Source organism: Nipponia nippon, unplaced genomic scaffold (assembly GCF_047370975.1).
Source record: "Nipponia nippon isolate SJK-2023a ecotype South Korea unplaced genomic scaffold, ASM4737097v1 scaffold_7, whole genome shotgun sequence".
Classification (NCBI taxonomy): domain Eukaryota; kingdom Metazoa; phylum Chordata; class Aves; order Pelecaniformes; family Threskiornithidae; genus Nipponia; species Nipponia nippon.
This window is the reverse complement of record NW_028262391.1, coordinates 4308989-4552900: the sequence shown is the minus strand read 5'-3', so window position 1 is coordinate 4552900 and position 243912 is coordinate 4308989. Positions and strand designations below refer to the sequence as shown.

The 243912-nt window shown below is 48.5% G+C and overlaps 4 protein-coding genes across 10 annotated transcripts; all 4 read right to left on the bottom strand.

The window, feature by feature from the left end:
• Window positions 1–36410: 36410 nt before the first annotated feature.
• On the bottom strand, window positions 36411–38406 carry RPL22L1 (ribosomal protein L22 like 1). Its single transcript, XM_087739162.1, has 4 exons — window positions 38337–38406; window positions 37963–38055; window positions 37436–37557; window positions 36411–36663 (listed from the first exon to the last, which is right to left on the bottom strand). The coding sequence occupies exons 1-4, from the start codon at window positions 38343–38345 to the stop codon at window positions 36519–36521; spliced, it is 369 nt and encodes a 122-aa protein (XP_087595288.1). The 5' UTR covers window positions 38346–38406; the 3' UTR covers window positions 36411–36518.
• Window positions 38407–42662: 4256 nt separating this feature from the next.
• EIF5A2 (eukaryotic translation initiation factor 5A2) lies at window positions 42663–47612 on the bottom strand. 2 transcript variants are annotated; one of them, XM_087739160.1, is made up of 5 exons: window positions 47517–47612; window positions 47074–47264; window positions 45156–45260; window positions 43425–43556; window positions 42865–43322 (listed from the first exon to the last, which is right to left on the bottom strand). In XM_087739160.1, exons 2-5 carry the CDS (start codon window positions 47236–47238, stop codon window positions 43197–43199), a joined length of 528 nt encoding a protein of 175 aa, XP_087595286.1. In that variant the 5' UTR covers window positions 47239–47264; window positions 47517–47612; the 3' UTR covers window positions 42865–43196. The 2 variants fall into 2 exon arrangements, with proteins under 2 accessions (XP_087595287.1, XP_087595286.1); XM_087739161.1 differs by lacking the exons at window positions 42865–43322; window positions 47517–47612 and adding an exon at window positions 42663–42769 and having other exon boundaries at window positions 47074–47432.
• A 6201-nt stretch (window positions 47613–53813) lies between these two features.
• On the bottom strand, window positions 53814–66767 carry SLC2A2 (solute carrier family 2 member 2). Of its 2 annotated transcripts, XM_009475712.2 has the most exons (11): window positions 66022–66709; window positions 65326–65421; window positions 64530–64804; window positions 63904–64028; window positions 63026–63141; window positions 61670–61832; window positions 60613–60800; window positions 59403–59507; window positions 57415–57516; window positions 56294–56497; window positions 53814–56086 (listed from the first exon to the last, which is right to left on the bottom strand). In XM_009475712.2, the coding sequence occupies exons 1-11, from the start codon at window positions 66052–66054 to the stop codon at window positions 55895–55897; spliced, it is 1599 nt and encodes a 532-aa protein (XP_009473987.1). In that variant the 5' UTR covers window positions 66055–66709; the 3' UTR covers window positions 53814–55894. The 2 variants fall into 2 exon arrangements, with proteins under 2 accessions (XP_009473987.1, XP_087596369.1); XM_087740243.1 differs by lacking the exon at window positions 65326–65421 and having other exon boundaries at window positions 66022–66767.
• Window positions 66768–71981: 5214 nt separating this feature from the next.
• Window positions 71982–236972, bottom strand: TNIK (TRAF2 and NCK interacting kinase). 5 transcript variants are annotated; one of them, XM_087738403.1, is made up of 32 exons: window positions 236671–236972; window positions 208500–208565; window positions 149521–149577; window positions 144541–144666; window positions 136177–136287; window positions 133981–134071; window positions 132485–132615; window positions 128116–128170; window positions 127205–127283; window positions 122851–123026; window positions 121125–121191; window positions 120072–120276; window positions 111105–111215; window positions 110528–110614; window positions 109169–109369; window positions 104754–104918; window positions 102673–102912; window positions 100233–100339; window positions 97314–97477; window positions 95874–95971; window positions 91460–91644; window positions 88758–88884; window positions 86375–86539; window positions 82778–82892; window positions 82046–82216; window positions 81606–81749; window positions 79908–80042; window positions 79543–79643; window positions 77895–78044; window positions 76494–76653; window positions 75500–75639; window positions 71982–73532 (listed from the first exon to the last, which is right to left on the bottom strand). In XM_087738403.1, the coding sequence occupies exons 1-32, from the start codon at window positions 236725–236727 to the stop codon at window positions 73449–73451; spliced, it is 4071 nt and encodes a 1356-aa protein (XP_087594529.1). In that variant the 5' UTR covers window positions 236728–236972; the 3' UTR covers window positions 71982–73448. The 5 variants fall into 5 exon arrangements, with proteins under 5 accessions (XP_087594529.1, XP_087594530.1, XP_087594532.1 ...); XM_087738404.1 differs by having other exon boundaries at window positions 111105–111212; XM_087738406.1 differs by lacking the exon at window positions 86375–86539.
• Window positions 236973–243912: the final 6940 nt, after the last annotated feature.

The following is a 243912-nucleotide window of genomic DNA, read 5'->3' as shown; positions in this document are numbered from 1 at the left end:
GAGTTTGGAGTCGCATTCCCTGGTGCAGAAGGTCAGTCCTTGATAGAGCCGTCCATGGCCCGCTTTTGGCCCATGCCAGGCAGCACTCCCTGGGCATGGTGCAGAAGTCAGTATGGGTCAACAATTCCCGTAGGCGATCTGCACACAAACTTTTTGTTTTGCAGGTTGAGAGAGTTAAGCATTATGGGCATGGGTCATCCTGTGCCAGCTGGCCAATAACTGAGAGAATGGTCCCAAGCATATTTAATTTATTAGCAGAGAGGTAGCCTGGTTGAATTGACAGTTTGCTTACTGGGAACTGAGGATTCTTTCAAGATGTGGTCATTTGGAGGCAATGAATCTTTGCCTCAATAAAGACTTCTAGATTTGACTCAAAGTAAATTATTTCAGATCAGTCAAAAAGCCAAGCAAAAAAGGCTCAGAGGGCCTCATACAAACCATAACTTTTGTATGAAGGGTTATGAAGGCAGCCTCTTTATTGTCCTCTTTCTTTTGGTATTCCAGGCAATACATATTGTGTATACATATCATATGGGCAAACACCATGGGAATAAAGGAAATATTTTTGTCAACGGAAAATCCACAGATACTCTCAAAAGCGCAACCCTGCTAACAAATTTGTTGAGGGTATATTCTGCCTTGGGCAGAAACTGCTGAGCGTTATGTACAGTGCTTAAACTTGATTACTTCATGTTGTATAACTCTACTCACTTTGGAGTGTTAAGGTATGTGAATTAGGAACAGGACTAAAATTATTCTTGGGAATGAAATGTTCTTTCTGATGAAGCATAAAATTTGTTATCTCTCAGCAAAGGTCCAGTTGAACTGTTGTTTATAGGGGTTTCTTTCAGAATTGGGGCATTGATGGTTTCAGTCCAGATTTAATTAAAAAAAAAAAAAAAAAATTGTAACATGTTCAGGACCACTGTGTGATGTTGTGCTTGCTGACAGTGATGTTGCTTGCTGCAAGATAACACCAAATTATCCTGGGGTTTCCTCTCCACTGCTGCTTAATTATAATGGACATCTCTTTCCAGGTAGGGAACAGCCTCCCTTGTTAAGGAAGGTGAGAAACTGTATGATTTGAAAAACAATTTAAATAAGGCAGCTGCCGTGCAGGCAGTCCAAGAGGAGAGCACAAAGGCACACAAACCATGGGCATGTGAAGCAGGATAACAGGACTAAAGCGGCCATGCCGAAGCGCAAAGGAAATACTAAGGCGGAGTAAGAAACCACTCTGTTTTACCCCCCTGCCTCTGATTGTCACGCGTGTATGGATAAATGAGTCGGGCTTTATTTCAAAGATACTGTACGTTGTCACTGCATTTTCCAAAACAAGAAAATTTATAGGGAAGCGTCAAAGCTAGTAACCATCCTTAGAAAGACGCCTGTTTCATTTCACTAAAATGACCTTCACATTAACTTTTACCAGATAGGTTATGACCAGTAAATCAATTAAGAGCTGAGTCACTAGACACTTATGTTCAGGTGCCTGAATCACTCCATGAATCATGTCTAATCCAAGATATTTCTGTGGGATCCTTGGAGTTCAGGCCAGTGTAGGGCAGATGGCTGGGGCAGGTGAGATGCATTGTCCTCAGGAAGTGCTACCATCCCTCGCTGGCTGCCGAGAACCTGGATGAGGTCTTAGACTAGACAGGAACCTTTCGGGCAGCCATGTCTTGTGGTGTTATGACATGAAGCACCCTACATCTGCCCTTTGCCCAAGCAGAGATGAACACAAGGACAGGGCTGGGAGCGATGCTTGGGGCAAAGTGTACTGAAGGCCAAAGACGACCTAGGCAGCAGTAATGTGCTGCTGGAGGACCACCAGAGTACAGGCATCTCCTCTTCCAAATACTCTGACAATGGTATGTTTTATGGCTGCTGTTCTCAGTAAGTTCCCAGCTGAACACACTTATGATCTGTTAATTCCTGCTTTTGTAGTTGTGCCACAGCTCAGCGTGCAATGATTAGGTGTAGCCTGGCAGGAACGTGTGCCAGCAACATTAGTGCGCATTGCTCGGCTATTGTAGGGAGTGGGTAGTTTTCACAATGGGGTTTGCAATTTTATACTAAAATTTAATGTCTAGAAAATAAGTGGTTTGAGGTTTTAATCCAAGTATCTCCAAGCAGGTAAGGTTTGCGTTGTAAAGATTGATAAGGTTGAGCCCTTAGGTAGATTAACACTTTAGGAAGAACTGGAAGAGGCTCGCAGATCAGAGGCTGATTAATGCCCCTCGGTGGGGTTACTGTCTTCATGGCCAGGTCACCACTGATGTGTGGGCACACATGGTTTCTTCTGCGCAAAGACAGCTGATAAATTTACCCTCCAGACCAGAGATCAAACACTTCTTGTGAGTCTGAGTGGGTCTGTGAGCATCCCGTGCTCAAAGTCTGTAGGAAGGTGTAGTCTTATCTTTGTTATAACTACAGGTTGGAGCTACTGGGCATTAACTTGTGTGATGCTGCTGTAAGAGAGTGAAAAGTCATCAGAGCTGGCTCAGAGGATTTATGGATGAGCCAAAGGTCTTAGGGCAGTGAAGAACCGAACATGCAGTTCCAGGCATCCTCATCATTCTCCAAATGCAGAGTATCATATTCCTTTCTGTTCATTTAGAAATGTTTTATGAGGTCAGAACCATATTTATATGGTCATCTCAGCCTCTAGGCTGCCCTCTTTTTATATGAGTCATTTGCTTTGGTGTTAGGTTTAGTCTGCAGCTCAGGCTGCAATAAGGAATAGATAGATTCGCCATAAAGAGATCACCGGTCAGTGCGAACCCAAGGTCCTTGCAGGCAGCCTCTAAGTAGCCCACTGGGCTAGTCTGCCATGTCAGCATCATTAATGTTCTATCGTAGCATCTAAACTTGCTCCAAATAACCCCAAATCAACATTTTCCCAAGATGAATGAAGGGTGTTGGCTGGGGTTATAACTTTGTTTTATGGATGCTGTCCTGTCTTCCAGTTTTTTGTGGTTTTTGTTTGTTTGTTTTTTTTAATCAAGGGAGAACCAGCTTATTCAAAGGGTGGAGGAGACTTGCCAGACATAACACTGTTGGTTTAATTTCCTTCTGTGTAATCACTTCTGTACTCATTTTTCATTAAAATTTATTTCCATTTCATCTTCCCCAAAACAAATGTATCTTTTTGAAGATACGCCAGGACAACAAAAAGAACACTGCAAGGCCACAGCGATGTCACATATGGGCTTCACGGGCCATTTACAATGGAAATATCTGTGACAGCATTAGATTGGCCTTCCAGGGGCTAAACTGGACTTCCAGGGGCTGGCGTACTTTCAGCTGCGTGTTACTCTCTTCTGTGTGTCACCAGAGCAGTCAGGTTTTAATTGCAGTTCCACGTCATGCAAAGTTGGAAATTATGTTTGATACCAAAAAATGGAAGTTAGCTCTTCTTTTGTAACTTTAGAAAAAAGTTCCTAGTTATAATGTCTGGCAAAGAAGCTTGAAATGTGACTCTATATGGTGGGTCTTCATGAATCATGAGGACCACTAATCTCACTTCTGAGAGGGTGAGCTGCTCTGTTCATTTGCATGAGAAACTGTTAAGAAGCTCAGAGAAAAGGGTGAGGACACCCCTATCTGCATTTAAATGCCTTTTTGCTTTCATCCACCCGTGGTCTGTGTAGTGGTAGCTGCTCGGAGGAGTCAGGGCTTGCCAAGGGTTAGGCAACAAATGCTAAACCTCTGCTGAAACACTATATCTCAAAGTAGGGATGAAGAAGGCTGGAAGCCTAAACTGTCCCTGCTGTTAAAGTCGAAGTTGCCTCTTATACAGTGTGACTTAAGTCCTTGCTCCTCTAGTCTCTAGCTGTGGAGTAAATAAGAACTGGTGTAGTTAGGCACACAGTTAAGAACAACGTTGGATTTAATATTCCCGATACTTCCAAACAAGAAAACTTTCCATAGCAGCCGCTCAAATCGAAAGTTAATTAGAAATAAAGATCTTAAAATACACCAGGGACAGATTTAATTCAAGAAGAGCCTTCCGCACTTCACTTTACTGGAAGCTGTACAAAAATGCTGTGGCGTTGAATCTAGCTTCACAGTGAAGCAGCTTGAAATCCAGCTTTCTGAACGACCCTGTCTTCACTGTTACCACCATGGAGGGGAACAAGCGGTTTATTTCAGTCTTCTAGCCAAAGCCCTTTTACTGGCTGGGTTCTCTGGTCACTCAGGACCAGGACAAACACCTGCTTCCAACCTCCCAGCTCTTACCTCATGGCCACATCAACCAGCAGAAGGAAATACGCTCTCTGTGCAAAACGTCCTTCAGTGCCCAGAGGAAGGCTGCTTTTCCAGATCTGACTTTCCCTGTTAAGTTTCCTTTCTTGCTCTGACTCCAGCAGTAGCATTCCCAGAGCTGCTCTGATCCCTGCCATCTTACAGGAGAGACTGAATCCTGCATTTGCTTTCACCTGCGACAGGCTGGAGCAGCCACAAGCATCGCAAGGGTAAAGCTGGGAGTGAGCCCTGTACCCTCCCTCTCCAAGTGCTAAGGGGGCAAAGCAAAATCCAAAATGCAAACTTCTTGGACAAAGATGGAAAGGATTAGATGCACCGGTTTGGATCTTTGGGCTCTTCTAACGGGAACTCAAATTCGTCTCGGGAAGAATGAGTTTTGCACAGCCTCTAGTAAACTGGAGGTTTGATGCCTTGCAAGGTGGAGGTGGCAAATGCTATGTCCAGCTGAAATCACCTGGGAAACAGGTGACCATGTTCAAATGCAGCCCTCACCATCATGCAGACCAGGACACCAGGGTTAAAGCTCTTATACATCCAATGCATTATGTCTTCTCTTGAAAACTGCCTCTCTAGAAAATAAACCAGGCCATTCATCCCAGTCTTCTGGCACCGGCTGCGAATGCAAATACCAGGTTGCACAGCCTGCCCTTCTCTGCATTGCATGCTCCAAACTGGGAGGCTTTTTGTGTGCAATGCCTCCTGCAGCTGGCAAGTCCCCATTTTGTACTAGACAAACACTGACAGCTTTATTTCTTGTTTGTTCGGTCGCAAAGATCCTCAGCATCCTGGTTTGAATTGAGTATTGTGGTTCCTCGCTAGCAGAAATGTAAATAACAAAGAAATTTCATGTATTTTAATTACCTGAAGGCGTCTGTTTTAATCTGGTGAATCCTCTGCTGTGATAAAAGTAACGTTGCTATGGGAACCCTATCTAACAGGAAAGGTAGCACCAGTCTGCATGTAAACAATTAGGAAATTGGTGCAGTAAAGGGGTTTTTCAGTCACTTGGCATAGAACTGACTTCACAGTGAAAGTTTAGACCGGTGTTATGTTTTTATATGTGTGCATGTGAGTGAAAAAGGCATAGATTTAACTGGGAGGATCCCCTTCAGGTATCTTAGAAGTGCACGTAGATGTTTCTCCCATATATTCACCAAAATACAGCCCACCACCACCAGCAGGACATTTATATACTGTGACTCTCTCATCAGTATTTAAGTGCTTTATCTCAGTAATGTGTAAAGTCTACTCAGGAGTGAGACACTCACTGAATGAAGCCCTGAAAGCTAAATCCTACCCAGTAACACACTTGTGCATCTCTGGTGCAGGCAAAGAGCCACATCAGTGCCCTAGGAGCAGAGCCAGGAGTGTGGCTCCCCTCTCGGTCACCCCCAGCAGTGGTTGGTGTGACACCAGCTCCTGCCGTGGTTTTGGCTGGAATGGGCAGGTCAAGGGCTTAGTAGTTGGACATGGTCCTGTTTGTCTTTAAATCACCAAATCTCTCCGCTTTGCGTGAAGCCTCCAAGGACGGCAGTGCTGCCTAGCTGGGCGCCTGCCTGCTGGGCAGGACGGGCATCCTCTGCCTTGCCTGGAGCTCTGCTCTCTCATCCCAGCCTGCGGTTAGCATTTGTGCCAGAGCTGCGTCGTGAAAGGGTTTATTCGTTTACCAAGTGGATGTGCTGATAAGAACCCCGTGATAATTGGCAATAAAGCAATAATGACAATATGTTTCAATATATTAACAAATTTTCCATGCTATGAAAGCTGTTTCCCTTTCTTAGATTAAAAGGAACTGACTACAAGGATATTTCTCATTTTAGTTTACTTAAGTACATAATATTCAGTATATTTCTCTTACGTTTTAGGACAGACCTGATTTATGAGGACCTTGCTTTCCTCCAAGGCAATCCTTATGCCCTGTGTGCTGGTCCAGACCACTATTGAAAAGGATGCTTCCATTATAAATTTGGAAGAGATATTGAATCACTCTCAAGTCTGGGATGCAGAAGAAGGGGAAAAGATGAAATGTACTATTCATTAAATACTTCTAAATTCATTAAATTCATTACACACTAAAAAGAACTCATTGTTTGCCATATAACTGTATAGTGATCACTGAAAAACAAGTAGACTTTGTTTCATAAACTGAAAAACTAGGTATCAATCTACTCCATGTACTGCTCATCCACAGATTACTATGCAGTGATGGGTAACATATTTCTGTCTCATCGCATATTAATAGTATCGTTTCCATGGACAACGTTTCCATGAGGAATTGTAGATTTTTGTCAACCAAATATTTTTTCTGCAAAGAAAACCCTTGTAGAGGCAACCATAAGATATGTATGCTGCATAAATACATTTATTTTACAAATTATTATTTCAGACAACATTGCCAATGTGCTGACATAATTTGCATGCAATTATTACTTTAATATAGGGCAAGGTTTGTTATAACTGAGTAGAAATGCTTGAACTTTTCCTACAAACTTGACTGCCAGGAAAGGGACATCCAGGAGGAAACTCCAACACCTGAAGTAACATCAGAGATATTTTTCAGGGACTGCTCCAGGTAGGAGCATCTTGTGGACCAGTCTCAGTATGAGGTTCCAGTCATCTTATGGATTTTATCCAGCCTGAATTAGATGACCATGTTGTAATAAATTGAGTCTCAAAATTCATAATCACGTTCATGGAAAATCATCTCACTATCCCAACTATTTCAGTTTGAACCTGCATCATTGCAAACAACGTTAAGAACAATTAGCTGTTGTTCATGATGCACAGGTAATTTCCAAATGCCCTTGTCTGAGACGGTGATTTGGGGAGAAGGGGAGGGGAGGGGAGAGGCAGCACCCTGGGAGTATCTGATTCCTGGGCATAAAAATATTGCAAACCATGTTTTGGTACTGCAGGATCAGGTTAAATTAAAGTCATGTTCCTGACAGAGCTCCTGCCTGGCTAGATATGAATCATTAGTACAAAAACAATTTCCTAATTATCTTTCCATTGCAGGATAATGCAATGAATTTTGTAAAGCTGTAATTTTATCCTGGTTTATTTCCATGTCCTCTGTTTTCTCTAGAGACACGCTCTGTTCTCCTCTGAGGTTATTTCTGACGTGATCTTTGACAGCAGGAAAGGTGGTGGTGCATGGATGAATTAATCGTCAGCTGCTTTCCCAAATTCCCAGGGAAGTCTCTCTGGGAATGTATGAACTTGCATGGGTGTTGGATGATCTCTAGCAAAGCAAATAGTCTGCCTTAATGGTTGAATTAATCTTTGTGGAATATTTTTCTAGCTGACCTGCCATATCATACTACAGGTATTTTTAGGTGGTTTATATAAAACAGGTTTAAAAAACACAACAGACGACAAGTGATGAGGAGGTTCCTGAAAAGTTTCAGTACCTGTAGATATTGGAAAGGTTAATTAATGGAATTTGTGAAAAAAAAAACCTGAAGCAGGAAAGTGTTGAAGCAGAAAACTCTGCTTTACTTTCATCCTCCAAAAGTGTGGACGTTCACATGCTCACTTGCCCAGGGCTACATTGGTTGGGTTCAAAAACACATGTCCTCTCTACAGAAAATGAGGAAAGACCCCAAGCTTACGGGATGGGGGTACATCAAGCAAGTGATGTACCATTACCTTTGCCTGCCCGTGGGCGAGCCATGGGCCAGCGTGGGTCTGTGTGAGCTGCAGCCACGTTGCTGGCAGATGACCCTGCCGCTTCGCTCAGGGATGAAAATAAATGTTGTGCTGGCACCATCCCAGGAGGGGAAGCATGGGAGAGTCCCCAGCTCCACTTAGTGGGCAAAGCATAAACAACATGTAATAGCTCAGCAACAACAGTTGAAGCCAACTGAATAGTGTGTTTAAAACCCTCAGCTAAGCCACGCGTAGGAAAAGGCTTTCTTTGGCTTTGGAAGACCATCCTGAAGCCCTGGGTCCCTGGAGGAGGGAAGTGTCACCACGCGGGCTCATCTGCAGCGTCTGGTTTTCTTTTGGAGTTACGGAGGAATGCGGTGGAGTGGCCGTGTTCCTGCTCAGGTGGATACTATTTAACTAGCCATGGTCAGATTTTCTAATTTTTTTTTTCTTCAAAGCTCCTGTGAAATGTACCCGCAAAGGAGTATGAGGGAACAAATCTCCCGAAGGCAAGGCTTCATCCTGGCAGCAAGGGTCAGCCTGCCCGGCAGTGGGGCAGTCTCCAAGAAGCAAGAAGGAGGTTGGTCCTTTGTGCTGCAAGGGAGGCTGCACGGGGATTTCCAGGAGCTAGGAGAAAAGAAAAACCAGAATTTTTGTGCAATCACCTTTTCTGCTTGCAGATATCTCAGTAGCTCTGTTAATGAGTTAAGGGCGGTTTATTAAGTCGTTTCCATTGCTTAGACGATGTACATCTCGCCTGAATCACTTGTTTCGTTATCTGGTGCTCCAACTTTTGGCATTTCATCAGGAAGAGCCTTTTAGGGATATGGCTTAATTAAAAGCCTCCCCCAGCCTGACTGCAGCTCTCCCCAAAATGTTTCTCAAGCAACAGTGCTTTGTGTGCCATTAGCTACCCCTGACCCCTCTCCTCTCCTGGTGACCAAGTCCAGTTAAGACGATAAAACAGAAAAATACCACAAATCATACAAATGCGGCATATTTTGAGGGGCCATTTGCCATTGCATGTTTTCCTGTACTCCACAGGGAATTGGTCTGTGTTTCCTATGCTCCCACGGGGATCTTGTTATTGAACGGTCCCTTGCATCAGAAATAAAGAATCCTGGTCCCAGGGTTTCAGGATTACTTGCACAGACAGGATGGCTCTCACTGCATATAAAGTGTCATCTAAACAAGTGTTCCCCTCTTTCACCATCTCACATTGGAGAGGAGGGGGAACTAAAAGTGCTTTTAGCAAAGAGGGAGAGCATCTGATATTGCTTTTTCTTTATTCATTTTTAAGAAAAAAGAGTTGCAGGGGAATTAGAAAAAAATGGAAGCGGTCCCCCCGCATTTGGAGAGGATGCAAAGAGAGGATAGTGCTTGCTGGGTTTGGGTTTGCACTCTACTTTGGATGTCCAATTTATATCTATCTATCTATCTATCTATAATTTTTTTTTTATTCTTTCCTGTGAAAGTCAGGTTAGAGACACTCCCAAGACACTAGTGTTTGCTAAAGTTGCTGGATTTTTTTTTTTCCATCCTCTCTGTGTCTCTGCTGCTGCCTCACCCCTACTGCAATCACCCTGGGAAGTTGATGAGCACTGAGGTAGCTGCACAGCAGATACCGCATCCTCAGTATAATTTTCAGCAGTTAACTAGCAGCTCTGCTACTTGCACTAACAAAATGGAAAGCTTTAATTAGACTCACAAAGGGATTCTGAAAAACTGGAAAGTAGCCCCTCCATGCTTGGGTAAGTGAGATGCCAACGGTGGGAGTGATGCCCAAAACATGGCTGCGCCTGTAACCTCTGCAGATCTTGGAGAAAATAATTTTAATAGAGAAAATGGAGAAAAGGGGATGGAAGAGTTTCCTGTTCACAGTCAGAAGTGTGTTTTCTCTACTCGGTGTCCTAAACTGGCTCCAAATGCAGTTTTACATGTCACTATTCTGTACCCGTCAGCTGCTGCTCCTGCTCTTGCTTGATTTTTTTGCATGGGATGCAACTCTTCATCCTCTCCAGTGATCTCTCCTCATTTCAGTGTCTGTTGAAATATTGGCAGCTTTCAGGTTTCCTTTTTAATTGTGTGTCTGAACACTATGTGCCTGCTTTGAAGACCAGAAGTGAAACACATCTGTCTCTTGTCGTGATGAACCCCAATTAATATGCAAAAGCTGGTAGGTGTTTGGAGCAGGGAATATGGGAAGCTTTTAACAGCAGTTTGAATAGTCTTAAGTTCTGTGCTGATGCCAACATCTCCTGTAGAAAGGTTTTGTTTTGAGACTGGAAAAGATGTACTGCCTTGGGAATCCAGGTACTGCCTTACAGCTTACATTTAAAATATATTCTTACCCCATTGTATGATTTAATTAGCTAATGCGTTTAACATTTTAGGATAATGATGTTACTAATATTTTCATAGTCTCTCTAAGATACTCTTTGCTTGCCATAAAGCCTTTAGCAATCCTCTGGCCTTACACTGGACGAGCCATTTCAAGCCTGAGGCAATGAGAAGGGTGAAACACAGGTCCAGCTCTTGCACAGCCTGGTTCGAAGGGCAGCTGGGGTGCAGAGTCTTCATTTGGGCTCTCCACATGTAGGAAATGCTGTGATGATGAAATATCCTGTGTGCCCAGGTTTAGTTCATGCTCTTCATCTTGTTACAGTTTACTCAATTTGTAGAAATTTAAAATAAATTCATCATGCAAAGCATTTCCATTATATTTTGTCTGCCATCAAGCAGATGAGCTCAGGCCGAACGAGGGAGGCAGCTCCTGGCTTGCTGTGCTGCAGAGGGTCCGGGGACCCCCACCCGAGGGTACAGGATCGAGGGAGCGGGGACCACCGAGGCTCCCCATCCACCTCCATCCTCCCGGGCTGGGCTCTGCCGGCTTCCCCGCCAGTCCCGTGGCACTGGAGGAGAGATTGCTTTTTCCTTCTGCTGTTTGGGTGGCTGGTTCAGCCTGCGAAATCCATTTAGCTGCTGTGCATCTGCCAGTGCTCTGCTCGAGAGAGACGATATTACATTAAGCTGCAGATCGGAGAGATTGCAGTAATATTTTTACACTAAAAGATGTGTTGTCCCAAGATGCCCCTGACAGCGGGGAACCGACGGCCACCGCGCATATTTATCTCCTGCCCTAATTACCTTCGAGCTGAGCATTTGCAGCCACGCATTGCCGGTAAAGCTCGTTATTTTGGAAAGCAGAGCGAAGCTGCGGGACAGGGAACAACCTCAGAAGCAGGATGAATGCTTTTCATCTCTCTCCAAAATCGTAACCTATTTTTGGACCAGTCATTGAGAGGATTACAATTTTATTAACTGAAATAACCGCAAACTGCAGCTACTCACCAAATGGCTACAGCTTTCTACCCGTATTTTGGCCTCCTTCTCTAGGGGTTGGTGTTTGTCACCTGGAACAGGCTGTGACCTGTTGCTCGCTGCCAGCCGGGACAATGCGGTCACTGCTGCAAGGTAGATGCGTACGGTTAGGTGAGCACATACAGGGGTTTAATGTCATGCTGCTCCCCATCTTCTTTAGATTCCACATGGAAAAACAGAAAAAAAGACAAAGAAGGATGCCATTTAAAGGAGAAAGGGATAACGGCTTTATTTCAGTTATTTTCCTCTGTTCTGCTATCTTCAGGTGCCAGCTATACTTGAGTTGCACTGGGAGGTGGGTACTGAACTCCTCCTTGTATTCCCTGAGAGTCCTTTCTCTTACCTTCCTCTTCAAAACAGCTTCGTGATACAGACAAGAAGCTGGTGTTACAGGTTGACAAAAACAAGAAAACCAAGTCATTTGCTCCAAATGGTACAACTAGATCTTGCTTAGGAACCGCTGCCCGCTAAACGATGGTGCAGGTCAAGGCTGGGCAGGGAAGCACCAGCAGCTGCCGGTGTTGGTGTGTGGCTGTCCCGCCGAGGGTCCCCGCTGTGCTGCTGAGTCCCCCCACCCGCCCCTTCGTGTTATATACTGATTTTAATGCCACAGTGGAGCCAGATCGCATACAGGAAGGAAATCTCTAGCTTTAATCACGCAAGTCATGCGATGCTGGGCTGTGTGGAAGCTCCCAGTGTTATTTTATCAGCTGTGTGCCACTGGTTTTGCATTAAACAAGCAATTATTGTGCAGTTTGGTACAGGCTCCCGTGTGATGCTGAGGCCGCCCAGCCTGGACCAGGGTCACACAATGCGGGTGGGACGGCGGTGCTGGGGTAGCCCTCACTCACTTGATGCCATGACCTTCCCGCTCAGGAAAGTCAGGCTTCACCTACTGCATCCCTGTGGGTTTCAGGCAGGGTCATTCAAAAATAGGTAGGGTTGGTTTGTTTTTATCTGTTTGTCCCAGTAAAATAAAATATTAGCAATAGGTTTGTGTGCAAACTCTGAGCTTCAGAGAAGTCCAGAGTCTCAGGATGGAGATGATCTCTTTCAGGGTGTCTCCACATTTCAGAGGACCCTAGATCCATCCTGAAATTCAACTTTTGGTCTGTCTGGAGATACAATTCTGTCCTGCACACGTTTGCCTGGAGGCTACCTAAATAAGACCTACATCGTTATATGGGCTCCTTAACTCAGTAGCTGAGGGAACAGCACTCCTGAGCTGCCTTGGCCCATGCAGATACCACACCTTTGACCAGCAGCATACCGATAAACTCATCTGTAGCTTGTGAAGTGCAGGGTTTAGCAGACATCATCTGATGTTTATGCTGTTTATGGAGCTGCAGTTCTGTCCTGGCTGGGACAAAGATTTTGTGAAACTGTACAGCAAGTTGGGAAGCTGGGGGAGGCTTTGGCTGCTCTGCAGCCTGTGATATTCTACAGTAACTCAGAAAGGGAAATTTTCTGCCTGAGGAATCTGGCAAGATGCTACAAGCCATGAAAAGGGACTTGTCATTGTGGTGGTGACGAGGAAGGTGAAAGAGAGATTGATGCAGGAGCTGAAATATTCCTCTGGCATGAGAAGGCATGAGACATTTGAAGCCTCTGAATATTAGACTGCAGTCTGAGTGGCTCTTGCAGTTAATGATCTGACCAGAAGCACACTTTGACGGAATAAATGCATGTAATTAGAGACATCTCCTACTTCTCCTTCTGTTTTGGATGACAGTCTCTTCTCACACAATTCTCCAGCATAATTTGCATGTGCACCTTAATTAATGCCTGTGGTAGCACAGAAAAGTGTAGGAGACCATGTGATGGTCTATACTTCTTCGGAGGTGGAAGACCTATGCATGCACTGCAGGGCTGCTCTCCCAGCATCTAGGGCTGGGTGGGCGCATCAGAGCGAGCAATCTCATTCTGCAAGGGAATCACCAGCAAGGGAACGAGGCATTTTGGCATGTAGCGCTCAAACAATTTTTAAAAATTATGAAGAGATTTGGATAAGTCACGATGGAGTGATGCGAAGGAAGAGTCCTACAGGAGTGTGGAGCCTTTTGGGTGCTTTGGGCCAGGGAAGCTGTGCTGGCTGCCCAGAAGCATCCTGCAGGTCTACGCTCATGGCAAGGAGAGCAGGGAACAAGTTGACCTGCAGAGACCATGGTCCCTGCCCAGAGCTTTCAAATTGTTGCTGCTTGCCGTTCCTCACTGGGAGAAGCAGCACGGTAAGAGCTTAAAAAAAAAAAAAAAAGGAAAAAAAAAAAGAAAAAAAAGCACAGCATGGTCATTAGGAGGAACTGCTTGGAGTTATTGATAATCAGAAATGAGTTGCTAAGCAATGCTGAGAGAAAATGATTTGGAGAGCAAGTCACGGTGTGCGATACCTAAGGAGCATCCATGAGCCAGCGTTGCTCTGCGGGAGGGAAGATGTGTGTTAGCAGAAAGTGTGTTCAGGTAGCGTAGCACAGCAAGCTGGGCGCTGGGGCCGTTTCGGAGAGGAAATGCAGCATTTTGCTCTATGGATTATTATTTTCATTATTTACTGCTTTATTGTTCATTCCTTGATGGGTTCTGGAATTTTCAATTTTTGACTTTGCAGAGGAGCTCATCTTGAAGATAGCATCCTCACTCTTCTGTCCTCAATCCACACAAATGTGTTTACTCCTTAGTTAAACAGATTTTCATTATCCTGAAAACCTGTCAAAACCATTTAGCTATGAAAAATCATTAATCAGTACAGATATCTTCAGAAGGAGGATGTATTTATAGCACTAATTAGCTCCTGTCAACAGACAACAACATACATGTAACGTATGCCTTTTCGCTACCTACCCCAGTGGGTACGTTTCTAACCCTTCAATCTCAACCCTGAGAGGCACCAGCCATCATCAGGGCACTACGGACTTGGAGGGGGAGGAGATCTCTGCTGTGCAGTTTATGGTTCCCTGGCTGCCCACACTTGAAGTGGAAACAATTTGAGGATTTTTGTGTCCAAATCCAGCCCTCAGTACAGACCAAGCTGCAAAGTAGTTAATCAGCAATAGCCTCATCAGTAAAATTGGAACTCTTTTTCTCCTGGCATTTATCCATGGTGTCTATTTGCAACCCCTTGTCTCTTTAGCCCGAGGAAAGATGAGTCGTAGCTAATGATTCAGGGAGCATTTTATGATATCATTGTGCTTGGCTTTTCTCCTCCCGCCATCCACTGTGTGTCTGCAGCCCGTCCTTGGTGCCTTTTCCTGAGATAAACTCTGCGTGGAGCGATACAAAACGCTGACTCCCTGCAGCCTCGCTTGTCCTGCACGCTGGGAAAGCAAGCCGGGCCTGCACCGCCTCGTATCAAATAACCAGCAACATCAGTTTGAATGGCCACAAGCAGCTGCTCCCCCAAGTGAGACCCTCTCTCCCGTCAGCAGATTTCCCAGGGAACAGAGGCGGCTGTATCCGTGTTATCTCCGGGCTGGAACCGCCTCTCCTGGACACATCGCCTGGCTTGCACAGAAATGTTTCTTGTTCAGGCAAGAGGGACAGAAAGCGCTGTGCGGAGTGTTCTTGTTGATGTGGGGTACGGTGAGCTAGGCAAGCCTGGTATTTCTATGGGCCAGGTCCTCCATCAAGGTGGATGAAGGTAACTCTGCCAAGCTCATAATTAACCGGCACTGGCTGACCCTGGACAGGGGTAGATCTGTAGCAGCTCGTTAAAGGATGATCCGGGTGTGTGGGGAGGGATTTATCATCAGTGAAAGTTCCATGGTCAAACATCAGTGCTTCGTCTGCTGAGTGGCAGGTGGAAGCAGGAACGTGCTCTGAAGCCCTTACTTCTGGGTGAGGGGTGGCTAAAGGAGGAAAGATTTGGGATGGCTGTAGAGAAATCTGGTCGTGCCATGTTTTCTGTGTGGAGAAGCTGGTGGGCGTATCTGGGGAGATCTGGCTTTAGAGGGGAGTTCATGGCAGTGGTAAGGAGGGGAGGGTATGCCCAGGGGGACCCCCAGGTCCTTAGGGACACCCAAAGGGTCACTGTTACTCGTTAGGACCAAACCAGGAGCTGGCTGTTAGGACTTGTTAGGACCAAACCAGCTCAGAAAGAGTCACAGCGAGCTCCAAACCTTTCCAGCTGGGTTTTTCCATCCTGTGCTGCATCTTTGCCTTTTGCGATGACCCACCCTGGAGCAGGGAGATGGGTGGGAGCTGCAGGCAGCGATGCTGGGTACCCATGAGCCTGCGGCACAGCAAAGCCTGGTTCTCGGCACTTTCTGCCAGAGCAGAGACTTCCAGGCCTAGCCTGGTGTGGTTTTGCATTTTTTTGCTATAAAATAACAACATGGCTGAGCTGGGGCAGAGCAGGGCTGCTTCTGCCGAGCCGTGACATACCCTGTGCTAATGAGTTAATCTCTGCCGGCTTCACTTTCTCTGGGTGTAACAGCCTTACAAGGGCTTTGTGAGAATTAACATCTAAAAACTGCTTTGATGAGTGCTGCAATTAAAGATGCTCTGCAAGTTCAAGGAATTACAATCAACCAGCTTGGGAATATATTGCAGGTTACCGGTTGTTCCTCAGATGCTGTATTTTCTGAAGAGCCAAAGGGGACGTATCTGTCAATGCCTCCGGTAGGATCCAGACCCCTGAGAGCAAGGGGGAGGCTTCAAGCCTGCTGCCGCCGGGAGGGGACAACGTCGTGCCCACAGCACTATAGCAGAAGGGACGTTGCTCAAAACCACCCTCTGCCTGCCAATTATGCTTATTTTTTGCTTTCTAGAAATCTTTTCTGGTCAGAAGATCGCAGGTCACCAGCATTGCCTGCTTTCAGGATGGCGAGAGTGAGTTAATACTAATGAACCCTTCATTGCCAAGCACTTTCTTCCATTTTTGGCATTTAAATTAGCCTCAGAATGTAGTTGGCCACCCCAGTCTTTCCCATGCCCTGACCGTGGATTTAGATGCGGGCCACAGTGCTGCCTTATTAAAATTTCACAGAGACATTTCTTTTCATAAGGCACAATTTAAGAAAATAATAGTTTATTTAACAAACTTATTTTTACTCTGACTATCCTGTAATTTGCCCTCAGGCATCCTACGAAATGCCTGAGGATCCTTAATGTTAGTGATAAAGAAATCATGAAGTAAGAGGAGCCAAGGATGTTGGCCATTTCTTTCCCAAGACTGTTCATTAGTCCATAGTACATATATTTGTGTGTTGGGCCGTGCTTGTGTACTTGCTGCCTTGTATAAATAGGCTTTTAACCTGTTGCTGCCATTCACTGCCAGACCACGCTGGGGTCTGATCCTGCCCGGGGCGTTCGCTGCTGTGCTGGGGGTCCGGCCACCCCCGGAGCTCGAAGCGGGAGGCTGGGGGCTTGGATGCATTAATGATTTGGCTCTTGTTGGACTGAGCCGCCATCAAAATAGGAACCTGCTCAAGAAATATCAGAGGTGTCCGAGTCTCCTTTGTGCTGGGTGACAGCTTGTTTTGTCTTAAATAGCTGCATTACTGCACTGAGGAACTTCGCTTGCCAGAGTAGAGGATAAATTACAGAAAAGCCCGAGCCAAAAGTTTAGACCCTGATTTACATACAAAAGGTAGAGGTACAAATTCATTTCTGCTGCCAGCCTGGGCCCCTGATGGTAAAACACAATGTCAACTGAAGGGACAGTAAAACTGGGGTGGAAAACGGAAAGAAAAGAAATGCCAGGACGTATGTTGTAAAACACACATAAATATTTCCCAGCTCCTGTTCATTGGCAAACAGACTTCTGTTGTTTAATGCAGAGAAAGCAATCCAGGTGCGTGCCTTTCAGTGTCTTTGAAAGCTTTCAGAATGAAATGTCAATAATTTTTCACTCTCCAGCTGGTACCTGCCCCGATGTGGCTGCCCCTTCCCAGGGAGGGTCCCCAGCGCTGCATCCAGCCTTTGCTAATGCAGACGAGGCTCAGACGGGACCGGGGTGTCTCTGGGGTATGTCCTCCTCCAGTGCTCAGCATTCAGATCATGCCTTGAAAATATAACACCCCCCCCGTGATATTTTAGACTAATTGGAGGCAAGAATTGATGTTTTTATGGAGATTTCCTTTAATGGTGTGAACCTTCTTCTCATTTCCATCCTAAATTATTTATGGCCAGCTCATTCTCACTAGTTCTTGTGTTGTTAGCTTGTTTTCTTTTCCTGCTCTTACCCCTTATATACTTATAAACAGCAATTTCATCCTCTCTCAACCTGCTTTTTTTTTTTTTCAGCTAAATAAGCCAAAGTTTTCTAGTCTCCTCATAAAGTTGTACTGTCTTGTTTCAGGCAATAAAATGATTAAATCCATAAATGAAGAACCCAACCAGGAGCCTGATAGCCCATCCCAGTTGATCTCTTCTCAGCGGGTGAAACGCTGCCACGTGGAGCCGCTGAGCAAACCTCGGCTGGTTTTAACTTGACCACAATTTCCCCTGCCAAACGTAAGTGCTTGTAAAGTCCGAGAAGCTTAAATAAATAAACTGCTTTCTAAATGTGGGGTTATATGTGTATAACCACAGAAAGGAGGTTAGCCCATTTGATTATCTGCAGAGCAGTTGCAAAGAAGTGCCATCAGCATTGCTGATGTCCAAGCCTGACTTTCAAAGGTTAGAGGTCTTTCAGGTTGCATTTCTGACTAATTGCCACCGATTAAACTAATTTACACTAAATTGTATGAAACTGGAAGGATTTTTGTGAGAGCTACTTCTACAGTGCCTTTCACAGAAGGCATTTCCATCTGAAGAGGTAAGGGTTTTCCTTAGCTGTCATCAAACCCCTTCACCAAACCTTCTTAGTTGTGTCATGAGGCCAAAATTTAGCATTTGCAGGTGTTTTCCTGAGCCTCAGAGCTGGTTTGTTGGCATCAGGAGCATGGCTGCGCATGGGAACCATGTCATGGTATTTCATCCAGTTTTGGATTCTCCTGTTCTCTTTCCTGGATTTATCCATATTTCATATTTGAAGCTATAAATGGATAGTTTCAGAAAAGAAAATGCAGCTAAAACTCAGGGAGAGCACGTATTTGGCATCCGTCTCTGATGTGTTACGTCTCTGCAAAATCTGCAGCTTTCCTTTGAGGCACCAAGAAAACGTCCCCATTTTCTCTAGCAGCCGGCAGCACCCACTAGGCACTTCAGAAATCTGATCTATTTTCTTCTGAAAATCTGATGGAGTGTTTGAAATACATGGCTGGGAATGATTTTGAGAAATTGTGCTAGGCAGTCTTACTTGCTTTCTGAAATCATTTGAAAACACCAGTTTTAGGAAAACAAACCGCAACCCTAGCAGAAGGATTAACTCATCTATTTTCTTAACGAAAAATAATTACTACAGATCTTTCAAAGCTTACGAGGAGTCAGCAGTAAAACCTTCCCCAGAGCTGTCATCTGTGACTGCAGATCTGGCTGTGATACTGTAAAATCAATCATTCCTCTTCGCCGGGGCCAGCGAGCGGGAGGAGGCACCTCTGCGCTGGCACCTGGGGAGTCAAAGCTGCTGCTGAGACTTTCCCTTCGCTGAATACATTGAGAGATGCAGCATCTGCCATGGTTGGTGGCTATGAATATAGATGAAGGAGATCGTTTTCATTTAAAATATGCCAGTTCTTCATTACTGGAGAGGCATGATAGCCAGAGGGAGGATGCCCGAAGGGGCAGTGGGTGGGTGGGTGCACAGGGTGGGTGGGAAATTAAGCATTTTGCATCTGAGTGAAACCCCTGGGAAAACTGAAACAAACAGCGATGGCAAAGGGCGGTGGGGAAACAACCTGGAGAAAAGCCTTGCAGGAAAGCTGGGTGCAGAGCAGGGTCTTAGTGCTGGGGCTTCAGAGAGCTCAGAGAAACCTTGGAGCACTGCAGGGTGAGTGAGGATGGTCTTGATGGAGACGCGATGGATGCAGGCAGGGAAGAGCCTGATGGGACTTGAATAGCTATCAGCATGCTGGTGTAAAATATAAGTCCTCCTGGGAGGTAAGCCCCAAGCAAATGCAAATAAGAAGAAGAAAAGAAAAAAACCAAAGCCTCTCTGGAGGGCAGGGAGTGTTTAGAAGGGAGGGGAGGCAGCAGAGCTGGGCTGGGTGGCTGAGCATCACGGCGCTCAGCTCACCTCCGCGTGCTGCAAAGCCTGTGGCCCTGCTCTGGGGCGGGTGGAACGGCTTCTTGGCAAGGATTGAATTTCTTGAGTTGCTTTCCCACTGAAAAAGACATTTTTTCACTTCACATTTTCACAGAAAAATGTCAGTTCTAAAAAAAAAATAGTAATTGCTGTTTTTATTGTTATCTGCTGTCAGTTTTTGCTTTAGGTTCTCCCTTTCTTCACTGCAAGTTCTCCAGGCAGAGATTTATTCACCATTTTCAAAAGACTGGCATGAAGGTACCACGCCAGCAGAAATAAATGCCTATAGTGATATGAATTACCATCTTATTTTGGCATTTTCCATTTGGAAAGAGCTGAAAAAAATTTAAAAACCAAAATGAAAATAGCTTTTGAATTAATTTAAAACTTCTTTTTAATTGGTTGGTTTCAAACTTTTTTGGGGGGAAGCATATTGTTTCTACCAAAAATCTGTAAGCAAGGATTTTCCACCAGGCATGTCTTATCATGTGAATTTTATCAGCTCTCCAGTCGGCAAAGTTTTGCCAAACAAAAAGGTCAGGTAAGTGACAGCGGAGGTGGGAGTGACTCTTTTGCTCAAGGAGATCTTGTCTTTACAGCTTTGAAGATGTTTCTGGCTTTGAAGAAGATCTCACATGTTTCTTCTTCCTAATTCTCAGCCTGCAGCTTCTTGCTTGTCGAGAGGTGTTGGACATTTGGAGCTCTTTGGCTTCTAAACCTTGAGGAAAATCAATTTGCCTGCATCCAGGAGAAAGGAGATTACAGCTCCTCTTTTAGGTACTTGTGAAATCTATGTGTTACTCCTCTGAGTTTTTGTTCAAAGCCCTTGAAAAAAATTGTTCTGCGAGCAGCCGAGCTGACAACTTGCAGTTTGCCTGGTCCGTGGGTCCCCTCTCCTGCCCTGCCATCTCTCCCTCCCCAAGTCCCCACAGGTCTCCATGGGTCCTTGGTGCTCCTGCCATGTCCCCTGGTGCCATGGGGCCAGGCTGGCCAGGAGGTGCTCTCGCCTCTCCCCATTTTCCTTCTTGGTTGTCGCGGTTTCACCCCAGCCGGCAACTAAGCCCCACCCAGCCGCTCGCTCACTCCCTCCCGGTAGGATGGGGGAGAGAATCGGAAGAGTGAAAGTGAGAAAACTCGTGGGTTGAGATAAGAACAGTTTAATAATTGAAGTAAAATAAAATAGAATAGTAGTAATAGTAGTAGTAATCATAATAATAATGATTATAAAATAATAATAATACAATAATAATATACAAAGCAAGTGACATATGATACAATTGCTCACCACCTGCTGACCGATGCCCAGCCCATTCCTGAGCAGTGATTGTTGCCCCCCGGCCAGCTCCCCCAGTTTATGTACTGGGCATGACATCATATGGTACGGAATAGCCCTTGGGCCAGCCTGGGTCAGCTGTCCTGGCTGTGCCCCCTCCAGCTTCTTGTGCACCTGGCAGAGCATGGGAAGCTGAAAGGTGCTTGACTGGTGTAAGCACTACTTAGCAACAACTAAAACATCAGTGGGTCATCAGCATTATTCTCATACAAAATGCAAAACACAGCACTACACCAGCTACTAGGAAGAAAATTAACTCTACCCCAGCGGAAACCAGGACATTGGTTTAGTCACCACTTTCTTGAAATCTGAGCAAATGCAACACTCTGGGAGCACTACTGCCATGCCAAATTTGGAACAACACTGGCAAATAGGTTCAAAACCCGTTAGGAGAAGCACGGCGGAGAGGTGGACAGGCCGGGGCAGGGGAGTATCCTGCCCGGCTCGGCACACTGGAGGACCTCTGTGTCCGTCTGTCTGGACAGCTGTTGCACCCCTTCATTTGCAGAGCACAGCACAGCCGTTCCCGAGCACAGCCCTGCCGCCTCCGAGCGCCTGCATGCCCCAGCGTGTCCCCGTCCCCACTTAGCACAAGGGCTTGGGGTTGCCTTTGTAGTGGGTTTGTTCAATGATTAACAGAGGAGCGTGGGGAATATTCTGTTTGTGTTGGCATCCACTGTTTTGTTAAAAAAAAGGTTCAATTGTGCGGGTGGTGGATAGAGGTGATAAGTGCTGACTTCAGAGGCTGCTTTGGCTCTGGTGGTGTTGAGTTACTCCTGCATGGTCCACTTCATCGTACAACTGTTTAATTACAGCAGTATGATGATGTTGGAAGCATGCCCATTGGGTCCACCGAGCTCTCTGGATAACAATCCTGGCAGATCTTTAGCACAGTGACTGTGAGGGGCCTAAGCCAAAGCTGTGGAGCTGGTTCTCCTGGGGGTTTGGGGTTTTTTGGAACCAAAACATAGCTGGGACCTGACCACGGAGCCAGACCGTGCCCTAGCTTTGGGCAGAGCAGATAGATGTATAGCCATCTATGTTTAGTGACTTAGACCAGTCTCTGAGTAGAACTTGGAGTAGCAGGACTGTTCATCATTTGCTTGAAAAGCAGAATTAAGCATGATGAGTGATTTCTTGGCAGGAATATCAAGTATTGCTGAGGCCATGGAGACCAAACTCTTCTACTAGCAAGAAGGCTTTGAAGTCCCAGATCCTCTTCACCCATCCCACTCCTACTGCCCATGCCCATCACTGGTAGATCTTGGTGGACCCTGAACCTCCAAAACCTTGCTCAGATGTTGTGGTGATGGAGCATAGCCCATCTGGGGCTCCCCACCCAGGGCAATGACCCCGTGCCTCTAACAACGTCCAGGCTGCACGTGCCTGTCCTCACGCAGTCTTGGGTCTAACTGGCCCTTGGGTGGCCCTGCAGGAACCTGAGCAGGTCCCAAGGACCAATGCTGCTCATTGCATCTAAAGCTGTTGAGTATCCTGCAGGAGGGCAATGGGATGTTGCTAAGTCACAGCCACAACTCGCTTTCCCCAGTGCTTTTCCTTCTGCCTGTGGCACCCTCTCCTTCATGACTCAATGCCGCTGCAGATTCAGTCTCCACATCTCTGCTTAAGAGTCTGCAAAGGGAAATAAAAAAGCCTCTGAAAGAAACTGTAAGTAATTTCTAATGATCCTTTCCAGGACATTTTAAAAAATGAAAACCCCCTCTGCTCTGTCTGTAGTTAACCAAAGTCCTTTGGAGCCAGGAGACTACTGAATATTTTAAGAGCAACGTTATTTTGCGGCAGCTCATAGCTAATGAATTCCCAATTCATATTTCACAGTAGGTGAAGAAGAAAAGAAAAATCCATTTTCGTCACAGCTGCAATGTATTTTCCAGTCGCTTGTGGAACAGATTGTGCTCAGACCTCCAGCTTTAACCACTGACATGGCTGAGATGGGGATGGAGGTGGTGGAGGCTGTGCTAAAGATGCTCTCCTTCCTCCAGCACAGTGTGGTGTGTCCAGACTCCTGCAAATTTTGTCTTTCTTATGGGTTTTTATAGCTCATTTCACTCCAAAGCATTTGAGTGCTCACTGCAGCTCAGGTGCTCCACCGTAGGTGTTGGGTGGTGGTTGATGTGCTGGAGGTGTCTCTGGTGGGCTCCTGGCTTGCAGTCAGCCAAGGAGGGTTATCCTGCCGCAGGACCCTCCCTCCCTGGGGATATCATGGTGCAAAGCTGCCCTCACCGGTGGTGCACGGGGCTGTTGTCAATGGGGCTGGCTAAGCCCTGGATGCTGCGGGCACAAGGAGATGAGCTGCAGCTGGCACTGTCGGGGAAGTCGGGCACCACAGGTCAGCTCCTGGCTACACAGCCTATCCAAGAGCAATCTGTCCAAATAGATTGCACATAGATTAAGCTATTTTGGAACAAGTCTTTTTTTGAGAAAGGGTTTTGATCAGAATGGCTATTAAGGAATAATTCCACCTGCAGGCAAGCCCTCGTGCCCAGGCGGATGCATTTTCCTGAACTCGATGGGCTCAGACACACGTGCCTGGGTCAGGCATGGAGAGCTGGCTGGCTCCAGACCAACGTGAGTATTCCCACCGCTGGGGCTGGTGATGGCGAGCGAGTTTCAGCTGTGGGCAGGTTCCCTTGGGGATGCACGGCACCAGGGCTGGGCTGGGTGCAGGGGACCACAGGAGAGCTCCCTTAGGGCACTGGGCACAGTTTGCTGCTGGCTGCTGGCAGAGGGTGGTCATCTTTGCCCTTTGGTTTTGCATTGCACTCCCTGGCTGGCAGAAGAGATAAGAAGTGCAGACACATTGGTACTTCTCTCAGAGCATGAAAATACACAGCTAGAGTTTGGCTACTCCAGGACCAGGGTCGATCATCCACTCCATGCTCTAATTGTATTAAAAGCATGCATCTTCTGAGATGGCTACCAGAGGCTCCATTTTCTTATTATTTTGCAGGGCACTCTCCCCATTTCTCCCAGTTCTGCTTTTGCTTAGTGCCTGCAAAACAAATTACAGCAAATAATCCCTCATCAGGGCAACGCTGCTTAATTCACAGTGCATTTTTGTTTGTACATGTTAATGCATCCACCTAAATTCTGCTGGCAGAGACCTTGAAGAGAGTCACAGAGGTACAACGGTCATTAGGAATTTTCATCTGCTGGATGATCAACCATCTTTCATTCGTCCTGGTCCCTTGGATTCAGGATCAAAGGAGAGAGACATAATCATCTTTTTCAGTGGTGAGCGCATAGGTTAGAGAAACAGATTTAACATATGCTGTCTCTAGCAATGAAACCTGTGTATGCCTGTATATGGAGTGCTATATCCAGGCGTATCTGTGGGTATCACACAACCGTGTCCATGCCATGCTTTACCTTCCTGTGACGGGGCCCAACCAGGCTTGGGAAGTTTGTTCAGGGAAAGGGTTAACCAACTTAAGTTCATTATGATATTTTAAATATCCCTACTGAAAACAAAAGCTGGTGTTTAACTATTTCCTAGCACAAAGTCAAGGGGGTTTCTTGGTGCATCTTGGAAGCTCCAAGCATGGAGCTGGACATGATGGCATTTGCTGGACACAGGTCCTCCTGCACAACCACGGGGCCGTGCAAGGAAGCCCCTGCACCGCGTTGGAAGGACCGGGCTCTGGACACGAGACCCTGCTCTTGGGTATCTCTGCAAAGCAAATATGTGCTGCCCTCGAGGCTGATGCCCACCAGAGTCAGGGGGGTTTGTTGCCACCGTAGCGTGACACCGCAGCGTTGTGTTGGTCCCATACGCTGGGCTGTGGTAGTGAACAGATGGCAGGGACACTAGAACTGCCTATCAGTAGATGATGAAGCATCTTTTGGCATCTGTGCTTGCTTTTAGGCAGCACCCAGCACAGAATGGCACACGGGCAAGGGGTCTCTGCTGGAGAGATGGCAAACAGAGCTGGTGTGACCTGATTGTGGCTGCATGACTTTTTCAAGGTATTTAATTAGTCTGCCAAAACATGACAACAAAACTCCCGTGCGTTATTCTGGCTGGGTATTTGAGTCTAGTGGACTACTGGGGTGCAGACCAGCCTCTCCAGGTCACAGTTCTTCCCTTGCCTCCTCTTTGTCCCCAGGAGCTGCCTTGGGAAGACTCCTGTGTCTGCTGGGTGCTTAAAATTTTAGGAAAAATAGTAATTTCCAATCAGTGAGATAAACTGCCCAGGGAAATAGATATGGGAGGAAACCTCCCTGATTTATGTAAACATTTCAGCAAAATTGAGGAGTTTCCAAGTAATGTTTAGATTTTGGTTAATCAGCCACGAAATAGTCTGTCAACAATTCCCCCTCCAGCTCTTAGTCCTGGAGATCCATCGTTTGCTCCTGGGCTGTGCTAACGTGCTTTCCCATAAATGCAATACTTTCAGGCAGCTACTTCAGCAAGTGAGTTGGGGCATCCCATCAGCTTTTTCTCAGTAAGCGTTTTGCTCGGATCTAGACTACAAGTTTCCAGCTTCACTTGGGATCTAGCTTTACCATATCTCATCTCTTCCATGTGATTCTGGTTTTTAAAGGCTTGGCATAAAGTAACTGTGGTTCTGCCTGTGTCAGTCTGGGCTGTCATGGTTAACAGACCAACATCCCGTGATGTGGATGCTAACTTGCATCCTAGCTCTGCTTCTCACTTGCCTATTGTTTTCATTTGGTCATTATTTTTGCATCTGCAATGAATGAAAGTGTGATCTCATTAACAGTCGGATCTTGAAGCATTTCAGCTTCAACACTTGGGCTTCAAGGTATTGTAAATAATATCTAGATGGTGAAATCAATGCACTTCCTTAGAAACAGGAGCAAAGGAGGAGTCTGAAAGTACAAGTGGATGTGTGTGCGCATACCAACATGTTAATTCTTGAAGTTAGTTGAGAAAAACACCCAGGGAAATGTAAAATTGGTTATGGATAATGCACGCAGCTGAAAAAGTATGTTGTGCATGTCTGGAATATTGTGCACCAGCTGGGCAAGCAGCTCTTTTCCATAATCCTGGATTCACCTTAGGACTTTTAATTACTAAACTCAGATTTCAAATTATTTGCAAGGCAGTGTTACAGAACCTAAAATAATTCTGCTGCATGCAACCCAGCGGGACGCCTGCCTTGCGGAGCTGTACGCACTCCTGGCCCTGGCTCAGCACCACGCGGGCACTGCAAGAGGTGCAATAACATCTAAAACTCATAGAGCTGATTGCTAAAGGACGAAGAAGAGCCTTCAGTGGTTACTTAGGTCAGGGTGGGTTGGCACAGCCTTGCAAGCTTCTTGCCTTGCGTGCCCATGTGCCTTGGTTTTAATCCAAGCGCTCACTGCAAGCATCAGTTCAGAGTTTTCCCCAGACACCATGCATGGACATTTCCGTGGCGGTCATCGTGCTGCTCCTTGTTGCAAGACGTGGATCTTTTCCCTGGCTTTTCATTTTATTGTTAAAAGTCTAGAGTGATCAGTCATGAGGAATGCTTAAAACCTGGGCAGGCAGCTGGCACGGCGGTGCCGCACTCGTTTCCCAGCCAAGGACCTTGTCCCTCTGCTCTGGCTCTCTGGCACGCGGTCAAGTAGATCTGAGCACAGATCATGTCACTATGGTGCTTTACATAGAGACTCTGCAATAAGGCATGAGCATTATTATTATAGTTTTTTTGTAGGCCAGTTCTAGTTGAAATGATAAAAGGTTTCCAATTTATCATCAAATTCCAAATATCTGCATCAATCAATCCATTTTGGAATATATCGTCCATCGTCTGACTTCCAATTGCAGATGAACATGCCATGGAAAACCCGGGCATCTTTCTGTGCTCATTGGCAAGACATTGTCACAGCCGCGTGCTTTCCAGCTGACACTTAGGATCCAAAAAAGGAAAGAAATTTTCATTTAGGTTGATCAAGCCCTAATTTTTTAGTACTGATCTACCCAATCCACCAGTTACCTGAGAATAACCAATTTAATTGTAATTACTTTTGACCAGTGCAGAGAGCTTCCTGGTGCACGTGCTGTTATTGCAAATGGTATTTTATTGCTGGTGAAACCTCTTGCTCTTTGCAGTTTCATTTCACTGGTCTGATTGCGGATCGTTCCTGCACATTTCAAGCCCATCCTGTGCTTTTGGTAGGTTTGATGGCAGAACATGAGAGCAACTGTGCTCGGCTGGCCCCAAGTGTTGCAGTCAGTGTCTCTTCTCCATCAGTGTGCCGGTGTGACCCGAGACAATATTTTGGTGCAGCTGAGTAGCAACATGAGTGAGGACAAGGTGTCCTGGATCTCAGCTGCTGGTGGGGCCAAGCCTGGACCATCAGCCCATGGCTGCTGCTGCCCATCCAGGCTGCAGTCGGGCGATTTTGGTCATCTCCTGCCTGCAGTGGGGGGTCCTGGGCAGGACACGGCTGCAGCTATTTGGGGCAAAATGTGATCTTCCCCCTGTGCAACCGAGGTGGAGTGTGCTGATGAGTTTTACATTTTGGAAGTGAGCTTTCCCGTTGTCACACCCTGACAGGAGCAATGGATCGGATACGTGGTCACACTCTGGGGAAGGTTTATGAAAAATGAGTGCAGCGTTGCCTAACCTCTACTTCTAAGTTCAGATAAATATTCGTGCAGTGAATTTCAAACTAAAAGATAAACCACAGAGCTGTCCCAAATATCAAGGTACATAACGAATTAACAGTCTTTGTTGCCTCATACGGACTGCCCATTGCAGCTCTCCAAGTGCATTGCTTTGGTATCATTCACTCAAGCATTTCAGCAACTAATTCTTGCTCCACAGGTTGTTTGTGACCAGTTCACCATCAGCTTGCTCGGTTTGCAGCCCAGACCGGGGTTATGCTGCTCAGGGCGGGTAGCCAGCCGTGCCACCCCTGCTCCTGCCTTCCAGCAAGGCATTTTCCTGCAAACCAGCACGTCTTCAAGGACTGCACCTTAAACCTTCGTGGCTCCAGGAGCTGTCTGGTAAGGAGAAGAGCAATGGGCAAACGGGGTGGGGGGGAACCTTAACTGCACTCCCATGTTCACTCATCCCTCCGTCAGTCCCATCCTAGTCTAAGATCAGCACTTACTTAGGCTGCAAACGCTGCTCCTTTCGTTCTTTCCCCAGGGCAGGGTAATGGTGCTGGCTGTACCTGCCCTGGAGGACTCAGTTCTTGAGCTCATACCTGCAAGGTCCATTTGCAAAACTATCTTGGGGGGGTTTGGCACAAGAATGCTATTTGTTTTAAAGGGAATTAGGTGTCCCAGCTGCTTCTGGGCTTAGCAAAGCTCAGTATAACACACATAATTATTCTTATAATCATGACCTTTTTTACTTTGCTGTGTACAACATGAGAAACCCAAAGGAATTCGGCAAGCGACAACAATGACTTCTCAACAAGCAAGCAGACCTCTCCCCGGAGGTTTTGTGTACAGCAGCAAAATGCTCTTTCTGCCCGGGGTCCCAGCAATCCCACCCCGGCAAAGAGCGTCCGTGCTGCGGGGAGGGAGGCCGCCCGTGCTGTGCACCCCTCCCAGGGCACCCCTGCTAATGGCATCGCTTTGTAAGGAGCTTCAGAGAAGCCCCCCCCCAAAATGTGCTGGAACAAAAGCTGGGGTTTTTTGCCTGGTTTCTGATTTCATGGGCCTTATTGATTTTTTGATCATTGGGCTGATGTTAGAAACAGGCTCTTGCTAAAGGTGAGCAGAAAAGTTGCAGCTTTATATCACAATCTCTGCAGTTTGCTCTCCCAACAGATAATTCTGCACCTGCAAAAACATCGGTCGCTTTGTGCCTCTTTATTATGTTTGAAGGGAGAGGAAAAGAGCCATCCTGAGCTTCCCAGGGTGGGTTTGAAGGTCAGAAGTCAGAGAGAAAAAGCAGATTTCCTCTGCCTGCCAACCTCCAAGTGCATACGGCTCGTCCCGGACCCAAGGTACCTCCAGACTCCTGCGGTGCTCGGGATTACCACCAAATATATAACCACGGTTATACTTCTGTGGCCGCAGCGTGTAATTATGGCGATACCCTGACAATGTTTGGAGCTGTGTGGTGGCTCAGCGCTCACTGCAAGCTCAAATGCAGTGCAGTGCTGTCTGCACCCTGCTGCCATCCTCCCTGCTCTCTGAGAGGCACTTTCCCTGGGGATTATACGTGTAATATATATATACACACATCTGTATATTTTATTTATACATGTTCTATGTAATTTATATATATATATTATATGTTATTATAAATAATAGCTATTATATATAATAATTCTATAAAACATATATGTGTTTTTATATAGCTGTGCCATGGTCATGTTCATGCCCTGTGCAGGGCTCTGCACATGCACTTGGGCTTGGATTGCTCCTGTGCAAAAATTAATTAATTAAGGGTTTTTTCCTCCAAAGAGCCGAGTGGGCTGCAGCAAGTGGGAGGTGGGCAAACCGCTCTGTTTTTCTGCCTCAAGTGGGGCACTCATTTTAATTCTCCTTTAATGAATGGGTGTGCTTTTTCCCATGGAGGAGGAGCAGAGGGATGCAGTGGGAGCCAGATAACCCTCCTCCCTGGTCATCCCTCCTCCCAGCAGAGCAGCGCTCATCTCTGCTTCAGAACATGCCTGCTTTATTTGGCTCCATCTTCTGCTGGGTTGGCAGATGTGCTCCTGCTTTTGTATAACTGCAAGCCTGGCAAGAACTGGTGTTTGGAGAAAATAATTGGACAAATTTATGGTAGGAAAGGAATCTAGCGAGGGTTACTGAACACACGGATACCAGCTCTGGCTTGGAAAGTCCCTAAGCACGAGCTCCTGCAATCTGGTGGGTATGGCTGGTGCTGCCTCCTATTCCTGACCCCACTGAAGGGAGGGCGCTGGGGTCCAGGACCTTCGGTCAGACCCACTACGGCTTTTTCCATGCATTTAGCTTAAAACTGCAGCCCTTGGCATCACACAGTTTCCTGAAACTTTCTTTTAAAAAGCAAATTAATTTCTAACTCTCTTGCCAAGAAGAGTTAGGAAATACTACTTCTTAAACTGCAGAGGAGTAGAAGAGAATTCACTATTCAACTTCATGACTTTTAAGCCAATACCACAAATTTTGGTGCCCTTCTATGTTTCTCGACCACTTTGCTGCCACAGCACTGCTAGCAAAGAGCTGGGTCAGCGGGGTCTGGCAGGCCTGAAAGCAAACCCTGGGGCAATTTAAATTTAATGGCAAAACTGGCATAATGATGGGGCTCCTGTGTTTGGTTTTCATTAGTATTTTTCAGCTCCAATATAGTTTGTCACAGAAACACCCGTATAGCAGTGCAGAAGCCGTGGCAGCATGCTCGTCACCTCCAGAAGGTTAATGCTCCCTGGGATGCTCTGCAGCAGCGTCCCTGGTCCTGCGTTCCTGAGGCTATCCAGAGAAAAGAAGGCTTGATCCCTGCTGCCAGCGTATACCCATCTGCCCCAAAACCTGACCGTGGGGGAAAACGTGGGTCCCTGGAGCGTGTGGTGGGTGCTGCGCAGCAAGGTGCGATGGCAGGGCCCTCCTGCTTTGGGCTTCGCACTGATCGCCCTGGTTGAGCTGCCCCTTGCTGACCACCCCAGGCTCTGCAAGTTATTTCTGCCAGCCCCACACCGAGCCCCATCGCAGCTGGGGGCCATGGGGAGGGTCTTTACCCTGCCCCCGGGGGTCTCAGCATCCCAGGCTGGGGCAGGAGAAAGAGCCCTGAAACCACTGCTGGGGAGAAGCGTGGAAGCTTTACAGCTCCCAGCCCACTATGTCAGCAAAAACTACCCCTATCGCAGGGCTGTTATCTTCCAACAGTGTAAATATTTTCTAAATGAGCTGGCAGGAGGACTGACGAATGCAGTTTTGCTGGAAAATGTTACCGAGTTGGGAACAGGGATGGCTGAACACCCCCTTATCCCTTATCTGTCTTGGCCGAGGAGCGGGGGGCAGCTGGGGGCTTCCCCTCCGCAGCTGGCAGCAGCACTGCACCCAGAAGCATCTTGCCCTTTTGCATCAAACCAAAGCATTTTAGTTATTTGCTTTCAATTCTGCTGTTTGCGCACCTTGCTATATTTATTATTCAGTGCTGTCTTTCTTCTCCCTGCCCCATGTGCCAGCGATTAAGAAGATGCTCATGCCGTTGTTGGCTTTGGCACCCAGAGGCTGGGCTCAGAGCATCCCGTCAGTGCGCAGGGAACATCGGTGCCACTGTGTGGGCAATGGACTGCTGAAAAAAATGCCCGATGTCCCACGTTCCTGTTTAAAATCCCTACCGAAACCCTAACCTGATGGTAAGAGCATTATAACAAAACTGAGACTTAAATCATGCTTAATACTTGCTGGTTTGGGGGGGGGGGGGGAGGGTTGAATTGTCTTGCCAAAACTACTTAAAAAAAGATCTGTTTGATAGAATATTAAAGCATTTCTCTCTTTGTTGCTCATTTAAATCCAGCATGGATGGACAGCAAAGGAAAAATCTTGCCCAGCTGGTGGCTCTTTGGTGCTTTGTGAATGTATTAGTCCCCAGAGCAAAGGGATTCAGGTACAAAAAGCTGCTAAGGGCAGTTTCCAGGCCTGGAGGGGTCATGGAAACACCTCCCCACCCCTCAACCCCTCCCTGAGGGCTCTATAGGATCCTGCTTGAAGGCCGTTTGGGGCATGTTTTAGCCACTTGGCCCAGTTATCCCCGGGCCACCTCTCCCACCTATGGTTTGTGCTCCGCAAAAGCATTTCTCTCAAGCAGCAGCTTTAGCATGAGTTGGGACTCAATAGCAGCTGCAGTGCCAGGGCAAGACTAAGAGTGGTTCTATGCCAGCGTCCTACCAAAAATGTACGGGCTACAAGACTTTAGATGTTCACGTGTCCGCAGGAGAGCTGGGCAGCGATCCGGAGGCTAGCAGCAGGACGTGCCTGGGGGATTTGGATGCTGAAAGAGGATGGTGCTTACACAAGTCCCTGTCGGCTTGTCCCAGGGAGCTTCCTTGGTGCCTCTGACTTATTCCTTCTTTCTCCTTCTCCTGGCTTTGGTGACACTGAATTGAGTCACAGCTTCTGTGCCTCTTTATTGCTCAGAGAGTGGTCCTTGTGACAGGCATCAGCAGGAATGAAGTCTTGACCTGCTAGAGGGAATCACAGCCCCTTGCTTGTGGGATTGGGATCATGCCGGGACGCTTCACCTAACATAGCTAATAAAGTCCATGGGACAAAGACGCTCCTTTCAATATCAAACATACCCATATAAAATAAACCATATTTTATTGACCTGAGTGGGAAGCATGGGCTGTGAGAATTAATAAGTTCAGTGGGAAGGTGGAAAAGGCCTCCAAAGGCAATGGATGCCCCCCCTGCTGCCCGCCGCTGACCATCCCGGGGCATCAGCAGGAAAAACCACTTGCTTCCATGCGAGCCAAGCAATTTTCAAACCAATATTTGTGTGCTGCTGCAAGGGCTGACGGGCAGGGGCAATGGGGCTGGTCGGGGGACCGGGGCACCGGGCCGGGGCGGTAACCCGATGGGGCATCACGACATGGGCATGACAAGGAGGCATTTGATCCCTTCTGATCTGACCGATAAGAAGCCTTCGTTTTGTTTTTGTCTTTAAAAAGAAACAGCAATTTTTCCTTGTTTTTGTCTATATTTGGTGTAATCCGATCACTCCCACCAGTGAAGCTTGTTTCCTGCTGTTGGGTACATTGAAGCTATTAGTGAGTATTTATTTTTCCATGGGCCTCTCTGTTTCTAATTACTTTGTGCTGTTATGTGAATATGTTGAGTCTGTGCCTCCTTTAATACCTGCCACATGCTGGGTCTAGTGTATACGTTAGTACCCTGACACATTTTTCAGATTATTTCCTGCTATTATTTGCCTCTTTCTTTCTGATCTTACTAGTTTTGGGTATATGATAAAGCTGTTTTCGGAGGACGCTACAGGCCAGAAGGGCAAGCGGACAGAAAGTGTATGGATACGCCTTTAGAAGCAACTTTTACAAGTGGTGGTTAAGACTGGCGAAACCCTGTGGGATTTGTTGTTCTTTTTTTTAATGGAAGCCAGTGAGAGTCTTGCTGCAGTAGAGGTGATAGAGACTGATGGTGCAGAAATATAATATCGCTGTATGCTCACACATAAATAGCCTATGTGGTGCTGCTACTGCTGCTCTGGCAACAGCCATGTAGCTCTTGTGCTTATAAATCTTTTTTTTTTTTTTTTTATTTGCCAGACACTGAAATTTTCCATGTGTGGGAGGTCTCTCATAAACTGATTTTTATTTGGAAGAGAGCAGCAAAAACATTTTTGAGAAATGAGGGGGAGAAACGTTTATTGAAAAATGAAAGGGGGGAGAAAAAAAAATATATTATGTATATAATTTTGGCTATATTAAAGCCTTGTAAGAGTTACGGTGCCATTGCCCCCCTGAGCTCACAGGCGCTGGCCCTGGCCCATCTGCTGCACTACCAGTGCAACTGGTGCTTTGCAGAGATTATTCCTCTTTCCAAATTAAACTTCTGGCTTAATGAACTGGGGATCTCAGCTGGGTGGAGGCAAAGCGGTGCTCCTGAAGCACTCGCTGCTGCTGGATTTCATGCTTATCCCTTCTGGAAATCCTAAAGCACCTTGAGCATTGTCCGAGACCTGAGCGTGTTACTGTGGAGCCACGGGGACCAAACTTGGCAGCAGCCCTGCTCACCTGCGAAATTTTCCTGCTGTGAGTGCGTTATTTTTCCCAGCAGCTTCATCGCCTGGCTGACGCAGGAGCGCGCGTCCCTGCAGCTCCGAGGAGAGCCCGTCCCTCCCTCGAGCAGGGCTTTTCTGGGCTCTTGTCCAGCACTAAATATGGAAAATTCCGCCAGGCAATCCTGTCCGTTTTCAAGCTGTTCGGGATCTTTTAACTTTCAAAACAAAGATGAACGAAACTGGTTATTTTACATCAGATTCTAGTTGGAAAAAAACAATTGCCGTGCTAGGTGCCCCGATGAAGGTACCTGGTAGCTCCTGGCACAGCAGAGCTGCCATCTCAATGAGCTAGACCCCACCAAAGATCCAAGAATCGCTCACCCATGGCTTTTAAAAAAGCTCGCTTCGATTCTAATCTGGATAATTCTTATTAATTACCTTGTGTGAGCAATAACAGGCTGTTTGCTGCCTGCCACCTGCATTACACCTGGCCTCTTTGGCTGTGAAATACGTGACATTATGGAAGAATCGCCCTTTTTCTGAAGCTTTGTCCGAGGCCAGCTTCTCATCTCTGTACTCCAGCTATTTTTCTCCGTGAAACCTTAACAATCTTATTATAAACACTCCATTTAAATTTAAGCCCCCCTCTTTGTAGTTTCTACTGTAACACACATATATGCACTTTGACTGATCCCGCTGACCCAATAAAGCTGGTAACCGCACGAGAAAGCTGCACGGGAGGCCCTGGGTACGGCCAGCAGAGCTGGGGCAGCAACGCAGGGATAAACCAAAAATTTCTGGCTGGTATCTAAAGGAAGGAAAATTTTCCTAAATATGTTAAGCACTCTAGAGCCATACTCATCAGAAATATTGAATTTTGTTTTCTCAAAGTTTAACGTGTTTTCAAGGAATTTGTAGGCTCCATCCTCACTGCCGTGAAGCTCAGCGGGTAATACAACTCACATGAACACTTTGGCAGCTTTCCTCCAAACCCAGCTATGGAATCAGTGGCTTTGCTTGAAATCCCAGGCCTTGTTTTCCTGTCTTTTGACTAATGACAATCTGTATCTGCTAGGCGACGCAGCTACACGTGTCGCTGCCAGCCTGCTTTAAAAAGAACGATAAGGCAGCAGCGTGATCCTATTAGCTCTGGTTGTGTTTGTGCTTGTTCCATTTAATCAGAACGGTTTTGTTGTGGCAGCATAAAGGATGTACTGCCACATAAAAGCCCAACTCCGAAAACACAGGCGGGGATGTATTCTGATGTACTACTGTTAGCCATGCCCTTTGCTTAACTCCAGTGCAGCAAAAACAGACCAGAGGTTTTCAAATATTTGCAGCTTTACTGTGAAAAACAGTGTTGCTTGCTCAACACAGCATTAACTACCAACACTGTAACCGCTTTCAGAAAGCATTAGCAACCTTCTGGCTTTCCAGAAAAGGAAGAACCCAGCCACCTTTAATCGTTCCTTCAAAACTACCTGATTTTTCTCAAACGGGCGATTCCAGGGCAGCACTCTGGCATTATCCAGTGCCTTAGATCAGGGGCAGGACGTCAGGCGCTCTTAGTTATTTCCACAGAAGCATATAAAGCTCAACGTATGTGAGCTAGGAAATAATCCTGAGCCTCGCAGCCAGTTACAGACGCTGCTCCCTTCCTTTCGCCAGTTCTGAAACAGCAAAACGAAACAAATCGACCCAGGAGCGATGACCCAGGTGGCTGTTGTGCCACTGCTGCTTCCTCTCCTCTCCCAGGAACAGCCGCTCGGGCGAACCCCAAAACGACAAACGAGGCCCCGAGGCTGCTGACAACATTCGTCTCCCCTTCTGTGCTTTTCATTTCGATTTCGGCAGCACAAATGGGTGTCATGCGACTGCTAACGCATCGCTTTGTGTTTGGCAGCTCTCTCAATAGCCTGCCTCAGAGGTTTGCCAGCCAAAACAATGCTGAAATAATAATAAAAAAAAAACACAGCAGGAAATTAAACAATTTAGTAGGCGCACTTCAGCCTAAACTAGCAGTTTGTTCAAGCACAGAAAGTTCAGTATCAGAGCCTACATGCATCCCTGTTTTACGATATTAAACAAAAACAGCATTACCAATTCCAGAGTTCACCATTGCACTGGAACCGGAGAGCAAATATTCTAATTAATCACATGCAGAGTGTATCACCAGTTTGGCAGAATACAGTACTGAAACGCATACGCGTGCAGCAGTTACCGCAGCTGCAGGCTCACAAATACCACTTTTTCATAGTGAAAACTAATCAAATTTCTCTTGATATTACATGAACAAAACAAGTGGTTTATAGGATCTGGAGTGATTTGTGTTTCAATGAAGAACCCGCCACTTGTACTGAAGTAATACTTACATTACAGAAAGAATCCCAGAAGTCAAATACAAGAACCATAAAATACACCATCGTAACAGTAGAAACACCTGCATGGATTTAGTGGGATTCAGTCACTGTCAACACGAAGGCACACCTCACTCCTTCCTTTAAGTTGTTTTAGCTGGACGCTGGCTGTGAGATTCGTCTCTGCCTCCTTGTCGATCTAACGTAAACCTGGCTAACACATCTTTTTGTTATCCTCCACTTCGACTTGGGGTTACACACAGGAGTACTACAACCAATTAATGATTTGGATAAATCACACACAAATAAAATCTCTTTTAAAATACGTAAGCCTGATTTTTAACTAAAATAACTAAACTTTTATTAAAAATTATATCATTAGCTCCACATAAGTTAGCAGAAGGAGCTGGTACTTTTAGTCACAAAGAGCTCTAGCATTATTTGTAAAAATATAATTAAACACGGATGTAACTGTCCTACTTGGGCACTGGGCAAAGGGCTCAGTTCTTCTCTACTTGGACTCTCACTGACGCCACGTTGAACAGCTCTGATTTCTAGCAACGGAAGGAAAACTGCAAATCAAATGATTCCCTGTGATGGTTTTTAATTAGAGTTTAAGAAAAAAGCTAGAAAACTAACCACGCTCTGTTGAACAGGGTACAAAATCTTTATTCACCAATAAGTTAAATGTTCTTATAAATAGATGTTCTAGTCTTTCTGTACGCTGTACTGAGTATAAAGCTAAGCTTCAATTATTCCTCAGACTCCGATCCTTCTTCATCTTGACTGATTTGGAAGTAGCGCAGTTCGTACGTCTCCTTGTCAGATGCAACGACACGAAGCCAGTCACGCAGGTTGTTCTTCTTGAGGTACTTCTTTGTGAGGTATTTTAGGTACCTTAAAAACAGTAATTGTACGTTAGAACCTTCTCATTTAACAACCCATACTGCTGTCCGCACTCCACCCAAGGCATGGCCCTAGCAGGGCAACGCCCCACTAATTATATCCAGAACTAAAAAATTACCATACGTAACAGGTAATAAAAGTACATTTTCATTCCAGATACATAAGAATTTATTATTTGACACTTTTTGACTACGTAGCACAATGCCAGTAACTCAAAAGCATTGAGGAGTGGTTCTAAACCTTGGTCTAACGCAATAAATATTGGTGCACCTGTATCAGCAAATGAAGGGGGGATGCCGGGAAGGAACTGCAGCCCACTCACCTGCTGCATGCCCTAACGCACTGAGCAGTTTAAGGCTTCATTTGACTTAAGGGGTTCTTTTGCAACAACACGTATTGCATACACAGACGCTTTAATACAACCACTTAAGTAATGAAACAGCCGCCTGTGATGTGAATTCAGCATGACTTTTAAAGGCATCTCTTTCCTTGATATACTTCTAACAACCTATATAAAGCATCTCTGCATTACTATGTTTATACTAGAGGAAGCATTAATTTGCCATCAAGTCCTGTGCTTTAAAAAGCAATTTTTAAAAATATCTAATATAAATTTGTTTGAATTACACCTTTCACTAATATTTATAAGTGCCACGAAGGTTAGCGATGACACCTCCTCTATATATATCAGAAATCATCACGTTCAACATACGACTGTTCAAACCCACTATCGCAAGTACAAGAGAAGGAAACCTATGCCAACCTTTTAGAAAATTGCTTCTCGGATGTCACTGTGATCTTGTTCTTCAGACGTTCAATATGAACGGTGTTGCCCAAGTTTCCAGTTTTTCCATTGACCTTAACCTTCTCCTTTAGGAACTGTTCCTGTTTCAACATTAAAGAAATAGAACACTAGGGAATGGCACCCTAGGTGTGAACTAGGGAAGGGACCCTAGCCATAGAGCGATATTAAAAATCACCGTTTGCTTATGTCCTGACAGCAAGCATTTACAATGCAGTAAGATTTTACAGTCTGTAATTAAAAAAATCACCCCCCGTGCTAGAACAGCGTTCAATTTAAAGCAGTTCTATTCACAGACAGGTATGACCCGTCTTGTCTATAAAAGACATCTAAACCCAAGAGACCTTCAAAAACTGCTGACAATTTAAAAAACAGCTGTTGATTTTACTAGTTTAAAACGCAACTTTTCAGGTGTCATTCCGCTGTCGTACCGTACTAAGGCTGTCGTTATGCTACGCACGAGAAGTATGAGCAAAACCACGACTTACAAAATTCCCAGAATCAAAAATTCCATCTTCCACAGGATGGGTCAAGTCAAGGCAAAACTTCCAGGTTGACTTTTTAGATTTTCTGTCCTTTTGCTAAAACACCAAAAAAAAAAATACAATACTCAACGTTAACATTAACAACCCACACCCGAAAAGCACTGATTAGGGCGAAGGGGGACACGGCGGAGGCCCAGACCGACACCGCCTGGAGAGCGATGCTCACTGCAGCCAGCTCGGCTCGGCCAGGCCCCGGCCCCGGCCCCGGCCCCGGCCCCGGCCGCCACCCACTCGAGGCCCGCTGGCCCCCGGCTGCGGGAAGGCCGCCCGCTCCCCCGGCCCCCGCCCCGCCGCGGCCCCCGCCGCCGCTCCCTCACCGGCGCCATGCTGCGGCCCCGTGCTCCCGCAGGAAGAAAGGGAGCGGCCTCTGCCACGCCGCGCTTTTATACCCCGGCCGTGACGCCACCACGCAAGCGCGCGGGGCGGGCCGGCGCGGGTACGCTGGGGGGCGGGCCGGCCTGGCGGCGGCCATGTTGTCGCTGAGGCAGAGAGGCGCCACACGTCTTTAGCATGAATGAGTCACCTTTTTATTTAACTTTATTGTCTGATTTTTATTTCTCTTGGACAGGAAGGCAAGCGTTTCCTCTTGCTCTCGTACAAGTGGCAGGCCGCGCCGCTCTAGCGGTGAAGTGTTTCTGAGGGGCCAGCTGACAGCGGGGCAGCGAAGGCCCAGCGAGCAGCCGTCCTGTCAGAGCTGGGGCTGGCAGATGCCTCCAGCAACCTCACCCAGGCCTTAGAGCCTCTCCAGCCGTCCCTGTCATCTTAACCAGCACCCAGCTCCCCACAGCACTGACATCTTTATTGTTTCTGGAGCAAAACACACATTTACATCTTTCCCCGCATCATTTGCACGGCGCTAATACAGCTTCCGAAACAGATACAGGTTTGAACCGCGAGGAGGACCAGCGTTCCCGGCTCACACGAGTTACAGGGTTTGCTTTTTGCTATCATCAGTAAAACAAGTCATCACCATCATTCCTCTTTCCCCCGCGTTTTGAAAGCCGTACCAAACAACAGTTACGCTTACAACATACAGCACAGGACAACTGAGAATAGGGGTTTTCTGCGATACAGCGCTACATAGCAAACGTTTCGTTTTAAAGTTCACAAACCAAGTTACTCTCAGATGCCAAATACTGCAGGGCCAGGCTGCAGATGCTGGAGGGACTTCTGATGCTCCCGGTGTACCGTGCTGAACGTCCACCACGCTCCCACCACAACGCCTCCAGGATCTACGCCTTCATTAACATTCTCAGTGTATAAGCGAGATACTCAAAATATCCTTAACAAGGTCTTTTTCTGTTTTTCCTGAAGTTTAGTTCTACTGTAACAAACTACATTCTAATTACTCAACCAAAAAAAAGTGGGATTTATTGAATTTTGAATTCTGTGAGACTGACCTGCAGTAACCATAAGAGTCTGAACTGTCAACAAGTTTGACTTCTTTACAGATTATGTAAAATTACCTGTGAAACTACAGACTGTGCACCATTTCTGGGTACATTGTGGATTAGAAAAACCTGCAAGAAGCTTGAAAGCAGTTACGTTAAAACAATGAAATTCAGCTAACTTCTTAAAAAAAACAGCCCTGAGAACATGGCTCAACTAGCAAGAGCCTAGTTGAAAAACCACCATTATAAGCAAAAATTAGAAGGATCTATTGAAATCTTAAAGTATTATTTGCCAACATTTGAGGCAGGAAACACTGCAGTCTTTCCAATTCTGTAAGAATTCTGTAAGAGAAACTCAATGAATTGGAGCCATAAAAAAAATGCATTATTTGGAGTGGAAATACTTTTCTTCACCTCCTGGTTTTCACAGCCTTTACTCTAAGCAATTGCATCAGCTATTAGAAGTTTATCATTTTCGGTTTTGACACAATTTAAGTGTTAAGACAGTACTACAGAACACATACATTGGTAAGATTTGTTTTAAAGTAAAGCTATGAAAGGAGAATTTCCCTAAGCATTTGGTTAGGGATCTTAAAAATACACACTATCGATCACAAAGAAAGTTTGTTGCAAACGATTCTGACAGTAAACTGAAACATCTTACTTTAGAAAAAATGCCTCAAATACATGTTCTAATTTAGAAGCAACTTTTAACCTTACCGAAACTTGGCGATTATGCTTAAGACTCATGCTTACGTATTACCTATGGGAAACTTCATGCATGACGAGCCAATGCTCTGCACTTCCATAGTGTTCGAAGTGCTTCACAAAAGACAACTAAGTATATAAGACCAAACCTATAATGAAGTACTTAATCACTGAAATCTTGCAGAACTGAAGGTTGCAATAGAAGGACATCCGTATGTCCCAAGGAGGGCTCTTCCAGCAAGCTGGAGGTCATAAAACCTCTATCTTTAGATTGCTGTAGTACCTGAAAACTCCAGTCAGACCAGGACCCCGCTTGCAGGGACAGGACAAAAACCAGCCCTTGTCCCAGAGAGCTTACAGTCTAAGTAAATGCTTAGACTGTGGGACAGTGGCATCAAATACCTGTCTTCCGACAAGGTCTTACAGGACAGACAGGCACCTGAAAGCAGACTAAAGCACTACCAGAACAAGGACAAATCCGAGTCTTGTAGTTTTCAAGCATATTAGAAGTATTCGTAATGCGGTGATAGCATTAGAACTTGCACTAGTTTGACATAGCAACCTATGACTTCCCTTTTGACATCACACAGCTCAGCTTGCTGTCGAGACCATCATCAGTGCTTTCAGTCACCTCCAAAGCCAACAAAGCCCGTCTCTCAGGTACCAGCTCGATGGAGAGGCAGAAAGGAGCATAGTGCGACTAGCCTGAACCGTTAAGCACGCACTTCACAACTATTCTGCATGCATTTCCATCTCTTGCACCTACAGCTTTTTTTAGAAAGCGGTTTTGCCGTTTCAGTCAAGGTGCTATTTTATAGAGTTCACCTGCAATGTGTATTGTGCTAGGCAAGAGTGAGGGGCAGTATCCTACTTCTGCCAGGTGTCCCAGGTAACTGTGCTTTATTACCAGAGTAGATTTATTGCTGTCTTTACCTTCACCGTACTGCTCTCCCTGTCATGAGAAGTCTATGGAAAACGCACGGGTTTGCCATCTACCTCAGACCTCCGTGATCGGCTAAGCCCTGCCACGGTACGTACAAGGGCAGTTCGGGACAGTTGCCATGAGCCCTTCAGCGATGAGAGAGTACATACTATTCAGCTGAAAACATTTGAAGCAGTTAACAGCAGTGAAGTCCGGCTCTCGCTGCCAATAGTGTGAATTGTGCGTGCTGTCCAGGGCAGCATGCCTCCTGTTTCCATTAGCCAACAGCCACTGAAGCTTAAGGCAAGTTCCTGAAACAACTTATCAACTGTGAAGAGAGGTCTGAGCCACGGACTAAGGAAGTTTCCCACTCATGAAGAGTCACCAAGTTTTAGAATTCAAGTTGAACGCCTTAAACGGGAGCAGGCTAGTCATCCTTCCATGACTAGTTCCATGAAGCCTTGAGTTTGCCCGTTAAGCTACTAAATAGTTAGAGGCATGCACGCATGTTTCAATGACTCAGAACTCCCTTGGAGAGGAGCTAGCTTTCGTAACTATGTTGCAATTTATTTACTTTTATAGTTAAGCCATGGTTGTTCAGTATTGTCTGTCAAGTCTATATTTTGAAAATACAATAGTTTTATTTTTTTAAAAAGAATCACATGCATTTAGTTTAGGCTTAATGCTACAGTTTGTCCCACTTTTTGAAAAAAGATGTGGTCCCTGTGCTACAAAAATATGGTCTGAACCTGAAGATTAAAACCTAAAGCTGGAAGCACTGCAACAGATTCCCATGGATTTTGTCACCCTTTTATAGTTTAAGATAAATACAATAGAGGAAAGCAATTGAACTGCGTTTTTCTATTTTATTTTTCAAGTCTGACAAAGGCCTCGAGTGAAAGTCTATAGCTTTAACATCCATTCTCACCTTTGTGTCCCCTTGACCTATCTATGTCTTACCTACCCAATATTCCAACTGCCTGCCTAAACCACAGGTAGGCTTTGACACCATTTTATCGTTACAATAAGCCAACAAGTTGGCAAAGAAGAATACAGAGGTAATACAGTTAAGTTGCACATGGCCACTGGGGCTTGGTCAAGCCAGCTGGCATTTTTGATCACTTGAGTTTCTTGGTCTAAAAGTTGCGATTGGCACCTACAGTTCTGCAAGAGTCCCAATCCACAAAATACTTAAGCTTTAAGAAAAAAACAACAAAAAAAAAAAGAGGCTACTTTTATTGTCAGTTCTACCTAAACATGTCAAGAAAAATACTATTTGTGCTCTAGGTCACTTTATAATCCTAGATACCTACCAGCTTATCTAAAAGCCCCTGAATACTGTATTTTTGTCTGTTCATACAGACAAACACTGTTTTGCTCAAGCAAATAAAAATATATCCACTAGTAACACCTGATTGGTTTCTTAGATCCATAGCTGAAACCCACAGGAATGTTAAAATAGTTACAATTAAGGAATTAAAATCTCAGTGATTTTGAAAACTGCCAGTTAGCCTGCAACACTAATCCAGAATCCAGCACGGCTTTTTAACGATTCAAAAAAGAAATGAGGTTGCTTGTGAAGGCCAGAGCTTTGGTGACAATAAGAACCAAATTTATAGATCTGTGGTTTGTCCAGACCTGAGCAGTTGCCCAAGCCTGGTGATCCTCTTTATTTGCAAGGCTTTATGGCTACAGCACATTCTTCATTCATTGCACTTATGACGGATATCTGGAAGAAAAGACAAATAGGTGAGCTCCAACCCACGCCAGAGGAAGCGCTCCTAGAAGTTAGACTTTCACATTTTAATCCCATCTCTCTTGAGAAGAAAAAAGTTGAAGCTGGTAAAATTCAGTCATCAGAAGAATTTCCACAATATTTGCCCTTCCCACCGATTTACTCTTCTGCTGCCTTCTCTTTGCCACGTTGCCTTGGCTGGCAGCTTGAGGTTCGTACAAGACGGGAAGACGAACAAGCTCCTGCAATAGAGCCAAACGCAACTGGCGTGGCCCAGTACGGACTGCAGTCTGCAGAGCTACTTGCAGACGGGTTTGCTAACTTAGCAAATTAGACTGCTCAGGCTGCATCACAAAACTCTACACTTGGTCCTGATTAAGAAAGCCTGGAGGCTCCAAGCCACACTGTGCGGACAGCACTGTTAGGATTTATCCAGACATTTGAGAGACACCCGTATCACCTTACGGTCCACTGAGCCGGGCTTCAGTGCCATACTGAGTGCTCCAGTACAAAAGCCCTCCTGCATCTCAAAGGACCAGTTCCCGCTCTTCACGGAGAGATACAAAGGGTCAATATCAGAATAAGACTTCTTCATTGTATAACCAAGTGGAATTAACCACAACTCTACTTGTCTGCCCTCTATACTTACCTGCACGTCTTCATTGGCATTGAATTTTCCTTCTATTTCTTTGCCAAGATCCCCTTCTGGCAACTTTAGATCCTCACGAACTTCACCACTTTCTGTCAGCAGGGAGAGATACCCATCCTGAATACCTATCAGCTGTGAAGAGAAGTTCACTTTTAGGAAGTTCAACATCAGTAGTCACTAGCGGGCAGTAGCTGAAGACAAGCAGAAGGCAGCAAACTCTACCCGTTACATTCATTCTTAAGTACTGTGTGTGTAATAGTTAAGAATCTAATTTAAGTCCATTTTTAACAACAGTTTAGAGGCCTGAGAGTTAGGGCAACGCAGCAAAAGCCAGCCTGCTATCAAGAACCACCAGAACCCTGCTGGTTACTTCCTAGCATGTGGGGCACTGCAAAACCCATCCTTGTGATTTAGAAAATGTACTGCTTCCAGGTCACTGCTTCGGCTTTTTACATCTCTGAATTAGAAACAATAACCGGAACGGTGTTTGCTGACCAGCATTGCTTTTACCAAGTGTACAAACCACACAACGGTTGAACCGTACACTTCTATACCTTCATTTGTACAACGAGGTACTATCATTTACGTTAGAGGCTAATGAATAAATAAGGGAACATTCACCAAGCTCTGGGACACTTTTATAATGCTTGTTTTCAGCCTAACCGAAAGCCTGAGCTAAGGGGAACAGCTCTCTTGACAGAGCAGGTTAGGGAACTTGGAACGCGTTAACAGCAAACCTAAAAGGCAGCCCTAACAAGTCTGGTAAACAGCAAGAATTTCAGTAGCAATAAGGACCCAAGAACACAAGAGAAAGATCACCAAGATAGCATTAAGAATCTCTTGGAAGGTCTGAGCCCTAAGACACGCTAGCCACACTTTATTCGAACAGCACCAGCTGTCCTGAAGAGTCGCCAAGACTCTGAACTTTGGCTTTGCCAAGCAACTGCAGCTTTCCAACTGATGTGGGTGTACCGGTTCCTGACCAGAACTGTGCCCAAGACAATGGGAAGACAGCCGACACGTTACAACAACTCAGAACCGGCGTTGTGCTCACCTGCTTTTAAGCGCTCACTACCCATATCACAGAAGGCATCACAGAAGTTACAGAAGCCTGCCAAGTTCCCCCCGTACATATATTTCAGAGCAGAGCTCAGGAGCATCAAAATTACTTGAGATCAACTAAAGCCAGCTTCCACACAAGGAGCAGAAAGCACTGTAGCAAGTTAGAATCGGCATCGAATGCAGTTTAAGACTGTCTTGTTGATTCATCTACCCTATGTAAGGGTGAAATTATAAATGACAATATATGCTTAGATTCAAATTTACTTGAAGTGAAATCTTGATTATCCTTTAACTAACAATAACTTGCAGCAGGGATAACCTCTCTTCAGATTCTAAACGATGCCAGTATCGCAAAGAATAAAGAAGTGACCTTACAACACGAGCTAGAAAAACCAGGGTTCTGAATTATGTCTATTACCTGTCATTTCTAAAGATCGCCACTACAACCTGGGGTTGTTCGTACAGTAAGCAGTGAGCTCCGACAGTTTTAACAACTCGGTAAATGCTATGAGTTCAGCAATGTCATGCCTAGACAGGCAAGTTCCATTAATTCTGACAACAGTACTTTATTAATTGAGAGGCAAGTTTGGGGATGAAGAGAGTTTACCTGTGGTATTCGGAGTATAAAGCCTCTTAATGTGTGGGAGGACACAATGACTGTTAACTCACCTGGTAATCATTCCTCTTGATATTTGGAACATCCATGTTATGAGTTGAAGGGCAAATATCTTCATATTTTTTACCAGTGAAGATATCAATACCAACCAAGTGGACCTAGAAGAGAAGAAAAATAACATCAGTTACTGTTGGTCCTAGAGAAGCAAGATGCCATTGCCATCGGTACTGCCGGTTCCACGCAGTTTTCTAAGAGATCACGTGTAATACCAGATTCTGCCTAGGCCCTTCGCTGGCGGTATGAAAGCGGCCCAAGCGCCGAGAGAAGGCCTCTCACGCCCTTTCACAGCACACTACAGAAACACTACGTGAGAATGAAGACCAGCCACTGTTATCCTCCATAGCCTTCTGTCGTTTTACAGCAGCAAGCTAGAGCTCGGAGTATGCAGCAGTTAAGAAAACGTTTACTTCAAGTTCTAGCTGTTCTGAGAAACACAGCAGTGTCACTAACAACGTGAAGGTTAAGGGGAAAAGAAGAGGTGGTCATGCACAGAGATGAAAGCAGCTCCCACCTCTCTTTACGCTAGCAGCAGCTGTCCGCTGCAGCTAGCGCTTGGATTACCCGTTCATAGCCTGCTCTTCTCCAGTCCTTTCATTCTCACACCTGTTTCAGTATTTAAGAAAACTGGATCTCCCTAATAAAACAAGCCATAAAAAAAGCAAGAGGAGGAAGAAAGGAAAAAAAAAAAACCTGCCAAGGCCTGGTGTACTCTAGTTTTGACAAATCCTAAATACTTCACCCACCTACATGTATCATACAAGGTTGCGGAAACTTACAACTCTAATTAATCCATGCTTGTAGCAGATCTGTCTCTAACACACCCGCCATAAAGCGCTGTCGAATGAATGAAGTCTAGCCTTGGTCCAAGCCCTGGACAGCTGCGTAAGCCAACTGCTTAGGCAGCAGGACTGCAGCCTCAGACAGCAGCCTAAGAACGTCCCTGCTGGGACGCGGGAGGGGGAAGGTACTCAGTGCTGAAAAAAAGGAAAGCAGCAGCGAGGCAAGCCAGCAAACAGGGCCAGAGCAGGCCCGGAGAGGCAACGGCTGCCCGCCGAGCTCTCCCGGATTACGTAAAAGAACGTGGGCACTGCTAGGAAGCGCCCGAGTCGAGCGGGGCGAGGGTGACGGCCCGCTAGCACCGGCAGCCACCCCAGTGCTTCGGTGGGTTGCGACGGCACCACCCAACCACGCCCCGGTGACTACACCAGCCCCCCTTCCAGAACTTACTCTACCCCCGCTACAGAAACAGGTTTTATCACTATCAGCCTTAAAGCTTTTTAACAAGTTGGGAGGGGAAAAAAAAAACAAGCCAAGCCCCTGTCCTCAATCCTTTCTCTTCTACATTACTGGAAGCCCTTGAGCAAACTCGGGAGTGCGGAGACACGGGAGACGCTGCTGTGAGAAGAGCGAAGGCAGGACGCAGAACGCTCTGCCAAACGGAACGCTGTAGCCTTCCCGCTCGCCCGCCTTTCCCCCCCACTCGCCCGGCCTTCCCCCCCCTCACTCGCCCGGCCTTTCCCCCCCTCACTCGCCCGGCCTTTCCCCCCTCACTCGCCCGGCCTTTCCCCCCCTCACTCGCCCGGCCTTTCCCCCCCTCACTCGCCCGGCCTTTCCCCCCCTCACTCGCCGGGCCTTTCCCCCCTCACTCGCCCGGCCTTTCCCCCCTCACTCGCCCGGCCTTTCCCCCCCTCACTCGCCCGGCCTTTCCCCCCCCACTCGCCCGGCCTTTCCCCCCCCACTCGCCCGGCCTTTCCCCCCCCACTCGCCCGGCCTTTCCCCCCCACTCGCCCGGCCTTTCCCCCCCCCACTCGCCCGGCCTTTCCCCCCACTCGCCCGGCCTTTCCCCCCCCTCACTCGCCCGGCCTTTCCTCCCCTCGCAGCGGTGCCGCCGGAGGCCCGGGAGCCGCTCACCTTGGCGTGGCCGTGCTTGCCCGTCTTGGAGGTGGACATCTCCACGATCTTGCAGGGGCGGCCCTTGAGCACCACGAAGCCGTTCTTCCGCAGGGCCGAGCACTGCATGGGGTAGGTGAAGGAGGCGCCGGCATCGCCCGTGGTGAAGTCGAGCTCGTCGGCCATGGCGCTGGGGAAGGCGGGGGGGGGGGCTGCAGGCAAGCGAGAGAGCGTCGGCTCGGAGCCCCGCCGGCGGGAAGGGCCGGGGGGACCCCAGCCACCCCTCCGCGGCGGGGGCAGCGCGATGGCGGCGCCCCGGGGCGGGCCCGCCTGGCTCCGCCACACGTGCCCGGCGGGCGGGGAGCCGCCACGTGCCGCCGCCCGCCCCCGGGGCTGCCTCCCCTCACCCTCACCCTCACCCCCCGGCCCCGCTCCGGCCCCGGGGCGCCGCGGCCCCCCCTTACCTTGCGAGGGCGGCCGGGGAGCCGGGGCGGGGCGGGGGCACGGCGGGGTACGGCGCCGCGCACACGCGCCCGACCACTGCGGGGGGGAGGGGGGGGGGGCGGCGGGGAGCGCACGCACCGCGCCCCGCCCCGCCCCGCCCTCCCGCTTCCGCCGCCCGCCACGCTGATTGGTCCGGGGCTCCCCCTCCCGCCCTCCCCCTCCGCCCGCCCGCTGGTCACGTGCCGGGGGCGCCTCCCGCCTTCCCCCACCCCGGCGCCTACGGAGCCCCGTTGGGCTCAGCGCCCCCTCGCGCCAATCGCGCGGCGCCGGCGCCATTGCTACCGAGGCAACCCCTTACCCCCCCCCCCGCCGCCATCTTGGCGCCTCTGCCGGCCGCCCCCTGAGGAGGGCGGTCAGCCGGCTTCCCGGCCGAAAAAACACTTTTTTTTTTTCTTTTTCAACGAATCGGAAAAGAAATGGGTGTCCCCAAGGCCTGGCGGGATGCGGCTTCCCTGTGAGATGTGGTTAACTGTCAACACACAGCTCGTGTGTCCGCTTAACGTTTCCCCTGTCAGAATAATCAGAAGCAAGAGCGTTTTGCAAGTGCACAGTAATCAGTCAAAAGGGCCTGAAGCTGCCTGGAAGCCATGGTGAAAGCTTGGATTCATGAACGGACATGAGATTTAGCTGGCTCCGTGCCCTACCCCACACCCGCATCGCTGGCGGCGCGGCCCTCCTTAGCCACCGGCAGCCCCCCGCGCTGCCTGAGGAGAGGGCTGGCGGCGGGGGGAGCGCAGCCGCCAGCCCAGGCAGGTGGACCCCGAGCAAAATGAGCCCAAATGGGTATTTTTGTTAAAACTCCCCGAGTCCGATGGCATAATACCTTCACCTGCTTGACCGAATTCACCCAAAGACCATTCTGTGGAGCTGCCAGTGGATGGGGCCCGGCGCCGCGCCGATCGCCTACCTTAAACACCAGACAAACAGAAAAACGCAGAAATTCGGAGGCATGTGCGGCAGCGCTGTCAGAGCTGGCCTCTGCCATCAGCGCCGGGGGCTGCCGTGTGCCGTCCTGTGTTTCCTGCCCCGAGTTTATTGTCTCGGTTGTAATGGGGTGGCTACAGGAGCTGGTTTTAAAGCCACATTTTTAAATGGTTTCTAAGGGATCTTTTATTTAATTCACGTTAATCTGTGTGATCTGTTTGCCTGTGGTCCTGCCCTTGGTTACACAGATCCCACTCCAAATTGTACAGCCTGTACCCAAGGACGTAGGTTTGGCTTTCATTTACACGGGGCCCCTTTATAATGCTCCAGCGGGTCAAGATGGTGGCTCTCGTGTTACCGGGGTTTTGGTGGATGCCACCTCACCCAGCCCGCTCTGGAGATGATACGCGTTACCCTGGGGAACAGCCCATTTTCCTTCTGTGTCAGTTGATAAGCAGGGTCTGGGGCATTCTGTTAAGTGTTTTTACATGTGCAGTGTGTGTTTGTTTACCTGCAAGTGTATGCCTAGTTGCACGTGCTCTAGGGCTTTTTTTCTTTTAATAAAATACTTTGTGAGAGAACTACCAACTGTTCGGAGCCCAAACCAGGGCAGCCTGGGGCTAAGCGCTAATGATAATTTCTTTCCTCAAGTATCAGATTACAAATTTGGTTGATTTTCCACAATTAACAGACTTATTTTGGATGACTTGAGAGATCTTCTGTACTAAACCAAGTCTTTTTGCTGAAGTGCAGCTGTAGATGATATTTATTTTTGAGACACAAAATAAATATTCCAAGGCAGCCTTTATCAGAGATTCAATTAAAAAAATTGGAACTCTGCTCCATCAATCATTGCTTGCAGGCGTCGTTCCTTTGTCTGGATCAACGTTTATTTTCTAAAATTTTCTAAATTATCCCACTTCTCTATACAACAATAGCAATTCGATTTCAAAGCATATTTGTAAACACCACGGCCTTTCACGGTTAAATGTATTTCCTTTTGTGCATGCGTGTAGAGTGTTGCACAGCTGGATCACACACACATCTTTTCTTTCCAGTAGACTCCGTACGCTATCAAGCTCCAGCCGCTTGCCTGCCGCATCGCTAGCTTCTGGGAGCAAGCTCTCTGAGGAACATCAAGGAGGGCAGCCACGTGCTGGGAGATCCAGGGGTGGTGGCCTGGCGGCTCGGGGGACGGAGGAGGGTGCTGGAGGAAAGCCCTGTGGGCTAGCTGAGGGAGGGCCCGTCGCAGAGCAGCGGGGAGCAGTTTACCCAGCCTTGCTCCCCTCAGCGCTGGGAGAGCACCATGGGAAAGCATAGAATCACAGAACGCTTTGGGATGGGAGGGACCTTTCCAGGCCATCCAGTCCGTCCCCCTGCCATGGGCAGGGACAGCTCAACCAGATCAGGGTGCTCACAGCCCCATCCAGCCTGGCCTTCAATGTTTCCGAGGATGGGGCATCTCCCACCTCTCTGGGCAACCCCTGCCAGCGCTTCACCACCCTCATTGTAAAAAATTTCTTCCTTATATCCAGTCTGAATCTCCCCTCTTTTAGTTTAAAACCATCCCCCCTTGTCCTATCGCTATTGGCCCTACTAAAAAGCCTGTCCCCGTCTTTCTTGTAGGCCCCCTTTAAGCACTGCAAGGCCGCAATCGGGTCTCCCCGCAGCCTCCTCCTCTCCAGGCTGAACACCCCCAGCTCTCAGCCTGTCCTCACAGCAGAGGTGCTCCGTCCCTCTGAGCATTTCGGTGGCCTCCTCTGGCCCTGCTCCAACAGCTCCATGTCCTTCCCGTGCTGAGGACCCCTGAGCTGGACGCAGGGCTCCAGGGGGGTCTCCCCAGAGCGAAGCAGAGGGGCAGAATCCCCTCCCTCGCCCCGCTGCCCGTGCTGCGGGTGAGGCAGCCCAGGAGACGCTTGGCTTTCTGGGCTGCAAGAGCACATTGCTGGGTCATGTCCGGCTTTTCGTCTGTCAGTACCCCAAGTCCTTCTCCTCAGGGCTGCTCTCCATCCCTTCATCCCCCCGCCTGTACTGATACCGAGGGCTGCCCCGACCCAGGTGCAGGACCCTGCACTTGTCCTTGTTGAACCCCATGAGGTTCACACAGGCCCACCTCTCCAGCCTGCCCAGGTCCCTCTGGATGCCATCCTGTCCCTCAGGATGGGGCAGAGGGAAGGCACGAAAGGACGAAAGCAGAGGGAGGCTCATTCAGCAAGGTCACAAGATTAGAAATAACAGGTCATGAGCAAAGCAGTGTGAACAGCCCTACTCCAACTTGAGCAAGCGTCTCTCAACTGCTGAGCTGTCTTACCTGGGATCCCACCAACGCGTCCTGACTGCTGGGGTGAGGGTTCACGCCGGCTTCTGGGCGCAGCCTCGAGCAGGAGGGCACGAGAGAGGCTGGGGACCGGTGATCCCCACCTCCACGGGACAGTGCCGTGCTCGGCAGACCCTCTGAGCTCCTACGTACAATCTCTCCGTGTAGCGTGAACCCAATTAAAGAACCTCTGCAGCGACTTTGCCGGAGGCACCGCGCTCTGCTCCAGGCACCGCTTTAATCCTGCCATTCACCTTTTGCTTCCTAGGAAGAACGAATGCAGTGCCAGTGACTCACCTTGCATTTGCATCGGCCTTGAGAATGGGATTCTGGGATGCTTCCTACAATTATTAGGGGCTGCATGCCCTGGGACGCTTAAAAAACCACCGCAGTACTGCCTCTGCCTGCTCCGTGGTCACCCTTATGTTTCAGGTGATCCACACAACCGCCCAGCCGGACAGACGTGGTCGGATGAGGTGTGCGCAGACATCCGCGCTGTCTGAATTACCCAGGGAATTGCCCTGGGCACAGGCTGGAGGTCAGAGGCAAGCGGTGACAGTGCAGGGACATTGAGCTAGCGGGGACCACCGGTGACTCCCACTAGGAAGAGGGAAAGCAGGTAGTAACTCCGTCTGTTCCCTCCTCCCCGGGGCTGCGACAGTGCTAAACCAGCAACATCCTACCCATGACCGGCGGGCCCTGGTGCTTTTCGTAGTCACGAGAGCCGCTCGCTGTCCTGAACAGAATACAGGGGGGCAAAACCGCCAGGCGCTGCCCAAGCCTCGGGTCTGCAGTTGTATCTACAGCCTGTAACATTTAAGGGCCGCTCGTCTACAGCCAGGATTGATCGCCACCCTGCTGGGGAGGAGATTCCTTCCCTTTCAGCACAGCTATTCAGGCTGCACCTCTGGGTAAAATTTGCCAGCGTTGCTTCAGGATTTAGTGAAACACTTGAGCGTAGGCTCAGTTAGATTAAATCTCACGGTTACGTGTGCTGCTGGATCCAGACATGATGTCCTGCCTTGTAATTCCTCAGGTCTCATAGATCTCAGTGAAAGATAAGGACATTGAGCACGTCGGAAAATTGTACCTCAAAGGCCTGGCCCCTGCAGATGTGGTACTCGCTTCAGCTTCGTCCCCATCAGCTGTTTGACTCGGGAGATGGAGGGTAGTGCTTCTCAGTGATGAACAACAAGTTGAAGTGAGGCAGAAAAATCTGTGATAAATTAGCGTGGAAAGTGTTAATGGGGCCAAACATCCTGAGTTTATTGGATTAGGGAAGTCAAACTAATTTTAAAATTATGCCTAGAGAGTGGGAAACTAGATAATGTTAGCCATTTATCTGACACACCAGCAAAGTCTTAATGGCTGTCATCTCAGCACATTAGGAAAACACTCTCAAAGCTCTTGCTGACAAGATGCTTTCTCAGGCATTATTAATTATATTGCATTATTAGCCAGCCACAGTATGGGATGGGATTATTTCGCATGTTAACTAAAGTGCAATGACCATTTAGCTAATAAATATGACCCGGTCTTTTAAATTTTCTTAATGATTAGCAACTTGGTAAAACTGTAACGCTGAGAGATAAAAACAATGATTCAACAATCTGTCTCAAGAACAGGTTTCAACTGGAACTTGCCTGTAGCAAGGACAGATAAAGTGCGCAGTCTTAATTACCCGCCTGATGCGACAACACAAAAGTAAACACATCTGCAGATGTAACCAACTCGTATGACTCCCCCTCCTGTGTCGTCACACATGGTAAAAGTGCACTTGTGATAGTTCAGCCCAGCGTATCGGCTTAATCGGTCACTGCAGCCCTGGTGAGGACAAGGGTTGCCGCAGCCTTCAGCAGCGCCGAGCTCCGCACGCCCTGTCCCAGGCTGCAGCCCGCCCCGCTGCAACCGTTAGCAGAATCGAGGTGAAACATCCCAGGATGAGCAAAGCATCATCTCCAGGGGAATATACAAAGAAATGAAATTACAGTAGTAAAATGCATGAGGGCGTGTTGTCCAGTTGTGGCTCAAGAAGGTCAGAGAGGGTCCCCAATGGGAGGTCCCAGCCTGGAAGGAGAAGACTGACCTCCCTTATACGCAGCAGCTGCTGCGAGGAAGCACAACCTGAAATTCGGCACCGACCGATTTTACTTAAGCGCCTCTGAATCCCCAGGCAGGTCTTCAGGGATACAGCTATGGGTAATGTTAATGTTGTGGGCTTTGTTAAAATAACGTAGGTGCTGCGCTACAGCAATTGGATCGGGCTTTCTGTTATCATTCACCCAGTAACACACAGGAAAACAAAGACCGGCTGCTCAGTGTTGCTGAATAAATGACCCCTCACTGCTGAGTTACTGGCAGTGTCACTGACTGATGCCCCTCAGGCATTAGGACAAAGCTCAGCAGAAGTTTAGCGACCAGTTTTGGACAGCCTTTCTCGTGTTAAACCACCAGTACGGCTGTTGTGCAGCCGTAGCTCGAGCCGTTGTGTTTGTACAGACTAGCCGGCTCACAAGGACCGGTGCCAGCACCCTCCCAGCCACCCAGCCTCTGCTGTCCCACCCTCCCGTTCCAGGAGGGAACCCAGCCTGGCTCTGCCCTCAGAGCAGGGGCAAATCTGCTTTGAACCCCATCTCTCCCTGAAAGCTCCTCCTGCCTATCGTGCCTAGAGAGGCCCCAGCACCAAGTTTTAAGCTGCAGCAGCGTCTGTGCAAGCAGAGGTGCTCTTTACATGGGCTTTTACAGGCGGGCGGTGGGGACGGCTGGGGTTAGATGCCGGCACGCCTCCAGTGAGGGTTCATCCCAGCGCAGAGCCAGCTCCCACCAGCCCCAGGGCTGCCTCCCAACCCCGAAGTCTCATCTCTGGAACATCCATTTCAAAGGGATTTAGCTGAGGGCTTGCAATTACCACCCATGGAGCAAATGTGTCCTGCCAGGAAAATACCTCCCGTCTGGAGCTGGACATACGTCTGAGATGTACAGAGGGGAAAAAAACAGAACAGCGCAAGCCAACACATGCCGTAGATGTTGTTCTTTGTCACTTTTATGTAGCAGACATAGATCACATTGCTGAAAGCAAGAACCCATCTCTTTTTTTTCTCTTTTTTTACATTCAGAAGACCCATTATAATATTTAACTAACTGCAGTAGACACCATGGCGATCTTCTGAGCCTGCCGTCTCAGCTAGTTTCACCTGGGGAGACCTGTTTGCAGCAGACAGACTGACAAACCCAGAGCCTGCGCCCCAGCTCTGCTGCTCTCTTCTGTGCACCGCAACAACCCTGGTTCCCACACGCCCCATGTCTGTCCCAGGTCCCCCACCGCTGTAGCACAACAGCATTGACCCAGTTCTCCTCTGGTTAAATCCCAGCAGTCAGTCCAGGAAAGCCTTTGGTGCAATCATGTTGCTTCAGTGCACATACCGGGGCCAGACGCTTGTCCCAGTGGACCTCGTGGCTACACTTCCAGTCACTTGGAAGGGACCAGAATTTGCTTTAGGGTCTTAATACCAAGAGACTAAAGTCTACAAAGGAAAGAAGTTCAGGTACATGGAAAGGAGCATGAACCTTCCCTAAAACCAAACCCATGTCAGCAGCCCATGATCCTCCTTGGCCCATGTATTCTCATGCTTTTCATTATGCTTGATCCTCTGTTACATTATGGTCACTGCTTCGGCTGTGATGAGCTCACAGTGACCAAGCAATGCTGGTGTTTCATCTCTAAATAAATAATGGGTTTCTATCCTGAGAAAGTTGCTAGAAAATAACCTGGTATCACAACAAGGAACATGCAAATCTTAAAAGTCAAGCAAAGAGAGAGCAGGTTTTTACAATGATTCCAACATATCCCCCCAAAAAGGAAGAAAAACCCTTGCAGTTTGATTTTGTCGCATAAAAGTATCTCCTAAAGAAGCAAAACGGGCACAAACAACAGAACGCAACCTCCTGCTTGCACACTACCTTGGCTGAAGCACATTCAGCCAGCAAAACCGTAAGTGGTGCAAAGTGAGGGTCAGATCAGTGGGGCACCTTCCAGTTACTGCTGCAATACCCATTTCCCCTTTGGGTTGCCATTACTTGTTACAGTACGGGCAGCCTGAGGCCTTGGCTGAAGCTGGAGCCTGTGGGTCTAAGCACTGTACGAAAGGAATGGAAGGTGAACACAGAGGGTGGGGAAGGTGGGGCAGCGAGGGGAGGTGACCCGGCAATGGTCGCACCATGGGAGGGATGGCAGCAGGACTCGAGTCTCCTGACCTGGGGGCCAGGAGTGCCCGGGCCCGTTGTGTGGTCAATGATGTGCCGTGTCTTGTGGTGCAGCAGGGATAAAGGAGGGAGGAAAGGCTTCCTAGGAGGAAAGAGGAGGTAAATAGCCTGGCTGAAACACAAGAAAAAAAAAAAAAACAAAACACATCAGCCCAGCCAGAGTTTCTAAGATTCTCCTAAAAAATGTTGTGACTTGAGAAATCCTTATGAGATTGGACAGCATTTCCATAACACACGGATAGCAAAGCAAGCGAGGTGCGTCTCAACCGATTCAGGTGGGATCCACCTTCTTCCTCTGCACAGGCAATAGGAAGGGGGAGTTTGCCCAGTCTGTTTTCCGTAGCACCTCGGGCGATCAGTGCTGTGTGTTGGTGGCACAGCTGCACTAGCAGTTGGTTTCTCAAGGCAGAAGGAAGCAGCAAGCATGGGACAAAAAGGTGAAAACATGAGGCTACACCATCAGCCGACCCCTCTTTCCTTCATTCCAGCTGAGTGATGACCCTGCTCCATGTAACGCTTTGCCAGCTAGTAAGATCATCGTCCCACCGGGCTCTTCCAGTGCGGCATGGAGACACACATGTAACATATTCCTCCCATCCTTTCCCTGGCTCTCCCGGCAGCCCAGTTGTACCAAGTATTTCAGAGTAAAATGACAGGTTAGCACCTGCAGCTCGGAGGTGTGAGCCACAGCAGCCAGAAGGCACCCAGTGGATGGGTCCTCCCCGTCTGCCAGCTGCAAGGTTTGTGTGAAATGAGACTTTTGCCCAATGTTCTTCCCACAGCGCCTGAAGGAGGTCTATGCTCAGTCCCTTCTTTCTGGGTGTGTGGCCATGTCTATGCCTTCTCGCTGCCTTGCAGGTCTTCCAGCTCAGTCATGGCTTTGGCCAGGAACTTCTTGCGGCGGAACACAGCTGCGATCTCCTCAAAGGACTTTCCTTTTGTCTCCGGTACTTTGAGGTACGCAAACAGAAAGAAGACGAGAAGCAGAGCCGCGAAGATCACAAACACGTACGGTCCACACAGATCCTGCAGTGGGGGAAGTGAGAAGAGGGGACACCACCATCAGCACCGCAGTGATGTCTCCCCCTTCCTACCCTGGGTGGCTGGGGTGCCCTGCAGGGCTTAGAGATGGAGATCTGGGAGGCACGTGCACGTCCCGCTGAGCTGCTTCGGAAGCCCAGCAGTGGAGTCGTGCCAGTCATTTATTTGTACGGTTTTAGAGGGACTTCTTACCGCTATGTACTGGAAACACATTCCCACGATGAAGTTGCAGGCCCAGTTGCAGAAGCCGGCGACGGCGATGGCGGCGGGGCGCGGGCCTTGGCTGAACAGTTCGGCTACGATGAACCAGGGGATGGGCCCGGGCCCAACTTCAAAGAAGATGACGAAGAGGAAGATCGCGACCATGCTGACATAGCTCATCCAGGCAAACTGGCTCTGCAAGAGGGTGCGCTCAGTGTTACAGTCTCAACATGACTCTCATTAATTATCACTAATTATTTTAATTAGGCTTCTTTTTCAGAAATTTCTTTCTATTCAGACAAGTGGGGACTGGACACACATAATTAGAGCTCTAAACTCTTGTGCCAGGTGCTGGCTGGGCCTGTGGTGCCAGTGTTGCCGCTTGCAGAGGGATGTTGGCACTCGCAGCTATCAGCTCAGCTGTACCTTCGAGCCCTCTCCTTGCCTGCAGCCTGGCCAGGAAGAGGCAAAATGGTGTTGTCTTTAATAACCAGGGTGTTCAGTAAAGGGGGGCACCCTGTATTTGGTTTTACATCTTGACAGGAGCTTGCACCAGTGGTTTGGACTGACTTTGATGGGGGCTGGCTCCATCCTCTGCCTGTTCTGCCCCATGTCTCACAGCCTGACCCCTCTCCTGGGTGTTGGGAGGAACAATTTGTCCCTTTTTCTATGACAAGATGCTAGTCTAGCATCCCTTCACCAAGCCACGGAGACGCAGGTTGAGGGTTTAGAGCACACAGTGCTTGCACGTGGAGATATGGCCTGGGTTTTCTTAGCAGCCATAGTATGATGCTGTGGGAATAGCATCCCACAGCTGTGGGATTGTTGTGTAAGGAGCCGAGGTTGTCAGCGGGCTCAGGGAGGGGACAGGCGACAGGGGACAGCCGTCCTTTCTAGCAGCATTGGGGTATCTCAGGGGCCAAAGAGCGCAACATCCTCAGGCACTGCTGTAACCAGAGACGGCTCCAGCTATGGCCACTGTGAACTGTCCCTTCTAAGGACAAATGTTTTCTGAACTTCTTTGAGATGAAAATGCGAAGAATTCACTTTAAAAGGTGGTTTGTCTTCTCTTGTTTGCAAACCATGGAGAAAAAATGGAGAGAAATCCTTACCAGGAGCGCAAGTCCAACCGTCATGGCCACGGCGCTTATTAACATGCCCATCAAACCAGCCAGGAACAGGGACCGCCTGCCTGCCTTCTCCACCAGAAAGACCTGCAGAAACATGTGCAGCAGCTCAGTCTCCAGCACCGCCACTCTCAGGAGGTTCGATCAGGTCTGTTAGCAATGAGCAGCCTGTTACCGCTACCACACCGCACTCCCGCCCTTTTAGCTCTCGTGGTAGAGATTTATGTGCAGGTTTGCAAGTGTCAGAAACTCTGCCGGTGGCTGTTAGGGAGCCAGACTGAACAGTTGCCCTGCAAGGGCAAGGCAAACCCATGTTTGAGCTCATGTGCTTCTAAGCTCTCAGGACTTCCCACCACTCCTACACATTTATTGCTGACTATGGACTTTTTTTCTCTCTTTCTTTTTTTCAGGAAGAACAAACTTACTAGGTTTGCATTAGTTTGGAAGTAGCCTTCAAAATGTAGCACGATTCAAGTCACATCACCTTGCCTGTCCTAGGGCAGGGATGGTTGTGTAGCAGCTGGAGCCAGGATTTTTCCTTCAATGACTCCCAGATTCCTTTTGCTTCCCGATAGCCCCAAGGCTTAGCTTGCTCCTTCCCAACTCCTCTTGGTGGACTCCAGTCATCTCACCCAGCTTTCAAGATCTAAGTCTGTACTAATCCCTTCAACCATGGGGAGATGTAGGTAACTCCAGAGGACAGTGCATCTGGCCTGCCCAAAGATACCACGCGCTAGCCTCTGAGGCTGCCTGCTCCTTCCCCTCTGCTTGAAAGGACACCTTTGGCCATCAGCTCAGCCTTTCCTGCCATTCCAGCAAATGATTTATGCTTCCAGGAGACCATCTCTTTTGCTGGAGGCAGTTCATCCTGCTAACTCGTGAAGCTGCAGAGGGTGAGCCTCTGCGCTCCCTTCTCCCCTTGCCAAGGTCCATCCGTCTGTCAGTGCTTCTGCCTTTCGATCTGAGTCTGTCATTTATTGACCAATGCAGGTAATTTTTAAGTGCTCATGGCCAAAAGAAGCAAAGAGCAAATGCTCCAGGCTGCAAGTACCACAGCCCTGGGGCAGAGATTGAACTGCCAGAGACCCTCCAAGCTGGAGAAAGACCTCTTCTAGCCACACACCTCCGTGCCTCGTTTCACAATAAACATCATGGTTTCTCCTCTGTATGGGATCTGTGATGGACTTCCTCTAAAGCAGGTTCACCCCCAGACCTCCTCTCTCATGTATGCTGGACTAAGATCTCTTAGAGCTGTGTATTTCTACCGTGCTAGTCCTGCTTCGTGGTGGGCAAAAGTCCTTTGCTCCCTAAGTCTCTCTAGAGACGTGAGGAAAATGGGCTTGGCATTTCCTGATCTTCTTATATTAATGGCCACATTACAAAAAAATAATTGCCCGCTGATTGGAACTGTGTTAATACTCTCAGGAGAGAGACGAACGGAGGGAAAGGCTGTGAAAACAGATCCACCTTTTTATTGCTACGGCGCTCTGCATAGATACGAGGAGGGTAGGTGCTAGATTACTTTTATTACCATGGAACAGCCTTTGGATATCACTCATGCAGGTGCTATGTACATACATAAAACAATTTGAAAGATAACAGGCAAGAGGGAGATTGTGAGCTGCTGGCTTCCCCATCGCAACCCCGGTCCCCTGCCTGCTCCCTCAGGAGAACAGGACCTGCAGAATTTCAGTCTCGAAGGCAACTTTTATTTTGGGGGAGATGCTGAGCTACCAGAGCTTCCCTGAACGCGGTGGTGCAGTTTTCACTCATGAGGCATTTAGCAGTGCTCTTTGATAGCAACGGGTTGTATTTCAAGGCTCGATTTTTCAAACGAGACTTGCCCAGGGAATGATTTTTCCCATGAGTAAGGTGTGCAGGGTCAGCCCCAGCTCTAGGATAAAATCATGTTTCAAAACCACGTTGTGGCTTGCTTGTTTTTGTAGTCTGGGGGGACAGAAGTATTTACTTACGGAGATAACTGTGAAGACTGTGTTCACCACTCCAACGCCAATGGTTGCGTAAACTGGTTGGTCAACTCCAGCTCTCTCGAAAATGTTTGTAGAGTAGTAAAAGATCTATCAAAATACATTAGGAAGAAGGATTAGGCAACAGGGCTGGTGGAACTTTTTGTTCTCTTGAGGGAAGAGTTGCTCTTGCTTGGCTGAGATGTGCAGCAGTTTAATTATGATTAGTTTTTCAACTTTTTAATGGCTTGTTATAATAATTAAAGCTGAAACTTTCAAAGGAGCCTGAGGGAGTTAAAAATTGCATTGCAGTTCCCCTCCTGAGCTACTGCATTTGCACATTTAAAACTGTTTTCATCCGTGTAGTCCCATGCTTAATCTTGAAAGCCAGATCACCAGCACCAAGAGCTGGAGACAAATATGAACTCAAATGACTGAGTTTTAAATGAATTTTAAAATAGTCTCGCTACATTGAAATGACTCGAATTTCTCCCTTCTCTCAAAGAATAAGCTGATTTCTGTCTCATGGAAGTTAAGGGCAGGAGGTCAATGGGTGGCTGAGCCCACGGCTGGTGGATGGGGCTGGGCACAGCATCAAGCTGGGGCAGCCGGGCTCTGTGGGGCCGCTCATCCCCGGCTCAGCCCCGCGAGGCTGGGCACCCCTGCATGCCGCTCCGCCTTGCGATGCGGAAATGCTCCTAGAGTTTTGAAAAACGGTGGGACAGAGGCCTCAACCTTTGTAAAGTTCCCACCAGACTTTCAAAAATTTGAGTCTTAGCCACTTTTGAAAACGAGGCTCCATGCTTCTAGATAGAAAATGCTAATTTCTGGTATGCCAGGAGGTGCTGCAAAAGCTGTTTAGCTAAAAATAGGTAAAAGATGGTGATTATGTGGTTCCTGGGGTGAGCGGGAGGTCATTAAAGAGAGCAAACTGCTGATGAACTCAGGTATGAGGAGGGTGACGGGAGAACTCCGTGTGGACTTGCCGTGCCAGCTGGTTTCATGCTGAACTCCCTCGCACCCTTCTCCCCCCCTGCCTTCCCGCAGCCCGGCTCGGCGGTGAGGTCCACCTTCAACACTGATGGTGGTGGCCAAGGAGCCTACTGCAGTCACGGGAAAGCCTCCTCTTCACCCCTACATGGCTTGGACGGAGCCAGCATTGCCTTTTCACGCTCAGCATGGATTTCTTCAAGGGCAAATGTTTTTGGAGACTCACCGCATTGATTCCTGAGAACTGCTGAGATATCTGCACCATCAGCGCCACGATGACAGCCTGCCTGTACTTCAAAGAGGTGAAAAGCTGCCTTATGGAGACTTTCTTTTCACTAGCAGCTTCTTGCTTTTCCTTTTCCATCTCAGCAATCTCTTTCATTGGGTCACAGTTTCCTCTGAGCCTCTTCAAACCTTAAGAAAAAAAAAGATCGACATTTTATTTTCAACGGTAGATAAGGAGGAGAGGAAGGACAAGAATCTCTCTAGCCAAAACTCAGGGTAAGCCAGCCACATGGACAGTAGTGTCCTCTTGCTCTGAGGACTCCTGTGGCACACCAAGGATCAAAGGTGTGTCTGCTTGGCAAGGGGCAGCAGCACATTAGTTCTGCGAAAGCTCTGGGACACCACGCTCAAGCCTCATCCCTCAGCAATGCTTATTAGTCCCATGCAAACATATCTCAATAGTTTCTGGTCCAGAGCTAATTTATACTTCGGCAGCTCAGGGCACGGGCATGCATCTCTGCCCCCAGGCACATGGACATGCTCTGTTCTACTCAATCCTGGGTTCTCACCTCAGTTTCAGCTATGTCCTACCATTGGCTGCTCCTACTCCGCGTGGAGATGGCTGGAACCAGCTAAGGAGGGCCACGCTGGAAGATGTATATGCAGTTGCGGTAACTGCTGTGGATTTGCTGTGTGGTTGAAAATAGCACCAAGGCTAGAGAGATCAGCTGTCCCCCAGAAGATGTCATTTTTAGACCTGGTTGAAAAGCCGTCCAACTGAACGGGGCTTTTGCGGGGGTGGCGTCTGCTAGATGCCATCTCTCTGATGGAAAGGAGTAACATGCTAATGTTCACACCACCCGCAGCGACAGAGGCGAGCGTGCCTTAGGCAGTGGCTGTATGCAGGTGTCCGAAATCCCTCCTGCAAACGTGCTGCGTGGGACGGAGCAACTATACCCAGTTACACGTGTGAGCCCTCAGCTGGGCTTTTCCTTCTGTGTTTAATGCTCTGTGTAGTATAAAAACAACTCCAGACAAGCCCAGAACGTGTGTCTTACTTTTTTTAGCTTCCTCCACCTTCCCCAGTTTGATGTAAAGGTATCGGGGGCTCTCGGGGCACAGTAAGAGCAGGAAGAACTGCAGGAGGGCAGCCACACCGGACAGACCAAGGAGCAGGGGCCACAGCTCGTCGTTGCCCAGGAGAAAATCTAGTCCGAGGACCTGGAAGAATTGAGGCATGTTTGAATGGCTTATTTTGCACCCTGGAAAAAGAAAGCGATTGACCACTATGGCATTTCGAAGCATGGAGGAAAACTAGAAGCAAATACCAATTCTCAGTCCTAACAATTTGATTTCATTAGTTGTGATGCACATTTGCAAGGAGGGAATGAACAGATGGCTTAAATGTCATGAGCATGACTTTGGCTTACAGGTGCTGTGAGACAAACCACTGCAAGCCTGTTCCCCACCCCGGGTTGACTCGATCTTCCTTGGGACGTGCCACCAACAGGAGACCTGTGCCTGGCCAGAACCGCTGCATAAACAGCTCAGCAAATACAGGCATGCTGATGAAATGTTTCCACTTCAGACCTTGCTCTCCTCTTTTTTTAGGGTATGGTTTTTATGGGCATATATGTCCTAAGCAACTCCACAAAGGTGCAGAGCTTGGCTGGAGGCTCACGCAGCGTGGGATGCCCCAGCTGCCCGGCCGCTAACCAGCAGAGCCCGAGCACCGGGGCTGCAGCGCAGCGTAAGGCTCAGCAAATAGGCTAACCTGAGCTTTGCTTCAGTGTGTGATTGTGGCACTGAAAAAGGTGCTCCAGAAGGGTTGTGAGTACTTGCGACATCTTTCCTTCCACAATTCGCAAAGCATTTTTTGTATTCCCACAGCCAGTGGAGCCGGCAGGACCTGCCTTGCGGGCGTTTTTCCCCATGGTCTGCCCATAGTCTTTGGCTAAGTCAGATTAAATGAACGTTATGGTTACGTTAAGTTTTTCTGGATGTGTTGGTTCTCGGTACGTTTATGTGCCAGCCTGTCACGTAGCTGGGACTCCTGCCGTGGTGGGAAATGCTGATGGGGATGTTGGACTCCCTGCTTCTCTGATGAAGCCATTTTTGCGCACCTGAATATGAGGGACCTCATGTTCAGGATCCAGCCGGACTCTGATGAGATGCATACAAAAACTTTGCAGGGGAGTGCAGAAATTGTTTGCAGAAGTACTTTTTAGTTCATGGGCAGTCATCTTTGTTAAGGACACCTCTGACTCAAGGTAGGAGTTTAGCCCCATTAGAGCAGATTGCTTCCCACTCTCCTTCAGTTTTGGGGTGGAATGATGAGTTATACCTCAGCATATCACCGGGGTATCCCTAGTCTCTGAAATACCCTCTCTGGACTCGTGCTCTTTCCTTCTTACCTGGCTGATGAGGATACCCGTGACGATAGCAAGCTGGTGCAATGTCCCCAGTGCTCCTCGAAGGGCCGTGGGAGAGACCTCGCTGACGTACATGGGCACGAGTCCGGAGGAGAGCCCTGCACCGAGCACACATGGGCGTCACCTCTTCTAGACCACAGCTCAGCAACCAGCAGAAACTGCTTCCCAAACGGGAAAGGAGGATGGAGCCCATGTGCTGCATCCCACATCCCACCAAGTCCCTTGTGCCTGGCTGGGAATCACCCGCACCCTGCAGGATGCTCGGATATCCCCAGATCCAGAGCCCCGGGCCGGGAAGCCTTTACACTTGGACACCTACATACGAGCATGGAGCAGAGATCGTCCATTGGCAGAAGTTATCACAGAGCAAAGAGCTTTCTTAAACCTTGCCTTGAACCTTCAGAGCGGAGTATCGTATTTGCATACCAGCAACAGTGATAAGGAGCTGTTAATTCTAAGCTAATTCTAATGTAATTCCGTATTATTTGCCTACTGTCTTATGGTATGTACAGTGCTCCTGTACTCTCTGCTAGATAGTACTGTTGTCTGGGGAACGGGATAAACTGCATGGCTAAGAGCACACTGTTACAACAGCCACCACGGAGATCGAGCCTTGAAATACAGAGGAGGGACTCGCTCCTTTCTAGGATATGTAAAATAAACTGATTTCATGATTGAGCCAACCCAAATGCTTCTGGGAAAGATCCTGGATTGAGGAGGACAGACATAGGGAGAAAAGGGAAACTCCCCCCTGTGAAACCCCTTCTGAACTAAGAAAAGATTAAAAAATATAGGAAATGCTTAACTGCAGCCCTGGAGCAGCCAGTACCCACCCAGGGGCTGGTTTGCAGTGGACTTACCGCAGTACAGCCCCGTGATTGCTCTCCCGGCGATGATGAGCATGTGAGACGGCCCGAATTTCGCCAGCCCCATGAGGAGGTTCCCCGCGATGGAGAGGACGTTCACCACCAGCATGGCTTTCACCCTGCAAGGCAGCAGCAGCACAGCTCGTTCTGGCACCGTTCTCAGGCAAAGCAGCCATCATGACATGCAGTCAGAGCTATTAAGTGACTGACTCAGCACTACGGGGAAGAAAATAATGATCCTAGGCACTGAAAAATATCAGGCAGGGGTGCAATCAGAGTAGCAAAAAGTATATTATATATCCTGTGCAAGGTGCCCTCCTCTCTCTTTTGCCGTGGAAAGACAAGGGGGAATTTGGAAGTTAATCAAGGCTGCTCATCAGCTGCTTGTCTGAAGTGCTGAAAGTTGCAATAAAATGTCTGATTTGTAATTGAGGATTTTAATAAGCCAGACCTCTGTGATGGCTGGAACAGTATTTTGGAGGTTTGAGGGTTTTTTTCATTAAATTGGGGAAAATAACGCCAATCGTATTTCTACGGGGAGGAAATGGTTCTAGGGGAAAAAATCAAACAAAAAGGCTCGGGCTGTGGCATGCGAGTCACAGCACACAAGGTCCTCTCACCGCCCCAGCCGGTCGCCGATCCACCCCACGGTGAAGGAGGAGACCATGCCGCCGACGGCGAACACGGAGACGGAGAGGGACCAGTACATGGTGAGGATGTGCGGGGAGGTGGCGAGGTCCTCGCCGGTGTCGGCCGGGGGTGCGAGCGTGCCCTCGGTGCCACCCCAGGGCTCTGTGCCAGGGACGGGGACGGTGCCATCCTCCCCGGAGGCGTTGGTGGCATGTCTGTCCAGGGGAGCGATGCCCAGCACGCGCCCGTAGTGGGCTTCTATCACCTGTGATGGGCAAAGAGGAAAAACGCCGTCAGCTCAACCTATAACCACTCCCAAACCCTGTTTTGGTTTTTTTTTCTGCCCCAGGAAAAGCTTTTCACAGGCTCTGCAGGGGTGAAATCTTGGGGTCCCCCACAGCTCCCCAGCACCCAGCCCTCCAGCGGGGAGGCACCGCAGAGCATCCCCCCTCGTCCAACGCCGCTCCTGGGGACAGGGTGAGCGCGGCGCCCAGATTTGGCACCCGCGGAGAGGTGTCGTCCCCCGGTCTGGCCACAGGGACCGTGTTGCAGTGGGGACGGCACCATGACATGTGGAGCCCCGCTCCTTTCACTGCCGGCGTGGCAGCGGGGGGTCCTCGCTGTTTTCTCACCCCGCTGCCTTATCGTGGGGGCTTTGAACTGTGGGAGATGGCACCTGGGGAAGGGACAGAGCCCTCCTGAGGGCTTCTGCAAGGGACAAGCCAGCCCTGGCTGCCCTGAAGCCCTTGTTCCTTGGCCGTGCACGGCTTGGGGGGCTCAGCTTACCTTCTGGGGGGCGTTAATGACGCCCAGGCTGTAGCCATACTGGAAGAAGCCCAACACCGCGGTGAAGACGGAGAGGATCAGCGTTCCTGTGAGGTGCTGGGGGAGGAAGCAGAGGACAGCCTCACCTCGCTGTCCTAGCCCTGCCCTAACCCGGGGGGCTGCACCCCATCCCTGTCCCAAGGGACACCGCTGCCCAGGACAGCGGCACCCAGGGATGCTGCTGCAGCAGCCCAGGCACTTTGGCTGGCTCCAAAGGAGAAGGGAGAGCCCCTGGGGGTGGGCAGAGAGCAATCTGTGCCGGAGCTCTCCCTACTGCGCTGCCCGTCCTCGCCCCGGGGGCTCGCAGCGCAGCAACGTGCCCTGCCCCATCGCCAGCGCACGGGCAGCACCACCGCTGAAGCAGAACAGCTAGGAAAAAGTGATCAAAATGGTGTTTTTCAGCAGTGCTGTTTCGAGTATTATTTCCTTCCATCACAGTTAAAATTATCTGATGAGTTGATGGAGCTCTTAAAAAATAAAAAAATAATCCCTTGACCCCTTTGCCCCTGCACTCAGTATGCAGACATCAAAGAGCAATTAATTAGGGGAGGGGAAGTTTTTTTGTTGGTTTTGGTCTTGGCGAGCAATAAATGCCATTGCTCAGTGCTGGGCTCCTGCAGAAATTGTAGTGCAAAAATACCACCGAGCCACGGTTACCTTCTCCGACTGCATTTTGCTTTTCTTGTCCATCTCGCAGCTCCTCCGCTGTCCTCCCGGGAGCGGCCGCTGTCCTGGGCTGCGGAGCGAGGCGAGAGCTTGGGCAGGGAAGGAGGCACAGCAGGGCTGGGATGGAGGCAGTAAAACTGGCTGGTGCTCCGAGAGATGGGACTATATCAGCTCTGGAGTTAATGAGAAACCCAAGCCTTCCATGCGTTATCTGGCCACTGCTCGGCTCAGAGCAGCCGCTACCAATCCCCGTATTTGGGGGGACAAATGGAACAACGGGAGGCCCGCAAAGACATAGAGCGGACCTGGGAAATTCAAATGATCCAGCTGGAAGGCTGGTTTGGGGCTGTCCCTCACTCGAACAGTCTGCGATGTGACATGCCGGGGACTTGGGAACATGCTACAGCCTATTTCGAGATGTGCAGCACCTTTCGTAGCTTCTGTGCTGGGTTTATGTGCCTCATGACAAACCTCTTGCTGAACGAGCAAGAAGAAACCTTTCCAGCCTATGTAGCAAAGAATCTAGAAAATGACTAAGTGTTTTATTTAGCTAGCACTTGGCACCTGCTTTAAAATATATTTATGTGTGTATATACCATACACAGCTGAACATCTATAAATACAGATGTATACAGGTCTCTCTCTCTCTATACGTACCTGCGCACGCACAGGCCCCTCAACACGTCGCTGTAATGCTAGTACTCACCTGTACGTATGCATCCTGAGCATTCAGAGGAGACGGCTGTATGCGCATATGGAGATACAACATAGAAAAATGACCCAGAATATTACAGTAACATACGTTTTTGTTAAAAAGCCCACGACGGCGTGAACACTGAGCCTTTCGCCACCACCAGCTGATTGCTGCGCTGACAAATATTGCCGATGCTAGCAAATATTGCTGATGCTGTCAAATATTGCTGGTGCTAGCAGATATTGCCAATGCTAGCAAATATTGCTGATGCTGTCAAATATCACAGTCCTTTGGCTTGGCTGGCTCAGTAGTCCTGAACTTTGCACACCTGCAAAAGCTGGTCTGAGCTGGTCTCGCTTGGACATCGTCAGCCGGAGGAGCTGTAGGGCCAGGGCGGGTGACAGCACCCGTAGGAGACATGCCAACAGCTGAATGCCAGAGGCTGAATCAGCCGAGCAGGTGATTAATGCTGATGAATGCTTTTACCTTCGAGATAAGCATGGAAGCAGATTGGCATTACCTTCCAGATAAGCATCCTGACGGGTCCAGCAGCCAAGTTACGGCGACTCATTGGATGATGCTCTCAGTCAGCCAGGCTTCACATGGGCACGAAATGTACTTCCTGCAGGGGAAGAGGGAAAAAAAAAGATGAGCCTAAGACCACTAATCTTTGCACTGCTCTCCTCCAGTAAAGTAAAACTTTAACTGGAGGAGAAAAGTTCATTGCATTAATGCAGGCATCGATTCCAGCCACGGCACCTGCACTCCCCTCTCCGTCTGGTGTAGCTGCAAGGGGGAGGGCCCTCAGGCTGAGCTTTTTGAAGTTTTCCCCAATAATTTGTCCTTCCAGCTGAGATCTTTGCCCATCGCGCTTGTTTGCTCACTGTGCGTGGATACCCAGGCATTTACAAGCACCGTTTCTTTGCGTTGGGGTTAAATGCCTCCACGCGGGGGGCTGGCAGGATTAGACAATTAACAGGCTGCTCAAGTTTGAATCAGAAAAAAAATGAGAGCCCTGGCCAAACAGAGTCCCAAACTGAAACCCTCGGGCACTGGGACACTCCTGGCCAGGACCGACATCCCCCTCCGGGATCCCCACCCCATCGCGGGTGCCTGGGATGATGCTTTCCCCCCCTACTCTTCCCAGCCTACTGGAGGCAGTTGGAGGGGGCGGAAGCCATTTACGTACCGACCGGGGAGAGCAGGGTGGCCTTGCCGTGGCTCGTAGCCCGTCGCGTCCTCCCCGCTGCTGCTTACAGAGCAGAACCCTCCCTTAATCTGGCTTCCCGGGGGCAGCGGTGGGGAGGCATGGGTGAGCGTTAGTCGCCTCCCCAGGAGCGGCCCGCCGACTTCATGGATACAAAGTCTGGAAACCTTGGATGCAAAGGCTGGCAGCCCCACAGCCACCGGCCTCCCTTGGCCAGGTCTGCTGGCAAAAGGCATGAAGTTATCCCGGGGCTCTCCCATCCCTTCCCGGCCCCTCTGGCCCTCCCTGCCGGGCTGGGTGCTGTGAGCTGGTGCCCAGGGCTGCCTCGCTTCTTGTGTACAGCCCCAGGTGATGCCGGCCGGGCTGCAGGACACTCCGCAGAGCCTTGCCCCCGGGCAGTTCAAGCAGGTATTTAGCTCTCAGGGACACCAACAGATTCAAGCCCCTCCGGTTTTCTGAGCGGGGGTCTGGATGTGGATGTGCCGGTTCGCAGAGGCCAGCTCGCGGAGGCTCACGGATGGGAAAGGCTGATGTGTAAACCTGCCTCCCGCTGCAGTCACTTCCCAAAGGGAAGCTGGAAAACTGAAGCACAACACTCCTACGTGCTAGAACACCGTTCCTGACTGCCAGGATGAACAATCAGCCCATCTCATCTCTTGTGCGTTTGATGGCTGGTTGGGGGACCGCAGACCGTAGGGCGCAGGTATCGACACAGCACAGCTCGGGAGCAATGCCGACCCGTCCCATGCCGGGTGGCAGTTAACTGATTTGGCCTAGGGCACAGAGATGAAAAGGGCAAAGGGGAGATGGCAGCTGGCCTGTGGGTATCTTCCCTGCAGGGCCAGCCCTGCCATCCTCATCTTTGCCGCTAGGACCCCGGCTTTGCCAGCCTGGAGCTTGTTTGTACTTTCTCTTGTCCACGTTCAGATGATTTTTGAGCACGTCTGAGGGTAACGAGCACGTGTGCTTCACGTGGCTTGCACGCACAGGGCTTTCCTTGCCAGGGCAAGCAGAGCAGCTCGGCCAGGTAGACCCAGCCCACAGCTATTCAGGGAACGTGGCGCGGTGCAGAGGTGAAACACGCAGATGACAGACGTGGGTCTCCACGCGCCGTGGTCCAGTGACCCAGCCCGAGGGCATGGCTGCCGTTCCCAGGTAAAGCGCTGCAGAAATACCCATTTCACTGCTTACAGCAGGACATGCCGCACCCCTGTTAGTGCTTTGGCCAGTGCCATAGGTTTTGTGGCTTTACTCCAGGGCTCCCAGCAAGAAGCTGCTCCAAACTGCTCCCCTAGCTTCTCATTGCCCGAGTGCACGAAATATGTAAACACCAGGAATCCTAAACAGCATCCAGCCCCTCAACCCTGGGTGACTGCACCTTGTAGCATGACGTTTCTGCTACGTTATTTGCAAACAACAGTGCTTTCATTCTTGCCAAGCATGTTACTTATTAATAAAGTGTAAGAACTACATATCATGCTATTGTCATGCAGAATTGCCATGCTCTATTACCTGCTATAATTGGTGTTGCTAAATATAATGATATGCAATAAAAGCGATGGGTTGAAGTTTATGGTTGGGCTTTGCTTTTGAAGAACTGAAGATGGTGTCACATCAGTGGAAGTAATTTAAAGACTCCGTAAGGACAGCGAGGCTTTCTCTGTGGCCGGGGTAATTTGCACGCTCGTCTTGCTGCCTTTGGGTCATCCAGAGGCAGCTTTGATGTTAAAAAAAAAGGAAAAAAGCCAAAACAAACTGAAACAAAAAGGAAAAAGAAGGAAGATCCAGACAATAAGGTTGTGGCTCTCCAGGCAAGAGCAGGCTGATGAGGCACACAGGCGGCTGGCACAAAAAGAACATGATACGTGGTCATTTTTTCTCTCCATACCCACAGCAGCCGGGGCAGGCAGCGGTGCTGGGGCCTCCCGCGGGACAGGGGCTTCAGGCCGACAAAACACATTTGAGAGGGGGAATTTGGTGCATTTACAGCACAGTTGTAAAGATATTGGTGTGCTGGCCTTGTACCCTCCCAGCAAAAACTAGTGGCATTAAACCAGGGGAGTTTAATGGGGCCCTTCCCACTCCTCCCAGCTCCGGGTGGTGCAGCATCTCCCAGAAAAGAAAAACTGGGAAGCAAACCCAGCAAATCTCTTCTGCAGTACGTTGCGACAGCTAAGATGGGACACGGCCGCTCTGCAGCGGTAGGCAGGGCAGTAAACAAATGTATGGAGGGCATCCTACGCCTTGAACCGCATCCCTGTTGCCGAGAACATCTCTGCTGGATCTCCTTGGAGGAGCCGTGTCCCCAGGTGGGTGGCTTATCATCCTTCACACCCGCTGCTGCTCGCGGCTGGCCTCCGTGATGCTCACGTCGTCCCCAGTTACATAGCGTCACCGCGCAAACTGTCGCACGAGCAGCAAGGCACCTGCGCGGGCTCGGGTCGAGAGAAGGGATTGCAGCACCGCAACGTCGACTGTACCAGCAAGCAGCCCAGCCCGGGGGCTGGGGCCAGGGACACCTCAAGCATCCCCCTTCTGTCCCAAAATACATACGATCAACCCCGAAACCATCTCGCAACAGGAAAAACGCCACTTGATAATCGCTCTGAACACACATTCAGCTCCCACGAGCAGCTGCTACAGCCTTCCCTCCGAGCACCCTCTACCTTGGCCGCGGCGCCCAGCATCCCCCCGGTGTCCGCAGCGTGCTGGGGGGTAACCCCGCGGCCGAGCACGGCCTCACGCCAGCTCTCGGGGCTTTTCTTTCATTTACCACGAGGGGTACGACTTGTCCCTGAAGTTCATGCAGTATTTCACAGCAACTCTGTAAATAATTGAATCTGCAGTGGGCTCAAGTGACTCCTGCATGCGCGGACGGTATTTCTCTCTGTCCTGCAGCACTGCTCAGCTGAACGGGGAACAGTTTCATTCCCCAGGTAAAAAGTCCCAGAACCAGGGTGTTAAGAAGAGCCCCAGGTTTTATTTCTTTAAACACTAAAACGAAATCGTTTCTGATAGCATTGATCAACCACAAACATATTTTACTTACAACAAAAGACAAGCAAATCAAAGCTATGAATATTTGGCGGGGAAAGCGTGTCTTTCTAATAATCCTGGGTTGATTTTGTAGAAGAGCAGAAGTTTCCAGGTGGTGCTGGTCCATCGGGACACCCCTCAGCCGCTGCTTGCTGCCCCGTCCCCCCGCACTCCTCCTGCCCGAACCCGCCGCCTTCCCGAGGCCCGCCAGGCAGAGGGCATCGCGACTCCGAGCCCTGGAAAGCCGCTTTGCCTCCACGACCTGCTAATGGTTAAGGTTTTATTTACAAAAATATGAAAGGCATGGCTTAACGTTGAAGTTTTGTGTTTTATTGGCACCAGAAATGCGGTTGCTCTATGGTATGTCCATGTACACACTCTGTAGACAAGACTGCGTTAGTATTGGTTTCTTACGCTTTTCGTTTCAAATGACTCTAAGATTTTAAAAAATACATTCACTAATTACCTTATGTTTAAGCACAACGATTCCCTTCTATTTTGTCACTGCACCCAAAAACCCACAATAAAAAAAAAAATAGCCATCCAAAGCTGTGTATTTGTCACTTCAAGGGAGAGTAAAATAAAAAAACCAACCCCAAGTTATCGGTTTGCAACATAACTTAGTAAAAAGCCCGGGTTTTTATTCTATTTATATTTTAACCAACAAGAGCTGGCGGCAATCAGCATCCGTGATGGGACGTGCGTGGGGTTTCAGTTCCAGTATTGGGGCCTTATGGGCGTCCCCGCGCTTTGCAGGGCGCTGAGCCGGGCTGCACCGGTGCGGGGGAAGGTGCCCGATGCCCGGCGGGCGAAGGCAGCACCTGCAAAGCGCCTCTTGCCCGCGCTCCTCTGGACGCCGCGTCCCGCCGGGAGTCCCGCCACCGGCAATCCCTGCCGGTACCGAACCGCGACGCCTTGCCCGCGGGATGCTTCGGGCGAGGGTGGCCCATCCCGTCCCGTCCCCGCCACCCCGCGTTGCCTCTTACCCTTGATAAAGATTCAAGTTTGACCAAGTCCTGTTGATTTAATCATTTTTTAATAAAGCCATCGTTACTGAGTACACCAAGATTGCCAGTTAAGCTCTCTATATGTCGCTGGAGGTAACAGCGCTGTGATCGACAGCGGAACGGAAAAAAAAAATAAACCAAACCAAAAAACAAACCCCAACCGAAACGAGGTAGGTTAAAACCAGCAACACAGACCTTGTTATGCGACACCCCAACACCACAGGCGGCCATGCTTGCAGCTACTGAGAAAGAAAACCCCAGATACGCACTGAAAACTGAAATCAACTGAGCAGAGTTTATAGGGACACGATTCAACCTGAACTAAACACACACACACGGTTCGGCACAGATGTTGTCTTTCACTGTATGTTGGGTAATTCCTAGGGAGCGGAGGGGGCAGAAAACGAGTAGCGATTCAGCCCCTCGGCCGAAGAAACCACACATATATATATTTTTTTAAGCTCTTTACAAGCCCAATCCAGCAACGCGGGGGACGGGCAGCTCGTTTCGTGGTCCCCGTCCCCATGCCGGCTGCCTCTGCACGCCAGCGCCCGGCTCTGGGCTCAGGGGGGATGAGCGCCCACGGCTCGTGCCAGCTTCGGCATTGGGGTCCGGCACCCGCGGCATCCCGGGAGCCGTCTGCGGCCGCAAATCCCGCCTCGGGGGCAAGCACGGGGCTCCTCCGACCGCTCTGCTCCGCCGTCCTCTCCTCCTCCGATCCCCCGTCCCAGCGCCCACGGCCAAGCCCCGGGGCCGGCGGGCACCTCCGGGGCAACAACAAATGGCACCTCTGTCCCTATCAAGACACACCATTATGTGAAGATCCATATAGAAATATGGATTGACAGACTTGACAAAAATGGTAGCTGATTTTTATTAGTCTAAGGCTAGTAGTTTAGCCATTTAAAATCCATTTCCCAAAAGAGGGGAAAAAACCTATTATTTTTTCTCTTCTTTAAAAATCCGTTAAGCCGTTGCTGCCAAAAGCAACATGTAATGTTGGTGAAGGCAAAAGATTTCTAAAATTACCCAGCTATACGGTTATGGCCTTCATCACAAAGATAAAAGGTACATTTATTGTGCTGTCTCTCACCAGATTTAATTGGTAACTTTACAACATACTATATATTTGATGCTAGCAGGCAGACAGAATTAAAAACAGACTTTTTGACACTGTTTCTTTCCCCGTTCTTACAAAGTAGGGGACAAAGAAAAAGTAAAATTAAAAAAAAAAAAAAAAAAAGGAAAACTCATAACCCACTATAACACAGCGTAATCAGGAGACCTCGGGGGGTCCAAGCGCGAAAGTCCATCCCTGCCCGCGGCCCCCGCCCGGGGCCGACGGTGCCGGGGGAGCGTGGGGAGCGGTGTTCCTCGGGGCCCTCCGCATCTGCCTCTACAGTGTTAGTCCACGTGTTTAATGTCCTTTAAATTAGGAATAATGCCATGGCGGTGAGCGCCAAGTGCTCCTCTGTTACCAGTTCATCATGGAGTTTCTGTTGAGGGTCATGAAAAACACTTGGCTGCTTCCTCCGGATCTCACCGATGCAAAAAATACCTGTTTGGAAGCAAAAAAACCTTATTAATCATTTTATTATTATAAGAAAAAGTCTGTTAATTGTCCCAGTGAGCGAGGAAAGCAGGAGCTGCCCCACACCCCGTGCTTTCCTCTGCCTAAGCCTCCCTCCCCGCTCCTTTTCTCCAGCTGACGGCCGAAATTTTACGCAGAGCCATTGCCCGGTTCTCAGTTTTCCGTGGAGCTCAGGGGCCGCAGATAACCCCTGCAAGACTCGGATCAAACTGAACCACTTATTAGTAAACACGGTAATAAAACCTCCCTCGCTATCACTACTAAAGAGAACAAGGTTTGGAATGTCTTCAAAATACCAAGTTTATCACATTTTACTGCCACGGCACCATTTATTATGCAATATTAATAAGACTGCTGTCAGAGGTTTGGATCTTGCTAAAGGTTAACCATTTGGATCAATATCCTGGCATGGGAGTTTGAAATAGTTTTCTCTGGAAAAGTTAGTCCTGGTATTTCAGCTGTTTCGGAAAATAAAGCTTGGGAAAACTACTTTCCTTCAATATGCTCAAAGCCCAGGACTCTCTATGAAGAATAAACCTTTTGGTGCTTCTGTCAGGATCCACCAGCATTTGACCCCCAAGAAAGTCCTAAAAAGTAAGTTATAATCTGCACATATTTAAGGGGACAATCTGAAGCCTCCGTCCTTTTTAAAAGCAAAAATTATTCAGTCTTCACACAACTTTAATTGTTAACCATTTCTCCAGAAAGAGAAACATCTGTATTTATGATTTCAAACCCACCAGTGATCAGTTGGTTCCAGTATTTTAGAAAGATTGAGGTGGGTTTTTTTTCCAGTTTTCTTAGAAAAGGAAAGAAAATCAATAGGAGCAAACCAGAAGAACAACCCTTTCAAAAAAACATATAAAAAATATAAAACCTGCAGAGTCAAGTACTCAAAAGTTAGAAAAAAGCAAAGTAGGGGTATTAAACTCAGCTTCTTGGGTGGCTTCCCATGGCATACACCATTGCAAGGTTAGGATACGTTTTTTCTGCAGAGCTCCAGCCTAACTCCATGCAACAGGTAGGGCAATGCTCAACTAATGAGCAGCTGTTCAATAAACCGATGGTGGTCTCAAGCCTTATTTACTGCATGTTATTAACCCTGCTCTGGAGACAGAGCAATCGGTTTCTTCACGTGTTTGCTCGTGCTCGTTACAGAAGAACTCCCTGCTGCATGGTCCCGATTTATCTCGGTGAAACCTTGCGAGATGAGGAAATACCAATAGCAGAAAGAGACCTTGGCACTCAACCATCTTCCATGCAAATATTCCTTTTCCTCCAGCAATTTCTCCTTCCCTCAGTCCCTGCGCCCCTTGCCCATCAGCAACACCCGTGGCAGGGGTCATCTACATGACAGCCGCATTCCCCATGCCCCTTCCAGAGCAGTATTTATCAATGCCGTCCCCAGAAAAAGATGGGGCTCCAGGGAGAAAAGAGTTTTAAGATCACAAAAGTAAAAATGTTTCTGCACCAGAGCTCAAATCAGGGTCACTTACACATCCTTAGTGCTACCATTTCTCAGCTTTTGCAGAGTTTACGTGGCAGCCTCAATAGTTAATGTTCAGATGCAAGACTTGGGAGAAAGTCAAGCCAAGTCAACATAGATCTCAGCTTGAGGTGGAAGAGATCATAGAATCAAGAATCATTTAGGTTGGAGAGGACCTTTAAGATCATCAAGTCCAACTATTAACCTAACACGATCTTGCAGATCTTTTCCTTGGGGAAAAAAAAAAAAAAAGATCTTGCAGATCTTTTCCCACCACAGGCTGAGGTCTGCATCCACTGGAGAGAATTAATGGGGAGTGGGTTTATGGGCACTGCTTATTAAACAGGACCTTCAAATTAATTATTAACCTCAAGATAAACCAGACTTAAAGTCTAAAAGTAGCTGGCTGTAGCTTAAAGCATGGATACAAGCTGTGAAGTGGACTTACCTTATCATTTCTTTCACATAGAAACTTTAACCTTTGAGCTCGCTTGTGCATAAATACTCCATCCAAATGTCCCGTCTCCACTGACCGGATTTCAATAGCTTTCTCTCCCCAGCCCATTATTTGATTGGAATGAATGTAGGCTGTTAAAAGGAAGAGTTTGGTAGGTGTTAGAAAGTGTGTTGAGCTAGATATTACGCAACAGGCAGAAAAGCTCTCATCAGCTGTTATTCAAAGCTTCTGTAGATCAATGGCAGCGCTGTGACAGCCGGAGGCGGCCAGGCGTGTGCCCGCAGGGATAATAGCCTCTACATAGCACTTTTCATAGAATCATAAAATGATAGAATCATTTAAGTTGGAAAAGACCTTTAAGATCATCAAGTCGAAACGTTAACCTATCACTGCCAAGGCCACCACTAAACCATGTCCCTAAGCACCACATTTACCCGTCTTTTAAATACCTCCAGGGATGGGGACTCAACCACGTCCCTGGGCAGCCTGGTCCAGTGCCTGACAACCCCTTCTGTGAAGAAGTTTTTCCTAATATCCAACCTAAACTTCCCCTGGCGCAGCTTGAGGCCGTTTCCTCTCGTCCTATCGCTTGTCACTGGGGTGAAGAGACCGACCCCCACCTCACTACAGCCTTCTTTCAGGCTTGCCTCCATGGGTCGTGGAGCCAAGCAACAGCAGAGCCAGAAGAGCAACCCAAGTGCTCCCAGCTCTGCACTCAGCTCCTCTTCTACTCAACACAGTATCCCACCAGTGCAACAGCTTATCTTATCTTATACTTAAGAAGAACCAAGAGCTCGAATCTTCAAGAAGTCACTTGCTACAAATTACTACAAATTGTAGAAATTTAGCAATTGCATCTCTTATCTGGCTGAGAGAAAGCTCCTTTGATAAACAAAAGCCCAAATGACTCCGTCTCAGCATCCCCGACTCCTCATCTTACTTGTCATTTGTATTTTATGCAGGTGAAGAGGAAGGGTTGACCTACCCACAGAAGTAGGCATTTCTCCCCACTGGAGCACCACATCTTTAGTTATCCGTCCATAGGTGTTCACATACACGCCTTCATCCTCGTAGCACACAAGCATCTCCATCCCGTCTGTTTTAGGCAGGATGACAATGGCGTGAGGAGTAATATTGCCCTGAATCTGCAGTTAAAATAAACCCCAAAAGTCAGAATTACATTGAATGGAGGAAGCGGTAGGGGGAAGGGAGCAGAGCCTTAGAAAAACAAAACCCCAAACCAGCCTGAGAACAAAACCCTCCCTCAATTCAACAAGCAGGCACTGGCTTTCAGAGATAAGCATGAAGGGGAATAAACTGTCATGTTTACCCTACCATCAAAGCTGTCTGATACATCAAGGATAAACAGGTTCAGCAATTACAGAGCGATCACAACATATACGCCCCCAAGACTGACAGCTGTAACACAAATAAGTGACTGCTGACTGATGAATCCATCTTCTATTCAAATTAAGGAAAATAAACCCAGAATTTCACAGGTAGCCCTGGGGAAGAAATATTCCCATTTTTTTAGCAATCAGTCTCTAGCTCCAAGGGCAGCTACAGTGACTTTCCATCCATGTCTGCCCTTCCATAGCTAAGACAACAAAACCATCCCAAACTGCCCCAGTATTTCTCCGTATGCTTCTTGCCAGCTCTCGCAGAGGAGGCTCTGCTGCTCAGATCAGATTCAGCAGTTCCTGGATTTAATTAGCGACCCAGTTTCTCCTAGACCAGTTTCTCATGCTGCTTGGGCCAACAGCATGGATGGAGCTTAAATGGGCCAACAAGAAAATCCTCATCTGTAGTATTTTTTGTAGTACTGGTTCTCTCTTCAAATAGCTGATGGACCTGAGAGAGGTCCTGTGGTGAGTCCCTGCTGTCAGGGGGTTTGGGAGTATTGAGCAGCAGGCGTACTGAGATTTGGGCTACCCGAATACTGCAACCCTCATCTGGGCAAACCGCACTGCCTCAGCAGGAACAAGCAAGTGTTGGTGAGCACATCTGGGACACCATGCAACAGGACAGCGTGATGCCCACATCCAGCTCTTGGTGGGTCTATGTGGTCCAACAACCAAGAACCAGGCTTCATGGTATCTTGCCCTACAGAGAGCTCCGTTACCGCTCCATGCAGCCTATGGACAGACTCTCCTTTCTGTGGGACATGGCAACCTTAAACCTGACTGCTCGGGCATGAGGACAGCAATAGCCTGTGCAAATAATGAACATGAAGTATGTGATACCTCCGAGTTCTCTTCAAGCGAGTATCAATGAAGATGGCACCGGAGGATGTCATACCCATGGCAAGATGTCACCTGAGCCAGCCAGGGCCCGTCCAAACGGTGACCCGCGTTAGTCGTGCAGCAGCACTCCCCCATGTACTCACGTGAGATGGTATGTAGATATCGTAAGAGTTTCCAGAATCTACATCAATCACATGGAAACCAGTGTGTGATCCAAAGATAACCTTGAGTCTCTGACCCTCTTCTACAGTGAGATCCACGAGCAACGGCTTGTGCTGGAGATCTGCAAAAGACTTTTATAATCCCTTCAGTGAGTATCACAGAAAACCAACAAATCCCCATAGCAGCAGCCTGATATGGTTTTGAAATCATATTTGTTTGACTGTTTCCTTCTACATATGTGGTTATTTATACTCCTGTCTCTCTGTTCCTGTGTCAGATGCCTCAGAGGGTATTACCTGCTCGCTCCAGCCATCCCAGCAGATAAGCGCTCACCCTTGCCAAGCACAGCTCTCTTCCCCCAGGAGCCCAGCCTGAGGATTTGGTCTCTAAAGGAAGGCGACAGCTCAATTTTACACGAGCGTGCATACAGCCAGCGTTCGGGGACCCCCTGATGCTGGTGCCACTCAGGTCTGCCACTCACATCAAAGTCTGCAGAGAGCTGTGACCACCCACCTCCCCTCTCGGCAGGGATCACCACTCTGGGTTGGGCAGCTGAAATGAGTCAGATTAGCAAAGACCTACTTATCCCTGTTCCATCTGACCTGCTGGATGCAGGCTAGGACCAGTTCCCTGGCACGGACCGATCCAGGACAAAGTATCTCTCCATGGCTTAGGTCCTCAGCAGGAGGGTGAAACACCCCCAGGGAGAGAAAAGGGCTCTGACTCCTGACAGGGAAAATCAGCGGGTGGTATTTCCACCGTCCCGACAGATCCCTGCCTACGAGGCAAGGAAAGGATGCTCAGCCCCCGCAGACTGCAGAAGCAGCACCAGGAGCACTAACCAGCATCCTCCCCAGAGCCGGCGGAGGCTGGATCCCAAGCTATTTTAATGCTGCTGAGCTCTCCATGTCACTGAGCCCATTTATTCTGACTTTTGTTCAGAAAAAGCAAATGTGACCTAATACTGAATAAGCCCATTTGTGCTGGAAGGATGCAAAATGAGATTACTCAGCATGAATGTCTCCAGAAGGCGACTATCCCCTTGCGACTTGTCTCTGCACAGAGCTTAGGATGAAAAGTGCTTTAAAGTACAAAATACCCATTGGCAGGTTATAGAGGAGAAAGGTCTCACTGAAGGAAACTGAGCGAGATGAAAAGAGAAAGAAAAAGAGAAAGAGAAAGAATGGGTCATTCTCCTGGCTTTTCTGTCTTGAAACAGAATCCACACTGCAGAGGGGGAGGGGACCTTGCAAAATAAAAATGGAAAATAATGCCAACCTGTTTTCGTACTATATGTGAAAAATTAGGCAGAAGTTAAAAAAAAACCAAAACACACAACCCCACCATCACCAAAAAAACCCAACTCAATTTTACTCATGGACATTTGGTCAGCTTTCTGCAAACTGCCCAAGTAAAGCCTGCCAGCATAAGCTAACATGAATGCATAATTGGCTAGTCATAAGCAGAATGTATGCCATCTCTCCAGCCAGAATGTATCCCATCTCCCATGCCTGCCAGGCATCCCGAGGAGTGCAGCTACATAAGCAAAACACTCTTCTGCTCTGCATAGTACAGAAATCTCACATATATACAATTACAGGGTGTATTTTGGTTAAAAGATAAACATACCTTAAATGCCATAAACTTGTGATATGGTTTAGGAGCCCAAGCGTAGATCTCTACAGCATTCTTTAAAGCAATCACCAAGAATTTGATTCTTTCATATTTCACTAGAATAAAAATAAAACCAATTTAAAAAACATTCACTTTCTTTCCAACAAGACTGAATAACTCGTCTCCAGGAACAGCTTCTCGGGTTATCCCTCTGTTGGTTCTCATTTGGTAAACTGTTCACCTAATACATACAGACGAATACCAAATTTCTTTGTGCCTGTGGTCTACCCATACTCTTAAGAGAAACTGTCAGGTCAGATCTAAGATTAGAGAACAAAAATGCATCCTTCCAGACGTTTTTTTCTGGAGAAGCCACTCACCGACTTTGTAGTGGATGCATCCCTCCAGGTCCCCGACCGTGATCCAGCCTTGCTTCTTCTCCACTTCAGGGTCATTGTGTAAAATCCTGTTTCTCAGCCAGGAGAGATAGTACACGCGCAGCTTGTTCTTCTTTCCTGTTGGCAAAGGAAGCCTCCCTGTCAGAGCAGTGCACGTGCACATGGGAAATCTTGAGATTTCAGTGCTTATTTTCACTCACAAGATGATAAAATTAAAGTTCGTTTCACAATGAAGTTGAAAATAGTAATTCAGTTGTTGTGTTTTTGGTTTTGTTGTTGTTGTTGTGTTGTTTTGTTTTGTTTTTTTCTTTCCTTGGGAAAAAAGGTATGGAAAGCAGAGCCCAGACGTCTGTCTCCCAGACTGCAGGTGGATGCTGGAAGAGCCGGGCTCTCGCTCACCGCAGGCTGGAAATGTTCCTCTTCCCATTAATCAGTGTTCTGGAGAGACAGTCGGGCACAGCGGGGCCATGACCCCAGCTCTTTTACCGCTCAACTACCTGGTTTCTTTCCCTCTCTTCTCCTTCGTACGACATTAATTCCACCCTGGAGCTGAGACATGAGCTCCTCGGTCTGCGACAGGCAGCGCTATTTGCTGATGAGCCCGGTGCTGGGCTCTGCAATGCTGAGGGGCTGCCAGATTTCTGCAAGCCTCTTGGATGGCTGTGATCTGGCTAAAAACCGCCCTGCTGCTGCAAAGCCCCCGCTACGGGGACAGGACAGAGCTTGCACTGAGGCTGGTGGGAGAGTACCCAAACCAGAAACCAGGGGCTCTGTCTGCTCCTGGGTTTCCACAAGTACCCAGGGGCTGGTGGCCCCTGGGGAGCGCTATCCCCCATTCATCTTCCACCCCTTCTTCCTACAGCTGTATCCCCAAAACCCCAGGGGAGCTGCAGAGCAAGGCAGATGACAAAGCAGCATTTTTTAAGAGCCCTATCTGAATGGAGGGAGCAGGAATTTGACAGCGAATGCAGAGTGAGCCCAGGGGGGTGTTCAACAACACGAAAGTAAACAGAAGGATGATACTGAGCAATTTTCCTAATGAGCATTTCTCTTGCTGTCCTCTGTGAGTTTTGCAGGGCACGTATCAGCAGGAGAAGGCTCTGCCCCGGCTCCGCCACTCGTGTGCTTCACGGGGCTGCTCTGCAGGGAGGATGCTGGGCACTCTCCTAGGAGACTGGACGACGAGTTTTTGCTTTTTTGCCAGAAATCACCCCATGAGACTGACTGGGGAGCTCTGGAGCTCCCGGCCGAACCTGGGGACAGTGACAAGCCTGTGGCCCTCACAATGCTTGGGGCACCCCGAGCACAGCCATGCTCTGAGCTGGAGCCCTGAAGCCATGGTTCATGGCTCCCCTGGCTAGAGCCAAGCAGACCCAAAAGCAGAGCTCGCTGCCCCCTCAAGCCATGCCTTGCTGGGGTATCTGCCTGTACCCTGCACCTTCCCTTCCCTGCTAACGGAGGATGGAGCATTGCAGATGAAGCAGAGCCAGTAGGCGATGGGAGCAAATTGCTCTTGGAGGCATTCTTGCAGATCTAATGCCTTTGATTCTGGAGTAAGCCACCTCCAGCCTCTCCTGGGAGCTTCCCTCTGACAGCGGTGGGCAGGTTTTGTCTGAGCTGGAACCGCTTGAGAATATGGCCAAGAAGGTTAACGATGGGGTGAGAGCACGAGAGGCATACCTGATATTGTCACGAGGACGTTAAGACCCTCGAGTACGTCCATCTGTTGAAATCTCCGTCTGTTGATTAGGTTGTAGACCTTCCCTTGTCCACTTCGATCCAGCAGCATCAGGCCATTTTCTGTGCCCACCAGCAGATTCACACCTGAAGAGGAGAGGGCAATGGGCACTGGGAGCCATGGCTGCTCCCAAGGACAACACCCCGAGCTCATCTCTGCTACCACCGAGAGAGTGACCGATCCCAGCTAAGGCTGTGAACTTCCCATGAACACAAAGAGTCACTCTTACAGCGCAGGGACTTGGGGACATTAGCCTTGCCCAGGATGGAGAAGGGGACAACCAGAGGCAGGGGCTCAGTTCTGCAATGACACATTCACATTTCATCGCCAGCCACACGTTCTGGAGAGCTTTGCTGAGGGCACGGTGCAATACGGGGCTTACCCCATAAAGCAGCACAGAGTATCTCCGAGTTGAAGCGCTTCTTGTATTTCCGGATCTCCGGGGTGTCGCTGTGGGGACGGATGTTGGTGGGGTTGACGTTCACCACCGAGATCTTCCGGGCTTCGTTCAGCTTGGCCTGCTCCTGTCTGAGCAGTTCGCTGGTGAACAGGGCTTGCAAGGAAACACAACAAAACAGCGAGGTGTGATGGATTAATTGTATGTACCTCTTCTGTCAGTTTTTTTTTTTAATAGGAAGACCATACTTGGTTTATTTTCTGATGTCATCACTATGTTATGAGCTATTGGTTCGAAGAGGGATCATCAGGATTTTCTCGTGGGTTGGAACCACCACCAAACCCGTCAGCAGGTGACATCCCCAGACCTCCAGCCCTGCCTACCGAGCTGACAAGCATTATTTGCTGCTCGCCTGCCCATATCCAGCTATTTTCAATGACTGCCAGCTTTTTGGAGCAATTATCACCTCCCAGTTCTGCCAGGAACATTTCTCCTGGCAGAGAGACGGGTGGGTGGATTTCTGCTGTTCCCTCCTTTCTCCTGGACCTTTCTGGTGGCAGTTCACTGGTGGAAACTGGAGAGCACAAGGATGCAGACATAAGCAATGCTTGGACAAGAGTAAGTAAAATGTAGAAGAGGTTCAGTGGGGTTATTCAGGCTGCACGACCTGGTTTCCACGAGGCCCTCCCCTCTCAAACTGGCCCCATTGCCTCCTACCAGTAGCAGATGATTCTTCGTCCTCATCTTCATCTTCATCAGTAGGCGAGGTTTGATACACTCTGGTGTCCACAAAGGGGGTGAAAGAGGCTTTGGTGCTACTTCCCATACCATACTGAAAATAAACAGCAAAGAGAGAGCTCAGAGCACTGAAATAACAATAATTTTGTGTATGTGTGTCTATGTAAGACTTCCTAATTAGCAGACCCCGTGCCTGTCCCTGTTTAAGCCCTCTATGAACATTTGCTCTTCCTCCCCCATAACTAATCAGGAAAAACATTAAATTGGATTTGTGAGTGTCCATGAGCAACAGAAAACGAGAGGAGCAGGGCCCGGCTCTGCTCTCGTCTCGCAGGCAGAAGCACAGCACAGCCACGAGACCGGTTAGCGGAGAAGCCGCAGGGCCAGAGGCAAAAGTCAATGCAGGTAAAAACCAGCTCGTCTGCATGTAACACACCTGCCTCAGAAGCCGGCTCTGGGACGTCAGGCAGGCCAGGGTTTGCTTTTCCCACTCTCCCACCTTGCAGCCGAGGCTGGCAGGAGGGTGCCAGGAGCCCCTGGAAAGCCCCGGCATGGGGCAGCTGAGATGGACCCGCGTCCACCACAGTAATTCAGAGCTGGAAAAGGTGGGACTGTTGCTTTCCTTGTGCCAAAGCCAAATGCTAACTAGCACAGTCTGAACAAAGAATTTACTTCAACAGAGCATGGAAATCTATATCTCAGGACCAGTAAAGCATAGGCAGGAGAGCTCGTACAGCCGTAATACCGCTCTGCTTTTGCTGCCTGTTATCTAGGGGTTTGCTGGGCTAAGCCCAAAGCACTGATGCCTCTGGGAAAGCGGGAAAAGTCAACTCTTCAGCAAAGTGCCTATTTTTTCTCTGCTGGGCTGTTATTGCTGGTCCTCACACCTATCGCTGAGGCAGGAGCAACGCCCCTCAGTACGCCTGGCTGCTCTGGTTTTGGGAGGATCTGAAGTGCTGGAGATGGGGAAGGCTTGGGGTGAGCTGTGCGATGCTTTAGGGAGAGCTTTTCAACAGGGGGTGTTTGAAAATGCCTTGGATACACAGGCTGATCAGAAGATGGCATCCCCCACATTGCTCCATCCCCCCCAGAGCCTGGTCTTCAGCACACCTCACGGGGACATCACATACAGGCCGCCTGCAATTTCAGTACAGTGTTTTAAATCGCCTACAGCATTTCAGGTGGGACTGCAGGAAGGGCCATTTCTAAGGTAACAAAACCCAACCTGAAAGCATTGCAGGGATAGTCAGAGCCAATACTTTGCCAAGGGAATCTGGAGAGGAACAAACTGCAGCATCACGTTGCTTTCTCTTTAAAGCCATTGCTTTGTTAAAGCAGAAAACGGGGCTAAGACCTTCTCCAGGCAAAAGGAAATCCTTGCCTTGGGAATCAAAGTGATGTGATTTTTCCCCCTCGTTGAGCAGCTTATTTTTTCTACTCCAGTATTTACCCAGGATTTGCTTTATGTATGATCTCCGTTAAGAGCTGTAACAGCAGCAAAACCCGAGTGCTTCTGCAGCAACAGTACTGCTCACATTTTCCTTCCCTAAAATAAATCTTCCTCAGCTTTCACATCACCGAGTCACCAGAGCCCCGGCTGCTCCCTGTGCCCAACGTCACCGCCACAGCCCCTGGATGGATGACTGCCATGGGGACAAGCGAACACGTGCCGTGGGGAACACCACCGCCCTGGCACATCTGTACCGAAACCGGGCTGGGCTCGTACCCTGTCCTCCCGCCGGTGACAAAAAGGTTTAGGAACAAAAACTTTCCAAGCGTTTTGGGGCTGACATCCATGGGTGAGCCGGCATCCGTGCCCTGTGCCTGCCAAAATCATGCTGCGCATCCCGCTTCCCTCCCATCTCTATGTCCCTGACAGCCTGCCTGTTTCCATAGAAATGGGATGGATTTCCAAAAAGTATGTGGTAACCGAGACCCATGGAAGGAGTTAACAGCCTGCGGCAGGGAAGGCTGCAGGAACAGATATCACATTTACATACACAGTATGCCATGGTATTTGTGTGCACATGTAAGATAAACTTGCTACTTTGGGCTTCTTTCATATCCAAGAAATACACATTTTTTTCTTGCGCTGGATGTCTTTTCCCTAAAGCACCAACAGTTCAAGGAGGGGAAAAAATTCAGTATTTACAGGGATGCTTTCCAGCTGAGAGCCAGGTGCTTTCCGACAAATGCATTACGGAGAAAGCCCTCATTCCAACGCACCGAGCATTTCTGTTCTTTGCTCAGATTCAGCTGTTTTCCTAAAAACTGGCATTTTAATAACTTCCAAGTCCCTTATTTAAATATTAAGACCTCATCTTCCTCCAGGTCCTGTTCAACTGCCTATGAACCTCTGTGGTGGCCTATGGGGACAGCACCAAGCTGCAGGCTGAGGTCGTGCTTGCTCCCTTCGTTTGCTCGCAGCACCATGAGTCACCTGGAAGCCTGCAAACTAAATCCCCAAGTTTCCACTTACGCCCACTCCCGGCTCAGTCAGCCCTAAAAATGTAGTTTTAGAAATGGAAAAGATCTTCCTGGTTGGTATTCTATAAATGAATATGTTTAAACCCAGTCCTTGCATACTGTCTGCCTGCGTTGAAGCAGTCCCAGGGTGACCGTGGAAGGTGTTACTTTCAGGATCAACTTTCTCATCACCGCTTTTAAAGGCAACGAGGAAATGGATAAAACCTTGAGGTCAGGTCACGCACCATCTGTTCTTACATTTTACCAATGCCCAATTCCAAGCAATTTTTATTTTTATATTGCTAGTAAAAGTAAACGGTAAAACGAGTACATCATTTCTATGAAAGAGAATACGATGACAGAACTTTTGATGCATAACCAACAAAATGAAAAGAAAAAAATTAAATAAAATAGCTTATTTAGCACCAAATGGGTTGATTTTTCATGGGAAAACAGAGAACTGTGCCTGGTTCCCCCAGCTAGTGACGGTAAGCAAGAAACACCAATTCCCTGGGTTTATGTGTCACATCTTGTACTTCCCAGGACTTTTTACACCTTACACAATGTTATTGTTCAGTTGTGTCCCTGTAAAACATCTACCAGGGAGAAACACTTTGCCATGACTGGAAACACACAATTTTAAAGGCGTGCAGATTTTTGCTAGTCTGAAGAACTACCCAGAATTTTGCTGACTTTGGTTTTTGCTAACCTTTTGAGTCACGTTAAGTATCAGAGATTGCACAGGTGGAAGCTGGGCCCAGTTGAAGTTAATGGCATCTCTGGCTCTCACAATTTTCTCTTATTTTCAAGTGCAAAAAAAAAAAAAAATGGGGACTTTCACATCAGTTGGCAGCATTCAAGTCATCACCACCCAAACTCCAGCTGGTGGGCTTGAGAGAAGACCTAATATAAATTTCTACCATCAGCCATAGCAATAACCCATCAGATTCCCTTGTATTTCCACTACACTCACCCACATGGACCAGAAACAAAGACAGAGAAGAGCCAAGACAGCCAGGGAGGAAAGCAGGAAAGCCCCTTTGCGGGGCAGAGATGTTAATACTTGTTTCAAGCGATGCAAAGGAGAAAGAGGAGCCCCCCACCACCTACTTCAGGCACCGAGTCCATGTCCTGCGCATGCGTGGAGACTCGCCCCAGGGCCTCGGTCGGCGTGCCCGCAGGCGAGTGGCTTTGCTGCACCAGGTCAGGGAGATTGATGTGACCTGCAAAGCCATTGCTGGCTGCGTGGCCAGAACGCTTTTTTTCACCAGAGGTCTGCAGAGACACAAGGCATGAGGAAGAAAGAGAAGGGGGGGGAAAAAAAGGAGAAAAAGAAGAGAAAAAAACCAAACAAAACCAAGTCGTTGTCAGTCCCCCAGTTCCCAGAGCAAGCGCAGGAGAAGGACCCTCTCTGTTTCCATCCCCATGCAATCTGGCAAGCAGCAAACCAACCCCCCCACCCCAGGAGGAATAAAGACAGGATTAATCACAAAGTCAATGCAGAGTCATTAGCCACGTTACAGCGAGAGAAGCCTGATCACCATCATTTTGAGACAAGGAATGTAGGGCAGATTCTGCGCTTGCCATCATGGGTGCAAACCCCATGGCCAGCTCTCCCATGCGGCCACCGGCCACGGTGACGGCAGAATCTGACCCCTCGATCAGCATTAGCCTTAACGGCTTTGCACAGCTACGGCAGCGAGTAGCCTGACTGCAAATGCCAACACAGCCCCTGTCGCATGTTTCTGTAACCCAAACCAGCAGTGAACAGCGGCAGCATCGGCAGGACATCGGCAGAACGACGGGCATCTCGCTCTGCGCACCAGGTTCCCAGGGCCCCCCCGCGGCTCCCCTTCCTCTCCATCCCGACCTCGTGCAAGGCAGGTGCTGGGAAGTTTCTCCCTTCCCTGCCTATTGTTTTGAGATATTTGCCATTTTGATGAATCCCACCTACCTGGAGCACATCAACAAGATCGTTACGGAGACTTGCCCATTTACTGGGATTAGTGGAAAGCTCCCTCTGAACAGGCTCACCAAGTTTCTGACCAGGCCTGACAACATTTATCTTTTGCTCACTCATTACCATCACCTTCAACCACCTTGCCGTCCCGCCAAAGAGCAACAAGCCCTTTGCCCAAAGCCTGCCGGCCTCAGGGAATCTGTGCTTTGATGGCTACGGCGGTGGTGGGCAGCAAACAGTAAGCGCCCACCACGAGGCTGCAGTTTGGGTTTCTTATCACGCTCCCTCCTCCCAAAGGGGTTTCCCAGCTGCTTGTCTCGCCCGTGGCTTTTAAACCCTTCTGCATCTCTGTTTTCTCGAACGGCCTTGCTGGCGCGGCACGTGTTTTACAGTTGTGATGCTTAACACCAAGCTCATTTCAGAAACGGCTGCTGTTACAGCAGTGACTTGTCCTCCTGCTCAACCGTATCACCCTCCCTGCTACAGGGACGCGCAGAGGGCTGCCCAGGCTGCGGGGATCCCTGCTCTCAGCAGCTCCACGCCAGTGAGGGGTTCAGTGGGCTGTGCATTGCTGCCCAGCTCCAAAACTTGTGGAGGAAGGCAGCAAATATGCTGCAACTTCTATTGCTAACTCCTTCCTCTCTTTCAAAGTTGCATTCCTGTTTTTTCCCTTCATATGCGAGTATTTTATATAAATAGAATTCAGAATTAAAATGCTGCTCAAGCCTAGCTTGCATTTGATCTAAACATTCATCCTTTATGATTGCTGACTCCAATCTCCCCTCCCTCCTTCTCCTCTCTCATCCACCTCCTTTACATGCTGGCAGGAGAGTGACTCCCCTGTTTACTAACTGCCAGAGCCTCCTGCACCCGCGCCAGGAGACCTGCTACCCATCTGCGTTTCCAGCAGCATCATCAGCATGTTCCAGCAACCGGGAAACTGAGAAACATCGGGGGAGACCTTCCACAGCCTTCCTCTGCCTCATTCCTGCAGTACCATCCATCAGGATTGCTCCCGCTGCAGCCTTACCTCTGCAACACCGGAGCTGGGGACCGGGAATCACATCCATGTGGGATGCCCAGTGCCTGCCGCAGCCGGCTCGCTGTAAGCAGGACCAGCCCCTGGTAAAAGTCTCCAAACGCTCTACAAACACTGCACGCCTCTGACGGCTACACGGTGGCAAAGGTTGGGAGGAAGAGGGGAAACTTTGGGCCAGGTTCCAAGTGTATTAACTAAATGCTGTAAATTGAAGATAACTTCTGTTGCCGGGAGCTATTGTGGGATTACAGAGTCATTTGTATGAGCATCTCCCCGCTATGCCCTGGCATGACTATTCACTGCTGTTTGTAGTTCTGAGAAACATTTGCACTTGTCACATTAGCTCTGAGTGTAAATTGTATTAACGAGAGCGCTAAGGAGCACAATTTACTCAGTCATTTTGTGTTCCGGACACACAGCACAGTTAGTTTTTGTGCTTACATGGGCAAAACCTCCTGAAGATGCTCCACGGAAATATTTGTTTTACAACTTACCTCCCTCACCATTAAAGTCCCTTCCCTTGAAATATTGCTAAACGTATCTGCATGGGAAGTCTCTAGCCCGTGGGTTGTCACCATTCCCAGGTTGTACGGCTCATTGCTTCCAGGAATTCCTGTTGGTCTGAGGACAGAACAGAAAAGCATTAATGATGAATATTTCCTTTGCTAAACTAGATGAAAAATCCTCTAATACAGTATTATTTCAATAAGGGTAAGGCTTTGTATCTCACAGGAAGAAAAATTAGAAAATATATCCACTTAAATGTACAGGGAAATTACTTATGTTGTCAGAAATACAGCAGCAGGGTCAGGCTGACACACCACAGACAGAGCATGGAGACCAAAGAGAAGGGCCGTTCTCGTCCCCAGGTGCCCTGAGAAGAGCACTGCCGAAAAGGTAACGAGGAGTTGCAGTCCCGCTCTACCTTACATCATTTTTTCCTACTTAGGAAAGTTTAAAAAAAATAATTCACTCCCTTTATTCCCCATCTCAACCCCTGAAAAGGGCACAGTGCATCAGAGCATCTGATGACAAAAGACAACAAGGGAGGGGATGGGGTTTGGGGGAGGCCTGGGCAGGAGGACAAGCTGTGTCCTGTAGCTCTCTGCTGTGTTCCAGGCGAAAACGTAGCCCTAAGCCATGATTTCACCTTGAGTTTGTTTCTGTGCTCCTATGTCAAGAGAGAGGCTGGAATTTATTCTCAACCACACGTTAAATTTTAGGACTGCCTGAGAGTGGATGTCGCAGGTGGTGAGGAGCCACCGTTACTTTATTATTACATTCTTAGCAGACCAGCTGCTTAAATATAATTCAAATGAATCCAAAAGCAAATGACGAAAAGCCTCTGGATTACCCAGCCCTGCCTGTGTGCCGGAAAATGTCAATGGTGCTTATGAAGACATTGCTGATGTGACCTGTTACTTTGCATTTAAAAGCCATACAGACTGGTTGCTTTCCATCATGAGATATGAAGTAATTCACTCTTTAACACGTCATCCATACGGTGAGTGAATGAACGGCTGTGGTAGCCCCGAGGTCCCAAATTTCAGTGTCACCCTTCAAGAAATCCCTGGACACGAGCAAGAACTGGCTTGTATAGCCTAGAGAAGAGGGAGGTGAAGGGAGTCATCACAGTCTTCAGACGTAGAAGAGGTATCTGTAGAGATGGAAGGAGCAAACAGTCCCTCCTATCCACTGGGACACAAAGCGACGGATGAGCTTATGCCGCAGCAGGAGAGACCGGGGCAGATCCAGAACGAAGAGCAGCCCAGCACTCAGGGAGGATGCCCAGGGAAGTTTAAAAATGGGTTACACAAAGATCACTCGGAAGGTGCAAGAGAAGATGAGATGAGCTCTCTTGGCCCTGGTTTCTAATGGAAAAACACTGAATGTAGGAAAAATAAAGCTTTCATAGAAAAATGCCCAACTATATCTAGTCTGAGCTCGAGTTAAGGTTCCTTTTGTCTGACACGTCTGGCTGCAAAGCATTCAGTGAGATACTTCATCCACTGAAAATTGCTGCATCAAATGCCAAGGTGTTTGGTGGAAGGATGTCAGCACAGAGTAACCACTCGTGATTGAACTCCTCTTCTGCGAGCAGCCTGAGGCCCCTTCTTGCATGCGTGACTGCCCATCCGACTGCTGCATCCTGAAGTCTCCTGACTTCCTCCAACAAAGTCCAAGAGCCCTGATTTTTCTTCTTCTGCTGGAAGGAAGCTCCAACCCAGCAGCTTGGCACTCTGCATAACAGGGACTCCCTGGGTCTCCTTGCCACCCAGAGGGCTTCTCTGCTGCTCCACGCCCCACCACTACGAAGCCAGGTACACCTATATCAACTAATAATTCATTTAGCAGGAAGAATGGAAACGAACTGATTAAAATGCAAATAATCCCCTAAAGCCTTCCCACACCTCCTCTGCGAATTCAAAGGGGCAGGAGTCAGAGCCCATTCCAGGCGGAGAGCCCCCAGAACTCCCCTGCAAAGCACCGGGTAGGGAGCCCGGGCAGGGATGCTCCACGAGCTCACTCTGCATGGTGGCAGCTGTTTTGTGTGTGTTGAAGCTATGCTGCCCTCCTCCCTCATCAAGAGATATTTAAAAGCACAAGTTCCCATGACCTATAATGGGGATGCAATAGTACAGTCTGCTGACTTTTTCATTTCAATGTTTTAGCCCACCATGTTTTGCTACCTGCACAGTGACTGAGCCAAGGACAAAAGTCAAAGACAAAGATTCAGGATTATTATAATCCTGGCTCTAACAGTTGGCACTGGGCAGGCCACCAAGTACTGCGCTTCTGTGTGGCTTGATTTGGGGCACGACCAGGCAGAAGAGCAGGCAGAGCTTTAGCACGCCAACCCTGTGTGCAGGACCCAAGGTGGGGATGAAGTCAGGCCTGTCCACTCTGGCCAAAAACCCGCCTTGCTCATCAGCAGGAATAGGTCCATCAGCTTGGAGTCCAAGTTCACTGAATATGCAGTGGAAATAATTCCATTTTTCCCATTAAGTATCTCCAGTTTGGACCAGGAAAAAGACCCATCTGAGTAAACTATCCCTGGCAACTGTGATGCCGTTCCCAGTGCCAGCCACCGAACACCGACACGCTTTGGACATGTCCCGTATCACAGGTATGGCTCCTCCAGACCAAGACACACCGCGCTTTCATGGTTTGCCCCCCAAAAGAAAGTGCTTCTTACATAAGCCGTGGGATGTCACTGACAGGCACGGTCCCATCGTGCGTCTCGTTTTCCCCATCCTCCTCCTCCTCCTCGCTGCTTTCCGACTCCTCGCTGGAGGAGGAGTAGTCTGTCACCTTCTTCAGGGGGCGATTGGTTTCTTCGATGCGCAGCTCCCTCAACTCTTTGGCTAAGGCCGTCAGATCCTAAAGGGGATGGGGGCAAGAAAACAAGAAAGCGATGGTTATTATATTTAAAGCGAGGAGAATGTCACATACATCTCTTCAAAAGCCAATGCTAACAGCACGAGCAACAAGAAATAGCTTTACAGAGTCGTTACAAACATGAGACGAATGTAAGACAATGTTTGTAGCATGTAGCATTTATTAAACAAAACAAAACTGATTTATGCTCACTGAAAAATCAATAGCCAACCTCTTCTTTTTCTGTTTGGAACGTGTATGTGCATATATATACACACACTTATATGTATATAGACAACAAAATTATATTTGTTGGAAAAGGTGAAGTTCAGTCACCATCATAGTAAACTGGAAAACAACATCATTTCAAAGATTGGCTCGGAGAATTTCTCCTGCAGGGTTTTCTCTTCTTTCAAACTTCTCAAAGAGACCCCGTAATTGTATTTATTCTGTAATAAATGCATCTGGGAAGGAAGCAATGACAGCATCTCCCATGGAGTGGTGCAACCCCCACATCAAGAGCTGCTTCCGTGGTCAGTCTGGGCCGTCGGGCGGCTGCCGAGAGGCGGTGAGGAGCACGAGGAGACGCGCCCGGCTCAGCCAGACTTTGGAGTCACAGCTCTGAGTCAGCCACACGATCAAAAAAAAAAAAAAAAGCCCAAAACAAAACAAAAAATCCCTCAGCGGGACCCATTAAGCACTTTATGTGAAATGTGGCAGCCTACAAGCTAAGGGGAAAAAAAAAAAAAAGCCTGGAAACAAGAAAAAAGATAGGAGCAGTCCCAAAGCCTAGTAATAATTTTTCAGTTTACCATGACTTTGATGAGGCCTCAGACCCGACAGTCATATAAAATAGACACTGCTATTTCAAAACAAGGAACATGGCAGGCACCGTGTAGAAAAGAGACTTTTTGTTATCTTACATGCTTTTATAGCAATGCAGGGGGAAGCAGTAGGGCAGAAAAGCATGAGAGCTCGAATTAGAATGGGTTAGAGAACTCTGTTGCACAAGACATGCACATGACGAACAAGGCATCGCAATCATCAGTCTTACCATTTCTCCCTATATTAGTGACCGAGGTAGGCATCAGTGCATTCGGTCAGAGATAAAGGATTAGGGAGAAAGAAACTCATTGAAAAAGACTAAATTCCACAATTGTCTTACGGCCATACTCTCATTTACTGCATTTCCAGTTTACCGTTCCAGCAGGGCGACTACGGCAATATTAATTATGGTTGCAAAGGGAGCTCTTAAAATCTATCCCGTCGACACATGGAGAAAACGATGGAAAACTTCTATGGCTGAGATGCAAACCCAGTTTATTTTTTTAATCGTGAAGCAGGAATATTTTGCAAGCAATTGGTACTTTGGTTATTGGTGACCCACACCTCCCGGCGGGCTCCCACCGGTGGACAGCCGCACATTCTGCTCCCAGGTCTGCCCTGCCTGCCCTCTGACGTACAGCCAGAGACGCCCACGGGCATCAGAGGGCTTTGCGTCAGACCCCTAAATATCTGTATACCAAAGAAAGCTATTTTTTAACAAAAAGATCAATCCCTGCGATGGGTATTGTATGTCCCTCTCCAAATCCAAACGCTCTCTGTACCTTTGAAGAAAGGCTCTTTACCAGGGTTAAAGAGAGAATGTGGTTTTACAAGAGTTTACTTTCAATGCCAACATGTTTGTGATTGAAACGCCATCAAATCTGCAGTCATGACAGCAAATTATTTTAATTAGCGCTGCAGCAGCTTCTATGATACGATTGTTTCTTTTCCTAAATAAGAATCAATGAAAATTTGAACAGCTTAACAATGCTTTCCATTTAGAGTATAAAATACGCTCTTTATTGAGCACTTGCCTTTGAGTTGGATTAGAGCTTTCTCAACTTTGAAAAGGACTTTACGACCGCATAAGAGCCTCTTAAAATTGCAGCTGAAATTCCTGCAGCACAGGACTAGCACTAAACCCTTCTCTATCACAGCGATGGACTCTGAAAATTACTTCTTTTTTGCACCTTCCATGCCTAATGTGCTTCAAGGCACCCTATCAGCCTTCTTTGGTCATCACTAGAAGATAGTCAAGTATTTTAAAAATCAGCTTAATTAGTTTTTAATAACTAATTTGGAAGTTATAACAGTAATAATGCTCCCAGACAATATCATCAGATAACTCCTATTTCCTAGTTAAAGCTTTGCCTCGGGATGGTTAATTCTTTGATGCTATCATTTTCTCTAAGTAATGAGCACTTTGTAGGATTAAACGGCTTCACTGAGTTGCTCTTGGACCAAAAACAATCTGACAACTAGAAAGAAAGCGCTCTGTAGTTCCACATGTGTTTGAAATGTTATTACTGAGGGTGACACAATACATAAGTTAGCAGTATCAGTGCTCTTTAATTACTTTTAATTACAAAGACTTCTTGAGATTTAATATTTGCTGGAATCAAGTCAGATTGGTTTCCAAAAATCACATAGCTCATTGAACCTGAATTTAGCACACACACGCTGCCTCTATTTAGACACTGATTTATGTGCTTTTTTCTTAACAAAGCACCTCATTAAACAAAATGCATTGCTCATGTTTTATCCAAGAGAACAAGTTAACTAACCAGCACATCTTCCTTCTTTCATATCTTCTATCTTTAGAGGAACGAGGCTGCAGGAGAGGCTGCTGATGCCGGTGCTTTCCATTGCAGCCCCGCAGTTACCAGCGTGCGCAGCGAGTGCGCCGCAATGCGTGTGTGAGGCAAGTCAGATGCTCAGTCGGGAACGTTCGGTCTCTTCCCATGAACGTTTAAACACTCACCATCGGCAGATGCGCACACTTTTAAAATGGTGAAAAAGGTGTAATTCAGGATTCTCACTTTTTTAAGAGGATGGATGAAGACTAGCATTGCCCATCAACATCCACGAGGGCTCTGCTGACTCTGGCTTTACGGCTGATGGTCTGGTCCATAAGAATGAATTACCCACTGTATTCCACTGCTCTGTTTTCCTTTATTTGCCAAGCGCTTTCGTTCAAATTATTAGGCTTAAAATGCAATTGAAATAACGCTCGATGGCCCCACTGAAATCAGTGGGCGGCCGGGGGCTGTAGCTGGGAGCAGAATGTGGTGAGTGGTGCAGGCTGCCTGGACCACCTCCGCCAGCACGAGAAACCTCCACTCTTGCTCTTTCAAATACACCGAACGACGGCAGCACCCTTTGCTCCGTGTGTGAAAGTTGGCTGCTTCTTGCCACGGCCTCCATGCAAGCGGTCTGGCCAGCGGGTTTCGGGCAGCCCACGGCTGAGCAGAACGCACCGGCAGCACCGCTCCCCTCCCCGTGGGCAGGCTCCCTGCGCCGAAACGCAATCGTTCGGTCTCCCATCTGACCCAAAATTGCATCGCCACCTTTTTCAATGTCAGCACCAAGAAAACCCGGTTCGATATTAAGCGCTAACTAGTCAACCTTGCATAGGCATGACCCACTGAGAAAAGATATCACTAACCTCATCTATAGCTTTCTTATAGCTCTGTGGGTAAAGGAAGAATAATCAGCATCAGAGGAAACAGATCGGGACAGGAAAAAGCCAGAGGAAGGGCAAGCAGGTTAGAAATAAAATTAGAATTGTTAGCTCAACGCTGTGGAGTGTAGAGAAAAAAACCAACATCAACAAAACATTAATACACATTAAAAAAGAGAAGCAGTGGAAATTCATTTTGTTATTAGTCTGACTCTGCAGTTTTAAAATACAAACGTCAACAGCATTACACCAGGAGGAAACACTTCGGTTGAGATTTTGCTCAGAATCATAAAACGGGAGTGTACAGAAACCACTACCAGGTTTGGTTTTAAGCTGTGAAGGCTGTCGGGGGCCGGTCGCCAGCCTTCCCGAGCAGAGCATCCCTCCGCCGGGCTGCTGCGGGGGGACATGCAGCACGGAACACAACAATGTGCCATCGGCAACCACCGTGCCCAAGCTAGCAAAGCCCTTAAGCATCTGCTTCACGTGAAAACACAGGCTTAAGTGCTTTCCTCTAGACTTGGGCTCCTGATAAAAACTCATGCACTCTCTTAAGCATTCAAATCTCCCATGGGCTCTCGCCATACCACTGCTTTCCAGTCTCTCTGCTGGAGGAGCAATGGTACTAGCCTCTTTTTTGGGGTCCCCGCGGTTGTGCTACTGCACCGAAGGGAAACGTGGCCAAGCCGGCTGGCAACATTCCCACGGGAAATAATTTCAGACTCACAGCGGGTCGGCTCGGTCGCGTCACGTCCCTGTTGTCTTCCTGCTTTACCTTGGCGGGCTCGTGGGAGAGCACAGGGGAGCCTTCGGGCTTGGCATTCCCTGGGAGAAAGGCAAGCGGGGAGAGCGGGAATTAAAACGCTGCTGAAAGCCATTGCTGCATCCCATCGCCTGGGACAGGTGGGTGTGGGGGGCTTCATCGTCCTCCCCTTGTGCCGCGGCACTGGCAGCCCCTTCCCCAGCTATTTGCCCATGAAGCGCAGGAAGACAGTGGTGAAAACAGACGAGAACATCCCAGGCTCAGGACTGGATACCCTGTAAATAGGTAACTTTTGTCCAACTAATAAAGTTTAACTATGTTTTGCTTCTGTTGTCTCAAAAAATCCTCCTGCTCCTCTCTACTTGACTGCATGGAGTGTCCCTCCAACAGAGCGACAGAAACCATAATCCAGCCCAGCCTCCACCGACAGCCTTCTCGCAGTGTGACTGCCCTTTTTTCTACTAAAGAAACAAATCCACTGCAAAAGAGCAGGGCATGTGATAAATTAAAAGCTCTGCAGCATCTGACATTGCTAGGACATTATTTGTCACAGGATTCCTCATTAGTAAATACAAAAGCAAACCAAAAAGGACAATTGGTGATAAACTGCTTTTATTGACTACCTAGAGAAGTGATGATTTAAACAACAGACACGTCATCTTATGGCCAAGTCATAAAAAATTCAGAGCATGGAGGCAGCATTTGTTTTAATGTGCTTCAGCCCTGGGGATTTATACTGCGGGGCTGTGCCAGAAATGCAGATGTATGGGCTCTATGTGCTTTAGCAACTCCTACGGCGATTAAACGGGGGAATGGAATATCTTTAAGAGTGGCTCTAAGATGAGAGGAAACAATTCGGCTAGCAACATAAACCCAGCGTATGCACGGCTGCCTGGTGAACGCATTTTAGAGAAAGCTTCTTACGGGCTAATTCACTCCTCTGCTCCCATCTCAGGCTTTGCACAAAGATGAAGCTCGGGGGGAAAAAAGGAAAAAAGAGATACCCACCCAAAGTGAAACACAATCCCAAAGAAAGCATCACAGAAGCGAGCTTGGGTCAATGAAGATAGGAAGCATGCTGCTATTTTTTTTTTTTTTACCCTACAGCATAACCCCCATCTCCTTTTGTGTAAGTCACTCGGCACTGCGACGCTTCAGTAGAGTGCGGGAGCAGCGCACACTGCCATGGGCATCCTACACCAGCATCCAGGCAAAAGGGAGCGTCGGCATCTCTGTTTGCAAGGAGGCTAGCTGGTCACACAAGTATGTCAGAAATGATGAATCCTTTGACTTTTTAATTCTTTAAAAAACGTATCTGAGATCACAGGCCTCTTGCCCTTCCTGCATATCAAACAAGCCTCAGAAAGCACGCCCGGTGCTGAGGGATGTTTTCGAGAACCTTACCTCTGACTCTGTTGCGCTCGCTGGAGCCAGCCTGGGAGCCGGGCTGGGACCCGCCCTGGGAGCTGGGCTGGGAGCTGGGAGTGCTGGAGCTGGAGGAGCTGCCGCTGCTGGTCCTCTGCAGCGGGCTCTCCACGATGGGCTCCGTCCGCCTCAGGTCCGGGTTGCTGCGGGAGCACAAAACAGAGGGGCACCGTCGGATGGTGCTGCAGGCACCTCCGGGGCTCCAGATCCTTCCCACAGTGACAGGGACGGTCGGAAGGGGAGGAGACACCTCCTCTGCCGGAGAAGACAGGGCTGGGGTCTTCTCTTCTGAAGCTACTGAGCCTGCAAGCCCCGCTGAATCCATGGGAGCTGAATTAGGCACTCAACATCTTTATGGAGGCCAACCACAACCATGATGAAAAACTGGTTAGAGCAGCTTTCTACTCTTATTTTGCCAAATTCGGCAAAAATTAAAAGATTCTTTGCTCAAAACTCCCCTTCAGCCTGTAGATGTGCAATGCTGGAGTTATCTGAATTAACCACCAATATTCATCATAAAAGCAGGAATCTGCAAATCGCTGTTAGACAGAGAAAGAAATATTTCAGCGAAGAAAGGATCTCAAGTTTGCAGCAAGGCTGCAGATCACTTTTGCCACTTAATCACACTTCCCAATTTTCATGGCTTCACTTTAAACTTGCATAAGATATCCACTTTTCCTTGATTTCTTTCACCCTTGTGAACATACATACATCTAGAATAAAAAGCGTCCTCGATACACAAAGAGTGACTAATATCTCTCAAAGTATCAGAAGCCTTTAGGAAATTAATTCTTATTTGGCACTGATACGACATCAGAAGACATGTTCAATGCAGAGTTATGCAATTTGGTTTTATACAGTATTCCTGTTAAGTGATCTTATTATTCAAAGTCCTGTCAAAAATGTATAGAAAGCTTTCTCCATCAAGTCTAATTAGGACCTTGCGTATATAAAAATGATGTGGTAGTACTGCCAGATGACATAGTGCAATTGCAATTGGAGGGCGTGCATGCGAAGCACAAGGTGTGCAGAGCGCGCAGGCCGCGTCCCTCGGAGAACGACCCCAATGGTGCCAATTGCGCAAAGGCCCGTTGCTGTAATGGGGTTGTTGGCAGAATCGTTTGGACACTGCTTGGCATTGCTATCATCAGAAACCACCGCCTAGTGCTGTCTTGCATTGACGCAGGCGGGTATTAAAATGATGAGAGCAAGACAGTAACTTTCTGTGTGCAAGGGAACATCCCCTCATTTGTTACAATAGCGTAACAAATAAAAGAAAGCATATTTTAATCATATTTACATTTATGCACGGGAAGAATCAAGAACTAATAGGAGAGGTGGTTAAAAAGGAAAATTGGAGAAATGCTACAGTACTGTGAGGGAAATGAAATGTGAAACCATTTCACCGAATACTTAGTTTAATGGACATGGTAGCATCCTAATCATTTCCAGTTTTCATCAAACTGAAGGGCTCCAGCTCATGCTGTACAGCTGACATGTCCTTAGCTAAATTAATTCATGAAATGTATTTGAATAAAATAGTACTAATAAATTTACCTGTACTGACCAGGAGTGGGACCAGAAGGCTGAAGGTGACACTGGGCAACCTTCAACTTGAATCCCACAGACTCCCATTATCCTTTTTATTTTCAATACTATCACTTACTAGGACCATGCAGTCCAATACCCCTCTGCATTTCAAATTGTCCTTCAAGCAACAGCTAAATAAAAGAACAACATTTTCAAGAACTCAAAATGCTTCAGCCTTGAGCAATAAAGAGGAACTAACCATGATATGCATGCTTTTTGTCTAATTTAAAAAACAACAATAAAGATTCCTGCTCCTTCTGCTACCCCTGCCAGCTACTTGAAGCTGCTGCCCGCTGTACACAAGTTTGCTGATGCATGGTTGGGGCACTGAGCTGGAAAGAAAGGCGTATGCTGAAAACTGGTGACAGCACATGGCTACGAACATCCCAGTGTTCGCTTTCTGACCTCACCCTAAAAGGACAAGGCAAAAGAAGAAACCAAGGAGCTCTACCACGGAAGGCAAGGCTGCGTGGAACACGTATTTACCCTGAGATTTGCCTGTCTGAGTTTCTAGATCTGCCCACGAGCCTCTGCAAACCAGAGACAAGCTCTCGCACAACTAAGCCACGTTTTTTCCATCCGCCTCTGAGTAGAGCCCGCCAGCTTCCCTGCTTGTTTTAAACATGCCCATGGATAGCTCTGGCACGGCAGATGGCAGATGCAGTGCAGCATCCTTCCTCAGGGTGCTACGAGCGCGCCCTGCACACCGCTGTGCCGGAGAGCTCAATCTGCCTAAGCTAAAGGCCCTAGTGCTAGGAAGCTTAAAGGAATTTAATCCTTGATCTACATCTAAGGAAGATCTCACCAAGCTGTATCAGTGTCTGACCCCCGGCACATTCCTTGGTCATTATCTGTGAAAAGCTGCTCTGACAGTAGGAAATGTATGGTATGTATCACTGAGATCTCCCCACTGGCTTACATGGACCCCCTTATAGGCAAGAGGTGACACTGGGAAAACCAGAACCTAATTCCACTAAAGGGAGCGCCCAAATTCCTGTTTGACCCCACAGCAGCAGATGCAGCATCCCCCTCCAAACCCTGCAACGTCCAGGAACGTATTCAGCCCAGGGAGCAAAATGTCCAGGGATCCAAGCGCTCATGGCCTTTGCTGTCATTACAGAATACTAACGAATGCAAAACGAGTTCATCCCAGCGACAAGAGAAGCATTGCAAATCTCGTGTTGTTACCAGCGAGCAAAAGCAGGGCTAACCCCCAGCCCATTTTCGGGCTCCCCAGCTGGGCAACGCCAGGAGCGCAGGCAGTAGCACCCTGGGATCACTCCTGCCCGTCCCCCTCGATGTCCGTACCTTGCCCGAATGGGCTGGGAGCCCAGCCGGGGCCCCAGGGCGCTGCCATTCCCTGGGGAGTTCTTCCTTGCCAGAGCAGGGGATATGGAAGTGGTTCGTTGAGGCACCTGGAAAGGAAGGGAGATACTTGCTGTCACCAAGTCTGCCCCAGCACGTCAGGCGGCCGGTGGCACATCTGAGAGATCACCTTTCAGCACTGCCTGAAGACTTGACTTACAATTGATTTCCCACTGAGAGATATGCAATATTTATAGCAATTGAAAAACACAGAGGTCTTGGCTTTCAGAAGGAATCACCTGAGTGTGAGACAGAAACGAGCTGCAAAGGTGCGGTCAGGGAGCTCCCGGCAGAGGAGCCCCGAGCAGCACACAGAACAGCCTGGCTACCATCAAACAGGGCATTCACTTTTTCAAAAGCTGAATGTATGCACACACACATATATAATCTAAATCCAACAAACCCCAGAAAAGTATTTTATAAGGTAAAATTCAGACAAAAGTGCATTTCAGCAGCCACGGTGGAGTTTTTAGCATCTCTAGTTCAGATACAACATGCACCAGCAGGGAGAAGGTGTTGACTGGTGGACAAACAAGAGGATTGACAGTGGAAAGATCCAGACTGAACCACCTAACACTTGCAATCAAACTCTATGACCTTTGTTGAGCTTCAGATGCCGCTACCAAAACCCCGCTGCAGGCACGACGGCTCACCACCAACACCGCCAGCAGAAACCCAAAGCCAGCGGCAGCCTACAGGTGCTACGGCGGGTAACCCCGCAGCCCGGCCTCGTCCCGTGGGAGCACGGGCATCGCCACGCGGCCGCAGGTGCAGTGGTCTCATCCCCCGGGAGTGCAGGCTGGCGTGGAAAGGCACGAGATACTCACCATGCAATGCCTTGCACCAGATAACAGAGAGGCCAAGGGCTTGGTAGGATTACAAAAAAAGGATTAGGCTTTTTTTTTTTTTTTTTGAGAATAAACATGCAGTTATGTTAGGGAAGATAAAGAGATTTAGAGAGAGTGAGAGCTTTATATTCTGCGGCATCGCTAGCTACAGCTTGTCTCATTAAAAAGCAATCTCCCCTCCAGGTAGGGTACTCTGCAGTTGGGACTTGGGGATTTTTTTACCTTCCTCTGAAGCATCCAGCCGTAAGCACTGGCAGAAACAAGACCCCGGACCACAGAGACAGCTGGCCCTGCCTCACGGGGCAGTCCTTTCGTTCCCGCTTACAGACACATCAAACCCACTTCAGGCAGTAAAACGTGGTCGGACTCCTCGTGGGTATTACTGCCGACATGACGGCCTGAAATGTGATCTCCCTTCCACAGCTCGTGTTCCCTCAGTCGAGGGGGAAAATACTCCATCGTGCTGGAAAACAGCTTTTTACCCAGGAGCAGGTGCCATGGTCTCACCGCGTAGCACATCACCGCAGTTAAGAGATGCCCTTCTCAAAGGACTCAAGGCAAAAGCCAAACTTAAATTGCAAGGGATTTCTCAAAATTGGGTTAAAACCAGGCAGCCACCCTTCTGCACTACTGAGGAGCGAAGCACACGAACAACTCCAGGAGCAGTTGGCTTGCTTTTCCTCTTAAGTAAGCACCAACGTCTCTTATCACTTGGTGGTAGCAGAAATAGAATTATTATTTATATATGTGACATGCCACCGTAGATTGCTTGCACAGGGAGGCTTACCTCGTAGCGGCTGTTTTGCTCTTAAAAAGGCAAGTCATTTACTTTGTTTATACATAGAAATACTGCCTCTCAATCAGCGACAAATACTGCCTCACTGTCACTAATCAATTTGTAATCATTTTTTTCTCTGTAAAAATCCTCCCAGGCTGAGCGCTGATTCACTGTAAGAACCTTCTTAATGGTCAAGTTATAATTCTTCCAAAATGAAGGCGTATAAACAACGTGATCGAAATATTCGTCCAGAAGAGTCTTAATTAAAGAGGTACTGCCACACGCTGCCAAAATGTCAATGAAGGTATAAAGCTGCTGGAGCCTTTACAAGTCTTCCATCAAATATTGATTGCAACTGGAGGCACGGTACCGGACTAAAAAGGACCCGTCTTATTGAGTATGACAAATTTTATGTTCCTATAATTCTATTTAAACAGAAGGTTGTTTTTTATCCTAGGGAAAGGAGAAATTAATTTGCTTTGGCCTCTGTCTGGGCTCGAGAACTGTCCTTGCTGGAGGGTAACACTATTTTGCAGCCCTGTGTGTTCACCCGAGAGCGGCTCCCAGCATCTCGTGCAAAACCTGCCTCGGGAAATGCAGCCCCCCGGCAGGTTGGTACCCGCCGCGGAGCCACGGGGGTGGGCTCGGTCCTGCCCGCTCTGCTTTGCCAGGGGTGCTGAGCACAGCACCGTCCCGCGGGGACTGAGCTCCGGGATTGCCTCTTTGACGTGCTGAAAGTGAGGAGCGATAGTGTTACCTTTGGTGGAATGTCTTCCTCCTGCCGTAACCAAGAACTTCGGTCAAACTTTTCAATGCGAGGGGGCAGAGGAGGGTTTTCTGAGGTGGGGTCCGAGTTCTGCCTTGGCATCTCAGTGCGGTGAGAGGTCACCGTCAGAACCTCCTGAAACCCAGCCAGTCCCTTTGCAGGCTGTTCATGCAGTGACTGAGACCCAGACAAGGAGCTTCCTTGGGATTTCACAGTGACCAGATGTGGAATCTAAGCACCAAGTCAAAACAGAACTATCAGTACAAAATGGAAAAAAAAAAAAAAAAAAAAAAAAAGAATAAAAAAAATATATTTAAAAATTTGATTTAAAAAAAAAAAATTTGATTAGCACTTCGGATGCACTAAAAAGCCCCCTCGGTTTGAGATCAGCACTGCCTTGGTTTCAGGAACTTCTGACTTCTAGCGCTTCAACGCAAGATCTACTAAAAATCACGCTCGCGCAGCTCAGCCTTTTAAAATCAGGCAGCGTCACGCTTCGGTCCTGACCGCTCCTGCGTGCGCAGGGTGATGCGGCTCGTGCCGACAGCCCCGTGGGTACCACCCCAGGAGCAGGGGCAGGCTCCCTCCTGCCAGCTCCCGCACGCGCCGTGCCCGCCCCAGGCTCTGCCTGCCGCTGGCCGGATTTCCAGCTCCTACGCCTGCACCTCCAAGGTTCTGCTAATGAGGTTTGGCATGGATTTTCCTTGTTAAAAATGAAAAAAAGAAGGAAACGATAATAAATAATAATTAATTAAAAAAAATCGTCAGGAATTCTGAGGCATAGATGGCTTAAAAAAAAATATCTTGAGGCATGAGTTTCTATAGGTCTATGGAGCCCCTATCCCATGGATCAACCCTATAGATCTAAGGGTTACGAGTGAAAGGAATACTGACATCTGTTTTGGGAAATTGGAGAAATTCACAAAGTTAGAGTTTGTGAAATCAGAGCTTCTTCCCAGGACCCTGTGAAGCTGCACTTCTTTGATACAGTGGGGTTGTAACTTTTATTTGACATTTCTACATACACGTCTATGCACACATGTACACGTATCATGTGAATATGCGTCTGTATGCATACAATTACATGGGTCTCTGGGTTCCAAACAACCTTTTCATTAGTATTTTACTGCCAAACAAAAGTCTTTGCAGGTGTTGACAATACAGGTCGTCAAAAAGGTCACTGAAAAGTATTTGGTCAATCAGACAGATTACAGTGAAGTGGAGTTTTACCCACTTCCCAATGTGTATAGACCATGTACATTGGGGAAAAAGAGCTGTTTAAGGGCTTTCCTGCATGTATTTTGTTTAAAGCTGGCATTGTGCTGCTGACCTACAGGTGCCCATACCACACGTGGATGGCACTTAGTTGGCACATTTCCCCATAGAAAGCCCACGTGGACATGGAGCAAAGGCTTTGTACTTCCCTCTGAAATCCCCGCTGGAGTCTGCGGATCTGCGGGAGCACTTCCAGGGGCTGGACCAGAGCCAGCACTGACACTCGGTGCAGAGCTCTTGGTGGCCGAGTACTTACAGACCTCGTGGCTGGGAGGAATTTTTAGATGGTCATGGTGATCTATGCCCTCTCCAGATGTGTTTGTGACTGATGTCAACTCAATGGAAAACCAAAACAAAACCTTGAATTAAAGCAGCAAAGAAAGCAAAACCTCTTTCTGATGATCCTCAGCATCAAAGCGTCCCGGGTCTTTTGTACCAGGCGCTGTGGTTTTTTTTTTAGACCTTTACATAAACCAGGTCCAAAGAGGAACAGAGCAACTGCGGCACTGGACCAGACCAGCGGTTCCTCTCAGTCCTCCAGTTTGTTTCTGGCAGTAACCAGTACGTGATGCTTCAAAGGAAGGTATAAACCAGCGTGATGTTTCTAACACATGGAGGTGACAAGAGGAATCCACTCATGAATGTAGATGCTGCTCTTACTCACGAATATGCTTAAGGCTGAGAAACCAGGGAGCAAGACACTATTTCCCTCTAATCCGCTCTTTTTCTTGTTACCTTACCAGCACCCCCAGCATCCTGGCTCCGGTAGGTGAGCCTGCCAGGGGAAGCACCATTACCTGCGGGTCCACGGGTCGGAGCAGGGGTGGGGTCCGGGCCGGCTGCACACCGCTAATGCTGAAAGACTCCGACCGAGGAGGCAGGTTGGGGTCAGAAATCCTGTTGGCCACCTTATGGGGCATGGCCGGCGAGCTCTGGCGATTGAGCCGGGAGCGCTCCTCCACCTGTGGTGAGATGGGGACAGTGGGTGAACGCCCCAGAAAAGGCCATTTCCAATTGAAAACCAGGGTCTGCACACACACACACACACACACACACATATATATATATATATATATATGGAGAGAGAGATATATAGAAAGCTCTTTTCTCTTTAGGTATATCATATATATTGTATGATCATGGAATCCAAGTTACCCAGCAGATTGTGCAACAAATGCATTTTAAAGACACCGAAAGGACTATTTGTATTTATGCGCCTAATTAATTTCTGAATATGAAATGGAAAAATAAAGAAAAGGCAACATGCCTCAGAGAGGTGTTTCTAGAAGATGACTCCTGAGAAGCTCTTGCTTCTTCTCAAATATATCTTTAAGCAAGGGGATCCTTTTCCTTCACTACTATAAACACCACGAGGAGTGCTTTTGTTTGATCTGAATAAAAGAATAAACATGGCAGCCAGAAAATGGCTGGCTTTGATCTAGGTTTAGCGAGTCTGGCACCTTGTCATGTACAGAAGGGGAAAAACCTCTACTGCTGATAGAGAAATAAACGCAAAGCCCACTGCTTTCAGTTACCCTTGATCAAAATACAGTGGTTTCGGCTAGCCCAGGCATACGTGCGATCTGGGTGCTCCTGCAGTTAGACTGTATGCATTGATATTCATGCAGCATATGCTGTGCAGAATTTCTGATACCTCAAGATCTGACGTATATTTTAATTGACATATCATTAACGTGTTAAATACCCTTAGCATGTCTTGATTCCACCATCTACAACGTCAAGTTAAAAGGCAATCCTTAAAACAGGTCCGCTTGGAAAGAACCACAGCTCTTGCTTAAGTAAATAAATACTCATGAAACTAAAGAATCATTACATTAATAAAAATGAATCTTTTCCTCTTTCAGATACTGAGCAGGAGTCAGAGTAAAATTTGGGTAAGCGATTTCGTGTTATGGACTCTTTCCTTTCTAGTTCATGAGGGACCACCTGGGCCACTGCTGTGTCCCAAGAGGGCGTCACAACTTCGCCAGGCGCTGCCCGCCAGCTAGCAAAGGCCGTGCACAGCTCGGTTCAGCAATGCCCACAGGAGCGGACGCAAGGATGGGAAGGAGAGCAGGGCGGGAAGGAAAACTCCCCCTGAACAAGGGAGCAGCAGCACGAGCGCTGGGTTGCAGGCCCGGTCCAGTACATCTCCTTATCAGCCAAGCCTTGGCACGAACAGCAAGCAGAGACGGTGCTGCCGCCGAGTCCTCTGGCTGTTTGCAGGCGCTCTCCGGCACGCTGCCAAGCCGTAATGCGCAGCTGATTACGGAGGACTTCAAAGCTTGTGTGGAGGAGAAGGCAGGAGAGTGATGAAACGGGGATGTCTGTGTACCGGGAAGGAGAAAAGCACTTGGTTTTCCCACTGCCAGCATCTCCTTGCTAGCATTTTGTTGCACCAGCACAGCAGAGGATGCTCTTGGCACTCTCCAGCTGTACTTCATAGAGCCTTGCTGACTCCACCATTAAGCAGAGAGGGGGGAAAAAGCAGCAAAACCCTGCAGGAATTCATCATTGCTCCGGTTCCAGCCATCTCTAATTGAACTCAAGGTTCCCCTCAAATGGGAAACATCCCTAGCAGCTTCTGTGCAGGTCCCAGTGGAAGGCTGCTAATGTTTTTATACATCACTTCAAAGTGAGAGAAGGATAAAAGCCACGGGGACTGAAGGAGGAGCTGACGTGCGCGTTGGCTGCTGCAGCACGGCTCATGACGCACAGCTGAGCCCCGAGCCCCTGGGAAGCTCGGAGCTGCAGGAAAGCACTGCAGGGCCTGGCCACCGCATGGAAAATGTCCGATTAAACCCATCCCCTCCTTTATACATGGTCGCATACGGCATAGACCTGCCCAAACCCATCCTTCAGCTGACCAAGCTTCTTTGTCACTGAGAAGTTAGACCTGGCTATCTGCATCACTTTGTTTAGCAAATCCTGGTCCATAACAGAAGAGCCAGTAATGGAGAGAGCTGCTAATTACAGTACTGCTGCTTAGAGTGCTAATGCCACGTCCCTGGCTGGATCGTCAGAGGGTCCCAACATGATGTCCGAAAAGGCCCAGCTAGTCCTTGATTCTAAGAAGAGATGTGCCTGGGCAAACAGGGCAGGTCTGGGACAGCACCCAAGCTACATCCCAGGCTAACTTCCCCTGGCATAACCCTTCACTCCCAAGAAGATGAGTAGAAGGGACAGCAGATGGAGATGTGCATCCATGCCTGTTGGTAGGACTATTTGATCAGACTGTTTTGCTTAGCATAAAAAAGAGAAATCCTTGACTGGCTCCAGGGAAGCTATGAAAGAGGCAGTACAGCCTGGTTCCTAACCCAGAGCTTCGTCTTCACCAACAGGCCAGTCCCTTGACGAGGGGCTGCAGGGACACAACCGCGACAAGAGTGGCCACAGCCTCACCTTTATGCTTTGCCCCACATCTGCAGGGTCTGGGAGTCACCATGTGTGCGGTGGGAAAATAAGTGTATAAAGGAGAGGTATGAAAAGCAGAGAGGGGCATGGCACAAGGAGAACTCAGCTGTGGTGATCAAGCTCCTCAGAGAGAAGACTTGAGACCTATCAAGGAGCATAAAAACAAGGACGGCATGGGACATCATGCAAAATCCTCAGGAAATATCCCAATAAGCTCTGCAGAGCCTCCAGAAATTGTAGGCTGAGCACCAGACTTGTCTCTTCCTTGTTCCCAAAGGAAAACAAAGTCTCAGTATTTCTGTTAAATTAGCACGCACAGGCTGGGTATGGAAATTGCTAAACTATAGCAAGAACCATGGTAGGCTGATTAAGTATCAGCGCAAGTCTATCCGTATAGCCAGCAAGGATGGTACTTCAATATTTGCAGCGAAGTAGATGAATTGTGCTAGAAGCAGGACTATGCAATAGATAAAACAGGGGATGGAGGCAAGAGGAGTAGTTTTGGGAAGCTCCCAAGGGTGTTGTGTCAAGGCAGTACATCAAACTGCTGCTCTCAAGACGTGGTTCTGCAGAAAGCTGCAGAGGCACCACCGAAGTGGAAGCCTCTCCCGTCAGAGGCGGCTCAGCACATCTGGAACATCTCATCTGCAGACCCACCTACCAAACCGCTTCTTCCACTGGAAGGGCTGGAGAACGATGCTGCAACTCTGAAAATAATGTTGTCCGGCACATCGCCACCGAAAGACTCTGAAGACTAAATCAGAAGGGAAAGGAGAAACCCAAGGGAGTATAAAGAGGTGAAAAGAGTTTTTGACATGCACATCTATCTCTGAACTGTTCGTATTATTGGCCTTTGCTTAGCAACGGATAGCTGATTGAATTTCTTGAGCATTTGATGCTTGTGGGTATTGTGGATGCAGCTGAGGGTTGTCAAGAGGAAAGACCAGGAGACAGCTATGTGTTGGATGCACATCACATCTCTGCCAGGACTAAAGGGTGCCAGACATTTGGCAGCAGAGGAAGAATAGGCAAGTTATTAAAAGATCTTTCTGCCCAGGAGCAGGGTTACAAAATTAAACCAACTAAACACAAAGAACTTTAGAAAAATTAATAGCAAGAGTGGGCACCAGTCTTACTGGAGCCACCACAAAGAGATTAAGGAGAAAGAGTTTGCACATAATCCTGAAACCGCACTGCAGACAATGCATGTCTTCGTCTTTTCAAGACTATTCAGTCAGGCAATAATTAATATTCAAGATCTCGCAATTGTTACAACAATTCCCTCTTTTTGCTGGAGAGAAAAAGAAAATGGGCAATGTGGCTTGCCTTCCTGAAAATCATGAAAGAGCAGCAACCCCAAGAGATACAGCCCTGAGCACGGGAGCAAAAGCTGTCTGGTCCTCGTTCGATTATGGGGAACGGAATTAGCGTTCAGCAAGGAACCCTGTACAACCACCCTCGGCGTTCGCCCCTGACCCCCAGCAGACTTGTGGATGTGCCAGGAAGGAGCATCAGGAGCTCCTGGCATGCCCAAAAGTCCCCAGCTATGGCTGAACTCCTCCAGGAGGGATCCATCCTCCTCCTTGCATGCCCTCATGGAAAAACCTCTTTCCTTGCACAAACATACATGCCGACGCCAACACACTGCATTGAACTGGGAGTGTTTCCAGCACAGCTAGTGGCATCTGCTGGAGGCTGACCCAGCAGAGCGCTATCTGCTGTATATATTTCAGACCAACCTGCGTGTCCAGCCCTGCGGATGCAGACAAGCACCACCACGCTCCTTGTTCTTGCCTACCTCCTTGGCCCATGCTGGTTTCTCGCTGGCATTTATCCCTTCTTTGTAATGGTAGAGGGGTTTCTTCTCTGCCGGCCTCTGGTCCTGCCGCTGCTGCTGCTGCTGCTGCTGCAGGGAGACCAGGTAGTCCCGCTCCTGCTGGAGCTGCCTCTGCAGCCTCTCCGCTTGCCGCTGCTCCTCCAGCTGCTTGCGCTTGTACTCCTACCCAGAAGAAAACACAGTGACACGGGTGCCCGGCCAGCCTGTAAACGCAGGGCTGCAAACTGCAGATTTATCTGTTTGGGTGGAAAATTGAGCCTGAGTATCTGAAAGGCTGTTTTCTGGCAAAGTTCATTGATTTGAAAGGCTTTGGGGACGGAGCTGTAAAACATCCTGGAGGAGAGACATTTGGGAGGACAGAGCCAGCAAATTCAGAGTTGTGACCCCGGCGTTGGCACTTTGCGGCTGGTGAACTGCCCTGTCCGTCAGGATCAGGGGGTGCCAGCGCTGCCTCGCCAGGGAAACACTGTGAGACCCCCCCCAAGGCTCAGACATTCCCTTATGAGTTACCATTGACTTCGCCCAGATTTTTCTGGATGGGAAGAACAAAGCATCAATTTGATGAGGTGCCAAACATCACCGGGTCAGCCAAAACCCAACTGAAGTCAAGTCCTCTGTAGGACGAATTTATTGTTCGTGGGAAGGGCCGCACAGCTGAGCCAGCTGTATGATCTTTCTGAATCCCTACAGCTCTGTGAGGTTTAATGAGCAAATAATTTTGAAAGGGCCTTTTTAAAAGGCCAGGGCTTGTGCGAGGGATTTTCTTTTCCCTAAATAAAATTAATAGCAAGAGAGAAAAAGAATAATCCCTGTGGATTAAAAGAAAACACAGTGAGAGTAACAGCTAACAGCATTAAAAAACTCAAAAATAAATTAAGTTAAAAAAAGAGGACATCTAGAATGCAAAGAGCACAAGAGGGAATATACAGCGTTCCTGTGAGGAAATTAAAACAAAAGCCTTCACTCAGAATATGAAAACCCACATGGCAGGGTGGGTTTGCTGGGTGCAGGCACGCGACAGCTCGACCACGCTCCAACATGCTGCCAGCAGCCTTCGAAATTACGCGGCAACAAAGAGGGCCGCTCCTCTCAGGAAGGTACAAGCATGCCGATGCCGCGGAAGGGATGCAACGAGAGAGGCGTGCACCGCGAGGGGACCCAGCCCGAAGCGGCGGCGGGGGAATTGAGGCATGCTCGCGGCCACGGCGTCCCCCACGTCTCGGCACAGCAGGAGTCACTCGGGGGATGTGGGTGTACGAGGGCACATGCGGACGCGACACAGGCAGAAAGCGGCAAGCGTGGCTGGGGCCTCCTATTTACCAGAAGTAGCGCTTGCTCCTGCAACAACTGCTGCTGCAGGATCTCTAACTGTCTCTGCTCCTCCTCTAACTGTCGCCTGATGTACTCCTGGAGGCATGGGCAGCAAGGATCAAAGGAAAAAGAAAGAGAAGGTAAAAGAGACAGTATTTCCCAAGAGGAAGAAGAATGAGGCGGGCACCCGCATCCATCCCGCCCGAGAGCTGACACTGATCAATCAGCCCGGGCACCCTCCATCCCTGCCCAAAGAGCCTGGGGCATCCATCACTCTACAAGGGACTTCCAAGGGTAAAGGGGGAAAACCACTAGGAAATGGCAAACATGAACTGGGAACACCACAGAACCCCACCCTGGGAACCAGCGGGTGGGAAAAACCTGCATCAAGTGTCTCCACACCTGCGGGCCAGCAAGTGGACCCACATGGAAATAAATGACGGCGGTGGAAAGCGACACACGCGGTGTTAACAATTAAGCAATTTGCTCTCAAGTGGCAAAAAATATGAGTGTTTACAAGACAAATCTCTGATTAGAGGAAGAGGAATCTGCACTGAAGGCGATCGCCCTGCTCCTGCCGGGTTACCTGCTCGTGCTCTGCGCGCCGCCGCTCCTCCTCCCGCCGCATCTGCTCCTCGTAGTGCCGCCGCTGCTCCCGCTCCTGCTGCTTCCGCAGCTCCTTCTCCCGCCTCTGCTGCTGCGGGGGCAGGAGGCACAGGTCAGCACCCCCACTCCTCTCCCCGGGAGCTCAAAGTCCTTTTTGTCACAGTTTTTGGGGAGCCACCTCACCCAGTGACCCGCAGTGCTCCCGCCTGCCCGAGGAGATGCCCTGCCAGCAGGCAGGTCCGTTTGGGGTGGTAGAGGGGGCTTGTTGATCCCACCTCATCCTCACATGCTCCCGTGCCCAGCACTGGCTACAGAGAACTCACGGCATTCCCCCAGCCAGCACTGGACCATGCAGGCAACCCCATTTCTTCTCCCACTTGCAGGTGAAGCCACGTGGGCATTGCGTGGCCCCCACTTACCAGTGTGCCCAGCTGGTGGGTTAATCAGGCCCCGGACGCAGGGGGTCTCACCCCAGGAGCCACACAAGTCCATCACTTATGAGGACCTCGTGTCTCGGCCCCAAACCCACCCATGAGGATGAGGGAGGGTGCTGGGGGAGCTACTGCCCACCGAGAGGGAAACATGTCCTTCTTACATTTGCCGAGACCAGAAGCTAACACGGAAGACCCCAAATTCAAGGGTTTTTCCTTTTTGAAACACAAAATGAGCAGGGTGAAGGGGCTGCCCCTGCCGCCCTCAGGCCACCCCTGCCCTCTGCCTCCGGGGTTGCATCCCTGCTTGCTTCGGCTCTATAGCATCTTTGCCAACAGCAACCCAGGGCGTTCTGGGGTGACGACGACCTACAGCCTGCTGTGAGCCACCCAGGGTGTGCTGGGCACCCAGGTGACACCCGCAGCCCCCGCACCCCCTGCTTTTAACCCAACATAACTTCTCCAGCTACCCGAACCACCCTGGTCTCCTGTCCCGGGGAGCAGGGGCTCGCAGCAAACTGCTGCAATACTCTGCCATGAAGCAGAGGGGCCGCAGGCTGCTCCGCACCGCAGCCCCGCAGCCGGCGCATCGGCAGAGGGCACTCAAATGCCAATACTGGCTACCGGGGCTCTGCAGCCTGCCATCACTCCATCATGCGCCTGGTGCAGCGACATGCGTGCAGCCCTAATGGGGAGGCAACCTGCTGAAGCATAAACCTGGTCCTTTTTTCTCCCTTTTTTTCTTCCCCGTTGCTGACACACAGCGGCTGAGCTGACTGCAGTGGGGAGGCAGGCACCGGAGGGGCTGGCAATGCCGTCCGTTAGCCAAATCACGTGGAGGGCTGGAGCTGGCGGCTGACTACGGCGGCTCTGCCCAAGGAGCTGCCTGAGCTATCCGCAGACAAAGATGCATCCGCTTTAAACTGCTGCTCTGCAGTAAACCTGCACTGTATTTGATATCTATATCTATCTATAGAGAGATATCTATATAGATATCTTCTATATAGATATCTATCCCTATTATACATATCTATCTATAGAGATATTATATCGATATTATAGATATGCTCTAGATCTATCTCTATAATAGATATCTATCTAGATTTCTTCTATATAGATATCTATCCCTATTATAGATATCTATCTATAGAGATATTATATAGATATTACATTCTATAGATCTATCTCTATAATAGATACCTAATACAATAGATCCATCTCTAATATATATAACAGATATCTAATACAATAGATCCATCTTTAATATATATATTTGTAACAGACATCTAATAGATAGATACCTATCTATCTAATACAATAGGTCCATCTCTAACATATATGTATTTATAATAGATATCTATCTAATAGATATATCTACTCTATTAGATATCTATTATAGATATTATATTTTTATTACATATCTATTCTATATTCTACTCTATATTCTATTATACATCTCTATCTATCTCCCTAGAGATAAATATCTGTAGGTACCTTTATAGATAGATACCTCTAGATACATCTATAGATAGATATATAGATATTTTAACAAACATTTAAAGACACCTCCACATTTCAATACAGGGAGGAGCCGCTGCCTGTCTTGCTGCTGTCCCCTCATCCACAGGTAACACCCGCAGCCACCCCGCACAGGGATTCTGCCGATTTCCTCCAGCGTAACGTTCGAGCCGCAGCACAGCTTTAGTGCCACCTATAGCCATACTTATCAGTGCTGTTCCACTCGCCTCAGGGAAGGAAAATCGCATCCAACCTGAAATAACCTGCCAGCTCCAGACTCCGGCGTGTCCCACGCCAGGCGCAGTCACTCGCACTGCCCACGTAAGCCGGGGATGCATGTGTTACTCTGTGCGTACGCCTGTCCTCGCTGCGCGCAACGCGAACGTAGGGCTGTTTGTATTTTTTTGAACTCCATACCAGAAATTGCAGAGGATACGCCACCGGGATGTGGTAACTCTGCAGCAGTAATGGTAATACATGGGATTTCTTGGCTTCGCCAGCGCTCCCTGACCTCCTTAGATGAGCGCTGTTGGTGATGGCCACTGCTCCTGTGCACTCAGACGCACGGATCTGTTGACTAACAGGTTGAATACACATTACCCTGAGCTTCCAATCATAGTGTGTACCACTCTGCGTTTGGGGTGGGTTTTAATGTTGTTTTCTTAGTTAAAATAGCACACTGCTGAATAAAGCACATAATGCTTGTGTAGGCTGGGTTTGGCTGGCAGGAGGCAAGGCCCTGAATGCCACAGCTATTTCTTAACTAAAAATCACCCGATTGGTCTTTATCACCAATCCGGCAGGCAAACAAAGCCAAACCCTTCCAAGGAAGGAGATAAAAGTGGTTTTGCCAGGGCGGGAGCCGTGTACCACCATCCTTCCAGGGGACCATTTCCACACCAAAAAGCCTATTTAACCCCAGGAGCTGGGAACTGGGCCCCCCAGGCACAGTCGTCTTTCAAGCCAGGCCTGATGCTCTTCTGCATACTTAAAGGACCTCTGCAGCCAGGCTCTTCAGGCTGAGGCTGTAAGCAGGATGAAATATATACATTTATCGAGGCCAAGAGTACAGAGCTTCCCTCCAGCTCAAGAGCGTTTTTGTCAGGTCACATTATAAGCAAGTCATTTGTCATGGTCGCATTACGAGCACCTTCAGCTAAACACTGCATCGCCGTCTGAGCATGGCGGGGCTGAATCGGCTGCGGCACAGCCTCCCGGCACGCTCAGCTGCCTTCCCCGTACGGCCCCGCTTCGGCAGCTGGCAAACATCTGGAGAGGACCTGGCACTGCGGTGGGCAAAGCCTCCAGCAATGCATCCATCTCCCCTCTGCCTCTGCTCACACCGGTGCCAAGCAGCGCCGGGATGACAGGAACCCTGTTTAAAACTGCATGTGGAAAGCGTATGTAGAAAGGAGGAAAAAATACCTGAGAGATTCAAAGATCTCTCTTTATTTGCCTCCTTTTCTCCCTGTTTTCTGCCCTCCCTCTCCCACTGCGAACGCATACTTCCCACGTTTCTCCAAGCCTGAAACTACTGTGTGTATTTACACTATCCAGATCTATTATTCATTCAAGGCAAGAGCGCTAATTAATTAGGACTACATTTATATAACTCTGCAGGTAAAGCTATATGTAGCTGCTTGTAAGCCAGAATGGGATCTTATTTGCGCTGCACTAGAAATGACAGGTTTTAAATATTGATGAGGGAAGACACACAAAGGCAAAACCTCTGGTGGGAAGGCCCTTGGAGGCCTGGCATGAAACAAGGACTTCAAAGGAGCAAGCTCACTTTGCTAGATCAGACGCATTTAGGACTACGAGCGAGGGGCGAGCTGGAGCTGCCCCGTGACCCCAGCGAGCTCGGAGAGGCACCAACACTTGCAAGAAGAGGCTCCTGGAAACCTTGGCTGCTGCTTCCAAACACGAGCATGACCCAGCAAAGAAGGGGAAGAGGAATTCCAAGTGACAAATGAAAACAAATATTCTAGGTGGTTGCGTTGTTGTGACAGGCTCATTTATCTGAGCCACCAGGGAAAGAGTGACTGTGGCTGGAACATCATCTTTCCTGACACACCGAGCACTGGAGCACGGAGAGGTGTTTCCCACTGGTAGAGAAACTGGGTCAGAACTTCCCAGCATGGCAAACGGGGATCTGACATGCTCTGAACCATCGCAGGAGCTTTTAGTCGGGATCCTCAAGAAGGGATGCTCCATGCAGGAAAAGGCTCATGCTTCGGAAACTGAGTTCTACATGCTTTCTAACCAAAGAAAAACTAGAGACACATAAGGCTTAGCACATACCTGCACTACAGGAGCTGCTGTAATGCAGCTCTTCTTGGAAACGGGTACGGGACTGCTGCTGGGACCACTGCAGTGTCCCCAGGTACCACATTACTGCGAGGAGGCTGTCATCGTAATGAAAATGTTCCTACAAGCTATATGACACCTGCATATGCAGAAGAAAATAACAACCACCATTTTAGCTAACCTAAGTTTATCTACAATTAATTGCTGGTATTTTTTTTTGCATTGCTTTATAAGAGCTTCCAGTAGACGTGTCTTCTGCTGGTTAACATATAAAGAAGCTGTAGCAATTTTTTATCCCCTGAACATTCAGCTCTATAACTGCACTGAATGAAACCTGACAGGCAAAAAGCAAGATGCTTAGATTTGCCTTGTATGTTCCCTGTAAAGATCTGACCTTCGTTTTATACCTAGAAAGGAAAAAACCCCACAACGTGGCAGAAAAATGAGGTTATGTAAACCCCTCCCTGACTACATCTGCCCACTGCTGCCAAGGGGTCTGCACAGAGATTTGTCTCGCAGGATCCCTCATGCTCCTGACCGGGAGATGTGTTATTCCTACAGCTCAGCTGGAGTTTTGGTGGCTAAACTGGTGCAGCAAGGCTCATTCTGTGCTAGCAACAAATGAAGGGTTTATTAGGGAACTACATATCTCTAATATTTGTATATATAGGGAAAAATTAAAATATATTTAAGCCTATTTGCCCTTCTGCATTACACAAATATTTTCCCTAGTGCTATTTGATTTAGTGATCCTTAATTCTCTAATTTTTATTTTTTTTTTTCAGTTAGTTCTGGTGTACATTTTGAATTCACGAGACCAACTTTCTGCACGAGAGAAAACAAAGCTGCAACTCTACTCCCATGAAAGTCCCGGTTTCAAAGCTAGCTGGGGGATTTTTACTTTCACCGCAATTAAAGACAGCTGCAAATCTAAATCTCTCTGGCTGCCTGGAAGAAGATTCAGCTTTAAAGAAGGAAACCGGTCAGCTGTTGAAAAAGGAGATTCAAGTGTCCGACAGATGCAAGGAGGCACGCTAAGGATGGCAGCAGGTCTCGGGGGCAGCATGAGGTGCATCAGGACACCACCAGCAGACTTCCTTACCTGACTCTTCTATATATGCATTCGGTGTTACTGCTAGAGCAACATTAGGAGATGGCGGATTTCCCCAAAAAGGCCCTAAAACGAGAGGTATTTTGTGAGAGGTTCAGAAATCCTCATTTAGGAAGATCAAGATGACAGAAAAAATGGGATTCCTTCATTATGAGCTCTGCTGGGTGGGAGAACAGAAATGGTGGGAGCCCTATCCCTGGCAGTATTTAAAAACAAGACTGGAAAACCACAAGAAAATCTACTGAAGGTCTGCTCTGACAGAGGAATGGACCAGTTATCCCACTAACAGCCTTTCTCCAGCTCTTTTGCTGTGCATCTCCAGTACAAATTAACTCCAGGCATTTTTGAGCTTGGCATCCTCCGAAGCAAATCCTTTTGGTGCCGCGCTGGGGCCCGGCCGATGCGCTCGCTCAGCCTGGCCACCTTCACGGCGTCTTATTGTGAGTCAGAGCTCTTTCTATAAACGCAGTAATATGCCTGGCACTACTAAACAGGCTGACTTAGGCGCCCCAAAAGCCACCAGCTCCAAGTGTTTATTTGTCCCCGACGCTCTATTGGATTTTAAAGGTCAACTTTCTTTTGAAAATACAGTAATCTGAGTCTTCCACTGGTCTCTCCTCCCAGAGATCTGCTGGTACACTGCTGCCTATTGGAGGCACACCCCATCTTAGTCAGACCATAAAGAAGCATGGAAGAAACCACGTTCCCATTAACCAAAATAAGTCCAGAGCCAAGAGGCAACGACTGAAGTTATTGCAAAGCTAGCGTAAGAAAATGCAGAGAGGCCAAAAGGCAACAGCCTGGCTGCTGCTGAAGGGCTTGGATGCCGTTGCGATGGGCAGGAGAGCTGGAGCAGCGTTGCTCTCTGGAGCAAAACTGCAGTGACGTAGACAGAGTGTGCTGGGTGCCTCCGGGCAGCGATATCGAACTCGGCACGGCTGTGACAGCCGGTTTGGAACCTCTGCCTGGCCACCAGATGCTTCCTGCCCCAAAATACATGGGAAGAACATGAAGACCAAACTATATGCACCACTGGCTGGCTGTGCTAGAAACAGTGGGACAGCCTGGGGGTGCAAACCCCTTTCCGTGTACCCGGGCAGAGGTAGCATCCCTCCATCCATCCCGCGGGCGCTGGGACTCCTCCAGGAGCAGGAAGCTCAAGGGGAGGATGCTCAAAGCTGCTTGTGCGGCTCCTCTATCCCACTCCCTGCAGGAGTGACAAAACTTTCTGTTTGCTAATCTCTGCCTCCACAATTTTCCTCGTTTTCCTACAGCAGCCCACGGCATACACACGACACCTTGCAGCTGGGAAAGCCGCAGCCGGCCATGCTGCGGAGCGTCCCTCATTTGCAACAGAAGGTTTGTACCTCTTCAAGGACTCCTGCTTTAATCCTCACCACAGCAACTCGGCTGTGTTTCTTGCTCACCACGCAAATGGTATCTAATAGAGAGGAGAGCTCATTTTACTCTGTGGCTGGAGATGCAGGTGAGGCTAAACCCGGCTAGACAGACCCGAGAAGATGGGCACCCAAGAAGATGCTGGGGCCATCACAGCCGCCAGCATGCAGCTGCCCACTCTGTCCTAATCCTGGCTGAGCCCACGGGGCTGATCACACCGGTGGCCCCACGCCGGGGTGGGCAGAGGATGCCCCTCGGTTACAGTCCCACTGTCTTTCCCCACTTCTCTGATGTGGCAGGAGCATGAAAACGCCTCTTCGCTGGCTTTGCCCCAGCAGATCTCTCCCTCTCAATTTAGGTCTGAAAACTGTAAGGCAGCTGGGAAGAAGAGCGGGTGAAGAGCCCAGGGGGGCTGTGAGAGCCACCAGAACCAGAGGCATTGATTTTAAATCCTGGCTATGGTGACATTAGCTTGGAATGACATGGGGGAAAGGACAGGGGGACCGGCAGAGCCTGGTGGGGCTGCGCACAGCCGGGCCCCGCAAGGCAGCGCCTCTGTAGCTCAGGGCAGAGCTCGCCAGCTTAGCAAGAGGATTAGTCCTCCATTCAAAACCTGCCTGGGAAGCGGCAAAGAGAGAGAACAATTTTCTTCTATGTGAAGAGAACACATTAATACAGCAGCAAGCATTGTATTCATTACAGGATTGCAGCTAATCTGGTGTCTGCCTTTATTCTGCTGTTGTTCTGCTCCTGTACTGCTTGCAGCAAGCAGACTGGGACAAAGGCACAGCCAGGCTTCCTTACGACAGTCCTCAGATCTGCTGGGGCAGGGGACTTCGGGGTGCGTCTTTGTGCAAACCCTGTCCTCTCTCAAAGCAGCTCGCCGGCTTTGGGAAGGGTGCAGCACGCAAGCAAAGCCTGACCTACAATGTATTGACCATGCGATGCTCTGTGCTCTGACCACACGACAGACCTACATATTTACCAGACTGAAAAAATGCTTTGCCTGGGATTTGCCCATGTTGGTTTTTGCCTCGGAGGGGCTCAGAGGACCACCTCGAAGAGGGGCCCTACCATCACCACCATCCTCACCATCAGCTGCCTGAAATTCCTTCCCGTCTGCACCCCTGGCCTGGGGGCATTACCCAGCACACCCAGAGTCAGGTTAAATACAAGAGAACTCTAGCTCACACAAATTAAGGGGGTGGCTGCTCTAATAGCCCATTTACTCAAGTCCTTTTTTCAGACATATCAGTGACTTCTTCAGAAAGCTAATTTAATTACCCTTAACGTATGAACCCTTCAGTGAGACACTTGCAGTGCGAGGGAATGGGTTTCTTTGTGCAAAACCACATCAAAATCACCCCTTATTCTTTGGTGGACTTCTGCAATCCAGGAACTGAGAGCTAAACCAAAAAGCGAGCGCTTCATACAGAGAATGCAGCCAGGCTGTGCAACTCACGGACACCCAAAGTCACCCGGTCAAATCCTGCAGCTGGATTTTAAATGGGGTGGATAATTTTATGACCGATCACATTTGTAGCTGGTATGTTAAGACAAGGGTAATGAAATCTTATGCTTCGGGGCACATATGGATCATTGCACAAGTCAGGCAGGCATCTGCCCCTCCCCTGCAAGAGAAATTGTAATTGGCAGGGACTGGAAGGACTAAAGTTGAAATTGGGGATTAAAGGGGACACAAGTGGCACATGGATCGGGGAAAAGGGCAAATGGAGCTATTCAGCTTCTTCTCAACTATAACAGTCCACAGCAGCAAATAACAATAATGAACTTGACAGATGCTTGGATGAGTAAGAGTTTTGCCCACTTTGACTGAATACAGCTATCACCCCAATAATGGGCTACCTCTGCTCAGTAGTTCGAGGGATCCTTTCAAGTTTGGTATTTCAAGGGTTTATTTATAGCAAACCAGCTCTATTACCTTCACAAGAGTTGGCAACACTGACTATGGTGAGGAAGAGTGGCTGGAGGCTGGTATCAAAAAGCATGAGCGGGGGTTTGTCTAGTGCAATAAAACATTTGGGGTTACCGACTAGAGAGGTTAGGACATGATCTTCTTAAACCAGGCTGAGAACAGTCACTTGGGACGTGCTACCAGAAATCCCGCTGTTCCACCCAAGAATGGCCTTTGCCAGCCCATTGCTTGGCTCTGGCCAGTTACCTCCTCCAGCCTTCGCCTCTGCTCCTTCTGCTCCTCGATCCGCTTCTGCCGCTCGGCCAGCAACTGCCGCTTGTGCTCCTCGTTCTCCCGCTGCTGCTGCTCCAGCTGCTGCCGGCGCAGCGCCTCCGACCGCTCCTTGTTCGCCAGCTGCAGCCTCAAGAAATCCCGTCTCAGCGTCGACTCCCCGGGCAGGTTTAGGATGGAGCTGCATGAGAGAGAAGCATCAGAGAAGATCCCCTCCCCGCATCCTTAAACCTCTTGCCAGGGGAAGTTCGGTGTGATTTTCTGCCATGGCTCCTCTCCCCTTCATCCCGACGGCATCCCAACACCTGACAGAGCTTGGGCAGCAGCAGATGGAGGGATGGGGGGACCACAAATGTCGGGGCAGGGCAGCAGACACACTGCTCTGATCACAGCTCACCAACAATTTATTTGCCAAAGGTTTTCTTTACATTAAGTTTCTAACCAAAGCCTCTTGTGCTGCAGTGGCACACACTATATTTAGCTGTTCACAAAGCACATTTAGCATGAATCACTGCTAGCTATTAAAATACTACATTATCACAGTGAAATAATGGAATAACTTGATACTAATTACAACGGCTCTGAAAAATGTCATCAAAGAAAGAAAGTTCCAGCCCTACCGTGCCTGCAGCAGCACCAGGGAGGTTTCATGGTAAAAGTTACATGGCAATAGGGAGTTACACTTAGATGTAAGGAACCGCATTTTGAAGAGTCTTCTTTAATTTCACCTCACATTTTTTCCACATCTAAATACCCACATTCCCATGAGAGCACCCCACCGTGCTGCAGATCCCACAGGCAATGGGGTACCTGGGTCTTCTTCCCCAGCTCTTGGCCAAGGTGGCCTGTAGCATCAGTTTATGCCCACACACCATCGAGCAGAGGGAATATACTCTGTTCTGCCAGGGAATGGGACTGAGTGCTCAAACTGTCCTTTTTTCACGTCTAGTTCATAGGAGCCTGTAATCCAAGACAATTTTATACAGAGTTAAAGAGATGTAAGGGCAGAAATGAAATGCTGATTCTTACCTGGGCTCTCCAGAGTCATTTTCCTCCTCCTCCTCCTCACTTCCACTGTACTCGTACTCTGTCTCATCTAGGAACAGAATTGCTCATCAGTGCCCTTTGCTGGACTCATTTGTTTTTCCAGTGGCTGAAAACCCCAGAGCTCTGAAGGCAGAACAGACAACTCTCTTCTTCTCGCATGACAAAGAATAAGCAGCATTATTTCTCTCCATTTTCTATTTTTACGGGGGGGCTGCAAGGCCAAGGAAGCATGGGCGGTCTCCCTGGGTGCTGGCACCTTGCACACCCGTGCTGGCCGGGAAGAGGGCTGCAGTCCCGGCCGGAGCACCACGGGCAGCGCCAGCACAGCGGGCAACGGACCCAACAACCGAAGACAGTGTAAAGATGGGGGGTGTCCATAAAATAAGAATTTATCCCCATGTGACAGCAAATGGCCCCCTTCTTCAGGAGGGTTCTTCAAAGGGAGGTGCACCACAAGCTGTTGAAGCCACAGGCACTGGAAGGTGGGATTTAACTATGGCTCTGAAGGCACCAACTCCTCTCTCTCCAAGCATATGCCCTACCTATGCAAACCCACGTATTTTCCAGGCAATGAAGACATCTACGTAAAAGCCCAACTGCAGTGTTGTGCTACATACTGTGATCTCTATTGGGATACCATCTTTATCAGATGAAGGGAATGACAGAAAAAGAAAGGCTTGAATTTATCCAACTATTCTTCATCTCTAGGGTCCAACCTTCATTTGCCAGACGAAACACATTTAATACTTCACTGGGATCCCGTTTTATTGTTTTGATTGTAGTGAAATCTATTACAAGGGGCTGGAAGGTACGCATGAAAAATTAATACCTCTACCAATAAGAAGAGAAATAGCGACATATTAATTTGCTGGATTATACAAATGAGCTTTCAAATTAAAATTCAGTTCAGAAGCAGCTGAATACTTTAACAAGTTTCTTCGGCTATCTGATCTTCCTTTCAGAGGACTTTGATAGGGCCTGGAGAGTTCTCTGAAAACATTCAGTTTAATAGGTTATTCCTAGTCAACGGAATTGCTTTGGGGCAAGGGTCTTATCTAGATGTTCGTTTGCACAAGTCTGCTCATCGCTGGTGCAGCATGAATGTCACGTAGATCAACAGACTTGGCATGAAATATGTGAGCTGGGAAAAATTCAGCTTAGCAGCTTCTCCCTCCCACATGCCAGTACGTACATATGCAGATGTAAATTTTATACACACATTTTAATGAATCAAAGCTTAAATGTTCCATGTGGAAATTACCACTTGGACAAAAAAAGACACTCAATTTTTCACCAGAAAAAAAAAAAAAAAGATTTAAAACCACTGCTTAGCTCTGACGACAATCACCTGTAGGCATTGTATGAACACCGCTTGGTTTGTTATGGATATTTATTTTCGTTTCAATGACTGAGGGGAACCAAACCAAACTAAATGATCTGACCTCAAAACCGTAAGAAGCATGGTCACACAGAAGGACCACACCTATTTCACTCAACCAGTTTGCGAACAAACTTAGCCATTTGAATAGGGGAAACTGGTACTGAGACCATGAGCAACCCAGTCCTCTTTGCCTTCCTTCTTCCACCCGTATGTTTTGCCCACACGGATGCGCCTTGGTCTACCCTAGGGATCTCCAAGCACGTGGCAGAGGTCAAGGACTGCCCAGAGCATTGCTTCTCCAATAACGTTTCTCCCTTCTCCACTAACCTTTCTCGCCTCGCTTCTTTTTAGTCCTGTCGATGTGGTCCTTGAGCTGGATGCGGACCTGCCTTTCGTTGGGCTGGTCTCGGATGAAGGGGTGCTTCATCAGCTGCTCCGTGGTCGGTCTCTGGCTGTGATTCTTCACTAGGCAGCTCTCAATGAAGGACTGAAACTTTTTAGACCTGGCCCAGGACACAAAAGGAAGGTATTGAAAAAAGAGCTAACTATATTGATTCTTGTATTAGAAAGCGAGAAACCTGTGGGTATTTGAGATCCTTTGGCTGCTACACAGTTCTTGCTCAGATGCAGCCTTCCAAGCGGATTCACATGACTTCTCTGTTGATGCTTAGCATGGTCTCAAAGCAGCACCATCACATGTGCCCTCTCTCACTTTATCCTCTTTTATTCTTCCCATGCGTGCTCCTATCTATGCCTTCCTGGTGCAACTAGGAGAAACCACCATCCTGCTGAGTCTGGAGAAAGCTGGGAACCATCAGTATGACCGGGAAATCACCAAAGCCAAATGTCATCAATGGCAACCAAGAAAATACAAGGAAGTGTTCCTCCTCCCTTCCCTTTGCCTCGTGAAAGTGCAGGTAGAAATGAGAGACAGCACGTAAAGATATAAATGCAATTCCTTAATGGATTGTTTCCATATTTTGTGGCCCTGGGTGGTGTTTCAAGAGATGTACCTTTCTGAAGATGAGTGGGACAAGCTAGGTTGATGGTTTTTTTAGATTTAACCACCCAACATTACATGGCTTGTTAAAGATCAGGCAACCTCTGGGCGATGCTCGTTGCCTGCAGCCCTTCCCTGCTCTCTCAGGGTGAGCCCCAGAGCATTACTGACCCACCAGTCCCTGGGGGCCACCGTGTCCCAGTTCCCCCAGTCACGGACCCAGGTGAATGGGATGTGCTCTTCGGGCAGCACAGCTTGGGCCGAGGTGGGAACGTGGCTGCGGGTGGCAGAGCCCAGCCCCTCCTCACAGCCTGCCTTCCCGCAAACAGTTAAATTCAATCTCACCTAAAACAATTTCAGCCAAATCATTAATAAACAAATTTCTCTAATTCTCAAGCGTTGCATATCAAAAGTTTTCCTGGAACTAATTTTACCACATTATAAACCCAAGAGAACAGGGATTTAGAAGAAAGAAAGATGTTGACAGACCACTATACTCTATGTTGCTTTAGCAAATAGGAAAATGAGTGTAAATTAATGTCAGAAGCCAACAGATACTACAGAATTGCATTAGAAGTAAAACAATAAGCTTTCAGGGATTTTACTTTTAAGCTGTCAGACTAAAAGTGATTTATCTTTTAAGTGCTAATCCATACAAATTGAGATGCAAAAATAACATATGCTACTAGATCCAATTAAATCCTCCCTCCAGCTTTATTAATGAGCAAATCTTCCTTCCCCACCTTGCCCCAAGAAACCTCGTGTCTCAGTGTATTCCAGAAGGGACAATCCACGCAATGCTCGAAAAAAATCTGCTTCTAAAATACGATTCTCCCCTGTTGGTGTGAAGCTGGAGAGACTCCGGTCCTGGGTGTGTGGTCCAGAGCACCCACAAATACGGTCGAGCTGAAGTAGTTAAAAAGTTATCCTCCAGTAAGCGATGGGTTTGCCCGTCTCTTGAGGATGGGGGTCCCAGTGCCCTGCAGTGCCCTAAGACACCTTTGCACCCCCAAGCTGGCTGAGCAGCTATGGAGAGGGACCAGCTCATGCCTCTGGTTTTCCTGAAATCTTCCTCTCCAATGAAGCAAGCCTGTCCAGTGGCACAGTTCAGCCTTCACCAGGGCTGGAGCAGAAGACAAGGGCTTTCTCCCTGGCTCTGATCCAGGAGGACACTGTCACACGTCTCATCCCCTCCCGGGGTACAGGTCAGCCCGTCCTCATGAACCACGCGCTCCTCCAGCTCCTAGGGTTTGTAAAGCTTAAATCAATGTTTGCAAAGTCTTTGCAGCTGCTTGGATGAAGAGTGGTATCACAGTGTAAATATCACCTCATTAACAAAGAGGTTTTGTCATCTCTTACAAGGCAGGGCTAAGGAGTGTTTATGGGAACGACATCACTAAAGTTCAAGTTCGTTTTATCTGTGGAACATGGGAAGAAGAAAATAAAGCTTCGTTGCTGTCTAGTTTTCATTGGGAAAGAAAATGATACCAAAGACTCTTTAATTTCATAGGAACACAGCACTATTTTAAAAGCACGTTCAAGGATTTAGTAAGCAACAAAAGTATTTTCCTCTCTAGGATTTTCAATTTGGGCCAGCTCCTGTGCCTGCTTTCCCTCCCGGCCTTCCGTGACTTACCCTTAAAGGTGCTGGAGTCACTTCACTATTTCTTTCATGTAAGAAAAAAGATGGTCTGCCCACTTGATGTACTTTCACATGTTGCTGCACACAGAAGCAAGGATGAACCCAAGGTTCAAGTTGAACCTTTCATCATTTTATTTTTCTCTTGTGATCTGTGCTTGTGAATACCACTGACTGCGAGAGAACCGCTGTGAAAGCCTGGTTAAACATCTCCAGTCTTCTTGGGTTGGGCTTGCAATGCTCTGGGACCCATTCTGGCCAGGCCCAAAACCTCCAGCTGACAAATGAGCCAGGGACAGCAATTTTGTCCAGTGTCGCACTGAAAATGCTGAAAAAAATCGCTTTTAAGGAATCGGTGGAGTCGTACTTGCTTGGAGCTTCATCTGGGTCCTTTGGAGTTTCTCATTGCAAGGAAAGCTTGGAAGATGGATATAGGTTTGAGCTGCCTGGGGTACACGTGTCCCAGCTCTGCTGGAGACCAGAGATCCCTGCTTGCTCACGGAGGGGTAGCAGAGGCCAGGTGAGCACCACGCTCCCCCGGAGGGGTTCAAAGCTGGAGCTTGATTAAACTACGAGTTCCAAAGTGATCCCTTTCTCAAAGCAGCTGGGAAGCCATCCCTGGCGTGGGCAGAGCACAGCCCTGGACAGACCAGCCGACCCTGGACAGACACCACCATGGTTCACCACCACGAGACGTGTAAACCTGAGAGAGCCACCAGCCACGTGAGGGGAAGGTGGTGCCAAGCAACACCCCACCTTGCACAAAGCACATCCCGCTATCTCAGAGCAGGGACTAAAATACAACTTTCACCTCAGCTCAGCTTTTACCTTAAGGAGATAGGGAAATAAACAGCACTTTTGTACGAGAAATAAACTCTAAAGTCTTACAATCCATTTTGTGCCATAGCAGTGAGGATAATGAAGCAGGAGACTGGTGATCTGGCAGAAAACAAGTGTATAAACTATTTTCTCAGCTGACTAATGGTATCCTCAAAAGGCTGTGCAAGGAGAGCGAGCATCTTTGACACCCTCTGCAGAGACGGCCGGGAAACGTCCCTCTCCTCCTGGTTTGGTACTGGAGCAGCTGATGATCAGGCTGACAAAATTAAGATGCCTCCTGTCAAAGCCTGGGTGAGTTTTTAGGGGGCTGGTCCTAAAACCCCAACACCATGCATCCGATGCAGAGGACTCCAAGCCCCTCTCGCTCCTCTCCCAGCAACAAAATATGTGCTGCTTTGCCACAAAGTGTTTTCAATACCTAGCAATTACTCTTCTCCTTTTTTTGTGTCTCTTCAACAAGATAATAAGCATAATTTCAAGAAACAAGGCAAAACTTCCCCCTGTGAGCTCAGCCTATCTAGGACCAAGGGGCAGTGCTGTCTCTCTAACATCTGGTAGATCTTTCCTGACCAAACCACTGCTGAACCTGGGGCAGGCAAACAGCCCAAACCAAAGATGAGTGTTTTTAAGGACTCCAGCTCCGTTGGTACAGAACATACAGTAACAAAACAACATCTGCTGGGCTTCAGGAATATTTTTCCTATGGGTTTTTATTGGCATGCCCTGTTTTTTTTCAAAACAGTGATGTATTTTTTCCTGCAAAATTTTAAAATAAAGCCCAAACTAAGTACAAATCTCCGCATTCCTGAACCTTCAAGATAAACTATCCTTTTTTGGCCTGGATACATGTTTCCACTTGAAAACGGAACCTGACTGGAAAGAAATGGGAGCCAAGCGAAGTGTCATCTGGCTTCAGGCTGCACAAACCGCCTTGGAAAAGCCGACTCCGTGCTGTGAAATGGCAGCGTTAGAGAGCGTTCCCCTCTCTGCCTACCTAGGAAGCTCTCCATCCCACGGTGCACGACTCCTTCAGGCCAAACTGCCTCTCCAAAGAAGATCAAGACTCAAACCTGCACTCACCAGACCATCACCACCCCCTGAAGCTACATACACATAAACACCAAATCCCCAGCGCGCCCAGGCTGCAGAAACAAGTTGCTCCAGAGACATTTTTACACGTTAAGACTGAGAAAGAGACTCACCACTTCTTTGATTTCAACCTCGGGGCTGGGTTGCGGGGGATGAGGAAGAGGGCTCTCATGGGGTGCATGTCACAGAGAGCTGCAATGCGCAAGAAGAGGCATTAAATATGGCACAGCATCTTGCAGACCCTCCCAGGGTTCCTAAAGAGTCCACACGCCCAACTGGGGAGACCCAAATTTCCTCTGAAGCTACAAGACCTGCAGGGCAGGAGGAGTTGCAGTGACAATCCACTGCAGACCCTGGCCCGGCAGCAGCCTGGAGCTCAGGTGAGAGCCGATGTCCCCAGCCAAGCGGCCTGCGTGTCCCCAGCACCGCTGGGCTCAGCGGCAGGGGCTGGCTGGGGACACCTGCGCTCCTGCAGCCGTGTGTCCCCAGGGCCCTGCACCAACGGGCCCACAGCACGGTACGGCTGCACCACGTGCCACTACGCTCTGGTTTCTTTACTTGCATTTACCAGCATGCAAGGACGGTCCCAGGATAACGCTGAAAAACCATGGCAGTATGATCGCTGCAGAAGCACCAGCTGAACCCAGCATGCCACTATCTGTGCCACCGTGGATGTCAGCAAAACACCAGCGCTGAGGAGCAGTGTTTTACCTACTTCCAATCCTCCACCTCTTCTTCATATGCATTTTATTTGAGGAAACTGAGTTCCAGAGTGCTTAAGTGGCGTGACAGGAGTCACACAGGGTCGTGTGCCTTTGCTCGCTGGCCATCCTGTCCCCTGGGCCACGCTGCCCTGGCAGCTTTGTCCCCTTGGACCCTGTGAGCTCCATCTCAGCGAGCCCAGGTTGCATGGGAAAACCTTTGCACGGCGTTTCTGCACAGAACCAAGCGCTGGCTGGTGCTCAGCAAACCCCAGCACGTTACAACCCAGGGTTAATTAAAGCAGAGCGATGCATCTACTTACGGGGAGCGCCTTCTGCCATCTCAATGGCTGTTATCCCCAAAGACCACAAGTCACTCTGTAAAAGAAAGAGAGGGACATATGTGATGCAGGGAAGCATCATCACAGCGGCAGGCACCGGGCGAGGGGGGAAGCGTGGCTCTCCCAGCCCAGTGGGCTCAGCCCCACGAGCTGGGTCTCCATGCCCCCTGCAAGCCCCCGGACCCACACCTTGGGAGCTTGTCTCATCCTCCTGCCATGTGTTGGGGCTTTAGAAGAGACTCCCAAACCTGCTGTTTATCCTAAGATTTATTTCAAAACCTTCTAGGCATTTTCGGTGTGGAACACGGCCACCTCGCTGGGGACCCGCTCCCAGTAGCCATGGTGAGGACACCGCCTGGGGAGATGCTGATGACCTGAAGGTCCCCCTGGTGAGGGCTTCTTAATGAGCCCTGTGCATTAACGAACGAAGCCCCAGCTCCTGGATTAGCTGGCAACAAACTACTCCCCAGCTTCACGGCTGGGGTAAGCAGCAAACCTGGCTGCCGGCTCCCTGCTTAAAGCTGGGTGATATATCCATGGATTTGATACAGCTCCACAGAAAACAGGCTGCCTGGGATAGATTAAAAACATGAAGTATCTTGAGATACCTCGGGAGACTTTTGTATTATGGACTGCTCGTTAAATGGAAGCCTGAAAAGCAGCGCTTCACCAGTGGAAGGGGAAATGGGCACTTTCATTTACCCTGTTCCCAAGCCCTGCTCGGCCCACATGGTTGGTTGAGTCTCCTGAATGATCAGAGCACAGAGTACACATCTATTTGGAAAACTCTTTGATTTCATACTTGTATCACTCTTCCTTCCATTTTCTCCCTTGCAAACAGGGACATCTGTATCCCCAGCTCCCTGCCAGAGAGCAGTAGTGAGCTCCCCTCCCGCGCCTCCTCCCCACCCCGACATCACTGATGAGCTGTGGCTGCACCTCTAGATCCGGTAACGAGCCCCAAAGGAGGGCTCGGCTCTCCCGGACAGCAGCGGAGGCAGAGACAGTAGTGCCCAGTGAGAGAAAACGAGCACCTCCCCTAACAGCACTGCCGCAACTTGTTTTTTTTTGGCAGAAGGCGGCTAATTCATTATTCCGGACACTGTGTATAGGGCTGCTAATGATTCACAACCCAGTACCCATTGCACCGGGACCAGGACCCAGACTAATTTTGGTGCCTTCATCTCAAGCGCAGCCTCTGCCACATCTGCAGGGGGATGGAGAGACCTGCCTGAGATGGGAGGGCGGCAACGGCAAGGGCAGAAGCTGCAGGCACACAGGGAACCAGAACAAGCCTGATGCTATGAAGCTGCAGCTGATGTTTGCTGGAGACCAGCTAAACTCTGGTTAGCACATCAAAACCAGTGAATGTTGTAAATAGGTACATCTCAGGGTGGAAGGGATGGACTCTGCCCTCCACCCTTCCTCCTGCACCTCCAGCTCTCACGTCTTGCTCTCCCTTTGCCCTATCTGCCATGTCCCTGAAGTCCCACTTCAGTTTTCTGCTCTCCATTTCAAGAGCTGCCCTTTCCAAACCGCCTCAAGCCTCTAAACCTCCAATTTAGCAAGTAAATCCCAGAAAGGTTGTTTTTTCCAGCACAGAGGCCCAAAAGCTCAGCCAGAGCTAGAGAGAGCCTCTAGGGACCACAAGCACCTTTCTCACATAATCCATCCAGGAAAGACAACTTGGATTTTCAATTTCAAGGCACTTTTCCTCATTTTTAACTCAAGTTCTCCCCTAACAAATGCCGTCCTTGCTACCTATCTTTGTACCTGCTTAAAAATTCTCTCTCAAATCTTATTTCCAGCCCTTTCACAGGACAGTCTCATCCATTCTTTGTTTCTGTTCAGCTGGGATTTCTGCCGCATACTTAATTATCGCAGTCTTTCCACATGATTCAGCACACATGACCCCTTCCCTTTGGGTTGCCGCTGAACTCCTTCCAAATTCCTAGTGTGTCTTTCCATATTGAGGTGCCCAGTATTATATGCAAGATGCCAAGTGATCTTAAAGCTGGAGCAATATAGAAAGGGATTATCACCTCTCTAAGACTCCCAGAGAAAGCAGAAAACTCAGCGGGAAGTGCACATTTTATAATGATCTGGAATTCAAGGGGGTTTATTTTTGTGTGTGTGTGGTTTTTATTTTTGAGTCTGAAAAGCTTTTCAGTCCACCCAGCAAAAAGATGCCGTGCTAATATATTTGCATTGTCTTGGGAAGGAAGCAAGCAAGCTTCCTTCCCCCCCGCCGCCTTTTGATTCTAAGCTTATTGACAAGATATCTCTAAAGAAAAAAGGAAGACCAGTTGGGGGAAAAAACAACAAATAACCTCAACAATGTGGGGTTTCTATTTGTTCTTTTTTAAAGTGGTTTATTTTTGTGAGGAGGTATTTACTGCCTCCTTCCATAGATTACAGAGGCATCTCTTTCTGGCTAAGAAAACAGTGAGATCAGAGGCTTTTTGTCCAACAGATTAAGCCTGCGAGGATTCCTTTTTTCACCCTATAAATCTCACCTTTTGTATTCACTATTTCAAGCCAGTCAGCTAAACCTGAGAGCATCTGATTTGCATCCCTTAAAAAAAAAAAAAAGTAATTTACATTTCCCCCCCCCTCCCCACTTCAAAGCAAGAGTATCAGGTGCAGGGATGTGATCCAGGGTACGGACTAATGTGCAGCAGCTCCCACATCACCACGAGCTCCGAAAACACCCTGCAATAAGCGTGTCGGCAGCAATCAGCCTTCTGTTTCACACCCCCAGCCAAGGGAAAACAATCAATGCCAACTTCAGAGATGCAAACGCCCGGCTCGCTACGAGCATTTGATCCTCAGGGACAATAGAGGGATTCTGGTCCTGGCGCTTGTGCGTCAGTCAATGGCATATTAAGTGCCCTAGTTATTCTGGAAAGAGGAAAAAAACCACAGGGATTTCTGTGGGTAAAAAGTAGCCTATGAAGATATCAGTCCTTTTTTTAGGAAAATAATAATAAAAAGCTGCGATTAATTAGAGCGTTGCGCCGTCAGAGCCAGGCGGCTGTCAGTGGAGAAGCGGCGAGAGCAGCTAGCGCGGGCTGCAGCCCTGCTACGAAGCGCTGCCATCAGCAGAGTTGAGGGAATGCCTGTTGTAATTGGTTAATCAAAGAGAATTAAGGAATTGCAGATTAAACTATTTCTACGTGTCCTTATCATTAACGATTTATGTAACCCGGAGTCTGAACTCAGACTGGAGAGCTGCTCTCTGGAAAACCATCAGTTCAAAAGTTGACTGATGCACTTAAAAGAGCTGCAATACTGAAGCATCGCTTGGTTACTTAACATCCTTCATCTCTCAACAATTTCTCTGAGTGACTGGTAATTGCCCCCCAAATCGTACCACGATGGTGGGCCGTTGCACTACTATATTGCAGTGTCCTACCATTAGAAAGCAGCTACCTAGCTCCACACCAGAGGGTCTCAGAGTCCTAGAAATTCAAGTTCTGGATGCTTCAAAAAAGCAAGGGACAAAAACCAAGGGACATTTCTACAGATGTGTGTCCAGAAACTTGCAGTAAGGCAAAAACAGGATAAAATATATTAAGCTCTCCTTGCTTTAAACATCGGACCTCACAGTAGTTTTGAATGGGCAGGTGGGACTCACAACCCTCCTGCTGACCTGTGGCGTGGCACAGGGCTCTGTGCCACGTTATAACTCAGCAGCAATGTTGTGCTATCACCGATCCAAAAATAAACTTCAAACAGGCAAGAGAGACACGCAAAAAGTAGGTCAGCCCCCCAAACGTCTGATTGTGTGGCAGCCTTCAGATCTCCCTGCGAATACCAGCCTGCAGGCCAGAAGATGTGATTTTGCCCTTTCTAAACCTGACCTGACTTCTCTCCAGAGTGAATAGAGCAAATACGGCATCTTTGACTGTAGTATTTAAACACGCAGCACTGAAAAGCGGGCTAGCAGGTAGGAAGCCTCCGTCTGACACCTTTCCCAGCATGGGGAAAGACTTCTTCACAGTAAATTTGTATACGTGAACAGCACAACAAAGATTCACATTGGACCTGAATTGGCATCTCAAAATCCAACAGCCAGAAAGCAGGAGGAGAGTACACCCCCTGTCAACATATTCTGCAAAGCTGCAAGAATATACTAAATTCCTGAGTGCTCAAGTTCGTGGTACTGGGGCATAAAATCTCAGATCATACCAAGCACCTTCTTCAGATGTTTATGATCACAACTCTCACTGCAAGCACTGGTAAGCGCTGCTTTAATTCCTTGCGTATGTTATTGGTGAACGTGCTAGACTTTGCAAATATTACATCTGTAATGATGTATAAAAGAGTAGGAAGATGCTCGTTTAGGTACCTTGAAATCATAAGTGGCATCGGGATTTTCATCGCAGGCAATGACCTCGGGGGCCATCCAGTAAGGCGTTCCAATGAAGGTGTTTCTCCTGCCCACCGTTCTGTCCAGCTGAGCGCTGACACCAAAATCCACTGTGGATCAGAGAGACAACAGGGCATGGTAAGGTCGGAGAAAACCTGAGCAACTCTTCTGCTGACTGTAAAACATTAAATTCATTCAGACCAACTTCTCTGCACAGTCAGGAAAGACGAGGCCAGAGATATTCGTGTTTGATCTCTGCTGGGATCAACAGAGGTCAGTCAAGGACGAACCTGATCATCTGATGTCCAGGTTTTGTAAGAAACCCTGTGCGTTTTCCTCCTTGCCAGGAGGCAATGAAAAGAAATCACAGCTCCTCATACTAATGAGAAACAGGGTTAGCAACATGAATAAGCAGCAGCCTTTGTTCTATGCTTTCTCGTTTGAATTAAAGCCTGCCAAATATTGGTAGAAGCCTCATTTTTCTACCTAAATTCTTGCTGGAAATGGCAGAAATGCAAAAGACTTAAGGAACTAAGGGCCAACGACAAAGGCCCATAGGGAAATGTCAAGCAGAGAGCTGCAAAATGAAGCAAAACCTGATGAAATCAAATCAATGAGAGAATACTCTATGGTCCACTAAGTTCACTTTGCGCAACTCAGTGGTTGGAGATTTGCCCTGGAGAATTTCCCCTTGGAGGGGAATCTTCACCAGCGTAAAGACAAACGAGCTGGTGGTGCCGTCTGTTCAGCTGGGGTTTTATTCTGCTGTAAAGACAGAGGAGAGACATGGGAAAACAAGGCTTGCACCTCACTTTACCAGTGTAAGGGATCTTTCATCGCTAGCATAAATTAAAACACAGAAAGACAGCCTTAATAACATTGGTGCCGGACAACTGAGGATATCAGCACATCATCTGTGCTGATCTGCTGTCTTCCAGGTGATCTTCCCGTGAATGCCTGGTCTTCTCCAGGGTGACTAACATCGCATATGAAATTCAGAGTAGTTCTTGCAAATTAAGCTCTCTCCAACAGGTTGGCTTGGAAAAAAAATCTGGATTATGTGACACTGAAATGAATGAACTATGATCCTGTAAGGACAGTACTATGAAGGTGTGAGGGAACAGCCTTCGATAATGGCTGGCGATACACAGAGGCTAGTTTTCAACCCAGAGCATGAAAAAACAGTCTTGATTGCTTAACCTGTATCTGATGGCAGAGCCGCCCAAACTACCTGTCTCAACAGAAACACAACTGCAAGTACATCTTTGCGTGCAGAACTTGGCCATCAACCACCGGCAGTTTATTGCACGGCACTTGGTCAACACCCAAGGTCATGTTATTGAGGCTGGCACAGGAGAAAACACGGAGTAGCTCTTACCACCCATCCTTTTTCTCCAAGTCATGTACAAATCAGTTTTGCTGCTTCTCTCCAGCCAGCCCACTTGCAGTTTCCAAGAGCTCTAACCCACTCTTACCTAGTTTAACTTCTGCATTTTCCGTCAGCAATACATTCTGTCCCTTGATGTCTCGATGAATTACTTTGTGCTGGTGTAGATGACTCAAGCCCTAGAGAATTCAGAGAAAGGTTAGAGGAATCCAAGTTCAAAATACGTTATTTTCTGACGTTCCTCCTCAACCAATTACGCTCCAGAAATGAAAGATTCACAGTTGGAGTTAAGCACTTGAGAACACTTTTGTGTGTCGTGTGTTCAAAACACCGTCCTATGTCACAGGCTGGGAGGACATGCCCGGCCAGCGAGACACCCACCGACGGGCTCTACGTGCCGCAGTGGGTGCTCTCCATAGCATGAGACAGGAACCATCAATTGTACAGGGATTAAAACCAACCTTTCAGTTTCTGCGGGAACCCATATTAACCCAAATTCCTCTGTATCTCTAGACATATTTTCCCCCATGTGCTCCCTTGCCTTAGGGAGCCATTTCTGTGGCAGAAACAATAGAATGGTTTTGTCTCCTTTCTGTATTTCCATCATCCAAAAATTGAAGAAAACAATTCTCTTGTTATATCAGTCCAATAAACAGGACTTCAATAGACTGATAAACCTATATTGAAAAAGCTACCATGCAAATACAAATATTATAACTTGTACATATCCCTAATGGAGATATAGCTCAAATTAAAAGCCTGTCTCACAGACTAAAGGTAAACTAGCTTTTCTGTTGTGCTTTTTTATTAGCTCATTAATTTCTTTTTGTAGCCTACATTTTTATTTCATTCACTTATTATTTCAGTTTCAAAATAACATCCACCTATACTGCCAGCTTAGTAAAACCATGGATTACTTCAAAAACTAATTTTGCATTAGGTTTACATTTCACATTAAACATTCATACTTGAGGAAGAAAGTAATTTCTGCTATCACTACTGGTAGTTATTAGTCATTTTATGCTTGTTACCTTGGGACAACAGCGTGGAATAGATTATATCTGTATGGGAGCCCTTTTTTAGGCATGTTATACTTGGTTAGAGGCACCTTTGTGCACTGGAGGCAAAGCAAAAAATTCACTGAATTTTGAGAAGTCCTTTAACAGCACAGGATCGAGCGTTGTGTTAGAATTACAACCGGTCCTCAATGTCTGAACCAAGAATGAGCCACCTTCTGCAGCGTGAAAGGTGGGAGCCTTTCATCACCTGAAACCCTGTGGAGGTCACCAACCAACCGCCCCAACACGTGGCCAAAACGCGAGCGATGACACGCGATGGTGGCCCTGGGACGTGAGTCAGTGGCTGGGTTCTATTTTAAGAAGTAGGCTCACAGAGCTCAGACATTTAAAATAAGCCCATGTAACTGTGGTTTCCTGGCACTGAAACCAGTGTCCGTACAACAGCTGATGAGATACAGCGCCAGCGTCTTCTGCACATCGTGTTGAGGCGGACGGTGGCATTCAGGGTCAACTGAGAAGTGCTGTGTCACCCCTGGACACCAGCGGCAGCCTCAGCAGCGGTGTCAGACTCGGCCTTTTGAAGCAGCCGTTTTGCCTTGTTTTCTCTGAATGGCTCTTTTACAGTTTTCCTTCACATGCCCAATTTTTCTGTTTTCTCCTGAACAAAATCTCGGTTCACGGAGCGATAGATTTTAATGTCGAAGCAACCATGACAATCACATCATCTGACCTCAGTTGTGCAAAATGCAAGCAAGCCTTTGCTGAAGCTGCCACCTCCCAGTACATGAAACTCTGGCGCAGCTCATTTTAAGACATTCCAGTCTAACATTTGTCTTGTGGGTATAAAAGCTGCAGCATCCTCATTAAAGCCAGAGACGTGTATTTAATAAAACCTGGGGTGCTTTTTAATCATGAAGATTCTTTCCACTGACTTTATTAGTCCTCGCCTTTCTGTTAATTGAAAATATAATTCTAATGTAAATAAATCTTTGCGCTATTAATACTAAAGGAAATTATGTTTTTGTTGAAGGAAAAAGAGTGTTAAAAGTCAGGGAACTAACAGCGCTAAAGGACATTAAATAGGGCTTATTTATTATGCATCATACAAGCACATGAATCATTCATGCCTACCGGCACTGAAGAGGACCCAGCCCATGGCAGCGCGGCAGCCACGAAGCCTGCAGAGCCAAAGGCTTTCCATGTCCGCCGAGCACCGAGTGCGATACTCCAGCAACCCCAACATTTAGCTCCCTCTGGACACATACCCGTAAAATCTCTCTGCAGATGTAGGCGATCCACTCCTCCTTCAAGGTGTTCCCCTTTGTGTTCTTGATGAGGTCGGTGACGGAGCCTGCGCCACAGAACTCCATCACCAGCTGCCAAACAGAACAAAACCGCAGTTACTGCAATGACACCAACAGCATCCTCTGGGCTGCCCGGCTCCAGGGTAGGACCCCCACGCTGGCAACGCAGCCGGGGGGCCACCGTAGTGTTACGCAGAGCCACCGGGACATAATCTTGAACCTATCGGCTTTTAATCCATGTGGGTTTTGTTATAAAAATGAAACAATAAAAGACTGGAAGGCTTGAAAGGCTTGTTCTTCTCCAGAAAGATGGGAACAAGAAACAGGAATCAGTCCAGTGCTGAAAATCAGCAGAGGAAACTGGAAACCTTGAAATCTCAGACCCCACCGCTACACACCCTACTTTATACTTATGACCAATGTTTAGTATCAATTTTTAGTATTAACAGCAATATAAGCAAAACTCTACCTCTTGCATATAAGTTCTTCAACTCTGAAAATGTGAAGACAACAAGACAGATGTTTGAAAGCTTCCTACAACCTTAAAAACCAGGTACACTTCTCAATTTTTTTTTTTACCAGGAGGTCTTTGCTTTTGACCCCCTATTTGAGCAGGAAACCTTCCTTGAGGGGAAGCTTGCTCTGCAGCTGCAGCTGGAGTCCTACTGCTTGGGTTGGATCAAATGAGACTGGGCAAAACTGCTCGTACCACTTACAAAGTTTCATAATATCAAATATAGAAGTACAATGATCTAACCCAGGCCCAAACCTAATCTTGTCATTGAGCAGCTGTGAAATAAACCTTATAAAAATAGCACAGGATGCGAGTCTGCTCCCAGGGACATCATGGATCCCCAGGGTGTGCAGGAGCTGCCAGCGTGCTCCAGAAAGCGAGCACAGCCTGCGTATGCAACAAGCCTCCTCCAAGACCTGTAGAAGTGTTCCTCTCAGATGTGAACCATGTTTTTCAATTAGATCAGCCTGCTACTAAGATATTCCCTTACAAGTTCTGCCTTTCCAGATTCTTCAGTGTGCATGTTTCAAGTTTCTTATCACGTGAAGCTTACATGGCATTTAATGTTCTCCAAGCAAGTGACATCACGTTATTAAAAGCATGGGCCAAGAGCAGAAGAGAAAGAAACAGCAGAAGGGTTACTTCTAACTCAAATGCAGTGATTGAAAAGACTATCATAAATAAACGATCATAAAATCCAGAGTACTGCTATAAACCTTCAGGTTCAATAAAATACTTGAGCAGACTATACCTTAATTGGCTTTGACCATGCTCCTATCTTTAGTTTTGATATTAAGTTTCTCTTCCCTTCCTAAGCTGACAGTTGAAAAATTCTTTGTATATCCCTGTTACGTCAGGAAACTGGCTTCAAGAAAGAGACGCGTGACTGGCCAAAGTCCGTCCTGTGCAAAGGCAAGGAACGCTGCGCCTGCAGCTCTTCCACCCCAGCAGGAGACCAGCAATCCAGCTGGGTCACTGGGACACGGCCCGAGTCACGGGTTACTCATTGCTCACTGAATGGGGAATAATGGAGCAACTGGTTTCAAAGTTGCTTTTCCTCTCTTTCTTCCCTTTGGACGATTGACACGTGTGAGCGTCTGCACGTGTTTCTGATTAAATGAACGTTTGGGATACCACGGCAGCAAGTGTGGAAAGGAAAACCCTGGATAGCTGAGCCAGCCACGAACACTTTGCAACCCAGAAGGCTGACCTGCTCCAGTCCCCCTCCATGGAAACTCATCCACAGGCTCTCACCAGGGTTTGGAGCAGGAGGAAGGGCATGCTGTGCTATGTACGGCAGTCACAACGCTTAAAAGAAGATGGAAGAAATCCCATTAAAAGTACACAGTCCATCCATTAATTTGCCAGATTATCTTTATGGGGTTGGCAGCTCTCTCAGTCCTTTACCCTGTCCTTGAATTTCCATAGAGCAAAGATTAATTTTGCACGAGGAGGTGAATAATACGGCCACCTGCTGATGTATCCCAAATCTGTAATTGTGAAATCTCCTGGAGATTAAAGAAAAAACAAAGAGAGGGAAAAGAGAAAGGGAAGGAGAGAAACTCCTATGGGGAGTACTTCCAACTTGGCTTTTTAAGAGCTGCACAGTCTCGTACCATCCACAGGAGGATATCCAGCACCAGCGGATCGCTGGCAGTACCAGCAGGCTCCAGGTCCAGGTGGGCAGGGGCCGGGCGGCTCAGCAGCGCACACGTGCTGCTAACAGTAAGGCACTTCCCAAAAGCTCTGCCACGAGTTCTCCAAGAAACCGAGCAGCAGAAAGATGACGAGGCTGCCCGAGTATCCCTGTCCGCAACGGAGAGCTGATGGATACCCGACGTGAAAGAACACCGTTCCCAGAAGGTGCGGATAGAACGGGAGGAAAGCTGGCAGCATGCTGCTGCGGTGCTTAGCGGCACTGCGATCCCTTTGATCCTCTGATGGAAGGGTGCTACAGAAGCCCCAACTACAGCTCACACAATGCAGCCTCCAAAGAGAGGAGAAACAGATGATGGCTAAGGAGTCACACCAACAGGCCAGGAGAGACCTCACCACTGCATGTCCTGCTGGGCGACAGAGCCCAAGAACAAGAAACGCACACTGGAGCAGGCACGGGACGATGAACAGGTCTTCTCAGAGGACCTGAGGACTTGTTCGGCCAGCCAGGGGATGGATGGCTATGGGATATGAGTGTATACTGTCAACAGTATGGACAAGTAAGCACCAGAGAGGGAGAAGAACAAGGCAGATACTGGCATAGTATCAATATATCAACACCCTATACATATATTTAGGTGGGTAACCAACAAACAGCCTTCCAGGAAAAAAGGGAATAAAAGTTCCAGCTGATTTTAGGACAGAGCTTAGTATACTCAGGAAAGGCTTCAATACTAAGATACTTACTCACCAGTCCCACGTCTCTCGGTGAGTGCTGTGCCCTGCACACACTTGCATCATTACCAATCTTGTTAAAGGATGAAGTCATGATGGGGTAAGACAATAAACTTGAAACGCAGATTGAATTTTTATTAACCATAATTAAAATTATCATCAAGATGGGCTAAAGGTAAGATCATCTTCTGAAATTTAATTTGCAAGGCCATTTATTGAGGAAGTATTTTTAAATACAGCTCATTTAGCATTCACTTAGCTCTTCATATCAGAGTGACAGCAAACTTCATAAGCAAGGCAAATTCAGAAAGAGCAGCTGTAAATCTCTGTGTCCTGCTGTCTCACAAATGTTTTGTTTAAAGAGTCTTCACAGCTTTCAAATCAACCACCACCTTCCCCAGTTTGGGAACGGCCAGTAAGACCTCTGTTCCCATTGCTGCTGTACATTACCTGGAAGGGCTCAAACCTGAGCATCCTCAGTACAGAAACCCCAAACCACCTGATAGTGAACTGCTCCACCTTGTCCAGAGGAACCCCCCAAAATCATCCAACTCCTTTATTCTGCAAGCCAAAGCCTTCTGTATTCCTGTTCTTCACCCCACAAACAATTTGACCTCTCTGTTACAGAAAACAAGCTCACAACACCCCCAGGCTAAATGCTGCTAGAAATCCTTCTTCTTGCTGCGTGTGTAAACAGAACCCGGGTGCAATGCAGTCCCGTACGCCCAGGCCACCCAAGCCTCCCATCCCACCCCACAGCCTGGCTCCCTTGCAGAAGGGCCCCTCATCACACACGTCGTGGCACCTGGAGCCAGTGGTGGAACATTAAAAAAAATGCAGAGACCTTCACTTGGTGGATCAGCAAAGCTGATGCCCATTTCAGAAACGGAAATATCGATAGAATTGGTATTAAGCAATGACTAAAATATTCTGTAGCAAGATAAGCACAGGTTTAAATTGCCTGTGTCGGTGCTACGGCGGGAGCAGGCTGTGATGCTGCAGCAGCACTCCTGGGTGGGAGCAGTGGGGCCAGCGCTGCTCTGCTCTCCCCTCTCCGACGGCAGCATCAAACTGCTCTCGCACACATTCATAAATAAATGACTTGCCTGCCCCGCGCTTCGAGGCCAGCCAAGCAATTCCTGCCCCTTAGGGAGCTGGCGGGCAGCTGCCACCACGGGTCCTGAGCAGGCTGAAAGCTTTGGGCTTAGGGACGGCAGCGAAAGGAGGCTGGGCTCGCAGCCTTGCAGTGTTTACAGCACTGACATCGCTTTGAAGAGGAGTGAGAATGAAATAGCGTTGGCTTACTCAGCCAGACAGCAGCAGAAAGCATCTCTGCTAACCCCAGGCTCTCAGTCAGGGGCCCGAGGAGCAGTCCCACTTCCCCCGGACTGCAGGGCTTGAAGGGACTAGAAAGAATTACAGCTCAACCAAAAACCGTCCCCTCTCAAATGTTTAATGATTTAATTCCTGTGATACGAGGTAGCAGCAACTGCCCAAAACTATTCTTCAGTGCCTACAAGCAGGTTAAGAGCAATCCTGCCCCAAGCTGCACAGGTGCAACCCAGTGCTTCGATGGCTTGTGCTCCATTTTCAACAGAGCCTCACTGCCCCCGTTTTTGTTCTCCAGAACCCCTGGTGTGACTCCGTTTGTACCACCCTGCAGTGATTCAATGGGCTTGACACAGTGAAAAAGGGCATTAGAACTACACGGCGACAGCCCTGAGTGTTGCACGGCTGCAGCACTGCCATCCTGACATAGCCTCCGGCCCTAAATCACCCTAATTCCTTCTTCCCCAGAACTGATTACCCACTGCGGAGGATGCACCCGGAGGCCGCCCCACCGGCTCTGTCCCCGTGGGGGCCCTGTCCCTGCTCACCACGAGCAGGTATTTGGCAACCAGCCTGCTAGCAATCTTCCCCGCTTCATGACAGATGCAGCTCCGGGCACAGGCAGGGTTGCCATGGCAGCCATCCATCGGCAGCCAGCGCCACTGGTCCCCGGGGACTCCCGGCGTGGGCTCTGCCCTGGGTGGGCTCCGGCTCTGCCCTGGGCTGCTGCCAGCCGCCGCTCAGCCCCCGCGCTCTGCAAACCCCCCTCTGCCCACTGCCCATGCATGGCGGGGCTTCTCCGTTGATGGCTTCAACGCACTGTGGATGGCTACATGCAGCACAGTAGCAGCCCTATTGCCCTGTGGATGCATAGGGTCTGTTAATGTATGGGAACGAAGCAGAGAGCCTGCAACTTTCAGCAGTCGTTGGTGAGGAGGGGGTCCTTTGGGATGGGGTCACCTCCCCCATCAAGTTCACACTTCCTAATGAATGCCCCATCTTCCACCACCAAAAGAACACCCAAAAATATCAAAACACACCCCCTGTCCCAGGGTTACACACAGCCTGGTAACCTATACCTCAGATCTGAGATGTGCGAGGGGAATTTAATGAGTTTAACTCCAAGAAGCAGCAGTGAACTGATGAACTGGGTCCTCACCATCCCCTGGGTCATCTCCCCAGTTCCTGCAGCCCACCCTCTCTTTGCCCCCTTGCACCATAGGCTCCCCCAGCCAGGACCCCCTTGTCTCGGTTAGAGATGGGCACAATCCCTCCCAAAGGACCACAGCACCCCCAGAAGGCAACACTTTATCCAACACTGGAATAACCCTACCTCCTATTTTTTAATTTTTTTAAAATATTCCATAAAGGTTGTCTCTATGATTTTTACTTCCTTTTTTTCCTAATTTATAAGATTTGTGATGCATATCTCCATTGTCACCTGCTAAAATACCCTCCATAAAGCTCTTTAATTTCAGGAAAACTCACTTGTTTAGTAAGCTCGTCTTTCAGGGCGAGTGGCTGCTATCGAATGGAGCAGCAGCACCAACAGACCTGCTCACCACCGCGGCAGAAACGATGACAATACTTCATGTCAGAAGCCTGCGCGTTTCCGAGAGATCTTAATCTCCACTGAAAGAGCTCCCTGTTTTTTATTTCCGTATCAGCCTCCCGAATGTCGATAAAAAGAATTACTTGGGCATTATCAGAAACCGTTTTATTTCAATAAAGGGCCAATGAAAAATAAACAAGCCTTTATCTGCACGGCAAGACTGATAGAGTTCACGCAAGCCCTAATTCAATCAGATCCTGAAACAACAGCTATTTAACACAGCAACACCAGCACACCTCTCCTCCCTGGCCGGAGAGCTTTCCTGTGAATACCTCCACCAGCCCCAGCACCAGGCATAGACTTAAAAAAACCTCACACCCCAGCACTCTTCAGTGCAAGGAAAGCGGCTTTGGCAACGGTTTTTTTTTTTTTCACTAGCCCATAAGAAAGGCCCCAAAATTGAGACGCGAGGTAGCTGGTCTGGACGGGAATTCAGATTATCCAGCCTGCCTTTCCCAGGGGGCAAGGGACAAGCAGCACGGCTGGGTGATGAACACCTCCTCCCCTTGCACGGCTGGGTGACCCGCCGGGGGAAAGCCCAGGTTCTCCTCCTGACTTTGGCCATCTGAAGGTGACAGAGCACGTACAGCATCCTCTGCTGCTTCATAATGATGGGGATTGATGAAACAGCCTCTCTTAATCCAAGGAGTTTTCTACTGAGCTTTTCTTTTTGCAAGTTTGGGCTGCTCTGGCTGGGCAAATCATTTAAAAAACCATTATTTTATTAACACTTATATGCCAATAGCTCTCTGCACTGGACCTAGAGGAAAGAAACAAAAACTTTCTTCCCTGGTCAGACTGTGTTAACTCCAGACCCAAGCAGCGTAAAGGCCCTGGGCAGAGCCCAGCGCTGGGGAGGGCTTCGGCACACAGTTGATGGGTTTTCCCCCCCACCAGGCACTCCAGCAGCACAAGGGGAAATGCCTATTTTACTTTTTTTTTTTTTTTTTTAACAGATTATAAACCAGCTAAAGCCAAATGGAATTTCACGGGATGAAAAGGCATTTCTCAGCTTGACAGCTTTCTCTTCACTGAATCCCAGGCCAGCTGCAAAGAACATGTTTTTTGAGAGTTCCCACCAACAATAACCCCAACACCCAAGTAAGAAAAGCCCTTGGAGTCCAAGCCCCCAAGTCTTCCCAATAATTCACTGTACCACAAAGTCTCAGGTAGCAAAGCAGCGCAGAAGCCTGCCAGCTCCATTTCTGTCCCAGGAGGAAAGTCCTCTGAAACCCCCCGGTTCCCACAACCCCCCGATGCTCTGACATGTGGACACAGGGGCAAACAGCTGAAGCCACTGAGCCTTCTGCTAAAATAAAGCCTAGATTATCCAGAAAGTAAAGGAAAGGATGTTCTGCTGCTCTTCAGCATCTCCACGGCCTCCCAGCTGAACCACAGATATTTGTTACCCCTGAAAAATTAGGCTCTAGCGATCTTGTTCAGGCACAGAAAAACTTTAGAAACCACCCATGGATAACCAGAACCGACTGGATGTACAAGATTGTGAGGAAATAAATGTTATTTAGATCACAGGACAACATCCAGGTCATTATATTTAAGATAACTCAAACGTAGGCTTCTCTTCAACGCTGCCCTAATGAAAGAGGGGTCTCAAACATCTGGTCAGACACCCAGTGTCACTGAAGGCTGTTGCTCCACAGACTTAGATCAGCACAGTCGAGCTCAGAATATAGCACAGTAACTTTAATTAATTTTTCATCCCCTTTAACAGCAGCGCCCAGGGCCCCGACCCGTGGTGCCTGCTGCCCTGCCCGGCCCCTGCGAGCATCAGCTGCCAGCGAGGAGGTGGGCTCCGACGCTCCGGCTGTCTCCGGAGATAGACGGTGGATTTAAATTCTATCCTCCGTGGTCTGGAAATGCCGAATTAATAACTGAGAAGGCACTGACAAGGGAAGCAGCAGGAGGAGGCAGGCAAGGATTTATGGAGAGGCAAAGCAGCTTGCAGCCCTTCAGCAAGACGAGGCGATCTTCACCGAAATGGCTGAACAGCCACAGACCTTCCTGCCTGCCCTTCACCGTCCCCCCGCTTTATTCGCCTGCACTGGCTCTGGGAAACATGAAGCACGAGAAGCGGCGCCGAGAGCTGGCAGGAATCACGCGTGCCCAGCATCCCCCTCCCAGCCTCCATCTTCCCGGCAACGCTCCTGGCTCCCTCCAACTGGTGTTTTTGATGCATTTATTTTCATAGGACAGAATAATTTTCAATTGAATATTGTAACAAAGATGTTGTTAGTGACAATTCAGAATAAAAATGGTTTTATCATCAGTCTGCAAAGATTTTATAGCAAAATGGAGAAGCATTTTGCAGCGCAGAAAGAGCCTTTTCAAAGCCATGACTTCGAAAAAGACAGATGCAAAATAAGGCGTTTTGTGCAATATAGGTGGTGGTAAGAGGACAACACGGAGTAAATCATTTGTGTCAAACCCCAGTTAGTTTAAAAAAAAGAAAGTAACTTACCCAGAGCTGATCATCCATTCCTGGTGGGTTCTTTTTAATAAAAGCACCATAATACGTAGCGATATTTCGGTGGTGGGAATACTTCTTCAGCATGTTAATTTCTTGTTTGATCTCTTCCTCTTCATCCTGGGATGAGGCGAAAACAAAAACAAATGCAGAGACACTAAGAGACTGCACTTCACAGGCTCCCATTGCTCTTTGTACATGGGTGAGCTTCCACGCACCCCATTTCTGACCACCTCGCCTACGTTTCCTTGCACCGTTTTCTACAGACACTTTTTGCAGCATGGAACTGATACCGGAGCCCTGGGAGCCTGCAGCCTGGACTGGAGACTAATGGGTTAAACTAAAACCCAACTAACAAGTTAAACTAAAAAGCATGAGTGGAATTGGAGAAAACACATGCTTTGCCACATTGCCTATCACATTTCTGAACCCTGAACTGGACAGATCTTCAGGGGGTGCAGAAATCAGAAATGATCACGGTGCCTCCTCCAGAACGGGATCCTGAAGGTGCTGGCAGAGTTTAAGGGCAGGCAGCAGCCCTCTCGCGTGGGTTAATGACCCACCAACCCTGCGCGCTGCTTCAAACCCCGCGGCATGAGGGGGAGCGGGGACGCCGGGAACCTCCCGAGGAGCCGAATACCTGCACACGCCGCAGGCGTAAACGGGGCTGGCCAAGGGCACCGATCTGCAGGGTGGGAGCAAGGCAAGGTCTGGCCAGGAACCGAGTCTTCCCGCGGAGACACGCTCTACATCCAGAGGGCCACCAGTGCCAAACTTTAGCGTCACAGCCAAATTACATGCTTCCAGTGGTTTAGACATTCCTCCATCTTTTTAATCTAATTCCTTTAATAATTCATATCATAATTTACATCAGTACCACGTTGCTCTGAAGCGTAACAACACTTGCGTTACCCCAGTAATGCATCAGGACACGCTCCTAGACCCATCGAAGGCCCAGGAGGATGGTTTTCTAGAAACCGCTGCATGGCAGAAGTGCTCCTGCACTGTGCACCCTAGCCGGCCGACACACCGCTCCGGCCCACCCTGGAAGCACCGCCGGACATCTGGGGACACCGGGTGTTACTGGCGGTGCAGCGGCACCACGCAGGGAGCAGGCAGACGCTGCCTGTGCACAAACTCTCTGCCAGACTAACTCGGTCCCGGTGACAAGCACCATTCCCGTGGGCTGTCACGGCCCCTCTCTGTCCTGTCTGCAAAGCTGCAATAGCTGAAGCAGCCGAGGCAGGGGAACTGCACTGATACCTGTTCTGATGTCCTACCTCTTTGCTTTCACAACCATCAAACATGCCCTGGTTTTATTTTAAGCTGACCGAATTGCAGCCCACTGTAATTCCACGGGCTGTTGAACGGCAGTTAGTGCCTTGATGTAGATAAGCTTTATTATAAAAGGACCAGAAGGGCTGTTACTTCTTTATTCTTCTTTATCACCCTTGTGTCCCTCACCTGCTTCATCCTGACTTCAGTTTTACAAACCAGCAAAACACAAGACATCTTGGCAAACAGCAAAGCTGCAGGAGCAGCTCATCTTGAAGAGCGATGCTCCCTGACCAGGTGTCACGCAGCACAGACAGAAACACGGCTTTCTTCCCAAACTACCACGGAAAGTGATTTAATGACTACAGTCTTCAGGGAAGAACAGTGAAGATGAGGACAGGAGGAACAAATAAAAGAAGCAGCTAGGTGAAGCTTGTATAAACAACCTCCAATTTTATCTTTGGTAAGAACACGGAGAGCATAAGCACCAAAGAGGATGAGGAACGGGCCCAAATGTTACAAGGAAAAGCAGGGGACTATTCTCGAAGACCTTTATCACCTCTTTTCTTCAAGCAGTCAACACAACTTCGCTTGTTTTCATTTGCCCAGGAAACCAGGGAATATAACGCTTAGTTTATCAGGCCCCAGAATTTTTTTTTTTTTTTATTGAAGCCTTTTGCAACAAAAAAAGCAGCTGGATGCTCAGCGGTGCTGGGAGCAAGGAGGAGCGGCCAGTGCAAAACCCCACCAGCTCCCTCACTACCTCTAGCCAGCTCTTCAGTCATCCCCCACATCACACCTGGCTCTCTTGGAAATACGGAGATAAGCCACAGGACACTTGGTCTAAGGTTTTATCTCGAGACCCTCTTTAGGTTGAAGTATTCAAAACGGGGGGAAAAAAAACGCAAAACATCAGAACTATGGGTGGCACCTGAGGACACGTCTGCATGGCCAGGCTCAGGGGTCTCCAGCCCAGGCCCCTGCTCCAAGCAGGACTATCGCCAGCAATCACACCACGAAACCCAGCAAGAGGGAAGAAAAATGAATTATCATAGGGAGCTGCTGTAACTACTCCAACCCCAAAACTGACAAAACCCACAGACCAGGTTTTGCTGCCACGCTTTGCCTCCATCAATCAATTCTATTACATCCATTGCTGGAAGCAGGGCATGCAGCAGGACCAGCCCCTGGAAAATTAATCCAAATTCTTAATTCAGAGAGAGTGGCTGCCCAAACTGATGAAGTGCTGTAATTTGAGGGCCTCTATGCTGCCATCTTCCCTAACAGATAATTAGCGAGAGCATAGACGAGTTAAACAAAGCATCGTCGTCAGGAGCCTCTGGGGTTTAGTGCAAGGCACGTGGTTGGGATGAGACGCTGGCTGGGAGCTCACTTAGCACATGGGGGCTTTACACTCTAAAAGCTTCCTCCATGACACCTATGGTTGGGATGACCATACTAGTTCTGTTCTCTGTAGGCTTCTGAGACACCTTGTCATCAGAGACATGCTGGAAAAAAGGGTGGGATGGAAGAACTGGATAAAATGAAGCAGCGGCATCAGTGAAATCAGTGCGTGTCAGAAGGTGGTGAAGGATTGGAGTGGATAAGTTTCGGTTTTCACCGGCAGCCTTTGCGCTGAGCCTGGACCAGGTGCCAAATGTGGCTGTAGGCACAATTCAGGGACCAGCTTTAGAAATGATTCCAGAAGTGATTCCCGGGACCATTCCTGCAGTGGCTGGAGGACATGGCTCTAGATCCAACTTCAGCATCAACAGCTATGAAGCACAGTCAGTCCCCTACCACGTCACACATTTGCTCTGTCTCTACTGTGGTCATCGCCCGTCCTGCCCAAGCCTGGTCCTGCTCCCCGAGCAGCCTTCTGTCGGTGGCTAAGGGCCGGTGGCATCCCTTCAGAGGCCATGGGGGTCTCACCTCTGCACCTCCGCTGATCCTGCTACCGCCTGCTAGGTAGCTACTTCTCCACTCATGCAGTATTGGGGTCACCCGAGGCTGAGAAGCCGGCACACAGGGTATTCAGTGGGGTAGGGAGAAGGAGCAGAGAGCAGAAGTTCGGTTGGGGTTTTATTTAGAGGACTGACTTCAAAAATTTGCACGTTATATATTAAAAGAAAAATAGCCGATGTGTTTTAATATGGCTAAAAGCAGCTTAAGGGGAAAATATTTAAATATTGAAATAACACGTCCCATGCCAAATACCTGATTTACTACCTTGGACGTTCAGAGACCCTACCTGAGACCCTGCTTCAGAAGGTAAAGGCATAGATCAGGAACACCTACTTAAAGACGTGGCTGAAAATACTAGTTGGGCAGGAAAATATTATTGGGCAGGATCATATCTGGGCTACTTTTCTCCAACATCTTTGCTTGGAAGTGATGGTATTTTAAAACCACTGAACTAATTGTGGACTCAAATTTAAGCCCCTGTTTGGCCTCAAATAGTCTAATTTCTCAGCTTAAATTTCTTGTGACCTCAGACTTCATCCCATGGGAATCTCACTGCCATTTATGCCATGGGGTTGTCTTTGGTGGGTCTACCTATTCCCTTACAGCCTGCTTCCTACGAGAACTAGATAAATGGCACTTGTAGATATTGCAAGTAAAGGAAAACAAACCTCATTCACATTTACTGGCTAATTTCCATGCATCGTTTCACCTGTTAGCACAAAAAAGAACCTGGATGAAGGTCCTGTAGATACTAATACCACACCACAACATCTAAGGTATTTCAAAACATACTCCTGAGGCCAGCCGACTGCTTTCACAGCGAGTCAATTCTGTACGTGCTGAACTCCTGAAAGCTAATTAAAAACATTAATTCAAAAATAAGGTGGGTACATTGGGACCAAGTCCTAAATTTTGAAATACGTTATTCCGGGGAAAAAAAAACACAACACCAAAACAAAAACCACAATAAAACACATTCTTGCTCCCAAACCTGGTGTTGTTTATGTAAGCAGGAACTTCGGGAGGTATCATACTGCACTTCAGAAAAATTTATTCAAGAAAAAGCATTTTCAGGTGACCCTCCTAAACACATCTGTTTGTTAGGGTTTTAGGTTTTAGGGATCATAGCAATTCCACTCATTTTTTCTTCTGTGGCCATTACGAAATGGTGAAACCACTTTTTCCCTATATCCTGTTATTCATTTAATAAGTTGTAAATTCTTGGTTTTCTTAGTATGATATCAGTTTCCAAAGAGTCACATTTCTGAGACCAGGGTGGTACATTTTTTCCTCTGTATCAACAGGATGTACAGGAGTAATTTAACTTGCCTAGTAGAGTTATTCATAACAATACCTGCACATAGTTTTGGTGAACAAAAGCTTTTTCAGTGAAAAACACGGATTTGGAAAAAATGAAATGTGTTATGAATACATGATTCTGTTGCTCCAATTTTCTTCAGAATTTATTAACACATTCAAAAGATCCGCTGCTGGAACTGGATGCTGCTTTGTTTCAGCGTAAAATTACTTAATCTCTAAAACTCTTCCAGATTTATTTTTCTCTCACACGTTTATTAAACCCAAAACCTCTTAATGGCACATTTCACATTAAGGCAAAGGGGATTTGCTTCCCAGGAATACAAGCCTTCCACCAGCCCCCACATGCTATCACACCCCGTCCCCTTTCCCCTCTTATCTGTAACTTAAGGATGCAGGAGGAGGAGGATACATTACCCCGGTGACGTCCATAACCTTAATAGCAGCAAGCTGGCCTGTCTTAACATGACGACCCTGCAAAAGAAAAGGGAGAAGTTTGTTCGGTTTTGCTCGGTGGCAATGTTTTCCTTCCAGTGAACAATATTCTTCAACAATCTCCTCGTCCTGGCAGCATCTGCACATTTTTTTTTGCTTTTTCAAGAGCATCTTCACAGCAGCCACGACGGGAAAGCAATTCCCTCCCCCCTTCCTCCTGCCATTACAATTAATTAGTAAAAGGCCTTCGATGCTGTATTTTCCTGGCAAACAAGTGCTGGAAATATCCTTTAATGCTCAGCCATGCAAAAAAAAAAAAAAAAAAACAAACCAGCTCAGGGCCTCTCCTGAGCACAGAGCATGACTCGGCTGGAAGCGGTCTGCTGGAGCTGTGATGATGGCCATGTGCTGGCTGCGGTACCCACACGGCACTGACTTCGGTCCCCTTGTGTCCGAGCCCCAGCTCTCACAGACCTGGGGACACCCCAGGGACTCCTAGCCTGCAGGGCACCGTTATACCCTCTGTCCGCTAATTTATTTATTTTGCAAAAGCCTTGCTTAGCAGGCTAGACAGGTTTTTAAAAGCAGATTTGCTTCTTGGCTGTGGAAGCGAACCCATCTTCAGCGCTGGCACAAGCAGGGAGCGTGCATCTAGAGGAGATGCTCGAGAGCCAGTGCAGAAACAAGCCCCTTGACACAGACAGCCTCCTCGCTTTGCAGCAACTGAAAAATTAGCAAATCACTGCAATAAACTGCTTGTCGCATAGCGCTTGACTACGTTAATCCTAATGGAAAAATGCCTGGAGACAATAGGGAAAAGTATAAAAGAGCCCAAACTGTTGATAGGGTCTTAAAACCAACACAACTGCTATCAAGCAAGCCAATTCCCAGCCTCTCCTCCTCTCCCATGAAACAGATCACCCAACATGGTATCAAAATTGCTCATACCAAATCATTTCCCCCCTCCACTTGAGGGCACATGCTCTGCTTACAAACCAGGCAGAGTCAGCAGAAAAGATGCTTCTTCTCCAGGAAAAGCGGCTGATGCCGATCCCGGCAGGAGAGCCGGGAGGCAAGGGGAAGCATCCCTGTTTTCCCAGTCACGGCTTACTACAGGAGCAGCCCAAGGCCCCATCACAGAGATACGGTGTGGAGGACACACAGGGAACGGCAGCACCTGCCCTGCAGCATTGGTAATTAACACACCAAGGGCACAAGGAGGAGCAGAGGCTGAGAGGGGACAAGCCGCAGCAGGGCAGAAACAGGGAAAAATATGAGCCTTCCCTAAATTGCAGGCTCCTCCGGCCCCCCCACCAGTGTGCTTGCTGATGAGCTGGCGTTTGTGCCCAGGTTTCCCAGTGCTCCTGCAGGCTGGAGATGGGTTTTTCACACCATCTCACCTCCAGCAGGAACCCCAAATTACCAGGCACGGGGACTTTTCCCCAGCCCCTCAGGTTTCCAGGCACGGCGTTGGGAAGCAAACCCACGCGCCGGCTGTGGAGCAAGGTGGCATCATCCTCTCCAAATTTATGACTTCACCAGGAAGCCAATTCACCCACCAGGGCTCCTCGCTCATTTATTAACACAATTTATATGTCCTGAGCAATTGCATGTTCCAACAACAGGAAAAAAAAGCTTTATTTAAAATTGTGCAACATAAAAAATAATAGAATAAAACACAGACCAGCAGCACCAGGCTGCGGCTGAAGCATCCCCTGGATGTGGCCGTCGGGAAGGAGGGGTGCATTGCTAGACACCATCTATTTAGACAGCGTGATGTGCAAAAACAAATCCTCCCCTTCCTAAATTCATCCTTGTTTGCTTGGCCAGGAAGCCCCCACGTTTACCGACTCTTTAATTAAAGCCAACAAACCACCAGCAAGGGATACGCTTGGACACAACCATGGCACACTGCATCTTCCATGAAGCGGAGGAGGGAGATGGGGAAGAAAGTTGGGGAATTTCAAGCCATGTATTTGCTAGTTATACCCACCTTCATCTGACATATCACCACCTCATTTTGTATTTTAAGGAAACGCCCCAGCCTTGCTGCGGTGGAGCGCTGCTGCCCACCTCCAATACCGGCCAAGGGGAAAAGGAGCCCTGCGCGCCCACACCGTCCTGCTCCCAGGGATCTGCCACCGCCCCGTACCCCTCCCAAGTATTTACGGATGAAGGTAAGACCTTAATATTGTGTGAACATTTACCAAAACAAAATAAACCGCTTTGAAATGTATGTTAACATAAGCCACGAGGAACACTTAGTCATGCAAAAATCAGGCAAAGTAGAACCAATAAGCATTTAGCCTTGGAACTTCAGAGCAAAGATTTGCTTTTCGTATAGTTTGTTTGCAGCGATGGATTGTTGAGCTTCATCCCGGCAGATTTCCAGCTCCATCCAGGGAAACCAGGCATTTCCTCACCGGTTAACTGTCCCTTTTAATTCAACATACCTAGGGCTCAGCATTGATACTTGCAGTGAAACCATCAAACACAGTTTAGAAAACCGGTTGATTTTCACCCTACTGCAGGCATCCTTGGTTTTGCAATACAGGTACAGAGAGGCTGGAGAAAGACACTGAGGACTGAAAGTGATAGATGCAATACAGGAATAAAATTAGCATCCGACCTGTCCACATTAAAAGATGTCACAGCAGCAACAAGCCCTTTCGATGGCATTAGCCACTAACCACCGCCTGCGCGTTGGCCATGCAGAATTCAGTGCCCGTGCCCAAAGGCTGGAAGCTGGACCGGGAGTGCCTGTGTCCCTGCAGCCTTTCCAAAGGAACTGGGCTGGACCAGGCAGCAGAGCCGTTTCTGCCAAAGCCAAGGCAAGCTGAAATTGTTAACTAATGACTGGCAAGCGCTAAATTCTCCAGTGTGAACCCTGCAATGCTGTTAAGAAGCTACAAATGGGGATTGGGGCAGCAAGACCAAGAAAAGCACCAGAAAGCCCCTGTTGCAATATGCTTTTAACTCCCGCATGTCCTCCACCCATCAAAACTTGCTGGTTTTTTCCTTTAAACCCTTGCCAGAGCAGGGGCCTCAACTACAAAACCACACAATGACCGAGCCCAACTCCTGCTCCTGGGGTTGCCTCTGTTTCCCCAACAGCAAAAATGTGGGTCGAACCAGGTAAAATTGCAGGTGCCTACTCAGAATTTCAAGAGAAATTCTCTGCTTTTTCAAAATTCCTCCTTTTTGGTGCCCCCGTACTTGGGAGCGCACCCTGGGGATACTGGAGAGGGTGCAGATGCCTGGAGGCAAAGCGTTCAGGAGGATGAGACCCTTCCAGGTAAGACAGTCACTTCTGAGCCTTCAGACCACACTGCCACCGACATTTTTGGCGACAGGAGCGAAGGAAGCCGGAGGGGAGCAGCAATCATTGCAGCCCCCCTTGACCCCCGCGCCCTCCTCGCCTCCTGCCTGCTTAATAATCTATGCCAACAGCCCTCGGTCGTCTGTCTGCCTGCGGAAAAGGAGCTGATCTGCTCTTTAGCGATCTGTAACATTTTGTCTTCTCGCCTTCTTTGTCTCCTGGCATTGTTCAGGATTTTTCCGCTTGTTGGTGGTGGGTGAGCTGCTTGCAGCTGCTGGTGCATAAGAGTGAGAGATGCAAGAGGACCGGCATCCTCCCAAAGCCCAAGCTGCCACGACATCCCAGCATCCGAAACGTGGTACTGCCAGCCCCATCCTGCCCTGGGGCTCAAGCTCCTGCATGCCATCGCCTTTGCTTTGGGTATAAGTATGGGTTTACCCTCCTCTTCCTCCCCACTCACACAGGGCGGCGATTGAACACCCCAGAAGTTCAAGGAGAGGAAGGAGAAGATCTTTCCAGGAGGCACTTTCACCACCCCACATTGGCTGTTCCAGTAACCACCACAAGGTTTGAAGGACCACCGCCAGCATCACCTGGGGTACAGCTCTCGGAGGTCTCAAATACACAAATATCCTCCAACACCTCCCTGATCCTCTCCCCAAAGCAGATTTTGCATCTGGCTGCATGACGTCCTGGCTCAACTGCAAGATCTGCTTTCATCTTCATAAATTCGGCACCGTTACGGACGCCATGATGGCCGCGACAGCGTAAAACAAATAGGAAGAAATCAGAGCTACTAAAGCGTTTTTCCCCTCTCCAGATTTACTGTCAAGGTTCACTTGGGTATAAACCCACATTTCAGCCTCAAGATTATTCAAGCGTGAACTTCAAAGCTGCCACAGTTTTTAAACAAACATCCATCTGAGCATAAATTCATGCTCCTAATTACTCTCAAACTGTTGTATCAACTTTCACTAACTTGATTGCGTCAAGTATTCACGCTAATTTCTGCGAACGAAGCAGGCACCACAAGTTTTTCTTCAAAGGTTGTAGTCCTCACACTCCGTAAAGCATGATGGACCAGCACACGATGGGAACGTTGGCAAACGCCTTTAAACCTCAGTTGATGCATTCAGGCATTGTATTTACTAAACAAATAAACCCTGGCCTCAATATCAGCCCTTGTACACAAAACCTGCATATTCTGGCCCCAAATTTAAGTCCACATTTTAAGGACAGGACAATGATTGATTGTTGCTTTTTAAAATTTTGCTTGCACAAGCATGGATTTCACCTTTAAGCAAAAACTGCAATTTCTGTACTCAGAAATGTATTCCACTGCATTTACTTAACTTCTGCTGTCTACTCCTGTTTGTGCAACAAAATACATGACCCACCACCTGCAGCAACCAGTGGGACACAACCAGAATTGTCATTCTTTTGAGAAAGGCAGAGCTCCCATTTCCTTCAGCCGGGCAGAGCATCATCTCTTAAACCTCCCAACCCGGGCACCCAGCCTCCAACCCCCCAGGTATACATAATCCCCATAGCAGGCATTTCACGGAGTAACCCTGTTGCAGGTCTGATACTTTAAAGTAAACCACTTGGGAACCAGCCATTTTGCAATGCCCTTAGTCATGCAACATGTAAATTTTAAATAAGTGGGATTAAGGTGCTCTTGCAAGGCACTGCAGAAATTTCAACACGGTCAGCTTTGCTGGGACCAGACCACAATGCCATCCCTCACCGCTGAGAAAGTATAACCTGAGGAACACTCCATTTCGTACAGAAATCTCAGTAAACTCAGACAAATAACAAAAAGTCTCATAAAAGTCCAAATATTACCACTTTGGCAGGACAGAAGCCTCCCAGCTAATTTTCTTCCATGACATTTTTGTTGCAGTTAAAATACCAAGCTGATGCCAGCAACCCAACAACTGCCCTTTCTACTGGCCAACTCCTGCCTCTAAACCGTGTTGTTAGACAGCACATCCTCGACACCACCAACTCCAGCACACACATATTCTTCCTACAACAGGAACGGCATGGGACACCAGAGATTTTGCCAGGTGAGAAATCAGCAGTTCATTTTTTGACGTTAACATATCATTTTTGATACGTGCTACCTACGACAAACTCTTTGTCAAGCCCTACTTCTGCAGACATACTGTCAAGGTGTTCACTGTTGAGTCTCACCTCTGGCTCTGTTTCGGCATCCCAGACCTTCTGCAGCAGAGCTCTCCTGGGATGGGCCAGGACTTCACGCAGGTCTCTGCTCCAGGTCCTGCAGGTTCCTTGTTTTCCCGTAGTTCAAGGCAATTCAGGGACTCGGTCCAAGATTTTTAGCATGAAGGCACTTTAGCACTAACGCACTGAAAATTGCATCCAATTTTTCCTGGGAGAAGGAACTTTGCTTTCCAAATTGCCATCCTGCAGTAAATTAGACCATTTTCTAGCACCCAGTGTGACTTGTTCTCAGCTTTTATGGAGTATAGGCACGTTTATGTACTTTGTTTCCCATTGAAAACAATCCTGAGGGTGCCAAAAAACCCCCTTCCAATTAGTTTAAAGGGGCTAAAATACTTACTGATGGAAAAACAGGCTTATCCTAATGTGAAAATTCAGCAATCTCTAAAAGAAGCTGTTTTTATAAACAATGTACTCTGGCTTTGCACTTGGTTTAAACATCTCTTCAAATGTATGTGAAATAAAACCATGTCTCTGAGAAGGTAATTAAAACATTAGATACTCTAAATATCAGGTCAGCATAAGAAGTGAGTCACATAAAAGGATGGGAAAAATGTTTATTTTAACAAAGAGTAAAATATCTGTTTGATTAAAACACAGCAATCGTGGGCCAAACCTTATTGTTCCTGCCTGCACTTAACCCCAGCTGCTGGCAGGGGGATTTCAAGGCAGTGGGGGCTCAGGACAGCCCTGCAGACCAGGGACCAGGTCCTCACCCTGGCCTGGACTCAGCCCCACCTCGCTGCCTTTCAGCCAAACGTTGCAGCAAAACCTCTGCCCTCTCCAGCGGGAGCTTGTGCTGCCCTTTTTGAGAGAAACAGCATGACGACGACGGCAGTGCATTTCCCTGCAACGGCACACATTTCCACCTCTCCATCATTTCATGGGTTCACAAGCAGCTTTGCAAGAGCTTCAGAGCAACCCCCTGGCCCAAAGGCACTAGAGGACACGACGGACCTGATGCAGTTTCTTTCCACTTAGGGCAAACTCCGCTTGCTTATGGGACTACCTAAAACCCTCTGTTCCCCCCAGGCTTCAACACACTCTTTGCAAATGGCATCCTCCCATCTACATGGCACACCTGAAACTCCAACACTTTGACACCAGAAATGGAAAATCTATGAAAAAGATAAAAAGGTGGAGCCAATCACTTGACATCTCATTTGCTGGCCAGGTGACGTTTCCAGAGTTGCTCCTCTGTCCTCCTGAGCAATCCCACAGAAAGCTGGCTGCTCGCTCGAGCACGGCTCTTTACCGTGGGGTGCTTTCAGAGAGCAAAAGACCTTCACTGAGCAGGACAAGCACAAGTTTTACTTATAGCCAATCCTTCCTCACATCCGTCATCCCTCCCAACATTTTAAGAAGTAAAACCCTGGAAAACATTCAAAAAACTCAAAGAGAAACAAAAATAAATAGAGTGGATTTTTTTTTTGGTTCTCCTCAGTTGGGCATTTTCATTAACACTTCAGTTTGGATTGAACAACCAGAGTTTCCCTTTGGAAAGGCATAAATCCTCTCCCAGCACAGATGTCTCTAATTGCACAGGGCCAAGCTAATGCTCTGTGTTGACCGAACAAAGCTGACCTTTGGACTGAAATATTTCTAATCCTCTGTATCAATCCAAGCTCTGATCGGGGCCGCGCAGCTGGGAGAGCTGCAATTCCATTACTGCAGCCCCACAATAGGTCTGACGTGAAGTAAAGAAGGCAGGATTATTAGATTAACAAGCTAAATTGTTAAATTAGCATATTATTCATCTCCAGAAATAACACTCACTATAGCACATAGGTGAGCAGGACTATAACTTTATATTCCCTTATATATAAGGGAAACACATCCCTTACACCAATGCTTGCACTTATGCCATCCCCCATCTCTCTTGTAGCTGAAAGGAGAGTGGAGACAGCAGCCCTCCTCAAGCTCAGGAAGAACTGAGAGGTTTCCCTCTTCCCTGGATAAAACCACTGGCGTAAGAGGTCCTAAATCAGCATCCGAGATCCCAAATCCTTCCAGAAGTTTCTGTAGACAGTTCCTCTAGATGTGGGTTGCACCCCTTCCAATTCCCACCCAGGGAAAACCACTGGTTACAACGTGCTTCCCCCCAGCCTGCGGCATTGCCACCATTTAATACCACCAAACTGGCAATGGGGGTTGTGTATCTGCTTCACACTCACACAAAGGACCGTGCACAGATTTTGGCCACAAGTGTTTGAAGCTGTAGGTTTTGAAGAGCTGTGCTTCACGGTCACAGGAAACCTTGCGGCAGACCCGATTTCAAGACGTTTCTGCATCTGGCAGGGCTTTCCCAGGACACAGGAACCAACATCGCTCTCCTAAAATGAGTTCAAAGCCTCAACAAGGGAAGGTCTAGTCTGGAAGATGAGTGGACTGAGCGTAATGGCATGGAGCAAGACAGAGACAGAGATGCACAACAGACAGCAAATACACTAAAAGTGGGTTTAAGGAGCAGCCTATAGAAACCTGAGGCACCAACGGACTAAGGAGAGATGTTCCTGACAAAGAGCAATGTATTAAAAAAAAGAAAGACAAACAGTGCCTTAGGAAAATACTCCCAGAGCTGGTCCCACGCTGAAGGCAGCAGGATTCAACGGAGCACCAGTGGGATGCAGGAGGAAAGGGATGCCGCCGGTTACCACTGGACCCCTTGCAACTTTCCTAGGCCCTTGGCAAGCTTTGCTCTTTGCTCCGGCACCCCCAGCACACGCAGGTCCGGGTCGGCAGCTGCCAGCGCGGGGGCAATCCCCCCGGCGCTCTGCCAAGGGCAACCCCCCCATCGCCTGCAGCCCCCCAGGGCAGGGAGGGCAGCGGCCGGTCCCTGGGGGTGCTCCGTCCCCTCCTGCACAGCCCGTCCTCCCTTTGCCCCCGGCTCCTCTGCTTCTCTGCAAATGCACATTTTTGCAGCTAAAAGAAAGCAGTACAGTCTGTTCCCAATAACATTAGTTCATGACAGCCATTTATTACCACCCTTTAACACCCCCACTGTGCTTCTGTTTCACATCACTGCCTATTCAATGCTGCAGTATTCATAACTAAAATTAAATCTCCTTTTAGGAGACCCACAAGGCACCCTTTCACACAGGCCGCGTCTCTGATAGCAGCACCATGTTGCTCCTTCCAGCGGGAAGCACTGAGCCGTGAAGGGAACGGTGCTGCCCACGTGTGCCGGGACCACCCAGACCTCTAAAGGGAGACGCTTGGCTCTTGAAGGTGGCCCAAGAAAGACACAGCCTCCTCCGACGGGCCAGGCTATCCCACCAGCTGACACCTTCCTCCAGACCATCGCTGCTTGACATGTGGCAGGGGACCACCACAAACCTGGCCAGGTCTGGACTGCAGTGGGGAGCTTTCTCATCTCCAAACACCGGGCAGACCCTGATTTCCATGTGCTTTTGCTGTATGCAACCCAGTTTGCCCCACAGCCAACCATTTCTGCACGGTCCCAGGGTACCTTGGCTTTATCGCGGCCACAACCACACCGGTTTCAACGTTCAAATGCAAAATCCAGGATGAGCCCACCAGCTTCAGGACACCAGTTCCCATCACAAGTGAAGCTGGCTGTGCGCAGGATACGGGAACAGATGTCCCATGGCACCAAGGGAGCTCTCTAAGCCCTTCCCTGCAATTACTGGGGCTGCTCGTGACCTCGGACTATCTGCTTCAGGATGACAGCGAGCCGCTGTGTCCAGAGCTCAGGGGCACCAAGCAAGGTCTCCGCCACGCAATGTGCTTTGGCAGGGCTGCTGCTGTTTCTTCTGTATTTGTAGAGAAAAAAAAAAAAAGGTCCCTTCAAAACAGATTGCTCCTAACGTGCTCCCTGCTGCAGGGCAGACAGGGCTTAATTCCTGCAAAGGTGTGCTGCTGCCTCCCATGGCAATTCATCCCAGAACACCGGAGAGAAGTAGGTACCTCTCAGTCTCCTCAGGCTTTTGGTACCCCATTTATCTGTGCCACGCATTAATCCGCTGCATTTCAACACACGAAGTCTCACCTGCTCTTTAATCCATGCCCTGAATCAGTAACTGTATTGCAAACTGCAGCTGAGTTAAAAAAATGGCCCTTGCGGAAAAAACACTACACATGCTGATGGAAATGTGGTTTCTTGAAACACCTCTTCAGTGCCATCTGCTTGACTTCGGCTCTAGTTTCATAGTAGCAAGATCCAATTTTGGAGGTGGCATGTAAAGTGCAAGGTAGCTGTTCAACCAACAAACAGCGAGGAGAACCACCTCCCGTGAACCTGAGTGCTCACCATCCTCTCCGGCAGCGGGGATGGACGGCACTGGTGGCAGGAGACAGCCACGGGGGAGCCAGGTAACGCTGAGGTATCCGTTAGCTAAAGCTGATTGAGTAATTTTTTTTTTTTTTTTTTTTTTTTGTCCCTGTGTAAGGAAAACTGAGTATGAAGGAAAGCCCAAATCTCTTCTTAGTGACTTTCCGTCCAGGAAATTTAACTCTATGGCTGTCGATGGTTTTCCATGAAAGGCTTCCATTGCATTTCATTGAATTGCCAATGGCATAAAACGACCGTGTCCATGTCCACGTGAATTACCCAAGCTGACCAAGCAGCCCAGCCTGCTTTCCCAGCCCAAGTTTTTCCCATTCCCTCTGTTTCTCCATATAACTGCAGGGCAGTATTTCTTTTATCTCAGCTCACAGCACGGTACAGCTGCATATGCTGCCCCACAGCCCCCCATGGCCGTATGTTTCTCTGCAGACACGATGACCCAGGATGAACTCCTGGGGTCCCACCTTGGATCTCTCCAGATTTGATAACCAGACACTTCAGCAGGGGTTATCGAGGCAATTAAATGGGGCTCTCATCTCTTTCACCCCCACCTGCCCCACGTCTCTCAGCTTGCAAGAAGGAGCCCGAACACAAACCCACCAGGTTCTTCTGTGCACCAACCCTAACGCCCCAAATCCAGCAGAAATTTGGGCTGAACTTCGGAGGTCCAGTCCCATTGCTGGCAATGGCTGAACCTGCACAGCAGGAACCAGGACATTTGTCTGGTACCTTGAACCAATTTCTAAGCAAGCCATCCTTACAACCCTTCCACTGCCTCACTCCTCGAGTCTCTCCAGTCCTGCTAACACTTGGATCAGTTCAGGTCTAACCACCTTGATTCCCGACCACATGGCAAGGCTGACCAGCATCTGAGCCCATTCGTACATTCAGGCTTCATACGTTCATCACTCGTAAGCAAGGCTCCAAGTCCCTGTCTCAGAGTGGCAGAAATAACAAGAGCAAGCTGATAAAAGTACTTAGGTTTCATGGGGCTTAGGATAAAATGCCACATCTGCCAGAAGCTTGCACGTATACCTCTTGGGGTGAGTTAGGTCTTCACATTAGGAAAATAAGCCTAAGAGTGACATAAGTAACCCCACACCTAGTGCTACAGAGGGCTGAGGTGCTCCCCTAAGCCCAGTGACTTTGTAACTCAAGATACCGCAGACCCCGTGTTGCACGTTTCTATCTATGCCAGCTCAAATATCAATTTTAGACCTCACATACTTGAAAACAGCTGGGCTTCACACTCTCTTTTATCCAGAGTTGCCTCCAGGGTTTTTGTCTGCCCTGAGCAGCCTTGACAACTTACTGTCCATCCTATCCTACTCCAAGTCACTTAGTGTCAGTAGTCAATAAACATTTTGCAGTGCCTATGTTCTACTGATTTAAAAGACCCAGCCATGCCTAGAGCAATAGTATGTGGTGTACATACTAATTCAGCTGTACACAGCTACATCAAGACTTTCATGCTGTCCGCTGCTTTAAGCAAGTCAAGTATCGGGTAGCAAATTTTTAGAACCGCTTATTGGAAAAGGGAGTCCAAGAAATTACATGTAGACCCTTTATCCTTATATTTGCTTTACGTATGTCACATGTGCATTTGCTGCTTTGTCTGGGATAAAGATGGGATTTCTGACTCTGCTGCCGAACAGCCCCACTGTGGCTCACCTTCTAAGCCAGCCTTGCAGGTTAGGATCAACTGAGTTCATCAGCAGATTAAATTGCATTGCTTTCATAGCTTCCCACTTTCCAAGCCTCCTCTCTCAAGCAGGAATTTCCTACCCTTACATTGGCTAGGCAAAGCTCTTCTGTTAAGAAATAAGGCAGCCAGATCACTGCTTTTCCCTGCCTTCCCCAACAGACCTGCAAAACAGACCTCACCGAGGGCTGCCCTTGCTTGGCAGAGGACCCTCCTCCTGGGACACCCGGCGCCCAGCAGTCCTCATTTCTCTGCAAAACGGAGAAACGGGGGTGCGAGGGCTCCTCTAGGAAAGAAGGGAGCCCTAGAAGGCCACATAAAGCAAAAGATCCCCTCCAGCCCCACACACAATCCCCATCCAGCCTCGCAGCAGGCAGCACAGCCGAGCAGGGGGCTTTAGCCAGAGATTTGAAAGCAGGGAGGAGAGGAGGAGGACTTGGGATTAGCAAGGGAAGGTTAAACCGGTACCAGGGATTGCATGGGAACAGTACCAGTGATTAGACGGGAACACTACGGCTCAGGAATGAGTGGGAGGAGGCCAGAAAGGACCGAGTGTCCCTGCTACCTTCAGTGCTCGGGGACACAAGGGACCAGCTCAGCACCGGCACAGCACGTCGCTATTTGGCAATTAAGGGACTCCAGCCACTGCAGCCACTGTCTGATGTGGTTATCATCACAGGAGGGCTATCTAGCCATTAAGGGTCCTATTTACAAAGAAAGAACATGTATAGACACAAATCGATGCTGTACAGTTTAAAGGAACCATCTGAAGGCTATGGATTTTACTCACTGTTATTTGCAAAGTGAAACAAAGCAAACAAAAAAGCTCTCAAAGCAGCCCGAAAAGCTGCCTGCAGGCAGGGCGCCTGCCAGAACGTGGGCAGCTCGGAGGCTGCCTGCAGCTTTGCAGGGAGAACACATATGGGCAGGGGGTGATGGCCTTTTATTCCGCTGGATAAAGATCTTAGTGGAAATCTGAAAGGCTCGGCGTGAAACCTCATCCACAGCTAATCCAAACCTCAGACCGGCTATGCCGTGCTGTAGGCACGTCAGGAAGGACCCAAGGCCAGGCGCTGCATCGAATCAAACCACGAACCTGCAATTTCAGCTGTACTGAGAGAAAGAAAATGATAAGATATTGCTTTATAAGCATCCCTCTGGACCGGCTGCTTCCTGCTCCTACCTGAGGGCAGCTCAGGCCACCCACTGTCCCATCCCCTAAGGCCAGGACAATGTGCCACCCCTCCAGGGCTTTTAACCCTTTCCCAGCAGGATCGATGCTGGCTAAGGACTAAAAGCCACCAATATCTCACAGGCAAATTCATATTAAAAATTCAAGATCTTTCCCAGCAGCAAGAGCTGGCTGGAGGACAGAACCGCAGTTTGGTTTTGCTGCTCGGTATTCAGGGTCTGGGCATCTGTGACGGAGCAGGCACAGGCAGTATGTAAAAGTCCACCACGACACAGGAGCGGGGAAAGACCTCCCTGCATTTTTCCAGGGGAAAAAAAAAACAAAAAAACCAAACAAAAAACCCGCCCAAACCTTGCCAGTTTGCCCACTCCTTCAAATCCCCACAGCTGGGGGTAAGTTCTGATACACTTAACAGGATGTATAAATTCCCCTTATATTAGATCCCTGATTAAGCTAATGTTGATTTTTAAGTCTGCGGAGTCTTAAACTCCAAGGAAGGAGAGAAAGCGCAGCCGGCGATGCGCGGTGTGGGCCGACTTCCCGGGAAGCGGGGCCAAGGCCGTGCCGAGCAGCTGGGCGCTATTCCTGGATCCCCACCAACTGCACTCGACCTTGGGCGAGACACCAGGCTCTTCGCCGCTCAACTTTGTCCCCCAATAAAAGGGGTAAAATAATACTGTAGCTACCCCATAAAGATGATGCAATGCTTGATGCTATATTGCAAAAAGCCTCCAAAGCCTTGCCTAGACATAGAAGCATGTTTGCGAATAAAAGGAGCTGTTCCTCACGCAGCCATAAGCTGCATTAGGGCCCTGATTTGCACCTTCAAACAATAGCACTCTATAAATTCTTAATTATTTTTTTTTATATAGCAGAGGGCTTTCATTTTCCCAGCAGCCTTACCAAAAAAAAAAAAAAAAAGAAAAAGAAAAAAAAAAAGAAAAAGGCGCACAATTTCTTTACATTTGTAATTCAAATGCTCCTACACAGCATTTCCACAAGACTGCTTCAAAAGTGCACTGGAAATTGTAATTAAAAGCTGATCTTCTTTACGAGATGACTCAGGCTTCTGCAGGCTTCAGCCCTGGCCTCAGACAGCTCTGCCAGCGGAGCTCTGTTTCCTAATGGCACACGGTGAGCTGCCAGCATTTATCGAAGATTAGGGGAAGGTTTGCTTAAAAATGAAGAGCAAAAGATAAAATGAAGTTATTATCACCTAGTTTCTGGGCGTCATCAGAGGGGAAATGAGCAGCCCATGAGAGAAAAGGACCAAACCCCTCTGTGTGCTGGAGGATGTGGCTTTGCAAACAGGGAAACCATGTTTTTGCTAATGATTTTAAAAACAGAAGCCTTGTCACAGAGTGAAAGGGTTTTCCCACAGGACCTGGCAAGGGTCAGACTAAAACCCTCAATGCAAACAGCCGGTGAGCCCAGCGAGGGTGCCAGTGCTGCGGTGAATGCAAGAGACTTGGCTCCCTCCTGTTTAGATCCAAGGATCGGCTGGTCTTCAGCATCTCCAAAGAAAACACCGAGCAAGGGCCCCTGCCTGCAGAAAGGATCAGAAAGGCCAAGCTGGAGGCAGAGAGGGGATTGGGGAGGGGTAATCCAGGGCACCTTTGTTTCCAGGGTCCTTCCCCAAACCCAAGGGGATCCCAAGATCAACTCAAGCCAATTGCAAAAGATGAGAAGAGATGGGAACTACCTTGCAACCCACCAGTGAACCACTGCTGAGGACATGGCTCTCCTCTCCAGTTTCTCCATCCCCTACAGCAGCCCAAACGCTGCCTTGTATGAATCTCGTTTGCTTTTCTCAACAGCCTCACCCTCCACTTGACCATCCCCACGTCAGCCCAGGGGGCTGGTGCTGACACTGGCGCTGAGGAAGATGCGAGGGCTCCATCGCTTATCCCATGCTCCCCGGCACGGTGTGCGGTGCCAAACCAGACAGAGATGCAGAGAGGGCTCAGGAGATGACAGGCGCTCATCTACCAGATCAAAGGCAGCATTGCCGTACAGACACCAAGGAAAGCCCCTCTCCTCTGAGCCATCTCCTCGCAACCCAACCCATAACCAAGGCATTCATTTACTACTGGTCTACCCCATCGGGAAGCCATGAGGCAGGGGGTGAGCCACATGGAAACGGGGTGCTGAAGCCCCCCTGGACCACCAAGGGAAGGAGGGGGGCGCAGAGGATGGCAGCACCCTGGGCAGCACTGAGCCACCCCGCATCCCTGCATCCCTGCTCCCCCGGGGCTGGCAGCAGCAATCCAGTCCTTCGCAGACAGAGGGTTTTACTGCTGTGTGCTGCGTCTTACCTGGCAGAAGACAACAGATTATTTTCCACGTGGTCTCCTTGGTCTTCAAGCACTAAGCCACCATGTCAGCTGTAACCAAACTGGCACACCCTTAAAACCAACCAGAACCCAAACTGTGCTGTTAGCCTTTAAAACCGGCATTAAAATGCCCATAAAAATAACATGAAGCTCATCGAAACACGTGTTTTTTTGTATAAATACCATCATAAATGTAATCTGCCCCTTTGCCTTCAGAGCAGAAAACTGCCTTGTCAAACCGCCTGGTATTTCTCACCCCTCCCACCACTGTAGCTCAGCAGGACACACCAGCCGCAGGAATATCACCCTGGGATTTAATTTCTAGTATTTCCACAGGCATCACATTTCCCTCAGGGAGCTACAAGATGTACCTGGCCCATTTTTTTTTGTTGTTTGAGTAATCATGCGGGTGAGGGGGTGGATGAGGCAGAGATGGTGTGTCCTGGTGCTCCTCAGAGTGATGGCTTCTGCAAGAGGTGACCCTCTGATGGGGACTCCCAGGCAGGTGAAGGTAGCTGGGAGACTCCAAGAAGGTAATGAAATGCCAGGGCTACATTTCCTCAGACAGGAGCAGGGCTGTGAGAAGCAGAGGACATTTACAGCAAAGGCACTGGGCGGCTGCGAACTTAAAACCTCTGGATGTGTCTCTACATGGGGTCGTTCTTCTCCTGTTCTCCAGGGTGCACTTGTACAACCTGGATCCTCCAGAGAGGTGAAAGATGTTCCTTCCCTCACATCACAAAAAGAGCATGCAGATCCCTTTGAACAAAACAGCTCCTCCAAAAGAGGCTCATATTGTACCACAGAGATGACTCCATGCTGAATAGGAATACATGTTTTTAACATGCAAAGCACAGCACAGGCAAATGGGCAGGGAGGCAGACTTCTGCCACCATCCAAGTACTGCAGGGCTGTGCCCAAAGAGAGTCAGACCCGAGTGCCGTTCGAGTATCAGACGTGCAAGATAGAACCCGTGTTCAGGGTATGGTAGAGAAGACCAACATAACCCTAAAGTCCATCTGTCATTCACTTAATCATACAAAAGTGGAAGATTAGACAGTGGAGGACACAGACAACAAAACAAATGTGACAGGTCATTTTTGTTCCCTCCCAGCACCCATCTTGCCTGCATTCAGGTCACCACCTTAAGAGGCAAGACACCAGGAGGAAGACTTCTCAATCGAGCGTCTCCTGATGGAAATCAAGACCACAGCAAATGGGCAGCACACGTTGAGCAGAGACCAGCCAACCCTACCGAGCACTGGGTTTTCACACTTCTTCCTCAGTCTGACAGCTCTCAGGTCAGTACAGAAGAGATTTATTAACCACTGCAAAGTTTTGGGCCACTTTTTGCGTGGGTGATGTAGCAGTCTCCCCACCTGCAAATGTTGACGGTACCACCATCACCATCACTGACCCTAAACAAAACGGCTTTCCAAGTCCCTCCAGCACAGATGTAAGCACTGCTCCTTGGCACCCACCAGTCTGGCCTTTAAACCTCCTCCCTCCCCTTCCCACTGTTGGAGGGATTTAAAAGTTGCATAAGCTAATTCTCACAAATGAAACATGGAAGTGTAGAGAGAGCCTTTTAGCTAGGAAAAAGCACACCTAGGACAGACATTTCCCCTAATTCAGGCCCTCCTTTCCAGGCCCCTGCTCCCGCCTTTCACTCGGGGAGGCTTGCTGACCCCAGTGTAACTTTTCTAGATGTTGCCTCCAACCAAGCTCACTCCAGAGAGCCCACAACGCCGTTACAAATCCATCCTGGCTATTTAATTACAAGTGAATAATTGCGGTTAATGCTGACAGCGGTGATGCGACCGAGGAGTGAAGTCACTGGCAATACCAGCAGCACCAGCGACTGCGCAGGAGATGACTGCAGAAGCCACAACTCATCAGCGCTGCCTACAAGCCGTGAGCCTCCAGCGCTTTAAACAAAGGAGGAAGATGAGTAATTTCAGACAAAAGAACGAGCCCTCGTCAAAACTTCTGAAATGCAAATCTCTGGACTGGATTAGGTACCTGTGCTACAGCCCTCTTTTTTCTTTTCTTCTTTTTTAAGCTTTTCACATTTTGTTTCCCTCTTTCAGATTTCCAAGTTCCTACCCATCTCTGGAAGAAACAAGCTGAGGTATTCCCTGAAGGCTGCTGTTCCCAGTACCTTTCAAAGAAAGAAGAACCAGAGATTTTAATAAATGTAGTCCCTATTCACCCCACGCGCATCCCCCAAAATTTCTGTTGCAATATCTTTCCTCGTCTCCATGGGATCTCAAAGCATTAATGTGATAGACCAGAAAGAAATGGGACTCAGCAAATAAAACCTGCCCTGAAGATAAATGGCAACACAGAGGGGATAAACCGCCTCCGTGTAAGTGTAGATCCACCTGAAGAGATCGGTCACCACTAAGTTGACCTGAATGTTGGCCAAGTCAGGCTGTTCCCTGCGGGAAAGGCTGACGGGGAGCCAGGTTTCATGGTCGTGGAGGATAGTTGCTAGGAATAAGAGATTTCAGCAGCACTTGCAGACTGGGAAAAGCTCCTTAGACCTGCTCAGGACATGCCATCTGTAGCAGCCTCTTAACATGCTCTGAAATGATGGTCCCGTCCCTCCTGAAAAGGCTTATGCTGATGATAAATGAAAGTCATCCTCATAGTCCTGTCTTAAATGCTGAGGGGGGAAGAGTCTTTTAAAAGCGCTCTTAAAACCTGCCTCAACAAAACTATCCGTAATGCACAACGTTGTGATTTAATGTAAACATGTCCCAGTTCTGCTAAAAAATAAGTCAGAAAGAAGTGAAAAACACCTGATGTGACAACAGAAAAGAAGAATGTGGTCTCCCCTGAAACTCCTGGACAGCTTGAAAACACTTCGAGGAAATCCGAAATAATTTCTCCTTCTGAAAGCTTAGTGAACAGGTCAAAAATACAGCTGTCCTTCCAAACACCACAAGCCCCCTGCTTTCCTGAACAATTTTATGCAAATTGGATTAACCACCCGTTGCTCTTCGGCTCTGAGGTGAGAGTTGCTTGAAATGCAAACACTGACTTAGGAACATCAAGGAAAGATCTTCTGACATACAGCAAACCTGGTCCTGGGTCAAGAGGCTTCCAGTCTGGTAAATCACTATTAAACAACTGACTGAATAAGCTAGTTCTCCAGGAAATAGGCTGGGTCCTCGCCCACCCCACGCAGTACGTGGTGGCTCCCCGGCTCACTGCCACCTTGAAACGCTCCGCCGCGCTGGGGACCAGTGCCAGGAGTGATGGGGTGGGAGGACACTAACGCCCCTCGCTCTGCAAACGCTGAGGCTGGGAGGAAGGAAAACAGAAGTGAAACAAAGCCTAGCGGAGCAGGTAGCAGGAAGAGTAGTCATTTCTCCCCTTCCTCCCCCAAACCCATTATTTACAGTAAAGTATAAAACCATGTGTCCCTAAAAATACAAGTTCAGGCTTCCTGTGGCATTGTCTGACAGCTGCTTGCCTCCAGCTTTCAAAGCCTCATGAGACCCCACTGCCTCCTTGCTGCCTTCCTCCTCTCTCCCCTTTATTTTCATCCTTTCCATTTTCCTCCCCTTCTCGCTTTTCCCCGTTTCCTCTTCCACTGCGGTCCTGGTAAGGATGGTGAGGTATCCCTCCGATACCAGGTATCCACCTGGTAAAGTATCTATCCGAGAAGGATGCCGGAGGACTTGGTCAAAGCCACTCACCCCATGGTTTCATCTCAAGGAGGGGTTCAGGGATGGGGCTGATGGGAGGATTCCTCCTCTCCCCCACCCATACTTCTCTAATTGTGGCACCTGGACACAACATAAATTAAAACTAAAAGCACCTAAAAGCAGGCAGAATAAAAGAGAATAATTCAGAAAAGCAACAGTACATCTAATTTATTTAATGAGAAATGAACAAATGGCAATTCCAAGGCTGCAAAATTATCCCATTCTGTAGAAGAATACATATACTTTTAAGAAAGGGCAAAAAGGTGGGCAGAGAACATTTTCTATTTATGCAATTACTTTTGTAGGACCAGGCCATGCTGCCATACCAGTAGTAAGCAGTTCCCCCGTCTTGCCATATATGCAAATATAAAGATCCACATTTCTCAGGTAACTCACGTTTTACTGCAGTCCTAAGGATATCTCCGCACCCTTGTGTTTTTGGTTTTTTGTTTGTTTGTTTGTTTTTCTTAAAAAAAAAGGTTAATTGAGCATTGCTGCCATCTCTTAAGCCAGATCATTATATGAACGTGGGTATCTGCCATGCAAAGATCTCGATTTTCCCATCTTTTCTAAACCACCAAGCCCGCCCCAGCATTTCAGACTGAAGACTGATTTCCAGCAAGAATTACAATCATTCCAGGATTTCTGTAACATACGGAGGAAAACCTCACACCACCCTTCAACCTACTAACTTGCCTTCTTGACCCTATTACAGGACAGAGCCCCCACAGTCTTGTATCAGGCGCACTTCTACTGAAAGCTCTCTCCTCGGGGTAAGGGCACATCGAGATCCCATACGGTCTGACGTGGAGAGACGCAGGAGGCTCAGGCTGGAGGGTCTCCTGCTCAGAGGGTGTCACCCCTTCTCAGGTGGGGACGAGGGCGGCGGGGCTTCCAAACGAAGCGCCTTCCAGGGGGCTAGGAGATGCTATTTATTCCTATTGACGTCTATGCCGCGGCACTCCCAGAGAAGCAGCTTTGCTTTCACACAGGCTCGACCACCTCCCGCCTGCCCCAAAATCAGTAAGGTTTACCCCAGCGCTCAGACCACATTTGGGAAGCTGGTGCTTACACAAAAAAAAAACCCAGTGTTCATTTGTAAGCTGATTTCCCTTACATACAATGCTATTAAAGCACAAGTGCACAAAGCACCGTGCCACTTCACGACTGCCAAACCACGCTTCAACGTGCTGACCACACACATTCTTTGCTTTCCGAAGCAAAGCACGCAACCCAAAATCCTCAGTGCTTGGACTGAAAACACACCATCCCTCTACCATTTTATCCCAGCTTCCTCGGCAACAAGCTGACCCGGAGATCTGACTCACGTGGGTGCATGCATGCGTGCGTGCTTGTGAGTTTTAACGCTATTAGGTAGCTTCAAAGACATCAAAGATAATTATTTTCTACCAACTTCATGGAAACAGGCAGCTGGGTGGCAAAGGATGCTGGACGCAGCCATTCACGAGGTTTATCTCCAACAGCTTTTAATCCCGTCGGCCCCTTTCTCCAGTCAATTATTGCAGCCTCTATGTTGCCAGAAAAGTAATAGGAGGGAGAAACTATAGGTATAAGCAGACATAATAGAATCCTAATTTAATTAGGGAAGTACTCAATCAACCAAGAGACATAAATACAAAGGAAACCAGGTTTATTAGTTCTGGTGCTTGCAGAAATGCCCATTTGGTTCCCGATTACTGCAGGAGGGATAAAAAAATCTTAATAATCTTAGTAATCTTAATAGCACAGTCCTAGTTTGGTCTTCCAGAAGAAGTTAATAACAAAACCAACCAAAACTCAAGAGCTTCTAGAAACATGGCACTCATGATGGAGAAGTAACTGAGCTCATTACGGGGAGAGCCTGGTTCTCATTTAACTGCGGTTGCAAAATACAAATTACAGGTTGGCCAGCCTGAAGGGAATAAGTTTTCGACCCCAGTTCTCAGGTCTGATTTACACCACTGCTTCTCAGTGACTCCAGTGCCTCGCTTTCCCCTGTGTAAGAGGAAAGTCAGGATCACCGGGTCTAACAGCACACACCAACAGGCTTTGAGAAGAAGGTGAAGCCACCAGCCCTCAGTGCTGAGCCCAGCAGGGGTCACTTCGCCCACAGAAAGCTCCATCCTTTGCCACCCCACCCTTCTTTGGGGTCTGCAGGTTCAGAGCTGGCTTAGCGAAACAGCGGGCGTATTTAACATTCATGCTTTAATGCCTGGATAAAGGTTTTGCTGAGAACGCAATAGCACGAAGTGACTAACGAGGGGCTGGGGAACTATTTGGAGATTAACTAACTGATTTCGTGTTATGAAAGAGCAGGTTATAATTTTAGGATTAGAAATCCATATTTTGGATGTCAATACCTTCCACGAGAAAAGGGCCAGGAGCAGTGGCACGATGACGCTCTAATCCATCTGCGAGGAGCTGGCAGGGCAAGCGGAGAATGAGCCATCCATGCCAAGAAACTCTAAAAAAATATAATAAATCTGCCACAAACACCACTGTCTCTCTTCTTATTTCTCCAGTAAAATGGTCCCTCACTGGGCAGGCTAACACGCACCACCGTGCAGACTCCCACCGCCTCTGCTGGGGTTCTCCAGCTACAGCCACAAGATTTGAGCGCCTGCCCAGTGACGTGGCAGGGTCCACCCTACCACCAGATGGGTCCAAGAGGAGTTCTCCACCAGCCAACCATCCCCACCTCTCCCTGCAGCCTCCAGGTACTGCTGACAGCACTGACAGGTGCCAAAAAAAAATATAATTAAATGCTAGATAGAGAAAACACCTATATATGCAAAGCCATGTGGTGAGACTGTCCGAGCATCTCCTTCAGGCACTAATTCAGTGAGACTGAGACCACACAACTGCACCGCTATTCTTCCATCCTTGCCTCGGTTTAAAGGAGATAGTTAACCAGCCCCAAAGGACTGTGACCTTTCTGACATCCCAAGAAGTCCCAGCTTCAGTGTGGCCTTCGGGTTTATCTATCCAGGATAAGGAGGAACCCTTCGCTACATGATGGCGAAGTTCTCAGCACCCTGCAGGGGTGCATCTCCACCAGCTCAGCCTTCTCCAGTCTCCAGTGAAAACCAGTGGTTCCCTGTTACCCCAGTAAAGCTGCAGGGCAGCAGTGTGTCACTCTTGACACTCACTATGCATATATAGACATATATACCCACACATATATGTACATATATATAATCTATACAAAGTGCTGAATCAGCACTGCACATCCTACCTGCTTTCCACCAGGGCTATCACGGCTGCTGGCTCATCAGGATAACCCCCAGGGGGGTCAGGGGTGCAGTTTGACGAAACCATGACTATTTAAGCAGAACAACGGTCCTCTTGCTGCCTGCAGTACCCAGGGCACTGTCTGAAGGTACGTTAAACACAATATTTATCTTACCAGGGGCTCAGTGCTTTATGTTTTGAGATTTTTTAGCTTCCAGTTAGAGGGAATTTTGCAGGCTCATAAAAAGAAAAAAACCACACTGTATAGTGGACATAATTTACCAACATATTTTTCATTTAATTTCATTCATTTTTACTCCTTCCTTCCTATTTCCATCCAGTTTTTCCTCTTTCTCCCCACCTCCTCCAGTTTAGGTTACTTAAAATTTACAAAGTTTGAAACAAATAAAGCCAGACTGAAAATACACAGGAAGTCTTCAATGCTGCAGAGGTTAAAAATAGGCTTAAAACCAGCTAATGTCAGCATCAGCATAAAAGAAAGGACACCCTGACAGCTCTAATTATTACATTCTCTTGTTTTGCACTTGTGAAGAGCAGCAATTAAATCTCTGCTTGGGCTTATAAGGAAAAAGTAAAGTGCTCTGCACCTGCAAAACGGATTCTGTTCTATCGGAGGATTTCAGCTCCCCAAAGCACATTATCCAGGGCAGCCTGCACAACAAAACCCATCCTCCCCTTTCCAGCAACCGAGGATTTTGCAGCCGGTTCACGGGGAAGAATACTAATAACGGCAACCCCTCCTCTTCTGCCTTCACTAGATAGATTTATTTAAGAGAAAGCTCACCATTTCTGGACAAACCGGTCGCAGACTATGTATGTGTGCAATGCCTGAAACTGCCATATGGCGATAAAAGTATTTTTATTCATAATCATTTTTATTGCAGTAGCCTCCGGGGACTTGAACTAGGTCACTTTCCCATCAAGGCTCGCTACAAGCCGTTAAATAAGTGGCGCACGCAGAGTCCTTTAAGCATCGTTTATAAACGAGTGATTCTGTTCCTTAAAAAGGTAAAGAGAAACAAGCATCACAGTTTATGAAACCTATTTTCTGCCACTCATAAATATAAATTCTTTGATGTTCAGTAACCTAATTGGGTTTAGTATTTGCAGCTGTTCCCTCAGCAGCATCAAGGGCCTCTCGTTTATTCTGATTACCTGTCCTTGGGAAATCTGCTGGAACTGCCCTTCTCAGAGGCTCTTTTGTCGAATCTGGCTGGGATCAGCCGGGAGCCTGGAAATCTCCGTGACTTGGAGACGGAGAAGGAGTCTCACTGATAGCCATGCAAGTTGCAGCAGCTTCATTTCTTCAGGAAATTCATCTAAAAAGCATATCATCGCTTTCATGCTCAATTCCAGGCTGGCACGGAGTAAAGATGGCTTAAAAAAAACCCAAAACATAAAACCAAAAAACATCCCAAAACTTGCCTGCAGATTTATTTCCCCCCAAAATTTAAATCCTGGAACATTTCACTAAAAATATTCTGAATATTTCACTCTGGAGGGTGCTGCAGGGAGCCAGGTGCCCGTCCTCCCTGGCGGGCTGCAGGACATGTCCCACCGGGGTGGCACCTATGGGCTCTGGGTTTTGGCTGCACACACTCCTTTCCTAGAAACTATGTAAAAACAAAGTCAAGCCTCTCCATGGAAAACAAACTTTTAATTTGCATAAAAATGTATTCATTTTTTTTCCCCCCCTAATGCAAACCAGTTTTGACCAAGAGCATCTGAGCAGCCCCTACCAGTGACGAAGGGTGGACTTGGTATGTGGAGGAAGGGCAGGCACCAGCTGGGACGCCAGAAGAAAGGCACAGTGTTTCCATAAAGCCAGTGGAAAAAAAAAAATATAGCTGGGAACATTTTTCTGGCAGAAAATGTTCACTCATGGAAGTGAAGCACTGATAGCCAAGGAGAAAGCTAAGCTCGCTGAGCCAGCTCTCCCCCTCCCACGGACACCTGCAAGTTGTCTGCTGCGGGAGCAGCCGGACGGGGACATAAATAAGCTGCCCACGCTCCATCCCCAAACCCAAGCGACCACTAACGCCTTCCAGTTGATCTCAGTGGGTTTCACATCAGCCATTGATCCAAAGATCTCTGGCCTCCTTACAGAGGCAGATAAATCCCATCCATCCTGCATGGAGATGGACCAGCCTTTCCCACTCTAACCGAATCACTGCCCTGGGACACCGATTTAGACCCTGCCTAACACGGTCAGCAGCCTGCTTAAAATATTTTCATCATCTTCTTCCAGACTGAGGAAAGGACTGAGCATGCCCTAAAGCTCAGGCAGCTTCTCCAGCTCTGCCGGCTGTTTTAATAAAAGACATTACCTCTTGCTACAAACCTGGCTTTTCTTTTGTCCCTGGTTCGTCATGGCTACAACAAACATGACTTCCAAATATTTTGCTTATTAAGTACACAAAAAGATTACACAGAAAAGCTACCTCTGTTCCAGACATTTTTAATTTACTCCTAATTTTACAGGTCTTGAAAACTTTTAATGGAACTTATCAGTCTGGGAAAAAAAATGAGTTATCCCTATTCAGCTCACTGAGCAACACAAAAATGCCATATCCCTCCACAGCCCTCTATTGCTGTCCTTACAATGGAGCAAAACGCTGTGATAACGTCCTTGCAAGGTACTTCATCACAGCAATGATGTCACACAGGATAACTCAAGGCTGTGCTTCTGGTGTTTGTCTTTACCCTATAAGTCACGAGTTTATCTTCTGGTTGCAAGGGCCAAGAATAAAAGAGCGCGTTGGAAGGTGCGCGCCGTGCCCAGCGCTGCTCGCCGGGGAAGCCTGGCGCTCCTGGTGTCACACAGACCATCCTGCAGTCGCTGCCTGTGCGTCCCCCCCGAGCTCCCACCGCAGGACCCCTTCAAAGCATCGCCGGGGTTCGGAAAGCTGAAGAGCATCACCAAACAACTCATGAAACAACTCATGAGTTTAACTCATGAAACCGAGGGAAGCACAGACGAAAAAACCCACCCAAGCCCATGAACATGAGAGCCAGCAGCTCCGCCTGTCCCTGCATCAGGGCTCTGGCTTTTTCCACTGCTCTTCTCGTTCGGAGGGCTGTGTGCCTCCCAGCCATGCACTAAGCACTAATAACCCCAATGCAAAAAGAGCTGCCATAATTTGTCCCTAAACGATGAGAAGTACTTTAGACTTACTTAGTACTAGTAGTAAGTTACTTAGTACTAAGTACTAAAAATCTAGTACTTAGATTTTTCTGGGTGTAAAATGCCTTCTTTATTTTTTAAGCCTGATGTTTGCCCTGAGAGAGTTCCTCTAATACTTTGAAATATTTTTCATACCTTACAGATGTGTTACAAAAGCCTTATTGACTCCACACAATATCACTTATCAATTCCAGGTAGATCACTCTTGTGTCGAGACAAGGCTGGAAGTTAAAGTAAGTCCTGGAAGATGTTCTTTTTTTGGCAGGTCTTAGGAGCTGGCTCAGCACATTCCCATCTCCTGCTTCATCTAAAAATAATAAAGCCTCCAAAGCGAGCAGTCGGGATGATCTGTGCTGAGTGCAGGCATGTGGTGTGCCCGGTCAGCTCTGCAGCTCCCACCTCCAGCCCTGTCCGGGAAACACCAGTGGCTTGAACCAGGGCCGGTGGCCGGCCGGCGCTGCCAGCAAAAGGTGACGGTGCTCAGAGTGACATGGAGATCTTCCCTTCGCTTCCCAGTGGTTGGCCATTGTCCACAGTGTCCTCGCTTTTTTCTTTTTTAAACATATAAGGGTATAGGTTGGAAGGGACCTCCACCTGGTCCAACCCCCTGCAAGGCAGGGCCACCATGGACCATGACCTCCCAGCTGCCAGAGCAGACCCATGGGAGAGAGCAGGGCTCTGTCCCAACTCCAGCTAGTCAGAAGTAAGCTCAACTGCTGTCAGAGACAAAAACTCCTCCACACACTGTTCCCTCAAGGGTCATTACGGATTTTATTTTTCCTTTTTTCAAGTCTTTTAGAGTGGGGATGATATCTTTGAATGGGGGCTGCAAAAAGCCAAATGCAACAGGATTACTGATCCACAGCTACATCCCAAAGGCTCCTATGTGCCACACCACCACGAAGAGGTCCTTGTATCATCATAAGCACCAGCAGAGACTTCGTTAAAGCAACGCGTGTTGCTCTTCATTTTGAATTGGTCTACAAAAGAAAAGCACTGAGGACCAACAAGACCATACTTCCAAAGGTACGATGGCCTGCGAAGTCCCCTCAGCTAGGGGCAAGGCTCTCCTCAAATGTGATCCTGGCCCTCATGTTTGGATGCTGCGCCTCAGAAAGCCACTCATGGCATCTCCAGGTCAACGGCTGTGTCAAACAGCCCCAACACACAAGTGACGAGGACACCAAGCAAAGCTGAGCGGTTCAACCACATGAGAGGAGGGAAGCGCCCTGCATGATGCACAACATGATGAATTAGAGGCCAAAACTCAAAAAGTGGTTGGGATTTCACCATCAGTAGCTTGTTTAAGAAGTCATCCCTCCTCGCTGAGGGATGGAGACCTCCAGCCACACGGCAATAGCGGTCCCACCCCGAGCTGCTCCGCCCGCACCAGCACAGCCTTGGGCAGCACCAGCACACACAAGTGCACAGCACTGCTCTGCAAACACAGCACACAAGCCGATGCAGCACAGAGATGCTGGCGGACGCTCTACCAGCCTCCACCACCTCCACCAGGTCACCAGCGCGCTCCGGTAACTAGCTGTAAATTCAGACTTCCAATAAAACCAAGAGCTATCAAATTTTAATGCTCTATTATTGGCACAACTCTATCTGAATTCCAGGAGGCATTCTCCAGGCTGCTAAACCTAATCTACCCACCACTTTTCAATTTGCTGCTGTAATATAGGTGCATCCCGCTTCTTTGAACAGCAAGTATGAGATTGCTCTCTCCTTCGGTGTGATATAAGAGCATCCATCCCACTTACGGTCCCATCTATTTCTTGCAAATACACAACTGAACGGGATTCTCCTGTAACATTCTGCAAGAACACAGTGGTTCATTAGAGCAATTTTTTTCATTATAGTAGTTTGCCCCCTGACTCCTGCAGCAGCTAGCGTACATGCAACGGTGCTCGGAAGAGAAAATGGTCTCAATCTTTTAGGAGATTCTCGTCTGAACCTCCATCCTGGGACTGGTGCCATTCATTCCCAAGGTATTAAGAAGAAAACAGGTATTAAGGGATTAAGAAGGACAAGAAAACACCACAGACAGGGCTTTGCCACTTGCACGGGGCATGGGCACCAGCAACGTGATGGTCACTTGTCTATTAGAGAAGTCACTCATTCATCTCTTTGCATCACTGCTGCCTTTTTGTTCTCGGAGACACCATCCCTAGCTGTTCTCAAAGCGGGCAGGAAAAGCAAAGCTGACTGGGTAAAACGCTGTTTATTTAGGTGGCACAAATGAACCCTCACGCTACGCTGAGCTCAGCTGACCTGACACATCAAAGCCTTTGATTGCTTTCCAAGCACTGACAGCAAGGACCCCACGGCAGCAATGCTGTCAGCGCTTGGAGAGGCACCACGACGTACAACGCTACTAACAACCCTACAGTTACAGATGAGAAGGAAAAAAACCCACAAAGAGCAATGATTATCAAAGAGGAGGATGCTTTTGGCACAACAGGAGCACTACAACGCCGTGATGGTCTTCCCTGAGGTCACCATCAGTTCTTCCAGCCCCAAAAACGACCAGTTTGGCAGCAAAGGAAGGAGAGCAGGACATGTAATTATAAAATTGGCTTGGGTGACACCTCACCTGGCCATGGCTGAACCCCCCCTTGGGTCAGGGCATGGTCCCTGTTTGGTTTTGCTGCTCACTGGGGAAAAGGGACCAGCAGTCCCGCTGCTTCTACAGCAAACCCATACTATGGCATAGGGTCTCTCCAGAAAATAATGCTCCTGGACATTTGGGAGAGGAAGGAGCAGCACAATTCAGTCGTTCATCCCAACTGAGGGCATGTGTTTTAAGCAAACAGCCAAGGAAGGAAAGGGGGCATAAGGGGAGGGATGCAAAGCAGTTGCCTCGTAGAGTTTAGTCTTTAATTAAAAGGGTTGAGCAGAATGTTTCGAACACCACATGGCTATAATTTAAAGAGCAGTTCGTACGATGAGTTTTCGTCTTTAGCGTGGGTTTTCATGTATTAACAATAAATAGAATTTTCATATAATTTCCATGAACTCCAGCCTTTGTAAAAATCACAGCTTTTTTATAGTGGTGCAGCCAAGGTCGACATGAAACTGCCCGTACAAAAGTCGTTCTGTGAAGATCACAGCTAGGTCCTGCGTATTTGGTCACAAACAGCATCTCTCAAAGCCTTCCAGAAAAAGGACTCTGGTTTTCTTACAGTAAGAAGCCTGTGGTGCAGACAGGTACAAACAGAGCAGGATCCAGCTTGGTGACACGCGTATGCCACAAGCTGCGGAGGGCATGGGGACAGCTCTGACCCCGCTGGCCCTACTTAGTTTAAAACTGCCACAGAGCCTTTCTATCCACACCAGTATTTTTTAAAGGGTGCTTCACAGATCACTTCCAGCTAAATTCACTGTGCTCCTACTGCAGTCATCCATTACCTGCTCATCCTCTCCTGCACTCTCCCTGCAGGGCTGCGGCGAGGCTGAGTAATGTGGTCCCTAACAGAGTATTACATATTGTAATTAGTGCAACACCAGTACCCAGATCAAGGCGTTTTATCACAGAGACCTCCCCTTTCCTTTACGGGATGGCTCACAGAAGAGCACAAGGCTGCTCCCGTAACCAAGTGTATTCCCAAACAACAAACTGCCATGCTTCCCAGGTTTTAAAACCTGCTCCCATGGTGGGGCACGTGCCATAAATTCATGAAAGCAAGATTCTGCTCCTTCCCAGGAACAAGTACACTCGCTCGCTAGACACAACCCTTCCATCTGCACAGGCAAAAATGGGTCCACGACTGCATCTTCTCCGTGGGAGAAGTGATCTCCCACAAAAGCTTCCGAAATGCAGACCCAGAGCCAGCGCTCAGAGCTGTCGACACCCCTGTGAAGGCTGTGGAGCTCCTCCTCAGCTGCAGGCACGTTGCTCTGCACCGATGCACACATCTGCGGGGACCGATGCCCATGGAGCCCTCCTGCAGATGAGTACCCAGGTCCCTCATGACCCCTTTCTTAACCAGACCCTACGTACTACAGCAAGGACCCACCCAGAGCTTCACAAGGCTGACAAGCCCGTTCAGCAGCTCCCTGGGGAGACGGGAGGACAGACTAGAAAACGCGGTTTTGGCATCAATTACCCAAGAAATGTAATAAAATGAGCAATGTTCCCGTTGGGCTGACGGTACCAATGAGCCAAGGGAGGGACAGAGAGGTCAACAGGCCAGATCATACCGAAAACACGTGGCGCAGCAGAAACATTCAGCTCTTCAATCTTAGTCCTGTGCTTTAACCACATACATCTGCCCCCTTTTCAAGCTGTAGCCCACTTGGCATTATCTGACTAATCCTGCAGCAAGGAAAACCCCAAAGCTCCATTTTCCACAAACAACAGTTTCTCAACACCACAGTTCAATGACTTAAACAGCAAAGAAAGTCACGAGGAGTCACTAGTGAAAGCCCTTTCAGAAAGATGCCCAGTTAATTACCAAACCACCACAGAGCCCAGAGTCATCGCAAATGCATCAACATGGCGAGAGATGAGTCATCTCAGGAAATGCCGGGAGCTCCTCTGTCACCAGCCACAAAGGCAAGGCCAGTTTTTGCTCCAGACAGGAGGAAAAACACTGGATAATATGAAACGGACCACATCAGTCACTGGACACGAGGCAGCAGAACATTCAGATGGCCTGCAAAATTTGTTTGTATCACTGAAAAAGAAGTGGAGATGGTTTTCAACATGCTGCTGTGTAGGAGACGTGTCCTACCTCCTTCCTCATCATCGCTTCAGAGAGAGCAGAAAGAACGCTCCTCCAAGAGTAAATTATTTAGGCAGTCATCTCAGCACGTTATTTCCGCTCATTTCCGAGGAACAATACGGCTCAACCTGGGATTTAAACCAGCAGCAATGAAATGGTGCCCAGTTGACTCCACCTCCAGAAAACAAGCAGAGGACGGACACAGAACACCACGAAACCACCGCTAATACCGGAGGACGCAGTGTACGCTTGGCGTTGGCTTAAACGTGGGATACAACTAGAGGAGCTCTGGCTCTCCAGCAAAACCTGTTCCACCTTCATGTTCTGTACAGCTTTCCTCCTAGAAGGCAGTTGGGTTTTCTACTTTCACGTGAATTACTCTAATCTTGCTGTGACAGCCTAGAGCAACCAGAGGATGCTGCAAGTTAAACGTCACCATGTGTCTGCAAGTTATAAGAGGGAATAGGGCTGTCAAATCAGACCACTGCAAAGCTAGAACCTGACAGCTGTAACTAGGGCAATTTCAGTTAGGGAAAGAGAAAAATAAATAAATAAAGGAAAGAAGAAAAAAACCAGAGAAACTATACATTACAAGAGGAAAGGGAAGCAAGAAATGCAGCTACTATTAAAGACAAAAGTTGGCTATTCGCCTATTTTGATGCTCTCTTCAACCCAATATTGTGTTCCCCATGTGCCCTCTGCACAGCTGTTTAATGGCAGCCTGGAAGGGAGGCAACAGAAGAGAGAAAACCCCAGGGCCAAAGCACAACATCTGCTTGCCCCATCGCAGTCTTTTTAAAAGTTACAGCACCACAGATACGACTTGGCCAGCAGCACTGATGGAGGCACACACATCTCCCAGTCTTTATCAAGACGGTTTCAAGTCTCAAGCACGTGAACCCTGCATGGGAAAAGCCTGTGCTGCGACAGGACAGCCAAAGCAGGCAACAACCTGATAGCCTGACCCTGATCTGCTCTGAATTCTAGGTGATTCAAAGAGGATTTGTAATTAATGAGACTACAAGAAAATCAGATATACCTGAGCCTTCCCCAAAACAGAGGCCAAGCCTCTCTGCCGCCACCAAACCCCTGTGGGATTATAAAACGTTAAGCTGGGGGGAAAAGAAAAAAAAAAAAATTAAAATCTCCGGATTGTCAGTGAATTCAGAGCTGCAGCCACCTAAATAAGGTTGCAATCTTTTTCAAGAAATATTTTCTCAAGAACCAGTCTAAGAATTAAAAATAAACGCAGACTCCATCTAGCTCCAACCCTTTATCCTTTTCTCTTTCTCAGCATTAGACCCAGCTCAGGCAAGCCGTCACCGAGGCTGGCCCCCATCCTCCCAGCCGAAACAACCCCACCACAGAGGCCCCTGTTCTTCAGGGTACCTGGCCGAGCATCCAAGGGGGACTCGCTGCTGCACAGCTCTTCCCAAGCAGAGTATTTGAAAGATGAAGTTCTCTATAAATCCTTTCTGGTTTTGTGCTCATCTCAAAGCCATGTACATTCAGAAGTTAAAGATTAGAAGCATTTGGAGTCCAGAAATACTCTTTTCTTTTTTTTCCTTCCAAAAAGAGGAATCCAGTTTTAAAGCCAGAGAGCCCCTCGTGTGTGTGGATGGTTTGGAAGCAGGGCTGCAGCCTGGTGGTGGAGTGTCTTTTTAAAACCTGCACTTTGCAAGGTTTTGACAACATTTCTTTTTTCACCTGGACCTTATCACAATTATTTTTCCGTTTCTGCTCAAGACCAGCTCATCACAAGGATCTCTATCAGGAACTAACCCTGAAGACAACTTTTGGAAGTGTCAAGCAGGGTCATGGGAGAACTGCTGTCACTCAAGGAGAGAGGGAGGGGATCCTCCCCAGCACCCGGCACAGCTCGCTGCCTGGACACAGCCCGCATGAATAAGAGTGATTAAAAAAAATATCCACCCAACGTTGTGTGTTAAAATTGCAGACACCCAGCAGCAGAAGCCTTTCTATGGCGCATGCAGAAGTTCAGCCCTCGGCTGTTACTACAGAGAGACAGTCACGCTGGGCTGTTCCCCCGATACTTGGCTGCTCCCAGGGACACTCGGTTGTCCTGTCCATGATACCTGCAGTCAAGATCTCTCATGACCAGCAACCAAATACATGCCAACATGCAGCAGAGCCATCATCCCCAGGGATGGCTTGGGCAGCAGAGCTGAAGCCTCCAGCTGTAGGTCCTACGCCAGAGAAACTTCACGTTTGCCTTCCAGCAACGGCCATGTTAGCCCTAATGAAGACATATATTGAAGGCGATTCCTTTTTAATCTCCTCATCTGCTACACGTACCAATCCCCGTCGTAGGACAGCCGGTGCCTGTCAGGGTTGAAAAGGAACGGCAGTCGAACATGACCTTGAGCTGGCTCCGGGCACTGGAGCTGAACCCACAGGCAGGCTCCCCGTAGCAGGCAGCAGCGAAGCCTCCGAGCTGCCCGCGCTTCCCCGTGACCCAGTTCCATGCTGCAAAACTGAATTACGGCTCCCATTGATCCAACTTGGTTTTCCGCTTTGATTTTGCTGGTAAAGCAGCGAAAGAGGTCATCCCTCTCTGCTGCGACTGCTGAGGCAGCTTCCTACCTACCCAAGAGTGGAGCTTATCTCCTTGGAGCTCCTTGCTAGTAACCAAGAGCCAGACAGCAAAAATATCTTGGAACTGTTAAAAAAAGAAAGTGTGACAAACAAGACGTGTTCCTGGATACACAGAGCACCATCCCAATCTGTACTCACAAGGCTTAAAAAAAAAAAAAAAGGGCTGCCAGTACGTACTACAGACAGTATTTTATATATCTCTACAGTGTAGTCCACACCAGCATCCATCACTGAGATACTGATGATGTGCTGAAGGACAAGACATTTATTGTCAGCAGGAGATACCCATCGCAGCTGAAGATTCTGTAATTAGTGTTTCTTGGAGAAAATGAAAGATTTATTATTCACATAAGAGTCAATGAAGGTCTTTTCTGGAGTAGAATAGTGGTTTACTTACAGGCCTTCGTCTGTATGTCACATTGTATTATGCAAGATTAAATAGTTTAATTTTTCCAAGCTGTGATTTTAGGTAATGTGTGGATTCTCCAGCAGTAATTAAAAGGACAGAGGCTACTTGTACTGTCTGCTGTGCCCTCCCCAGGCAGCCTGGTACAAGGGTACCAGTGGGGACTCTCTCCTCCTGCCCAGTTTCTGGCTTTATTTCTTTAAACTATGAAACCACAGGTAGAGAAGATTTATATTCTGTCATTGGATAAAGGTCTTCAGCTGAGATCAAAGCAGTTAGCTATAACTGCAGAGAGAAGGTTGCAAAACAAATCTTAATTTATCAGTAGGGATTTTTCACCCCCTTAAAGTATGTACCATCTACAGCAGGCAGAAGAGAGAGGAAGGCAGGGAAAAAAATCATCAATCATTAGAGAAGCTGCCCTCATTCACAATTTTGCCATTAGCTAGACAGAAATCCTAAACACAAGATAAAATCTCAGTGCTGTGTGTTATTACGTCTCCCTTAAACATCTTTTAAATGAAGAACACCGCATGCACAAAGCCACAGGATCTGTTTCTGCCTTCTCTCCATCCTCTTCCTCCCAGCCTCTTGCTAAAGCTGAGACCAGATTGTTTCACTCCAGCAGAAACTTCAGGAGAAATCACAATACCAGAAAGAGGCAGAACAGGGCAGACAAAGACCGCAACATCCAACGACTACAAGCTGAAGACGGACAAAGTCTAATGGGGAATAAGGTGCATCACTTTTAAGTAAGAGTAATTAATCACCAGCAGGGATTGATGGGAGAGCAGTGGAACCGCTGATGCTTGAAGGCTTTACACCAAAATTAAAAGTTTCATCTGAATAAGGTGCCCAACCTGCAGCTCTGCCCACGTTGCAGAAATTAACGGGTGGAGTCCATCATCTGCCAGATGACAAGGTAGGTCTGACCGTCCCAAAATCCAGGATTTCACAAAACCAGAAAGCTATTTCACAAGGAGGGAACCCCACTGCTGGAAAGCCCTCACACCCTCGTGTTTTAAGCACCGAGCTCCCCAGCCGCAGGATGGCAGACAGGCACTGCCCAGTGAGACTGCCCTCGCTTACAGCAGGCAAGCATCTGCCCTACGGTTCCCTTTTATTCCTTTCCCACCAGAAAAACATCCTCCCTGCGTGCAGCAAGTCATGTCAAAAGAAGCTGCTGCAAGCTGTAACCAAATGGTCAAATGAACTTATGAAGCTGCACCCCCCTGTTTACACTCCCAAATCCTAATCAGTACATTTAATTCTCACTTAAAAAGCCCAGGAGGCATCCTACCACCGCACTAGCACTGGAGGCTGAGACCTACCCCACCTCATCTCCACTGCAGCATCTCAGGGCTACAACATCCACCGCACCATTAGAGCCCTCCGTCATCATCCTTAAGATATGGAAACTAATTCCAACCTTCTAAAAAGGGATAGAAATGATCAGCATAACCAGCCCCGAGCCCTGCTAGCAATGGGTATTGAGCACAGAGTCACTGTCCTCACTGCCCCTCGTTCCCCACCAGCCTTGGCCATTCAATCCCATTCTCCAAGATGTATTGCATTTTGTCTCGAATGCTGGACAAATCTCTTGAAGAATTAGTTACCGTGCTGTGGTTTTCACTCCCCCTCTCAGCGCATCCCCTAAACACCCCAATTTAAGGACCTTCCACTGAAGAGTCTCACCAGACCTCCTGCCTTGGTCCACGAGTGTTCCCACGCAGTCATGTCTGAGGAGCAACAGCCCCACGGCGATAAGGACAGGGACTGGACTAGCTGGGCTGTTTGGGAAGGAATCTGACCAGCTCACCCTGGGTACAAGTATCTACCCTGTAGCATGCTAACAGAGCTCAATAGTCACGGCTCTGGTGCTTGGATGCTGAAAATCCTCTCCACTGCATCCCTGCTTTTCCAGCCCGACTCCCATCCCTCCCTTCTCCGTGCACTGCCACGGGAACATGGTTCAAACTCCCCGGATTTGGAAGTCCAGGGGTCAGTGCTGGATCATTTAGAAATGACAGATCTAGACATTTCCAGGATTTATTTGCCATTTTATGCATTTTATTTGCTACTTCATGTACATATCCCGCTAACTGGCCTTGTAGCACGTCCTTCTGAATTCATCTAACTGGGGCCTGAGCTAATGACTCACTTGTGGGTCCCACAGTCACACTTGTACGTGCTTATCCCAGCCACATTACCCACCGGCCTTGGACTGCTCAGCTGTAAGCCAGCCACACTGACTTACATTTAACCTTAGAAATAAAAGATAATTCATCTGGTCACGCAGCTATGAAACAGAGGGCACGGGGTTATCTGAACCCCCCCCGGCACATGCACCTCCCACACCAAGCCTGCACCCAGCCAGTTTTGTCCTATCAACAGTACGGGGACAGTGACAGCATTCAATCCAAAACCCAGCCAGACTGGTCTTAGAAGTCCCATATTTTAGCAAAATTAATACAGTGTTGCTCCTAACATTCCCAAATACTCGGCTATTCAGTGCCCAAAACCACCAACTCCCCCCCGCCCCATCCTCAGAGATTTCTGGGAAGTGGCACGCTGCTGCTGCAGGCCCACGCTGCCAAAACAAACACATAGGGGTTAAATTAGCGATAGCATAATAAACGCAACCCAAATATGAATTAAAAACTCCAAGTTAACTCTCAGGATTGCAACAGGCTGCCGTGTTGGTGATAAAACCTTCACAAATGTGGCTGCGCAGCTGGGTCCCTCTTCCTCCCTTGCGTGCAGCAGAGTCCAACCTGCAGCTCTATGCGACAAGCTTCTGCACGGATTTTCACTTGTGCTTCTTCTCAGATAATTAAAGTCAATCACATAAATGAGGGGCAATGAGAAAATCTTCCTTTTGAGAAAACTTGGCACCCTCTGGACTTGCAAACGTCCCCCGCAGCCAACTGCAGTGCAGCCACCCAGGGTCTTCTCAACATTACAGCACAACAAATAGGGTTGGAGACCCCAAACATCCTTGGTCCAAGCGTGTTTCCCTGGTTGAGCGGGGCACTAAGGAGGAGATGCAGTGCCATCCATCTGCCTGCAGACAGGCACCACACCACCGCTTCAACCTTCCATGGAAGCTTTCGGAAGAATTTAGGTGTTGCACAAACTTTTGGGACCAGGCTGAATTCCCACTTGTGAACGTACCATGGGCGTTTTGATCGTCACTTAAGCAGTTCTTCGGTGCAGGAGAATAAAAGAATAAATAAACAGGGAAAAGAGGAAGGTCATCCATCATGCACTTGACTACCTCAAACATAGAAGGTAAAAGGGAGGGAATAAAGAACAGTATTTTCCCCTTTTACCTCAGCCTAGCATTAAAAAGACAAGATACATTGCTAACTATAAGGCTGTATGAATGAAAAACTGGCAGAGTCAATAAAACGTGAAGTAAACTTAATTCATTTTTACTATATGACCTACTTTCAGCAGGTTTTGATTCACATGAGCAGCTAGAACTTCAAGGTGGTGATTCGGCAAGGTCTGTTCATTAAAGTCATTCTTTTCTTTATGGCTTTCAGCTTCAAGGGATAAGAAAACACACTTCTGTCAGAGGCATTCTCCAAAAAGGCCCCCTCGGCACAAATCTCACAGCAGCCAAGGAAAAAATGGATACGAATGCAAATGCTGCTTCAGAAGCGAAAGAAGACGGGAACGAAGAAAGTCTTCATCGCTGGAGGTAATACCTCCTCCGCCACCCTCAAACACCCACCGAAGCCCTGCGGGGCAGGCAGGGATGCTCTGGCGGGGATGAGGGCGATGGTCCCCGCTCCCTGAGCATCCCCTCGCTGCGGCCGTGACTCAGCTGCCGGCCTCGCAGGTGCCCAGCCACCACGGATCCCTGCTTGTCCTACGAAGGAACATCATCATCGGTGCCCGTTTGCTCTGACAGGCCAGGGTGCGACCCCAGGGCAGGGGGCCAGGACCCCTGTAACACCACCCGGGCAGCAGCAAAGCCCTCGGGGTTTCCACGCAGCACTCCCTCCCGCCCTCTCACTCTTTGATAATTGATACAGCCCTGACAGCTTAAAAATGACTTTTTTCTTTTCCCCCTCCTATTTCCAGAATAAAAAAGGAATTTGAAACAATTTGCTAGCTTTTAGTTTTGCATCACACTCAACTAGTCCCGGAACAGTAACTGGGACTGGATCTTAGATAAAATGCTATGGAAAGTAATTTTCCATTTTGACTCGAGCATCCTCTCCCTGCTGTGCTGCAGGATCTCCTCGGCCACCGCCTCCGCCAAAGGAGGAGGCTTTCTTCTTTGTGGTGCATCTATACCTGCTGCCCCTGCCTTATACACCCATGCAGTTTCACAGGAGAAAAACATAATACAATTTTATCTCCTGAACATGTGAGGGCCAGTAAAATAAAGGGAAGCATGGTTAACTTGGATCAGGCTCGTAGGCACAAAACACTTCCCCAATATTCACCCTTAGACACAGAAGCAACCCCATTTGATTTCAAAAGGGCTGTTCACAGGCTTGGGCTGAGCATGTAAATAACTGCATTAGGAACTAATATGGATGAGATTGAGCCAGTCATCGTTAAATAACCACAGAGGTGATCTCCTTTCCTTACCGCAACACCAAGCAAGCTGGGTGCCTCGCCTCTACACAGCCCAAAATCTGTGACCCTGTGGGGAGCTCAAGTTAACCAACAGAAGTTGTTTGCTTTGCATGCAGCTACCTCATTCTGTTCAAAATAATACGTTTCGACATTTTTCACAGGCCAGCCCTGACATCAGCTATTCCAGAGGGTGCACGTCATATCCCTATTCCCTGCGCTGCCTGGGGCAGCTGGGGATCCGGTGGGGCAGGGAAGGATGGCTGAACACACAGATCCCTCCGCTGCAGTTTGCACTGGCTGCCCAGTCCCAGCTTCAAGTACCTCTGACAGCATTACGCAAAATTAGCAAGAAACAGTATTTTGACAAGGGCTGTGAATGCCGTACCGGGAGAACGCGGCTCTGCAGCTGAGGCTGGAGCGAGCCACCGCTCCCCAAAACTCACCGCGGCGGAGATCGGTTACAGGCCCTTCAGAAAGTCAGAAGAATCTGCCAAAATAATATAATTAGAAAATAAACTGTTCATTTCTGTGCTGTCACACCACTGGCTAACAGCTTTGCTCCGGCTGGCAGACGAAGGGCACTGTCACCTCCGCAGCCACTGCCAATTAGCTGCTCCCGCAAAGGGCGATCCCGCGTTCCTCGAGGAGCAGAGATGCTTAACCTCGGGCCAGGGCACAGAGGCAGGAAAAGGCATTTGGTTGAGAAAGGGGAGCCTTGGAAGACCTCTCATTAACTGTATTCATGTCGAGTGAGGAGAGCTAGCTGGAACAGCAGCAGCTCCCGCTGCAGAGAGACACTAAAAACAAAGCAAAACCCCAGAATGGGAACCAAAGCTCAAAAACAGTGCACGTTTCCCAGACAGGTTTTGCACTATATACACATTTTAGGAAAATCCAGAAACAACAAAAAAAAGTTCTTTCTACCAGAAAACCATCATTTGAATATTTTGGGTCAGAAGAGTTTCCTTCCCCCATCACCAAAGCAAAGGATCTGGGAGAAAATGTCCTTCCTGCAAAAAGGGGGAAAATAATTTCTGGATTGAGCCTAGAGAACAAAGCAATAAACCCTCTAAAGCTCAACTGAATAAAATGCCATGTGAGCTTCTAGGCGGAGCTGAGACTGACCTTCAAGCCTGGCCTAGCTAACTCTAGCCTTCTCATAAGGGAGATCAAATAAAAATAAAAAATCATGCCCTGTGCCTTGGTGTTCTGATGGGCACAAATGCCCTCCTGGCATCAGCCTTGCATTGCCAACAGTCAGTACATTTAAGACTTAACTTACTTATGTCACTTTGAAGCAAAATACACAGTTTTACAAATGTGTATTTTTCATACTTTGAATGCAGTTGGGGGATTATTGAAAAATAAGTTGCTATCGGCCTCCTAGGAGACATGAAAAGGTCATGGAGCAGGCTACAGAATATTTTCCCAGCCTTCCTCAAAAATACTTAAACCTACATGATTTCTCTATTTTAAGGCCTTCTTTGGGACTTTTTCCAAAAGTTCCAAAAAATAATCAATTAAAGCGAAAGCGCTTCACTAAAGGAGGACGCATAAGGACAGCAAGCGTCAGCAGGAAAATAGATTTCGGTACTTCTATGAACTCTGGCAGCAAAGACACGGGCAGATGGGAGAAGCAGCGAGGGAGCTCAGCTCAGCTTATCGTGTGCATGAACCCAGCAGGAGGGTACCCGTGCCATCCAGCACCGGGCATCTCGCTTCGGCGCCGCAATTACCATTCCTCGATCTCACCGCTCTCCGCGGCCGGAGCGAAGGGCGACCTCCGTGCGGAGGCAGGGGCTGATCCCGGCATCGCCTACGGGCAGGCCCACGGTGCCCGCGCTGCGGGCGGGAGACACCGGGCTGGAACCGAGAGCGGAGGAGGGATGAAGGGGACGGGGAAAGCAGTGCAGCCCGCCGGCCTTGCTGCCTCCCTGACTGCCGGGAGGCTGCCAAGCCCGTCAGTGGAGATGCTGCAGTACTGCGTTCGCTTGGCTCAGCACACGTCGGGAGCGGAGCTGCCTGTGAGTCACAGCTCTGCACCACTCGCTGCCCGCTTCCCTCCCCTTCTAACTGGCTTGAGTATTATTTTTATTATTATTCCTCTCTCTTTTCTTTGTTGGTTGTTTGGGTTTTTTTCCCCTCCTCCTTTTTTGACTCACTGGCTGTTTCACTGCTAGCCAATCTATCTCCTGCTCAAGGGAGAGGGCTGCGGAGAGCGAAAGTCAGGGCTGATGGGGGAGCCTGCCAGCCCTGGCCCCAGCCCCAGCAAGCCCCCCACAGCCCCAGCAGACAAGCATGTGGGATGTGGACTTTTACGTTCCACTCACTCAATCACAGAAACTCCTTGAAGGAGATTTGCTAGTTCTCTTAAAGCTGCAATAACAAAGCAGGTTTTCAGCGTTTGATTCACAACACTGACTCAGGCTCTACAAGCCTCCCAGCTAACGGGATGTCACCAATCTCGCCAGTGGGTTCCTTTGTGCAGGGACTCAAGTAACCTCTGGCACAGGCAGAAGATATTCTTTTTCTTCTCCTTTCACCTTAATTATTATAGATTTTTTTTTTTTTTAATATTAAACCAAGTTCACAGAGCCAGGAAGAGTAAGCGTCCCCACTGTGGCACTCCTGCTGATATCTATGGGAATGTGCCCACCCAGAAGTTGATGGGAACGGATTCACAGCGTCGCTCTCCAGATACCATAGCTCAGTGCAACTCTTTGTGCTATGAGACCGTTTCTCAGGATGACATTTGATGAAGATGCAGGCTGGGGACACACTCCAGCTGGGACACGATGGACCAAGCGACAGCTAACATGCCCATTGGTGTTGCGGTTGGATGCACAAACGTGCCGGGGTTTGAAAGGGCAAAGGCATGTACATCATCCATGCTCAGTGTTTGCATAGGACCCACCATGTCCCAGCTTATGGTAAGAGCTCATGGGTGGTACCAAAGGTAAGCGTTCATTGTGAACACACCATAAAAAGAGGTATTTGAAGCTATTTGAAAAGAGCAGATGACACCAATCTTTGAATATCTGACAGACACAGCCTACGCAGACACACACAAATGCTCTAGGTCTTACCACCAGCATTTAAAGTCAACTGGGTAATTCAGTCCTGTCTCCCCATCTCGGCTGCTGGCAGAGGGGTTGATGAGTTACCTTCAGAAAAAGAGGTTTGTCCATTCCAACAGCCTATACAGGCCAGAGAGACAAAGATGCCACCAGCAGAGCAGAGTCAGGCCAGCCTCTGCAGAAAGAGGTTTGCTGCTCCGACTGGCAGCTACGGTTTCCATGGTTAAGCTTTCATCCAGAAGTCAAAGCTACCTGCATACAAAGTGAACTAAAACAGTTTTAAACAGCGAACCCTGTAGCACTGCGCAGTCACCTTCCTCTCTAGAAAAATGCTGCTCTTCACAGATGCCTTCTGCTTGTTGAGATCTAAGACATGTTTGCATCCTCCGTAAGAGACCACAGCCGCTGCCAGGCCCTGCGAATGCACAGATTGTGTGCGGTGCCACCAGAAACCATGCTGGGCCCAGGTAATCTGTGTTCACAGCTGCCCTCTCACTCAGCTCCCTTTTATCAATTCTTCAAAACATCCCCCAATTCTGTTAAACGTGATCTCGTTCCCGCGCCGAGCTAGTCAAAATACAATTTGTTAGCATCAATTCTGCACTCAAGTAGGCTTTCTCCTCCGCTGCTGAAGACAGACCAACGTCTCTGTAGGATCTCGAGACCTGCAGGGACCACAGCCAAATCTGCAGCTTCCTTTGCACGATTCGCACCAGCAAAGGCTCTTTAGAGGATGCAGTGACTAGAAAGCTCATTCCCGCCAGCTAACAGCCTGTTCTGTACCAAATGTTGAACTGAAGATGTGCTGAAACTCGTCTTTTTTTCAGCAGCGGTTTCCCCTCAGTACTGACCCCAAAGCCAGTTTCTCCTTCCTTGAGGACTCAAGGTCAGTCGGACCTTGGGAGAGGCCGAGGGTATCTGCTATAGGATGGCTGTGCACATACGGGCTACATACCTCAGGTGAACTGCATACTTTAGTACACGAGTTGGTGCTTACCCGAACATATCCTGCAACCCTCATGCCTCTTAACCTATTTGCTAAATACAGCGTTTTCTGCTTCAGTTGCACCTCTGCTTTTTCCTCCAGGTGAAATCTCTTTTCTTTCACAGTATCTTCCACACTTCCATTCCTTTTGCTAAAATTGGTAGTATATCTTGTAGTAGCCTCTAATGGTGGGCATCAATAAAACATGCCCAGCCTTCCAAGTCTTTTGTTTTCCAGTCAAACATATATTTGCCTTCTCCCTTTCAGTACTATTTGCCTCTAAGTGCCTGCTCAGCTGTGGGACTTCTGCATCACCGCTGCTGGGCTGCGATCATTTAGATGGATGTTGTGGGACCCGTCACCCCCGAGAGCTGCCCTACTCCTCCATCATTCGGAGGTGCTCATCTATTACAAACATTTCCCTTCATATTTTCCTTCGCTGCTCTAACAAAATATTAACATCCCTAGCAGATACATTATATTTGCTACACATTTTTAGGTACCTCTGCTCCACACCATTTTATTAGAAGCCTTTGTACCCATTAAGGCCTGAAAGAATGAGTGCCAATGGCCTTTTGTAGGTTAATCCACAAGAGATCAAGAGAGTGCAAGACATTCTGTCTATTCAAATTACTCATTTTACAGTATAATAGTATGAATATTAATATTGTCCATTGAAAAAGTGTGTTAATTAGGATGCTGGCAGTTTTCTGGACCACTGCCACCCAAAGTAAGCACACAGGGGTATGTGACTATTCAAGCCGTGGTCTTGAATTGCTGTTATCAACAGTGGCACGCTCAGTTCAACCGCAAGAGCCAAATAACCAAAATAATTAGCGAGGGAACAACCTACAGAGGGTTAATGTTACTTATTTTTCCTCCACTAATTTCAGTTATTCCCCTTCCTAGAAAAACAGTATTTAACCAGACCACAAATAATTTGCATAGCGCACATGTGCTAGCCGCTGGGAGGTTTTTAAGCAAACAGAACAAATGCCTCATTAATAACTAAGCGCCAAGGAATGCAGAAAGAATTTTGTACCAGACTACCGAAAACCATAGTAGCTTGTTCTTCTGACACTTGCCTCAAATTAAACACTATGCTCCTTTGATAAGACTAGTTTGGGCAGATAAGAAAATGGAGAAGGCAAGGTCCATGTATGTACAAGAAGGACAGATACCTGGCAGGTCGTTATAGCGCATACACAATTTTCTTATGCAGGTAAAGCTTCCATATGCTCAGGATGAGGCCTGGTCACTGGTGTGTTAATAGCACATAGGTGATCTTTAACAGATACCACATTCCCCCTTTCCAGTGTCTGTGTCTATTTTTACCCTATAGCATGGGTGTGGAATCTTCACTATCGTCTGCTGATCTCAAGGTTAATCTTCATTTTCTGCCAGCAAAATGGAAGGTCAGGTATGGAACAGACACCAGCAAGGTCTCCCAGACGCCCGGGTATTTATGGACCTGATGAATCGGGTGTCAGCAAGCATCTCGCCACAGAGGAAGCAAGCAGATGTGCAGTCCTGGGTACCGCTGATCCCAGGACACCACCATCAGTTCCCCAAAATGCTTGAGATTTGCAAACCTTTTGGAAGTTTTTGCAAGAATGAGATTTGCATTAAAGGGTCCGATTTGAATGAAAAACCCATAGTGGCTGTGGCATTTTCCCAAGGTGGAGGAAAAGCACATTAGACCCTTTGGACCTTGCTTGTTCTGCTTCAGGGGAGGTATTTTCCTTTGGGATCACTCTAAGTTGGGAACACGAATCCCAGTTTCCCACCTATGAAGTTATAAAGGGTCGAGTCCTTTCTACTCCTCAGAGAGGTTGTAGCCAAAACCTATTTTCACAAACTGGGGTTTCTCAGCGTGGTGGGACTGACAAAACTTACAGTATCGCCCTCTTCAAAATATTAAGAAGTGCTAATTTTGGCTCATACCCATCAGTCAAGAGATCCAGTTTCTCTTGCAGCACCTCCAGCAAAGCTTCCTAGCCCCATTAACCAAAGCAGAAACTTTGAAAACATCTGCCAAGATACGAGGACTTCATTTTCAGCAGCTCTCGGTGCCCTGACCCGCAGTGCATGTCAACGAAAGAAAGAGGTCTACCAGCATAGCTGATGGTCAGATCCCTTTCTGCCTCAACGTAAACCAAGGCATCCAAAATGAAAGCAGACTTCCGCAAGCGTGGATGACCAGGGCCTCTGGTTTTCGGATCCCCAGCCTGACATATGGGGCTGCAGACGAGATTTTGCATGTGCATGTACATCCATAGGCATGGGGTGAGAGACAGGTTCAGACACAAAGAATTTCGGGCTGTTGAAGACCATCGGCTGGAAGCAGCTGCAGAAACCTCTGATAATTCCCCAGGTTACTGAGCACTTTGCTGCTTAAATCTCTCCCAGGCCAGAGCTATCGCTTGTCACCCCCCAAAAGCTAATCCTCTTTTTTTCTGATTTCGCCTCTATCTTCTCTTCCCCCCCCCACTCCGTATGAGTGCAAAGCACCTTTAATCTTAATTTCAGATGTACTTTTCATGATGTTGCAGATGTGTTATCTGCAGCTGACAGTATTCGCCACCTATTTCTCCTTAAAGGACACTGCTTGACCTTGTAACAGCTTCCATGCCTCCAGCTTTAGAGGCTGAGCCTTTCTATTTGAATGGATCACAAGTAATCACTTTTCTGTATCCATTATTAGCAGTGAGCCAGCTACCCAGAGACCTCCTGCTTTGGTTTTTTGTGCTTTTTGGTTTTTGTTTTTTTTTTTCTTCCTCCGAATGCAGCATTTTCCCCAGGCAGAGACATATTATGGCAATTCAGACACTGACAACTGTGTAAATCACACCCAGGCAAAAGTTATTGATGACCTCATTCCAGTAAAGTATGAGATGATCAGACTGCCCCACGGTATTTTGATCATCTGAGAACCCTGAAATTGAAAGTCGCAGGCTCCATTTTGCTTGGAAATCTAACAAAAGGCATTAACTGTGACAAAAGGCACTTAGAGCATTTCTCTTAAATTATCTCATTTCACACCAGGAATAACAAATACTCATTTTCCTTTATTAATACACTCTCCTTGCCCATAACTGTTCTCATTTTTCTAATTTTGAATTAGAATGCTTTCAAGTTATTGATCCCGTCTGCTAGAAATCTTTTCTTCTGCTTTTATTAGTTCTCATACACAGCCTAATTTTAACGATACGAACAGTGCATCCAACACAACCACCTTTCTAGCAGACCTGTCTCCCGGGAGTCGACATGATTAATCTCTCCCGTGCAATGCAAGTCACATTCTGCAGCCCCAGCTCCTCCAACACTGCCGGCACGCTGAGATCGGTACTCTCACATATTTTATTAAATTATGTAATTAGCTTATTTCTTCTCAAGTGCCTTCCCAAATAGGTTGTGAACAGTCACCAATAAGGGAACAAAAAGAAAAAAAAACAACACTCGGAGTGTATGCTGGAGCTTTCAAGAGCATTTGCTCTTCCCCTCCATTGGATTTCTCCCCATGCCAACTCATCCGCGGGCTCAGCAACCCAAGCAATATTCCCTAGTATCGGAATAGGGCCGAAGGCAGTAATTCGCAGAGGTTAAGGCGCACGCTGCTGTAGGTATGCCGGGAGCCCCATCCCCTCCCCAGGGATGCAGGCTGCCCTCGCAGCCCGGCTGGGGCTTCTCGGACCCTCACCAGCGGGCACATCCCGCTGCCGGGGGCTCAGCCAGCGCGAGGGACGGGCTCACACGCTGCCCCCACGCCAGCCTCTTCCCCCGCTGTATTTAAATCCAACCGGTGATACGCTGAGTCCTTGCTAAACACAACTCCAGGCACCGTATCACAGGTTTAGGGCTTTTTCTAGAAGAAAGGCGGCAGATTTGGAGGAAGAAGGCTCGTCTTTGCCACATGGGCTAGCCCGAAACTGTGCTCTTACCATCAGCCCTTTGGCTAATCCACGTCCCTCGCTACATGACCTTGCTGGCTGCTGGCACCGCTCTGCATGCAAACCTGTATCTGCTGCAGAACAGCATGGGAAAGGCACTAATTTTCCTTGCCTGTGCCAAGTTCCAGCTAATACAGGCAGATGCAAAAACAACAAAAAAAACCCCAAACCCCCCAAGTTAGCCATAAGGGAGAAAAAGGCTGCAAGATGGAGGTGCAGCCCTGGCGCAGTGTTGTAGCGCTTAACCAGGGCGAACAAATACGCTGTACATACGCTGCAGCAAAGCTAAATGCAAACGATTCAGAGAGGCCAAGTCAACCCAGCCAAAGACACACACAGAGCTCAAGAGCAAGCCTCTCCCTGTCCCCGGTGCCCTTCCCCAAGCAGAAAGCTGTAACCTGAATCTGCCGTGCCCTGCACAACCCAGCATGCCAGCACAGCGGCGTGCGTGCAAATCCATTTACAGTCCGAGGAGTTACATGGCAGCCAGTGTGAAGGAACCACCCGCCCCATCAATGCCGGCTTTTAAAGGCTAGACGGCGACAGACCTCGACTCCAACTGTTCCTGTGGGGGCTGAACCCCGTGGGCAGCGGTCACTGCTGCGAGGGGCCATGGCCTGGACCACCACCCGGCCGAGCAGCTCCCCTGCGGTACCCACCGCCCCCCAAAACCCCCGACTCCATGGATGCTAAAGGCAGAGCATCCCGAACCACACTGCGACTACCATGGCTCTTCTATCCCAACAGATGCTGTTGTTCGTCAATTAAAAAAAAAAAAAAAAGAAAAAATATATAAAATACTGGAGGAGCCCTTTTGGTAGACGTTCAAGGGACCAGCTCGCTGCTTGGACGCTATAGGATTTTAAGCAGATCCTAAGCATTTTCTGTGTGACTCGGGGGATTCACTCACTGGATGCTGCCCTTCAGTACCAGGGATCAAGACTTTGGTCCTCTGCATTTTGGTTAGGTTCATGACTACAGCAAACATGATTTTTGCAAAATCCAGAAGTGCAATTTTACGTTGCATTTCAGAAGCCTGCACAAGGTTTCCATTTTCTTTTGCGAACTACCCCTCGCGTTAGCCCTATTGGCATTCACATACACAATTCGCAATTCATCTGGAACAGGCTATTTACAGAAATTCTGCTGAATTGGCTGTCTTTCTATTAGTTATGTAGAGAAGAAAAGCTTTGGCCTCAATCCTGGACCTGCTGAATTAAAGTGTGAAAGAGAAAATCTCTGAAGCACAAGAACGCGAAGGCATTGCCACGGTGCACCAGCAGTACTGCCGACTTCGGCTATAACCATAATTGCTCTAACAAAACAAGAGACTAATGGCAAGTCCAGTGGTATTTGCAATTTTTCCTCAGCCCTGATCACTGCTTACATGTGAATTTCTACTTCCATAAAACATAAAGATGCATTTCCAGCCTTTCATGTTGTCCGTAAGAGCTTCCAACTCTAAAGAGGTTTTTATGTGCCAGGCGGGGAGGGGGAGGTCAGCTGGAGGCTTCTGAATGCTCAAGTTAGACACTTAATGAGACATCATATTCCCAACTAATGGTTTTGCTCAGGGATAAATTGCAACACCAAGGAAAGTATTAGCATAAAGACTTATCAACTGCAAGCTGTGGTGGAGCAGAAACATCCCATCTTTTCAAATGGGGATGCAAAGCAGGAAAAAAAGAATAAGCTGGAAGGATTAAATGGCTCCCTGTCTTGCATCTCATGGCTGCCAACGTGGGGCTGAGCCCAGAGACCCTGTCAGGAGAGATGATGGTCTCCCCCCAGGACATCCCCTCCACTCACTGGACCTCAGCACCAGCACCAGCAGTGTGCCGGAGCCCAGGGATGCCGCTACCGGAGCCCAGGGATGGCACGCTGTGCTGCTGACTCCCACGGGTGCCACCAGCTGCTCGGCACGTGGAAGACCACACAACAAATTGAAGGTTCCACTCCTCACTATGCTTCATAGGGATTTTTTTCTTTGTCATACAGAAGCGGTGAAATATTAGGATTAAACCTAGTAGGTCTGAACGTGGATATATAGGTGTCGGAAAACGTGGGCAGAGACTGGAGCAATTAATGAAAAATGGGACTGCTACCATGAACGTCCCAGTGCAGTGACTTGCTTTTCTTTCCGCTCCTTGGCGTGAAGCAAACCAGCTTAATACACAGCAGAGATAAGTGCAGTACTGCTCTCCGTGGCCATGCCTCAGTCTTGGCTCTGTGAGGACAGATCCATCATGTGGAGTTTAAAAGAAAAAAGTTTAAAAGAAAAATCTGCTTAAATTTGTTTTCCTTGTCATTGAGGTTAACACTTTCAACCTTTCCTCAGCAACAGTCACCTATAAATATATATTCTTTTAAATGCAAACCAGCACTACCACACAAGACACTGACCCACCTGCAGGCACACAGCCCCGCCAGCCCAGCACCCTGGGCGCTATACCCTCACTGGGAAGATCAAGGATAAATGGACAGGGAGAAGTAGAAGCCTTGGAACAAGCTCCAGGCTTTCCTTTTCAACCCTCTGTCTGGCACACTGACCACCACTTACCATTACAACAGTGTTTCTGGAGGAGGAGCTCAGATGAGAGCTCAGCAGCAGAGGCTCCCATCCCATCCCATCCTTTTGGGGTCCCCACCAGAGATCCCTGCAGACACCCCAGAGTTGCTTGCCCAGATGGAGGAACCACCCCAAAGTTCACAGACCAACAGTTATTTCAAGTAAAACACAATGCCAACCTGTGAGGAACCAAGCACGCCTTTTAACTAATCAGGAGGCATCCACGAGTTAACTATTTTTAATGTAGCTGTTTTACTGTACAAGCCTGATCTCATTTGATCTAGCTACCATGCAGAAAAACATAAAATACATTTCTTCACACTGACCCTGTTAATAACTATTTCTCAAGGGAGCAGAAGAACTGTAACGAGCTAACACTATTTGTTTATTTGGAACCCAATAGCTAGACTTACTGAAAGAATATCCCCACCCAGCACTAGCTGGGAAAAAAAAAAAAAAAAATAAGAATTACATCAAGCTAAGGCAACATCCACTGAAATGCGATCAGACGGGAGCGCGGTGCATTGCCCATTCCCTGCGGCCGAGGTGAAGCATCACCTCCAGCGCGAGAAGCACATCGCGCTAATGGGTCTTGCCCAGATAAGGTGCTTCTGCCTCTTGATCTTTAATGCCCATGGAGAGCTAACAAAGCCAGCACACAGCTTCCAGACTGGGCTTGGGGGCAGCTTTGTAAAATTAACTATGGACATCTGAAATCCAATTCTCTGTGCTTTATGCAATCCCTCCCTTCCACAACTCTCATTTTTAAACACATTGAGCCAGATTACCTCCCTGTCCCCTGCATGTCCAGGTCATTTCAATATCGTTTGCTGTCAGGTTCAGTTTTACAGTGGGTTAAAAAAAAAAAAAAAAAGACCTGCAGAAGGCTACTCATTTTGGAAACTCACTGCCACGGGTTGCAAACGCCCCTATAAAACAGGAGATACCAAGGCAGAGCAGCATCCCTCCCCCTCTGGGGTGCTCCTGCTGCCGATGCTGATATGACCCTTGGTGAAACCCCCCAACCATGCAACCGATGTAACCCAACAACCGAGAAGGTTCCCACAGCCCCTGAGTCCAACTGCCACACTTGAGCAGAAACACCAAGAGAAAGCCCACCAGCCCCAACCCAGCACCGGGATTTCTCATCCTCTTGCAGACCTGCGGACCACAGCTGAGTCTCCTGGATGCATCCCGTACTTCACGTCCCCTCTGCCTGGGAAAACTAAGGCGACGCATGAAAAAAGAGCACGTACCAACACTTCTTCTTTAAGAGCACTGCCCTGCCCCTGGGACATCACACAGAGGCCTCTAGCTCAACCCAGCCCAGGGTAGGTGACCGCTGGCAGGGACCGTTGAGCTCCTAGCACGCCACCCTTGCCTGGGACGTGCAGCACCGAGCACACGGCCGGGGATGCTGTGCACCCACAGGCAGGTGCCGAGCCTCACATCCCCACCGGGGCACAGGGAGAGGGATGGATGTGGCACCTCGCCATGCTCGTGATACCACACAGGACTCCCTGGGCTGGATCACCACAGCTCGTGCTAGCGAAGGCTCGGTTCCCCCGCATCCCTCTCCAGCTGACTGCAGCGTGGTTTGAAGCCCTAATTGACCTCCTTCTCAGCCACCTACATGAGGACCTGAGGGGGATAAGGGCTGGGGGACAACGGTAGCATGGTGGGGACGTGGGGATGGAGCTGGGCTCCTAGCCACATGCTTCCACGAGCACATTCAAACACAAGAATTTGAAGACTTAACACATAAAAAATTTAAAGACCTAAACAAGAAAAAAAAAATTTACACCAATCTGCCATTCTTATGTGAGGGGAGGAAAAAACCCACAACATTTGGAAGCAGGCTGTGTTTGCTTGGCACTTTCCATCTTTAGGTAATTAGTGTAAAGGGCTTCCCAGGTAAACCTAAGAATAAACTGTAGATTTCAAGAGAGACACTTCTCTCTGCAGCGAGCCTTCAAAACGTAACCAGAAGAAGATGCAGAGCTCCAACCAACTCCCCGTAGGCATCGCTTGCCTTCAAGTCTTCAGAGTCAGCTGCAAGTCAAGCTGCATCGAAATTTGAAAATATATAAAAAATGACAAGCAAGAAACGTCTTCTCCCACCTTCTGAGCTGAGTGGCACCTTCAGAGCCAGGAGGAACAGAATACTTCCCAGCTCTGAAACCTACTTTCCAGAGCTTCTTTAGAGTGTTTGGCTCGGCTGACCTAGTAACAGCTAACCACTGCTGTACTTTGCTCCTCTGGGAACCAGCCTCAGCCCCAACCTTTTGTTTTCAAAATGTTGGTGCAGGGGCAGCTAGCACACAGTCTCCTCACAGGTGGCTTTCCAATGCTGGTACCACCAAGCAGCTCCCAGCTCTGCCCCCAGACCACCCCGGCGCTGCCCTGCTTCTGATTTTATGGGGAGAGAGCTGAAGACAGGGATGGGAAAGGAGAAGAGAGGATTCATTTAGCAAAGGTCACCAGAGAAGTCCGTAACAGCGAGGACTTGGCCCAAGGCTTTCTGTACACTGCACCAGACACCAATTCACTAGACGAACCCGATACTCCTTAAATACTATAAATAAGTCAACAACAACAAAAATCAGCAGGTACCAGCTTCTACTTAGAGCAAGATGCTCCTAACCTGCTTTTTATAATCCACCCGGAGCCTTACAGCATCCATAGCTTACCACTGGCCATGACCACACCCTTGTAACATACTACATACTATTGTAAGATGCTACAGTGTGCAGAGCAATGAAAGCGTCAGTAGGACAAGAAGCTGCACCTCCCAAAAGAGAGAGTGATGCTTTCACATGGAATAACCCCGATTCTGAAAAGCTGGCTGTTTTCTAAACAGCTCCCCCCGCACCCTCATCTGCCAGCTTGAGCAATGCAGATGGTAGCTGGATACCCAGGTACATCACCATGAGCAGACCCAAAGAGCCTGACCAAAGTCAAGGGACTTTGAGCAACCTCAAGAGCAGCCACGCAAGCACAGAGCAGCCTGAAAACTCACGCGGACCAATTTCTCCCGGGCAGCTTGGAGACCTCTAGGCAGCGAGTCTTCTCAGACCTCAGTATTAGATATAGCTACGTGCGTCCACGTCCTCACCTTCCCAGACTGCCCTGCTGTGGTTCCACTTGCATAAAACAGGCCGCACATCCAGCAGCGCTGGTCCACAACCGTGTAACCTATGGGTACCAGGCCTGTACAGCCAAACAGTGAATTAGCCCACTGTAAGTGTCCTCACAGAAGACCGGACAAAAGACGGGTCTGAGTTCCCAGCCTAGTCATTCCCATGGGACAGGAGAAGGTGTCACTGGAAATGCTGCTTGCTCATGACCTCTGCAGAGCCGGTGCTTGCACGGAGCATCTTCTAATCCCCACAACTCAAGAGGAGGGCTCTCCCTCCATCCCTATCCATGCCTGGTACCCACGCAAACAGTGCTGCAAGACCCACCACCATGTCCCCCACGCTCTGCAGCACGCCACTGACCTAGCATCTCCAAAGGCAGATTTTTTTTTCCCCCTATGCCATTGCAGATTTTTTTTATCCTGCCAAATTTTGCAGTATTTACAGAAGCAGAGCATCCAGCAACACAAGGGAGAGTGGACAAATGCCACTTCACAGACGCATCAATCTGCTCCTGACCTTCACCTTGCCCCTTCCCATTGCAAACTCCAGAGGGGGGGAAGGGAATAGAGATTAAAAGGGAGACAATACAGGAACATTTTTAATCACCTTTTATAACCTGTGTTCTATAGGATTGAAATGTAAAAAGCACCTTTCCCTATTGTTCAGAAAGCAGCGAAGTTAATGTGACATATTGGTGCGTAGGTGGGTGTGGGCTGGTTTCTTGGGGGGAGGGAGGGAGGGCTGAGGGCTCTCTCTGTGTTTCAGAGAAATGAAGCAGCACAAGATGTACCAGTTGCTCTGGTAACAAAGCTTTTTCCTTTTTTTTTGCTTTTTTGCCTTTTTTTTTTTTAAAGAGTGAAACATCATTTTAAGCATTTTCCAGTTAAAATTTCCTTGCCTGCATGGCAAAAACAAGTCCCCATTTCAGAAATACACCCCCCCATTTGAGTCAGCAAGGAAAGGACCTTCTCTTCTAGAGATATTTTAACATCATAGGGAAGCTGATAAATTGAGGTCGCCCGTTTTCCTTCTGATAAAGCCAGCACGCGTTATCACATACCAGTGTGCCAGCCCAGCCCCTTCCCACGACCCAGTAAGAGCTGATAAAAAGCCCAGCACCAGCGTGAGCCGGTGCCTACAGGAGCAGCAGAGACCCCCGCCCCAGCGAGCATCCTCGCAGGGCAGCACCGCCATCCTCTTTGCCGGCACAGGGAGCCATTCCCAGCGGAAACAATGGCTTCATATTTAATACTGTGCTTGTAATACGGAAGGATTACGAAGCAGCTTGCAAGTCTCGTAAATCCATTCACACTCGCACAGCCCTTATGCGACCTTGAAGATGCCGGGCGGCCGGTGCCTGCCCACGCGCGTCCGTATCTGGACGTGGATGTGAGCGGTCCCAGCCACCACCAAAACCACCCCCGTGGAAAGAGCAGGCCTGGCTGGGGCAAGTCAGCTCGGTGCTGGTTAACTGCTTTGCTGCCCCAGTGGGGCAGAGGCACGGTGCTTCCCCGTCTCAGCCCTATGGAGCAGGCTCTTAGCGCACCACCAAATCACAGGGAAAGCCGAGGAGCGACCCAAATCAGAGGGTACCAACCCCTCGTGTTTGCCTCAATCCGCAGTGACCGTCAGACCGTGATGAGGGATGGCTATATACATACAGGTGCATGCGGTTACGCTCAGCCTGCCCTGACATGCAGCAAAGGCAATCTCTGAAGAGGCTGAAACCAAAAAGAAGGACCCAAAGCCAAGGATACGACGCTAGAACCACCTATCTGGCTCATCACACCCAGCCCCACAACACCACAGTTTATTTTATAAACAACAAGAAGGTGGGAAGAGGGAAATGTTTACAATGCGCCTTCAAAAGCAATAGCTGGCTGTCTAGGATTAGAGCTGTTTGCTTAGATGGCAGGACAACGGAGCTCTGAATTCCCGTGACAGCGAGCACCAGGTGCCCTCTGCTCAGGACCACCACACAGCAGCCACCACCGCAGGACGGGTGTTTGGACACGGGGTGGCCAGCAGCGTGACCCGCTCTGCAGGCAGCGCATGTGGTTTGCACGCATTCAGCCCCGTCTCTCAAGCAAGGCACAGCAGTCAGTCTTCAGCTATAAAAGCTGTGTATGTAAACTAAGATTAATTCTTTACAGCAACAATCCCCAGGAAATATTAATTGTGTGCAGCATGGTAACGTCTTCCACATGGCTAAAAGCAACAGTGATTAATTATCAAACTATTGACCACCAGCCTTTCAGAAAGAGAGACAATAAAACAACTGATTATTAAAAACAATTAATGTCATTCTTGACTCAGGCTAATTATCTGAACTGCTAATAATGACCCAGGAACCTGCAGAGCCTCTGTTCTTACCAGGGCTGATGCAATGGCCCAGCGCTTGATCAGCAGCGCTGAGCCAGACCTTGGGCAGGCTAAACATGGCACATTAGTTATTTTCTCATACCTCCCCTCCAAAAAGATGTAAAAGAAAGAAAGAAAAAAGTCTTCTAAAAGCCTTTTTTTAGCATATTCACCTGCTACCCCACCAGCCTGCAGCAGTGGGATGCCCAGGGGTGCCACGAGGAAGGATGCTGCTGTGCAGGGGAGCACATGAGCAGCACCCGGGAGGGCAGGACACGCGTTATCCCTCCTCCTTTGGCATCTGCAAACTCCAGGACAACGTCACCAAGAACAGGCTTGTGCCCGAGACATTCTCAGGGGTTTGACTCAGGGACCAAAGTGTCCCAGCAGCCCTGCTGCTCCCAGCTCTCCAGCAACAGGAGACCGTGGATTTCAAATGTTTTATTCACTGTCTCATACCCACACACCTCAACATCTTCATCTACTGAGTCAAACCTGGGGGTCTGCCTCTAAGTGGATCAGTCCCGGCTTCTGGCAAGTGACAGCTGGGTAATAAATAAATAAACCCTGACAAAAGACCTTGGGATGCATTTCTCCATCCTTTTCCCCCATGTATTGCACCCCAAACATTGCAAAAACCCCGTCCTCTTCAAATGGCTGCCTGACTTGTGCTGGCAGGGGAGAGGGACAGCCCATGGCCAGGCGCCCTGCCTGGGGGCGGCTGGTGGCACCCCGAGGTGGCTCCTGGGGGGTGACCCCTGCTCTGCCCCATCCTGTGATGATGATGACGATGGAGGAGCTCCCTGGGGAGCCACAGGTCTGAGACTTGCAGCTCGCAGATCCCACATGCTCTAAATGAGAGCACAGAATAATGCTGCGTAATGGCTTAGCGATTATATGGCATTTACCAGCTAATTAAACAATCAATAGTTATTGTGCAGTTATGGAGTTAGCCCACAGTACTGTATCTTGTACCCTGTAAAATAAAGCCTTGCTAAAGCTGTAAATGGAGAGCCGCATCCCGAGGGCACTCAGCAAAGCAGCACTTGGCATTAATGACCGTTGTCCTCCTGGCATGGTTGGGAAGAAGCACGTGAGTATAATCTCAGCATCATTTATTTCCCTGTTAGATGTTATAAAACTGAACAAGATGAAAGAAGCAAAGGTTACCATCTGACCTATTTACTGACTTCTTTTTCACTACTGTAAAGGCTTGCATCAAAATCCTGATTTGGTGACCCTGTGTATGGGCTGGCGTGTGAACGCCCATGGCTAAGCAGGTCTAAAAACACCAGGGGATTGCTTCGGTTTTTAACATATTCAGTGCACAAGGAGCCCGTTGCATGTCTTCCCCCAGCTTTGTAACAATCTGTTGGAAAGGTATTTCTGAGTAACCTACTGTCCTTCTACTTCCAACCCGCGGATTTATGGGTGTTTGACACACCAGCAGTTGTGGCCCTGGTGCTGTGATTTATCCAGGCAATCTAAGCATACACAGTATTTTAAGGACTTTTTGCTTGCTCTCTAATGCAAAGTAGAGATAAGCAGTAATAATAACGTTCTGGAACATAAAAGCAGCGTTTCCTCATACTTTAGATAATGCTCTAAAGGGTCTTAGTGATTTTTATGTTTACAGTTTTGCTTTCAGCCATCAGCTACCTGCTAAAAAACACTGAGGCAATGGCTCAATTCCCCAAATCCAACTCATTGTATTCCTGTTAGCCATTTCTTTAAACACCTTAAATAAAAACAAAACAAAACAGAGAAATCCAAGGACACAAAAACCCCCTACTGCAACAAGGTCTGGCACAGGAGCTAGCAAGCTCTCAGTCTTATCAAAAAGAGTTTACAATCTGTAACATTAGATGCGGGATTATTAGAAAATAAAGAAAAGCTTCCGATTCAATTAGAGAGATAAACCATCACCAGTGCGGTCCCTCACTAAAATAAAAATCAAGCTATTCACAAGAGATTGTCAAGCAGCGAACGAGGAATGTTATTCCTCTCTGCAATTATCCAAAGTGAAGAGCTTGCGGTTGGGGTTAGAGGAGAGCAAGCAGAGCAGGTCGCTGCCGAGGGCTCCTGCAGCGTTCAGGTGTCCCTGGGGTATGGCCAGAGCTGGGAAGCACCACAGCGATGTTTTAACCTGCGGTCCTGAGCAAAAAAAGGCCTTTACTTGAAAATACAGAGATCAACCCAAACAAGTTACCCTTGCCTCTGAGCACAAGCCTCAGAGAACAAGGCTTTGATTTCCAGAAGCATTGTGTACCACCTGAAAGGGATCTTCAAATCATGACCCAGAAAGCAGAATCAAAGCAACTTGTGCAGCGAGCTTCATCCCGGTGCCTGTGCTTCAGCAGAAGGGTGCACTCCCCTTTGGGAGCTCTTAACATGCACCGGACTTGGCCAACAGATCTTTTCTCCTACAAGCAAGGAGAAGGCATGTGCTGTGGCAGGGGCTCCCCAACTTCTCCAACACACCAGATCTTGAGGTTGGCTCCATGAACCACTGCTCTCTGATGGCTCCTGTTACTGTGGTACTACCAGACTTTTCTCAGGCTCCCCATGCTGTCAGGCTCTGATACCATTCAGTCGCCAGAACAACACAACCGTGCACTTTATCCCATGGGATCAATGGGAGGTTTGCACCTTGCATGTGTCCCTCCAGGTCCTGGGCAGCCCAGCTGGTTACCACCAGGACACCTGTAATCTCCAACACAAATATGTGCATGCCATTTTGTGTTAGAGCTGGCTGCTAAGTCAGGTTTTCTGGGGGAAACATCAGGGCTGCAGTCCTGTTTCGGCAGTCTTGCAGCATGCAAACATAAGATGCTCTCCGCTGCCTGGAATAAGCATCTCACTTCTGCCTCTTCCCAACGGGAGAGCTGCTCTGCTTGCTTCGGAGAGGGACCAGCGAAGGGGAGGTGATGCTCACCAGATAACCTGGCAGAGAGCACAGGGGTTGGACCTGCAAAGCCCAGGCTAGGAAGCCAGCACCAGAGCGGGCACCACAATGAATTACTCCTTTCACATCTAAAAATATAACCAGAGGCACGCACAGCCTCTCAGAGGACAGTGATGGTGCACCAGCACAGAGGGGTGGGAAAACCCCAGCCAAGAAGGGTTTGAAACAGCAGTGGAACAAGCATCTCATTACAGAGGACACTGCTCCTAGGTATGGACCACTTCTAAGGGCTGTTTTAGAAGGGAGCCAGAAGGTCTGTGTGTCATGAAAGTTGATCCACTTGTTTTGCTGCAAGAGATAAATACAGCAGTGGTATCTGGAAGAAAAGACTCGCAGAGATCTTATTTCCCCGCTAGGTTTTAGGGTGGGACACCATACACAGTCATGTATGCTTTATATCAAAGTCTCCTTTTGTTTACACAGCGGGTGCTACTCCAAGACTTCAGTTTAAGCAAGCTCTGAAGTCAGTCTTAGCCTGAACTCATACCTCAATACTTACTAATTTGGTTTGGACAGCAGTGTTCCCCACCCCATCACCATCCCGTCTGGCACCGGTACTAAGTGAATCACACCGAGGACAATCCAATTACTCCAGCAAGTTGGAAACAGTTAAGAGGAGGGTTTTTTCTTGTACAGCAGCAGTAAAAGGGAACACAGAAATGTTCACCTCCCAGCAAGCCCACACGTGGATGTTTCTGGGTGGTTTTTCCCCCCTTTGAGGTAACACACAGACGCACCGAAAGAATCCAACACAGCAAGAGGAAACCCGATCAGCAGCGCCGTGCAACCAGCAGCGCCAGCACCAGCCAGCGTATTTCCCTTTTCTGCTCTCCACAAAAACATGACGCTTTCAAAAGGCCGTTAAAGGCGCATAGTTTCCACTGATTGTTAGAAATATGCACCAGTTAAAATTAGGTCACCCTCTACCATTATTTTAGCAGCTGAGAAGAAAAACAGTTCAGAAGGGAGCTCCCATGGTGGGGAGCGCACGGTGGAAAAACAACCAATACCAGAGGGGAAGGTTCCCTGGAATATATCCCGGAATATAAGAACAGTTTTGGTGTTTTGTTTTGTTTTTTTTTTCTTTTTTTTTTTTTTTTAAATTTATTCCAGTTCAAAAATTCACACATCTGAAACTCCAGAAGTTCCAGTTCATCTTCGGTTCACTTCAATCCCTCGATCCTCATACTGACGGGATTAGCCTACAGCAGCGGGAGGATGGGGAAACCAGAATTCAGAACAAATATTTCCTGACAGGTAGCTCTTTAAGCACCTTTCTCTTCTCTTCAGCATCGCTGTCTTTTACTGCATGACAGGCAAGAGCTATGCCTTCCAAGCAACCAAGTAAGAGCACACAAATATATTATTTTCTATAGTCAAAAGAGAATATGGGCATGACAGGTAAACGGGATCCCTGTGTGCACACACACACACACACGAGTGCACAGATATACAGAACTTATGCCCACGCATACAGAAGTTTCTGGAGAATGGGGCCCAGGGGAGCTTTTGTCTCCCAGCATACCCGAAATATTTGGAGAATTCCTCACGCAACCGTGCTGAGAAACATCTCCCCACCAATATACTAAGTGCAGATAAATTCAGACTTTGAAATAATTCAGTCCTCCTCCAACCACACAAGAACCAGCCACAAAGAAAAACCCACCAAGATGCCAAATTTGGGAAATCCCCCAAGCTAAGAGGTGTTTGGGACAGGTGATGTAATTTAGCAGGGGGTGGACATTTTAAACATTCTGGTAAAGAAGTTCCTGGGTTTAAAATTCTGTTCTCCACAGTCCCCTCGCTATGCTCATCTGGAGAGCTGCTTCCAGATGTTTATAGAAATTTAAAGGAAGCCTATTGACTGTTGTGTTTTTTCTCCTGCAGCAGGCTTCTGCCGGTAGAAAGGGCGGCAGACAGCCTGCGTGCGAGCAGAGCACTAGACTGTAGCAAACTCATTTGGCAGCCTATTGCAGCCATAAACTCAGCTCTTAGAAGAGATCAAGATTTATCTATTAAAGTGCAGACTTTTCACTCCCTTCTCATCATATAATCAATAAAAAGCAACTGGGGGGAGAGGAAAAAAAAAAAAGGCGATTTATTTTTTAGTGACAGTTTCAGAACTAATATGAATTGCTTATTATAAGAGCTCTGGGTGCTACACGGTACTTGCACACAAGACCAAAAAGCCAGAGTTCAGCAAGGCTTCTTGTCAGGCCTGAAACAGGTCAAACTTAGCCAAGATGATGTGCTGGGATGCTCCATGTTCAACACATGGCCAAGGCAAACGGGATCACTTCAGGTGGAGCCCTTACCTTATAGACCTGCCCGTAGGTACCATTGCCAACAAGCTCCACCAGTTCAAAGATTCCTGCAGGATCCTAGGAGAAAAGGAAGAAAGAAAAAAAAAAAAACAACTTATTTAATAAGCAATACTTGTAGGTTTCTGCAAAAAGAAACACTCAACAAAGATTAGCATTTCACTGACAAATGTTTTGAGTGTTTTAAGCTTTTCAGGCTGCCCAGGGATTAGCAGTACAGTGAGGACGAGAAGCATGGCACTGCCCGGTGGCAGCCCTGCCCGGTGGCAGCCCTGCCGGCGCAGGCAGCCGCAGCACCGCTGGCAGCACAGCTCTGCCCAGCACTGCCCACCTCCAGCATCTGGGCTGCCAGATACCAGGCTGGTGCCTGTGAGCCAGCCCTGACCCCTCTGACTGTCATCTGCTTGACTTGTGAACGCTCAGTGTATGTTTTAAATGCAATAGCAATTTTTTTTGCTATTAAAACTTAGGTTTTCTTATGCATCAGCTTTGCAATAAAACAAGCTAACTGGTGGGATGTCACTTTGGGGCTTAAAACAGGGTTTATTCCTGAGGTCAGCAGCATTAGCGTTACCTGGCCTAAATGTCATTTTTGGTTTGGTGCATCCTGGCCATGGACGTTCTGGTTTGTCAACTGAGATGAGCAGATCTAGGGCAGCGCTATGTGAGGACACAAGGACTTGGAAGGTGACACCGAAGCACCAAAACCCATCCCCAGCCCCCCCGTCCGCCCGGTGTGTGCCCAGCTGGGGGAAGGGCAGTCGCACACAAGCGCACACGCGTGCAGAAGCCGGAGCGCACCCGCCGGCACAGTGAAAAGACGATACAAGCCAAGAGGTACGAGGGAGGGTGGGGAAAGAATAAACCAGCGTTGCTATTTTCTCCTTTTGGTGGGTTTTCCCCTTCCAGAAGCTTTATTTATACTTTTCCGCTCCTCCTCCTTCTCCCATACTCATCACTCCAATTTCAGATAGCGCGATCCCGCTGGAAGCCGGCGGATGCAGAGACTTCCCAGCACCACGGGGGTCTCCCAGCACCCACCCGCCCACGGCACGGGTGACCCCAGCACCCACCGCACCGCCAGCCTCCCTGCTGGGTTTTGAGTCACTTGAACTACTCAACAACTCGCTGTCCCAGCGAGCAAAGGGCTGCCAGTTGCGATCCAAGAGGATACAGACGGGTCGATTAACTGCTCTAACAGGCAAAGGAGGATCAGCCAGAAGCTCTCCTTGGGAGACGGGAGAGGGACATCCACCACTGTGGTATGGACATAGAGGTTTCATTCATTACAAAGCCTGCATCAGTTCAAGATGATTTCTGGGTCCAAAAGTCAAACGCTGGGTCTTGGTGAGCAGCTGAGAAGCAAGGTTCAACACATTAATAACACCGCAAGTCAATTAATCCAAGTCTTGATGTGACTTGGGCACCTTTCCGCCCAGCCCAGGACGTGCGCTGCCGCATACCTGCTGGGGTTCGGCACACCTCCGTGCTAGGGTCACAGCGATCCCTCTGATCCCCCCATACATTTAGAAATGCCACATCCCTCTCCTGCCTGTTTCTCCATCGTACGCGCTGTCTCCTCGGGCTGCCGTGTGGGAAGGCCCTGGGAGCCCAAGCTCAGCCTTTGGTGGTACCATCTGCAGCAAAGGGCAGGGAAGCTGCTCTGGAAGGCGGCTTGGAGACCACTGAGGACACGTCTGCCCTGATGCAAATATACCCCAACAAACCTTCAACTGGACACCTGGGCAACACGGGTGAAGCTACGGCACCACAGGTTTCTAGCACCCAGCATCTCGGCCGGGTGCAGACGTCCCGTGGCTTTACTGCCTTGGTACCAGGTAGGGAAATGCCACGAACGGATGGGAAAGGGAACCGGTGGTACGCTGGGTTTCCACAAACCGGGTGAGAAAGGAGGGGGGAAACATGGCAGCAGCTGCTCTTTATTTTTTGAGTTTCTTTCCTAAGCGTTATTCTCTGCAGTGCTGAAACAGCTCTGGAAGAAGCTTTTCCAGTGCTACAAGTATATCTATTTTTGAATATTCACTAGGAGATTAAGGGAGAAGAAAGCTGTGCCTGGGGCAGATGATCAGGAGGTCTGGAGAAACATCCAGGGAAGCAGCTGGCCATTTCTGATAAAGAGAACCGCTCTTCACAAGATGTTTTCCAACCTCTTTCCACAAATCCTCAAACCAAAGAGTACCCCCTCCTGCCATCCCAGGTCACGTCTCACTCCTCTCGCACGTGCAAACGTCAGGCGTGGTGCGGCTCCACCAGGTTGACCCGAGTCCATCCATCACTCGGTTGCAGACCCACCAGCCCCGTGCCTGCCTCCACTGCCACCACCCCGCTTTGGCCGGGGCAGCTTTGTGCGAGCCCGGGGCAGCTCGTGCACCAGGAGGGCTTTCCCCCACCGCTCCCACCATCCACAGCTCCCGCTCCAGCTCCCACCCGCCAAGCAGTTTCTCTGCTGCAGGTCCCCCCTCCATCCCGTTTCCTCTCCGCGTTTTTTCCAGAAGCATCGCCAAGGTAACCGGGCATCTCGCAGCGCGGTGCTGAGTGACACTTCTCCCCTGACTGCTGGCACAAGCCGCCCCATCGCAGCACAGCCATGGCAACACGCCGGGAATGCCGGCAATGCGCCGGCAGCGAGCTGATCTCTCCTCCCAGCCACGCTGCCCTCCTCAGCCCATGCCACAGGCAGTCGGAGGGACAACGCTGCTCACCAACAGCCACTCTTTGTGCCCAGGAGTAATGTGTTGTTAACAGCCTTTCCAGAAAACACACAGCAGAGGATGGGGCAAGCAGAGGGGAAAAAAAAAAAAAAAAAATCCCTCTTTCCACTCCTGGACTGGCTCTTATGTGGAGATGAGCTTTGCATCTTAATGGCTGCTGGGGAACAGGCTGTCCCTGGTACTGGGGAGGACATCCTACACCTGGCACCCCACAAAGCCCCAGCTGAGATGCTTCAGGAGGGTACCAGAGAGCAGCGACAGCAGCTCGGGCAGGCTGGAGCGGGCAGCGAGGGAGGAAAATAGAGAGGCACGCTGTATGGGGGCTTCTACGTTAGCTAGGGGAAAAGAAATCCACCCTGCCGAGCCCTGACGGGGACCAATCCAGGCCAAGCAGGGAGTAATCTCAGACCAAATATAGCCTGCGCTGCAGATCAGGGCTCACAGCAGTGTGCTGCGTTGCACTTGGCTGGAGGTGGCCTCAAAGCTCATTACAGGCAGCTGCTTCCAGCCTGGCACCGACCACCTCCTGCCGATGCCCTCTTCCCCATCCAGGGGGGGACGCGCGGTCGGCGCGGCTGTGACCCTCCTGCTACGGCAGCCGCCTCTTCCCGCACCCCAGACTGCCTCCACAAACTGCATTTGTTTTATTTTTTTTAACTGAAAACATCCAGACTAAATAACAAGCCCATAAATAAAAGGAAAAAATTGAGGTGATCTGTTAGTTTAGGAAAAGAAGATGCATTGTTTAAAAGGGGGGGAAAGAACCAGTATTTAAGACAAACTCACAAATAATTTTCAGCTCTACATTAGCTTCAGGCAGAAAAAAGATTTTTATGGTTGTAGTAGCACCAGGGCTCCGCTGAGAGCCCTTCCTCCATACGAAGGTGCCGCCGGCCCCAGCGCGGCCGCTCGCCCACCACGGCACACAAAGCCTCGTTGAGGAGGATGAGTTACTTGGGATTTGTGCCAGAAGACACAGGAGCAAACTCAGGGATGGGGCTCTTCATAGAGCAATGAAACACTCAACGAGAGGATCTTTCAGCTGCTCATGAGATGAGAAATGTTTTACATAGTGGCACCTGTGGCAAGGGCTGCGCAGACCCGGTGGTCCTCTGGCCAGGGACGGGCTGGCACCCGAGCTCTCCTGTGCCGGGATCTGGCCCTACTTCCACAGCTGCAGCCAGGACAGGCTCAAATTCAAGTGCAAAATTGTTATGCTCCTCACCCACCTCCCAGGAAAATCCGTGGTACTAAAGCTTCAGCGGCTAAAACCTGTCTGAGACACAGAACAAGGCAAGAGTGTCATCTTTTCCAGCAATATCATGGGGGGGGGGAGGGGGGAAAAGCTCACTTATTTCGATAAACAGTATATTTAAAACTGCTGCATTATCAGAAAAAGGACTTCTGTATGTGGATGATAAAGCAGGATGTATCCAAATTTCAGCAACAAAACAGGCATCTCTTTTGAAGGACTTATCGGCGTGGAGCACGCAGCAGCGGGGCTCGCAGCAGGAGCACGCTCCTGGTTAAAACCGCTCCGCTCCGCCTAACCCAGACCCCGCAGAACTAAAGCTGAAAGACGTCCTCGCCTACACCACGACGCCTCAACAAGTCCAAGGCACAAAAGAGCCAACACTTTCCTTGAAGAGACTATTTAGAGCATAATAACAATATCCAGGGTTAAGTCAGCTAAGGGTTGAGGGCTGCAAGTGTGTATCAGTGTTGGCTACGGGGACCACTGAGTTAGCACATCACCAGTTAGTTGCCCTTAAATATGGCCGTGCAAGTCCACAAACACAAGAAGCATTTATGTGCAGTCTGTACACCAAACTTGCTCGTTTTCCTTGAAGAATCCTCATTTTTCTCCCTTCCAGCCCACACAAAAGGTATGTAACAGAAAGGGTTACATGAGGAGACAGCGGAGAGATGCTTGGGGGAACCGAGGGGCACACCAATTAAACCACAATTGCTGTGAACGCACAGGAGGGGAAATGAGAGATCAGAGCCTCTATAATCATTGTGCACTTAGTCCCCCAATTCTGAGCAGCTAATGACAACTTCCAGCCAAAAATCATGGAGATAACCAGTCGTTAAGCAAATGTTATAACCCTAGAGAAGGAAAACACACTGCATAAGTGGCGGCAGCACACAGTTATGGGTCAGTAACAGAGGAGCATCCCCAGGCACTAGTTAGCTGAAGCAACTCCATGGCACTAGCAGAGTTTTGGGTTTTTTTTATCTCCACTAAGAGATTAAAGCCTGTGCAACTAACGTTCCCAAACATCAGGATTTTATGAGCCTCTGCCTTAAAGCTCCATAATAAAACAACCTCAACAGGAGATCCCATTAAACTGATCAGGCATCCTTAAGAACCAAAGCAGGCTTACAAAGCCATTTACTCACGACCCTCAATACCAGACCCAGTGAGCCCTGCCCGCGTGCAGGTGCCTCCGCTTAGACAAGTCCTGGCAGTCACAAGGAGAGATTTTGGCACTGGGAAGCACCAAAGGGTCATTCTTCCCAAACACTCGGCTCCTGTAAATTAATGGCAATGCCCTGGCACGCAGACAGCACAGGAGAGCCGTAATCCCAGCCAGCATCACACAGCTCGGCACGATGGCAGCGGGCAGCACTCTCAACACAAGTGGTTGTCTTGAGATGTAGCGTACATACACAACTGGCTCTTCTAACCCCACCAAGCTCCAACCAGGAGAGGAAGATCATCAATTCAGAGTGTGAGAAAGGCTTTGCGAGGAATACAGGAGAGACAGAAAAGCCCTTCAGCAGTACAGTCCAATACGTAAAAATGTCATCAGGGAAATGTATTTCTGATTATGCAAAACGTCACTATGAGGAATGACTATAAGGATCAAGCCCTTAGTTCACATGCTATATACTTGCCCAGATTTTGTTTCCCAAGGCCAAATGCCCGAACTGGGCCACGCTCTGTGAAGCCATCCTTCATGTTAGCAAAGTCAGAAGCTCTGTAGACAGCCATGCCTACCTCCCAAGCATCAGGACCCAAGTTACCTCAAGCTCTACAAAGTCAACTGCTATTCCTTCTGAAGCCACATCAACTCACCCATTTTGCCATACTTTTTACACTGACTTCTACAGCAGGAATTGAAGCACTTGTACGATTTGACAAAACAAGGTCCATATCACCTTGGGGAAGCTACCCCAAATGGCACGTAGTTTGCAGAAAAACGGAGGGGTTTGAAGACACAGTTGCTTTTTAGTAATCAACTAGTTGTCTCCATCTCCAAGGCAATTGTAGTTAACAGCCCTGTGAGTAATATGAAGATGGACTGCACAAGCCAGGAGAGGATTGCTAACAGAGCTGCAGACAACAGCAAGCAAAGCAGGAAGGCAGAGGCCAAGGCAACAAAATATTGATCGAGTTACTGGGAACTTCCAGAAAAAGAGGTTGGGGACATTACCTTTTTGAGCTTCAAACACTGCCTTCCCATCACGCAGACATAGCCCTAAGCCTGCCCATTAATTAAAGCAGTGCAAAAAACCTCAACAGGCTGCCGAAACCAGGACAATGGGTATTTTTGAGATATTTTCCTTCAGTTATAAGCCAAGTAATGAAGCAGAACCATGCTGGACTACTGGGTGCTATTCAGCCCTCACGGGGATTGCTTAATCTCACGTCTTCTCCTCCTAGCTTTGCTACTTTTCCCCTCCTTCGCCCACCCATCCAGAGACTCACAAGACAAGCTATCATCAATGCCATCTACCACTGCACCTCCTGCCTACTCAAGCAATACAAGCTGCTCTACTTGGAAGAGTAATAAGGAACTCGTCGAGGGTTTTGTTTTCATTTTGAAGCAGCAGTTTGTCCTCCCTCACCCCCAAACACCCAGCTCTGTATCTTAAACGAAGATGTTAGTCAAGAAACAACACTCCTATACAGCATAAGAAAAACTGTTGTCAAGGCTAAGTTATTAACAGGAGAAAAATTTCTTCACTTGACAGCTGAGAGAAGCCTGTTTACAAACCTATTTGAACCATTCCTCTTCAGCATCTCACAAGGAGCCGTTCCTCCAGCCCCTGAGAGCCACTTCTGTGCTCTGCCCATCTCCTCTTCCCAAACCATAAATCAACTCTCCTGAGTCTCCAGCGCCCCTCTCCCTAGCTTCTTGCTGCAGTAAAGCTCCAGTCACCACACATGCACCTCTTTCCTTTCCAAAATGTTAAGACCTTCTTATAGTTTGGCAACAGCAAAATTAAATAAGAACTAATCACCACATTGGGCTTTTCAGTCAATAAAGCTGGATTACTTCTTCAACTATAACCTGTTCAATTTAAGACGCAAGTGTGGATTTGTAGCCACCAGCCAGCAAAGGTACAGCCAACATCGCTACTGAAGGAAGAAAAGTAAAAAAAGCCCATGCGCATACGCAGTCCAGTCCTGCTTGGTCCTGCTGAGGCCAAGCCACTGAAGCTACAATATATTGACCTCTTCCAGATTCGCTGCTCACAGACTAGCACCTGGGCACACAAAATCAGAGTTGTTCTGACCTAGTTTCTCCTTCCTACCATGTCAATAGAGAAAGCAGCCATTCTGTACACCCTCCACAGATATGAAACATGGGAGCTCCAAGCCAGTAAGGAATGCATACAGACCTGGAAACAAAGATTTTCCAAACCAAAATGATGCATTTGTACCACTGCAGACAGTGGGTCCCACAGATGCAGTAGTGATACCGGGAGAGGACAGCCATGACTGCACTGACATATATAAAGCTAACCTTCCCCAACAGAGCATGCTGGAGCAGCCCAGTCTAAGGAAAAGCCATCCACAAGCTACACACTTACACTAACCAATACAAGAAGGGTCCAAGCCTCGTCCCCATTCCTTCAAAAGCCTGACCTAAGCATCGCTAGCAACAAGGTGACTCCATCTCATCCTGATGTCACTCAAACAAGAGGCAATGAGTTTTGACTTGAAGCTAATGAAGATCAACATCTGGCCTCCATGAGTCTCACCATGGTAAGAAGATGCTGACTGAGATATTCGATAACTTAAGACAATACAATTCTACTTATTCTTCCTCTGAAGTTGGACTCCTTCCAAATCAGACAATCCCCTCTCATTTTTAAAGCTCTACAGTACATCCCCTAGATCCCCAGGAGGGAATCCCCGAATTGTTTGCAGTTGTATGATAAGCCCTCCTTCAGTTCACAGAAGACTGTTCATCTAGAAGAGTTAGAAGTCAATCAGTCCAGAAGCACCAGCAAAAGCACTACTGCTAAGTGAACCCTGAGGTTTTCAACGCCGTGTTAGATGAATGCAGCCTCAGTACAATCAGCCACTTCAACATACGCCTAATTCAAGCACACAACTTCAACAGGACAATATATAAAAGGCTTGGCTAAGCTCAGTGTCTCTAAAAAGCTACAGTGCCAATTATAAATCATATCTATAGTCCCCAGAAGATCTAAAGTCACTACTAGTATTGTACCACACTTCTTCGGATGCAGACATCAATTAGAGCACAGCAGCTGGACGCTCTCCTCACTGGAAGTCACTTATCTGCAGTTTCAGACCAATAAGATATTATTCCTAAATGTTTAGATCTCATCCCTCTGAGAAATAAAGAGTTTCACCTTGGCCAGCAAATGTTTGCATCAAGCTGAAATTGCTACCTACTAGTAAATGCTCTCAAAGGTTTATGGGGTCTCGGGGGAGCTGGTTTAATTACTTACCAAAGCAGCTGTTTTGGGAACTACAGCCTCTTAACACACCACTCCTAGAGGCACACTTTGAAAAGCAAGGTTGCTGCCAAGCTCACACCAAAAGCAGAGAGCCCTCTCTCGCATGCAGGCAGAGCTTCAGCCTCCAACAGCAGGCCACATCTGTGGTTTGGTCTGTGGATGTCTGTAGGGGTGACGGCTCAGAAGCCAGCCTGCACCTTTCCAAGTCACTGCAGACTGGACATCCCAGCTTCTGCAGCCCTCACAGGAGGCTGCTGAGGACAGCCATCTGGGATTGCCTTTGGCAAGACAAGACAGCCTTGCTCCTTCCTTGTAGTGAGAGTTGTGGCCAGAGGAATGCCTTAAAATGGGAGAACTCCTCACTTCCAGATGCATTTAGGAGCAAAAAAAGCAAGGCAATCTTAAAACCCTTTGCTTTTTAAAAGTAGGATGGTTTTGCAACTCTATGTCTGTTTTTCAGGTATGGTTGAGGACGTGGGCTGAGCTGACCAGGGAAAAGTTGACAGGAGTGAAATGGTTGTGTCATTGCGGCACCAACAACCTGCAGACTACAGCCTTCAACAACAGGGAGCTGTGCAACAACCAACACACAGACTGGGCACGTACGCATGCACGCCAAGGAGCCTCAGAGAGACTTAAAGCCAAGGGAGAGCTGCGAAGGCCTCTGGGCCAGAGCTGTGACCATTCGTGTTCACCCTGCAGCAGCAGATGAGCGGCACAGCCAAAGATACCGCACCTGGGAGAGCTTGGTCTTGTGGAGCTGCTGGGAACCCTCCATGCCCTCTGGACAGAGCAGGAGCTGGAGTGAGGCGTTGGCCTTAAGAGAGACAACGTGGGTGGAGAGCCTTGCCCATCAGAAATCACCACATCCCAGTTTAAAGTGATTGCCATTGCTTTTTAATATTTTGTTGGAAACCAGGCAGAGTCCCTATATACATGCCCGGAGAAACATCACCTTCCTGCTGGATTCAGTTGAGTTTCTCACACCAGTCCAATTTTCACACATCATCTGGAGATGCAGTTATCTGCTGGTTTAGTGCTTTTCAAAGAGTTTACCCTCTGCCTGTCACTCTTCATCAGCTCCTTACGGTTGGTTCTGCAAGGGCTGGTTAGCAGGAGAGGATCAGATAACTCTCCATAGCAATAGTTTCAAAAAAGGACAAAACAGGGAGCAAATCACATCGAATTATTGAGCATTCAACTAGTTGCGGAACTCTGCAAGATGCAGCCAATAGACTGTAAAAAACACAACTATACTCAACAAGCTCCCAAAACTGTGCATTATAAACACATTTTTTCATAGAATTGTCTTGACAAAGCAGCAAAATTATTTAAAAGAATATCAAATACATGTTAATGTGCGTGTTTCGTATCTGGAAAGACCTTTCTCACCCAAGAGTTAACAAGTTGTGGGGAAGGGGGAGGGAAGGTTTCTCACCTTTTTCCTACATTTCACAGGCTGCCTCGAGTAATGCCAGACTCAGCAGGGAGTCTGAAGGTTTGGTCTTGACAGACGCTCACTTAAACTGGGGGGGGCAACAAGGTCCCACAGCAAAAAGCAAGCTCCTGCCTGATGCATGCCAAAAAAACGGTCTGAAAGTCAGAGCCAATCCACAGTCGCTGAAATGATTTGCAATAGGTTTTTGCCAGGTCGTAAAGTATTTCCCATAGCAAGACTTCTGTATTTCTTGGTGGCTTCTTACATTGTGAAACACTCTTGTAAATTCAGGAATATGCTTTTTATTTCAAATCCCGGTGCCCCAAATTACTAGACTTGGCATGGGGGGCAAGGATTATTTAGTTTAGTTCATTTGATATATGCATTATGATAGCACTTCAGCCAAGACAAAGCAGAGGGACCTTTCTCACACAGGCATCCTAGGAAGATGCACTGGTTTTGCTTTGCAAGTCACCATGATGCCCCGTAAATCCAACCACCAGCTTTTGCTTTACAGGATCGGTTGAGCTCCCTGTCAAATTACAGCCCTGCGACACCTCCTGCCTTGGGAGCTCTCTGCTAGCTCCGGTCCCTGGAGCCAGCCGTGACATTATCTAGCCTCTGCCTAGCAAAACGCTCTTGCTAGAGCTCCGGTTTTATTTATTAGCTCTCACAAGCAGGCTGGAAACATTAACATACCGTGCACACAGCAGCAAAGCAAGACCTGTAAGACCACAGACCACCAGCCTGCTGAAGACCGGTACACAATGGGAAAACAAAGGAGGTGAAGTCCATAGCACTCGGATTTTCAACAGAGAAATCCCACCCAGCAGCAGACCAAGCCCTCCTGCAGGCACAAGGTGCCCCAGGAGCCCAGCAGCCGCCAGCTGCCCACGGCACCCCTGCCCACGGTCCTTCCCCATGCCTGGGTGCGGAGGAAGCTCAGGTCCACCCTCTCCAACCCAAAAAGAAACAACTGCACGTCCCCAAGCAGGATTTGGCCCACAGTCACAAGTGGTGAGATTAATCATGTGGGTGTAGGGATGCGAAAAGGGGATGGGAAACATTCGTAACTGCTTCTAAATTAATTGCCGTTATTGTTGTTTGATTTGCTAAACCCTCCAGGGCTAGATTTTATTTTAGAAAACTATGAACATATCAGATTAATCAACTTAAAATAAATGGGCTCAATTTATTTATTTCTGCTGTATCTACTCCTCTTTAAGCTTGGCAAGTCACTGCATTCTTTCCATTCTGTGAAAGAAAAAGAACAGGGGTTTTGATTTATTATTATTATTTTAAAGGAACCTCTACAAAGGTTTGCAAGTCTAAATCATGGCAAAGGTATGCTGTGAAGGAGGACAAGCGCAAGGCAGGAGCTGGTTTCCATACGCCACAGACGCCGGCTCGGTGCTGGGAGCCCACCAGGAGAGCCTCCACACACAGTCCAAGCAAATCAGATCTATTCACCAATATTTTAGACATACAGAGAGTGGAAAGATACCCTGTCACACAGCAAAGCCTGATGAGCAAACACAACAGGGGCCATCCTAGCGCGACACCCCCAGTCCCAGCCACACTTCTTCCAGGAAAGTCCTGCCAGCGAGGGAGAAGTTTAATCTTCTCTAGCCAGATTTCACTGTTCCTGAATCCTCTGGAAGCTGGGTGAGCATCTTTCCCCCCCCTCCAATCCCCTGCCCTCAGCTTTAGCAATGCAGCGATGCCTCTGCCAGCAAACCAAAAAGAAAAGCCCTCACATACATTATGCTGAAGAAAATTAATCTTGTGTTCCACAGAATATTAAGTGGATTACATATACAGCCTCCAAGGAGAAAAATGTTGATTTCCATGTTTCTTGTGCTATTATTCACCTCTATTAGTTTTTCTACCAGCATAAGGTTAGTCATGATAATTTCCCGTTATTCAGTGCAGAGCTCAACTGGCTCAACAGAGCAAGGGACGAGAGCAAGAGTGGGACCTCTCAGTGGCCACGAGGAAGATCAAACCGTTGTGGCACTGTTGCTGCACAGGACAACGTTCAAGGTGAAGAACACAGCCAGCTTCATTTGGTTTTGGATGACTTCATGGTGGGATCACCCTTCAGCATCAATGTCTCCTTGTAAAGGTAACAGAATAGCACGGAACCTTTAAAAGAAAATTGCTAGTATCACTTAAAACATGCCATTAAACTACATACAGCAAACATGGCGAGACGGGCATTTCGGACCCCTGGGGAATCACAGGGGGATGGAGATCCACCAACATAAACCTGAGGTGCCAGATCTGACACCCAGAAGGGAGCCCTGACCCCCGGCCGAAGGAGAACACCCCCTCCGGAGGGCGATCCCACCGTGCATGGGAGCACCAGCTCCCCACTGTGGGCACCGCAGCCGGCACCAGCACCCATCCTCAACACCCTCTGTTCCCCGCATTCCGGGTAACCATTCAAACCATTGCAAAGTGCCACCAGCTGACATACTAGAGTTTTACACTTTCTTTGCAGAGGTGTTAATGACTCTAAAAAAGCACGAGACTCAGATAAGCAGCTTTAATACCATTTAAATGCTTACCATTAGGAGAAACTGAGAGAGCTTGCAAGGGCCAGACTCTCAGAGGGCGGCATCTCCATTGAAGCTGCTGCTCATGTGAGAGGAGTGTAAATTACTCAGCACGAGTAAGCAAGATCAAAGCCACTCCGAAAGGATGCAACCCACTGCCAGTGATGCAAACTCAGCCCAAGCTTTTCTGAATATTTCACAAGCAGGCTGATGAGTTTAAAAGGCCAGAAGGAGTGTTTTGATGATGCTGCACAAAGTAAGGAAGGAAAGGAAAAGAAATACCAGGACACGTGCTTCTTTCTAGACATGATACATGACCAAGAACTCAGCCCCAGTTTGATGCATGGAGAGACCCATACTTTCCATTTCCATCTCTCTGGTCCGCACAGGGAAGAGGAACACAACTTCTCAGCTGTAATTCTCAGGCTCCATCCCCTTTTTTATAGCTCCTAGAATAATTTGAATTCTAGACAATAAACGTCAGAGCTGATAAGAGAAGCCTTATCGCATGAAGTAACTTACAGCTTCCCACGTGGGCAAGACAAAGAGCTAATGGCTACAGAAACAGATAAGGGTGCTCATAACCAGAAATCAAATCCATGCAAGAGTTTCAGCAACAACACACTGTCTCAGAAAGTAAAATGAATAGCACAACCAACTCTGCCCGACCACCCTAAATCCTCAGAGAGCTGTCTGCAGCACCCAGCATCACCTCACCCCCCCAGCAGACCCGGCTGGCCCATCACCTTCTCTTCTGGTCAGAGGGGAGGGCAGCTGCAGCAGTTTTATTGTAAGCAATGGCCGTGCGTGCTCAGCTGAGCTCTGGTCCACCTTACAGCCCCAGGCTACGGTGAGGAAGACAAATTACTACAAGACCAAGATGCCCTTGTAATCCTGTCCTTCTCCGAAGACCTGACGTATTGGAAAGGAGTATTTCATTACGCTGGGAAACCAGTTCCGCTATCAGTGTTTCCCCAGATTGCAAGTGCTCTGAAGCCAAGATGGAGTTTTCGGTCAGGGTGACAGCGAGTACCGTGCTACTGCATTCCACACTGTAAGAAAATTCAGAGTTCTGTAACCAGATCCATCAAGAACCCCAACATTCAGACATAAAGTTAACCCTGTTAACTTTAGCATCTATCCCATGGCCCAAACAAACTCCAGCACCATGTCTCACTGTTGCCAGAGATCCAGATTGTTCAGTAATACTGAAACTTGTGGCAGGCTGCCAGCAGCACGGTCGCACCTTGGCTTCCCCGCATCCCTTACTCTAAAGCAGAGATGCAGGATGTGATCCTCACCAAGTTCGTCCAAGAAGTCTAACCTGTTGGGTATTATCTCCCCATCTGATTTCCCTCCTGAAAATTGACACCTGCAAGTTATTTCCCTTCCCTCATGTCCCCAGTCTCACTCTGTTGGCAAGTATACAAGAAAAGCATTTATTCAAAGGAATTTGCTCATCAAGTCTTGCAGACACCAAAACCACATTATCTAATCTTAGGAGAGCATAGCTTAATGGCTAAAGCACAGGACAAGAGGCCAGAGGGTTTGACTTCTCCTCCCAACTCTGCCAGGGCAGCATCGCCTGTAAGTGAATCTAGAGAAGACGCTTGACCCCTCCTCACCTCGATTTCCCATGCTATGAGCCTATCCTAGCATTCCTTTCCTCACAGGGGATCTTATCTATACACTCCTCATTAGCATCTGAAAAGAGTTACGAATCTCCGGATGTGTATGTAAAGCAAAGTATGAAAGAGTGGAGAAGCACCACTGGCCCCGGAGCCTGGAGACGCATCCTCTTCAGGGTATTCAGGCAAACTGAACCGCACCGCACTCCACACCTGTGCTTAGAGAGAAATTTTAATCCTTCCCCCCTGCAAGGAAGAAAAAAAAATCCAACAATTCCTTTCTTTTTGAGAAGACTCAGAGAAGCCATTAAATTCTGGGTCTCTACAAGTCAAGGAAATCACGTGAGATTCTTCCAGCAAAGCATCCAGAGACCCCATGTTGTGGTTTAACCCCAGACAGCAACTAAGCCCCACACAGCCACTTGCTCACTCCCCTGGTGGGATGGGGGAGAGAACTGGAAGAGTAAAAGTGAGAAAACTCATGGGTTGAGATAAAGACAGTTTAATAGGTAAAGCAAAAGCCACACACACGCAAGCAAAGCAGAGCAAGGAATTCATTAACTGCTGCCCCTTGGCAGGCAGGTGTTCAGCCATCTCCAGGGAAGCAGGGCTCCATCACGCCTAATGGTGACTTGGGAAGACAAACGCCATCGCTCTGAACGTCCCTCCCTCCCTCCTTCTTCCCTCAGCTTTATATGTTGAGCATGGCGCCATACAGTGTGGGATATCCCTTTGGTCAGTTGGGGTCAGCTGTCCTGGCCGTGTCCCCTCCCAGCTTCTTGTGCCCCGAGCCTGATCACTGGTGGGGTGGGGTGAGGAGCAGAAAAGGCCTTGACTCTGTGTCAGCACTGCTCAGCAATAACAAAAACATCCCTGTATTATCAACACTGTTTCCAGCACAAACCCAAAACACAGACATCAACCGCACCAGTGCCAACAATAGCCACTGCACCAGCTGGGACTGCTCCAACACAGCAAGACCTTTGCTCCCAGATGGGTCCACAAACCCGAGTGGCAAAAGACAGTGCAGTGATGGACCAAAGGTATGTCCACTCTGGTCTAGCTACATGGAACAGAAATGTCTCAGAGGAGCAACTGGCCCAAGAACTTGAAGAAAAAAAGAAAAAAAAAAAAGGATTAGCTCTTTTTAAAAGAAAAGAGAAAAATGTCCTATTGTTCCATAATTAATGGAAAGCAGAAGAGGTTTTATGGACTCATTGAGAAACAGAGGGTGAGCATTAGAAAGCACATTTCAGTATTTCATGATCACAAGGTGAGCTGCTTGCATAATACTCACAAAGAATATAAATGCTGATATCACAAGGCAGTTATGAAACTTGGGTTTTAAATGCTGAATAACAATAACACAGCAATTAAGTCTCATAAGTGATTTTTTTCTTCTTTTTTTTTTTTTCCCCCCCCTTAACTGCAAAGTAGATGCTGCAACTCTCAACTGAGGCATGACTCTCTCCGGCAAGGTGCACACATGACGGATGCCCCCTGCTCCCGCCACCTCGCAGCACCAGAGATCCACCCCACAGCCTCGCCTCCAGTCATGTCACTTCTTCAGACCTGGGAGAGGCTGGGAACCCGCGAGGAGCACGAGAATGAGGGAATAAACCTGAATAATGGCACTTTGCAAGTTAACTGCTAAACCCTGAACAAGCTTCTCAGCCCTCCTTCCCGATGGATTTTGACACGAGCATGTGCTCTCGTGAATTGCTCCAGTGTGACCAGGACACACGGTCTCCCCTACAAGACACATAATATGGAGCAGCAAAATGTCATGAAAATCAAGGGCAAACGAACACAGAAGACAGTCCCTCCCCCTACCACCACTTCTATTTTTAGGCAGCCAGATTAGCTTGGAGCAGTTTTACTCATTTCTGATAATGAGCAGGGCTCTTGCATCTTCTCTCGAGGACGCTTCCTCTGTGCAGGCACTTCGCTTTAAACCAACAGCACGGAAGAGCTCACATCAACCAGCAAAAGCAAAACCACAACTTATTGTGAAAGGGTCTTGAGAAAGCGACTCCAGCTTTTAACTTATGCCAACATCTCCCTTGTCAACCACACAGCTTCATGTTTGGGTTTGGGGGGGTAGGGCGGAAGGGTATGGTCTGTCCACCTACAAGGCATCCCTCCCTTTGAACCACACGATAAAGGCTTTGCCTATTCAAAAGCATAATGCTTTTACTCCACCGGCTTCTCAGAGGATGGGAGCTGCTACACCTTGGAAGCGCAGGTCTCCATGTACAGGACATTTGGCCTTCCCAGGCCCGAACACGTGGGAAACATGATGGAGAGGCAGCCCAGCCATCCTTTAGCCCATAGTGCTCTACCCCAACTCAGCAACCCCAACTCCACTCATGGCAAAGAAACGATGGTCCTCTTGGGGCATCCCCAGGTCTAAGGGCCAGTCTGGAGATCACCCCAGAAGGAGCTGACACCCAGTATCCAGCTGCTCAGTGAAAAACAGCAGCACTGGTTTGCACTACCAAAGAGCAAAAACCTTCCTTACTGTGGGTCCCCTCTGGCGCTGAAGAGAGGCACGATGAGAGCTCCCGAGAGCTGCCACAGCAGCAGGACCGCTACGCTAACGGTGGGAACTTGCTAAAGAGGATGATAATTATCAAAGGAGCAAGACAAAATGAAGACGTGTAGAAGATTTGGGTTCCACTGTGCTGGCTGTTTCTTTTCAGGAAAAGATGTTCCTCCATCCCTCAGAGAGATCTGTTCCTAAGGTACCACACATCAATTTTCTGCAATGCAACCACTCGTACAGTCAATGTCCTTTGGTTGCCTCAGATTGCCTTGACAGCAACATCTGGGTGCACAGCCTTCCTCCTTCAGGTCCACCCCTTCTCATCTCCTAAAGCCTCAACCTTCCTCCATAGCCCTTCACCACCACCCTCCTGTCTCCTTGAGGACCACACCGGTGCTGCGTAAGGCAGCAGGACCTGGTGGTCTGGTCTGGACTGCTAACAGGCAAGGTCCAGAGGGCAAGATACACCTTGAAGCAGGTGGCAGCAGTGTGGGACAGTGGAATTAGACAGCTTCTCACTTGAAAAATGAAAGCATGACAGAAGCAGCCCAGGGATCTCTGGCTGTTGTGGTGTATCACTCCGGGAAGACAGAAGGCAAGGCTTCACATTTATCATCATTTTTTCTTCTGAATTTTCAATAAACTACTTGGAGTCTTCTATTTGCCCTCTGGATTACGATGTTTTAGGAAGGCCTTATTTCCATGCTTCTCTACAATTATGAGATCTAGGAAAAAATACTCCCCTCTCAAGTCAACTCCTGGTGTCAGGACTTCACAGGATTTCATGACCACAGACAAAATCATCAGGCTTTTGACAAGTCAGAAACCCTTTCCCAGGAGCACGGTGCTCCACTGCCGTACCTTCCTCTCGCCCCCCTGCTACGTGGAAGGGCAGAGAAGAGCGTGCCTGGGGCACCGACCCCCAGGCTGAGCCCAGGAGCTGGTCCACCTATCGCATCTTGGTGAGTTCCTGCCCCTGGTCACAAGCGCCTTCACACCAGGCTCTCGCTTTCTTCTGTGGGTTGCAAAAACACTCATTCAATACAAGGAAGCATTTAAGACGGCTAGTAGATGATTAACAAGTGAGCGCTCAAGCCAATTGCTATAGGAGCAGCACAGGTTCCTTACAGCCATAAAAAACTTCTCGTCCTGCACCCATTTGGCAGATGTTAGAGGCGAGGAGTTCACGGAGAGATTGTGCCTGGCAAAGCCCTCGCTGCAGGGGACGACATGGCCACAGACTGTTAGCTCTTTGCCTCGCTCTCCCCCAGCCCCCCAACTGCAGGTCTCCAGCCCAGGGCTCCCCATCAGTGGCACCCCAGGGACGTTGCCATGGAGGATCTTGTTCCCACCTTCCTGCTCTCCCATCAGCCAGGCTGCCCCCAAGACCTCACTCCTCGTGCTAAGCCCTTGCTGGGCAGCTGTTGCGAAGTTGGCCACAGCTTTCCATGCTCGCTGCAAAACTCACCACTTACCCACCTCCCTCCCATGAAAGGGCACTTGCCCTCGGGCCTGCGGAGCCCTCTGGCAGGAAGGAAAGCTATCAGGGTCCCCACCCTTGGGCAACATCACGTCAACGCAGAAGGCTGGGGAGGAGAGGTACAAAGTGTGTCGTGTGGCTCTCTCAAACCGAGGCCAAAGAAGAAGTAGCATTTCTGCTCAGGGCCTTCGCCTTTTCATGCTAGAGTCCCCCAGAGCCAAGTAAAGGTGCTTCAGCACTCTTAAGTATCAGCTATTTTTAGGCAACAATATCCTGAACACCCTTCTTCATCCTGGCTTTTATATCACACAATGAAGAAGTTACGGGGATCTGGCACTTTCTTCTTAACAGGCCATCATTAACAAGTGACTCATATTATATTGCAGCATGAGTCATCTTGGCAGAGGTCACCATCATAAGTGACAACTAGTCTTCAATTATTTCTTTCAGGTTGAATTAAAGGTATATTGTTATGCAAATTTTACATCTGCTCCATCCTATCTTTCCATCCACCGTCTCCGGAGCAACCTGGGGTTTCAGTTCATGGCCCAAACTGCCTCTGGAAGAGCTTTTCCACCACACTGTAGTTACAGGTTGTCACAAAACCTGGGCATGCCAGTGGGATGTCTTCTGAATGGGTTTTCAGCTATGGCATCTAATATCTAAAGCAGCTCTCCATCCCTCTTCGCAGTGCTGCTCCACAAGGATAACAAGCTGCTGTCCCTGCCAGCTTCCTGCTCTGTTCATACTTTACCATGATGATTTTCCAAGGATCTGGGGCTTGCCCAGTGCTCAAACACAACCACCTCCAGGCTGCCACACCACATCATTGCCCCCAAGAGCCACGGCAAAGCCCAACAAACAAAATCGCTTGGAACTATGCTCAGCTACACACGAATACTGAAGAAACTATTACAAGCCATCAGCAGGGCGGGGAGAAAAGGAGGCATTTTCAGCCATTTCCATTTTCTAGCCAAGCAGCCCCACATTTCAGCGTGACGCCAGCCCCTCCCCTCCGTTCCTGCTCCCTTCACTCACCCCACACACAACGTACCCATCACAGCTCCCCAACCGGTGAACCAGGAGAAGACAGCATCCCTGCCAGGGCAGGGCACAGTCACTGCAGGGCGCCTGGCTTGGGGAACGCGGTTTTTCCCATTAGAAAACACGGCCATTACCAGCCCAGTCACCAGTGGAACACTTTCTGTTTATATTTATAGCAGTCAAACACAGTCACACTGGCTGCGAGGTTCACTTTGGAGAGCATTTGTAAACCGCTCTCCCTACTGGAATCCCATTTAGCTATTACAGCCTCTTCAGCTATACTAACACACCAATCCCCACAGAACAGCAATGGGAAGAGCAGAGTCATCACACTATTTACTGAAGCTAATCAATACGTAAAGGCCGAAGATTTATTGCAGTGAAGACAGCCTGTCTGCATAGCCAGAAAATGCATTTAAGGCCCTTTTAATTTTGTTGCCTCGGCCTCTGGTGTTGCTCCAGGAACACAGTTTCTTTGCACACCCATCTTTCTTTCCTCCCAAAATGGTGGCATCTGCAGACACACAAGAGAAGCCCCCCATGAGCACCTACCGTGAGTATTTAGTGGGAGGATACAACACAAAAAACAAGTTTAAGGGCACTGTCCCTTCCTTTCCAGCCAGGTTTCACATGCCAGAACAGGTCTATGCCTAATTCAGCATCTCCCACTTAAGTGGGTAGCTTGGAAAATTTTGGCCTGTGTTTTGAAGAAGGTCTATGTGCCAGGTACAGGGACACAGCCTGTGCCATTCACAGGCACACTAGCCCACCATGCTGTCCTACTCCACTCAGGAGGGAACAGTTAGATCCACACTTATTTTTTTATATATATAAATATATATATATTATATATTTTATATATATTTATATATATATATATTTCTTTTATATATATATTTATATATATATGCTGTCTGCTTTGTGGGGGCACTTACAAAGTTCTTTTTTATATATATATGTATTTAAAATGTAAAAATACATATATATATATATATATATAAAAGAACTTTGTAAGTGCCCCCACAAAGCAGACAGCATTCCTGACTTGCTGTGTTTTGGGGGTGACCACCTGCAAAGCTGAGATACCACCTGGGTATCACGACTAGTGAGCCACAACCAGAGAGATCCTATGAACTGCACCATCAAAGCTCCTTCTCTGGTTTCATCTCGGTTCATCCTTTGGGGAGCAGAAGCACAGTAGGCAATAACCTGCAGGTTTTAGCGCTCCTGGAGCACCAACATTAGAAGGACCACCAACTACTGGGTAAATGCAGTTGTTTTGGTCGCTGTACCAGCTACGTGGCCCACTGTGTTAATACATCTACGAAAGATGGCAGTGAGGTAGGGAGGAGATCTGTACCTTCACCTTTGCCAGTTCATCTCAAAATCATACCAAGCTTTTATGCTTGTGTACAAAAGAGAAAGGAAGAGGCAAATATATTCCGATTTACAGGGAGATTTCTACTGCTGCCTGGACATCAAACAGCACCCAATTAGTCCTGCAAGGATCTGACCCACAAATTATGAAAATAAATGCCTCCGAAGCTTTGATCTCTTGTATTTCTCTAGCACGCTACAGCCGTTATTAGACACATTTTATTAGATTCAAGCTGTGCGATCTCTTCCTCGGCAAAGGCTCTACTGCCTCCAATGCATCCTAAAGTCTCCATCCAGCAGATTAAGGGCACGGTCCCGAACAGCCACTTCTGTCATGCACTAAACACATGACTCAGCTGGCAGTACGCTTTTTCCTGCTGAGTTTCAAAATTAGGAGCAAAGAGAATTTTTAAAAGCGGGGGAAAGTGTCAGCCACCTAAATTAAATTTTTGATTCTTTATTAGTTTCTAAAGTAATACGCATCCTATGCAATATCCTTGGCTTCGCAGAAGCGTTGCTTTCAGGAGAGCGAAACAAGTTATTTCATTTTGCACTCTGAAATACCGTTGCCGGAGGAAGCAAGCAAAAACTGTAACAAAAGATTTCACGTACTGCGAAGCTGGAAACCACACGTGCACTCACGCGAACAGACACACATCCACCCACCCTCGCTGCAGCGACAGCGCTTAAAACCAAGAGGATGTTAAACTCAGATTGCTAAGGCTTTACTCAGACGGGCAACTCACTGTTCACACTCCACTGCACAAACTAACTAAGCAGCTACTGCACTCGCCAGAGGCCACGGCTGTTTTCAGCCTGAGTGTGTTTGTAGGAAGGACGGGGCCATGCGAACCGCTCAGGTCTCACTTACAGGCAAGAGGGTGGTGTTCGCACAAAGCCATTAATATCTAATAGGGTTTCTGCAGCAGAGGAGCGTTGGTTATCTGCAGCAGAGCAAAGTGCACGCCTTCTGCTGCACGCGGGGTAACTCGGCAGCCGAGCTCAGGGCAGCACACGCTGTTTGCTCACCTACGACGGAAGGAGGAAACGTCGGTTCTCAGCAACGCCAGGCGTATCTGGATACTCCAGTGCTGGCCGCCTGATTACAATCATCCATCATTTGCTACCAACACACAACCTTGAACTTCTGGCAAGCACCACAGAAAATTAATGTGGAAAAGCAACATGCTCGATCAAAGGGGAGGAAGGTTTTCTGATTTACCATTACAAAATAAAATCAGGCGTGCAGAGAGATATAACCGAGTTCCGACTAAACTTCTTATCAGTGTTTTCCAACCTTGGTGGCTTTTCCTCTCCTTTCACTACAAGCCATTGCAGGAGCACCCCAGGGCTGGGCCCTGTGTGCTGAGCATCCTCATCCCTCTGCGGGAGGGGTATGCTTGGCCCTCGCAGAGCTCATCTTGAAACCACCGCGGAGGGGGAACACTGAGAGAGGGGGAGTCTCCGTTTCCCAAGGACTGTGTTCGTTAGACAATCCTCCTTTAGAAATCATAAGCGATTTACATGGAGAACATCAAATCTTGCTTACATAAATTGTTTTCCTGAGCCCAGAGCAGACAGCCCGTCGGTTTCACTGTGCAGCCACAGTTCAAAGCGACAAAAGGGGGGGGGGGGGGGGGAAGGAAATCAAACCTACTGGCTTTATAAGTGGGAAACACAACCCCTCATTTAATGGAGCTATCGATGCCCTAGGCTAGTGGTTTTCGACCCGCAGCCTGCTTTAATGGCTGTGTGAAAGGTAACGAAGAAGATGCCTGAGCATCAGCAAAAGCAAACCGCATGTGATGGAGGTTCCACGCTTCCCGCAGGTGAGTCGGGCACCGGCAGAGCAGCCGGGGCCGAAACTGCTGTCAGCAGGGAGGAAGAGCCAGCCAAAGCCCCGGGAGAAGGAGCGGTGCCAGCTCCCAGCACAGCTCTGCCGTGGGTCTGTGCATCACCCCGCAACGCTCCTGGTCTCTTTGCAGCTGGCAGCAAGAGGGGAAATGGCATGTATCCTCCCCGGGTACCCTGGGTGAGCAGCTGCCTTCAGGAGGTAGGTCCTGAACCCTCAACACCATCCACCCCACCCCAAGGCACGACAGCTTTTACCGATGCTGTTCCTCCACACTGTGCACCCTTTTGCCTGTTGGTAACTTTTTACCGGGGGAAGCACGGGAAATCTAACAGGATTCTCCCCATTTATATTTGAGGCATGAAGAAATGAGACAGGGATCAATACTCCGTCCTTGGTCTGCAGGTCAGAGGCAGAGAACTCCCTATATAATTACCCTTGCAAAGTGACTGGGGGTGCATTAGAAGGAGTCAGGCAAGGGTTTGCAGAGAGCAGCTCGGAGCCCGAGCCCAGGAGGTGACAGCAGCTTTCGTGTGACCTGGCCCCACGTGAATGATGACTTCCAAGGACACCTCTTCCTTAGCTGAGTAATTCATTTCTGGAGATTTACATACAGATCAAATGGAAACCATTTCCCCCCTCACCCCATGCAAACTGTACCACTACATTAACTAGAGCCTGGCAGATAAAAACCACCTTCACGCAGCAAGGATAAAAGCCTCCTCTAACTACTTCTTGCACGGATTAAAATTCAGATACTTTATTTTAAATATACACACCAATCAAATACTTAACCACTTCAAACCTCAATTCAACAAAACGGCTGTGCTCCAACATCAACCTGTTCAAGCACGTTTCGCTACAAATTCACTCCAAATTAGTAACTCTTATAGCTGACCAGCATAGGAATACTACTGAGAACAGAGAGACTCTCCATGCCTTTAAAAACGCCATAAACATCTTGTGGAAGAACTCCAAAGATGAGGAAGAATAACCACAGCACCAGTGCTGAAGGAGACATGGAGAATTGCAGAAGAGCAGCACCTGGGCTGCACAACTCCAAAAGGTGAAAAAAAGAAAAAAAGAAACCACGCAGAAAGATTAGACAGAAGACAGCCTTGTTTCTGTTGTAACTTCATGAGCACGCACACAAGAATACACATGCACGTGTAGACGATAAGTGTTTGTACCACTATCAGCACTCCTGGCTCAAGGAATGGAAGCGAGATGCAGAAAAAAAAGGCTTAGAGTTGGACATTGTCATCCCTTTGGGATGATTCAGAGACCAGTAAGTATTGTGCTGCCAAGGTTTTATGGTTAAGAAAAAAAAGGCTCAAAAATATACAAAGTACATGGACACAGTCATGGTCCATAGCTTACACATACACTGAATCACACCAGAAAAGGACAGATGAAGTCCCTGATGAAAGACCCCCAACAGCGTCCGTCCTCAGGAACTGCAGCTATATATATGTTTATTGAAGATATGTCCCAAATTTTGCACGGTAGCATATTATGTAAAACACAGCACAAATAAATAAGCTTTTCATGTCTTTTTTTAATCTCCAGAAGTCATCTCTAGTCAAATTTGTTCCTCTTTCTATTTAGGAAGAAGGTGACCTTTGCAAAAGCTGCCCAAATTCTGTCGAGCTACAGAGTTTTTTAAAAGGTGCTGGAAGAAGAAACCTAACGTAACGTTGCCAGGATAATGCTCCTGAGTGGTGGCTTGCAGTGCTTATCCCCCATTAGAACTTCTCCTAAATCTTTAATGATGCTGAAATATGCCATAAACTGATGAAGTTCTGGAAACAGGACAATGCCAGTATGCTTATTTGGTTTGGGCTTTTCTTTTTTTTTAATATGAGAGCTTTTATCTTCATTGACAATGATCAACTAATGCAAACAAATGGCCACCAAAACTTCACTTCTCTACAAAGCAAAGCTAAAGGAAGAGTAGTGACATTTTTGGGTTTCATCCAATTCTTCCCAGCAACAGCTAATACCCACTGGCTCCTTAATTCTGTGCCGTCTCCTCTCCAAGCCTGAGCATTAAAGGCCAGGCATTTCTAAAACAACTAACGATTTCAGGATCCAGTTTCCAGACAGTGCACGGTCAGCACTTTGCGAAAGTAAATAACAAAAGCTTGGGTTTTGTTAATGAGTTCAAAACAAAAGCAACATCCAGGTACAAGAAGGAAACAATTACTCCTTCCCCAAAAAAGGCTCTTTCTAAATTCCCAGGCTTGCAGGAAGCCCTTAGCCAAGCCCTACAACCCAGGTGAGCCTTTCAAACCCCCAGCCTTCAGCTGGGACCCGAGCCCAGAGCAAGTCCCTCGCCAAGCAGACAAGGAGCAGCTGTGAGCAGGGGGGGCTCCTTGCCCCAAGCCGGTCCCACCCCGGGGGTTATCAGCTCCCCAAGAGTGGTTTTCCTCCCACAGAGCTTTTATCACCTCCCACACACCTTGCAAAGCGTCCCAAATGCCTCCAGCTGTGGCAGCTACTGCAGAAGAGCCCACTGCCATCGCCGGTACATCAGCCAGAGGCCCGTCCCTGCAGATGGATGCAGCAGAAGAAAAGCTATTGACCTGAATATTTTAGAAGGATCAAGGCCACTGCCTTCAGCAAGAGATGACAAGCTCTTGCATTTGCTGAGACAAAAAAAAAGGGTGGAAAAAACCCCAGAACCCAGCCCCATCTTTCTGCTTGCTCTCCTATTGGATTCAGCTGTGCATTTACCACCAGAGCGCATAGCCCACTGCATCCCTCCTCACGCTCATTCTCCTTTTATTGCAAAAATCTGCTTCTCAAACACGCCTGTCAACAGCCTGTGCAAATCCCTGTGTTAATCATTATTCTGCTAATAGCACTGCCAGGTCATTCGGCTATTAAACATGCTGAGTGGACTAGCAAAAATATCTCCCAGCCCGTACAAAAGAACATTATAATGTAGTTTATCTTATCCCCTTGTCAGTATAATATGCAGCACTACCTGTTCAATGGCCTCATCATTTTAAATTACAGTTTTCTGCAACATTAACAATACTCATTGCCAGCACCACCACCAGAAGATCTCCATTTTAAGAATCCTTCTGAGGTTGAAGGCTTGACCCTGCCCTCTGCACTGACACGGGGACACTTGGGTACCATGGCAATGAGCACGGTGCACAATGATGGACAGAAACATGTCGCAAAGAAGGCAGGAGAGAGCCCAAAGTGTGCTTACTCGATGCACCAGGCCATGCATTTTAATCAGAATTCAGTGCTTTGTTCCTGGCCCAGCCGCCAGCACGTCAAGCAGATGCACTGCTGCGGTGGAGCTCAACTGCGTGGCCAAGATAAACTCTAGTGTGGCAAAACCAGAAGCGCCTGCTACCTCCTATGTTACCTTTCAGCCCGGCTCTACAAATCCTTCCCCGTAAGCTAGCGGGCAGAGGCAAGCTGAAATGAATGACGGCGTGCAAGGTTCTGCTTGTGCCAAGCCGTGCTCAGCCTTCGACAGCATGCTCTCGTCCTGCGAATCCACCTTCCTCCCTTGCAATGAGTAGGGAAGCCAAAGCAAAGGACGGGGTGAACCGGCAGTCAAAGGTCCACCTTTTATATATGCATTTGCTTCTTGTTCATAAAACCCAGCCTCCTGAAACATTTCGGTGACTCAAACTTGGAGATAAGCGGCCCAAGCGTTTCCTTTCCCCGCTGCTGGGAACAAATCATCCCCTCTGCCAGATTTTGAGTCACTACCTGCTCCCAGCGTTTCACACAGCCATCCCTCACCCCTTCAAACACGTAGGCACAAGAGCAATGGCTCCTCCATCCAGACTCATCTACAAACCCGCAGCGATGTGACACTTCTTTTCTAATAAATGAAATTTTGCAAGGCTTGGGGAATCACTCCTCCCTGCCATGTTTTGTGCTCAGGCAGCAAATTTACTATTGATTTCTGATTCAGACCCTGTGGAATGATTCACGCTTCTTGCCCTATCTGCTGAATTTATGACCTTTAACAATTATTCTAAGTGCTAAAAGAGCTTAGTTTAGAAGAAGATCTATTCCTTGGCAAATTAAGCTCCTATTCCCGTCTCACTTACAAACCAACACATCTCTCATCGTTTACAGGAAAGCGCCGTAGCAGGTCTCTCCCCTTGAGAGGGGGCAGAGGCCCAAGCGGCAGGCGCACCCCTGCAGTCCCCAGGGTCCTGCCGGAGCAGCCACCGCTGGGCAGGGGGACACGGCTGGGCAGGGGGACACTCCCACCCCCCCATCGGTCGGGGTTTCAGGTCCCCTTGTCTCCGGTTACCCTGAAACATCCAGCACCGCTCGGCTCACAGACCAGGCGCTGGTGGTGGGTCTCGGGAGGGGGAGGGAATATACATTTCCTCCTAAAGCGAAAACAAAACGCTGACTGTATCTGGTGTGCATTGCTATTAAAAAGCCACAAACACAGAAAAAAAAAACCTACTAAGCATGTGTGGATGCTGTTTTAAGAAGAAATAGTGCCCTAGTTCAAATAAACTTCCTAATGCAGATATTAAAAAAAAATAAAAAAATCTTATTTTCAGGGGGTGGGGGAGGAGGAAAGGCCTCCCCACCACAAATGACACTGCTTTCCTGGATTAACTCCACCAGCTTCAGCAACCTCTCTCCCAAGGCACCTTCCAGCTAGCAGGGGAAACAAGAGCTCCAGGTCTGTTTTTAAGCTGGATGGTTTCCCCGCTCCAATCTCATCTACAGGGTGTATTGCTGAGCAATCATTTACACTATTAATCAACCAGAAACTCACCAGGAAGAAAGTAGGGCAAGTGAATAAAGATAGACTTCTTTCTCTTTTTTTTTTTTTTGCACTGAAGCAAATAATATTTCTAAAAATACACTTGTGCGAGTCTTCAGCGGATTCTGCTTAATTTTATTTATTTATCTATGCCAGCAGGTTGAGAGAAGCAGCCTCGCTGTTGCCTCCCCAATAAACGCTGCTTCTCTAAATGCCTCCCCACGCTCTGTACCAACTAGCTGCTCTTTACGACCAAAAGGATGAAGAAAGGGGGGGGAAAGGAAGAAAGTTACAAGAAAAATAGACCGGGGGGGACATCAGGCCCCAGCCCACGCAGAGGCTGACACGTTTGAGGAGCCCGACATTTCAAGGGTACATGACGAGCTTCATTTTCAAGGGGGGTGAGGAGGAGACGGAGCGAAGGGGCACGGCGGGAGGGGGATGGAAACGCCGCGGGGTCCGTGCCGCTGTGGAAAAGCGGGGCCTGGCGAGCAGCCCCCGGCTCGGCGGTCCCCGTCCGTCTGTCCGTCCGCGCCGCAGGGGCGTGCGAGCGCCCCAACGCGGGGCTCGGGGGGGGGCCCACCGCGGTCCCGGCTGCAGGGAGGCGGCCCGGGGCGCCCGCCCCCAGCCCGGCCGATGCCCGGGGTCCCCCGAGGGGCCGGGCAGCCGCGGCCCCGCCGCGGGCAGGGGCGCTCACGGGCTGGGGCGTGCGTGTGTGCACACACCTGCGCGGCTGTGCCGGGGGACCTCTGCGCGCAGGCACACAGCAGAGAGCGAGGAGATACATATATATGTACATACACACGCGTACGCACGGCTACAGGCACGCACACGGTTGTATCTCGGTATTCACATGCGTGCACATACACATACATCCACGCATGCACACACACGGCCCCCGCCCCCCCCCCCCGAGGGATGGATGGATGGATGGATGGACGGACAGACGGATGGATGGATGGATGGATGGGGGCGAGGGGGCCGCTCCCGCATCCCCCCCGGGGCCCCGAGCCGCGCCTCACCCGCAGCGCCGAGAGGTCGATCTCGTCCAGGCTCCGCGCCGGGGAGTCGCTCGCCATGTTTCCGCCGCCACCGAGCGGGCAGTGGCGGCGGCCGCCGCGGCGCTGGCGCTATTTAACGCCTCTCCTCATGCGGGGCGCCGGGAAGGAGAAGCCGCCGCCGCCCCTGCCCCTGCCGCTTCCCCTCCGCCCGCAGCGCGGCTAGGGGCGGCCGCGGGCTGCCGGCAGGCAGGGCACGCCGCGGGCTGCGCCGGGATGGCGGCGGCGGCGCCGCATCGCATCGCCGCCTCCCCGGCCGAGCGCGCCGCCGGAGCTGTCTGTCAGGGCGCGGGGAGGGGGCGGCGCCGGGCCCCGCCGCGCGGGGGCGGGGGCGGGCGGGGGGCGGGGGGAGGGCAGAACATTCCCCCCCCCCCCCCCCCGCGCCCTTCCCGCCCCGCCGCGCTCCCTCAGCGCTGCCTCAGGGCGGCCGTGGGGGCCGGGGGCTCGGCCGCCGCAGCCGGGGTGGCCCCCGGGCAGCCGGGGACACACACACACACGGGCCGCTTGCTCCTGGCATCCGGACCCTGCGAAGGGGTGCGGTGGTTGGGGGCGAGGGGTCGCGCAGCGAGGAGAACGCCTGTGAGAACCGCAGTGTCTCCCGCAGGCTCCCCGCCCCGCTGCGCCTCATCGCAAAGCCCCACCAACGGGTTTATTTAGCGCATAGACACCCCCCCCCGCCCCGACAAACCGCGGGCAGAAAAATCCCGGCTCCCTGGATCCCCACCCCGGCGCCAGAGCAGTTGTGCCTGTCAAATCCGGTGGCAAAAGTTGCCGAATTTCAGGCGCCGAACCCAAATTCGGCCAGGCTGGAGTGCGGGGAAGCGCTAGGGCCTGGTCTTGCTTGGGCCAAAGGAGCGGCCGCCCGTCTGCTCCACGCACCTGGGGATGCTCGGGTCGAGGAGTGGCCCTTGTCCAGCTGGATCCAGATGCCAGATCTGGTTTTGTGGCTTCTTCCCGGGGCACTCAGGAGCCATCCCAGCCCTATTGACTCCTATGCCATTCCCGAGGAAGAATGAGATTTATGCTGCCTCTGGAATTGGCCAAAACCCTTCCAAAGCCAGCAATAGCTAGGTAGATTCAGCTTTTACTGTTTTCCTTATTTCCCTTTTTCGGATGTGGTTTCTGCCAAACCAGGTGCCATATATAAATATATATGTATAAAAAAATCTGTTGCCTTTGAGAGAACCGTATGGAAGCTGTACTTACAACATCAACTTGTGTCAGGATCTTACAATATGCAGATCTGGGAAGCGGAAACCCTACACATGAGTCAATTGGCAGGCGGATGGGATTTTCTTACGCTTTCTGGTTGGAGATGTGCTTAAAAAAAAAAGAAATACAAAATTGTATTACAAACAATCGTGCGGTCGTGGGGAGGCTGCGTGCTGTAGCTGGTGCCGGAGGTGCAGCCTCTCTGGGCTGGACTGGGATGGACAGACGGACAAAAGGCCAGAAAGGAGCTGCCGAAACCTCCCCAGGAGCAACAGGATCCGACGAGGCGGTTGCAGAAGTTGGGGCCGCAGTTGCCTCCGCCCTCTGCTCGCTGGATAGCCCGCAGCGGAGCAACTGCATCGCTGCCTTATTAGCGTTATTAGTCCCGATGGCAGCAGGGCTGCTGGGGGCTGGGGACAGGAGCGGCGGCGCCGGCGTTTCGGCTCGCGGGGCTGCGAGCGCGCAGCAGAATGTGATTTTTTTTTTATTATTATTATTTTCGTAATGAACTGCTGAAGCAGCAGGTAGCGGAAGGCGCCTGCCGTGGGTGAGGCGCGCAGGGCTGCGCAGCGCCCGCGGGGATGGCAGCCTGCCTGGATTTATCCCCTTTTCCCAAACCACAAATCATCACTCCTCGATATCTCGTGTAGTCACGAGTCCTCAAAATTTGATCAAAATGCTAAGCTCAATCAAATAAACACCGGGGACTGTCTCGTTGCCTCTGAGCACCCTCCTGACTCTTTAGTGGTGCTGGGGTGTTTTTTTTAAACCAGATGTTGTCTGTGTCTGTTCAAACCTAGGTATTGCAATGTTTTGCTCATAGTTGGGAAGCTGGAAGCAAAACTGCCTGGAAACTGGTAACAGACCAATGCGAGACTTCCTCCTGCTTCCATTGTTCTCGGGGAGAGAAGGGAAGAACAAACAGGATGAGAGAGGACACTGGCTTGCTCTAATGTGCTTTCCACCCAAGAATACACGGGATTATTCGTGAAACGCATAAGGATTTTTAAAAATAAATAATATACTCCCAATCCTGCAAATAGATGGATTGCCCTGCTCCTCAGCATGAATGAGAAATCCCAAGATAAAGTGTGATTTAATTACGATCTATCCACTGTCTATCAAGATGGTAAAAATGTAGAGGACCCTTCTGTTATCGCTGACATAAGAAATGCATAACGTGATAGCGGGAGGTGAAAGGAAAATCCCAAGGAGGGCTGTCCTTCCCAGGCGGCTCGGGGGAAAGGAGCGCTCTCAGCAGGGAGGCATGTGCCCCGTGACCGCCCGAGATGCTGGGGCTGCTGTGCAGGCTGTACTGGTGCCCGGCCAGGCTGCAGGAGGACATCCACAGCTACAGCTGGGCAGTCATTTTCTACAGGAAGCTTTTTCTGTAGAAAATGCAGTTTCCAAGGTGTTACTTTATTTTTTTTTTTTAACAAGCAGGTGTATATCTGTGCCTCTCTGTAGACTGCTTTTCTGCCTCAAGCATCTAAACAAAATTTTGCAGTTGGCGTCACTATGACCCGAAACAGAACTAGTTGAATCGGCCCAAAATATTTTGCTGTGAGTCAGTTCAGCGTGAAATTGTGTTTCCACCTGGCGGGGCCCCCCCGGGAATGGCGGCTGGACCCCGTTGTGTCTCACCGGAAAGCACCCCGTGCTCCTGGCTGTGTCGCAGCGCTGGCATGGCTATACGTGAGCTGCACTGTGGGCACGGCGCTACCGAGCCGAACGACGGCATTAAGCTGCCACATCCCGTCCTTCGTGAAGCAAGAGCCGTGGAAGAAGAGCACAACCCCTCCTAGCTCGGCTCCCCGCATCTCATCAGCTCCATACCTGGCATTTCTACTGCTGCAGAAGCTGGGATCATTTTGTGGCAAGTCGTCGGGTTTTTTTGCCATTTCGTCCCCAATCGGAAGGTGGAGAAATGTGAAAATATCATGTTTTCCTACCGAGTGGCAGTGCCCAGCCTTGGTCAGCCCCGGTGAGCAGCAAGCACCTTAATGAACCAAAGCTCGGCTGTTGGCCATGGGGGGGCTAATGTCAGCGTCACTATTTTTGATTTATTCATTGAAGGACATCGGCTCACATATAAACTATCCAGGTCATTTGACCTCTGCATAAAACTAAATTTAATTATCTAACAGTGACATCACTGTTAATTATATCATGAGAGGGTATATGCAGAAGGAGTAAATCTAAACGACACATAAGGCCTCATCTGGTTAGCAAGGGCCTCAGGTCCTTCGGGCTTTGGATCATTCTCCAAAAGATGAGGGAGAAAAGGAATGAAGCAAACCAGAAAGCACATTTGGGCCCTGTTTTGGGCGCTGTCGCATGATTTTTTCCGCCAGCTCATGTGGGTCACTTGTTCCCAATAATTCTGTGACCACTCGGCTCCACGGCTGGCATCAGCGTAATTTTTCTGGTTCCCGACGTCCAGGCTGGTTTACCCCAGTGTTTGCCCATGTAATGCAGTAGTTAAAGGACTCTGCCCAAATTGAATGGAGGATGCTGAAAAATTAATACTGTATTAAATGCATAATAATTGGGTTTTAAGCTAACATGATAACATGCAGCTGTGTTAAAAGACACTCAGAAATGAATGGCTACATGTGTCCTAACCTGCATCTATTGATCTTCTCAAATGCACTTTAACTGATTCATTATCGCTTACTGATTGCTCATCCTTTTGCTGATACGGGCTCCTCTCCTCTCCAGGGAGAGAAGTGTTTTTCCATCACATCCTTGGAGCTGAGCAGGACTATGTGTGTGAACCCTGCTGCCAGGATTTTTCCTATAGCTATATTAAAAAAAAACCCTGTATATAGTTAATCGCTCCCTCACTTAAGCATTGTTCAACTACAAAACCCTGTAATCACCGCAATGGGGGAGAAAATGGAAAATCAGCAAGGCTCTTTGGAAAAAAACCCTACCTCCACAGATTCATACCCAGGGAACAGTAGGGTGTATTTAAATAGCGCAGTCCTGGGGCACTGCAGAGAAAGAGACAGTGGATGGTACACATCCAGGAGCTTAGCTCGCCCACAGCACCCCTCCAAGCTGCTGTTCTTCCCCAAAATATTTGGCACTGAGGGCCAGCACTGCGTTTCCTTTATGCCCCTTCCACTGCAGTTGCATTTGCCTTCTCTTGAGGGCTGCCACCACGGGCCAAAGTCACCAAGGGGACAACAGCCTAGAAGCACTCCCCCAGCGAGGCCAGCAAGGTGCTAAAAGAAGCAGGACCGCTTGCTGTGCCCTTCTCTGGTTTATGTAGATCAGACTGGCTAGCCGACTCGCATGAGTTAAAGGAGGCTTTTCCAGGGCAGCAAGCGCCCGCGCCCTCTGAATCACTGCTGTATTATTTACTAGAATACTAAAATTTAAATGGAAAGTTGCAATTTTTAGGTAAAGCAAAACTGTACGCAACAACGTGTGTGCCTCCCCAGCAGATGCAAGCAGGCATTGACGCCTTTGTTGGTCTCCCATCAGCCCAGCTATAGCATCAGAGGCCTGACGCCTTGTTGATTTGGGCGATACATTTCCATGTCGCTATTTGGGAGCATGCCACACTAGCGATGTACAACTTTGTTTTGTCAATTAACCTTTCCTTTGTGCCTCTTCTGCGAAGGAAAAAAAAAAACAAAACCAAACAAACAACAAAGGGCAGCCCTGCTCTTCAGGAGGGTGTCAAGTCTTTTATAGTCATTTAAAATGTGCCAGTTGTGACTGTTTAGAAACCAATCAAAATCCCATTTTTGCCCTGCTTGCAGAAAACTTAATGCAGCCTTGCCCCCAGCAAACCACGTTCCCACAGAGGAATACTAATTCCTCCTTTCTTTGCCAAGGTCTCAAGGATAACATCAGTAAGCGTAAGGTCCAGAAGGCGTGAGCTGCTGGATCAGAGACGTTCTCCAGAACCCACCTGCCACCGCAGGGAAGTCCTCTGGGACCTCTGCCCATAAATACCTGCTTTACAACCCTGTCCACGGGACGGAACATCTGCTCCATTTTTCAAGTGCCTTTTATCAAAATTATTTAGCATCCCAATATGTTTTTTATGCTGATCAGTCTGGAGCTGAGCTACCCTAAGACAACCAGTATTTAGACTTTCTCTTTCCCTCTTCTTTTTTGGCTTGTCTTGCAGACCAAAGGCAGCCCCAGGCCTGGGAAACACCTGACCCGAAGCCACCCCCATCTGGCATTAAGCATAAATCAGTAGAACAAGAGAAACTGGCTCTATCTTTTGTCAAATGCAAATTGCTGAGAGTTAATTAAGACACATTTCAGGAACAGTGAGGTTGGTTTTTTTTTCTTTAAATGATAATCTGTCCTGAGGTGTGGGTAGGGTTCGACATCTCTCCTCGGGAAATGCGTTACAAAACTGGAACTGCGCACTGCAGTTAGCAAAGGTGCTGACATCAAAGCTCCCACAGGGCTTCGGCGGTGGCCAAACATACAGGGTGTTCAGAGACCTGTGAGATTGGAGGCAATCCAGGTACAAAACCTCCTTGGCACATGTATTTTTTCCAGATTTTAATTTATTTTTAACGATCGGTGTCTTCACCATGGCTTGTGAGATGTGTTGTTCTGCAAAGAAGGTAGAGCCACAAAGGCACTATGCTTCTGCCTTTTTGCAAGCATGTTGAATACTCATCATTTTGCCCTGCAAAAGGCAAAAGTCTTTTATATGCAAAAGAAAAAAAAAAAAAAGTTAAACCACAGAACAGACTTTCCAAGTCTGATATTTCAGGCTTCCCACTCATCATCAATGACCAAAGCAGAAGCGAGTCAGAAAACAACTGGAGGTACTTAAAGCAACTTAAAGTAATCGTCTGAGTGGTGCTTAAAGTGTTAGTGCCTGAGTAGGAAGACAGGGTTTGAGCCAACTGCTGCTGCCTTTCTGTGGAGGCTTTGCTCAGAGGTGTTTACTTCCTCATGCCTTCACGGAGATGTGGCAGTCTATGAAAGCACTCTTCCTGGAATTAGATGAAAATGATTTTAAAAAAAAAAAAAAAAAAAAAAAAAGGGTTTCTAGGTCCTGTCATAACAGGGAAAAGCTTAAAAAAGCTAACCCAAATGTTCACGGAAGGCAAGACGTGCTGCACTTTTATGAAATGGATGGAGAATTTCAAAAGCAAGGGACTTTCTGACTTGCTGAAAGACGAAATCATCATCAGAGCACCCAAAAATATTGCTTCACCATCTCAGAAAGGAGCTGCTTGGGTCTGGATTTTATGTATGGAAGGTCTTCTGCAGCGTGCTGCTGCGTGGCAGGGAAGTGGATGAAGGCTGACTTCAGGCCCAGGAGATCCTGTAGAGTTTAGATACTCTGATTTACAGCTCACATCAGAAGACTCTGCAGAAACAGCAGAATTCCTTCAGCGTCAGTTTTGTGACCCTCAGAAGGCATTTTTCAGCCTGCAATATGGAACAGCCTTCGCTCCTATGAATCCCAGCTAAAGTCATTAACATCACCTACAGATGGAAAAGTCTCCGAAAGGTGAAGAGCCGGACAAGAGCCCTGGCCAATATGGCCACGTCCTCACCACTGCCATTTGGCCTAATGACTAATGCTGTTAATGCAACTGCAAACATAGCACAAAAGGGTGGCTAACCCGTCAAGGGCCGTGAAGATTACACCACGCCACCAAGAAATACCTCCAGAAAGCCACAAGGACAGACAAGCAGGACTCTGAGTTATTAAAAGCAGGGGAAAAGTCCTTGAAACACAAGTGTCAGGTAGTCCTAGGAGGCAAGCCCATGAAGAAGGGAGAAGGGGTCACCTAGCTGTGCAACATCCCACTGGTCAGCAGAGACCTGGAAATGAAGTGACATCCAGGATGGGAAAAGCATGGTCAACACTTGGTTCAGCTCAGGGATATACAGAACAAAAGAAAACAGGTATATTTAGACAAGTTGATGATTTTAGTGTCAACACGTGATTTCTGAGAAACTACCAAAACACCAGGCAGGAAACTAGGTGGTTTTGAG

What these genes read in the sequence shown, in the direction of transcription:
- SLC2A2 (XM_009475712.2), bottom strand. Translation starts at nt 66,054, where the DNA reads ATGGACAAGAAAAGCAAAATGCAGTCGGAGAAG. An exon ending in AATCACGGGGCTGTACTGCG is followed by an intron (nt 63,142 to 63,903) that starts GTAAGTCCACTG and finishes TGCTCGGTGCAG; the next exon opens with GGCTCTCCTCCGGACTCGTG. An exon ending in GGTGGAGGAAGCTAAAAAAA is followed by an intron (nt 60,801 to 61,669) that starts GTAAGACACACG and finishes TTTTTTCTTAAG; the next exon opens with GTTTGAAGAGGCTCAGAGGA.
- TNIK (XM_087738403.1), bottom strand. Translation starts at nt 236,727, where the DNA reads ATGGCGAGCGACTCCCCGGCGCGGAGCCTGGACGAGATCGACCTCTCG. An exon ending in GATGGCAGAAGGCGCTCCCC is followed by an intron (nt 127,284 to 128,115) that starts GTAAGTAGATGC and finishes TGCGCATTGCAG; the next exon opens with CTCTCTGTGACATGCACCCC. An exon ending in ACATGGACTCGGTGCCTGAA is followed by an intron (nt 82,893 to 86,374) that starts GTAGGTGGTGGG and finishes GTTTATTTTCAG; the next exon opens with TATGGTATGGGAAGTAGCAC.
- RPL22L1 (XM_087739162.1), bottom strand. An exon ending in TTTTTGATTCTGGGAATTTT is followed by an intron (nt 37,558 to 37,962) that starts GTAAGTCGTGGT and finishes ATGTTGAAACAG; the next exon opens with GAACAGTTCCTAAAGGAGAA. An exon ending in GAGAAGCAATTTTCTAAAAG is followed by an intron (nt 36,664 to 37,435) that starts GTTGGCATAGGT and finishes ACTGTTTTTAAG; the next exon opens with GTACCTAAAATACCTCACAA.
- EIF5A2 (XM_087739160.1), bottom strand. Translation starts at nt 47,238, where the DNA reads ATGGCCGACGAGCTCGACTTCACCACGGGCGATGCCGGCGCCTCCTTC. An exon ending in TCAAGAGGAATGATTACCAG is followed by an intron (nt 43,557 to 45,155) that starts GTGAGTTAACAG and finishes TTCTCTTCACAG; the next exon opens with CTGATAGGTATTCAGGATGG. An exon ending in ATGCCAATGAAGACGTGCAG is followed by an intron (nt 43,323 to 43,424) that starts GTAAGTATAGAG and finishes CTCTCCGTGAAG; the next exon opens with AGCGGGAACTGGTCCTTTGA.